At 28.1% G+C, this 288,358-nt stretch overlaps 13 protein-coding genes and 1 long non-coding RNA gene across 20 annotated transcripts; 6 read left to right on the plus strand and 8 right to left on the minus strand.

Annotated features, from left to right (window-relative positions):
• Positions 1 to 34,060: 34,060 nt before the first annotated feature.
• Positions 34,061 to 34,720, plus strand: LOC135955756 (uncharacterized). Its single transcript, XM_065506114.1, has one exon. It carries the CDS (start codon positions 34,061 to 34,063, stop codon positions 34,685 to 34,687), a length of 627 nt encoding a protein of 208 aa, XP_065362186.1. The 3' UTR covers positions 34,688 to 34,720.
• Positions 34,721 to 41,541: 6,821 nt separating this feature from the next.
• On the minus strand, positions 41,542 to 43,748 carry LOC135955757 (glycerophosphocholine phosphodiesterase GPCPD1). The gene has a single exon (XM_065506115.1). The coding sequence runs from the start codon at positions 43,746 to 43,748 to the stop codon at positions 41,589 to 41,591; it is 2,160 nt and encodes a 719-aa protein (XP_065362187.1). The 3' UTR covers positions 41,542 to 41,588.
• Positions 43,749 to 47,446: 3,698 nt separating this feature from the next.
• On the minus strand, positions 47,447 to 57,119 carry LOC135954235 (glycerophosphocholine phosphodiesterase GPCPD1). Its single transcript, XM_065504315.1, has 2 exons — positions 56,478 to 57,119; positions 47,447 to 49,971 (listed from the first exon to the last, which is right to left on the minus strand). Exons 1-2 carry the CDS (start codon positions 56,538 to 56,540, stop codon positions 48,049 to 48,051), a joined length of 1,986 nt encoding a protein of 661 aa, XP_065360387.1. The 5' UTR covers positions 56,541 to 57,119; the 3' UTR covers positions 47,447 to 48,048.
• A 4,830-nt stretch (positions 57,120 to 61,949) lies between these two features.
• On the minus strand, positions 61,950 to 64,996 carry LOC135953486 (tRNA (uracil-5-)-methyltransferase homolog A). Its single transcript, XM_065503413.1, has 4 exons — positions 64,736 to 64,996; positions 64,505 to 64,672; positions 63,282 to 64,437; positions 61,950 to 62,479 (listed from the first exon to the last, which is right to left on the minus strand). Exons 1-4 carry the CDS (start codon positions 64,967 to 64,969, stop codon positions 62,058 to 62,060), a joined length of 1,980 nt encoding a protein of 659 aa, XP_065359485.1. The 5' UTR covers positions 64,970 to 64,996; the 3' UTR covers positions 61,950 to 62,057.
• Positions 64,997 to 66,092: 1,096 nt separating this feature from the next.
• Positions 66,093 to 68,191, plus strand: CSN1b (COP9 signalosome subunit 1b). The gene is made up of 4 exons (XM_065504256.1): positions 66,093 to 66,285; positions 66,395 to 67,144; positions 67,210 to 67,881; positions 67,955 to 68,191. Exons 1-4 carry the CDS (start codon positions 66,253 to 66,255, stop codon positions 68,024 to 68,026), a joined length of 1,527 nt encoding a protein of 508 aa, XP_065360328.1. The 5' UTR covers positions 66,093 to 66,252; the 3' UTR covers positions 68,027 to 68,191.
• A 428-nt stretch (positions 68,192 to 68,619) lies between these two features.
• On the minus strand, positions 68,620 to 70,002 carry LOC135953487 (corepressor interacting with RBPJ 1). The gene is made up of 2 exons (XM_065503414.1): positions 69,855 to 70,002; positions 68,620 to 69,788 (listed from the first exon to the last, which is right to left on the minus strand). Exons 1-2 carry the CDS (start codon positions 69,924 to 69,926, stop codon positions 68,682 to 68,684), a joined length of 1,179 nt encoding a protein of 392 aa, XP_065359486.1. The 5' UTR covers positions 69,927 to 70,002; the 3' UTR covers positions 68,620 to 68,681.
• Positions 70,003 to 71,701: 1,699 nt separating this feature from the next.
• gdl (gonadal protein gdl) lies at positions 71,702 to 72,412 on the plus strand. Its single transcript, XM_065504691.1, has 2 exons — positions 71,702 to 71,885; positions 71,956 to 72,412. Exons 1-2 carry the CDS (start codon positions 71,755 to 71,757, stop codon positions 72,392 to 72,394), a joined length of 570 nt encoding a protein of 189 aa, XP_065360763.1. The 5' UTR covers positions 71,702 to 71,754; the 3' UTR covers positions 72,395 to 72,412.
• Positions 72,413 to 73,254: 842 nt separating this feature from the next.
• MsrA (methionine sulphoxide reductase A) lies at positions 73,255 to 78,073 on the minus strand. 4 transcript variants are annotated; one of them, XM_065504690.1, is made up of 4 exons: positions 77,913 to 78,073; positions 74,318 to 74,499; positions 73,830 to 74,090; positions 73,255 to 73,766 (listed from the first exon to the last, which is right to left on the minus strand). In XM_065504690.1, the coding sequence occupies exons 1-4, from the start codon at positions 77,967 to 77,969 to the stop codon at positions 73,532 to 73,534; spliced, it is 735 nt and encodes a 244-aa protein (XP_065360762.1). In that variant the 5' UTR covers positions 77,970 to 78,073; the 3' UTR covers positions 73,255 to 73,531. The 4 variants fall into 4 exon arrangements, with proteins under 4 accessions (XP_065360762.1, XP_065360761.1, XP_065360760.1 ...); XM_065504689.1 differs by having other exon boundaries at positions 74,306 to 74,499; XM_065504688.1 differs by lacking the exon at positions 77,913 to 78,073 and adding an exon at positions 74,571 to 74,725.
• An 11,019-nt stretch (positions 78,074 to 89,092) lies between these two features.
• Positions 89,093 to 94,114, minus strand: mex1 (midgut expression 1). The gene is made up of 2 exons (XM_065504484.1): positions 93,953 to 94,114; positions 89,093 to 89,381 (listed from the first exon to the last, which is right to left on the minus strand). The coding sequence occupies exons 1-2, from the start codon at positions 94,003 to 94,005 to the stop codon at positions 89,177 to 89,179; spliced, it is 258 nt and encodes an 85-aa protein (XP_065360556.1). The 5' UTR covers positions 94,006 to 94,114; the 3' UTR covers positions 89,093 to 89,176.
• A 1,943-nt stretch (positions 94,115 to 96,057) lies between these two features.
• LOC135953243 (uncharacterized) lies at positions 96,058 to 225,572 on the plus strand. Its single transcript, XR_010576201.1, has 3 exons — positions 96,058 to 96,318; positions 193,753 to 193,828; positions 225,451 to 225,572. It is a non-coding gene; the product is annotated as an uncharacterized LOC135953243 (long non-coding RNA).
• On the plus strand, positions 100,862 to 101,986 carry yellow-k (L-dopachrome tautomerase yellow-k). Its single transcript, XM_065506246.1, has 2 exons — positions 100,862 to 101,310; positions 101,372 to 101,986. The coding sequence occupies exons 1-2, from the start codon at positions 100,885 to 100,887 to the stop codon at positions 101,984 to 101,986; spliced, it is 1,041 nt and encodes a 346-aa protein (XP_065362318.1). The 5' UTR covers positions 100,862 to 100,884.
• LOC135954290 (BAG family molecular chaperone regulator 2) lies at positions 104,574 to 112,602 on the minus strand. 4 transcript variants are annotated; one of them, XM_065504396.1, is made up of 5 exons: positions 112,261 to 112,586; positions 110,755 to 111,275; positions 110,022 to 110,042; positions 109,785 to 109,927; positions 104,574 to 105,758 (listed from the first exon to the last, which is right to left on the minus strand). In XM_065504396.1, exons 2-5 carry the CDS (start codon positions 111,009 to 111,011, stop codon positions 105,376 to 105,378), a joined length of 804 nt encoding a protein of 267 aa, XP_065360468.1. In that variant the 5' UTR covers positions 111,012 to 111,275; positions 112,261 to 112,586; the 3' UTR covers positions 104,574 to 105,375. The 4 variants fall into 4 exon arrangements, with proteins under 4 accessions (XP_065360468.1, XP_065360469.1, XP_065360466.1 ...); XM_065504397.1 differs by lacking the exon at positions 110,022 to 110,042 and having other exon boundaries at positions 112,261 to 112,602; XM_065504394.1 differs by lacking the exons at positions 110,755 to 111,275; positions 112,261 to 112,586 and adding an exon at positions 111,311 to 111,814.
• On the minus strand, positions 115,412 to 161,494 carry CrebA (Cyclic-AMP response element binding protein A). The gene is made up of 6 exons (XM_065503021.1): positions 161,306 to 161,494; positions 126,871 to 127,084; positions 123,113 to 123,843; positions 122,523 to 123,032; positions 122,298 to 122,441; positions 115,412 to 120,518 (listed from the first exon to the last, which is right to left on the minus strand). Exons 1-6 carry the CDS (start codon positions 161,360 to 161,362, stop codon positions 120,324 to 120,326), a joined length of 1,851 nt encoding a protein of 616 aa, XP_065359093.1. The 5' UTR covers positions 161,363 to 161,494; the 3' UTR covers positions 115,412 to 120,323.
• Positions 225,573 to 273,138: 47,566 nt separating the features above from the next.
• serp (chitin deacetylase-like protein serp) lies at positions 273,139 to 285,245 on the plus strand. The gene is made up of 5 exons (XM_065506508.1): positions 273,139 to 273,617; positions 278,810 to 278,979; positions 279,395 to 279,644; positions 283,276 to 283,594; positions 283,712 to 285,245. The coding sequence occupies exons 1-5, from the start codon at positions 273,566 to 273,568 to the stop codon at positions 284,538 to 284,540; spliced, it is 1,620 nt and encodes a 539-aa protein (XP_065362580.1). The 5' UTR covers positions 273,139 to 273,565; the 3' UTR covers positions 284,541 to 285,245.
• Positions 285,246 to 288,358: the final 3,113 nt, after the last annotated feature.

Raw genomic sequence — 288,358 nt, forward strand, 5'->3', positions numbered from 1 at the left:
CATTTTTAAACAAGAAAACAATACAAAAAATATATAATTTTACAAGCTTTACATGGTTGTTTAAAAAAAAAAAACCTGACAGCTTAGTAAACAGCATACTTTTTTTCACACACTTGCTTGTATATTGTGCAAAAATCCTCTAAGATAAAATGATTAATGACATTTTTAAAGGTCCATTAAGTACTTTTTTTCATTTTAATGAAATAAATTGTTCCTTACTGGCAGGGTTTTTTATAAAAAAAAATAATGTACTTGTATACTTGTTCTGTAATGAGTAGCAGTAAAAAGGGTTGTGGAAAAAAGAATTAAATTAATAAAGAAAATTGAACATTTTAACACATTGCTGTGTAACAACAGCTGAATGTTATTTACTCATTTAAAATGTTATTAAACCATTTTTCACCCTCTCTATTAAAACAATAATTTATTATACATCCATCAATTTCATATTTTCTCAAAATTATATAAATTATTTTTGTTTAAAAACACTAGAGAAAATATTTCCAAAGAAAAAGAGTAAAAAACATAATTTATTTTCATTTGGTGTAAAAAAATATATGATGGATTATATTTTGGGCCACAGTCAATTAAGTGTTTGATTGAATTTCAGCAATATTGCTGTTTTTTAAGGGGAGAAAATGATTGATATCACAGGGGTTTTATTAATAAATGGGTAATATTGTAATGAATAAGTAATAAGTTTTGTACAAAAATATAATTTGATTCTTGTTAAAAATTATATAAAGTTCAACAGAGCGTATGATTTTTCTAGAGAAATATTAGAAAATAATATAAGCCTATATAAATTTATTATTTTCATAATTTTCTTAATATTAGTGTAAAAAGTAATCAGAAAGAAAACATTTTAAAGTTTTTTTCAAAAATTTTTAATTTTTTTTGAAAATTTAAATTTTCACGGAAGCATTAATTTTATATGAGTTTTTAAATATCAAATAACAATTATTAGAAACCCTTAAATGTTGGCTTTCTATAAATGCTTTAAGTTCTTTAATATTTCTACTGGTTTCTGAGTTATTTACAATTGTTTAAAATAAACCATAATTAATATTACTCATACGCTGAAAATAAAATTTTAATAAACTCTTTAAAATCGTTTTAAGACATAAAATTTAAAATTCCTAAAAATAACAAAAGTAGACATTACATTTTTATATACCTAATGACTTAGATCATATAAATTCAGAATTTGGCCTGAATATTGATTTTCACCAATTTTTTAATAAAAGTTTTCATTAGAGCTGTTTATTTATAAACTATATGAAATTAAAATGTTTAACTTATAATTTTTAATCATTTTATTGCTAAATTTTATGCATTAAATCTATTTAAAAGTTTTTCCAAAATGTTTATGTTGTGCGTATGAGTAATATTAATTATTATTTTTTTTAAACAATTGTAAATAACTCGGAAACCAGTAGAAATATTTAAGAACTTAAAGGCTTTATAGAAAGCCAACATTTAAGGGTTTCAAATAAATGTTATTTTATAATTAAAAGCCCATTAAAAATGGTTGTAATGTATGTCGAAAAACAAATATTTTTATTTTATAATTAGTTTTTGTAGCATTTTAATTATTTTATATAACAATACTGTTAAATAAACAGCTCTAATACAAACTTTCATTAAAAAAAATTTTAAAAATAAATTTTCATTCCAAATTATGAACTAATTCATTTTCAGCGTATTAGTAATATTAATTATGGCTTATTTTAAAAAATTGGAAATAATTCAGAAACCAGAACAAATATTTAAGAACTTAAAGCCTTTATAGAAAGCCAACATTTAAGGGTTTCTAATAAATGTTATTTTATAAATGAAATCACATTTGAAATGGTTATAATATATGCTGAAAAACTTTTAAGATTTTTTTATTTTATATTTTTTTTATAGCTTTATGAGTTTTTAATATAACAATACTGTTAAGTAAAAATCTGTTTTAATAAACAGCTTTAATAAAAACTTTGATTAAAACAATTGGTTAACAATTAAATTTTCTCTCCTAATTATGAAGTTGTACGAACTAAATCATCAATTATATAAAAATATAATACTTAATTTTTCATTTCTATGAATTTTGTTGTTTAATTTCATGTTTTAATACAATTTTAAAGAGTTTACAAAAATTTTATTTTCAGCGTATGAGTAATATTAACTATGGCTTATTTTAATCAATTGTAAATAACTCGGAAACCAGTAGAAATATTAAAAACATTAAAGGCTTTATAGAATGCCAACATTTAAGGGTTTCTAATAAATGTTATTTTATAACTGAAAGCACATTTGAAATGGATATAAAATAGCTGAAAATAATAATTTTCAAATAATTTTTTAAGAATTTCTTTATTTTATAATTTTTTTAGCTTTATGAGTTTTTAATATAACAAAACTCTTAATACTCAACTTTCATAAAAACTTTCATTAAAAAAATCGGTTAAAAATTTAATTTTCTTTCCAAATTATAAAGTCATAATATTTTTGTATACTTGATGATTTAGTTCGTATAAATCATGAAGTATATAAAAATATTATGCTTAATTTTTTATTTCTAAGCATTAAGTTGTTAAATTTCATGTTTAAATACAATTTTAAAGTGTTTACAAAAATTTTTTTTTCAGCGTATGAGTAATATTAATTATGGCTTATTTTAATCAATTGTAAATAACTCAGAAACCAGTAGAAATATTAAAAACCTTAAAGCCTTTATAGAATGCCAACATTTAAGGGATTCTAATAATTGTTATTTTATATTAAAAAACTTATTTAAAATTATTATAATGTATAATGAAAAATAAAATATTTTTATAAAAAAATTTATTTTATAATTTGATTTGAGTTTTACTATTTTTTTAAGAAACTTTACACTCTATTGTTTAAAAGTATTGCATCTCTTATTCACATTTAGTTAATGAAAAATAAAATATTTTTATAAAAATTTTTATTTTAAAATTTATTTTGAGTTTTATGATTTTTTTAAGAAACTTTACATTCTATTGTGTAAAAGCATTTCTTTTATACACATTTTATTAATAAAAAAAATTATGAAAAATAAAATTCTCAGTCAAAATTACTTATTATATGGAGTAAATAAAGTATTTAAAATATATTTTGTAGAAACCTTTTAAACTTTCTGTTGCTTTTTCAATTTTTAATACAATACTTAATTTAATTTCATTGTAATCTTTTGTAAATTTAATAATGTCTATTAAAATTTATTAAAATGACACATCTTGACCGCTGTTATCCAATCTAAATAAAAAACAAACCCTAAATAAAACAAACCTTTATTAAAAATGATAAAAATGACATGTGCAATTTATTAGCCCCAGGAGGAGATGTTTAAACATAAATAAAATTTATCTTTCAAAAAAAAAATAATGTTGACAGACATGTTTTTAAGACCAAAAATTAAAAAAAGAGCAAAAATCTATTTGACCTTTTTTTACAAAAAAAACAAACCACCTTCTTTAAACAAACAATAAAGCAAGCCAGCCTAAATTATTTCCCTATTTAACAATATTGGTCGTAAATTTTAATTTCAAATTAAAATATTTTTGTTGTTTTATTTGTAAGGCTAAAAAGATTTTCATGTTGGTTAAGGCTTGTTTGCAACAATAAATTAATCCAAAATAAACCCTATAAGAAATTAAATGTAAAACGCAGAAAAATATTTAAATAAAATACTGCGTATATTTATATTGTTTATGTACATACATATAAAACAAACAAATCAAATTAAAATCACAAATGATAGGATGCTTATATAAATGGCAAACAAACAACAGCTTCAGCTTTAGCCAAAACCGTAAAGGAAATAAAATTTAATTTACCGTTAGCATAACAAATATCCTGTCAACACAAAAAATGGCTTAACAAAATGGTAAAACGTCCTTTTTTCCAAACGATGTTGTTATTGTTATTGTGTAAAATAAATAAGATGAAAAAAAAACACACAAAATAAAACGAAATATTAAATAATACTTTCTATAGACATAGTAAAACACACTAACACCAAAAAATAGTATTTTACACACAAACATTTACTCTCACACTAACTCGTATATGAAGAGTTGCTTTACGCGAATATAACAAATGGTAACGGTACTAAACGACCCTTTACATTGATACTCGTGTTGTTGTGTGTTTGTTTTTTTGTTATTATGGGAGTAAGAGAGGGAGAGGCTGGTTTGTAGAAATGTGCTCAATTGTATGAATGTTTGTTGTATAATGATGTTAACGGTTATAGAAATAAACAGTTGAGAGCAAAACAATTAATGTAAAGTAAAATTATTTAGGAATTGTAAAGAAATTATAATAATAATTCTAATTTATGAATTTTTTCTTGCAAATTAAACAATTTATAAATTAAAAGATTAATATTTTCCCTCAATTTATGTTGTTAATTTTTTTCTACACTGCTATTTTTCATTTATTGTATTGGCTCCTTTCAGTATTTCATTTCATTTAATTTTTTTTTCTCCCTATATATTGTTGTATTGAATGATTTTGTTGGACAAAAAAAAAAAAAAAAAACTAGAAAAACTAAAATGAAAAATGCGCTAAATGAAATTTGGTATGTGGCAAAACAAGAATACCAGCAAAATGTTAATTTTATTTATTATTATTTGTTTTCGTTGGGTACGAATTTTTTTCACAACATGTTTTTTTGTTGAAGTAACAAAATTTAATTTAAATAAAAACTACTACTAGAAATGATACAAAAAAAAACCATCGTTAATATAGATTTGAGCTACACAAAAGAGAAAGAATTAAATAATAAAAACGATACAACAACATTTTCACATTACAAAGAAAGATGGGAGAAAGAGGCCACTAGCAATGATACCAGAAAATCTAGCCTAATATGGCTATGTAGAGGATATAACTTGAGATAAATCTGCCTAGATTCCAAGTAAGAAACATTAAAGCGGTTATTACTGGTAACTGGCTGCTCGAAGACTGGAATAAAAAGATAAAAAAAGATAAAAGGGAACATTTTCTTTGTCATTGGCCACTAAAGTTGAAAATGTGGAATTTTGTGGCAACAAATCATCTTGCGGGAAGTTTTACTTCTTTTATTTGAAAAAAAATTCAGCTGAAGCACAACGATTGCTCACGAAAGCTTATGGTGAATATCCATCAGTTTCAATGTGCGAGAGAGGGCTAGTTCGGTTCCGAAGTGATAATTTTGACACGGAAGACAAAGATCGCCAAGGCCAGCCAAAAAAAGTTTGAAGACCAAGAATTGGAGGCATTACTCCATGAAGATTGTTGTCAAACTGAACAAAAGCTTGCAAAATCATTGGGAGCTACTCAATCAACAATTTCAAAATGTTTGCGAGCAGCAGGATTCATTCAAAAGCAGGGGAATTGGGTGCCATACGAATTGAAGCCGAGAGAACTTAAAAAACGATTTTGCATGATGCTTGAACGCTGTAAAAGTAAATCAGTTTTGCACAGAATCATTCCATGAGATGAAAATGAATTCATTGCGATAACCCGAAGCGTAAGAGATCGTACGTGAAGCCCGATCAACCAGCCGAGTCGGCATCAAAGCTAAATATCCATGGCGCTAAGGTAATACTCTGTATTTGGTGAGAGCAAAAGTGTCCTATCTATTATGAGCTGCTGTAATCTGGCCAGACCATCACAGAGAATATGTAGTAAATGCAACTGATTCGTTTGAAGCGAGCATTGGCCAAAAAATTCCCAGAATATGCAGCCAGACATGAACCCGTTATACTTATTCCATCATGACGACGCTCGGCCAAATGTTGTAATACGTGTTAAAAACTATTTAGAAAGAAGTGGTTAGTAAGTTTTGCCTCACTCGCTTTATAATCCAGACCTTGCCCCGTTCGACTAGTATTTGTTTCGATCGATGGAGAATGCTCTCTCTGGGATACTCTTCACTTGAGAACAGAGTATCTGAAATTAGCTTGTTTCATTCTTGGCCTCAAGAGATGAGCTATTTTGACTCGTAATCCATATGTTTCCAGAAATATAGGAAAACGTCATAACTAACAATGGCCAATACTTTGAATAAATTTATATCAAACAAATGTTTCAAAATAAAATCCAAAAATTTTAAAAAATCTCGCATTTTTAAGACATACACCAAATATTTTTATAAAATTTTTTTAAATCAATAAAAAATACTTTAAAATTTTAAAGTAAATTTATTTTGGCTCAAGTTTACTTGTTTATAATTACTCAGTATTAATAAAATTAATACAATTTTAAAGTTATTTTGACAATTCGCAATTAGAAACTTTGGCATTTTTCAATATTAAGTATAATTGCAGTTCTGTAATTTGTTTATAACAAATGTGTTATTATACTTTGACACACTTTGATAAATTGTATTTTTTTTAACAATATTTTAAAGACTATAAACTTCCAAATTTTCTTTATATCAAATAAAATATTTAAAAATTATTTATTTACTTACTTACGTAGTGTTCACTAAAAATCCCCCTAAACTACACTTTGCACAATTTGTCCTTTATTTGCATTTAGTTCACAAAATGTTTACTGATGTTTTCTCCCCCATTTGTTACATTTCTACTACAAGGTCTTTTATTATTAAGAAACACAACAACAACAACAATAAATGAAAAACTACTCTATTTGCAATGAGATTGTAATATAAACAACAACAAAAGCTAAAAAATAATAACACTAGCAAAAAAAAATTACCCAAAAAAGAAACAGAATAAAAACAACAACAAAAATGTAGGGATGCTATTGTTTTGCATGTAAATTTGTAGTGGTGTTGTTGTCAAAACGGGTTTATTTGTTTTGTTTTTTTAATTTTTGCATTCTCGTCGTAACTAGTCGTTTTGTCACTTGTTATTGTTGTTGCTTGTTGGAGCAAGTCGTGTAGTATTATTAGTTTGTTTTGTGTTGTGTTGTTGTAAACATACAAACATGAATGCATACATAAATACTAATGGTGGGGGCGAGAATCAGTAAAGAGCCTAAGCCAGCATTTGTGTTTACTCAGAGCAAGAGTTAAGAAATAAGAAAAAGATGCCTACAGAGTAAAGCTAAGTTTATGTTTACATTTTGTTATTGTTTGCCATATTAACATATAGTAGGGATCACACCTTTGTCACTCAAATTGAGTTGACATGTTATAACAACAGTAAAAGCCTACATGCGAGTATTATTCCGAAAATAAATCTATTTTTAAAAACATCAAACTAAAAAAGGAAAAAACTATAATAGTCTTAAGAGATTTTCAAGCAAATATCACATACATATGATGATTTTTAAACTCAAACAAAATTTCATTTATTTTAAAAAATCTTTCAAACCCTTAAATATCCCTGTCACGTCTTAATGGTAAATATTAACACCCCCCATGAAAAAAATTGTAACAAGAGTAACATTACACCAGCAATTTTCTACACCCTTAACACGACCTAAGGGAATTAAATGAATGCTTCTTTCGACATACAGATTTTCTATGTTAAACTTCAATTACAATTGTAGGTTTTTTGTTTTGTTAATGGAAAATAATAGACTTTGGGGATTTAGTCAAACAGTTTAAACAATATTCAAACAAGCTAAATTTAGTATAGTTAGGATTTTAAGTTGGTTGTCTTATAAAATCTTAACGAAATATGCATATTTATTTAAAGGGTGGGCTGCTAAACTTTGTTTTCTTAATAAATTCAAATTGTTTTTAATAAAGTAATCTTTTGAGCAAGTTTTTCGTTAATAAACATTATCATAAGTTTATATTAAACAGATTTCAAAGCTTTATTATGCTTAATCAATGCAAAATTCAATACCCCAAACAACTTGGGTCATCATAAATAACTTAATAACATCTACCTTAAAAATAAACCCAGCAAACATCTAATTTTTAAAGGAAAACAACAAACAAAAAATTTTAAATAAAAAATTTTATTTAACAATTTAAAATATTTTTTTTATTTTTTAAAATTTTAAGAAATATTTATATGGCATTTTTTTAGTTTCAATTTAATAATATGTTTGCTGGGTTATATGTAAACACTTACCTGTTAAGCACTGTACTAAATATAAAACTGTTTGTATGCTGGCTTATCACACTGTTCTCTACCCTTTCCACTCTCTCCCTCTCTTGTTTTATACAGCATTCTGCCTTAACATATTTTAACTAATCAAACCAGGACGCAGGTGGTTTAAACAATTTCTAAATTGGAAAAGTTTAATTTTTTACATCATCTTTTTACTCTTTTATCAAACAAAATCACAAAAAAAAAAAAATAAAGTTCTAAAGTTTGTGTGTTTTTTTTAACAATATTTTAATTAATATCGATGGTAGTGATGATTCGGAAGAAACAAGTATACTAAAAGAATGAGGAATGTGAAAATGAAAAGAGAGTCTGTCTTTTTGAAATACTCAAAGGAAGAGAGCAACAAAGCAAAAATATAAAAAAAGTAACATCAACTAGGTAGTAGGCACATACTTATAAGTTTAAATTAAATTATTACAAGGAATAACTTGGTATTGCAATTAAATTGTAAATGAAACAAAATAAACGAAAAATTTAAATAAAATTAAACATAAACTGTCTGATAATATATTAATTGTTCTAGAAAATGTGAGAGTAAACAAAATTATTTTAAAAATTTCTTAAAATTTAGTTAAATTTATTATTATTTAATATTATACAAAAATTTATTTAAAAAAAATTCAAAAATTTTAAGAATTTCTAAATTAATTGTTTATTTACCTTTGCCATATTTATTTTACAAACATAACTAACCTAATTTACCAACATTTTCCTTTACAATAATTTGTATTTAGCAATTTAATTTCCATAAAACTTTAAATAAATACATTTTATGTAAATATTTATTAACAAAAACCTCAAATGCAAAAAAAACTAACACCATCAACAATTTAAATAAATTTGTATACAATAAATTTACTATATAAATACAAAACTTAAACAAATATGAATATTTAATAAGTAATAATAATAAAAATAAAAAAAAATCATAAGTAAACATTAAAATCTAACAGGTAGAGCTAAAAGTTTAAGGTTTTTTCATTAATTTAACATTTATACAGCCCTGTATTTACAAAATAAACAAGACTCCATTACAAAAAAACACTTTGATCAAATTAATTACTTGTATTGTTCTCTTAGTTTCAAGTATTTATGTTTGTAACACGGAGTATGTAACAATCTCTTCTCTCTCTTTCATTTACACACATTACAAACATCAACACTGAGTATGTTTGTGATTGTTTACTCTTTACATATGCCTCAATGACTTAAACACTTTCGTTTTTTTTTGTTGTTATTGTTTTGATTTCATTTGTTTACATTTCTTTGTTTTTGTTATTTTTTTACATTCATAAGGGACAGTTTTTTTATTTGCAGGTATTTATATTCAAGTCAGGGTTGTATAATTTCGTATTATTGTATTTTTTTAGGGGCAGGTTGTAATTAACGGGATTTTACTTGTTTTTAATGTTTAAAAGTAGAAAATTTATGAAAAATTAAGAATAAATTTGTGTGATTGAAGGATATATAAATGTATTAAGTCTAAGTTTCAAAAATAAGAAAAAAGGTTAATAGGTTTAGTTTCAAAATTAAAGTTTCGTTAAATTTTTTTTTAATGATCAAATCTACTTTTTTAAAAATGTATGGATGTATGTATGTATGTATATTTTAAAAATACATTTTGCATATAAAATATTTCTAAAAAAGTTTCGTTAAAAAATATTAAAATTCTTTGTTTTCAAAAAAAATATAAAATAACATATTTGTTTATATTTCAAATTATAATCAAAAATGTAAAATTTTTGTAGCGAAAAATATTGTAAATATGTTTAGTTTTAAAAATAAAGTTTCGTTAAGTTTTTTAAATTGCCAAAAATTTTAAATTTCTTCAATTTTAAAAAGCAGTTATTCTATACTTTCAATTGTGAAAAAAAATTTTAACACGTTTCGTTAAAAATATAAAATTTCGTTAAGTATTTTTTAAGTCCAAAAATTCAAAAATTCTCTGTATTCAATAAGAATATATAGTAAATTTAATTAATATAGAAACTACTAGTTTCTCCTGATTTTATTTTAGAAAATAAAGTTTCGTTAAGTTTTTAAAATTGTCAAAATTAAAATTTGTTGCTGTATTTCAAAAGTAAGGTATTTATTGAAAACGATTATGAAAACAAATTTATTAAAATATTTTTAGTTTAGAATATAAAGTTTCGTTAAGTTTTTAAAATCGTACAAATCCAAAATTTTTGCTATATTTCAAAAGTACGTTATTTATGCTAAACGATTATGAAAAAAAATGTATTCAAATATTTTTAGTTTAAAAAATAAAGTTTCGTTAAGTTTTCAAAACTGTCAAAATTAAAATTTTTTATTATATTTCAAAAGTAAGATATTTATTGAAAACGATTATGAAAACAAATTTATTAAAATATTTTTAGTTTAGAAAATAAAGTTTCGTTAAATTTTTAAAATTGTCAAAATTAAAATTTTTTTATTATATTTCAATAGTAAATTATTTATGCTAAACTATTATAAAACAAATTTATTCAAATATTTTTTAATTTAGAAAATAAAGTTTCGTTAAGTTTTCAAAATCGTGAAAATTAAAATTTTTTGCAGTATTTCAAAAGTAAGGTATTTATTGAAAACGATTATGAAAACAAATTTATTAAAATATTTTTAGTTTAGAAAATAATGTTTCGTTAAGTTTTCTAAATTGTCAAAATTAAAATTTTTTATTATATTTCAAAAGTAAATTATTTATGCTAAACGATTATGAAAACAAATTTATTCAAATATTTTTTAATTTAGAAAATAAAGTTTCGTTAAGTTTTTAAAATTGTCAAAATCTTCAAAAATAACTTGGCTTTAATAGTATTTAAGCTATGCTCATTTAATTTATAACAATTTTCATTTAATTAGTTTAAATTTAGAAAATAAAGTTTCGTAAAAATTTTAAAATTTCTCAAATAAATTTTTTTTAGCTTTCAAAAGTACTTTATTCAAGCTAATCAAATATGGTAACAGATTTATTCAAATAACTTTGGTTTAGATAAAAAAGTTTCGTTAAGTTTTAAAATTAAGCAAAACATAGAAAAAAATCTTGGTTTTGTTAAAGCATTATCCAGGTTAAACGAATTTAAAAACATTTCAAGTGAATTACTTTTGGTTTAAAAAATAAAGTTTCATTAAGTAACAATTTTCTATTAAAATATGCAAAGAATTTGTAAAATATATAAAATTTAATAAAACTCTTTCTATTTATATTATTTGTCACATAAACAACTCAAGTTTCCATCTCTGTTTAGCACACTATCCCGTTAACTTTATACTCTTAATTGCATGAGTCTCTCAACAACAATACAAACCTTCCCAAACTAGTGTTTGTTTGTTTATTTGCCGTTATTGTTGATATTGTTGTTGTAGCTGTTGAGTTTTATATAGTGTATGAAAATAAATAAAGTAACAAAAAGTAAACAAGTACGTGATTAATTTTACGCCATTTTATTGAACCTTCAATACACATGCATACATATTCATACATACATATGTATGTAAACAAACACATAGGGAAATGCAGGCAAACATTCATACATATGTATGTATGTTTAAATCAGCCATTGTATATGAATGTTTGAGTGTTCATGCATATTCATACATTTAAAATGTTGTCGCCTGCGGCCAGCTGCGTGTGTAGAGTATGAAAATATGGAGGGTTGCGGTTGGTTTAAAACAAACAAAAAGAATAGTCCAAATATTGCCTTAAAAACTCTTTCATTTTAATTTGTTCTGGTTTGCATCAGGTGTATAATCAACCAGAACAAAGATAAAACGTGGACTAATATCAATATATGTATGGTTGTATATAGATGTGGATGTGAGTGTTTAAACACAATTACACTGAACAATTTATTTGTTTAATCCAACAATAGAATTTCCGCGAAACAAAAAAAAACTTGATCATAAAATTTAAATGAAAAACTAAATAACTTAATAAATTCTGCTATAGAATTTCATACATTTTAAGCAAAATTTCTATCTTTTTTTTGAACAAATATGTTAAGTGTAGTTATTTTGGCACTATTTTTTTTACACAATGTAAACATTTTCAGGTACTAAAACTTTATGGATGTGTTTCAACCATTATTGCCTTGTCTGTTGATTTATGCAACATGTACTAGTATATGTTACTCACCATGTAAATGTCTTGATATTTGCAAACACTTCTTCACTACTCTCACAACAATGTAACTGACAGTGAAGGTTTTGTTACAACACAACATGAGAGCAGGCGGATTCTGTATTGTAGCTTATAAATTATTTATATTTTTATTTTTTTTGTTAATAAAACATTGGATTAATTGTTAAATGCCCTTAAAACAGACAGACGAGCTAGCTGTTGAAATCATTTAATATCAAGTGAAATGAAATATGAGTATTTGTACTCTCTCAAATGTATAAGGATTTTTTTATTTATTAGTTGCTCTACATATTTCACATAAATAAAAACAAACACATCCATCCAACTACATACATCCTTTCTTTCCACAGAAAGTAATAAAAAAAACAAATGCAAATAAAAAATATTTATGTACGTGGAAAAAAACACATAAATATTTTCAGCAGGTATCTGACATTTATAAACGTTTTGTCATTTCATTACTTTTTCTCTGCTTTTTAACAGCATCTACCATGTATTGTGCAATAAGAGTATTTTGTTGTTTAATTGAACTTTATATAAATTGAGTTAAATTAATGGAATATATTAATTGTTGTGTTCAAGCTATGAAATTAAATTTAAATTTAATTGCAATGTAGTTTTAAATGAATTTTTTAGTTCATTTTTTAGTTCAGTATCACAAGTCTTTTTAACACATCTAAGATTATTAAAATTGTTTGTTCTTTAATTAACTTAGAAATTTTGTCTAGTCTGTTTAATTGCAACAAAATAAAGTTTAATACTCTGTAGAATTGTTTTCATAACTATGCGTGATATTAAATATTAATCATACGTCTACAACCAAAACTATTTTACAAAGAAGAAAAACAGGGGGCGTATGAGTGTTAATCATTAAAATAAATATAAAGTATACGACCAGCACATGATAAAGCCTTAGGGATTAAGAACTTGCTAAATTAAAGAAAAATGTCTGGCTAAGAGACAACAAACTGTATAGAAAAAAGTAGTCACTTTTTTTCTCTGGAAAAGAGTCTTTGCAAGACAGTGTCTTTGGAAGACACGTTTCTTTAGAATAGAGTCTTTGGAAGACAATTTTCTTTACAATAGAGTCTTTGGAAGCCACTTTTCTATAGAAAGTGTCTTCCAAAGACACTATTCTATAGAAAAGTGTCTTCCAAAGACACTATTTCACTATTCCAAAGACACTTTTCTATATAAAAGTGACTTTGAAAGACACTTTTCTATAGAATAGTGTCTTTGGAAGACACTTTTCTATAGAATAGTGTCTTTGGAAGACACTTTTCTATAGAATAGTGTCTTTGGAAGACACTTTTGTCTTTGGAAGACACTTTTCTATAGAATAGTGTCTTTGGAAGACACTTTTCTATAGAATAGTGTCTTTGGAAGACACTTTTCTATAGAATAGTGTCTTTGGAAGACACTTTTCTATAGAATAGTGTCTTTGGAAGACACTTTTCTATAGAATAGTGTCTTTGGAAGACACTTTTCTATAGAATAGTGTCTTTGGAAGACACTTTTCTATAGAATAGTGTCTTTGGAAGACACTTTTCTATAGAATAGTGTCTTTGGAAGACACTTTTCTATAGAATAGTGTCTTTGGAAGACACTTTTCTATAGAATAGTGTCTTTGGAAGACACTTTTCTATAGAATAGTGTCTTTGGAAGACACTTTTCTATAGAATAGTGTCTTTGGAAGACACTTTTCTATAGAATAGTGTCTTTGGAAGACACTTTTCTATAGAATAGTGTCTTTGGAAGACACTTTTCTATAGAATAGTGTCTTTGGAAGACACTTTTCTATAGAATAGTGTCTTTGGAAGACACTTTTCTATAGAATAGTGTCTTTGGAAGACACTTTTCTATAGAATAGTGTCTTTGGAAGACACTTTTCTATAGAATAGTGTCTTTGGAAGACACTTTTCTATAGAATAGTGTCTTTGGAAGACACTTTTCTATAGAATAGTGTCTTTGGAAGACACTTTTCTATAGAATAGTGTCTTTGGAAGACACTTTTCTATAGAATAGTGTCTTTGGAAGACACTTTTCTATAGAATAGTGTCTTTGGAAGACACTTTTCTATAGAATAGTGTCTTTGGAAGACACTTTTCTATAGAATAGTGTCTTTGGAAGACACTTTTCTATAGAATAGTGTCTTTGGAAGACACTTTTCTATAGAATAGTGTCTTTGGAAGACACTTTCCTATAGAATAGTGTCTTTGGAAGACACTTTTCTATAGAATAGTGTCTTTGGAAGACACTTTCCTATAGAATAGTGTCTTTGGAAGACACTTTCCTATAGAATAGTGTCTTTGGAAGACACTTTTCTATAGAATAGTGTCTTTGGAAGACACTTTTCTATAGAATAGTGTCTTTGGAAGACACTTTTCTATAGAATAGTGTCTTTGGAAGACACTTTAGAATGCCAGACTCAGGCATCTCCACGGAGGGACATAGTATCCGTCAAATGACTTGAGCATACTGTTCTCCTCATTTCTCCTCTTCTTCCTTTCTCTCCTTATTTCCCCTTTTCATTTCATCTCTTTCTGGCCCTATTCCATTACCAAGTGAGCTGCTCTCTTTTCTGTCTCCACAATGCGGCTGCTTGTTAACCTAACCTAAATGGTTAGGAATTTTTGCCTCACCAGCGTCCCAATACTATTTGTTTCGATAGAAGCAGAACGATCTCTCTGTGGGATACGCTTCACTTAGGAACAGAGTATCCGATATTGGCTTGATTCATGCAAGATAAGCAGTTCATTTGGCTCGGAATCCATATGTTGCCAGAAAGATGGGAAAAGGTCATTGCTAACAATTGCCAATAAATGTTTATTGTACAAATGTTTCAAAATAAAAACTAGATACAATAAAAAATCGATTTTGATGAAAGTGATCACAGATGATCATCCTTTAGGTTTTCGTAAAAAATCGATTTTTGGTGAGAAATAAAAGTGATCACAGATAATGATCATTTTTCCATTTAGACCAATATTAAAGGAACTAGAGCCAACCTTAGATTTTCATATAAAAAATCGGTTTTTGGAGAGAAATAAAAGAGATCACAGATGATCGATCTTCTTCCACTTGGAACACTATAGAGTCAACTATAGGTTTTTATATTAAAGATCGATTTTTGGTGGGAAATGAAAGTGATCACAGATGATCGTGCTTTTTCCATTTACATCAATATTAAAAGAACTAGAGTCAGTCAACCTTAGATTTTTATATAAAAAATTTATTTTTGGTGGAAAATAAAAATGATCAGTGATAATCATTCTTTTTCCATTTAAGCATGATCTCACATGATTGTCCTTTCTCCATTTAAAAGAACCAGAGCATTATTTAGGTTTTCATATAAAAAAAATAAAAAATAAACGATCACAGATGATCGTTCATTTTCCATTTAGATCAATATTAAAGGAACTAGAGCCTATTTTGGTGGGAAAGAAAAGTGATCATAGATGATCGTCCTTCTTCTATTTGGAACACTTTTAAGCCAACTATAGGTTTTCATATAAAAAATCGATTTTTGGTGAGAAATAAAAGTGATCACAAATGATCGTCTTTCTTCCATTTAAACTAATACTAAAGGAACTAGAGATAAGCTTAGATTATTATATAAAAAATCAATTTTTGATAAGAAATAAAAGTGATAATTGATAAACTGAATAATTTACTAATATAATATTCATTAGACTCTACTTTAGAATATCATTAAAAAAAAAGGGTTTTTGGTTGAAAATATAAGTGATCACAGATTGTCTTACTTTTTTCATTTTGACCACTATTTAACGACTTATAGCCACATTTATATTTCAGTTCATTTTCATTTTACTACGTTTATGTTGGCGAATCATACCGGAGTTAGCTAGTAGTTTAATAAATCCTTGGGAAATCTCTTTTACTAATTTTTTTATATTTCTCTTACACTTTAACAACAAAATTTATCTTGAGCACATGTAATTTACACCATTTTATTCAAAATCTTCTTGGAATAGCTCAGTTAACTAAGTTAAAATGGCAACAAAACAAGAATGAATGAAACAAAAATTGCACATAAAATTTAAATCCAAATCAAATCATCATCATAATGTTGTTAAAATCATGAACAAACAAGTCGTATTCATAATCAAGCCATTTAAACACAAAACAAAAAATAAAAAAAAAAAATTACAAATAAAAATAGAACATAAAACTCTAACGAATCTAAGAAAAATATAAAGCTAAGATGAGAATGAAGGCAATGAAATAGGAAGAGGTGGGTGGGGGTTGGTGAAAGTGAAAAACATAAGACGTGCCTTAGCAGTAATAGAAGAGAGTCTGAAAATCCATCAGCAAACTACAACCAAGTAGTAAAAGTCACATCAACTGCCAACAAGCAGAATTTAAAGAAACTTTTTTATTAAAGACATGAAACAACAGCTCCTGTGTCAAAGTGAGTGAATGTAAGTAACTTTATGTAGGTTTGGGTATAAGTTTGTTTTACAGATGGCTGCTAGCTAACCAGCCTGGTTTTTAGTTTTAGTACATACTTGGCTTTAAATAAATGTCAATTATTTAAGTTATATTTTAAAACTGTTGACGTCTTGGAAATCTTTTGGTTTCTCCGCTTTTGTTTCCTCTCTGTTGGTTTTGCCATTGACCTAACTTTGTTCTTTAGATTTTATTGTTATTATTTCCATCATTAGTGAGTGGCAAGGGTTTATATAAGTTTGTCATTTCGTTTGTAATTTGTACTTTTTGAATTGCGACCCCATAAAGTATATATATTCTGGATCTTTATAGCTGGCGTAACCGACATATCTACGTCCGTCTGTCTATTGAAATCCACTTCCGAAGCCCATAAATAACTTACATACATGATTCCTACATCAATATATCCGCTATAGTCCAACTTAGGTTTCTGTTTAAAATCGAGAATATCGGTCCAGAAATGTCATAGATATAAGCAATTAACTACGATTACCTTGATTTTTTCTCCTGTTTTTCTCCACATTATTTTTTCACCATTTTTTTTTTCACCTAAATTTTTTTTCACCAACATTTTTTTCTCGAATTTTTTTTCACCAAATTTTGTTTTTCACCAAAATATTTTTTCGTCGAATTTTTATTCACCAACCGCGAAAACATCAATTTTTCCCCCTGTTTTTCTTGAAATGATTTTTTCGCAAATTTTTTGTTCACCTAAATTTTTTCCGCGATTTTTTTTTTCACCAAAATTTTTTTCCCGAAAATTTTTTTTTCACCAAAATATTTTTTCGTAAAATTTTTTTTCAACAAATTTTTTTTACACTAATTTTCACCAACCGCGACAACCTAGATTTTTTCTCGAAATAATTTTTTAACCAATTCACCTAAATTTTTTTTCACCAAAATTTTTTTCACCAACATTTTTTCGCCATTTGTAGTAGATGTAGGCAATAAACCACGACTACATCGATTTATCCGCCTGTTTTTCTCGAAATAATCTTTCCACTTTCTGAATCCCTCAAACTTACATACCTGATTAATACATTGATGTATCCGCTATAGCTGTAAACTGCTATTCAATATCGAGAATATCGGTCCATATCGGATATAAGCAAAAACTGCGACTACATCGATTTTTTCTCCAAATTATTTTTTCACCATTTTTTTGTTCACCAAAATTTTTTTCGCGAACATTTTTTTTCACCAAAATTTTTTTTGTGAAAATATTTTTTCGTCATATTTTTTATCACCAAAATTTTTTATTCGCGAAAATTTTTTTCACCAAAATATTTTTTGTCGAATTTTTTTTAACAATTTTTTTTTTTCACCAATTTTCACCAACCAACCTCGATATTTCCCCTGTTTTTCACGAAATAATTTTTTTTACACTTACATTCCTGATTGCATTAATATATCCGCTAAAGCGCATCTTAGGTTTCTGTTCAAAATCGTGAACATCGGTCCAGAAATGTCATAGATATAAGCAAAAAAATGCGACAACCTAGATTTTTTCTTCTGTTTTTCTCGAAATTATTTTTTCACTTAAATTTTTTTCACCAACATTTTTTTTCACCAACATTTTTTCGCCAATTGTAGTAGATGTAGGCAAAAAACCACGACTACCTCGATTTATCCCCCTGTTTTTCTTGAAATAATTTTTCCACTTTCTGAAGCCCTCTAACAAGTTACATACCTGATTAATACATTAATATATCCGCTATAGCTGTAGGTTGCTATTCAATATCGGGAATATCGGTCCAGAAATGTCTTAGATATAAGCAAAAAAACTGCGATTACCTTGATTTTTTCACCAAAAACTATTTTTCATCAAAATTTTTTTTTTCACCAAAATTTTTTTTTTCACCTAAACTTTTTTTTCACCAAAAATTATTTTTCATCAAAAATTTTTTTTCACCAAATTTTTTTTATCAAAAATTTATGTAAATCAGGAATTTTAGTTATATGCTGCAAAAAATCATGAAAAATGCTAAAAATCAATTGTTTACAGTAAAACTGATTATTTACATGATGTCAACAATTAAAAATTTTGATAAAAAAGTTATATTTTACCCAAAAATCCTTAAAACTGTTAAAAAAAAATGTTTCACCAAAAATTATTTTTCATCAAATTTTTTTTTTTCACCAAATTTCTTTTTCACCAAAATTTTTTTTTTCACCTAAACTTTTTTTCACCATAATTTTTGTTTTCACCAATTTTTTTTTCCACCAATTTTTTTTATCCACCAATTTTTTTTTTCACCAAAAATTTTTTCACCAAATTTTTTTTTTATATTTATCTTAAATTATACTTTAATGAAGGGTCTATAAGATTCGTCACAGTACTCTTACTTGCTGTAGTGAAAATTGTTATTGTTTTTTTGTTTAGTTTTTTGTTCTTATTGTTAAATACTTTGTAATTGAACATTAGAGCATTTCGTGTTTTTGTTTTAACATGATTTTTTTTTGTTAAACTGGCGGGGAGTTTTTCAGTTTTTCCTGTAGTATTCCGTTTCCTATTATTTTTATTGCTATTTTTTCCCTTATATCTATACATAGAGGAAAAGTAAAAAAGCAAAACTGAAATTATAACATTAAAACTTTAACTACATTTTAACGTCCATTGTTTAGGTATTAAAATTAGATAGATAGGGTTTCTAGTAAAGATTATTAAAATTCTGGTCATAGAGAAATATACATAGAGACGAAACACTTTGTTTTGTCAAACAAAAGAGACACAAAAAACATACATTAACTAACAAGTATTTTGTTGTTGCGAGAGTTAGGGTTTTGACAATTAAGTCTCGTCTCTATGTTAGCCTATGATGCAGGTTTCAAAAAGGACTGATAAAATGCAATTGTTATTAACAAAATCCAACATTTTTTTTGTTGGCAAACCCTAGTTTTCGTTAGCGGTGACATTTTGTCAGCTATTATTTTTATTTTACACATTATATTACAGTAACTTGTATACTAATATTTTATGTACATTAAACTTACTTACTTTATTTCTATACATTTAATTTCTTTCTATTTAGTACAAAAAAAATACCAAATTATTTATGTGCATGTATTAAATTATTTTAGTTTTTGCAAGACTGAAAGAAAACATATAATACAAATGCAAAAATCTTGTTTTTTGTTTTATTTTGTTTTTTTTTTTTAACATGTCAAACTAACACATCATAAAATATAAAGTGACATAAACAGGAAAACAGTTCTTATATTTTATATAAAAAAAAAATACAGTTTTATTTCATTTTTCTTAGTTCATTTTTTGATTGGCAATGAAATATAAATTTAGTGGTGGATTTTGAAAAACAAAATTTATAACCAAACATGCAAACAGATTTGTTCAGAAAAGTGTAACATGAAAAGAAATGTAAATTTTGTTAAACAAAGAGGAAAAAAAAGATTAATTGAAGTTTGGGAAGAAAAACGAGGGAATGGCTTAAAAGTTTAAGAAAAACGAAAAAAAAAGTTTAAAATTCAATTTTTACTACATGTCAACAATTAAAAATTTATGTAAAATCAGAAATTTTATTCAAAATCTATTTAAAAATCAATTGTTTACCTTATGTAAACCAATTATTTACATGATCTCAACAATTAAAAATTTTGTTATGAATTTTAGTTTTACTTAAAAGTGTTAAATAGTTAAAAATTCCTTAAAAATTTCCGAAAATCAATGTCAACATTTCAAAATTTATATAATTAGCTTAAATGTTAACTAAAAGTATTAAAAGAGTTTAAAATGTTATAAAAATGCTAAAAAAATTAATTCTTTACATTGTGTAAAACAATTATTTACATGATGTAAACCATTAAAAATATATGCCAAAATAGAAATTTTAGTATAACGCTTACTAAAACTTACTGTACAAAAATAAATTAAACTGCAAACAATCAATAGTTTACATGATGTAAACTAATTATTTACATAATGTCAACAATTAAAAATTTATTTAAATAAGAAATGCTGATAAAAAATCAAGAAAAATGCTAAAAATCAATTGTTTACATAAAGTAAACTAATTATTTACATGATGTTAACAATTAAAATTTTTTATAAAAAAGTTATATTTTACCCAAAAATCCTTAAAACTTTTAATATTTTTATAAAATTGCTAAAAATCAATTGTTTACATGATGTCAATATTTAGGTAAATAATGTAAACAATAAAATTTCATTGATAAATCCAAGAGTTTCAGTATGAAAGTTGTAGTGACTGCATAAAGCTCCTAAAAACAATTGTTTACATGATGTCAAATATTAAAAAATTAAGGCAAAAACTTAAATTTTACCCAAACATGTTTAAAACTGTTAAACATATTTTAAAAATGTTAAAAATCAATTGTTTACATGATGTCAACAATTAGGTAAATAATGTAAATAATACAATTTCTTTGATATAATCAAGCTTTTGTGTACAAAAGTTGTAGTGACTACAGAATTATGCTAAAATTAATTGTTTACATGATGTCAACAATTAAAAATTTTAGGTAAAAAAATTAAATTTTATCCAAAAATGCTTGAAACCAATAAAAGTAGCGTAAAATTGCCAAAAATTAATTCTTTACATGATGTCAACAATTGGGTAAATAATGTAAAATATATGTTATCACTGATATATCAAAATATAGCCATGTAAATATTATACTTAATAACAAAAATCGCTTAAAATCAAATCATGTCAACAATTAAAAATTTAGTTAAAGATTTAAATTTTTACCAAAAAATGCTTAAAACTACTAAAATTTTTATAAAACGTTTAAAAATCAATTGTTTACATGATGCCAACAATTGGGTAAATAATGTAAACAATAAGATTTCAGTGCTATATCCAAGAATTTCAAAATAAAAGTTGTAGTGACTACAGAAACCTTCTAAAATCAATTGTTTACATGATGTCAACAATTAAAAATTCATGTAAAACACTTAAATTTTATCCAAAAATTTAAAAAAAAAACGTTTAAAACTGTAATAAAAATGCTAAGAATCAATTGTTTACATTTGACATCATGTAAACATAGGTAAATAATGTAAACAATAATATTTCATGTATACATCCAAGCATTTCAGTATAAAAGTTGTAGTGACTACAGAAAGCTCTTGAAATCAATTGTTTACATGATGACAACAATTAAACATTTATGTAAAACACTAAAAATTTTACCCAAAAATTCAAAAAACTGTTAAAAATGTTATAAAAATGCTTAGAATCGATTGTTTGCACGATATCAACAATTATGTAAATTATGTAAACAATAAAATTTCTTCGATATAGAAAAACATTTTAGTATTTTAGTTGTAGTGATTGCATAAAGCTCCAAAAATCAATTGTTTACATGATGTCAACAATTAAAAATGTTGGTAAAAATTCAGAATTTTATCCAAAAATGGTTAAAACTTTTCTAAAAATGCTTAAAATCAATTGTTTACACAATGTAAATAATAAGGTAAATAATAAAATTTCTTCGATATATAAAAACATTTTAGTATTTTAGTTGTATTGACTGCATAAAACTCCAAAAATCAATTGTTTACATGATGTCAACAATTAAAAATTTTGGTAAAAATTCTGAATTTTATCCAAAACTGCTTAAAACTACTAAAAGTTTTTTAAAAATGCTTAAAATCAATTGTTTACACCATGTCAATAATAAGGTAAATTATGTAAACAATAAGATTTCTTCTGTATATAAAAGAATTTTGGTCTAAAAAGTTGTAGTGTTAGAGAAAGCTTCAGAAATTTATTGTTTACATGATGTCAAAAATTAAAAATCTATGTAAAAATCATAAATTTTGACCAAATTTTTTTTTTAAATTTGTCAGTTTTTTGAAAATTTTCTAACCACCCTCTTTTTTCTTGTATCTCTTTTCGTCTACATTCCCATAATTCATATTTCCAGCACATTCGTTTTTATTATTAATTTGTCTTTTTCTACTCAATTTTCATTTAACATGGTTGCATAAAACTGCATATCGTCGTAGTTGCCTCCAACTGAGTAGAGGCAAGCCAAAATAGCAACGATTTTCGTTTCCGCTTTTTATCGTAGTTATCATAAACAACAACAAAAAAATAGAAAATAGAAACTTGTAGTTGTAGCAACGTAAACGTGTCCAACATACATAAGTTCAAGAGCTGAAAACTAGTGTTGTACATTATTTACGTGTCTGCTACAAGATAAATGATGACACTTGCCAAGCAACTTTGTGTATTGTTGCAAATTATCACAGCAGCATAACTAAGGACTTGCTACAAATGCTAGTGAGTGCTAGATAACAACAACTACAATACTTATTTATTTATGTCAGATAAGTGAAAATAACTGTAAAGAGGGAGCGAGAGACAGAGAGTATGTTTTCTAGAGTAAATAGAATTAAAGCGACCAACTACATACTTTTATTTGTATTTCAAATTATTATATTTTTGTTAGTTTGTCGCTTTTATTATATTTCTCTTTCTTTTTGTATTCCAAACTAAATTATGACATTACAAATTGATAAAATTCCTAGAATTTATATTGTTTAACATTCATTTTGATTATTACAATTCTTGATTCATTATCCAGGTATTTTTCCAAACATTATTATTCTGACTGCTACTACATTGTTTTCTTGTTCATTTAAATGATCAACAATTTTAACAATTTATTCTCAGTTTCATACATTGTTGCTTTTTTTCAAAACTATGTTTGTAATAATCCTCTTTGTTTTCCGGGAACAGAGAAAAAAGCTAAGTACATTTTTAATCCGCTTTTAAGTTTATTTTTTTAAATGTAAATGAAAAAAAATGAACTTTATTCCAAGTATAATGATGTTTTAGCTTCCCTTAGTAAGCATTGATTTCCATAACAAAAAACAATGAGGAGCTAAAAAAAGGAAATGAGCAAAAGTGTTAGAGTAAAGAATCCAGATGAAAGCGATAAAATATGAATAAATTGTCACAAAGCTTGTATAAGTCATAGGTATTAGCAGAGATGATGGAGACGATTAAAAAGTGAATGTAACCACTAGATTAATTTAGAAATATGAAATACATTTGTTTTCGTTAAACAAAGAGAAAGGAAATGAGATAATGTTAAAATATTATTAGAACAAATATTAAAAATAAAAAATAAGAAAAACTTAAAAGTAATTTAAATTTTTTTGTTTACATGATGTCAACAATTAAAAATTTATGCAAAGAACTTAAATTTTACCCAAAAATGCCTAAAACTATTAATGCTTTACATGATGTCAACAATTGGGTAAATATTGTAAACAATAAGGTTTCATTGATATATCCAAGAATTGCATTATAAAAGTTGTAGTGACTATAGAAAGCTACTAAAATCAATTGTTTACATGATGTCAACAATTACAAATTTATGTAAAAAACTTAAATTTTACCCAAACATGCTTAAAACTATCAAAAATAGCGTAAAATTTGCAAAAAATAATTCTTTACATGATGTCAACAATTGGGTAAATAATGTAAAAAATATGATTTAACTAATATATCAAAATATTGCCATGAAAATATTATTTTTAATACCATAAATCACTTAAAATCAATTGTTTACATCATGTCAACAATTAAAAATTTTAGGTAAATAATTTAAATTTTTACCAAAAATGCTTAAAACTAACTATAATTATATAAAAATGGTAAAAATCACTTATTTACATGGTGTCAAAAATTGGGTAAATAATGTAAACAATAGGATTTCACTGATATATCCAAATATTTCACTATAAAAGTTGTAGTGACTACAGAAACCTCCTAAAATCAATTGTTTACATGATGTCAACAATTAAAAATTTTATGTAAAAAACTTTAATTTTATCCAAAAATGCTTAAAACTATTAAAAGTAACGTAAAATATTCCAAATAAAATTCTTTACATGATGTCAACAATTGTATAAATAATGTAAAAAATATGATTTGACTGATATATCAAAAAAATTACATGAATATATTATATTTATTACCAAAAATTGCTTAAAATCAATTGTTTACATTATGTCAACAATTAAAAATTTTTGGAAAAATTTTAAATTTTACCCAAAAATTCCAAAAAATATTAAAACTGTTATAAAAATGCTAAAAATCAATTGTTTACATGATGTCAACAATTGGATAAATAATGTAAACAATAAGATTTCATTGATATATCCAAGAGATTTAAAATGAAAGTTGTACTGAATACAATAAGCATCTAAAATCAATTATTTACATGATGTCAACAATTAAAAATTTATGTAAAACACTTAAATTTTACCCAAAAATTCTAATAAACTGTTAAAACAGTTATAAAATAACTAATAATCAATTGTTTACACGATGTCAATTAAAAACATTTTAGTATTAAAGTTGTAATGACTGCAGAAAGCTCATAAAATCAATTGTTTACATGATGTCAACAATTGGGTAAATAATGTAAACAATAAGATTTCATTGATATATCCAAGAGATTTATAATGAAAGGTTACGGAATACAATAAGCTTCTAAAAACAATTGTTTACATGATGTCAACAATTCAAAATTAATGTAAAAGACTTAAATTTTACCCAAAAATTCTCCAAAATTTTAAAACTTTTATAAAAATGCTAAAATTCAATTGTTTACACAATGTCAATTATTATGTAAATTGTGTAAACAATAAAATTTCTTCGATATACAAAATCATTTTAGTATTTTAGTTGTTGAGCCTGCAAAAAACTTCTAAAATCAATTGTTTACATAATGTCAACAATTAAAAATTTTAGGTAAAAACTTAAATTTTACTTAAAACTGCTTAAAATTATTAAAAGTTCCATTAAAATGCTAAAATATTAATTGTTTACATGATGTCAATTAGGTAAATAATGTAAACTATTAAATGGCATTTACATAATCAAAAATAATGGTGTAAAACTTATATATACTACAGAAAAGCTTTAAATTAATTGTTTACAAGATGTCAACAATTAAAAAATTTTGGTAAAAATCATAAATTTTACCTAAAAATGCTTAAAACTAATAAAAGTTGCATAGAAATGCCCAAAATCGAGTGTTTACCCGATGTCAACAATTAGGTAAATAATGTAAACAATACGATTACTTTGATATAACCATTTATAGCAGTGTAAATATTAAATTTATTATAGAAATCTTGGAAAAACAATTTTTACATGATGTCAACAATTAAAAATTTAGATAAAAATCATAAATTTTAACCAAAAATCCTTAGAAAAGAGCTTAAAATCAATTGTTTACATCATGTCAACAATAAGGTAAATAATGTAAACCATTAAGTGTTCTCTACAAATGTATATAAAATAGTTTAAAAGGTAAATTTTTCGTAGCTTATGGCAACATTAACTGAAGTAAAATTTTAGAAATTTAGTTTTTAAATTATTTGTATTAATCTCAATTTTTTTGTTAAAATCTGTTTTAAACAAAACTAATTTGCTTAAATCCCTGGTACTAGACAAATTTCAAAATAATTTTGTTGTTGTTAAATAATAAATTACAGGTGTTTTTCTAAAACATTGTTTCTCTTGCCATTGTTTATCAGAAAAACTTGGTCTTTGTTACAATTTTGTTACAAGTCTTAAACAAAAAACAACAAAAAGTCGCAGCAAAAAAAATTGGTTTTGAAAATATTTATGCACTTGTTGTACACCTAAAAGTGTAAGTAAGTAAGTAAGTAAGAGTAAGTATAAAAAGAAAACAATTAAAATGAACTAAAGTAAAAGTTTTGCAACTCATTTTAAAATTCATAACTGTTAATCTTATACGCACACAATCAGCCCCTTGTCTAACCCTAACTCACATCCTAACTCACCCCCATGCAGACTAATATTTACACACTCTTTTACTGGTTTAAGCTTTTGTTGAACGCAAAAACCTAAAATGCCATAACTGATTTGCTTTTTACCACATTTTAAGGCAATTTAAACAGCAGCAAAAAAGGTAAACTTTTCAACTTTTTAATCTCTTTCCTCAAAATCCCTCCCAAAACGAAAAACAAGTTTTAGCAAAGTAAATGTTTCATTTAAACTAAATTCCTGGTAGAAATAAGGTGGCAACAGAACTTAAGCTTTTCCCCCGGTAAATTCAATTAAAACACACACTCAAAACTTATTTTCAAAACAAGGAAAATGCATAAAGCTAAGGATTTAATAATTATAGTTTAGCAAAACAATCGTTATTAAAATTTCTCCAAGTGTAATTTAACCTCAGGTACGTATACGTTTCTCTATAGGGAAAAAGAGGTATAAATGTGTTGGTAGATAACTGTTTTAGGTATGTGTAAGTATTTATGTATGTGTGAGTGTTTATATAACTTTTGTTTATTAGTATTAGTTGTGGTTTGAAATGACAAACGTGTTTGTTTAACGCTTTTCAGCCTAATTTAACATGTCGTTAATTTTGTGTGGGTTGTCTTACAAACACAAATACAGTTTTACTTTTGAAGATAGAAGAAAGCAAGTAGAAGGCATTTAGTTACAGTAGAGAGTGGGTAAAAGCCGTTAAATATTTAAAACTGTTAATTTCTAAGCAGGTTATAAATGGTTAATTAATCTGCTTTTGGCATCTTTAATTTTACAAAATTAAATTACTTATTTTGTTTTAAAGATTTTTGTTGCTAAATTTTATGCTTTAAAACAATTTAAACGATTTTTCAAAAAATTAATTTTTAGCGTATGAGTAATATTAATTATGACTTGTTTTAAACAATTGTAAATAACTCAGCAACCTGTAGAGATATTTTAGAACTTAAAGTCTCTATAGAAAGCCAACATTTTAGGCTTTCTAATACATGTTATTTTATACTTAAACCCACATTTAAAATTATTTTAATAAAATTCTGAAAAGCAAACATCGGTGAAATTTTTTAAAATAAATTGTGATTTAAAATTACCCATTAAATAACGTAAATTATTAACAATATAAAAATAAAATATTTTTTGTATTAATTTTAAACATTTCTTTGTTAAATTTTATGTATTAAAACGATTTTAAAGAGTTTTCAAAATTTTTAATTCGAACGTATGAGTAATATTAATTACGACTTATTTTAAACAATTGCAAATAACACAGAAACATTCTAAAATATTTAAGAACTTACAGCCTCTATAGAGAGCCAACATATTATTTTAAATTTAAAACCACATTTAAAATTATTATAATTTAGGCACAATACTAAATATTTGTTTAAGAATTTTTTTTATTTTATAATTTCTTTTGATCTTTAAGACTTTTCATTTAAACAAAATTTAAGAAGCTTCAATTATATTTTTTCATAAAAAATTAAAAAAAAAACACTTTCACTCAAAATTACAAATTATATAACGTAAATTATTAACAACATAATAATAACACATTTATTTTATTATTTTGAAGCTATTTGTTGCTAAATTCCATATTAAAACGATTTTTAAGAGTTTTTCAAAAATTTTATTTTTGAGCGTATGAGTAATATTAATTATGACTGATTTTAAACAATTGCAAATAGCTCAGAAACCTGTACAGATATTTGGAAACTTAATGCTTCTATAGAAAGTCAATATTTAAGGCTTTATAATATATGTTATTTCATATTTGAAACCACATTTAAAATTATTATAATGTAGGCTGAAAAGCAAATTTGGCTGAAATTCGTCAAAATTAAATTTTGCGTCAAAATTTTCCATTTTAGAGCTTAAATTGTTAACAATATCAACATAAAATACTGTTTTTATTTATTTTTAAACATTTCGTTGCAAAATTGTATGTATTAAATTGATTTTATAGATTTTCAAAAAAAATATTTCTGAACGTATGATTAATATTAATTATGACTTATTTCAAACAATTCTATATAACTCACTAACCTATACAGATATTTAGGAACTTAGAGTCTCTATAAAAAGCCAACATTTAAGGGTTTTTAATAAATGTTATTTTATATTTTAAAAAACATTCAAAATTATTTTAATGTAGTCTAAAAAACAAATATTTTTTTTCAAATTTTTTTTATTTTATAATTTCCTTTGATGTTTAGGACTTTGCATATAAACAAAATTTAAGAAGCTTCTATTGTTTAAGTAAACCTCTATTTTATAATTTTTTTATAAAAAAATTTTTAAAAAAATATCAAATTTTCTCTCAAAATTTAATAGTTATTGACAATATATATAATAACATATTTATTTTATTATTTTTAACCAATTTTATGCTAAATATATATATTAAAACGATTTTTAAGAGTTTAAAAAAAAATTTATTTTCAGCGTATGAGTAATATTAATTATGACTTATTTTAAATAATTTTAAATAACTCAGAAACCTATACAGATATTTGGGAACTTAAAGTCTCTATAGAAAGCCAACATTTAAGGGTTTCTTATTCATGTTATTTTATATTTTAAACCCCATAATATTTAGTATAATGTAGGCTGGCTGTAAAACAATTATTTTTTAAGATTTTTTTTTTATTTCATAATTTTTTTTGAGTAAAATTATATTCTAAATATGAAAACAAAAAAGTTTTTTATTTATATTTGTTGATTCATAAATATAAATAAAAAAACTACTTGATATGATAAAAGATTTCCATCAAGTTCTTACACTTTTAGTTAAAAGTCTTTAGGTAACCAAAAATATGTTTACTTTTGCCATAGAAATGTGACAAGAAAACATTGTAACGTTATCAATATTAATATAAAACAGCAATCAACAGGAGTATTAGGCAACAGAATGTTCAAAATAATAGATTAAAATGTAGAGATAGATATATAAATAGAGGCGAAACTCTGATGTGAAAAACCTTAAACCTAAATGTTGGACAAAGTATTAAAGGAAAAACTTTATGAAATTTATGGTATTTTTTAACTTTTTATTTAAGTTTGATTTAATTTACTGATTCCTTTCTATGTTTATACTCTAGGTTTAATAAATCTTAAAATTTTCATTTAGTTTTATACTTGAACTGAACTGCCTACGTAGCTTATTAATAACAATATAAAAAGTGCTCAAAAAAAGGAAATATATTTTTGTTATAATTCTCAAGTTATATCCTTTTCATACTCTTACTCAAGCTTATGTTGCCAATGTTTCTATTCCTTTGTAATGACCATTTTGAGGGGCCTCTTCATATATACAATAAGGACATGACAATTGCCATAAAATTGTTACATACTTAAGGCAGACACTAAAAATATACAACATATTTTTTGCTTTATTAGAATAACATAAAACTAGGAGGATAGTTATGGAAATTCAAATGCTTCCAATTAAAACTAAACCTCAGCTTTCTAAACAATCCTCGTACTTACCCTTAGCCTACAAATTACAGTAGACTCAGCACTTTAACAAACCAAGAAAAACAACTCAAAAAAACAATTCCAACTTGACACATTAAAAAATATCAATGAAGACAATTAGTTGGAAAAACATCATCATGGTATAATTCACCCAAAAATTTTAGAAAATTACACTCAAGAAAATAATAGTAGCTTTCAATTTCAAGCTACTTTTTTATAAACCATTGAATTTTTGGAAATTTGTATCCAAAACTTTATACTTTTAGAAATGAAGTTTTGAACTTTCTTTATTGAATTAAAATTTTTCAATTACTTACAATTTTCATTGATCATCTAAGGCCTAATTCAGAAACACAAATGAACATTTTATTTTAACAAATTGTATGAAAAATCACTAATAACTTTTCTTCTAAATCAGGCGTTTAATTTTGTTTTTTATCCTCCCGTTTCCTTTTAAAGTTTATTAATAATTTGCCATATTTTAAGAGTCTATTTTCATTGTCTTTTAATATTGACTTTATTTTCTTAAGTTCATACTTAAATATCCCATTTTATTGAACTCATGCACAACACACTTCTAAAACTACTGAAACCTTATAGAAAGTACAAAAATAAATCGTAGTACCATGAAAGGGGAACAAGCTAAAAGATTCAAAACATTCAACAGGCCATCCAGCCAGTGAATGACTTTTGGATAAGTCTATTACAATATTATTATTGTTGTAGCTGTTGTAGGTAGTTATTATTGATATGTAGTTTAATTTAGCGCAAAATGTAAGTTTTATGGATTCCATTACTAATTTCCAACAATAATCAAGTGCATGATGAACTGAAAAGAGTTGGTTAAACAAATAAAAAGTACTAAAAGTGTGATAAAAAGGTACTTTTTGGCAAAAACAAAAGGGATAAGGAAAACTTTTGCTGTTTTTATTTAATTTTTCAGCTAGAAATAAGAATAATATCGGTTTTGTGAGAAATTAATAGCAAATGTTGCAAAAAGTACTTTTTTTAAAAATAGTACTTTTATAGAATTTAAACTACAGATAATAAAAAAAAATTATTTGCTTTTTTATTTAATTTTTTAGCTAGAAATAAGAATAATATCGATTTTGTGAGATATTAACAGCAAATTTTGGAAAAAGTACTTTTTTGAAAAATAGTACTTTTATATAATTTTAATTACAAGCCATAAAAAAGCTCTTTGCTGTTTACTTTACCTAATTTTTTTTTAGCTGGAAATAAGAATAATGTCGATTTTGTAAGATATTAACAGCAAATATTGAAAAATAGTACTTTTTGAAAAATAGTACCTTTATAGAATTTAAATTACAAGCCATAAAAGATGTTTGCTGTTTAATTTTTTTAGGTGGAAATAAGAATAATATCGGTTTTTGAGAAAATAAAGCAAATGTTGAAAAAAGTACTTTTTGAAAAATAGTACTTTTATAGAATTTAAATTACAAGCCATAAAAACCTGTTTACTTTACTTAATTTTTTAAATAGAAATAAGAATAATATATTTTTTGTGAGAAATTAACATAAAATTTTGAAAAAAGTACTTTTTGAAAAAAGTACTTTTTAAAAAAAAAGTACTTTTATGGAATTTAAATTACAAGCATAAAACAAAAATACTATTCGATATATTTACTTAATTTTTACCTAGAAATAAGACAAATTGACAGCAAATTTTGAAAAAAGTTCTTTTTGAATTTAAATTTAAAAAAAAGTACTTTTAAGTAAAAATATTCAAAAATGGCTAAAAAAAAGTACTCTTTGCAAAACAGTAACTTAGCAGAATTTAAAATCTCTGGAAAAAGTACCTTTTCTAAGAAATATAAACAATAATGTCAAAAAGTACCTTTGGGAGATTAAATAAACCCTTCAAACAAAGACTAAAAAGCGTTTTTTTAATAGTATTTTTTTAAAACATGTGTTAAAGCACCTTCGTTTTTTGAAGAAAGTTCTTTAAAAAAAGTACTTCCTATTTTTGGAAATGGTACCTTTTTGTTAAATATATTTTGATTTTCGCTGAAAGTGCAACATGTGCCTTTGGTACTTAATTTAGGTTTCCTTTGAAAAAGAATAATAAATAAAAACTACTTTTTGAAAAATTATTCATTTGAAAACGTTCTTCTTGTATAAATTACTTTTGGAAAATTTAAAATTCCGCTTAATTATTTCAGTTTTCTTTGAAAATAATGTTAAAAAATTATTTTTAAAAAAAGTACTTTTGCTTACATTAAGTGAACATATGTTTTTAAATAAGCGGTAAAATCATAAAAGTACTTTCTTAAAACAAAATGTATTTTTTGAAAAGAAAAGAGGTAAAATGTATTTTTTGTAGAAAGTACTTTAAAATAGTACTTCCTATTGAATAATATGTTTAAATTAAAAGTACTTTTTTGAAAAAGATGTATTTTGTGAAAAAAAATTTACAAATTATTTTATTTTTTAAAAATGTAAATAAATTTTTGAAGGAAGAACTTTTTTCAAAAAGTATTTTTGAAAATGTACTTATTGTGACTTTCCTTTGTAAAAGAACAACAAATAAAAAGTACTTTTTCAAAAGTTATGCGTTTGAAAATGTACTTTTTGTATAAAGTACTTTTGAAAACTTGCAAAAAAATGCTACCTAGTTAAAAATCGTTTTAATTATTTCATCTTTCTTTGAAAATAATGTTAAAAATTAAAAAGTACTTTTGCTTCAATAAATAAAAATATTTTTAAAGAAGCGGTAAAATCATGAAAATACTTTTTGACAACAGCTACCTTTTACAAAAAGTACTTTTCGAATGTTAGTATTTGTGTATTTAAACTTAGAAAAAGTACAGCAAATAAAAAGTACTTTTTAAAACGTACTTTGTGTATAACGCTTTTTAGGAAAATTAAAAATAACCCTACCTTTTAAAAAATAGTTTTAATTATTTCAGTATTCTTTGAAAATAATGTTAAGAATTAATTTTCCAAGAATGTACTTTTTTAAAAAAAGTACCTTTTCTAAATTTCGAATCTAAAAAAAGTGTACATTCTGGCAAATATTCTTTTTTTTTAAATTGGACCACAAATAGAAAGTACTTTTTAAAAAAAGAGCAATACAAATTTAAATAAATCCAAAAAAGTGGAAAACTTTTTTATATTAAAAGTTTTTTTGAAAAGTAATAAAAATAGAAATCACTTTTTAAAGACTTTTGAAAGGTACAAATATACAAATACTAATTTTCTTTAAAAAGTAATAAAAATTTAAAAAGTTCCTTTTGAAAACATATAGTTTTGAATAAAGTATTTTTGCAATTCATTAAATTTATTTTAAAAAATAACTCACAAAAGAAAAGTACTTTTTTTCTAACAAACTGTCCGTAAATACTTTTTTTTATCTCCCTCTTGTCACAAGTATGCACTTGACTCTTCATCTCCATCACAAATATATGTATTTATTTAGTTTGTTTTTGAAAAACGTAATAAAATAATAATCAAGCCATTGTTGTTATTATTTGTGTGGCAGCCAGCCAGCTTCCACTCATGAAAATGACCAGCAATATGAGGGGTTTCATTTGACATTTAAGAGTTTTCCTTTAAATCTCTTTTCAACGGCAAACAAAACACGACAAAGAAAGAAAATAAAACAACAAACAAACAATCAGACAAAAGCCAGCAACAGTATGTATGACATCATGACACATATTGTTAAGTAATAGAATGATGACTTTTGCAAGATTTCCAAAAGGGTTTTCGATTTGTTTTGGTTTTTTTTTTTTTGTTGGATTTTTTGCTTTTTCAATTGTGTTTTGTAGGGAATCGTGGTAAATTGCTATATAAGCCATTAGGACAAATAATGTTAACATCATTTATTCGTTAACAATCCTAGCAAACACATTACAATCAGAAAAAAACGAAAGCAAGCAAGTTAGAACATCGAAAACACACTCAATATAACAACGGAAACGGAAGTTGGCAGTTAAAGTCCAAAACTCAAATTGTATTCTAGCATTCACAGCAACTGTGCCAAAGTACAGCTACAGAACAGTTCATTAGAAGTAAATATTTACCCAGGTAACATACCAAAACACCTTGATTGCCAGTGCAACATCATGTTTATGCATTTGAAAAATGTACCACTCTTCACATCTGCCTCACTCATTGTATTGATTCAGTTATTCTGTACATTTGGAACATTAAATGGCTTCGAATTGCCTTTGGAGTTGTTGCAGGAGGGTGTTAATGCAGCCAAATCGATGGATTATGCACGTCGCATGGCATTTCCTTTGTCAGCTGGCGACAATGGTGTCGAATTGCCACCCACCATTGAGGACAGCATGGATTTAAATGCCCCCAATGGCTTTGGCCCTGCCGCTATGGAGGATAATGATGATGATGATGATTTGGATGATGCTGTTGTGCCCATGAAAAGTGAAATGCCCAAATGGTTGCAAATGCAACTACAACCGGAACCTCAGCAACATAACAACAACAACAACTACCAACAACAGCAGCAGCAGCTCCTCTCAACCATGCTACCCAAACATAAACAATCTAACAAACATCAACATCATCATCATCATGACAGTCGCCAGGTTCATGCAGCCTCCTCACCCCTCAGACGCTGTTCCATTGAAATTTCTAGCAAAATTCCTGGCATTTGTCAAACCATGGGCTCCATCGGCAGTGCCTGTGTATCTGGTGACTACATCGATGTTTTCAATGCGGAATGTTTGTAAACAACACCCACTGAATGGAATAACTTTGAAATTGAAATTGAAATTTTAACCAGCCATTACACACTGTGATTGTTTAATTATTCGTGCTCAAACACTCATACCTCCTATACCTACAATATAAATTCATTAATTCATTCCTTCATTTATTTAATTGTTTGCTTTTTAACTTAAAAATATTCCTTTAATTTCTATGTGTGAAAATAAAAAATAAAATGAAAGAATTGTAATTAAGATTTTTGTAATAGCGATGCCGCCACCATACTAAACCAGACCTGAACAGCAAAAGAACATGAAATAAATCAATTCCCTGCAACTGAAACTTAATCTCTGTATGTTTTTTTTTCACTAAATAAATTTCAAATATTTTTAGAATTTGTGTGTGAGAATGTGTGGATTACGGCTTTATTATCCACTATACAGGTCGACCTCAAACACAATGAATGAATGCATTTAAGAGTTCAGCCACATTACAGCTGGATGTGTGTATAATCAGAAGTACCAAAAAAACAGGCAACAGTTTAAGGCACTTTTTGTTACAGACAGCATTTTTTCTCTGGGAAAAAATGTTGCCCTTTTTCTGCCCTTTATAAATAAAAAGATTTTTCCTAATGATTTTTATACCCTACACCACCATAGTGGGGAGGGTATTATGCGTTTGTGCAGATGTTTGTACGCCCAAAAATATTAGTCTAACACCCACCTTAAAGTATACCGATCGACTTAGAATCACTTTCTGAGTCGATTAAGCGATGTCCGTCCGTCCGTCCGTCTGGTCGGCTGGCTGGCTGTCCATGTAAACCTTGTGCGCAGAGTACAGGTCGCAATTTTGAAGATATTTCGATCAAATTTGGTACATATTATTTTTTCGGCTCAAGGACCAAGCCTATTGAAACTGGCTGAAATCGGTCCACTATTTCACCTAGCCCCCATACAAATGTCCTCCCGAAATTGGACTTTATCGGCCATAAATGTTTAATTTATATATGTATCTCCACAAATTCCGCTCCAAATAAGTTTTATACACACAAAATTCATGTCACCAAATGTTGTTACGATCGGTCCATAATTATTCATAGCTCCCATATAGACCCGCTTCCGAAAATCACTTTAACGTGCATAAATCGCTTAAAAATGTTGGTAAACACACAAAATTCAACATAGTTAACTTTCATATAGACATAAATCACACGACCTAATTTCATGGTGATCGGTCCATAATTGATCATAGCCCCCATATAACCCCACTTCCGAAAATCACTCAAAAATATAAATTATTGAAATTTTAAAAGAAAAATTTTTTTTGCTCTTTTACTTAGTGTAGGGTATTATATGGTCGGGCTTGACCGACCATACTTTCTTACTTGTTTAGTTCTGACTTTGTTCTAAGGATTCATTCTCTAGTATGTACTTTTTTAACAAGCAATTTATTCAAAATGTACTTTTTTATTAAGTACTTTATCCAAAATCTATTTTTTTAAAAGTACTTTAGCCGAAATATATTTTGTTAAAAGGTACTTTATACAAAATGCTCTTTTTTATTAAGTACTTAACCCAAAATCTTGTTTTTTAAAAAGTACTTTATCCAAAAATTTCTTTTTTAAAGGATACATTCTCCGAAATGTACTTTTTAAAAAAGCAATTTATACAAAATGCTCTTTTTAATTATGTACTTTATCCCAAATGTAATTTTTTAAAAGGTACTTTATCCAAGATGTTCTTTTTTATAGTACCTAATCCAAATTCTACCTTTTTGATATAAACTTTATGCAAAATGTACTTTTTAAAGGTACTTTATCCAAAAATCTACTTTTTTAAAAGGTACTTTATCCAAAATGTTCTTTTTTAAAGGGTACATTATCCGAAATGTCCTTTTTTAAAAACAATTTATCCAAAATTTTCTTTTTTAAAAGGTATTATTATTATATTATCGAAATGTCCTTTTTTAAAAAAGCAATTTATGCAAAATGCACTTTTTTTATTAAGTACTTTATTTGAAATATATTTTTTTAGAAGGTACTTTATCCAAAATTTTCTTTTTTATTAAGTATTTAATCCAAAATCTACTTTTTTAAAATGTACTTTATCCAAAATTAACTTTTCTAAAGGTACTTTATCCAAAATCAACTTTTTTAAAAGGTACTTTATCCGAAATGTACTTTTTTAAAGAGTACTTTATTCAAAATGTTGTTTTTTATTAAGTATTTAATCCAAAATCTACTTTTTTAAAATATACTTTATCCGAAATAAACTTTTTTGAAAGGCACTTTATCCAAAATTTTACTTTTTAAAGGTGCTTTATCCAAAATCTACATTTTTAAAAGGTACTTTATCCGAAATGTGCTTTTTTAAAAGGAACTTTTTTAAAGAGTACTTTATTCAAAATGTTGTTTTTTATTTGGTATTTAATCTAAAATCTACTTTTTTAAAAGATACTTTATCCAAAATCTACTTTTTTAAAAGGTACCTAATCCAAAATCTACTTTTATAAAATGTACTTTATCCGAAATGTTCTTTTTAAAAAGGTACTTTTCCAGAATGTTCTTTTTTAAAAGGAGCTTTATCCAAAATCTACATTTTTAAAAGGTACTTTATCTAAAATACAATTTTTCAAATTGATTTTTTTTTTTGTTTTCAAAAGATACCTTACTAAGGAATACTTTTTTCAAAAAGGTACATTTTCCAACAAATTCTTTTTTTTACTGTATTTTTTCCAAAAGGTACTTTTTTCAAAGGGTCCTATTTCCCAAAATACTTTTTCAAAAGGGAAGTATTTAAAAAAAATATCCCTTCTAAAAAAATACATTTTCCAAAAAAGTACTTTTTTCAAAAAAAAAATATTTTTCATTAAAATTCAAAAAAATAAACTTTTCTAAATAGATGCTGCTTTCAAAAAGTGCTTTTTCTAAAAAATACTTTTTTCAAAGCATACTTTTATGAAAAAGTACTTTTTTAAAAGAAGATTAGAAGATACTTTTTCTTAAATGGTACTTTTTTAAAAAGTACTTTTTCCCATAGTTAACAAATATTGCCAAAAAGTACCTTTTTTAAAAAGGATTCTATCTTTTTTCTCCAGAAAATGCATTTTCTTAAAAGGTACTTTTTCTAAGTTTTTTTCAAAATGTACAAAGGCACTATTTCCAAAGGATACTTTTATGAAAAGGTACTTTTTTAAAAAAGGCTTAAAATATACTTTTTCTCAAATTTCACTTTTTTAAAAACATTTGTTTTTTTCAAAAAATACCTTTTCCAAAAGATAACAAATATTTCCAAAAAGTACTTATTTTTAAAAGTACTTTTTCCAAAAGATAATAAATATTTTCGAAAGGTACATTTTTCTCCAGTTTCTAAGTTTTTTCAAAAGTGTCTTTAAGAGTTACTAAAGCAACTTTTTTCAAAATGTACAAAAGTCTTTTTCCAAAAGATTCTTTTTTCCAAAAAAATTATTTTTTTAAAAAAGTACTTTTTAGAAAAAATTATTTAGTTAAAAGGTAGTTATTGCAAAAAAAAATATTTTCTAAAAAGATACAGCTTTCAAAAAAAAACTTTTTCCAAAAGATACTTTTTTAAATTGTACTTTTTTAAAAATATGCTTTTTCCAAAAGATATTAAATACTTTCGAAAGTTACTTTTTTCTACAAAAAATGCATTTTCTTAAAAGGTATTTTTCTAAGTTTTTTCAAACGTGTCTTTAAGAGTTACGTAAGATACTTTTCAAAATCTACAAAAGTACTTTTTTTTTAAAAAAAAAAAAGTTAATAACATGTACTTTTTCAAAAAGTACCTTTTCCAAAAGATAACAAATATTTCAAAAAGTACCTATTTTAAATGAACTTTTAACGAAATATTCTTTTTAGAGAAGATAATAAATATTTTCGTAAAGTACTTTTTTCAAAAAAGTACTTTTGCCGAAATACTTTTTTTTTTTTTTTTAAAAAAAATACTTTTTTCCAAAAAGAACTTCCTTTAAAAGTTTAACTTTTCCATAAAAAAATATATTTTTGAAAGGGTCCTTTTTTTTTTTTTTTTTAGAAGACACCTTTTTAAAGTATACCCAGCTACACAGTATGCACTTTTCCAAATGTACTTTCATTCATAATTATCCAAAAACAAAAATAGTCTTTAAAAGGTGTAAATATTTTTCAAAGACTACTTTTTGCTTTCATTGCTTATTTTCGAAAAAAATACTACTTTTAAGAGTCATTAACATTCTGTTAGAAAAATTTCTAAAAAAGTACTTTTTTTAAAAAGTACTTTTTATCAAATTTATCTTCATTTATAGTAAAACAATCATGATTTCGTTAATTAAAAAATAAAAAAAAAAATATTTCTGAGCTTGAAATAAAAATATTTGTTTCTATGCAAAAGTATTTTTCTACAAAAAGTACTTTTTTCATAAAAAAAAAAAATATTTTTTAAATTTTGGATCCAAAAAAGTACTTTGCTTTTTATACCCTTCAGCTTCGTGAGAAGGGTATATATAAGTTTGTCATTCCGTTTGTAATTTCTACATTTTTCATTTCCGACCCTATAAAGTATATATATTCTGGATCCTTATAGATAGCGGAGTCGATTAAGCCATGTCCGTCTGTCTGTCTGTCTGTCTGTCTGTCTGTCTGTCTGTCTGTCTGTCTGTCTGTCTGTCTGTCTGTCTGTCTGTCTGTCTGTCTGTCTGTCTGTCTGTCTGTCTGTCTGTCCGTCTGTCTGTCTGTCTGTCTGTCTGTCTGTCTGTCTGTCTGTTGAAATCAATTTTCTGAAGGCCCCAGATATCTCCGGGATCCAAATCTTCAACAATTCTGTCAGACATACTTTCGAGAATTTTGCTATTTAAAATCAGCAAAATCCGTCCATAAATAACGGAGATATGAGCAAAAATCCGAGACAACCTCTGAAAATTTCATCAAAAAACACAATGTATTGCATGCTTTGACAAAAAAGCAACAAAACGTATGTTTTTGGATGTGCATGATTTGCGTATTTTGTTTTTTTTGTGTTTTATTTGTTTTGGCGTTGTTGTTGTTTTTTATACAACTATACGTTTGTTTGGTTGTGTGTTGGTTTTTTGACAAAAAAGCAACAAAACGTATGCTTGGATATGCTTGGATATGCATGATTTGCGTATTTTGTTTTTTTGTGTTTTGTTTCTTTTGGCGTTGTTGTTGTTTTTTATACAACTAAACGTTTGTTTGGTTGTGTGTATGTTTTTTTGACAAAAAAGAAATAAATCGTATGTTTGGATGTGCATGTTTTGAGTATTTTGTTTTTCTTTTGTGTTGTGTTTCTTTTGGCGTTGTTGTTTTTTATACAATAAAACGTATGTTTGGATGTGTGTTGGTTTCATTGGCTTGCGTATTTTGTTTTTGTTTTTTCTTTTGGTGTTTTGTTTCGTTTGGCGTTGTTGTTGTTTTGATAAATTTAGGATGCTGTACGCTGAAAGTGGGCAATGTACATACAAATATACAATTATAAAAAATAATAATACATCCACAACAAAGGTGAAGGGTATATAAGATTCGGCATAGCCGAATATAGCACTCTTACTTGTTAAGATTAATTTTGTATAAACGTACTTTATGAATTCCGAATTTTATTGTAAAAATAATTTTCTCAAAAAGTACTTTTTTATCAAATTTAACTTAATTTATAGTAAAAAATTATGCTTAAAAAAAAAATTATTTGTTTCTATGCAAAAGTTTTTTTTCTACAAAAAGTACTTTTTTCATAGAAAAAAATATATTCTAAATTTTGGGTCCAAAAAGTACTTCACTTTTAAATTAATTTTCTTAAAAAGTACTTTTTTGAAAAATGCTTCAAAGCTAATATATTATCTCCCTAAACTGTATTTTTTTCTAAACAATATTGCTTAAAAATGAATGGATCATATACTCAAAATACGATCCTGTCATTAACTTACATGAAGGCATGTGAGCAACACTTACAATTAAATTATACCACCAGCATATTGTACATTAAGCCGTATGCTTCAACTTTTAAACAGTAACAGGCGTAAAAGAGAGAATGAAAAATAGAAACGAATCCTTAATAAACTAAAAAACAGAAGTGCACAATCCTCGTGTTTGAAAACAGAGAAATTAAGCATTCCCGTTATAAATAACAACAATTTGGGAAACTCTGCTCTAAACAAACTCACACGGTTACGGTTAGAAAATCATACCTCTACCCAACAGTTAAGCAAGTCGGCAATGTATCTCTTATAGTCTGTAATTGTCACTAATGTCTGATCACATGGCTGACTCCAATTTATATATTTTGGGTCATTTCATACGTATGTGCTCTTTTTAATGCAGAGATAAGTCAATTGGTTACTTTATACATCCCAGGTAATCTAGCTTGAAGTCAATTGTCACTTAAATGTCTCTAATTAATCTATAATGTAGTCACTTTAAATGTTTACTTTGTACTGCACTTCAAAATGTAGTTATTTTACCAACCAGTAGTAATCTATTGAAGAGTTGTCGGAGGAAGGTGATGTGTAAAATCACTAGTTCTGGCAGTCTCCTAGAATTGCTGGGATATGTATAAGTATGTATGCATGCCTGCATACATATGTGTATGTTAAATGTCCTGAGGCGTAAGTTTTTAATGAGGCAAGCAAAAGAATTTAAGTGTTTCTCTCTCGCATCATGCAATTTTCGATTTGGCGGGGGCACAAGCATAGCTAGATAGCAATTGTTTAGAGCACGACGAGAATGAGAATGAGTAGGAAAAGCCAGTTAAACATTTCCTTCACACACACACACGCATTTAAGTACATATGTATGTATTTACCTTGTACTTGTGATTTCTAATTTTTGCCTTGATTGTTTGCAGTTAGAAATGAAACAACAATTTTCAAATTATTTTCAATTACATTTTATTTAATTGAAAAAAAAATTTGCCAGCTTTAAAGTTCATCTAGACTGCGTACACGTGGCCAAAAGGGAGAGTGGGTATCGGGCAATCCCTCGCCCATGGTCATATTGCCAGCTGCTATACACTGGCGCCGAAAGATGCGCTGTAATTCGGGGGCCTCAAAGAAACCAAAACGTTTTCTTTTGGATTTGGGCTTCTGTAACATTAAAGTGTCCAAGTGTTCGTATATAAGGCCGGCCATTTCTTGTGTTCTAAAATGATCTAATATGGAGGCCTCATTTAATTGTTCACCCCAGACAAATACCAGTTGCTGCAATTCAAAGGCCATATTTAAATCCTTATTTTCATTAGCGGGAAAAATTTCTTTGGCATACACTGCCGTTCCTAAAATATCACTGGATTGTACAAATTGTATGGCATTGGTTAAAGAATGAGTGCGTAGATCCGCATAAGATTCCCAGGGACTGTATTGGCCCATGGTTAGAAAGACAACTGGAAACATGTGCTGCTTAAAGCGCAGCATAGTGCAAATATCAGCATCAAAACTAGCCAGGATTATGGGTCGACCACATCCATATTCCATAGTTGTGTGTAAAATCTCATTTACATATTTATTTTTATCCAAAGACTGCAAAGACTCAAAGCTGCCACTACTTAAAAGTTGAGGCCATTTAATATCCACCATAATACCCAAAGTTATAGGTAATTCTTGATAGACCTGCTGAAGTCTTGGAAATATTTTCTCCTTATCGGGCACAAACACTGTATTCAAATGGGTCATCTCCACCATGACACCCTTAACAAACATAAAGACTCTTTTCTTTAGCAACTCCTGATAGGTCAGGTCATGTATGTAGACATACTTTAAATCTCTACCCTTTAACTTTTTCTGGCTGCGCGGCCCAGCCGTATAGAAACCAAAATCATGCCAAGCCACGGGCACATAATCCTTGGTCAGTTGCACATCCAATTGTATCATATCACTATTATGCTCCTTAGCTTTAACAAAACTCTCAATGGTATTTTCCAAGGCATTGGCAGAACGATAGTAAAAACTTTTACCCAAACCCCGTTGGCCTATGTCCAAGGTGGGCCAATTATAGGGCCAATAATGATGGAAGCCAGCCCGCATGTTCAGCTTTAAAGCTCCCGGTAAAGCTTCTATTCGCAAGAAGGGCAAAGTAAGCCATCCCACACGGTTATTGTCATTAGCGTCATATATAGGCAGCTCCAGAATGCCCTCACTGCGTTTAATTACTTCGGAAGGTATGACAGCCTCACCCAACAACTCTTGTTCTCTGCTGTAAATGGCTAAAATATATAAATTCTCCTGGAAATCCGCTACCGTTATATGAAATACCACTATATTTCCAGGTCTATAAAACTCTCCTTCCTCCCTTAATGATTTCAATTTTGATTTCTTGCCCATAAATCGAGAAACCTGCAATTCGGTATCTTCATCATTTAACGAATTTTCATAATTCGGCTGACCATTATCATCTTGATAGGCCTGCAGTTTCAAAATATATTTTGGATTTCTTATAAAATGTGAGAACTCGGTAAATCTTATATGCTGGGGCCATATAAATTTCAATTGTATAATATATTCCTTTCTCAGCCAGGCTCTTTCATTCTGTATGCCTCCTCCCACCGCCAAGGCATGGGCCTGACCAAATTTCCTGGAGCCCTGATGACGATACATTTCATAGGCCTCCAATACTCTGGCATGCTGTTGAGCCTCCCAATAGCGTATGCGCTTGAAACCCTTTGAATCTTTGTAATATATAAAAAACCGATAATAAACCCTTAAGGCCGAGCACATGGGTATTTTTAGATACCATTTCAAAGGATTACGCCTTCTTCTCTTCATTTCCAAACTCTTATCAATCTGCCATACTCCCAGTTTGGCATGATCACCAGTTAATCCCACTCCCTCGCCCGGCTTTAAGGGCTCCGTTAGCTCGACTTCAAAATGTTTTATCATGGGCACACATTTCAAACTCCTGCCTTTGTTTATTGTTAAATTTTTAAATGTTACGCCACTGTCTTCTACTTCCTCCTCCAATTCTAATTTGTCTTTGCTTAATTCATAAGTAAAAGTATTTGTCTTGGCTAAAGCGACTTTAGCACAGAAGCCAACACTTAGCAAATACAACCACCATATGAAGAATTTTTGAAGTGTTGCTGCCATCTAGAGAGAAAGAGGTAAACAAAGGCAGAACTGTTAAATAGTTAATTCTCATAAATATTTTTGTTTAAATAAAATTGTAATTAAATTATAAAAAATATTCCATATTAAACAATATAAAAGTCAGATATAAACTAAATGATATTTTAACTTTTAAATATACATAATAACCAAAATTATTCTTTACATTAATTTCCAGTTATACCCTTCACCTTCGTGAGAAGGGTATATATAAGTTTGTCATTCCGTTTGTAATTTCCACAATATAATTTTCCGACCCTATAGAATATATATATTCTGGATCCTTATAGATAGCGGAGTCGATTAAGCCATGTCCGTCTGTCTGTCTGTTGAAATCAATTTTCTGAAGACCCCAGATATCTTCGGGATCCAAATCTTCAATAATTATGTCAGACATGCTTTCGAGAGGATTCCTATTTAAAACCAGCAATATCGGTCCACAAATGGCTGAGATGTGATGAATAAACCAGGACAACCTCAATTTTTTACCTATATCTGGATTACTAAGTCATTAATATAGACAATATGGATATCAAATGATAGATATTTCAAAGACCTTTGCAACGACGTATATAAGACCATAGTAAGTTGAACCTACAATGTGGAAAAAATATTTTTTAACCCGAATTTTTTTTTTACCAAAAAAAAAAATTTTAATTTAAAAATAAAAATTTAAAATAACAATTCGAAAAAAAATATTTTCTGGTTCAGGTTATAGTTTAGATCCTAGTTCAGGTTCTTGTTCAGTTCCTGTTCTAGCTCAGGTTCTAGTTCAGTTTCTAGTTCAGCTTTTAGTTCAGTTTCTAGTTCAGGTTCTAGTTCATGTTCTTGTTCATTTTCTAGTTCAGGTTCTAGTTCAAGTTCTAGTTTAGGTTCTAGTTCATGTTCTTGTTCATTTTCTAGTTCAGGTTCTTGTTCAGTTCTAGTTCAGTTTCTAGTTCAGGTTCTAGTTCATTTTCTAGTTCAGGTTCTAGTTCAGCATCTAGTTCAGTTTCTAGTTCAGGTTCTAGTTCATTTTCTAGTTCAGGTTGTAGTTCAGGTTCTAGATCAGGTTCTTGTTCAGTTCTAGTTCAGGTTCTAGTTCTACTTCACGTTCTTGTTCAATTTCTAGTTCAGCTTCTAGTTCAGGTTCTAGTTCATGTTCTTGTTCATTTTCTAGTTCAGGTTCTAGTTTAGCTACTAGTTCAGTTTCTAGCTCAGGTTCTAGTTCTACTTCACGTTCTTGTTCAATTTCTAGTTCAGCTTCTAGTTCAGGCTGTAGTTCAGGTTCTTGTTCAATTTCTAGTTCAGCTTCTAGTTCAGGTTCTAGTTTAGCTACTAGTTCAGTTTCTAGCTCAGGTTCTAGTTCTACTTCACTTTCTTGTTCAATTTCTAGTTCAGCTTCTAGTGCAGGTTCTAGTTCAGTTCCAGTTCTAGTTCAGGTTATAGTTCAGGTTCTAGTTCTCTTCACGTTCTTGTTCAATTTCTAGTTCAGCTTCTAGTTCAGGTTCTAGTTCAGGTTGTAGTTCAGGTTCTAGATCAGGTTCTTGTTCAGTTCTAGTTCAGGTTCTAGCTCAGGTTCTAGTGAGGTTCTAGTTCAGCTTCTAGTTCAGTTTCTAGTTCAGGTTCTTGTTCAGTTCCAGTTCTAGTTCAGGTTCTAGTTCTAGTTCTCTTCACGTTCTTGTTCAATTTCTAGTTCAGCTTCTAGTTCAGGTTCTAGTTCAGGTTGTAGTTCAGGTTCTAGATCAGGTTCTTGTTCAGTTCTAGTTCAGGTTCTAGCTCAGCTTCTAGTTCAGGTTCTAGTTAAGGTTGTAGTTCAGGTTCTAGATCAGGTTCTTGTTCAGTTTTAGTTCAGGTTCTAGCTCAGGTTCTAGTTCAGGTTCTAGTTCAGGTTCTAGTTCAGGTTCTAGTTCAGCTTCTAGTTCAGGTTCTAGTTTTACTTCACGTTCTTGTTCAATTTCTAGTTCAGGTTCTAGTTCAGCTTCTAGTTCAGGTTCTAGATCAGGTTCTTGTTCAGTTCTATTACAGGTTCTAGCTCAGATCCTAGTGAGGTTCTAGTTCAGCTTCTAGTTCAGGATATCGTTTATTTCCAGTTCTAGTTCAGGTTCTAGCTCAGGTTCTAGTTCAGCTTCTAGTTGAGGTTCTAGTTCAGGTTCTAGTCCAGGTTCTAGTTCAGCTTCTAGTTCAGGTTCAGGTTCTAGTTCAGGTTCTAGTTCATATTCTAGTTCAGGTTCTAGTCTAGTTTCTCGTTCAGGTTCCATTTCAGGTTCTAGTTCATGTTCTAGTTCAGGTTCTAGTTCAGCTTCTAGTTCAGGTTCTAGTTCAGGTTCTAGTTCAGGTTCTAGTTCAGATTCTAGTTCAGGTTCTAGTTCAGGTTTTAGTTCAGGTTATAGTTCAAGCCCTAGTTCCTGTTTCTAGTTCAGTTCCTGTTTAGATCTAGTTCTAGTTCAGATTCAATTTCAGGTTTTTGTTCAGTTTTTAGTTCAGGATCTTTTTGAGATAAAGGCTATCACAGTGATTGAACTTAATTTAAAAAACTTAAACTTTTTCCATAAATCTAAACACTATTGGGAGGTCATCGGCCCTCTAACATATACCAAATATCTCTATATTAATTATAAATTAAGTTTATTTAACTTACCTTAACTTTTAAACTTAATCTTTAACTTAAACCCACAATTGTATCACACAACACACAGTCATCAGGTCGAATACAAAAATAACACTGAAACACAAATGCCAATGACTTCAAGCTCCAGTTGAAGAAAACACCATCATTAACAACACAGCGCGGCTACTCTCACTCTTCATCGCTGCTGGGTGTCATTAACATTTCTAATTTTAAAATATCTTTTAAGTTGTTGCTGTACGTTTACCTTTTTGCTTGAGTGTAACACAGAACATGCTGGTGCTTGTTCAATTCCCGTTGTAATTTCTAAAAACAATGCGTTTTTTGTTTTGTGTAGATGGTTTTTTTTTTTTTTTTTTGATTAATATTTATTGGCCAAATATTGTAACATATTTGTGGTCAAATAGAGAGGTTCTATTAATTAAGCCGGTGTGAGTGTTTGAATATATGCAGCTTAATGAAGTTCGTGATGATGAGTTGTTTAGAAACAAGTTTAATAACTTTTATTGGTTATTTTATTTGTGTTTTAGCAAATTTTGTCTGCGCATATGATTATGAAAAGAAAAGTGGTTAAAAGAAGAACCAAAAAGAAATTAAAGCAAATGGAGAAATATTTCGTCATCAATGATGATGATGATGATAGAACTAAGACAGGGGTGGGCCAGCTTAGATGAAACTATGAATCATTGGATGAAATGAAGCTAAATATTTCAAAGTTTCATTCAATTTAGTATGAAATTTAATACAATTTGTAAACTGTAGTTTGTTCCAGTGCCTGATGTTATGAGTTTAGAAATTTTGATAGGATTAAATTTTTTAAATATATCGGTCTATTTGTCTATATATTTAGAATACTTTAATCTTTCTCTAGCAATTCCTAAAGAGCGACCCAATACTTTTAATTTTCTAGTGTATTTTTGGAAATTTCTGAATAATTGAAACTCTAACCTTCTGTTTTTCGATGTGGAAAGAGAACTAAATTGGAATGACTTCTGGAAATCATTTCAAAATATTTTCAAAATTATCAAAAATTGCTTTCTTTCAACCTCGATAAACCGGAAGTATTTAAACATTTGTGAATCTAAAAATATATTTTTTTTAAGTTTATTTTTTTTTGTTTTAATATCATTGTTTTTTTTCTTTAATAATTTACGTGTTATTTTAACAATTAAATAAAGCATTTAACTTTAACAAGTTAATAACAATTTGAAATAGTTTTGTTTAATATAGAAAACCAATTAAAAGTTGTATATTTTAAATAAATGTTACATGACTAAGAATTTATTAAAACGTGAAACAATTTTTTTTTAATTTGTTTTGAATTACAAATTTAGCTAATAAAATAAATATGTTTCCTTTACATATTTATTTATTGTCTTTAATTTATTAATTTATTAATGGAATAATTAATACATAGTATTTGTGTGTTTAATAATAATAGCAATTAAAATAATAATAAAAAAAATAGTTTAATACAACGAGGAGTATTTAACAATAAAATTTGAAATTTTGTTTTTTAACAAATGTTCGCCAGCGAACTAGTTTAATTTTGTAAAGATAATTTCAACTAAAAATTCGTTAAAAATATGTTTTTTTTTAAAAACTAATTTTCATATTTATAATAGTTTATATAAAATATATTTGTCTCTGTTTCATTTAGTAAGTTAAAATCATTTAAGAACGACACTGATCTTTAAATTCTTCCATTAGTTCGGTAGAATTGAAAAAGGCTTGCGTTTTAGTGGCGGGCACATACAAATCCGATCTGTCGTAGCAGGTAGCGGTAGCACCAATATCATGGAAATACTTAACAGCTTGTTGGGAATTACAGTCATCACCCCAGACCAAGGAAATCTGTCCCAAATCTCGTGCCTTCTTCATGAGGGCTGCGCCCTGTTCTCCCTTGAAATCTTCGGCATGCGGTGCAGTGCCGGCCAATTCAAAAGCTTGAGCATTATTAATGGCCTGTTCAAAGGATCTGGTTCTTAGATCCAGAAAGGCTTCCCATTTCTGAGTCTCACCTTGAGTCAAATACATGACGGGCAATAAATTCTGTTTGAATCTCAGCATAGTACAGATGTCAGCATCAAAACTGGAGAATACCAAAGGACGGCCACAGCCTTTTTGCAATATCACCTGCAAAACGGTGTCAATAAAGTAATTTTTGTCTATTGTCTGTTCAGCCTCCACGCCTCCTTTTATTTTACGCTGGGGCCATTTAATTTCCACATCTATACCCAAGGTTTTGGGTAAATTTTCCAATACCTCCTCCAATGTAGGGAATATACGTTTCTCAAACTGGGGCTCTTTATCATGGGCAGGATATTCCTTAATTTCATTATTGACTATGGCAAAGACACGCAGCTGCTTAATGGCCTCATAGGTCAGGTCTTTCAATAGCACATACTCCAATTGCGAAACATCCGTAACCACTTTGTTTTGGGGAGCTGTGCGCACTCCAAAATCATGATATATCACAGGTATGCCATCGGCCGTTAGATGAACATCCAATTCCACCATATCGGCAAATACTTCATAGGCTTTTAGAAATGAGGAAATTGTATTCTCCCTTTCCTCGGGGGGACTGGCTATATAACTCTTGCCATTGCCGCGATGAGCCACATCCAAATTGGGCCAAGACTTGGGCCAATAATGGGCATAAGTAGTGCGGAAATCCAACATATCTTTATCACTAAAAGGCTTAACCAATAAATAGGGTAAAGTTAAGCGGGCTATCACAGTTTCTTTAACATCCTTGATCTGCAGCAAAAGTTCACCTTGACTGCCCTTTAATTGATCATTGGTAATAAGAGCTTTGCCCATTAGTTGATGATCTTGGGAGTAAAATAACAAAGCATATGAAGCTTCCAAGTCCAAGGGAACTGTTAGATGAAAAATAACCACATCATTGCGTTTATGGGGGACACCTTCTTTTGGCTGAGCTCTTAATCTACTTTCATTATATTTCAATTTGGAAACCTCCACATTAACACCAGACTTATCAACTTCCAGGGCAGTTAAATCCTTTGCCAAGGGTTCCACTTTTATGTAGACATTTTCCGGATCAAATTTATTTATATCATGGACCTGGAACAATTTCTCACGTTCAAATTTCAGCTGCAATATCATTTCATTATTAAGCCAGCCGCGATTTACTGAAACTTCTGCAGCTACCACCTGGCCAAAAATATCCACATCCCTGCAATTATTCACACAAGAGGTCAATTGTCTGGGTTTTAAATGGGTCTCCCAACGTCTAATCTGTTTGCGTCCCAAATAGTCTTCGGCATAAACAAAATAGCGATAGTTTACTTTGGGGCAGGCTGGCAGCATGACATTGGCGGACCATTCCAAACTGCCATTTTGACGGGACAAGGTTATACAGCGTTCCAATTGCCAGGCACCCAAAGCCTTAGAGTCGCCCGTTAAAGCCACATGCTCATTATCGGCCAGCTCTTGAGGCAATAGCACACTAAAAGGCCTGATGGAGGAGAGGCAAGAGTCCACTTCACTTTTTGACTGCTCCTCTGTTGCCTGATGCGAAACCCCCGTAAAATTGGGTTTAACTACAGCAGCAGCATCCACATAAGAGTTGCACTGTTGAGAGAACAAACACAAACACGCGATTAGTAAAATTTTAAAACGTGACATTTTCAATTTAAAATTATTTCTTATTCTTGGAAAGCGTTTTATAAAGCGTGCGTGTAATTAAACGCTTTGCTTAAAAATGACTGAATATTAAAGCAAATTGAAACTATTTAAACAATACTTTAATTGTATTTTAAACAAATAGAATAGAATACAAATATAATTTCAAGTTTAAAACAATTTACTGTGGCTGCTCTTAAAGCTTAATTAAGTATAGAGATAAAGTTACTTAAACTTAATTAAATCAAATACATTTCTATTTAGTACTAAATTTTGTGGGGACCAGAGGGGTTTTCTGGGAGTAAAAAGAGTTTATTTTATATATTTATAGCTACTAATATAAATAAAATTTTATAAAACAGCTATTAAGTTGTAATACAATCAAGAAAAAAAAGCTTTGTTTTTTAATATTAAAACAATTTCACTCAATTTAATTCAAGTCTATCAAGTCCAACGTATGTGTTTATTTTATGGGCAAAATAACTGATACGAATCTGTACTAAAAAGCGTACTCTTGACTATTTGCGATAAGAAATATTGTATTTAGTGAAATTTAGTTGTAGCTTCCTTCGATTTTTATCAATGTGCTAAAAATTTATGATTGCGTTCACACATTTCAATATTTTACAGTTTTGCAGACATGTGATAGACAAATGTTAAATGTCACTGACAGCTAATTGGCACAAACAAAATACTTAATTTTTAAGGAAATTGATAAATGTTTTAAACATATTAAAATTCGAATATTTTATGACTTATTTATGGCACAGTTATTTTTTCATAATTTTTAAACCATTGGCATCAAAAGCTTAATTTTTAATAATTCTTAATAAATTAATTGAAAAAAATAAAAATTTCCTTTTATAATGCAGTATGTATGTATATTTTCGAAAATTTACCTAATTATTTCAAAAAAAAAATTTTTAAAATTTAAAAAAAAAAAAAATTTTATATTTAAAAAAAAATTTTAATTTAAATTTAAAAAAAAACAATTTGAAAAAAAATTAAAAAAAAAAACTTTGGAGAATTTTGTTTTCCTAAAAATATTTAATATTTGTATTTTGAAGTATCATTTGGTGAAGGGTATATAAGATTCGGCACAGCCCAATATAGATCTCTTACTTGTTTAGTGAAAAATTTGTGGAATATTGGAAAATGAAATGAACTCATGAAGTAGAGTATTAAAATATCCGAAATATTTAACAAATTTCAAAACAATTTCCTTATTTATAAAAAAAAAAACAAGTAAGAAAGTATGGTCGGTCAAGCCCGACCATATAATACCCTACACCAAGTAAATGAGTAAAAATATTTTTCTTTTAAAATATCAATAATTTATATTCGTGAGTGATTTTCGGAAGTGGGCCTTATATGGGAGCTATGACCAATTATGGACCGATCACCATAAAATTAGGTCGTGTGATTTATGTCTACATTAAAGTTAACTATGTTGAATATTGTGTGTATACCAACATTTTTAAGCGATTTATGCACGTTAAAGTGATTTTCGGAAGCGGGTCTATATGGGAGCTATGACTAATTATGGACCGATCGTCCGAACAAAATTTGGTGACATGAATTTTGTATATATAAAACTTATTTGGAGCGAAATTTGTGTAGATACATAGATAAATTAAACATTTATGACCGATAAAGTCCAATTTCGAGGGGACATTTGTATGGGGGCTAGGTGAAATAATGGACCGATTTCAGCCAGTTTCAATAGGCTTGGTGCTTGGGCCGAAAAAGTAATATGTACCAAATTTGATCGAAATATCTTCAAAATTGCGACCTGTACTCTGCGCACAAGGTTTACATGGACAGCCAGCCAACCAGACGGACGGACGGACGGACGGACGGACATCGTTTAATCGACTCAGAAAGTGATTCTAAGTCGATCGGTATACTTTAAGGTGGGTGTTAGACTAATATTTTTGGGCGTTACAAACATCTGCACAAACGCATAATACCCTCCCCACTATGGTGGTGTAGGGTATAATGACACATGTATCCTAACAAACAATTTTGCTCTAAAAATTCTCTTATTTCAAATAAAATTCTTGTTTACCTTAATTCCTCGACATGAACGTGTTGTATGTACAATATTACGTGACGGCCAGCGACAATATTTGTTAAAATGTACTAAATCGTTTAAATAGTTTAAGAAATTTAAACGATAAAAATTTCGTTTAAACATTTTCAGTGAAACACAATTGCCATCGCACTAAAATCTTATTATAGAGATTTATTAGTTCCCAAAAACGTAAATAAATGTTGAACTTGGTTGAGGGTGCACAGTGGGGTCGATTGAAAAAAAAGTTTCCTAACCAGAGGTGGCCAACTTTGACATGCTGTAGCTCACCTTATATTCTAACAGGGTGGTGAGAAATTTAATTTTCTTAAAGCCTATAACCTCATCTACTTTTCGTTCATACATCATTATGCAATTAAACCAGTAGTTTATAAGATTGAAATTACCAGTTACTTACGATCGACACCACTGTTTTCTAAGCAGAGGTGGTCAACTTTGACACCCTGTAGCTCACCTTATATTCTAACAGGGTGGTGAGAAATTTAATTTTCTTAAAGCCTATAACCTCATCTACTTTTCGTTCATACATCATTATGCAATTGAACCAGTAGTTTACAATATTGAAATTACCACTTCTTTACCATAGACCCCACTGTGAGATGGCAGTGAGAGAGAGAGAGAGATTAGATGTAAACAGTAAATATAAACACTTGTGTTAATTTTTGGCTTTTAGCCAAACGAGAAATACAAAGTCGAAAGAAAAAATTAACAAAAACAAATAAATTTTAAAAAATTGAGATAAATATGTCTAGTTTAACAACCCCTTTATACAGAGAAATTTTCCTATTGTCTGGGGGCTCACCTGATGGTGGCGAAAAAAAATGCATTGGGTGGGTGTTTGTTGTTTATGGAAAAAGATAAATTATAGATAATTTATTTAACTGGTCGTTTAACAGGCACACTTTTGATGTCACCACAACAAATCTTATCACTCAAACTGTTGTTAATTCATTTTTGTATTGCACTGTCAATCACACACATGATAATGTTGCCGTATATTTGTTTGTTTACATGTAATTAATGTAAACAAATGTCACAAATTAAAAAGAGGAAGACTTATCCGTAAAAAGTCACCACACAAAACCAACAGTATAATGAGAGGCCCGTTTTTGATTTGATAGGAATTTATTACTCAAATATTAACATTTAAGAATTAAAAGAAATTTAACTGGACTGGTATTACAATACATTAAACATGGATTGTCAAAAATATTTTTTGGATTGTGTAAATGGCAAGTATTTCGCCAAAGTTTTATACAAAATTTGTGTTAAATTTTAGAATTATTAATTTTGCCAAAAGCGGCCATATTTGTTTTAAAAAATCAATTTTTTTTCAACATTTTTTATATATTTTTGTTTTTTCTTATTTTCAGGTAATTTTGACAAAAATCTCAAAGATTTAAGATCTCCCCACACTCCCATTTGCAAGGGCCAATGGAAACCATTGCCGGGTTATCGTCTCAAATCCTCTGAAATGCCCATATACACTCCGCCCAATGCCGGCCAGCCGCATGCAATGTCAAATCGCATAACAACCATGGAGAAATCACTCGAATGCCATAAACCCATAAACTGGTCTTGAATAAATTCACTTTTATGAAAACCTAACCTAATTTAATCCACATAATATGACCATAAACATAAAATTAACTTAAAAGCAGGTATTTTAATTGTTACTTTTTAAAATTGTTAAATGTATTTGTGTAAAAAAATTCCAGATTTTGTAATAAAATAGCTGCGTTTTTAAAAAAAATTAATTTTTTAATCGTATTTTTTGTTAAATTCATAACTTTTTTTAAGAGATTTATAAAATATGTTTACTTTATTGCACTTTTGATATATTTATCGACTTTACATAATGTTAAACTGTATGAAACAGCAATTTGTTATTATGATTTGTTGGTAAACATGTTCATGTGTCAGAATTCTTTAAATTTCCAAAAAGCGCATGCGTTGGAATAACAGATGATTGATGTTCTTTACCACATAAATATTTGAGGTAATACTTTTTAAAAGCCTTTAAGTACCAAAAATAGTATTTAATACAAAAAGTACTTGTTTAATAAAGTAAATTAAATTTAGTAAATTCTGTTTCGATTTTTTGTATAATTTACACATTTTTCATTCAAGACCCCATAAAGTATATGAATTCTGGATCTTTATCCGTTTGTATGTTGAAATCAACTTTGCGAAGCCTCCAAATAACTTACAAACCTAATTGATACATCAACATATCCGCCATAGTCCCTATTTAGGTTGCTATTTTAATTTGGGAAAATCGGCCCACAAATAGATGAGATATAAGCAAAAAACCATGACTACCTCAATATTTGATCTTCATGTATCTCGATTACATTAACATAAACAATATGGATATCTAATAATAGATATTTTAAAGACATTCCCAATGATGAATATACCGTTATAGAAATTCGGATAGACAATGGGTCAAAATCGGGATTTTTTTTTCATCAAAAACTTTTTTAACATCAAATGTTTTCAATCTTTATCTTAAAATATACTTTGCTAAAGGGTACATAAGATTCGGCACAGCCATATATAGCTCTCTTGCTTGTTATTTATTATAGTTTATTTAAATTTTTAGTAAAAATGTCAAAACTGACATAAAATAGTACTTTTTTAAAATACTACTTAGAAAAAAGTACTTTTAAAGGGATATTACCTTAAAAAGATTTTCTATATTTTTAAAATGATCTAAAATGTTGTAAGCTTGTGTAAAAAAAAACCTTTTAATAAAAAAGTACTATTTGCACTATTTGCTTGTGTTAAAAAAGTACCTTTTAAGAAAAAAGTACTATTTGCAAAAAAATACTTTTGAGAGAATATTAAATCGAACACATTTCTTATATGAAAGTTATTTAAATCGAGAAAGTACTTAAAATAGAGAATGTAATGAAAAAAGTACTTTGCTTATAAAGTACCTTATAGGGAAAAAGTTGTTTATATGGAATAATTTCTTAAAAAAAGTAAAGAAGCTGTAATTTAAAGTACACTAATTAAAAAGTGCTTTATATAGAAAAAGTACTTTGCTTAAAAAATAACTTTACTTAAAAAAAGTACCTTGTATGGAAAAATTACTTTAAATTGGAAAAGTATTTCAAATAAAAAAGTTCCTTATATACAAAAGGTACTTTATATTAAAAAAGTATGGAAAGTACTTTACTTAAAATAAGTAAAAGTACTTTATTTAATAAAAGTTCCTTATGTTGAAAAAGTACTTTACTTGAAAATGTATCTTAGAAGGTAAAAGTACTTAAAAAAGTACTTTAAATTGAAAAGTATTTTACTTAAAAAAGTATCTTGTAAGGAAAAATTACTTTAAATGGGAAAATTACTTTATTTAAAAAAGTACTTTATATAAAAAAGTTCCTTGTTTTGCAAGTGCCTGCTATTCCTTGTATAGAAAAATTACTTCAAATTAAAAAGTTCCCTATATGAAATAGTACTTTACATAAATAGGTGTAAAAAGTACCTTACATGAAAAAAGTCATATATATGGCAAAAGTACTTTTCTTCAAAAAGTACTTTTATTGGCAATATTAAAAAAATAAGTTTGTTAAATTAATTGGTTTTGTTTAGGTACTTTACCTTTTTTTTAATAAAAAGTACCTACTCAAGTTATTCAATATTAGCTTCATTTAAATTCTAGCTATCAATTATATTCATATTGAGAGTTTATAAACTCACATAATACTGATTTATAGCCATTTAAACAATAAAATTTTAAACGAGGTAGGTACTTTACCAATATATCACAAAAAGTACACAAACAAAACAATTGTCACGTAGGTATTTAAGATTTGTATGTTCTTCAATAAAAAAACTAATATCCTTTTAATTGTTCCTATAATAATTTATTCTAAATTTAAAGGTACTTTACCTAAAAAATTTATACTCCTAATAATTGCCACATACACCTTTTTAATACCCTTATTTCCCTTTCGCCTTGACACTGACTAATAAAATTACCGTTAATTCGCCACTGTCATCTCTTGTAATCATTTTGCCTACACACCACAAAGCTTTTTTATTTATTGTTTACTTATTTTTACATGCATTTCTTAGGTATGTATTGGTGTAGGGTAAAATACATTATTTTTTTTATTGATTCAATTGTCTATAAATAGTACTCAAAAGAGAATATTAAGACAATAACAACAAAACAAAGCATTGCAAAAACCTCAAGAACAAAACAAACTCTTTGAACCCCCTGACAACAACAACAACAAATGACGTTAATGACCTTCACTAGCTAGTGGTGAGTTGCAAGTTTAAAGGATAAATAATGACGTAAATAATAATAATAAGAGAACATAAACAAAATAAAGGAATAGGTAATTACAGTTTGGTCTTCCAGGATATGGGGAGTAGCATCAATAAGATTTAAAACAGCAGGTACCGACATGTTGTTCAATTTGTAGCAGATTTAGTTAAAAAAGTAGGTTCTTTTTAAAAGAATTTATCACAATATTTAACAATTTAAATTTTTCCTTCTTTTAACGTTTTGTTTGCAAACCGGAAATAATTGTTTTATTTTGTTATTGTTGTTTAATTTGAATTATTAAAATTTTTATTTTATTGTTGTCTTGTTAGCAAAAAATCATTTTGTTTAGGGTTTACGTGGTTTATTGTTTTTAATAAATTTTTAACATTGTTTGCTTAATTTATTAGGGTTTTTTAGCTTTAAGAGCCTAAAAATGGCCCGTCTGGTCTTTGTTGTCTTTCAAGAAGTACAGTTGCTATTGAAAGCTGTTCAACGTAGAAACAGCCGCACACATCACAAAAGTTATTTAATGGTTTTTTGAAGCTTTTTATTTTGTAGATTTCAATGTTTAACTTTGTTATTGTTTTGTTTGGCAATAAAAGGAGTTTTTGTTTAATTTTAATAGCACTTTCAAATAAATAAATTTTTTTTTTTATTAAATTTAATTTAACAAAAAAAATGGTTTGTCAACACCACGATTTTCTTGGTGTTATTTAATTCAAAAAAACATCGTTGTTTGGTTTTTATACCCAGCGTTTAGTATAAAAATCTACAACACAACACAAAAGAGGCAACAATAGCTTTCTTAAAGCTTTTTTTTATTTTATTTTCAAATTGTCATAATTTGTGTTGTTGTTGTTGGTGGGGTATTTTTTGCATTTATATTGAGGCAAATTAAATAATGAAAATTGTTTTTTTTTTATCAAAACAAAACTATTAAAGAGCAAAAAATTTAAAAAAATATATACTAAATACAACGAACTTTATAGTTATCATTAGTTTTCTACAGAGACTTTTTAAAAACAACAGCAACACCACGCATAATATACAGACATTTAAAGTAAACAACAACAATCCTCACAAATGATACGCTATCGACATCTGTATGAATAAACATAAACAAACTAACATAAATAAATCCATAGTATTTATAAATATGAAATAGAGCGAGCAGCACAGCACACTGTAAAAAAAAAATAAACACCCAACCTCACCGCCATCACCTAGTAACTGTTTTGTATACAGAGAGAGAGCAAAGTGTAAACATGTCGGAATGTTTGTACATAATTAACACAACATTAGTACAAACAACAAGTACAATAGCCAACAACAATTAAACAAATGTAAACAAACTTTAACTCCATTCAATGAAGCAAGATTACAAAAATAGATTTACAGAGAGAAACAAAATAATAGGCAGAGTTCTTAAGCAAAATTAAGGAATAATTAGCAGAAATGTATGAATCAATTGGAAATTGGACCACAATTTATTAAAGAAACAGTTTTTTAATTAAAATATAATAACTTAACAATCAATTGAGAGTAGTTGTCTTGTTGAAATATTTGCATGGGTTTGTGTTTCAACCAATTACTCCCCCTAAACAAGGGGTGTGGCATGTATGCTTCCTATTAAATACTATTAATTAAATTTTAAATCCTATTTCCGCTATATTCTTGGCCCCCTCTGTAGGGTGTGTGTTGTTTTTCACAGTGTGCGAAAAACAAAAACACATCATCATTCACACTTTAACTTTCAAACCAGAATTCCATGCTGAAGGAGAGACGGTGAACAACAAAAAAAAACATATTAAACGCCTGACCATCACGTGAACGTGTTCGTTATAAATAAGTGGCATACATTCATATTTTTGTTGACACGAATGGAATCGTTAAAAACGAACCGAAAACAAAAGCAAATATGTAGGTATAAACACGTTTATAATACAAAATCGAAAAAAGCTTTATTCTTTACGTAAGTTGGCATTTGGCTGTTTCTCTGCTGTTATTGTTGTTTTTTATGTAAACAGGTGTTGCTATTGTTGTTGTTTGTTTGTAATTCTGTGTCAGACCGAAATTTTAGTACAGCCGAAGGGGGCTCTTTTTTCAGATATTTGCTTAATTTGTATATGGAATTTTCTTTGTTTGTTAGAGACTCAAGGAATAAATTAAATTTTTATATGAAGAATCATACTTTTGAACTGGGTGTGCGATATGTTCCTCTTATCAAACTAACCTAAGAAATTACTTTCCTTTGGGATATACATAATTTATTCCTTTATTATTATACCAGTCTGTTGAAATCAACTTTCCGAGCATACACGATTCATACATCAGTATCTCCGGAATTCTTCTGGGTCGGCTATTTAAAATCGAGAAAATCGGTACACAAATGTCTGAGATATAAGGAAAAAACCAGGACAACTTCGATTTTTTTTACCTGTATATGGATTATTAAGTCATTAATATAGACATATCCATATTGTCTAATGATAGATATATCAAACACCTTTGCAACGATGTATATACCATAGTAAGTTGGACCTACAATGGGTCAAAATGGAAAAAAAATATTATTTAACCCGATTTTTTTTTCAAAATATTTTTTTCGCTAAATATTAAAAAAAAATTAAAAAAACAAAAAAAAATTTTAAAATTTTAAAAATTTAAAAAAAAACAATTCGAAAAAAATGTTTTCCAAAAAATAAAAACAAATTTGAAAATAAAAATAAATTTTGTTTACTTAAAAACATTTAAAAATTTTATTTTGAAGTATAATTTGGTGAAGGGTATATAAGATTCGGCACAGCCGAATATAGCTCTCTTACTTGTTTTAAATTATTTAGTTACAAGTAGGATTGTCATTCGAATAAAATTCTGAAGTCGCATGTTTATGACACAAAGACGCAATCTACCGATGACCTCAACATAACCCAGGACATGGCACAAATTCAGCCGGATCTATGTGGAGTAATCAAGAGAAATATGTACATGCATAATTGACAACTCAAGTTACTAGATGGACTACCACTAAAACCGGACATTTAGGTGTGACTTGCAATTTACTAGTAGTATATTCGGCAGGTCGTTTTAATTTCTTTAAATTCATTTTAAACACGTAAATAAATTGTGTAAAACTTTATGTAAATATTTACATTTAATTTACAAATAAAATTTTTCCACAAAATGAGAATTTTATGCCCCCTTTTGGTAACAAGTTTTTGTTTTTTTTATTTTTTTTTATTATAAAATAATACGAGTAGTTTGTTTACGTTTTAGAAAAAGCGAAAAAAACTGTTGACAAAACTATTTCTGGGGGTGTGTACACGTAGAGATGAAAGCTTTTCTTGTTTATGAGTTTTTTTTGCGGCTCATTCCCATTGGAAACGTTATGGTCAAGGTTTTCCTACGATATTGATAACACACCATACATCGTGTGTTTCTCTCTATTTACATTTAAATTTTTTGGAAATCTATTTGATTTATAGTATATGCGTAGATAACATTATTAACGGGGCTGACCCTTCTAGTTGGAAATTATAAAACGTGTTGCTAAATAGAATTTTTAGATTTATATTTTTTCTAATTTTATTAAATTAAAAAATTAGAGAAAAAAAAGCTTTTATTTAATACTACATAGTTGATGATTAGCTAAAATAACCCAGCGGGAAAAAATGATAGGACTTCAGTTTGTAGGCCTTCTAAAAGGCATACTTACACATTCTAAAAGATCCGATACTCATTCCACACTGCCTGCTCTTAGAAGGTGTTCATGAAGGCCTATGAATCCCCTTCTAATAACAAGTGGTTAAATAAAAATAGTCTACATCAAAAAATAAAATACTCTGCATCTCTTTGATTAACTCTCTTTACAAAATTTACAACAATAAATTGCTTGATGTGGCTTCTTATTTATTTTTGTTGCTTTTAAGTATGTAATCAGAAATTATCATGTTTCAAAAAATTAAACAAACAACTTAATTTTAATTCTTATTTTTATTTTAGATCTTCTAATAAGACTTTATAAATAGGTCTTCCATTGTAGACGTTCTATAAAACTTGAAAATGCACAACTTTTCATAGGCCGTCCTTTGATGCCTTATTCTAATGCTGTTTTTCTCTTTTAGGCACTTTATTAGGCCTCTCATGTAGACCTTCCATAAGACTTTGCAGTAGTCCTACCTTTCTAGGCATTCCATATGACATTCCTCTACAGGCCTTTCATTATATCAGTAATAACAGGTTTTTGTACAGGCATAAGACCTTCGAATAGCCCTTCCAAAGTAGACCTACTAATAGCCCTTCCAAAGTAGACCTTCTAATAGCTCTTCCAAATTAGGCCTTCTAGAAGCCCTTGCAAAGTAGGCCTTCTAGTAGCCCTTCCTAAGTAGGCCTTCTCTCAGCCCTCTAACAGCAGCGAGTGTGCAATGCCTTGGCTCGCAATGACACGCCGTGTAAAATTGAAATGATTTTGCAATGCGGCTAGAAGTCCTTGTGTCTGCAAAAGAAGGCCTTTAGGAAGGCCTCTTTACAGCATCTTTTTCCCGCTGGGAATAGTCCAAAGTCCAAACAATTATATTTAGATGTATGTACATATGTATGAATGTGTATATATTTCTAGTTGTTTGCCTGTATGTTTGTAAGCATAGAGTCATTGCTGAAGAGAGGGTGGAAGATGGGAGAATAATTACGGTATACAAATCTCATTTAATAATATAACATATTGTACAGTTGTTATGTACTCACTGTTTTTGTGTTTGTTGCATTTGTTGTATCACTGTTAGCTAATGTTGACATTGTTGCTGTTGCTGTGATACAATAATCTCTGGAAATCATTGACTATATAATGTATGCACGTGCTAAACAACCTTTAACACATTGTACAATGTACATACACACAATATTAATTGACAGCTTTTTTTTGGTGTTATTTTTGTAGTTTACTATTTTTTTGTTATTGTTTTGCTTTTGGTTTTATTATTTTGTTAAAAGTGTTGTGCTGTTAATCTTTTATTAATTACTTTGTTTACGTTTTCTTTAATCTTAAGCAAATAGACAACAGTTTATTTTTAATAGTTTTTTTTTTAATTTAATCAATATTCACGTTTTATTTTTCATATTACAGCTGTAAAACCTTTACACGTGACATTAACACAGATTTTTTTTTACAATGTCATGACTCATTCTTCAAAATAAATAAAAAAAAGTTCTTTAAAAACTTTTTTGTTATTACAAAAAAAAAAACCGAATTATTACAGATTTAATTGAAGTATCTTCTTTACTTTATCTAAAGTTGCTGTTTGAAGCACTGTTCTAAAACATACTAAATCATTTGCAAGCTTCTCCAAATTATGTTTGCTGTCAACTTTTTAGCACATTGTAACAGTTGTACTAAATCAATTTAAGTAAATTGATTTAAATTGAATAATATGATACAGTATCATGTTGTAGCGGCATAAATCCCTAACTACTTTAATAGAGTGCTGTGTATCTATGAGATAAACACTGGATTTTTTAACAAGAAATGTTATTTAAATAAAAAAATATGATATGTATAGGATGGATGATATACTTTTTTGCTTTAATTCTTTGAATTAATATAAAAATTAAACTTACAATACATGTTTGTGTTATTAATTTGTTACAAAAAGAACTTCCAACTTATTTTCCATTTTCTTCTTCCGTTTTAATGCCAGCAGCAGCCTCAGGTTCATTGCTTTCTTCTTTCGATTTTTCCTCTAAATCGTGTTTAAGCTCTAGAGTTTCTTGCTCCATGGGTTCTTGTTTAGGTTCCTGTGGTTTTTCTGTTGTGTTTGTTTCAACTTTTTCTTTATTCTCTTGTTTCTTTTCAGTTTCTTCCGAGCTTTTCCTTTCGAATAGTACAATCATTTCAGTGTGTGTAGTGTGAGGAAACATGTCAACAGCTACGGCTGTTACTGGATAAAAGGGTTCACCTTTATATTGTTTCGATTCGGGACGGCCCAATTCGATCCAGTTACGTTGGGCCCTATGGGGATTACATGAAATGTATACCAAACGCTTAATGGCCGAGGCAGCTCGTATGGCCAGAATTGAGCGATTGTCTATAGAATATATTTGTAAATTTTTAAATTTTGTAACCAAACATTTTATTTTCAAAATAATTTCGAAGAAATAATTTTCGATTTCGAAAAAAGTTTACAAATTATTAAATATCGGTTTAAACAAATTTTTTAGAAATATTTTTATTTAAAAAAATAATTTTTTCAAATTTAATTTAATAGATTTCTGACCAAGTTTTTAATTTATTGCAAAAATATAAAAAAAAAATAATTTTTCCAATTTTTTTTTGAAAAAATTTGGAAATAATTTTGATTGAAATTAAAACTTTGAATTTAATACAAAAATTTTCGATTCCGATTCAAAACTATAATAAATTTTTTTTTCCAAATTTTTAAATATTTTTTTTTTTTGGAAAATTTTTATTTTGAAAAAAAAAATTTTAAATTTCGAAAATATTTTTTTTTAATGTTGGTAAAATTTTCTATAATAAAATTTTTTTTTAAATTTTTAAATATTATTTTTTGGAAAATTTTTATTTTGAAAAAAAATTAAAATTTCGAAAATATTTTTATAAAATTTTCGATTTCGAAATTTTTGATTTAATTTGAAAAAAAAGTTTTTAATTTTGCGCAAAAAAAATTAATAAGACATTTTTAAACCAAAACCATTTCTCAATTTCCAACAGATTTTAGCTGAACTTTTCAATTTCTGAAGAAAAATTAAAATTTTAAAAGAAATTTCCAATTTTTAGAAAAAAATTTAAATTTTTAGAAGAAATTTCAAAACTTTTAAATTTTCAAAATTAAAAATCTTAAATTTCGAACAAAAATTTTAAATACTTACGCAATCCCGCTCTTGGAGGATCCACAACTGCCACCAAATCCAAAGGCTCTCCCGGTGCAGTACCATACACCACCTCCTTCACCATCGACTGTATATAATCATCAGCATTGCCTGTATAAAACTTACAATTTGTAATACCATTCTTCTCGGCATTATACTCGGCATCCTTAATGGCATCTGGTATGATTTCCACACCCAAAACCTGTTTACAGTGTTTCGAAAAAGCCAAAGCTATGGTACCGGTGCCACAGCAAATATCTAAAACTGTAGAGTGAGCTTTAGGTGCCGCCAAATCAATGGCATTTTGATATAAAACATTGGCACTGGCTGTGTTAATTTGAAAGAAGGCCAAGGGACTTATTCTAAATTCCAAATCTTGTATGGAATCTCTTATGTGTGTGGTACCCGATAAATGTGTGACCGGTGATACCATTTGTCCCACTTCGCGATGTTTAACATCTTGATAATACAAAGAGGTGCATTTGTATTCTTTACCCTCATCCTCCTCGTCCTTGTAGGATAAGTTTTCATAGTATTCTATTAACTCTTTTTTAACTTGTTGCAATTCCTCCTCTGTCAAATTGGAGGTGTAGAGGCCTGGTACCAGCATAAGTTCATGGGTGAGCTTGGAAGTGCGCACCATTATTTGCCGGAAATGGCCAGCATTGCCCTCGGGATTGAAAGGTTCAAACTTGGATTGTTTGACAAAATCTTGGAACGATTTTGCCGCCCATTTGGCTGCCTTGGGAATGTGTGGCAAAGACTCTACTTCCGCTACTTCCACTGAACCATCAGCATAACTGCCTAGGCGGAAACCTACCACAATATCACCATTACTATTTTTACCCACCGTAAATTCATTCTTATTGCGATAACCGTCTATTTGAGGGGAGGCTAAAGCACCTTCATATTTGAAATTCTGTAAATAGGGTTTGGCATCTCGGTTGATTTTTTTCAAATCTTGAGTAAACTTTTTGATAAGCTCTTCCATTTCGTAATATTTCTTTTTTAGTTGCTCTTCATAGCTTAAGTGGGCCAAGGGACAAGTGGCATCGGCAGAAGTGCGTTGTTTTTTGTTGTCGCCAGCACGTCCTTCGTCAGCTTGGCCATCTTCTTTCCTTTTCCTTTGCAAGGGATCGGCAGATGCCTTGGCCACCTGAAATTGTCAAATAAGGAAGTATTACAGATTATTTAAATTGATTATTAGATTAAGTAAAACTTACCGTGGCTTGCAAGACTTTGCCCTTCCATTTGTAGCCATTTAACAGTTGTATGGCTTTTTCCTGATCTTCCTGACTGCGAAAGCATACAAAAGCGAATTCTTTGCGCAAGGGAGATTTCACTTTGGCCATATCCAACTTCAGTTTGTTTTTCAGCAACTTTTTAAATTCCTAAACAAAATTTTAAAACCTATAAATTGTATTCTTCAAAACTTAAATTTAAAAAAAACTTACTCCTATGCCAAAGTAGCCCAAATTCCGCACTTCAATTTTGTATATTTCTGAAGTAAATTCATTGCGCTGCAAGTAGCCAAATTCCTTGCCGGTCTCCTCCTCTTCCTTTTCTTTAGTTTCTTCAGTGGCAATTTTCTCTGTTGTAGTTTCTTTTACTTCTTCATTTTTTTGTTCTGTGTTGACCACTTCTGCCTCAGCCTCCACTTGTTTCACTTCTTGTGGCTCTGGGTCCATTTTTATTTTAATAAATGTTATACAATTTATAGAAATGTGAACAATTTGTGAAATTATTAAAAATCTTTGTGACAAAATATGATGAACAACACGTGTCAAAATGTTGAATGTTTAGAAAAAGCGGGTGAAAACAAAATAACGAAAACGATAGTGTTACCAATACGATTTACATATATATCAGGGATGGAAAAGTTGATGCATTCTTACTTTTATTTTTAATACTATTCCATATTAATGAGTACCAGAGCTCAAGATTTATTTGATTCTTTAAACATTTTCAGTTTAAAGTATGTATAAGAATATTTTCTATAAAAAAATCTTGTGTATAACATTATTTTTATAGTACTCCGAGTTTGGAAAAACTACAATTTGAATATTATTTTTATACCGAACAAAATTCTCATTTTCCAATATAATCGCTTAAATTTGGAATAAATAAAAACAACGAACAATAAAAAATTTACAAATTTAAATATAAAAAATTTCACTAATCATTTTCATTAATTTTTATTATATCGACGATTTATTATCGGTTTTTATCATACAATAATTGACAGATGGAATCAAAAAATTTAATTTTCCAAACTAATATAAAAGTTTAATACATTTTAAGCCAAACTAAGTCGGAAAGTAATATGAGGTGAATAAAATTTCTTAGCTCATAATGTTACTCAAAATTTTATCAAATAAATAAAAATTTTGACAAAATTAAAACAAATAAATAGAAAATGTGATAAAATATGTTGGTAATTTGTATTATTTTACATTAACTTGTTTTTGAATCCCTAATAAAACGCAAATATAGTTATACAGGCTGACAACCGTATAATTTGTTGATATGTATTTTGAATTTTCTAGACAATTTGTCAGAAATCAAAAAATAATTAATTTGACACACCATTATTATAGAATTTTCTCACCATAGTACTTTATTGAAAGCGTGTGCCAAACGGTAGCACACGCTTTCAATATCAAAGGAATTTGTATATTAAAAATACAATAGACAAAAACTTTTAATTTCAAATTTGTCGTCAGAAACCTTTACTATATAACGCCTACTATGACAACAAACAACATCTAGTTGGCAACGCATTTCATAGAATCCCCAATCTGGCAACACACAATCGTACAATTGTCAAAACCGGCTGAGTGTTGTGCAGAATTTTTTGCAAAAATTTTAACGCTGATCTGCGAAAAAGAAAATAATTCTTTTATTATATTTACTTTGACAGACGTAAAGGAAAAATTTACACAAAAGTCTATAAATAATACCAACAAAAGCCATGCCTCAAATGCCATTACCTCCTTTGGCCCAGGTAAGTCGTACTGGCAAAAAAAATAAAATTCTAGAATAGCAAAGATTTCTTTGTTGTCTTACCACAAATTTGTTTATTGTTTGTTAACCTTTTTGGATTGCATTAATAGAATGCTATCGAACCGATGCAAGTTGATGCCCCAATGGAGGATAACGACAACAACGAGGAGCATCAATTAGTTGTTGAGAATCCCACATTGGATTTAGAGGTCTATGCCAATTCGTATGTGGGCTTGGCCCGGTTGTATAGAATGATATTTGTAGCTGATGTGTGCCCCTCATTGCGTTTGGAAGCCTTAAAAATGGCCATTAACTATGTCATGACCACCTACAATGTGACCATGTATCAAGTTTTGCATAAAAAAATGAATGATGTGTATGTCAGCACAAATGGTGGTGGCGGAGCCGGTGGTGTTGGTGGCAATGGTGGTGCGGGTGGAGGAGGTGCTGCTGGTGGTCTGCCTGATATAGCTGCTCAACCGGTCGTGGCTGGCCAGGCTCAAGACTTGCCGGTATTCGATCAGAACTGGGTGGAAAGTAAGAGCAAAAAAGCTGCCCTTAAACTGGAAAAACTTGACTCAGACCTCAAGAACTTTAAATCGAGTTCTATTAAGGAGAGCATACGCCGAGGTCATGATGATTTGGGTGATCATTATCTAAGTTGTGGTGATTTGTCCAATGCCCTCAAATGTTATTCCCGTGCTAGAGATTATTGCACCAGTGGCAAGGACGTGGTCAACATGTGCTTGAATGTCATCAAGGTGTCGTTGTATTTGCAGAATTGGTCACATGTGCTGAGCTATGTGTCCAAGGCAGAGAGTACACCGGACTTTAACGAATGTTCTAAGGACGCAAATCAGGTGGGATTACTTTTTATTAACATTCGAATTATTATATTTTTTTTTATTAATTTATTAAATTTTAGGCTGTTCTAACACGTCTAAAGTGTGCGGCTGGCTTGGCCGAATTGCAAACCAAAAAATATAAATCGGCTGCCAAACATTTTCTGTTGGCCAACTTTGATCATTGTGATTTTCCCGAAATGATATCTCCCAACAATGTCGCCATGTATGGGGGTCTCTGCGCTCTGGCCACCTTCGATCGTCAAGAGCTGCAAAAAAATGTCATCTCTTCTAGCTCATTTAAGCTCTTCCTAGAACTAGAGCCCCAACTAAGAGATATTGTTTTTAAGTTTTACGAGTCTAAATATGGTTCATGTCTAAAGTTGCTCGACGAAATCCGTGACAATCTATTGCTGGACATGTACATAGCACCCCATGTCAATACATTGTATACAAAGATTAGGAACCGTGCTTTGATTCAATATTTTAGTCCCTACCTTTCTGCCGATATGCGCAAAATGGCCACTGCCTTTAATCGCACCGTCGAGGCATTGGAGAACGAGGTGATGCAGCTGATTTTGGAGGGACAAATTCAAGCTCGCATTGACTCGCACAATAAAATATTGTACGCCAAGGAGACTGATCAACGTAGCAGTACTTTTGAACGGGCCATTTCCATGGGCAAGAAATATCAAAGACGTTCACGCATGTTGGTTTTAAGAGCCGCCATACTCAAAAGTAATATACATGTTAAGGTGGGTAAATATCTAATTGAAATATAATTAACAGATTTACAAAAAAAAAAAAAACGAAATTATATGATTTCAGAGCATACCTCGTGAACACACCGACTTGTGTGTTGCTGCTGGTTCAAGTACTCCTACAACAGCTAGAATTTAAAGTTAATTATATGTTCGTCGTTTGCTCCTACTCACTGATCCTGAGGATATTGTTTGAAAGAAAAATTCATTATACATTTGCATAACAACTTTACTTTTATTGTGTATTCTAATTCTGTTGCGATTTAAAAAATTCCTCCATTTTTTTTAAAAAAAAAAGATGAAAGTGTTTTTTTTTGAGTTAAAAAAAATATATTGTTTTTCATATTGAGGTAAGTAAAGTTCTATATTTAGTTAAATAAGTTGTGACTAAAAAAATATTTTTTACTCAGTTGGGTTAGATTTAGGTCTTGATATAATTTTGTATGTGGTAAGGGCAAGCGCGGATCCAAAGGGGGTGAATAGGAAATTCCCTCCCCCAAAAAAAAAACCGAAAAGTTTTCATATAAAAAAGGAATAAGAAGAAAAATTTAGAACAAGTTTATGTATAATACGTCACAGCCAAATATAGCTCCCTTACTTGTTTTTAAATGTCTTTTATTGAAAACAAAAATATATTGCATTTGCAAATACATAAAACATTTGCATGTTTCTTATCCAATATCCCCAATAAATTTATAAATTGACACTTTTTTTAACTGCTATAATTTTCCAATGAAAATATTAATAAAAATACACTGTAAACATATTCCTTTGATGGCTAACAAATCCAAAACTTACCGCCTATTATTATTATAGTGATCCCGACGGCGGGGAGATCGGCTGCGTCTTATCTCACGTCTTTCATCTTTTTTGTGGCCATTTCTTTCTTGCGATCTAGAACGTTGCCTTTCCCGTGAGCGTGAACGCCTTCTCACTGTGCGATCTCTTGACCTAGAACGCGATCTATTGCGTTTGTCTGCTTCATAAGTTTTCTTATCATTGCGCATTTTATCTTTCTTTCGTTTGTTAGTACTTTCTGTGCACGACGACTCATCTGAAGAAGATGAAGAGTCATCTGAAGGCGTCGAAGATTCTGATTTACTGCGTGATTTTTTATGTTTTTTGTCTTTTTTCTTAGCTTGTTTTTTACGTTTATCCTCCTCTGAATCACTGTTATTCTCATGCTTCTTGGATTTTTTCTTAGACTTTTTATGTTTTTTAATTTTGCCATCTTTACTTTTCTTAAGCTTTTCAATTTTTTCCAATTTCTTGAGCAGCTTTAATTTCTGTTCCTTGCTTAAGGATTTCAAGAATGCTTTTTCCGGATTTCCCTCTTTATTCATTTGGTCGTCAGCATCCTCCGGGTCACTAGGCACCAGAGCATGCCGTTGATTGGTGCTATTTTGCAACTCCATGGCTGAACGTTTCATCATTAGACCATCACCTTTCATTTGTTCTTCCAGTACATTTTTCTCCATTATGTCAGCCGCCTCTGCCTCTGAATGCAGTTTACGAGCTTCACTCATGGATATGCTGTACATGGTACATTCCTTGTCTGTGTTAATATGGCCCCACTTGTGGCACTTTATACAGCGTACATTACGTACTTGTATGCCAAAAGGTTGATCTCTAATTTCCGTGTCACCCTTACAGTAAGACTCACGTGGAGCGTTATATTTGCGCTGCCACTCAAATTTGTATTCCGGTTCATTGTCATCTTTTTCGCGATCCTTTCTCACGCCCGGCGGCGGTTCATACATGAAATTAACACTCAATTTGTCCTTGCTCTCCTTGCTAAGCATGGCCTTGTTCTCATGCAAATTCTGTTCCTTTTCATATTGATTACGCAGCTCTTCCTGTTTCTTTTTGTAGGCCTCAGCTTGCTGTTCAGCCATCCATACCTGTTTGATGGAAGGTAGAGTAAAAACTTTAGTAGATGTTTATTGTTTTTAGAGAAACACACTTACCCTTTTCAGATTATCCCTGGAGGCAGGATGGAAGAACTTTTTACACATGTAATTGTTAAAACCTTTACCCATTTTTTAATATTATTGGTTTTATTTTTTACTAAAAATTAGTTTTCGTAGATTTTTTACAAACGTTTGTATCGATAAAGAAAAATATAAAAACAAAGTAAAAAAATGGTGAGTGCGTCTCTTACAATCAGCTGTCAGTTAATATAATTATAGTTGGCAACGCGGAAAACAATTTTTTTATGAGGGGCCATATTTAGGCGTTTTTATAAATTTAAACTAACTAAAATATTATTTTGATTACTAAACCTATAATGTTTTATGCAAAATTAGCTAAATTAAAGTTTGTATACTAAGCTATTATTATAGACACTGTAGATATTTAATGATAGACATTTCAAAGACCTTTCCAACGACGTATATAACATAGAGAATATACATAGAGCGGAAACTTTGCTGTCAAAGACCTAACTCAGTTGTCAGAAACCTGGTGAGAATGTATTAGTAGGAAAAACCCCAGCGGGAAAAAGATGCAGTAAAGAGGCCTTCCTAAAGGCCTTCTTTTGCAGACACAAGGACTTCTAGCCGCATTGCAAAATCATTTCAATTTTACACGGCGTGTCATTGCGAGCCAAGGCCTTGCACACTCGCTGCTGTTGGAGGGCTGAGAGAAGGCCTACTTAGGAAGGGCTACTAGAAGGCCTACTTTGCAAGGGCTTATATAAGGCCTAATTGGGAAGAGCTATTAGAAGGTCTACTTTGGAAGGGCTATTAGAAGGTCTACTTTGGAAGGGCTATACAAAAACCTGTTATTACTGATCTAATGAAAGGCCTGTAGAGGAATGAAATATGGAATGCCTAGTAAGGTAGAACTATTGCAAAGTCTTGTGGAAGAGCTACATGAGAAGGCATAATAAAGTGCCTAAAAGAGAAAAAAAGCATTAGAAATTAGGCATCAAAGGACGGCCTATGAAAAGTCGTACATTTTAAAGTTTTATAGAACGTCTACCATGGAAGACCTATTTAAAGTCTTATTAGAAGATCTGAAATAAGAATAAGAATTAAAATCAAGTTGTTTGTTTAATTTTTTGAAACATGATAATTTCTGATTACATACTTAAAAAGCAACAAAAATAAATAAGAAGCCACATCAAGCAATTTATTGTTGTAAATTTTGTAAAGAGAGTTAATCAAAGAGATGCAGAGTATTTTATTTTTTGATGGAGACTATTTTTATTTAACCACATGTTATTAGAAGGGAATTCATAGGCCTTCTTGAACATCTTCTAAGAGCAGGCAGTGTGGAATTAGTATCGGATCTTTTAGAATGTGTAAGTATGCCTTTTAGAAGGCCTACAAACTGAAGTCCTATAATTTTTTCCCGCTGGGACTATGTGAAAACAAAAACATCACTCGTAAGTGTGAATATTTTGAGTAATTTTTTTGTTTGAGTTTTTTTCTAGTTTCCGCTCTATGTTTCTCTATGGTATATAATACCATAGAAATTCGGACAAACAATGGGCCAAAATCAGGAAAAATATTTTTTAATACAAATTTTTTTCAAACTACAATTTTTTAATACCAAAAATAGTTTTTCACCTGAAAATATTTCAGGAAATTCAACCAAAATTGTTTTATATTCTTGCAATAATAAAAAACTTTAACAAATTAATTTTTACATATTTAATTCAACGAAATGAAATTCTCAACCTATTAAGTTCAATGCACATATTTCGTTCATGGTTTTAAATTATTTTAGTGATTTTCTATTGCTAAATTTAAGTTATGGCAACTCCAATGACTTGTTTTTCTTATTTTGTTTTGCTCATTTCGTAGAAAAATAACTGTGATTTTTGTAACTAGAAGAAATGAAAAGCTATTTTCTTGAATAAAAATGGAGGAACTTAATTATTCTCCAGGAGATTTAACTCACGAGGACATTACCCAATTATCACCAGAATATTTGCAAAGAAAATTATATTTCCTAGTAGATCAACTTAAGTCTATGCATGCCAATTTGCCGGAGTAAGTTGGGGACAAGAAAACAAGGTGGTCTTATTGATATTTTAACAATTTGTTTGTTTGATTTCACCAGAATCTACCACACACGCATTTCCTATGAACTGCTCACCGAATTGGCCAATTCTCTGCTGAACGATACAATTTTCGAAATAGTCAAGGGTTTAATGGAAATCCAACATGTAACCGAAAAGCATTTACATCAATTGCGCGAACAGGTGGAGAATGAGTATGAAATTGAGGTACAGGAATGGATTTCGAAAATTAATGATCAAGAGGAGTTACAGCATATATTGCAATTGATGAAAATCAAACATAATCGTAAATTAAAAGAGACTGATATGAAATTGATTGCTTTGTTGGATCAAAAGGTGCGCGATCAACAGTCGACATTGCATAAGGCCGGAGTGGCAGGGTTCTATGTGACAGACAATCCCAAAGAGATCAAGATACAAATGTTTCTATTGGATTTTATTTTGCGTTTATCGAGAATTAAATTTGAGCCGAATAAGTAATAAAAAAAACAAGGTAAATGGAAGTTTTTTTTTAATTGTGATTTAAGATAAATATTAAGGGATTTTGAAAAGACTATAGGTATAAAATCTATTAAGTATAAAAGTTTAGGACCTAGCTGTTGAGAAATACCTTTAATTGCATTATAAATACATATCAATATCTTTAAAAACAAATATTGATTCAGAAACAAGACCGGAGAACAATTATCAAAGAGCCCGATTCAGAAATACGACTGGCAATAAATTTTCAAATGCTTGTATAAAAATCATTCAGTTTTTAAATAAGTTTTGAAAGTTTTTCATAGAAAAATTTGAAAATTGTTTTCCATTCGTGTTTCCGAATCAGGGCCATAGTTTTGTATGACAACCCCTCAAAAATTATTTGAAAACTGAGTGGTTTTCACACAAAACTTTTAAAATTGTGTTACGTTCATGTTTCTGAATCAGGCCCTAATATATTTGAAAATTAAATTAGGAATTATAAGGCTTTTGATAAAACAATTGAAAAACTATTAAATTCCACACAAAGTTCATTTAGTAAAACTTTAACTTTATTAATCATTTATGAACTTCTAACGTCAGTTCTTTGTTTAAAAATTGCTGCCATAAAATGTGTAAATTTATCTTGTCACAACAATAAATAAAACATTTATTACATTTATTGTTAACACTAATGATAGTTATCAGTTAATTAACAAAGTCAACAGTTGTTAAAACAAAACGTCAAAGGAAAATCAAACCAAAAATCATTCTATAATTAACACGTGTAAGCAAATATTATAAAGAAATCTAATTTGTAATTGACATAGAGTGGAAACTAGACAAATTAGTCCTCCATTACAACCTCAGCAATATAGGAATTTAATTATTTGTTTATATAAAGTATATTTATTTATAGTATGTATAATTTAATAATACAATCATCACAATGGTATAACTATTAATTATAAATTTAGATAGAATATTATATTTAGTTAAAGATTAAATACTAATTAAAATAAAACTAAAACTTAACAAGTTAAAAGAAATAAAAAGAAAAAAACAGGAAAGCAAAGAAATTAATACATGAAAAAACAGCCCTTATTAGCAAGAGTTGCAATATTTCTTGAGTTTAACATCTACAACTAATTTACAGCGTCAGCAGTACAGACCCTGGCCCTCGTTCTTTTCTATATAATAGTTGCAATAATCTTTTTGGGTGGGCGTCAAACCCATTTGTTCAACCTCACGCTTAAATTGCTCTACGCCCCCAACACCAGCCAAATAACCATTGAGTTTGGTGGCCACATATGAGCTACGCAAAAGTGTGGAATTTAAATTGAAGGTTTCACACAAATCACGGTGGCCCTGCAGGCGATACTTTTGGTGATAGCTGCATAAAAAATTTAATTAATATTGTTTATTTGTATTATAAAGAGAGCTAAGCTAAACTTACTCTTCTGCTGGAAAGAAATTAGTTTTGGGTGAAATTTCCGTACGTATTACTTCGGGAGCCCTTTTAATTTTCTCCTCCGCACGCGATTCTTCGGCAATTTGTTTCTGCTCCTCATCGTGATACAAAATCAAAGACATATATTGTCTTTTGATGACAGTACACAAACCATACTCATGGTTATTCCAGAAGAGATTCAACAACTGTTTGTAGCTTATAATCTCAGGATCATAATCAATTTCTAAAACTTCGGTGTGGTCACCCCTATAGTGTTGTGAATTTGGGTTAAATGACAAAATTATTGAAAGAAATTAGTTAGTAAGCGTGATAGATAGCAACAGAGAGAGAGAGAGCAAAGTTAGATAAGCGATAGTTGGTTATTAACAAACAATAATAAAAGGGTGCACAAGTATAAGATAATAAAATAGATAGAAATAGAAAAAGATTAGTTAAAATTTGTTCCGTGGCATACAACTTACATATTACGGTACGTTGGCTGATCCTTAGAGCCGCCGGCATAGCCCACAGTAGTGCGCAAAATGCCCCAGGTACCGCCATACAAAGACTCAGCTCCCCAGAAACAGCCCATGCCAAAGGTGGCAGTTTTAAATGGTCTATCCAGTTTGTGCACCGGTGTGATGTTCAATTCTTTTTGTTCATTACGCACAATACTCTAAAATAAAATAAATTTTATAAAAAAGTTAGTTTTGATTTGAATTATTTTTAAAAATAAACAGAATTTACATAAAATTTAAAATATTTATTTAAAGAGGAGCCATTGCAATCCTTCCACTCATTGAAAAATACTGCCACACAATCAAAAATTGAAACCACTAGCAAAACTGATAAAATCAACAAGTATTTTTGGTTCATGTTGCCTATTTTAAATTCTTTTTGTTTAACACTCCAGAGGAGTTACGAACTCTTCAATAGTTTTAATAGAACTAAACATTTTGGGGGACGTACATCAATATCAAATCAGTCAATATGTTAACAATTTATGGTGATTTGTTTGACGAAATCATCAACCAGGTTCAATGCACGTATGCACTAACAATATTTCTTTGGAATATTTAAGAGATGACAACTTAATAGCACCAACTATACGGGATTGTAGTTTTTTAAATCATAAAATATCAATTATTACTTTAATTATTTATAATTATTGTAATAAATCTTGTTATTTATTATAATTCTCAAAATCCTGCAAAATTTAGGTTTGATTTTTTATTAAAATGAATCATTTTAACTAAATTTCTCTATATTCCTAAGATATTTTACAAAATATCCTGTATTTGCCTTAAAATTGATAACAAGTGTGTAGTTGGTTGTCTTACTCACTCACAAAACGTGTGTGGGAAAAACAAATAATAAAAAATAAACAAAACCAACGTCATATGGTTTTAAGAGAATAACGGCAAAAGAGAAATTAAGAGCTAAAATACATTAAATCGGCTCTTAAGGAATGTCTGTAAATGCCAAGGTCGTTGAAATAGAAATATTAGCTAAGTTTTTTTATTGAATTACGTAGATTTTTTTTGCATAAAAACTTAAAATTATTAAATTTTGTTTAAATTTATTTAAAAATAAAACCAACTTGCTTTACCTTAATACAACCCGGCTTTTGCAATTTAGCTAAAAAACGTTTGTACATTGTATTTTAAACAAAATTTTCTTATAAAAACCACCAACTATCACTAGTAGTTTACTACAACTATTCATTAACTCAATGTTATAATGACTCAGGTTTTGTAAAACAAAATATAAAAAAGCTTTTATTCCAAACCTTTAAGCCCTCCATGTCCGTAAGAAAACCTCTTGTTTGGACAATTACACCCATTACACGTTTAAACATTTTTAAATTATTTAGTTTCAGCCACCGCAACCAAACCACTATTTTTATGTTACTAATTTCTTGTAAATTCTTTAAGCTACACGAGTATGAGGAGGAGAACTTGTGCCGGAAGATGTTTGTTTAAAAATAATAATAGATTTTCTAACAAAAACAATAATAAACACACAAAAGTGAGGAAGGAAAAGCTTTTTTATTTCAATTGTCAGACAATGTGTCTGTGTGCAATGAGTGCTGCTCTTGAATTTTAAAATGGGGGGTTTAATAAACTTATTGAAGGTAAAATTAAATTAGGCAAATCTATGTGAATGTGTGATAGTTTCTTTTTTGGTAATTTTTCTCTTGATTTTAAAAAACTTTTGATTTGTTTTGGGATTTTTTATTTGAGGGAAATTTGTGTTAAATGCATAAGAAAAAATGTTATTTTAAGTTAGGGAACAGTGGGCTGTAATGAGCAATTGTATGTTTATTTTCTTTTGAAAAGTTTTTTTTTTAAAAAATTGAATATTTCAAAAAAAAATTTCAATATAAAGAATTCAAAATTCGTTCGAAGTTTTTTAAAATAATTTTGATTTTTTAAAAAAAAAATTTAAATAATTTTGATTTTTTAAAAAAAAGTTAAATAATTTTGAATTACATATTCGAAAAAATTAAAGATATTTTAAAAATTTTGAATTTTTTGAGAATATGGAAAAAAATTATTTTCAATAGATTTAGAAAAAAATATTATATTTTGAATAGATTTGAAAAAAAAAATTAATTTAACAAATGTTTTGGAAAAAATTGTGAATTTTTTGAAAATTTAATTATCTTTTTATAACAAAAAAAGATTTGGAAAACATATTTTAATATTTTGATTTGAAAAAAATTTAATGATTAATTTTTTTTATGAAAATATTTGAAACTAATTTTGAATTTTTTTGAATAAAATTTAATTTAACGATTCTTTTTTTACAATTTACAAACATTTTGGAATTTTTATAAAATATTTGTAAAACATTCTTTAATATTTTGAAAGATTTGAAAAAGAAAAAATATAATTAACAACATAAAGAAACATTTTGAAATGAATTATTATTTAAGATTTTCGAACTTTAGATTAGTAAATTATTCAAGATTAAAAAAATAAAATTTAATTGAAATTTTTTGAAAAACAATAACTTTAGAATTTGCATAAAAGTTTTTTGTTTAAATAATTCAATTATTTGCATTTTAGGAAACAAATGTTAAGTATTTTCAAACAATTTTGAACTTATTGAAAAGTTCAATTTAGAAGTTTCCTAAAAATATTGAAATTAAAAAAGGCAATACCGAATCGCTGTTGGCATATAATCCAATAATTGTCGGAATCGGTTTTGAAAGTACATTGGATCTAAAATTAAATTCTTTATCGATTAAACAAAAAATTACATTGGATAACATAAGTCAAATGTATTTTGTTTGTTGTTTTCAAAACTGATTCTAACAATGATTGGATTCTACGACAACCTCGATTACAAAACTTTATAGTATTTTTGAAAATACTTGCACAAAATTTAATTTAACTAACGGAATTTTATAGAATTTTTTAATAAAAATTATGAATTTAAAAAAATATGAATCTTAACAGATTCAAAACAAAATGGTTTGTTCTTAAATGTTTTCAATAATTTATATCTGAACCTTTGCAAGGAATACAAATTTGTTTATCAAAGAATATTTAAAATTTAAAATCTATTATTCACTTAGATTTGAGCAATTGGAAAAGTACAAGTTTTTATAAACATGATAATTAATACTAAATCTTATTTAATTAAGACTAGAACAGTTTATTAGGTTTATTTTTTGTTTATGAAAATCAAAACAAAGAAACTTAAAGTCTATATAACGGGTTTCAAAACAAAAAAAGAAACGTCAATAAATTTTAACTGAAATTTATGACACTCCAATGCAAATTTTATTATTTTATTATTATTGTTTTGGATAAAATCGTAATTAATACACACAAAAATTATAAAAAATAAAAATAAAACAATTTAGAATTTACAACAAACGGCTTTATAAATTTCTTTATTAAAAGATAAGAATTACTTTTAATAAATTGTTTATCTAAATTATTGTAATTAAAATTTTACTTTCCTTGTTATCTTATGGTTTTAATAATAACTAAGAAAATTATTTAGTTGTAAATTTAAAATAGGTGAATAAACTTATAATAATTTTTTTTTAAAAAAACAAAAGCAATTTAAACTTACCAAATCCTTGAGTTGTGGCACATTAATATCTTCAGGATTAATAGCAATAGAAGTCATTTTAGGCGATTTTATTTAAAGTATTTTTTTAAAAAAAAACTATTTTAAAAATTTAGCTTTTTGTTCACTGTGCTTAAAATTTTGTAGCTGATCAAGCTACAAATTGTATATTTACTAGTAGATGTTTATAAATCAACTGTTAAGACAATTTCTTATGCTGGCTCTTTATATACCCAACGCTGCTGATCTATGTTGGTTTTTCTTTTTATTTTTTTTCTGTTGAAATAAAGTAACAAAAAAGCTCTTGATGTATTAAATAATAAGTGATTATACTCTTTCGTTTTAATCAATTTAAGTGTAAGTGTAGAGAGAGAGAGTGTAATAGCTTAAAGAGTGATTAAGAATTATAGAGAAATTGTGTGCTAAATGTGAGAGCTCAACTTTAATCAATATGTAACTATAAATACTTGAAATTATTGCATTTTTGTTAGAATTATTGAAAAAAAACAGTACAAATATCTTTCCTCTAAATTCTGTGTAAAATCTTTCAATGTTATACATATTTTGATTTGAAGGCTGGTCAAATTTGAGGTTATGGAATAAATTTGCTTTAAAACACTCTGTTTTTTGACAAAGATCAGTTTTATTGACACTAATGTAAAGTAGAAATATGGAAAATAATAATGTCCGCAAAGGTCCGCTCTTTCCATAAAATTTCTAATCAATTCAGAGCTTCGATTGGTTGTGGTTTGTTCACGTGGTTGTGGCCTTTCAAATGGCCTCGATTATCTTATCAATGCAGCACCAAATTTCATCTGTCAGAGCATCGAATAGTTGTGGTTTGTTCACGTGAACCCGGTCCTTAAAAAGGCCCCGAGAGAAAATAGTCCAGAGGTGTTAAATCATAAGAAAGAGGCAGCTAATTTCTGTTGTCAAATCGAGAAATTACGCGATGGGGAAATTTCTTAACTATTCTTTCGATTCGAAAAGAAAATCCTTCGTATTTGTGTGCTTTACACATGGAAATTCGAAAATGTTTTCTTTCTTAATGAATTACACAAGAGTGGCGCCGTCTTGCAGTAACCAAAGTATGCTTTTACACAGGGCAATTTTTCTTGCGCAAGTCTAGAGTTTATAGGAGAGAGAGGCAAGAAGAAAGAAGAGGGGTACACACTTGCTTGTACTGGCAAGTCTCTTCAAATTTCTTTTGTTTTCTCATTTTCAATATGGCGTCTATTAGGTTTTGACATACAAAATTGCTCACAGACTTGCTGTGTGTAAACAGACGAGCAAGTTTAAAAGGGAATCGACGAGACTTGCTTCAAGTAAACTTGCCCTGTGTAAAAGCAGACTAAGATCAAATTAGCCACTAAAGATCGGTTTTCTCACGAGAATTGGATCTTCGCTCCGGAACTACCCGAGTCTCACTCAGGAAAGATTGTGAGCTGTATCAAGCGGAACTTGTTCCCCACCGAAGAACTCCAACAACAACAATAATCTAACAGTTACATGGCCTTTGAAGATTTCCGATTTCTAATTTTACAGAAAATATTCGAGAGGTGGTAAATCACACGACCATGGAGTCCACAGGTTCATTTCTCGAAATCAAGTTATCAATAAATCGATGGTTGTCGTTGGCTTATTGCATCTAGCATCATCCTGTTGAAACCACATCTCACACGGATCAATGCTTCCATATTTTCAAACCAAAAAAATCATTGATCATACTGCGTTAACGATCTTTATTGACCGTAAAGCACCGGCTTAATTTTTGAAGAAATAAGGTCCGTATGTCATGTAGCATCATCCTGTTGAAACCACTTCTCGCCCGTATCAATATCATCCATATTTTCAAACAAAAAAATCATTGATCATGGTGTGTTAACGATCTTCATTGATGGTAACGCGAGCTCTGGCTTCGTTTTTGAAGAAATAAGATCCGTATGGCATGTAGTGTCATTCTGTTGAAACCACTTCTCGCTCAGATCAATGTCATCCATATTTTCAAACAAAAAATCATTGATCATGATGCGTTAACGATCTTCATTGACCGTAACGCGAGCTTCGGCTTAATTTTTGAAGAAATAAGTTCCGTATGGCATGTAGTGTCATTCTGTTGAAATCACTTCTCGCCCAGATCAATGTCATCCATATTTTCAAATAAAAAAATCATTGATCATGGTGCGTTAACGATCTTCACGAGCTCCGGCTTAATTTTTGAAGAAATAAGGTCCGTTTGACATGTAGCGTCATCTTGCTGAAATCACTTCTCACCCGGATCAATGCCATCCGTATTTTCAAACAAAAAAATCATTGATCATGGTGCGTTAACGATCTTCATTGACAGTAACGCTCCGGCTCCGGCTTCGTTTTTGATGAAATAAGGTCCGATGATGCCCAAGAAGTTTGTTCTTTTTCAGTTAAATCAGCAAGTAAAGCATTTGTCTCGTTTACAAAGTTGGCAGTGACAACGATTTTTTTATTTATTTTTTTGTGAATATGAACCGGCTTTGGCCTCACGTACTAGTTATCAGATTTAACAAAAACAATTATATAGTCAGCAAATACTACGACTCTATTATATATTTTCAATACGTACAATCTCTAAAGAGAGTGAGAAAGCAAGATCCAAAGACAGAGAAAAGTTGCTTGACTAGCATGTGCTGGTTTTGTGTGCACAACGTCTAAAATAAATAAACAAAAGAAAAAGCAAACAAAAAAATATAAATACTCGCAATTCATGATTTTGAAAATTGTTTACAAAAAAACTGCATATTTAAAAGATTTTTGAAAAATTGTTTTCTATATTAAAAATCCTTTATTTTTAAAGGACATGCTGCTTTTTGAGCTCGTCTCTGTTTACAGAATCAGATTTCGTTTGAAGCTTAAAAATCGGAGCAGAAATAAAGAATTTACAGAAAATTGGCATTTACTACTAAATGGCTTTATGGTTTTTAATTAAATTTAGGCCATATATAGTTTGGTGCATGTAGTATTACTGTGCCAAATTTCATCCAATTCTGATTATTAGTTTAGCGGCTAGAATTTTTGGAAATAATTTCGTTATACAGCAACTAAAATCTATAGCCAGTTGACAGTGTTTGTTTTGAGTAACGCGTCAGTGCTGAGATATGCAATCAGCTGTGCGGCAGCAAAACTGTTTTGGCACACTTATCATTCGTTCAATGGGTGTTTAAAAGGGTCTGGGGAACACCAAGCGGTAGGGGGAAATCTATATGCTTTTGATATGTTTGTTTATTTGGGTTTTATTATTATTTTTTTTTTTACTTAATTTTTATTAAAGTTTTTAATTTAAATATTGTACATATCAAATAGTAAATTAAAGTACAATAGTTTGAAAATAGTTTTGTGGAGATTAGAAATGATTGTTGTTGGTGGCAGCGTTATCACGTGAACTTAAAAATTGGCGAATTTATATAAATTTCTTAATTTATTATTGTTATTATGTATTCTTTTTCTTAATTTTTAAATTTAAATAAAACGTTACTTATAATTGAGCATTCATTCATTATTTTCCTGTAATCTCTTGTTATGCACTTATTTTTATTATTTTAAGTCAAAATATTTGCTTTATCATTTTTAATAAGAAACGCGTTTTGCTGTAAATTTTGCATAACCTAAATCAATGAATTTGCAAAAAAACAATAAAATAGTTTAATATAACATTTTGCGCAGTTTTTAAAAAAAATTTAGAACATCTCCTCAATGTATAATCAAAAGGGTCCTTGATTATTTGTAATTAAAACAACATAATTTCAATATATTATCAATTTACAAGGGAACTAAACAAATGTAATTAGAATAAAACAAGAAATAATATTGAATTTCAATCATGACTGATCGTTGTACTCGTATCTTTTGGTCAAACTCTTCAAAAATTTTAACTGTGTTTAAATTATCTCTCCATTATTGCTGTTGTACTCAATTTAATTTATTTTTGGAAAAATACCAAAACCAAAACTCGTACTTGTAGTACTGTACATACTGCATATCTTGAGTATTGGTCCAATATCAATGACCGACAGAGCAATATACTTACATATGTACATATGTGACTGATATTAATGTATTTTGTTACTAGGGATGTTCGAAGATCCGAGGCGAATTAATAAAATATGGTGGCAATAAAACAAGATTTAGTTGAATTCATTTGAAAATACACAAATAAATTAATTTAAATTACAACTCCAGAAGGGGACACGGGTCCAAAAAAGAAAATAATTTTCAAACAGAACAATCCATATTCGGTTGAAATAACTTCGACCTGCGGGTTGCCAAAAATTACGAATTTCCACAAGCTACGCCTGAAACTGTTTCCTTAAGGTACAGGCAAATATTTCACGAAAAAGACGTAACCACACAAAACAAATATTTAATTTTATATTATTTGATGCTATTTGACCTTACAAAACACTTGTAAGGGTAAACAACGTCAATCAAATTTATGCTAAACAAGTAAGAGAGCTATATTCGGCTGTGCCGAATCTTATATATCCTTCACCAAATTATATTCAAAATAAAAATTTTAAATATTTTAAGGTAAACAAAATTTATTTTTTTACAGTTTTTTTTTTGAAAAAAAAATTTCGAATTGTTTTTTTAAATTTTTAAATTTAAAATTTTTTTTTTAAAATTTTAAAAATTTCGAATAAAAATTTTTTTTCCGATTTTGAACCATTGTAGGTCCAACTTACTATGGTCTTATATACGTCGTTGCAAAGGGTTTTTGAAATATCTATCATTGGATATCCATATTGTCTATATTATTGACATAGTAATCCAGCTATAGGTCAAAAATCGAGGTTGTCCTGGTTTTTTCCTCATATCTCAGCCAGTTGTGGACCGATTTTTTAAATAGCAAACTTCTCGAAAGCATATCTGACAGAATTATTGGATCCCGAGGATATCTGGGGTCTTCAGAAAATTGATTTCAACAGACGGACAGACAGATGGACATGGTTTAATCGACTCCGCTATCTATAAGTATCAAGAATATATATACTTTATAGAAAAAATATAATTGAGCATGGTTACTGTAACCATTTAAATAGTGTTACAAGATTTTTAACAATATTATAGTCACAGTAACCATTTACATGATTGTGATAACCATAATATGGTTAATTTACGATTCACATGATTGTATCAACCATATATATATAGTTACAGTAAACAAATATATGTTTGTGGCAACCATATTTATGATGAATAATTTTATCATATGTTGTTCTCAGATTATGATAAGCCTTGAGCAGAGAGCACCATAATATGAAAAGTCCTTCATCATATGAATGGTTGTCACAAACATATATTTGTTTACTGTAACCATATATGTATACGGTTGATACAATCATGTGAATCGTAAATTAACCATATTATGGTTAGCACAATCATGTAAATGATTACTGTGACTATAATATAGTTAAAAAAACTTGTAACAATATGGAAATGGTTACAGTAACCATGCCCAACTATATTTTTTTTCTGCGTGTATACCCTTCTCACGAAGGTGAAGGGTATAAAAAGTGGTTACGCTATTTTGAGTACATATTTGCCATGAGTGACTCTACCTTTAGACGTAATAATGTCAGATGCCCAGCAAAAAAAATAACTATTCCCGATTCCTACAAAGCCGAATTGCCTCGTATAATTTGCCGTCAAAGGAGTTAAGCTGTTTACCCTCGTGCTTTACATCTCAACTTGTTAAACCCTTCACTATGAGTGGCAAGGGTATATATAAGTTTGTCATTCCGTTTGTAATTTCTACATTTTTCATTTGCGACCCCACAAAGTATACATATATATTCTGGATCGTTATAGATAGCGAAGTCGATATAGACATGTCCGTATATCCGTCTGTATGTTGAAATCAACTTTCCGAAGCCCCCAAATAACTTGCAAACATGATTGATACATCAATATATCGGGAATTCCGAAGCCCCCAAATAACTTCCAAACATGATTTATACATCAATATATCGGGAATTCTTCCGGATCGGTTGCTAATTAAAATCGAGAAAATCGGCTGAGGTATAAGGAGAAAACCGGGACAACCTCGATTTTTGGCCTATTTTTTATCTATATCTGGTCATTAATATAGACAATATGGATATCTAATGATAGATATTTCAAAGTCCATTGCAACGATGTATATAAGGTTATAGTAATTTGGACCTAGAATGAGTCAAAATCGGAAAAAATATTTCATAGCCCGAATTTTTTTTTAAAGAAAAATTTTTTTTTTTAATAATAAAATTTATTTTTTTTAATTTAAAAATTAAAAAAAAACTATTTCGAAAAAAAATTTTTAATTTTGAATTTTTTTTTAATTTTGTATTTTAAAGTATAATTTGGTGAAGGGTATATAAGATTCGGTACAGCCGAATATAGCTCTCTTATTTGTTTAATATTTCATTTTCCAGAAGTTTATAAAATAGTATATTATACGATATCAATCCGATTGCTTTGAACCGATCGTTGTTGCCTTCCGAATAATATTCTGCTTTAATTTCTAGAATATCATTCGTAAAACAATCCAACTCCTAAAAACTAGGAAGTCCAGTTACTCATATAATAATTTAGCAAAGTTTCCAAAATATAAGATATAGATTGTTATAAGATATATATTGCCTTTTATCCGATAGTTATAAGTTTTGAAATATATTTTGCTTTAGTTTCTAGAATATCATTCGTAAACCAAACTTTCCAATTATATATTCGTATATCGTTCGTAAACCAAACAGATTTCTAAATCCATCTTTGTTCTGCTAATATTTCTCTGTAGTTTCAGAAATATTTTAGGATTTCAAATAGTTTTTTTTTTGATCTCATTCGTTATTCGTTCTATATTTTGCTAACGTTTTTGCTGAAATAAATAGCAACCGAGCCGGAAGAACTCCGGAGATATTGATGTATGAATCGTGTATGTAAGTTATTTGGGGCTTCGGAAAGTTAATTTCGACAGACAGACACACGGACATGGCTTAATCGACTCCGCTATCTATAAGGAACAAAATACATGGCAATTGATTCTCATTAATTAGGTCTTTGACAACAGACTTAGGTTTTTGCCTCTCAGTTATCTATCTAGTTATCATCTATGGTTAATGATACGAATTTTGCATGCAGCCTTTTATAAATTTAAAAATTGATTATAAATATGGGTGTAAAACTGTAATACAAACCTTAAAAGTACTATTGTTCAAAAAAAAAGTACCTTAGCGAAAACTTACTTACATTTAGCATAGACAGCAACCATTTAAATAAAACAAAAAAGCTTTTGCAAAAGCTTTTTTTCTTTAAAACAGTGTTACAACTATTATTTTCATTTTAAATATTAATTTCTTTTGCTAATACTTTTTCTATTATTCTCCAAACGAAAGTTAAAACACATTTTGTTATATTTAAAAGAAATCTTTTTTTTAAATTTATTGGAACACACTTGTTTACTTAAGTACTACTAAAACTTAAACACTAATAAAGCACAATTTCGAAAAAAAAGTATAATTAAGATGATTCATCTTATTAATAAAGCAATGGAAACACTGAAATGAGTGAAAACAAAAAGTAACATTTGTTACACTAACGCAGCACTCGCCTTTTACAAAAAACAATATATAAGACGAGTACATTCTTCTAAAATTGCACACTAAAAAATATGATATGAGAATGAAAATGATATGATTTTAACTAAACATAAATACATATATTCTAAGAAAATTCTACCCTTAATGTCTGGGTAGCTGACGCACCGTTAGACGCGCAATGAGGTACGCGCTGGCTTCTTACTCAATGCTATTCTCTCCTGTCTACGTTGCAGGCACTCGAAACGTGTGATCGCCTTTCTGAGCAACAAACTTTGAGGTGACAAATCTTTGTCATTCTTGGCAAAACGATTCCTTGGCTTAAATTCTTCTGAGCTTTCTGTGGTGGCTTGGAATAATTTTTGTTTTCTGGTGGTGGTCACTGAACGCTTGGGAGTATCTCTGGCACTTTGTGTTGGAGTTTTAGTGGCATCATTTTGTTGTTGAGGATTGCTTTTATTACTACGTTTATCCTTGTGTACATTATCAGTTTTTGGACATGGTTTGATGGTGCTACAAAATGAAAAGAATCTATCCTCATCGGCTGAGTTGAAATGTCTTTTGAAACTATTATTGCAGCGTGCTGGCTCCAAACTGGGTGTAGAACTTATGTGCAAACTATCCATTAGATTATCTAAAGCTGTATAATAAAAACCACTAGTATCCAAGTGAGTATCACAAACTGCCATCTTTTTTTTTTGTTTTTTTGGTTAATTTTTTTTGTAAATTTCTGGTTTTGGTGTGCAATGAATTTAAGAACACACAACCTAACCGTACGACTTTGGGAAATATAATAATTGAAAAATACGATCACTCCTGTGTAAGAGCAAATGTAGGGAAGGACAGAGAGCAAGAAGTTGAAACGAGAGTAAGAGAACAAAAAGAGAGATTGAGACTTAAGTTAGGTAGAAAATCAGCTAAAAATGTTGGTGATGTTGGGACGATTTTAAAAAAAAGGTTGACAAAGTTGTGGTACTTTTAGTATTAAAGGTTGTTAGGGGAAAAACAACCTTTGTTCAAGAGGAAAAATAGATAACTTTATGAAAAGAAATATAAACAAATTAAGGAACAATTAATTAACTCAAAGGATATTTTAAATATAGTTAGAAGAAGAAAGCTCATTAATCTACAATGATCATTGGCCGCTGTATTAATTCATCCAGAATTTATTGATGGATTTGAATGATCTTCGAAAGTTCCTCAACATAGAAACAAATTAGCAAGATCGAATAACGAGGATCTCTATTCGATCTTGCTACTTTTATCTTGCTTTAGAATTTAATAAACACAAATGAAGCTTAATGTTTAGAACGATTTTCGAAAGTTCCTGAACACAAATTATCAAGATTAGTTTAGGATCTACATATATAGAATTTATTGATCGTCAAACAAACCCAAATGAAACTTAAGGTTTAGAATGATCTTCAAAAGTTTCTCAACAGAGAAACAAATTAGCAAGATCGAATAGAGATCCTCGACTTATATTGATTTAGAATTTAATAAACACAAATGAAATGAAGCTTAATGTTTAGAACGATCATCGAAATCATCGATCATCATTCAGAAAAAGAAATTATCAAGATCATAGAATAGGGTAAATAAAAAGAAAATTTCCCTTTTCATTATTCAGTTGGTACAGAACAAATGAAGCTTAATGTTTAGAACGATATTTGAAAGTTACTGAACACAAATTATCAAGATCAGTTCAGGATCTGCACAAAGGGAAAGAATAAAGGAATTTCCCCTCATCATTATTCAGTAGGGTCTTAATTTATTATATTTTATTAAAAACAAAACGATAATTTCATAATTTTGAATTAGTACCATTTGGTTAACAAAAAGTACTTTTTCTTTAGTTAATTGCTACCAATTACTTTAAGCATCTCTAACATTTGCTTGCAAACAGATTTAAAACATATGTATGTATGCCTTTTTTCTGTGTATGTGACTTATGGATCGTTTGCAAGAGAGGGATGTTTCGATCATTTTTGAGCAACTGTTTTCTATGTAACCCGAGGAATTTTAATTTTATATTTTAACCCTCAAGTGTACGCAAATGACATTAAGATAAAATATGAAATAACAAGTTTATTGTGACACGATCAAAAAAATTTGATTGGCTCAAAAAGGGAGAAGGGTTAGATACACAATAATATAAAGTCCAGTTTTGAGACAAATTCTGACAGTGGAGGGATTGAATCTCCAATACAATTTGTCTAAGAACATTTAAACTGTTCGAGATGAATCCAAATACAGATTAAGAGGCAGTCATGCGAGAACATTTATAAGAAGGCCGAAGGGAAAGAGACTGGACACTAAGTACACAAATAAGATAGTGAAGTTTGGCAGTGGAAATATTATGTTGTGGGATTGTTTTTAGGTCAAGGTATGGGTCCAATTCATATCATGAAATATACTATGACTGGTATAGGCTACAGATCCATTTTAAATGATGTTATGTAGCCATGCGCTGAGGAAAATATGACCCTAGTTTAGAGATTCCAGAAAGACAATGACCCCAAGCACACCTATAGGAGTGTAAGCGAGTGGTAACCATCAAATGTGCTTCGTGTTTGTGTGTACCTATATACTAGGGTTACAGGTTCGATTCCCACCAAAGACTCTGGGTGTATTTGCAGACAATAAAAACACTTTGTAGTTTGTGTTTGTTTGCCCAATTGTCAGATGTCAATCACATAGAAAACTTATGGGAAATTGTAGATCCCAAAATACGTATTCAAAATTATACCACAAAGGATTCTGACTAACATCTAATATTAAGAACATGTTTAGCTTTAAACTAAAAATTTATTTATCAAAATATTCAAATATCCCTTAACAATGAAACAGGCCATAAGAAATCAATTATTGTTGAAAATTTATTTAAAGGAAAAGTAATTTATTCATAAAAGGGAAACTCAAAAACGAGAAAATAAATTCTATAAATCCCAAATCTCTTGATTAGAAAAATACACACATTTTGCAAACATTATCAAGGTTGAGAAAATAAACAATTAAATTTATTATTTTTATTTTGTGTCTCTTTTCGGCACCCTTAACCAATTAGGGTTAAAATAGGGTATTTATTTATTCAGTCCAAGAGCTAAATTAGTCACGTCTTTTGTCTACAAAAATAAACTATTTTTAAAGCAAAAAACCAGCTGGAAACATCCTTTAAGGGGTGTTGCTTAACAAAGGACTACCTGCTTTTTTTCCTCAAAAAACGGATACCTTTTTCAACACAGGTCCTTGACAATTACTAACACTAACCTGAGATAATGTTTAATATATTTGCAATTCTTCTTACTACAAGTATTAGTTTTTCTTTTTTTTCCTAAAATTCTAAACAAAACAATATTGATTTATAGAGCCATTGAAATTTTATTTCAGGTTTTAGCCACCAGCATTTAACAAAAAATAACATGTTGAAAGATAAGGAAATTGTGTATGTACCCGTCAACAAAAAAATCCCCTGCTTGTGATTAGATTGCTCAAAATTTTATTTACAAAAAGGCATACATAAAATTGTAATAAATTTTAATCGTTACCAAATATGATAGATTATCATATTTGGGTTTATTTTTTATTAATACAAAGAAATTTACTTAAACTATAAAATTAATAAGAACTTATATAAAGAAATTGGTTTAATAATTTCCCTTTTTAATTCACTGCCTTAAAGAAATCGCGGAAATTTTGTGGTGCCACCTCTCTTATGACTCTAGATGTCATCTTCTTCACCTCATCCGTACTGCCACTATCCTTGTGATAGTAGACGGTAAAGTAAACAATTAAGCCTATAATTACCAGCAGAACCACAGCGGAACAAATCAAACTGCACAGCATTTTACAGGCACAATCGCAGCAACTGGAAAACAAACAAAAAACAGGAAATGATAATGATATTTTTAAAAAATAGGGATCAATTAGAGTTAGTGTATGTAAATCTGATGTTTGAAATACCGTGAGTTACTTTAATCTTACAAAATCTTTGGCTTAAAAAGAAAAAAAGGCAAAGAAGTTGTGCAAACATGTTTAAGTTTATTAGTTACTTTAGGGATTTGTAATATTTTCAGTAGTTGGGTTTATAATTGTGTATTTGGGAAAGTATTTGCTTTAGGTTTGAGCTGGATTTCAAGGAATTGTCATTAGAGACCCGTTTCCATTTTGCCTCATCTTAAACTTTGTTATAACTTTACCGAGATACACACAAATTTTGGATCTGTCATTAAATTAATCTTATTTCTTGATCGTATCAATACGAGCTCAAATCAAGTTCAGAAATATTAAATCAAGAACAAATTTCACCTCAATTATGGATTCAAACTTAAATCAAGCAGACAATTTTAAGAACGAGTAAAATTTAAAATAATTTTGATCCTCAAAAACGATTTGAAGACAGCTACAAATAAGAAAAGTGTTGCTCTAGATGGATCTGATCTTGATTTAATTTTTAAATAAATCTTATTCTAAGTCCACAACAGTTATAGATTCAAGCTTAAATAAAACCGACAATTCTAAGAACAAGTTAATTGTAATATATTGATCCTCAAAAATGGCTTAAAGATAGCTACAATTTAGATTAAGTGCGCTAGATGGATCTGATGATGAATCAATCATTTAGTACTTGATTTAAACAAAATCTTTTCCTGCTGTACTTTTGGCATCGCTACAGATTATTTAAGTTATGAATATTTATTTTTATTATTATTATTATTATTATTATTATTATTATTATTATTATTATTATTATTATTATTATTATTATTATTATTATTATTATTATTATTATTATTATTATTATTATTATTATTATTATTATTATTATTATTATTATTATTATTATTATTATTATTATTATTATTATTATTATTATTATTATTATTATTATTATTATTATTATTATTATTATTATTATTATTATTATTATTATTATTATTATTATTATTATTATTATTATTATTATTATTATTATTATTATTATTATTATTATTATTATTATTATTATTATTATTATTATTATTATTATTATTATTATTATTATTATTATTATTATTATTATTATTATTATTATTATTATTATTATTATTATTATTATTATTATTATTATTATTATTATTATTATTATTATTATTATTATTATTATTATTATTATTATTATTATTATTATTATTATTATTATTATTATTATTATTATTTTATTTTATTATTTATTTATTTAAATATTTAATTTTTATTTTAGAGATTATGGCTCATTTTGAGCGGTAAACTTTATATTCGAAAAATATGTTTAGTCATCTTGTATAACTCAAGGCGAGTGAGAGTAAAGAGGCTAATATTTATTTATTTTAAAGGTATTGAGTTCGAATCTCAATCTTCAAGTTAAAAATTGAATGACTCAATTGAAAACATTTTCAGTTTTCATAAATGAGTTAAAGGTGAAATTTTTAAGCAAGTGGAGTTAAATGCAAAATTGTTTACTAAAAGTGGCTATAAGTGGTCCAAATGCAAAATTGACGATCATCTGTGATCAATTATATTTTCAACCAAAAATCAATATTTAATGTAAAAATCATGTAGAAAATAAATGTGTCTATAAGTCGGTAAATATTGGTCCAAATGAAAAAATGAGGATCACCTTTTTTCAACTAAAATTAAATTTTTTTATGGTTCGGTTGCTATTTAAAATCAGCAAAATAGGTCCACAAATGGCTGAGATATAAGAAAAAAACCAGGACAACCTCGATTTTGGACCTATTTTTGACCTATGTCTGGATTACGATTTTCTCGATTTTAAATAGCGACCGAGCCGGAAGAATTTCGGAGATATTGATGTATGAATCGTGTATGTAAGTTATTTGGGGGCTTCGGAAAGTTGATTTCAACACACAGACGGACATGGATATATCGATTCCGCTATCTATAACGATCCAGAATATATATACTTTATGGGGTCGCAAATGAAAAATGTGGAAATTACAAACGGAAGTGGATTTTAAATTGTTAAAACATATTTTAAGTTATTTCCAAATATTCGAAAAGCAAAACAGTAAAGATCTATTAAATTTTCGATTCAAAATTAGTTTTCGAATTTTCGAACATGTTTGAAATTATAAAATTTATTAAAAATGTTAAAAACTGAAATGATTTTGAAATTAATTTTTTTTAATTTCGAATTTCAAAATAATGTCTGATTAAGAGGGATAAGGTATTTATTTGCTTATATTCGAAAATAAAAACATTGAAATTTCAATAAAATTTTGTGTTAATTAGATTTTTATTTCAAAATTAAGTTAAAAAAAAAAAATTCGAAATTAGTTTCGAATTTTCGAAACGTAATTTGAAAAAATTCATTATAATTGGGTAAAAAACTGAATGTTTATTAAATTTAATTAGTTTTTAGATGGTTTAATATTTAAATACAAAATTGTTTAATACCGAAATTCAAAATAATTTTGAATACAAAATTTATGTTTTTAAATTAAATTTCTAATTTCAAAATTAAGTTTAAAAAAAATTTCGAATTTTCGAAACTTAATTTGAAAAATGCATTAAAATTTGGTAAAAACTGTATGTTAATTAAATTTAATTAGTTTTTAAATGATTGACTATTTAAATACAAAATTGTTTAATACCGAAATTCAAAATAATTTTGAATTCGAATTTTTTTTTTTTTCAAAATTAAAGATTTAACAATTATTTTGCGTTCAAAATAAAAAATCGAATTTTCATTTTCCTAATCATAAAAAATACATTAAAAATTAATTGTTTATTAAATTTAATTAGTATTCCAAAGTGTAAGGTATAAACAAAAATTTTAAATTGTGTTCGAATTTTCAAACATTTCCTAAATTTAAAAAATTGTTAAAAATAGATAAAAACTGTTTATTAAATAGGTACAACTTTTTTTAATTTAAAAATAGTGTGATGTTAACCAAAATTAAAAAAACAAAGTTATTATGAATTTCTAAACTGTTTTTTAAAGATTTGAAATTTTTTTACCATATTCGAAAATTCGAACATAATTTCGAAACTTTGTTTTGTACGCAAATTTTTTTATTTTACTTATTCAATAAATTTTTCATAATCATTTATTAATTTCTCACTGTATTTTGAAATTTATTTAATATTGGAAAATTCGAATATAATTTCGAAATTTTATTTGCACGTAAACAATTTTTTTTAGATAAAAACTGTTTATTAAATACAATTTTTTTAATTTAAAAATAGTGTGATGTTAAGAAAAAATTATTATTTTCGTATTAAATAAGTTTAAACTCGAAATTCGAAATTATGTTGAAATTTCGAATATGACCAAAAATTAACCAAAATTAAAAAAAATAAGTTATTATGAGTTTCTAAACAGTTTTTTAAAGATTTGAAAATTTTTTACCATATTCGAAAATTCGAACATAATTTCGAAACTTTGTTTTGTACGGAAAAATATTTTTTTTACTTATTCAATAAATTTTTCATAATCATTTATAAATTACTCACTGTATTTTGAAATTTATTTAATATTGGAAAATTCGAACATAATTTCGAAATTTTGTTTTGCACGAAAATTTTTTTTTTCTTATTCAATAAATTTTTCGATAATCATTTACTTAATATTGGAAAATATGTTCGAAAATTCAAAATTTTTAAATTTTCAATATTTTTTTCAATATAAATATTTAATATAATTTTTCTTAATCTCACATTATTTCGAAATTTTTTTTTCCGTTTATCTATTAAGTATTAATTAAAAAATTATTGAATTTTTAATGAAAGGTGTGAAAAATTCGTTGCTACCCTACAATTTATTTCATTCGATTTATCAATATGTAAACTTTAAAATCCTATAAACAATTATCTTTTGTAAATACCCTACAACTTTACAAGAATGTCTAGGTGTTCGAATTTATATCAGTCATTTGTGTAGACTTTTGATTAGTCACCAACTAATGAAACAATTCCCAACAATTGTTTTTCTGTTTTGTTTTTAATTTCAATTTCTAAAACAATTAGCGTTTAATTAAGTACACATTTATTTAAACAAACATTCATTCCATGGATATTTTAATTATATAATAGAATTTTGGACAAATAATACAGAATTTTATTTAAAGGCAACAACTGTTTTATTAACAAAACGGGGTTTTAAACTGAAATTTTAATACGCATTTTGAATTTAACAAATTTTTGGTTTATAAATTATAAGTTTTTCTAGTGTTAAATTTATATATTGAAGAAGAATAAATATCGGAAATTGATTTGATTGCAAATATATCCACTACTAAAATTGAATTAATTTTAAAACGTTTTGTTGTTTTTGCGAATTTCTAAAAGATTTTTTCACACATATGGTACAATTTAGTTACAATTATTTCGGGAATTCTTTTAAAATAAATCGCAGCTTTTTTGATTTTTGTATATATGATTCATTCCGATTCTTACCAGCATACAACTTTGCCAGGACACTTAAGAATTTCCAACAAACAATTACACATTTTGTTTTATTATAAATTAATCTATACAGTTCACTTTAAAAACAATATTTATAAATATATTTTTATTCGCACTTGTCACAAATGTTTTGTGTGTTGTTCTATTAAACGTAAATATATAACTGAAGCTTTATGGTGGGGACCCAGTCAGTGTTTAGGAAGTTTTAGCCATTTTGTTAATTGTTTTTGGTTTTGTTATACGTATTCTGTTCTCAATATAGCAACCAATATTGATAACTGTGTTTTTATAGTCTTATTTTAGCTTATCAGTTATCAGATAGTAAAGTAGAACCTACTGGCCTGGGCTGGTTGGGTTAAGTGTGCTCGGTATGTGGTATCAATTGAATTTGTTGATACTTCAAAAATATTGACAAATCTGCTTATCAAAATCGGGCTAAAAGGAATGAACGAACAGTGTAGTTGTTTGATAGTAAATTGTTTAAATGTTAGTTAATTAAAATTAAATAATAAAAATTGTTATGAGTTTAAATAATGTGAAATAACTTAAACTATATGAATTCAATTGCTAAATAGATAATTTAAGATTTAAAATTAAAAGAATTTGAACCAGTAAGAGAGCTATATTCGGCTGTGCCGAATCTTATATACCCTTCATCAAATTGTAATTCAAAATACAAAATTTTAAATATTTTTAGGTAAACAAAATTTATTTTTTTTCCAGTTGTTTTTTTAAATTTTTGGAAATTTTTTTTTTTTTAAATTTAAAAAAAAAATTTTTTTGTTTTTTAATTTTTTTTTGGTGAAAAAAAAATTCGGGATAAAAAATATTTTTTCCGATTTTGACCCATTGTAGGTCCAACTTACTGTGGTGTTATATACGTCGTTGCAAAGGTCTTTGAAATATCTATCATTAGATATCTATATTGTCTATATTAATGACTTAATAATCCAGATTAGGTCAAAAATCGAGGTTGTCCTGGTTTTTTCCTCATATCTCAGCCATTTGTGTACCGATTTGGCTGATTTTAAATAGGAAACTTCTCGAAAGCATGTCTGACAGAATTCTTGAAGATTTGGATCCCGAACATATCTGGGGTCTTCAGAAAATTGATTTCAACAGACAGACAGACGGACATGTCTTAATCGACTCCGCTATCTATGGCTTATTCTCAGCCATTTGTGGGCTGATTTTCTCAATTTTAAATAGCAACCTTAGTTGGAAAATTTATGTATCAATCATGTATTCGGAAAGTTGATTTCAACAGACAGACGGACGATTTAAATTAACTTCGAATTTTCGAACTTGTATAAAAAAAAAACTCTTAAAATACATATTTATATTTTTTTTTAATAATTTGGAAATAATTTCGAATATTGATTGATGGTTTGAAACTGTTTAAAAATTGTTGTTTTAAAATATAAAAATATAACAAAAAATTTTAAATTCGAATTTTCGAACATTATCAAAAACTTTCGAAATTAAAATAACAAGATAAAAATAGCTTAAATTTGTAGAAATTTTAATTTTTTTAAATAAATTTGAAATTTGAATAAAAATTGTTGTTTTAAAATATAAAAATATAACAAAAAATTTTAAATTCGAATTTTCGAACATTATCAAAAACTTTCGAAATTAAAATAACAAGATAAAAATAGCTTAAATTTGTAGAAATTTTAATTTTTTTAAATAAATTTGAATTTCGAAGTTTTAATAACTTTGAATAAGTAAAATTATATTATGGAAAACAGTCCAATCATTATCGAAATCGCTTTTGAGAACAACAAAAAAGGTACATTAGTCTTATGAAATCCAATATAATTTTTTCTTTAATCGATAAAGAATTAAATTCTAGATCGAATATAAAACCGAGCCAATGTATTTTTTCTGTTCGTTTTCAAAACCGATTCCGACAATGTTTGGACTCTATGACAACCCCGACTAAAATGTTATAAATCTAATTTATTATTACAAATATAATTTTTAGTTATTTTTAATAAAAATTTAATTTCTTACTTAATGTTTTTAAAAAATTTCATATTTACATATTTCCAGGGTTTACTATGGGAAATCGGCCTTTAGTCAGGTGACTAAAATAAGTGGAACAGAGCAAATATGTAATACATATATCAAATTAAAACAACTACATTCCTGATCCCTCATGATCTTGCTTATCCCTAGATATAATCTCCGGTATATCTTTATCGTTGTGGTGAATGATTAAATAATAAAGAAGAACCGCCATTACAACTAAAAACAAGACACCAGCAAGAATTTGTAAAAACAAGCTCAAGGCACATTTGCAGCAACTAAAAATACGGAAAGGAAAACAAATAATAATTAAACAAGAAATCGGGGTAAGTGTTAAGTTTAGGTTCCTCCAAATAAAACTCTTACCAGCAAGCTATATCACCTACAAAATTACACATGCTAACTACAAATTGTAGGAGATTTATCAATTTTAGATTATTTAGCTATTGGTTGGCTTGTCGTCCAGCTTGCTTTATCTTGCCAACACATGAAAACGATAAACAATCCATACAGCCAATTTATTTTTTTTATATTACAAAACAAATTTGTTATTCTTTGACAAAAGTGGTATATTTTTTTTTTCATTTAAATCAAAACAATTTTGACAATTCTACGAAACTAATCATAATAATAATTTGATGACTTTTTATCATTAGGGGGGTTTTGTTGAAACCAAAAACGTTACAATTTAAAATTTACCTTTTTTATCAGTGTTATAAATGACTCATACGTTTTATGTTTGTACATGTAGAATATTCATTTCAATATATTTTTATACATACAATGTATAGTAAATGTTTTGGTCAAAGAGAAATATATATGGAGCGAAAACTCTACTGTCAAAGACCTAACTCAGTTGTCAAAAAACTAAGTGGTGAAAATTTATCCCAGCAATTCTAGGAGATTGTCCCAAACTAGTTTTAACACATGCAATCAATTGACTCTTTCTGATTACAATGAGATGGTCCGATATCTGGTCCAAAGTATTCAACGCATTTGATTCACATACCGGTTACATAGAGTCAGTTACCTTACTAGTTATCTAGCTGGATATTTGATCAGCTACATAACAAGTTATTTTAACATGTACGGGTGCTAATTGACCTCAAATAGTCAGCTAAAAAAACATTTTATAGACAGGTTGCTAAAGTTACAATTGTCTTCCTAGGTTACATCAGTATATTTAAGCAAAAAGAAAATAAACTGTATGAGAATTATATCAACCCAATTTATATGAAACCTGTTTGTACCGAATTACTCACAAACAAATTAAGTAACCTTTGAATGTTTAAACTGACTACACTCTAGATTACTTAGAGACAATTAAGTGATAATTTTTTTCACGCTAGATTAGATAAATAAAGAAACCAATTGACTTATCTCTCCACTACAAATACGTGTCAAATGTTCCAAAAAATATATATGTAAATTTTATTTACATATATATTTTTACATCTATGAGGGATGAATTGACTACAACACTCATAAGTCTGATTATTTTGAATAATATTTTTCTTTGAGTTTTTTTTTCTAGTTTCCGCTCTATGTGTATTTCTCTATGGTTTTGGTATATAATTTTTGACACCTTTATTTGTTTTCAGTTTCTATTGAAAAGTTAAAAACAAATGTGGAAAAATTATAAAAAAAAGAAGCCGTCAATTGTTAAGACTATTTCTATAATGGCATTGTAATGTCATATTCATTCATATACTCGTATTTAGTTACTTATTAATATATGAATATAAAGTAGATAAATATGTATTAACTATTACATTCATATTTAACTATTGGGGGTTTTCATGATAAGTTTTGTTGGGATGTATTTTATAATTGTAAATCATTTTTTGCTTTGCGGCCTCTGATAATACTGATGCTATTTGTTATTATTTGAAAAATACTTTGCCAGTTACTATGTGAGAGATCATCAATATTTACTTTGCCCTATGTATAACCTGAGAAATTTTTGTCATGACAAACGTCAAAATGAAAAATTATCTGTAGATCGTTTTTATATTTCTCGCATCGGAAAACTTCTCCCATGAAGTGTGAAACAAAAAATTTCATCGTTTCTCGATGTGCGAGAAAAAAGGGTTTCTGTATTTGTATGCGAAAACAGACAACACAGATTCTGTTCTTACTGGAATATTTCCAGTAATTAAGTGTCAAATGCAAGACAAACGTCAACGAATGAAAGAAATTATAATAAAACTATAAAAAAAGCCTCACATCCTTCCAATAATTGCTGGAAAATTATTTAAATGACAGATAATTCTCGCAAACTCAAGATACAGAAACACTTGTGCGAGAAAAAACATATTTTGTTTAATTTTACACTCTTTTTGTTGCAATTCAATCGTTTCATGCGGAAAGTTTTTCGATTCGAGAAATACAGAAACGGGCTACTGGTATAGTGCCCATTTATTAGTATTATTGCTTCGTTTTGTCAAGTATATACCGGGGGGTTATATTCTTGGGTTGTTCGCGAAAGAACTAGTTCAATGGAACGATTCAACTGTTTGAACTAAATGAACTGCTACTAATCTTTCGCTAATTTAGTTAAATTTTGAACTATGAACTGAAATCTGAACTAACTGCCTGTTCCACTATGTCGAAAGAAAATGAGTCGAAAATTTTTTTATGAAAAACTTTACGTTTTTAAAATTATTTCGAATAGTTTTCACACAAATTTGTTCGAATCATTTTTCATTCGACATCGTGAAACAGGCCTTAAATGTGTATTTATTGTTGTTTTTCAAGGTTCTTTCCAAACTCTGGCAGAGTGCCGAAAAAATAAAGACCATTGGATAGAATTCGTTCTCATATACGGCAACTGACAGCTACAGAATTGAGATAAATTATTATTTTTAGTTAGCAGAGAGAAAATTTTAATATTTATTATAAGACATTGTTAAATATTTAAGGCCTTATTCATAATCAATTTTTAGATTTATTAAACGTTTTAATATAAGTCTAAAAATTGATTATGAATATGGGGTTTATAGTATTATCCACCTTGGAAGCATTTGCGGCCTATTCTTCTAAAAAAATCTAATTCAAAAGTAACAAGTAAAGCTACGTTTCCGCATACACCGTAATCAGTACCGAAAACGAAATTTCATACATTTTCACCGAAAAAAAGATCGTTTCAGAAATCGGCGAAACGGCCCCGATCAGTAACGAAAATCCTGTCATTTGGGGCCGGAACGAAAACAACTTCAAGTAGGTTGTTTTCGGTGCTGTAGGAACGAAATTATTTTAATTATTTTTTTATTTCAAATTTAAAAAATAAAAAATAAAAAAATTTTTCTTTATTGGAAGAGGAAAAAATAATAGTTGGCTTATTCCGCAAAGCACCCAACTGAAACGAAAACAATTCAGAAACGAGACGGTGACGAACACCAACGTTTTTCAGTTTCAGTTTTCATTATCGGCGCTGCGGTGTGGTGCGGAAACCAAGCTTAAGAGAGCTATATTTGTCTGTGCCGAATCTTATATAACATTCTCCAAATTATACATTAAAATACAAATTTTCAATATTTTTTGGTAAAATTTAAAAAAAATTTTTTTTAATTTTTTAATTTATTAGTAAAAAAATGTTGACAAAAAAATATTTTTGATGAAAAAAAAATCGGGCTTAAAATATTTTTCCCGATTTTAACCCATTGTAGGTTCAACTTACAATAAATAGCCTTATATACATACATGGATGCAATGGACTTTGAAATATATACATATCATTAGATATGCATATTGTCTATATTAATGACTTAGTAATCCAGATATAGATAGAAAATTGAGGTTGTCTCGATTTTTTCCTTATATCTCAGTCGATAGCAACCGAGCCGGTAGAATTATTATAAGACAATCACTTGATATCATTAGAAACGGTGAAAAAACAGTATACATTCTGGAGGTATCCTAAAATATAAAAAATGTATGCAGTGATTCTCAACTTTTTGGATCTAAACATTTTAGTTCTTAATTCATAAATGAAGTATGTAGCCCTTCTAGTTGAAAAGCTCATTTTTATACCCTTCACTATGAGTGGCAAGGGTTTGTCATTCCATTTGTAGTTTCCACACTTTTCATTTGCGACCCCATTATTTATATACAGTGAGCCTCAAAAGTGAGTATACACCAAAAAATATTTGATTTTTTATAAAATAATTAAAATCCTAAAATTTATTCATCGATAAAAATTTTAATGTTTCGGTTTGTTGTTGACTGAGTTGAATAATAGATTCGGTTGTAAAAAAAAATTTAAGTCGGACTGTAATGATTTTCATGATCCTAAAAAAATCAAAAAATTTGCGGGTGTTTACTCACTTTTAAGGCTGTGCTTATATTCTGGATCATAGTCCAACTTATGTTGCTGTTTAAAATCGAGAAAATCTACCCATAAATGGCTGCACTTTTACTTGTTTTGTTGATCTGAAACCCCTTATTTAATTTGAGTAAACCAAACGTGCTTTCAATTTGTTTTCAATCCCTAAATTGCATGTAAAAATGCTATACTTAATAATGAAATTTACTATTTTCAGTTCAGTTTTACATTAGTTTTTTTTTAAATTTTAAATTACTCTATTGCAAAATTATTGATTTAACTGGAAAGCCAAAAATGTTCTAAAAAAAATTTACTTTAAATTAATTTTGTATTTTGCTTTTCATGTACATACTTCAATTAATTGCTTTAACATAATTTAGATAATAATTTTTGCTAAGCTCAACATTTATATGTTATGAAATGCAATTTCAGTTTATTATTATTATTTTTTTTGTACGAAACAAAAATTATTAAAAAAAATAAAAAAATACTAGAAATGAAATTTTGCCAGTAGCTAAAATGTTTTATGAACTCAGACTTTAATTGCAGTTTGAACTATTAACGCGTTATGGTTTCAAACAATTTAAAATTATTGTGGTTTTTAATAATAACACAGTTCGTTTTAAATAGGGCATGGTTATTGGCTCATAGTGGCCTAAATGAATCGTATCGGGTTTTGCATTTGTCAACCCATTTTACGCGAGTGTTTCTTAGTATAACAGTGAAAAGTCAGACATTTCCTACGCTCATTGAAACGCAATGGCCCCAATCATATTTGCCCAGCCAGACACCCATAATATATCCTCATAGATTTTTACATGCAAATGGAGATCATTCAGATTGTAGTCTGATACAGCAGGCTCGCTGGTCTCAGGTGGATTCTTTGTCCCGTTTGTGGGTAATGGATGTAGGCTGGCCTGGTTTTAATAGCTCAGATGCAAATAAATGTAATCCAAAGTTAATGGTTTTCGATTTATTAAGGAACGGTATAGAGGTAAGTGCTTTAATAAACTAAATATATAAAAACAATTTAAATTTACTTTATTTTATTTCAGGTTCTGCATATTGACTGTGGCAAATACATACGACCCAATAGCTCTGAATTACTGGACATTGAATTAGGACCCCGCATAACCTCCTGTGGCACCGAGAAATTCATTTATTTCATTTTGGCCAATGATCCCCATCTCCTGGCCTATGATATATTGGAACAAAAATGGCACTACCGCCAGCTGAGAAGTAAAAAATATTGTACCATCAATGAATTTTTACCCATCAAACCCCAGGATATAGCCTTCGGCATTCAAGGTGAAATACTCATATCCGATGATGATGGTAATTTGTATTCGGCTGCCAATGAAATGAATCGTGTCACGAAAAAGTCCAATCATACGGAAGACTCTATTATTAACATGATGTTGATGGGCTCTTTGCTGGGTCCCACTAGGGGTATGATGGTGGATCCATATGGTGCTTTGTACTATGTGGTCACTAAATTTGGTGCTGTGGTAAGATGTGTTTATAAGCAAAATATAACGGCCGAGGATAGTGAAATTATACACATGACTTCGAAAAATATTCAGCAGATATTCTTTGGCAGTGAGGGTTCCGTGTGGCTGTTGTCGGAGAAATGGTTAAGGCCCTACGATAAATGTTTTTCGGGGTATTAATCTTTTGTTTTGTTTATAGGAATCACTAGTTTAGGGTTAATGGTTTTATTTTATAGCGATTATTGCTGTAGATTAGTTAAAACTTTTTTAGTATTGATAAATATTCATAAAAGTTATTAGGGGTTTATAATTTTTATGGAAATTTTACCTTTTAATCACTTGATAAATTTAATTTTGTTTGTTTGTAAATATATTTAGGTGACCATCATCCTCCCAGTCACATTTCTTTGCGATCGAAATTGGAATTAAAAAACGTTTGGGAATGAATTCACTTTAAGTTTTCTTAATAGAATTGATATTTGTTTTGATAATTTAGTCTTTCTTACCCCCAGTAACACGAAGTCTGGTTATTTTTTAACTAATAGTATAACAAAAATAATTTTAACCTACAGTATAACTATTAGTTAAGGCATAACCAGACTTCGTGTTAATGGGGGTTAATTTTTTTTTATTCAATTTCTTAATAAACCTGAATTTGCCAACTAGAATGTTGAACAACATCTAAAGAAACTAAAGTAACATCGATCGGAATATTAACTACGGAATCGAAACCATTTCGAACGGAATGTGTGACAGACAGGATTGTATTTTTGAACTAAATCCAATTCCACTGATCAATTTATATCATTTCAAGAAGGAACTTCAAGGGAGAATACTTAAGCATTCGAAAAAGCTTATTTGGCTTTACTTTTGAGACTTAGCAAAAATATTACTTCCAAAGAAGTGAAAAAGAATTAAATTTAATTTTAATATTAAAAAAGTGGCATATCTCTGCATCCTTGATACACAAATTTTCTGTATTTAGGAACAAATCATATCTTTTTAAATTATTTAAAACATTTTAACATGTTTTAAAGTTTTTCTAACAACTACTTCTCTTTTTTTTAGTTAGGAATTGATTTAAATCGTTTTTTTTTTGGAAATTGTTGAAAATAACTTTAAAAGAATTATTTATTTTATTTTTGAAGTGAATAAACATTTAAAAATACTCGATTTATCATCCTTATATAATGACTCTCCAAACATTCTAATATAAATTGTGGACAAATTTGAGGTTATGAAGTAAATTGGCTTAAAAACTTTACTTTCTTAACCAAAGTTTAGTTTTATTGATATCAAAGCATAGAAAGAAATAATTCTTAATTCCATTTTCGAAATCAAAATAAATTTTATTTCTTAATAATTCCAGACTCAAAAACCTAAGTAAGTGGTCTGCTTATATTTTGAGGCCAAGAACCAAACAAGCCAATATCGGATACTCTGTTCCAAAGGGAGAGCGTTCTGCATATACCGAGGGTGAGGCAAAACTTCCCAACCACTTCATTCTAAATACTTTTAAACAGGTATTGCAACATGTGGTTTCATGTCTGGACGCATATTCTGGGAGTTTTTCGAATCAGTTGTGTACGGTACAGTTTTTAACAGCTCATAATAGATATGACCCTTTTGGTCCCACCAAATACATAGAACTATCTTAGGGTCATGGATATTTGGCTTTAGTGTCGATTCGGCTTGTTGATCGGGCTTCACACACGATCTCTTACGATGCGGGTTATTGTAATGGATCCATTTTTCATCGCAAGTAATGATTCGGTGCAAAAATGATTTTCTTTTATAGCGTTCAAGCCTCATTTCGGACATGCAAAATTGTATTTGTAGGTCTCTCGGCTTCAATTGTTATGGTACCCAATTCTCCTGCTTTTGGATGAATCCTGATGCTCGCAAACGTTTTGAAATTTCTGCTTGAGTAGCTCCCAATGATTTTTCAAGCTCTTGTTGAATCTTCATAGAGTATTGCCTCTAATTCTTGGTCTTCAAACTTTTTTGGCTGGCCTTGGCGATCTTTCCACATTCACCATAAGCTTTGGAGGTTAAATAAGTAAAGCAAAACTTCTCGCATATGACGCTTTGTTGGCACAAATTGGCACAATTTCGAAGCAAAAAAAACTTTGTTGTTTACACTATAATGTTCAATAACTAAGTGGGAACAATTGACAAATATGCACGCTTCAAAATGACATATAAGTTATTAAAAACAAAAACCGCGCTCGAGCTTGTTATCGAATGTCATAATCTCGAATAAGAAAATTACAGTTTTACTTGTTATCGAATGTGGCAATTCGGCTGCTAGCTAAAATTTCCCAAGTTAAATGTCAAAAAATTACAGTCAATTCTTGACATCATTTGACAGGAAAATTACTACATAACCTAAAATTTGTTCATCCTGTATTCTTGGGCCAGCATTTAGAGGATGACCCGTGCTAATGCAAATCATTGTAGTGTTACTAGGAAAATAGCTTATGGGAGGGATGAGTGAGGGTGTAATGTTTGTGAACATTCTAATTACATCTATTCAAATCGATCACATACAAAATTTTATTGTTTTTTAAGAATTAAAAATATTTTTTTTTAGTTTAATTTTTATTGAAAATCTTAACATTTCCCAACGAATTCTATAAAAAAAAGTCTCTGAATATTTAACAATCTTAAAATTTCTTTTATGATTTTCTAAAACACTTTCGAATTACAATGTATTAAGCCTAGAAATATTAATATTTTCGTAACAGCCCCAAAAAAAGTAAAAAAATTATTATTTTTTTTTTCGTTTTTTTTTTATATTTATTTTCTTTATGTATTTCAAATACAATTTTCATAATAAAATTTAGTTTTAAACATACTTTCTTTTTTTTAAATTCATAGAAATATTTCGGAATTCATAATAATAATAAAATAATACAAATTATAATAATAATACAATAAAAAATAAGAACTTATAACATAAACAAATTGCTAATGATTTATTAAACAATAAAAATATTAAAAAAATCTTGAAAAAATGTCATATAAAATCTGGGAAAATAGGCAACAACGGGCATAAAACGGGTATTTGAAAGTAAATTAAAAAATCATAGAGAAAAAAAGAAAGATAAACAAAAAGTTTAAGGAAATTGCGATAGTAATAATAATAAAATAGAAGAAGTAGGCTTAAATAAACAACTTAATGGCTAAAATCTAAAATTTGTAATTGTAATTTATTTTGCTATACTCAGCTAAACACCTTTTCTCATACACATCCATCCATTTATATAATATATTTTCTTTAATAGCCAATAAATTTTAATTTGTTGCAATTTTTGTAAGGTTTTTTTAAACTATGTATTTAAATAAATTTTTTTTTTACTTTAAGAATATTTTACTTCAATATTTTTTTTTGTTGTTTTGTTTTTGTTTTGTGTATGTGTAGTTATTTATATAAAAAAAAATGACGAAAACATTAATGATAATAATTAATAATTTATATATTTATAATTAATTTTATTATTGACTAAAATACAAGTCGAAAAAAAGTAAATTGTTTCGTTATGTTTGTTTGTTTTTTGTTGTTAATTTCAATGGTGTATGATTTGTTTGTTTAGGTAACCCATTAAAGCCTGCAAACGTTTCTTAATATTCTTCTGATCATCTAAAGTACAGCCCAGCAATACACTCTCGAATTTCTTGTCTATGGGTCCGGCATCCAGATCTAGGCCCGACTCACTGCATGAGGGTAAACCGCCTGATTCCCGTGCACTGCAGCAGGCGTTCAAGTACATTTGACAACGTTGTCTTGATAATACTGGATCGCCCATGGTGATCATCATGTCGATGAGCACGTTTATTTGACTAAGCGAATCCTCTTGGGACTGATCACGTACCGTGCGCACATTCAGTTCCACGGTGGAGAGACGAGAATTAACACGTTGTATGTAACAAGAAATTTCTTCGCGTTCAGCTGCAATGTTAGAGAGAGGAAAGAATTGGTTTAAGTTATTGGGATTATATTAAGAAAATTATTTGATTTTTCATATAATTAAAGTAATAAAAAAAGCAAGTAAATAATGTTTTCCAAAAATATACAATATACATTCGATATCGAGTAAATTCGATCGTAATTTTCTGATTAGAGATTACGGCATTCGATATCGAGAATGAAATTTAGTACATTTTGTTATAATTACGATATCGAAATTCTTTATTGTATTAAAAGAAAAAAATTAGTACAAAAATTTGTCAGTATATTTTTTAAATACGATCAAAAGTTTTTTTAGAAAACAAATTCTGTCAAAATTAAAAAAAAAACGCCAAAAATTCGGTCAAGATATTTTTTTTAGAAAAAAAAAATCAGTCAAAATTTGTTTAGAATAAAAACATTTCTTCCAAATTTCTAACAAACTAAATTTGCACGCACATATTTTTTTTTAGAAATTCGGCCATATTTTTTTAGAATTAAAAAAAATTAAATTTTTTTTTTCTAAAATTTTGTTTAGAATAAAAAATATTCCTTCCAAATTTTTAACAAACTAAATTTTGTAATAAACATAGAATATGAAATCAATCGAAATTAATCACACATGCCTGATTTTCTTTATTTTATTTATTTATTCATTTATTTCGTAATATCAAGCCTTCACGATCAAAAGTTTTTTTTAGAAAACAAATTCTGTCAAAATTAAAAAAAACATCGCCAAAAATTCGGTGAACATATTTTTTTAGAAAAAAAAATCGGTGAAAATTTGTTTAGAATATAAAACATTTCTAACAAACAAAATTTGCACCCACATATTTTTTTTTAGAATTTCGGTCAACATTTTTTTAGAAAAATAATTTTTTTTTAAAATTAAAAAAAAAATTAACCATTTTTTTTTTCTAAAATTTGTTTAGAATAAAAAATATTCCTTCCAAATTTTTAACAAACTAAATTTTGTAACAAAAATTGAATATGAAATCAATCGAAATTCATCACACCTAAATCGTTTTTAAGATTGATTTCAGTTTTGAAAACGATCGTTTTTCATCACACTTTTTAGAAGACAAAAATAGGTGAAAATTTGTTTAGAATAAAAAACATTTCTAACAAACAAAATTTGCACATACTTTTTTTTTAGAAATTCGGACAATATTTTTTTAAAAAAAAATTAACTATTTTTATACCCTTCACCTTCGTGAGAAGGGTATATATAAGTTTGTCATTCTGTTTGTAATTTCTAGATTTTTCATTTCCGACCCTATAAAGTATATATATTCTGGATCCTTATAGATAGCGGAGTCGATTAAGCCATGCCCGTCTGTCTGTCTGTCTGTCTGTCTGTCTGTCTGTCCGTCTGTCTGTTGAAATCAGTTTTCTGAAGACCCCAGATATCTTCGGGATCCAAATCTTCAATAATTCTGTCAGACATGCTTTCGAGAATTTTGCTATTTAAAATCAGCAAAATCGGTCCACAAATGGCTGAGATATGAGGAAAAAACCAATACAACCTCAATTTTTGACCTATTTTTTACCTATATCTGGATTACTAAGACATTAATATAGACAATATGGATATCTAATGATAGATATTTCAAAGACATTTGCAACGACGTATATAAGACCATAGTAAGTTGGACCTACAATGGGTCAAAATCGGGAAACAAATTTTGAATCCGAATTTTTTTTTTTTTTTAAAAAATTGAAAATACAAAAAAAAAATTTAAAATAACAATCGAAACATTTTTTTTTCCAAAAAATTCAAAAAACAACTGGAAAAAAAATTAAATTTTGTTTACCTAAAAATATTTAAAATTTTGAAGTATAATTTGGTGAAGGGTATATAAGATTCGGCACAGCCGAATATAGCACTCTTACTTGATTTTTTAAATTAGTTTCGAATAAAAAATATTGCTTCCAAATTTTTACCAAACTAAAATTTGTTTAGAAAAAAAAAATCGTTCAAATTTTTTTAGAAAAAAAATTCTGCTGTGATGTGTGACAATAAAACATTTTTCTGATATAGGGATTATATTGGGAAGGTAGAAATATTTAGGTTTGGATTGGTTTGGTTTAGGATTGCCGCATAATCAACATATTTATGACTGCTTAAACAGTATTCCGGAGGGACATTTGTATGGGGTCTAGGTGAAATCATGGTCCGATGTTGTCCATTTTCAATACCGTACAAACTTTATCAAACGAGATAGCTAGCTCCTTTCGTTTGGGCCTTATCGTATTTTCAACAGACAGAAATATGGACGGACAAAGCTAGACTGTCTTAGAATCTTATGAGGACCCAGAATATATATACTTCTGTGGGTCTGCGATTAATATTTCGATGTGATATAAAAAAAATCCATACAAAATTTTTTAGAACAAAAAAAAATCGGTCAACATTTTATTAGAAAAAAAATAATTCGCTCTAAATTTTTGCCCGAGAGAGACTGGTCGTTCGGAGAGTAGATCCAATTGTCGTTTGAACGTATTGCGAGTGTCGTAATACGTTGATTTAAGTCGATTTAAATATTGAAAGCAGTTAATTTTAAACAGAGATTCACTAAAATCTTAATTCAGAATTACAAAATGTCAGCAATTCATTCCATAAAACCATTTCCAACAATACTAATTCAGAAGCTTCATTCAAAGACTTTTATTTTAATAGAATTCATTCATTATTGACAATAAAATTCATTCAATTAAATTTTTCTTTGTTTTTTAAATCATTTACAAAATTAATTGTAATAGATTTGATTTGAGAAATGATTTTAAGATTCAATAAGGAATTAGTTCTAAAAAGAATGAATTGAGCGGTATAAAAGCAAATGCTTCAATCTCCACTTTTATAGTTTCTTTAAAAAAGAACCTGTATCTCTAACGATTCTCATATTTATTATATTATATGCTTCATTACAAGTTTCAAACAATTTCATATAGAGATTGCTGTGTTTCCTATAACCAGCTACTTGAATGCTATAAAAGAAGATAATTTTTACGATAAAAAATGAATTCATTACGATAACCCTAAGCTTAAGAGATCGTATGTGAAGCCTGACCAAAAGGATCCAATCTGGCCAGACCATCACACGAAACCTGTACCGAACGCAACTAATTCGTTTGAAGCGAGCATTGGCCGAAAAACGCCCAGAATGTACGGCCAGGCATGAAACGTAATATTAGGCAACATGTTGCAATACCTGTTAAAAACTATTTAGAAAGATGAGGTTGGGAAGTTTAGCCTCAATTTCTTTATAGTCCAGACCGTGCCCGTTCTACTACTATTTGTATCGATCGATGCAGAACGCTCTCTCTCTTCTCTGGGATATGCTTCACTTTGGAATATCACTTTCGAATATAGAGTATCCAAAATTGACTTGATTCTTTCTTGGCCTCAAAAGATGAACAGTTCTTTTGATGCGAAATCATATGTTGCCAGGAAGATGGAAAAAGGTCATAGCCAATACTTTAAATAAATTTATACTGTACAAATGTTTCAAATTTCGTATTTTTAAGTTATATTCCCAATATTTGTATTGGATTATAAAAACTTTAAAATGCTCTACAGAAAACTACAATAAAAGTAGCATAGAGAATTATACATAGAGACGAGACACTACGATTTGTCAAACAAAAAATATGTTTGATACAACAACAAAATACATTGACTAGCATGTATTTTGTTGTTGCGAGAGATAGGTTTTTGACAACAGACTTAGGTTTTTGACAATTACGTCTCGTCTCTATGTTACCCTATGAAAAGTAGTATAAATATATACATTTTCCTAGTTGCCCCAAAACTTAACCACAATTTATAGGTATGACATAAAAATGACTCAAACACTTTAAATATACTTTTAGCAGGAAATTTATAAAACTGATAAAGAAACCATAATTTCAGTATTTTAAGAACTAAATACAGCTATTGAAATAAAGGTCCGCTTATCACATTTCTTACTTATTGCACTTTTTTGCTTATCACTTGAATACTTTTTTTCTTTTTACTATTTTACTTACATTCTGATAAATTTTGCATTAAATCGTTGCTTTTGATCAAATCGATGGACATGAGTAAGAAATCACGTTTCTCCTGCAAACCCAGGGCATCTTTGCGGAATTTTTCCACACGAGCATCCAGTTGATCCAATACAGTAACAAATCTAAGAAAAGAAAATGAAAATTAATTATTTGTTTTTAGATTAAGTTTAAAATATGAAACTTATAAAATTAAACCAATAACAAAATAATAATTACCTTTCATTCAAATTGAAAGGTCTGCCGTATGGGATGTTAAGGTAGTCAGTTGAAGGCATAATTTTGATATTTAAATTAAATTTGTTGCAAATTTAAGGGAGTAGTAGGATTTAATATGTTTTTTGTTTTGAAAAAAAAAAGAAACAGAAATTATAAATTTCTTATTAAATAAATGTAGATACTTTCTAGTGTTTGATATTTAAACTAACTACATGTGTTGGAATTAATGTTAATATTGGAATTTTTTGGAACAAAAATACAAAATATTTCACAAAACACAATTTTGTTACAAATCTTCATTCAATAGAAACGTAGTATTTTTTGTTTTAAAAAACCTGGCCTTTTAGGGCAGTAATCATTACTTATATGGAATGTATTTAAAACAACAAAATGTTTAAGTGGGTGTTTATGATGGAAAAACAACAATGTGTGTTTCAGTAACGAAAACAAAAAAAAAAAAAAACAAATCTTGAAAACAATTAAAACATAATTAAATTGAAAATAAAGCTATATTCAACGAGGTAGGTGTGATAAATTTACAATAGAATTAATGTTTACACTTTTCTATATAAATTTGTTTAACACACTTATTGAAAATAACTTGTAATTATAGAATTACACCCTTTTACAAATATCTACAATAATTCAAAAGAAAAATATTTCAAAACTTTAACTGAAATTGGGAAGATTTAGAAAAATGTCTAAAATTGTCTAAAATGTTTGTTATAACAACCTGTCCAGCACTCGGCTATCGTCCACCTGACCATAGTTAGACGGTAATGTGGAATTGCCTCCCACACCGGCAAAGTGACGCGGTGAGTTGAGACCTTGTGTACGGAATGAAGAGCTACTGTTGCTGGAGTCCATGGCCGAATCGGCATGTAAACTATGTAAATAATCGAAATTCATGGAGGATTCGGATTGATAAGGAATGGCAGGATTATCCGAATATTCTTGAGGTGGCGGTACTGGAGATGGATCAATTTCCATGTCTTCTACGTCCAATTGATGTTGCTGCGATATTTTGCTTAGGCAAATGTGGTTTTAAATGCAATTTTAATAACAAAAAAAAAACACGGAAATTCTTGTAGCAAAATAACAATCGCGCTACAAAACTCTTAGGCGTTGTAATTAATAATAAAGCAGGCGTTAAAAATACTGTTTATTTGCGAATAAAAAATTCTTATTGTTGAAGTTGAGTTTATGTTAAAAGAGAACTATGCTTGAAAGCTGCCTATAAAACCAGTTGTTTAGCTGAAAATAGAATAGAAAATGAATTATATTATTACCTCTCTATGCACATGGACAAGTTGTTGCTATTGCTAACGATGCTGGTGTTGTTGTCTGTTTGATATTGTGGTGACCGAGCGGCAGTGTTTGATGCTTCATTGTTAGAACCAAATAAGGAATCCCAAAACATATTCATATTGGAGTGTGTGGGCAGGCCAGAGGAAAACATGCTGGCCGCAGCAGTACTGCCAGTGGAGGTGCTATTGTGATCAACACCAGCACCACTACCACCAGCGTCGGCATCTTCGTCAAGACGTCGACGTTTTCTTAACATGCCCATAAAATTCTCAAACATTTTTGTAACAAAAGGCAAATAAAACGAACAAATTCAAGAGTTTGTTCTTAAAAAAATTTCAAATCACTTGAGAACTTTAAAACAAACTGTCATTACTCTATTATTGTTTGAAATTATTACGCAAAATTGTAAAATTAACGAAACTATTTTTGAAAAATTTCCAAGAACTGCGTAAACACAACAAATACTTTAGTTTTTTTTTTATTATTCTTTCTAGAATAAACTTCACACACTCACTCAACTTGTGGTTCTCTTTTTTTGCTACAAATATAAACAATAACAAACAGTGGTGACTAACCTTATCAAACAGAAAAAAACGCTAGTAATGATTGCTAAACAACATACAAAATGCTTTAAATAATTAAGAAAAAAAAGAGCTTATTTTAAAAAATCTTTTAAATAAAAAAAGCTACAAACCTTATTGAAATATTTACTTAATATTACAAAAATGTAAAATTTTTAAAGAAATTATAAATTCTTGTTTCTATTCCGCCAACTTGATTACACTGTTTTCTATTATGTTCTGTCGCAGCTGCTGAGCAATAATAATGACAACAACAACCAGCCCACCATATGTGCAAAAAATCACACAAACAACATGAATCAGAATGAATACAAAAACAACAATGTATGTAAAGAAATGTCATTCATTACCTTTTAACTGCCGTATTTCACTTGCACCTTCCCTTTTAAATACACTTTGTGCTTTTTCTTCCTTTTTGTTTGATTTCTATTTAATTCTAAAGGGGATTGGCAATTTTTTTTTTTTCACCAAAGAAAATTTTTTTTTACTATAGATTTTTTTGCTCCAGCCACCAGCAATTTTAATATTTTCTAATTTTCTCTGTCAATTATTATTTCAATTTATTGCTAAACACACTTGCTACTTCGTTTCTTCTTTTAAAAATACTTTGTTTACATTAAAAAATACTTTTTTTTGCTGTGGAAATTGTTGTTTAAAAAACTAAAAAATGATTAAAAATTTGTATCTGCAAAAAGTATTGTTTTTTCTCTGGGGGTTTCTGCCGTTCGTTTGCCGAAATGCAATAACTAGTTTGTTTTCTTTTTGTTGTCTAGTTCGTTTTATTGTGAATGTGAATGTATGGGGTAGTTGAAAATGTAAAGCCAAGTTTTCAGTTTGATCCATATAAAAATAGAGTTGCCAGTATATTCCAGAATAGTCTAAAACTATTTTTTTTTATTTTTTACACATTTATTTGCTTAAAATTACAGCATTTTGTTTGTTGCTTGGCAATAAAACAATATTGGGTAATAGAGAATACACATTACCCAGCAAATGTGTGTTTATTTATAAACTATTATGGTTGCTATAAAAAAAGTAACGTTTTCTGGTATCGTAAAACAATGCAGCCAAGTTTAAATGAGTTCCCATTTGATTTTGTTTTAATTTTCTCTTTCTATTTCTTCAGTGATATCAACACTGTTTTATTTACTTTAAATTTTATAGCTTTTTTCCACGGCAGAACTAGCCAGGTACAATTATTAGAAAGTATATTCTCAATTATTCATTCCCTATAACGTCAAACAAAAGAAAATGAAAAATATAAAAAGGGAATGCCAAAAAAATTTTTGAATTTTTGTTACAAAAATTTACGAACAATTGAAGAATAACTATATTTTGTTTTAATAAGTGTATAATTTCAATTAAAACTTTAAGAATTTCAAAAATATCGCGGTAATAAATTAAACAAGTAATAGAGCTATATTCGGCTGTGCCGAATCTTATATACCCTCACCAAATTATACTTAAAAATATTTTTATTTAAACAAAATTAAAATTTTTTTTAAATTACTTTTATTTTTTTTGTCCAAATTGTTTTTAAAAAAGTTTTTCCAAATTTTTTTTTAAATTAAAATTTTTTTTTTTAATTTTTTAAAAAAAAAATTTTTGTAAAAATAATTTAAGACAAATTTTTTTTTTTATGAAAAATAAATGTCCCGATTTTGACCCATTGTAGTTCCAACTTACTATAGCCTTATATACATCGTTGCAATAAACTTGAAATATCTATCATTAGATATCCACATTGTCTATATTAATGACTTAGTAATCCAGATATAGATCACAAATAGGGCAAAAATCGAGGTTGTTCCGGTTTTTTCCTTATTTCTCAGCCATTTGTGAGCCGATTTTGTCGATTTTAAATATCAACCAAGCCGAAATAATATCCGATATATTGATGTATGAATCATGTATTAAGTTATTTGTGGGCTACGGAAAGTTGATTTCCGTTATATAGGAGAATAAGTCGAACTGATATCTTACAAAATGATATAAATGGTATATCAAATTGGTGTTCTCTTAGACCCCTTTCACACTAGGCAATTTAGTTGCGCAAGTCTCTTGTCCATCAACAAAACAGCATGTAAAATTTTCTTCTCCTTAACCCGACATGACAAACACAAGAGACTTGCGCAACTAAATTGCCTAGTGTGAAAGGCGTCAGTTTATTCGTATGGACTTTTGTTGGAAGAAATTGTAGGGAATTTATTTTACTAATTAATTTTTGTGATTACTTATTTAATTTTATATCATTTTGTATATCATATAAATATTTGAGATAAAATAACTTATTTTATGGAAAAAATGTAAAAAAATAGTTTAATTATTGACTTTAGCTAGTTTCTATACCAAAACAGCGCTTTTATAATTTTGCAAAGTTGACAACACTGAAAAACATAACGGATTTTCTCTTATGAAGTTTTCCTTCATTTCCTTTAAATCAGTTTTTAGTTGTCACTTTTACTTTGTGCAAGTGTTTTTCCAACAAGTTATTTTGCCCGCTTTTTTAGTTTAACAAATAAAGAAATAAAATGTGTTAATAAATATTTAATAAGTGTTAATTGTAAAGTGTTGTTGTGTAATTTGTGTAAAGCCCAAGAAGAGTGAAAGAAACTTAATGTTCCTTCAATATACAAACATGGTGGCTGCAAATAAGTTCGTCCAGGTTAGTGTATTAACAAATTTGCTAGAATTTCTTTTACATAGTACAATAACATTTTAAAACGTATTAAACATCAGTAACATGCAATAAATGTTTAAACTAGAGGTGTTAGGTATTTTGCGCCAAATGTTTTGGAGTAGTCCACCACTATACCAACCAACTGCCCACAGGTTGGGTTTAATATTTAAGGTAATTGCAAGTTAAGGTATTACTTTGCTATGGTAACAAAAGAGTTGAATAAGAGTTTGTTATATTTGCAAAGTTAGAATTGTTGAAAATTCATAATTGTTTAAAGTTTTCCCGAAGTTTAGTTTGATTCCCTTTGCTTGTTTACACATGCATGTGTATGTGAGTGTGTGCAAATATTTTCTTTAGTTTCTTTTTACTCATTCTCTTCATCCATTGTGAATGATTACAAAAAAGATGGATACGAACTATTCAAGTAATGCCAAGTTTTGTTTAGTACTCTATTGTGAATATCGTGAAATGTGTGTATAAGTATAAGTTTTGTTCTGTTGTAATTTGAGTACTGCTATTTTTTGTGGCGGAAATATAGAAAAGTGCTGCCAAATTCAGTATAATTCAAATGAATCTAGTGTTTCCTTTTAAATAAAAGTAATGCAATTGGTTTGCCATGTTTCCTGTTACAAATTTCCACCGGAAATAAGAATTTTACTGATTTTATGTTAAGAAGTTTAGAAATTGTATTCAAAAACAGTTAAAACTAAAATTTCAAGAAAATACATTAAAATTTCTAGTTAAATTATACTTACATTTTATAGTTTTTTCCTTTTAAAATTGAAATATTTCGGTTTTTTTTTTGTATGCTGTAAAATATATAATTTTTGAATTGCACTTTATTTTGAAAAAAATAATATTTGTATATATAGTACTTTTTTTGTTGTTGTTGTCATAGGTAAGTTTTGTGTATATACTTCCGTTTTTTGTTTGTTATAAATTACAATTTATTCTGAAAATATTTTTTTGTTTTTTCGTATATATTTAAGTTTTCTATTTTTTTGTGGTATTTACATAATTTTGATTTTTTTTCTGTTTGTTTGTTTAATAATTAATAGTTTAATTCGTTTCATTAGTTAGATACTCCATTTCGTTTTATGCTTAAATAATGCAACATTGTGTATTTATTCAAATAAATATACATACATATAAAAATACAATAAAAAATAGGTTTTATTTGCAAATAATATTATTAAGTAATAATTTTTATAAAAAATATTGCGCCTCGTTTTTAGAAAAACAAGTGAAAAAAAAAACAATTTTAAAAACCAATAAAATCAAGCATTAATAAAATACATTAATAAAATAAAATTTAACTAAGACATTGCACATAAAGTTGTGTGTGTGTGGTAAACAAATTAATTTAAACATTAAATTACCAAGAAAAATATCAAAAAGTAAAGAAAATTGGTTTAGAAATGGTCTGACCAAACAAAAGTATAGCTAAAGTTTTTAATGATTTTTTTTTTAAATCTATGGAAGAAATTAAAACTTCCGCTTTTCATTTACACATTATTATGCGTTTGCTTAGGCAAAACATAAAACAAATTATTTTAATAATTTAATATAAATTCTTCTAAAAGTTCACAAAAATAATAAAAAGTAATAAAACTTAAAAAAATATGACTCTTTCGACTGCATTTAAAACGTTTATGCGTATGTAACATTTTTTGTTTTTGTTTTGTTTAAAGCGGGACAAAAATTATAATATTTTTATTTTTTTGGGGATCAAAACTTATTAAATAATATTATAATTTTTTTTTATATAATTAGTATCAATATCATTATTAACAGCAAAAATTATCTTATTTAGTAAAATTTTATTAAAAATTGGACTATTTAACAAAACAAATTTCATCATTCATTCTTTATAATTAATTCATCATTCATGTTACAATTCCTGGTGTTTCATTAAAAATTTGTTGTATATTTGTGTGTGTGTGTGTGTTTGATTAAATGTAATAAATTCTTATTTTTTAATTAAAATAAATCAACATGCTGTAACTTAAGTTGCTAATTACAAAAAAAAAGAAAAAAATAGAGAAAACTAAAATTTTACATTTAAATATAGTACAACTATTGGAAAAACTTAACAATTAGTTATTTAATTTATTTAATTTATGTATTTTATTTGATATTTTATTATGTATTTGAAAGAAATTGGGAAATTTATTCATGTTGAAAGAACAGCTTTAATATCAGTTTTGAAATTATCGTTTATATTTTCCCTTCTTACACACAATATATATTTAAAGTTTCCGGTGGTTTGTTATTATTTAAGCCTCATAGGCATTAAAACCTTTTAAACTCTTAGGAGTTTTTGGTCTGAATTAAATTAATAATAAACGATAACTTACTGAAATCTAGGTCCCGAAAGGTAGATGTTAAACTTTGAAAATTGAAGAAAGTGGATGATAAAAATAGTAGCAATAACTGGGGAATGGATTTGTTTAGAAGAAAGGTGAATCTAATTGTAGGCATTTGGATTCCAAACTAAACTGCAGATGACTGTAGGCATATTTTAAGACCAGACAAGATCCATAAAACATGATCGCTTAGAAGGCATTCCAATCTAATGGTCGCGAAGACTTTGAAAATGTCAGAGATCTAAACAAAGTAGAGTTAAAGCTGCTTAAAATTCTGCCAATCCAATTGTTGAGTCATTCATTATATATTTCCCACTCAATATCTTCTTTTTTACATTCACGCTTCACGTTTTTGGAGTTTCCTTCTTCGTAAAGGACAAGGGTTTGGAAAATTGGCACTCAATGACTTTTTTTTACTCTTCCATATCAAAAAATCTCATGATTTTAGAAGTTTCCTTTTCGGATTGGAAACAGTGTTTCGAAAATTGTTTCAAATTCCCAGAAAAGTTGCACTAAACGTCTTTAGGACTCTCCAAAATTATAGATTTTGCGATATTCCGGATGATGGGACTTCTAGATCGCTCAAAATCCTCAACTCCTGAACAATCGACCCACATTGTTCGCACTACACAAAAAATATCGATGTGTTGAGTCAGTCTCCAGGACTTAACGAAGTATCTGGCACTCACTGACTTCTTTTTACTCTCCCATATCAAAATTTCTGTTTCAAATTCCCAGAAAAGTTGCACTAAACGTCTTTGGGACTCTCCAGAATTATAGATTTTGCGATATTCCGGATGATGGGACTTCTAGATCGCACTACACAAAACATATCGATGTGTTGAGTCAGCTTCCAGGACTTTACGATGAATTTGACACTCCCTGTCTTCTTTTTACTCTCGCTTATCAAAAAATTTATGTTTTTAGAAATTCCCAGTTTTAAATTTGGAAAAATGATTCGAAAATAGTTTCAAAATGATGCAAAAGCTGTACTAAATTGGCCAGAGGTCTGAATTTAGCAAAATCCGGATTTTGTGAGTTTTTGTTCGCTCTTTATTCCCAAACATCAAAATATCCTGGTTTTGAGTCTTCCACTGGAGCTGGATGGTGGATTTGCAACTTATCTTCTTGTTATTCTCAACAACAATGACTTATTTTTATTATAAAAAATCATGTTTTTGGAGTTTCCTCGTTCGAAGTAACAAACGAGGAACGAGAACATCAAAAAGAGATGTGAATTTCGAAAACCTTTGATTTCGGGGCTCTTAGAACACCAAAAACTGTAAGTTCCTGAGTAATTACCCACAGAACACAGTTTATAACATTGTAATACCAAAAATATAAAGACTTCCTTAAGTATTAGTGTTTCTAGTGTTCCTAAACTCGAGGAAGGAGACTCTGAGGACAATCAAATAGAAAGAAGAACGAACCGGAAACTTCCATCTCTAAATAAGCTAATTATGTGACACAGCGAGTAATACAATGCAGAGGAAATGATGCTTTAAAGGAGCACTGCTAGTTTGACATAATCTCACTCCTTTTTATTCCTCTCCATCAAAAACTAAATTCAGAGGTCAACGTTTTCTAGACCGGAAGGGGCTACTCAAATGCATAAAATACTCATCCCTATCGTCAATAACATGTGAAATTTTGTTCCCATGAAATATCCATTTCCCTCAAAGGGAAAATTGCTATCGTGAAATTCCCCATGAACTTTTCATTCACAATAGTTGATTTTGTTCGTAACAGCTGTTTATTGTTTACAAAATTCCATCTAAAAATTCCACAACATGTGGAATTTTTTCACGTGAACAAAGTTGATGAACGAAAAAAGGAAAAGGGAACATATTTCATGTGGAATACTGATTCGCGATAGGGGTGACTATATAAATTCGGGAATTCAAGACTTTGACTTATACAATTATGAAATTGAAGGGACATCTGAAGTTTAGCCTTCGATTGGTAACCAATTATTTATTTTTATTCCAAACTTCTTAAAAATAACCTAACTCCTTTTAAATCCATATCTAGTTCAGAGTGGAACTAAATTTTCACTCACTTTCAACATCTTTCTTAACATCTCAGCTGTTCTTTATATGAATTGAAAAAAAAAAACGAAATTAGTTAAATTATGTAAATTAAAAGAATTGTTTTAAAACACTCTAATAATATTAAAAAAATACCTAATACAAAATTGAATTAAAATAAAACAAAATATTTTAAAGTGGCTCGGAGAAGATTTCTCATTGTTTGTTTAACTACAAATAAAATAAAATAAAAAGAAAACTAATTAAACTAACTAAATGTGGCTTGCTTACAATTAATAGAGACAATTACAATATATATGTATTTAATTATTTAAAACGTTTGCAACTATTTAGCTAGCTAAGTATGTATGTAGTTAAATTATTTTCGACCAGGGAATGTATTTTATTTACGGAAGGACCATATTATTTAGATCATAAGCCAATTTGCCCAAAAGCATGTTAATTAACACATAAAATATTTAAAAGAAAAAACTAACAAAAAAAAGAACATTATTAAAACATAACGTCATTTCTATTTTTATTTTTTTTTAACTTTCATAAAAAACCTCAACTTTTTCTTTAATTTTTTTTTTAAAATATGTTCTCTATAGACGACGACTTTTCTTTTCTGTGGAACTTAATTTCTAGACAAATATATAATTGGCATATAGCGAGGCAGTCAAACAATATCTTAACATTTTTTTTTTACTAGTTTCTTTACTTCTGTTTTAACAAACTTCTACTATTTCTACTGTTAAGTTAGATAAAATTTGAAAAAAAAAAAAAAAATTATTGTAATAAACAGAAAGTTTTATAAAAATTAATATATTGTATAAAGAGAGAGAGAGAAAACAATTGTTTAGAAATTTTCCTCTGTAATTAAAGTAAGTTAAAGTTAGCATAAAGGGCGGGTGGGCGTTTGTGGGCGTAACTTACAATATCTTGGTTTTAAGCTCTTAATGTATATACAACATAAATAACATGGAATTTCTTTGCAGTTGTTGTTGTTTCTTGTAAATATATATAAATATATGTAGGTTTTCATAAATATAAATATGTATGTCATTGTAAAATCTATATAATATTTGTGTTTCTTTTTTCTAAAAAAAAAAAACAAAATTCCAGTTTTTTTTCTTCTTCATTAAAACAAACGCCATGTTTTTTTTTCTAAAATATTTCCTGTCTTAAATCTAATAGATAAAATATTAGAGTGTGGTTAGGATTAGGAGGAGGGAGTTTGGGAATGTAATGAGAACAATTTTCTTAGTTTGTTTTTACCAACATTTTGTTGTAGTTGTTGCTGTTGTTGTTTACTCCTTTCAGTTTTAGTTTAGAGTCGTTTAGGACTTCTTGAGGTTTTGTTTGTTTACCAAAGCCTGTAATTTGTGCAATTGACTTAGTAGGTTGGCATTGGAATCTTCCAGATTTTTGACACGTTTCTTGTAGTCATTGTTTTCGTTAACTAAAATGTCAACTTTGCGTTCTAATTGATCCATATATTCTTTTTTCTTACGCCTACTTTCTTGGGCGGAAATCTAAAAAGAGCAAACAGAAAAATAAATTAAAATGTGACAAATAAAAGGTGAAATTAAATACTTTAGGAAGTTTAGTGCAGAAGGAAAGGTAGCTTTAAAGGAGTAATTTGTTTTTCGAAAAGCTTCCTTCAGATCGTTCGATTGCCTAACAGATCACTAAACTCTGTAAAGGAGAATCAAAAGGGAAAGAAAAATGAACCGTCCACCTCTAATTAAGCTAAAACTTTGACACAGATTGCAGGAGGAGAAGGTACTTAAAAGGAGCAATTTGTTTTTGGAAAGGTTCTTTCAGAGGGTCCATTTGCCGTAATACCAAAAATAGAAAATGTTTCCCAATAATCAGTGTTTTTGGTGATCCTAAACTCTGTAAAGGAGATTCTAATTAGAATCAAAATGGAAAGAAGGATGAACCGACTTCTACCTCTAAATAAGCTATATCTACAATAAGAAGGAAGTGGTGCTTAAAAAGAGCAATTTGTTTTCGGAAAGGTTCTTTCAGAGGCTCCGATTAACGGAAGAACAGACCACATTTGATATGCTGTAATACCGAAATCAGAAGGAGTTTCCAAAATATTACTGTGTCTGGTGATTTCAAACATTTTGAAGGAGAATTAAAATAGAACAAAGGACGAACTCAAGAATTCCACCTCTAAATATGCTACAAATCTTGCGTGGAGAGCAATACAATGAGGAGGAAAGGATGCTTTAAATGAGCAATTTGTTTAAGGTACTAAGAGCTTAAATAAAACAGTATTCTCCGTACAAGTATCCTCTATAATACAGACAGTGAAAATCAATCCAATATGGAGGTAAATATCAGAAAGAGTTTCCTAAGTATTAGTTCTTCTGGTGATTTGAAAAAGACTCAAGACTTCCAAGGACCCTTTCGAAAAAGTAAAAGGATATTCTCCCTACAAGAGTCTCTATTATACAGAGAGTGAAAATCAATCCAATCAATGGAGGCAAGTATCAGAAAGAGTTTCCCAAGTATTAGTGTTTCTGGTGATTTTAAACACTTTGAAGGAGACTCTAAAGATAATTAATATAGAACTAAGGACGAATTAAAGACTTCCACTTGTAAATAAGCTAAAAATCTTACATAGAGAGCTGCTGGATGTTCCAAAGAGAAAGATCTGTTAATCAACAAAATTCTCCATCCAAAAAATTGTAATCTAGACCTTATGGTGTATTAGCTAGAGATTGGGATAAACCAAAGGCTTCTCTTGAAAAGAGTCAGTGATTACGAAATCAGTAAATGAGAGAAAAGACTCAGCAATAAAATTCCAAAATCTAGACGATTCAACGAAGGTTCCCCCAGTCATGGAACATAATGTCATGATGAGTGGGCAGTCCTGCCTAGGATGCCATGGGAGGAATGATCCCAACTACGAAGGACCTTCGTATCTAAGAGGAGAACCTACATAGATATGTGAATCATTCATTGGATAGAAGCTCCTATTCGTCAGCTTTAAACAATATTCATGGAAGCACCATGATTGCAGGATACCGCGAGAATGATGTTCTTGGAGTCGTCCACCGTCCATAGCTCACACAGAGGAGAATCTGCCTTGGAAAAAAAGAGTAGGTCTGGCATAACTGAAGTCGAGATGGAGCCGTCATCAAGTTATGTAATAGCCAATCTACATTCTATAAATAACTTCCTTTCGAACTTAAAGGATTGATTAATTTAAAAACCATAAACTTCTTCAGCATCTTCCTGATTCATTTATCCAAAGCTCAAAATCAATTTACATTCCCATTACTTCTCTTCACACTCACCTTATTTTTGATTTTTCTTCTGATCTTCTTCAGTGACTTTTCCTCGGCTTTGGTTAATGGTAGCTTCTGTGGTATGGGATAACCCTCAGCCAATAAAGTGCGTTTCTCCTCCTCGGTTAAAAGCAGAGTTCCCGTCGAACCCTTCTGTAAAAACAAAAGTTGAAAAAACGCACAACAATTAATTATTTATCCCCCAGTCAACAAATTCCAAACTCAAATACTTACTGGCTGTGAGCTGATCAAAGGTGTGTGTATGGGCTGGCGGGTAGAGCCTCCACCAACGCTGGCATGACGTCCCATGCTAACGCTGGAGCTTGTGCTGGAGGTAGTCGACGAGGCAGAGCTGTTGGTATTACGCCTAATGGAGGTAACTGTCAGGACACCGCTGGTTGGTTGTGAGCTAGACCTCGCATTGTGGACCATGGTGGCGGCGTTAGTGGTGGCGTTTGAAGAAGAGGTAGGCGATTGTGGTGATAGCATATGCTCGGGCGTGAGATTGCCCTCGGAACCATCACTGGAGTGCGAAGAAGGCGGGGTTAAGGGCAAACCATAGGAGGTGGTATTTGTTTTAGTTACGGAGGGACTGGCGGTCACAAATGTACCGGCATTTGTTACGGTACCCTCGGATTTAATGGTGATTTTGGGTAGTATAACATTGTGGGCACTTGAGCTTAAGATAAAGGGTTGTGACTTGAGCAGGCTTTGTGAAGAGGGTGTTAGTTGCAGGCAACCATCCTAAGGAAGGAAAGAGAAAATAAAGAAATATTTAATAATGTAAACTAAATAAAGAATTCCTAGTTTATTATTCAACTTACCTTGTGTTCGAATACAAGGTCGGAATTTGTGAAAGCAGCCATATTGGCCATGGTTAGACTAAGAGTGCCATTCGAGTTGTTGTTAGTGGCTGACTGATCAGCAGCCTCGGGACTGGAAGGACAGCTGGAGTCGGGAGACATGGGCTCATTTTTAATGCAGGATTCATCGATTTCTATATCTGAGCAAATGTCAGGCGACTGACTGCCCTCCCTGGAGGAAACACTTGAGGCACAGTCATCCATTATACTAGCTAAATCATCATGAGGTAGATATTGTTGTTGCTGCTGATGCTGGTGTTGATGCTGATGTTGCAATTGTAATTGCTGGTGTGTGGTTTGTAAGGCGGGTTGCTGTTGTTGTTTCACCAACAATTTGGCATCTGTGGAGGAGTTCAAACTCTGACATGTGTCCATTTGACGCAAATTGAGCGTTATGGGTGTGGTGGTGGCTATTTTACACAGACCAGCATATAAATTTGAGGAATGGCTACTGTTTGAGGACAGGCTGGAATTTGATTGACTGGTTATGGTGGAAGCTGCCGACGAAACCAACGGATGCAAATTCAAACCCGATATACTTGCTGTGGAGGAGGCCATCGACATAGTAGTGGCCATGGGTGAGCAGGTGGTGATTGTTAGACATCTAGGATCTATGGTGGCGGTGCTAAGAGACCTAATATTGCTGGTAGCAGTTTTAAGAGAAATGGCGGGATAACATTCATCTTCCATGTCTAAAATTACAAAGAAGAAATTTAAAGAACAAATTAAACACTTGTTTAAATAAAACAACATTTCTTTACATTAAAACTTTTACTACATAGAGAAGTTTAAACAATATTTAACTGATTGGGAAATAAGCAGCCCAACGTAATCATCGCGTCATCTCTCACGAATCCACAATGTTTGCACTTGTGTTAATATTTTCGAGTTCTTTTTAAGCCTTATTTAATCAACTGTTTCTGCTGTAAATACTTGAATACTTTTGTTTTAAATACAATTATTATTTTAACAAAGTATTAATTGTGGTTTTATTTTTTTTTTTTTGAATAATAATTTTTAATATTTGTTTTGTTATTTTGGCCAACCTTTGAGGCTTATTTTTGTTAATTTTTATGAATTTTTTTGTTTGTTTTAAATTAACACGTGTTGAAGATTTTATGCGAGTTCATAAACTAATTTGTTTTTCTACATAAATCAGTTAATTGTTTTATTAACATTATTATGGTTGTGTTTTGTTTTGTTTTTCTTTTGTTAATTGTTTTGATATTTAAACTTGTACAAGTGTTTCTTATTTTGCATGTTTTCTTTAATGATTATTAAATAAATCAAATGCAAAATAATGGAAAAAGTGACAGTTGGAAATTTCAAGTTTTTTTCAGAAGAAAACTTCATGTATAAAACTTGCTAATGCATCTTGAATATCTCCTATTTTTAGTTGAAAGTAAGTTTTATCAGTAGTGCTGAACTGTTGCGACATACATAAACTTGTTATAGATTTTTCAGTATTATTGACAATCTGGGGATTTGGGATCGGCAGGAAAACAATCCTTAAACTTTTCAACTTTAAAAAATAATAATTTTTTAAATATTTTTGCTACAAAGAGTTAGCATTCGTTTAACAGTTGAAGAAATTATTAAAATTAATTTGAGTAACCATTCTGAAAAGTTGAGTAACCGTTGCAATATTAACAAATATTCCAAGATTTTTCAGAGTATTTCATCTTGATATAAAAAAAATAATTTTTCTTTCTGTACCGCTGAAAAAAGTAACCGGTATTCGCAAAACATTTCTAAAAAAATTGAGTTTTGTAATATTTATAAAACATATAGTACAAATCTTCAGAAATTTAGTAAATAAAATCAATTTTGCTACGGGTACCCGCCTAAAAAAGTAACCGGTATTCACAAAAAATTTCTAAAAAATTTATTTTTGTAATATTTATAAAACATATAGTACAAATCTTCAGAAATTTAGTAAATAAAATCAATTTTGTTACGGGTACCCGTCTAAAAAAGTAACCGCTATTCACAAAACATTTCTAAATAATTGAGTTTTGGAATATTTATAAAATAAATAGTAGAACTCATAAGAAACTTAGTAAATAAAATCAAATTTGCTACGGGTACCCACCGAAGAAAATAACCGGTATTCACAAAACATTTTTAAAAAATTTAGTTTTATAATATTTATGAAATAAATAGTAGAACTAATTAGAAATTTTGTAAATAAAATCAATTTTGCTACGGGTACCCGCCTAAAAAAGTAACCGGTATTCACATAATATTTCTAAAAATTTAGTTTTGTAATATTTATAAAATAAATAGTAGAAGTCATAAGAAACTTAGTAAATAAAATCAAATTTGTTACGGGTACCCACCGAAAAAAATAACCGGTATTCACAAAAACTTTTAAAAAATTTAGTTTTGTAATATTTATAAAAGAAATAGTAGAACTCATTAGAAATTTAGTAAATAAAATCAAATTTGCTACGGGTACCCGCCTAAAAAAGCAACCGGTATTCACAAAATATTTCTAAAAAATTTAGTTTTGTAATATTTATAAAATAAATAGTAGAACTTATAAGAAATTTATTAAATACAATCAAATTTGCTACGGGTACCCTAAACCGGTATTCCTAAACCGGTTGCCTAAAAAAGCAACCGGTATTCACAAAAATTTTTAAAAAATTTAGTTTTGTAATATTTATAAAAGAAATAGTAGAACTCATTAGAAATTTAGTAAATAAAATCAATTTTGCTACGGGTACCCGCCTAAAAAAGTAACCGGTATTCACATAATATTTCTAAAAATTTAGTTTTGTAATATTTATAAAATAAATAGTAGAACTCATAAGAAATTTATTAAATACAATCAAATTTGCTACGGGTACCCATTTCAAAAAGTAACCGGTATTCACATAATATTTCTAAAAAATTTAGTTTTGTAATATTTATAAAAGAAATAGTAGAACTCATAAGAAACTTAGTAAATAAAATCAATTTTGCTACGGGTACCCGCCTAAAAAAGTAACCGGTATTCACAAAATATTTCTAAAAATTATAGTTTTGTAATATTTATAAAATAAATAGAAGAACTCATTAGAAATTTAGTAAATAAAATCAAATTTGCTACGGGTACCCGCCTAAAAAAGTAACCGGTATTCACAAAACATTTCTAAAAAATTTAGTTTTGTAATATGTATAAAACATATAATATAAATTTTCAGAAATTTTGTAAATACAATACATTTTACTACGGGTAGCCACTTAAAAAAGTAACCACTATTTAGAAAATCCTTAAAATAAACTAATTTATCAAATACCTATAGAAGAAAAATAGTAGAAATTTAGTAAATAAAATTAATTTTGCTGCTTAAATGTTGTTGTGAAGGGTATAAAAAAAGCTTTTTAAAAGCTTCTACACAAATTGAAAGTACGTAAGCTTTAACAGTAGTTTGCTCAAGAGACCATTCCTAAGCTTAAATGTTGTTGTTGGTATTACAAGAGCTTTTTAAAAGTTTCTACACAAATTGAGAGTACTTAAGCTTTAAGTGTCCTTTCCTAAGCTTAAACGTTGTTGTTGTAAACTACTACAGTGAAACATACTACGTTTCATTCCTGAGTAAAAAAAAAAACTATGTTTTTTTGACGAATGTTACTCGTTTCGTATCGGAATGAATTTCCAATTCTTGTGGAATCCAGTTTCAACATTAGTTGGCTTAAGTGTCACAATTTTAAAATAGAATTCCTTTACTTACCATCCATTTTAGTATGGAGACTGTGTGGTGAATCTGGCAGAGAATCTCCATCGCTGTTAAGACTGTAGGAGTGTTCCGATTTAATTGGTAGTGTGCCATTCAATAGAGCATCCGATATTAATTTGTCATTGAGTATAACAGCAGCATCTTTGACATCTCGTTCTAAAAACCAATCGTGCATATCACTATCAGTTGACAATTTCAATGAATCGGTCTGTAAATATAAAAAAAAAAACAAAACAAATTATTAAATAAATATTTTGTGCTACATATAGTTTTTTAAAAAAAAGAAGAGTATGTATGTGACACAGATACAAAATAAAATAAAAATTAATGAAAATATGAAAATTGCATTTTCATGTATTGTACAATAATAATACAACCTCCATCCATAGAGGAGAACAGAACAGAATCAAATAGTTATAAAATGTTTACTATCTGGGTATCTGTTAATAACTACAAATATTTTTGAAATAAAATGAAAAAAAAAACACGTAAAGTTGTTAATTTTATATGTGAGGAAGAGCGTTGTTTTTTGTTGTTGAAAAATTTTCATAAGTTTGTTTAGTGTATCGTTTCAGTTTTTTTTTTCTGTTTTGATATCTTATCAGTTTTAGTCGTTTTATTTTGTGGGGTTTTCATTTCATTATTATTATTATTAATGTTCTTTTTTTTTTTTTTTTTTTTTGTAATAATGTCTACATGAGTTTTGTGTTCAATGAAATTGAAATCAAACTAACTACTAATTTTCAAGTACTTTTGTGAAGAGATGAATTCTGAATTCTATAATTTGTTATTTTGTTTATTTGTTTTGTTAAAAGTTATTTTTAAATTTCATTAAACTGGTTTAAAAATCCAATTCATATTTTTCGTGTATAAGAAAGTGTGTTTAAATCATAACAGATAAGTTTAAATTTCAAGTACCGGGGGAAATCCAATCAAACAATCTATGGCGAAAGCTATTTCCCCAAAGGCAAATTCAAAATATTTAAAAATAAATTCACAAGTATGTATCAAAACAAAATGGCCGTGTTTTTTTGTTTATTATTATTAAAATCTATTTTAAATACTTGTCATTGCTTTCAACATAAATCATCAAATTTATATAAAAAGTTAGTGCTGTGCTTAACATTGTATTGCATTGAACCCATTTAGTTTGTCAGTCAGTCAGTCAATTGTTAAATAACCCTGCCCCAGTCACTTATCTTATCCATCCATGAATAAGCTCAAGTGCTCATGAGACCCACTTCTCTTAACTATTTATCACTTTTTAAACTGCAATATATTTTTATTAAAATAAAACTTTATTAAATAAGTTTGCCCCTTAGAACTAGCTATAAGACCTTTAGATAAGTTCCAAAAAAAAATAACTAAATAAATTATAAATTTTATTGATATCTTTTTTTTAATGTTGGTAAATTATAAATTTAATATTCTCTAGAGTGACATTTTCAAGTGTTTTTTTTTTATTTCATTTTATCAAATGGGAAATTTTTATTTTTGTTAGTCTGTGTTTATATCTTGGCAAAAAATAATTTTAATTTTCAATAAAGTGTCTATGATTTTGAACAAAAAATGTCCTTCACCTAGCAAATTGATAAAACAAAATTATCATAATACGAGTAATATTTATTAACTAATATTTGTTTGGTTTTTTTATGTTTTAAAAAAAGAAAACAATTGAGTTTTTGTTTTCAAATTTTGATAATTGAAATAATGTTTTTTTTCTTCTTGGATTAGCACTCAGGGACTCTTGGACCCCTACTCATAGAAAGCATTGTGTTGTAACTAGGAAAATAGGTTATGGAAGAAAGGAAAGAGGGATTAGTGTTTGTGGACATTCGATTTGAACTTTCCTATATTGAAAATTATAGGAAACACTTCAGCGGGAAGTTTATTCTACATAAGTACAGTACAGCTAAAGAACGAATTTTCCCTGTAGTGTGTTGTCCGGTCCACTGGACAATCGACCACAAAGGAATATGTTCTTGATGAAGTTCCATAATTTCATCACAACACATTGTAGTACTAATAGAAGAGTGAAACGCAGCCCACATTGCGACTTTGCTCCAAAGAATCAATAGAGTTGGATATACATTAGGATACACTTTCGGCCCATGCATGGGAGTTGTATTCCATTTTCGGTCGGATATAGGTTGTGGTGGATAGGTGGATTAATAGTGAGGAGATCACATGGAGTGAAGTAATTCTTACACTGTTTCAGAAAACCAAGACGACACTTGAATGCTTCTTTCGACACTTGGTTTAGACCAGCGGACAACACATTGTATTCTCTTACCCAGAACATAAAGAACTTCTAATTCCACAACATTAACACCACCAACACAAAGGGACCATTGCTTGGACCCACATGAGCTGCTATTCTTGCATTTCGTGGCTGCCTGGAAACCTAACACCACCCATAAATACAGATGAGGCGACATGGTCTGTCGTTTGTTTTTGTGTCAACATGCAACATTGAGTCTTGAAAGTGACTCTATTCGCACAAGCCCATTCAGAGATTGTCAGATGGTCCCAATTAAGGGAATCATTCACGTTTTCATTGCCTCAATCTTCAACACGTTTGGTCTGTAACTGAATGAATATGAATGGCAAATTTTGATGTCATCTTCAAAAGAATAGATAGGCTTGGAAGTTAGAAGTAGAAGTTCATTAAGAAAAACAAGGAATAGAGTAGGAGAAAGAACGGAGTTGAGCTTAATCTAAATTTTTGTTAGGAACATCAGCTCGACTTTTGGGCCCCTGGTGGCCCTATGACCACAAAGTATACAGAGGCGACACGGCAACAAAAAATATATTTGTCTCTTTCGCTCGAAACAATTTCAACTGGTTTGGTTTTGTGCTTATTTATATAGTTGTTTGTTTTAACGCACTGTCTGTATTAAACCGCAAATTTGTTTTCTCTTTCTATCGAAACAATTTCAAAAAAAGCTGATTTTAGTGTTTTTGAACTGTAAAATTTGATGCCTCTGTATACTTTGTGCTATGACTGCCAACCACTGATATTGAGAGAGACTAAGATATTTTGCCTTGTAATACGAATCAGTTGCGATCGGTACAGGTTTTGCTGTGATGGTCTGGTCAGATTTCAGCAGTTCATAATAGATAGGACCCTTTTTCTCCCACCAAAGACAGAGAATTTCCTTAGCGCCCTGGATATTTGGCTTTGGTGTCGATTCGGCTGGTTGGTCGGACTTCTCTTACGATCTCTTATATTTCGGGTTATCGTAATGGATCCATTTTCGATCGCAAGTTATGATTCGGTGAAACAATTATTTTCTTTTATAGCGTTCAATCATCATTTCGGACATGCATAATCGTCTTCCAAGGTCCTCTCGGCTTTAATTCGTATGATACCCAATTTCCCTGCTTTTGGAGAAATCCTGCTGCTCACAAACGTTTTGAAATTGCTGTTTGAGTAGCTTCCAATGATTTTGCAAGCTCTTGTTGAGTTTGACAACAATCTTCATGGAGTGATAACTCCAATTATTGGTCTTCAAACTCTTTAGGCTGGCCTGGGCGAATCGTCATGGAGTAATGCCTCCAATTCCTGGTCTTCTGGGTGATCTTTGTCATTCATGTCAAAATCACCACTTCTGAACCGCACAAAGCATTTCTAGCACGTTGAAACCGATGAAACACATTCACCATAAGCTTTGGTGAGCAATCGGTGTGCTTCAGTGCCACTTTCTTTCAAATTAAAGAAGTAAAGCTAAACTTCCCGCATATGACGGTTTATTGGTGCAAAACTGTTGCGATCCTATCTAAGTTTGAGAGCAAGAGGAATAGAAGCAATGGATACCGTCATGTTTTACTTAGATCTGTTCTAAATTCAAAAGAACAAGAGTCAGAACAATTCTTTTTGTAAGCTCCAGCATCCAAAATGAAATTTTAAGTCCATTTAGCTTTAAATGTCCATCTGTCTGTGTGTGTAAATCAGGCTCACATCCAAAATACTTAATGGGAGTTAATGAAATTCACTCAAATATGTTTATCACTAACCTAAGCGATTTGCTATTGAAAATCAGCAAAATCCTGTGAGTAGCAAAAAAGTTATAAACCAAAATGAGAGACAACCTCGAACTAATTTGTATGAATTTTTTCCAAAACACTTTCCAACAATTTAGCTTATTTTTGTTGTTGTTGTTGCTAAACAGAAATATATATTATTGATCCTTAGGCAATTCTAAGTCATTTTAAATATTTCCGTCTATATGTGTGTGTAAATCAGGCTGACATTCAAAATACTTAACCGAAGTTAATGAGAATTACTCTAAAATGTTTATCAGAAATCTAAGTATTTTGGTATTGAAAATCAGCAAAATCGGTTTAGCAGAAAAGAATTTAGGGAAGAAAATGTGAGACAACCTAGAAATTTTTTTATAAATTATAACTAAACAATTTGCAAAATTCTTACGTTAGCTTATGTTTGTTGTTGTAGCTACCCAGAAAAAAACTAAGTAATGAGTTGTAATTACTGGTAAACATAAGTTTCAATGACTACTACATACCCTCAACATTACTTGGAACTAATCTAATAACGGCTTCTTAATTTTCCTATATATGACTGATTATTTACTTTAACTTTTTTTAGAAGAAAATTTGTCTTAAGTTGTAGAGTGTAATATCAACAGTAATTTAGAAATAGGCCGCAAAAAGTTTACAATTTGTTTGAAAAACAAAATGTCATTAACTTTTGAAACATCTAGACAGCAGAGATTAGAATTTTTGCCTGTTTTGCGTTTAAATAAATTAAAATTAATATTTTTTTAAAAATTACCTCATCATTGAGAGGTGCATTTAAACAAATTCAAAGTGTGCGCAATTGTCACACTAAAAATGTTATTTCTTAACATTTTGCAATATTGACATTGAAATTAATAGTGATAAGAAATCCGACACTAAGTTTGAGACATTATCAAAAAAGAACAATTTAATAATCAAAAATAAAAGAAATACAAAATTGATAGTTAAATATTCAAGTACTTTGGGTTCTATAAATTTAGCAAACCTTTTTAAATATTATTTAAAGCCCGCTTATTAAAAAGATAACAAAATTTACATGATAACTAAGAAACCTAAATTTCATTTACTTAAAAATTAATCTTGACAATTTATCAAGATTTTTTTGTATTTCCACTAAAATTTCTGGCAAGCCTTTATTTTTGCAAACTGCAAAAACTTGTTTTTCAAATACATATTTTTTGAACATTCTCTGGCTCTATAAGTGATTAATTTATTGAAGTAAATACTTATTTTTTTGGATTTCTTAAGCAACCAAAAAAATAAAGAAAAAAAAAACAGAGTGATTTAAAACAAAATTAGTTCAAATAAAGTTAAAACTTGTTTCTGTTTTTTTTTACTGAATAAAATCATTATTTTTTCAGCGTTTTTTTGGAAATGATTGTGAAATTATTTTTGATACAATTTTATTTTTTTATATAAAACAGTACATACTCAAAATAAACGTAACAATTTGACAGCATTAACAACAAAAATAACAATAATGATCAGTTAAACTTTCTTCTTTTATGTTACAGTTATGCGTCAGTTTTAAAAATACATACTTGTATAGAAAATACAACAAAAAAAAATAATAAAAATCATTCCCTCACTCACTGACTGACTGACTTTCAAAATGAATTCACTGCCCAGAAATAAATATATGTCTGTATAAAAAATGTTCAAGTTTTTATGTCGGTGGGGTTTTTTTTTGATATTTTGGTTGGAAATTCTTGATGATTTTAAGTTTGTTTATGCTTAATGGCATGTTATAAATCCAGCTTGATTTCTTACAACCTGATTCTAAAGTTTTTTTTGTTTACTCTTTCTTTCTCTTTTTGATCATTACTCTGCTGTAAAAAGGTAGTAAGTTATGTTTGATTTATTATAACATATGTAACATGTAATTTACATACATATGTATAAGACTTATACCCTTAAGCCCGGTTAGATCACAAATTATGTCCATCACAAGAAGGTTATTACTTCAAATCTGACATGTAACATCATAAATTTTGAATTTATTAAAGCTACTCGTGCTCAAAACATTTTGTTATATGAGGCGTACTTGCCATGTTTTCAGGAATTCAAACAAATATCATTCAGATCATTGTATGTATTATGCTAGTTCTACAAATTCAATATTGATCGAGGCACGCTCCAGAAAAGTAGTGAAAACTGATCTGCAATTGCTATTGCAAGATCGTTGTGTAAGTGATCATGAAATTTAGGCAATAAATCGATAAAAATCATTTGTTGTACTAAAAACATTGCAGGAACTGCTATTGCAAGATCATTGTATAACTGATAATGAAATTAAGACATGATCGGACAATAGATCGATACACACAGATCTAAAATGACATGAATATTTTACCGATTAAAAGATTTCCGCAATTTGATTACCAAGAAATAATCTGAAAACCTCCAAAAAAAAATGATAGGTATCGATTAGTTCAAATAAATATGGAAGAAAAGATCCCTACGAACCTTATGATCAATTTTATATGATCGCGGAACTAAACACCAAGTGATAGTTTGCTAACTCAAACTAATCTTCTTTTGGACACTTTGAAGCAAAAAGTCGTCCATTTCTTTGGAAAATCCACTCAATTTGGAATGGCAAACCTCCAACTGTTAATCTATGATCATTTTAAAGGAAAATCCATTCAGTTTGAAATGACAATCTCCAAATTGTTGGTCAGCAATAATTTTAGGTGAAAGGGAACAAAGTCAAACACGTCTTCCTATCAAAACAATGAGAGATCTCGCAAGTGAGTTTTAGAGCACTCGCTACATCAAACCGATGGGTCGTTTCCCAGCAGCCCTGATTTGGCTACGTTTTTCGTCAAAGTGCAATTGGTTTGTAAAAGTAATTGAAGATAATCGATAAGAGAATCAATTGAATATGACAAACCCCGAATTGTTAGTGACTAATAATTTTAGGTGAAAAGGAACAAAGTCAAACACGTCTTTCTATCAAAACAATGAGAGATCTCGCAAGATAACTCAAACAAGAGAATTTTAGAGCACTCGAGACATCAGAATGATGAGTCGTTTGCCCAATATCCCCACGTTTTTCGTTAGAGTACAATTTGTTTGTAAAAGTATTTTGAAGAGAATCGAATAGAAGCAGCCGGTGAATGTTGAACAAGATCGACCAAACAATTGAGCGAAAGAAACATGAGTGAATATCAAATTAGTCATGACATCTTTTCATTGCGGAAAAATCAAAATGGACTCAAAAACATTCAAAACTGTAACGATTGTCTTTTAGAGGATCTGGATTTTATAAAATTCCTAGTTTGAGTGGTTTTTGCTCTTCAAACATCAACTTTTGATGAGATGTCTGACATACAGACCTGATGTAGATCCAATATTGCAAGATTAACGCTTTAAGAATCAATGAATGCCATCAAAACTATAACAGATGTACATTTCGCAAATGCTGGAGTTGGAGAGCTTCAATGCATTTCCAACATACAATTCAATGGAACATGTATCATACAGGCCAGATTTGGATGCAATACCTTCATTATATTCCCACACATCCGAAATTTATTGCAAGCAATAGAAGCTTAAGCGAATTTAATTTTTTAATTTACCGACGTTGGAGAGCTTTTGAGCACTGCAAACTTTGAATTTCGCAAATCTTGGATTTCATGCACTCCAAACATACAACTCGATGGAACATGTATCATACATCCCAGAATTGGATGTTCAATACCTTCATTATATTCCCATACATCTGAAATTTATTGTAAGGTCGACGCCCTAAGCGAACCTAATTTTGAGCACTCCAAACTTTGAATTTCATAAAACATGTGATTTTTTGTACCAACTGAAATTGGTTGGGATCACAGTTATCACATTCGGAGGGATAAAAGAGCTTGGACAAAGGGTGTTATCCTTTAGGAATGCCATGCAGATCAGGATCTTACAATTCGAACCATCTTGAACTCTTTAATTTCTGCAAACAACGAAGTATTTTGTTGAAAACTTTAAGCGGATTTGATTAATTTATTAAAATGTGCATTTGTTTCAAAAAGTACCATTTTAGTTACAATTTAGTACCATTTGATTTATTCATTGCTTGCTGCTCTCTTAAAGGATAAAATTTGTATAGGAAGATTTTGCGCGGATCTTCTTCTAAACTGCAGAAACTTTGAAAGAAAAATCTAGCTCTATTATGTTAATTTGTGTAGGAAAAAGTACCATTTTGGTTACGATTTTGTACCATTTAAATTGTATAGCTATGTGTTCCATCTTGATAGTGAAATTGTTAATATGAAAACATTGAGGAGTCTATTTTTACTGTATTTAAAACATTTGAGTAGGGAAGCTTCCTGCTTCCTTGAAACTTATTTTGAGGTTTATTCTAGTTAAGATTTATAGTACAATTTTGGTTTCTCCCTCCTTAAACTTTAAATATTTGCAATTTTAATGGAAATTTTATTCTCTTTTAAATAATTTATAAGTGATTTTTGGTAGGGCGTACTTAAAATTCGTGTTAGTCATATAAACATATCGTGATTTGCTTTTTTTTCATTTTAATTTTTGAGTAAAAACTACACACCTTTTTCTCCTTATTCTCTCTTTTGCAGCTTTTTTTAGAAGCGACCCTATTTTTTCACAACAATTTTTTCCACAAATTTTTATTTTTAAGTCTTTCTTAAAAAAATTGTTATGTGTATAGTTCTTTTTTTTACAAGAATTGCTAATTCTTAACAATAATTTTTTTTGTTAGTATAAATCACACAAAACAAGAGATACACAGAGAGACATAACGAGTGGGTTAATGAACTTTAAGCGCTATTTATTTACGCTCTGTTGCTGCCAAAACATAAGAATCAGTAAAAAAAAATTGAAAAAAAAACTACAGCGCTGCCTGCGGCCGTTAGACAGAGTTGTAGTAAAAACGTTTTTGTTTTATTTGTAGATGTTTTTTCTATGATTTCAAATAATAGTTGGGTTGAATGTTGTTTGTGGTCATCGTAACACACATTAATAAACAACAAAAAAAAAACATTAGAAAATAGAAGAATATATGAAAGAAGAAGAAGAAGAAAAAGAGATGTTAAGAAAGTGGTTGGCTGGTTGTTGGTAGCTTGGGTCGTTCGTCACTTGTTCAATGAACACACTGAATGTAAACATGTTGGACATGTTTGTACGTGCATAAACTCTCTCAGGTGTTTTTATTGTATAGTATGTATAGCTCGTCTTGACCATGATCGGTTTGGTTTTGTACACCAAACTAGACAAATATGGCTGCCATTTAACAGCCAGCCAGTCGACCAAAACTCTCTATAATTATTAGTTGGCAGCATTGGCAACAGTGCTCTGTCCATACACAAAAACATAACAAATACCAGAAACATTACGCATTTTTTCGTATTTATTTATTTATTTTACTCTTTTTTTTATTATTTATTTATTTATGAGGGTCTGTCTGTCTGTTTAGCTATTTATTATTGACTGAAGCTAGCTGCATACGATTAGTATTGGTATGTTAACGAAAAAGAAATGTTTACAGTTAGTTTTCTGCTTCTTCCCTTTCTTTCTTCATGTTGTGCTTGTTGTTGTTGTTTTGTATACACACATAAATATTTGGTTAGAATTGTTGTTTTTGCTTATAAGAAAACTAGAGAGAGGCTAAGAGAGGTGGATTCGTGTGAAAGTGTATGAAAAAAAATGTTTATTTATTTAATATTGTTGTTTTTTCTGTACAATTTTTTTTGCAAAACTATTTAAAAGGTGTTCTTAGTTATTATTATTATTATAGTTATAGTTTTTGTTGTAACTGAATGCATAACTGTTAAACTCAACCATGCAAACAGAAATAAAACAAACAACTAAACAACAGCAACAAACAGAAACAGCAAAGTAAAGCAACTAACAAAAACATACATACTTACATACTCATTGAAAATTGTACTGTTACTGAGTAACAACAACAACCACAATAACAACTACAACAACAGGTAGTAAATAGCAACAAGTAATTATGTCAACATTTCAAATGCATTTTTTCGGTGCAGGTTTTTTGTTGTTGTTGGTGCTGCTGTTTTAGTTGCTGTAATTTTTTTTCAAGGATGTTGTTGGTAGCAACAACAAAATATGTAACTAAACATGTGTGTTCGTCAACAACTCAAGCAAAATGGTATTAAATTGATTGTTAATAACTTATTTGCTGCTATCGCTAATTACTCTAGTACTTGTAACTATTACACCATGTCCATTATTAATTAACAAAATGGAATTTTTGTATGAAATAACTTGCCAGCTAAATCTTTTTTTTTGTAGGTAACCAGTTTTTGTTATTTCTTTGTGGATTTTTAAGAAAAAACTGCCTTCACTTTTAAAGTAAACCAACTAACTAACTAACTTCTTATCCAGTAAAATATGATGCAACTTTTTAAATTTGTTTTAATATTTAACAACTTTACCCCAATTTTCGTTAATATTTCCTCTCATAAATCCCTTTATAATTATTGTGAGAATTTTTTTTTTAAATTTTATTAAAATTATGTCTACAGTTTAAATTTTTATTTAATATTTTAACATTTAAAACATTAATAATAAATTCACGTTAATTAATGAGGGTAAGTTAGGTTTTTACCAATAAATTTGCATAATTTCATATTTCATATTAAAACTGGAAAATTTATTTAAACAAATTATTGAAAAAATTTGAAATGACCTAATTTAAGAAATTGTTAGATCACATCAATGTTATTCTTATACAGAAAGGGAAATGTAAAATTACCAGTTTCTGGCAAAAACTAAGATATTTTGATTGAACATTTATGTAAATTAAAAAAACTTTTACTTTTTTTTTGTGATGAAATAAGATTTATTTGTTGGGAAATATTATAAACTGCTCCAAAACCATTTTGGTGTGAAATAAATTTTTCAGATAATTTTTTATTTTGTAAAAAATTTTGGTAATTTTAGGATTTTCTTTTAAAAATATTTAAAAGTTTTTGTTTTTGTAACAACTTTTGGTAAAACAATGATTTTTTTAAAAGCAGTTTTGATGAGAAAGTTTTGCAATGAAAAAAAAAGAACATTTTGATAAAGAAATATATAGTTTTTGATGAACAAATATTGTTCTGGATATAAGCGTTTTTTAAGCATTTTTAGTGAAATAGTTTTCTGTTTTAAAAAGGTTTTTTTTTTAAATTTTTAATGAAACACTTTTTTTTATTAACAAAATTTTGTGGAAATAAGCTTTTATTGTGAAGCTTTGTAGGAGAAAAAAGCTTTTTTGATGAAACATATTTTTTGGTGATAAGTTTTTTTTGATAAAATCTCTTTTTTAGCTCTTTAGCTAAAAAAATTATAAAAGTTTTTTTGGCGAAGAAATATTTTTTTAAGAAAAAAAAAACTTAACACTTCTTTGAAAGGAGCGTGTTTTTAATAAAATATAGCTTTTTAAATTTTTTAATGAAAAATGTTGTTTTATGAGAAATTAGCTTTTTTTGATGAAAAAGCTTTTTTGGTGAAAAAGTTTTTTTTTAGGAAAACAGGAAAAATTATTGAAAAACTGTTTTTATAAACATATCGTGGAAATACGATTTTTCTATTGAAATTATCTTTGTTGGAGCAAAAAGCTCTAAGAGATAGTAGTTTTGCTAAAAAAAATTAAAAAGCTGTTGTAGAGAAGAAATCTTTTTTATGAAAAAAAGAGCTTTTTTTTAATAAAATAAAGGTTTTTAAAATTTTTAATGGCAAATTTTGTTTATAAACAACCTTTTTTTAAGAGAAATTAGCTTTTCTTTGATGAAAAAGCTTTTTGGTGAAAAAGTTTTTTTTAGAAAAAAAGCTAATGATGAAAAAAATTAATGAAAAACTTTTTTATAAATAAGATTTTTCTAATGAAATTATCTTTGTTGCTGAAAAAGCTTTTTGGATGAAAAAGTTTTTTTAGGAAAAGAGTATTTGGTAAACTTTTTTTATAAACAAAATTTTTTGGGGAATAAAGAAGCTTTGTTGGTAAAAAACCTTTTTTGATAAAAAAATATTTTTTTGTGAAAAACTTTTTTTTAAGAAAAAAGCTTTTGTAAAAATTTAAAAAAGATTTTTTTGGTGATTGGTTTTTAATGGTGTTTTATGATGAAAAAAACATTTTTGGTCAAAAAATTTTCTTGATCAAAAATAAATTTTGATAAAAAAAATTTTTATGAAAAAATCTTTTTAATCATAAATATTTTTTGGATGAAACAGTTTTTTAATGAAATAATTTTTTGGGTTTTTTTCATTGAAATTAGCTTTTCTGATGCAAAAACTAGTGGTGAAAAAATCATTCTTGGTTACAAAAGCTTTTTTATAAAAAAAATTCATTCAAGGAAAAAAAGCTTTTTTGATGAAAAATTATTTTTTTTTTTTATCAAGAATAAAACATTTTTGGTGAAAATCCTTTTTTTAAGTAAAAATGTTTAGTAATTTTTGTTAAAAAAAAAAATTTTAAAAAAAATTTTGGAAAAAACTTTTTAAATGTAAAAAAGCAATTAAATTTTTTTTTTTATTTAATCCAAATTCTTATGATAAAGTAGCACTAGGCCGAATATTCAAAGACAGTTGTCTCAATCGAAAGCTGTTTACAACGACTATAAATTTCGATCATGTTCCCACACTCAACTGCATTTTTTTTTAAATATAATAGAAGTTTTTTTAAAGGTTTTCATTCAAATTTTTTCTTCGATTTTTTAAACCAATTATGAGCAATTTTAGAATTATGTAGTATCCAAGTAAATATAATTATTTTAAACAGCCTGAATATTGAATGTGTAAGATTAGTTTCAATGCCCCGCCCCAATTTCACGATCAGTTAAAATTCGATCCTGCAATATCATTTCCATCAATAAGCGATCTTCCAGAATTTATGGAATATTGAATAAGTTTTGTTCGGGAAACGCCTTGGAAAATCATTAGAAATCATTGCTAGAGTTTAATACAGCCAGAGGTTTAAACTCCAATAATAATTTCAGAAACATCATAATGATACCATTCAATTGTTTAAATGTGATCATTAAACAATTGATAAGTTTTTCAATGCATAGTAGTTGAACTTATTATTTTTAGCTGGTGCATTGTTTTTTTTGGGGGTTTTCAGCTATAATTTTTCACCTTTACAAACCGAAATTGGTTTCCTACAATGAGCGTGTTTAAGAAACCACTTGAAAATTTATAATTTTTTCCTATTTGTTTAATAGTTTTTTTTTTCTTACGCTATTTACAAGACTAGCAGAGCTTTAATTTCTATAACAATTCATTATTTTATCAGTTTTCTATAGAAAAAAAAACAAAAAAAATAAAAAAATACATACTTTTAACACTCAACAGACATGCAGACAAAACTTACACTTATAATTTAACAAACGAAAAAAAAAACACAATTGTTGTTCAACTTGGTAACAGTTCCTTTCATTTGTTTAATAACAAACAAACAACTTTCTTTTCAAGGCACTCAGTGAATGAATGAAAGAAAAGACAGCAACAACAACAAAAATTAACTATAAATACAACAATAAGATTGTTGCTTACATGTTGGCTGATTTGCTAGCTGGATGGCTGGCTGACTGGCTTACAACACCGCCAGCAACCAACCAACATTCATATGATTTTCTTAGTTATTTTTTGTATTTAAAACTTTTGTTATTTGCTTGGCTGGCTGGCTGACTGTTTTGTGGATTGGATTGAATTGAAATTGGATTGGTAATATGAAACAAGCAACAGCAACAACTACATGCTGCACTGTAGTGTTATATGAACTTTGAATTGTGGGAGCGAACACCTTTCACTTTACTACCAACTATCAATGTTGGCTGTTTGTCGGTCGGTCGGGCTGGCTGGCTGGTATGTTGCTCAAGAAATACATCATCAGGTTTAAAGCGAAAAAACACAAAATTTATGTAAAAAAAAGCACAGACGACTACAAAGTAATGAAAACTTTAAGAAACAAATTACAAACCAACAAAAAAAAAATAAAAACTCTATATATTTAGTGTAAAAAAGTGACAGGGTTTTTTATTTTCTGTGCCGCCGTTGTTGCTGTTGCTTGCTGCTTTTTTACAATCAATGCATACCAAATAAGCAGCAAATTTGACTGTCAGTTTTGTTTTCTTACCGCAAAAATGTGAAAGGTTTTAACTTGGTTTTGTTGCTGCTTCTCCCTCTCCCTCTTCTTCTTCTTTTTTTTCTACTTCACTTTTTTTTTTAATTTTTTGCGAAAAAAAACCCAACATTAGTTTATTTTCTTTAATTAAAGCCCTCTCTTCTTCAGCTGTTTTAATCTGTTAAATGTTAAATTTATTGAGTAGATAACAATTGCTCTTAAGGAAAGTAATTTATAGAGCTGCAGGCAGGCAAATAGTTTCTTTTTTGAAGTTGAAAGTTTTTTTTTTTTTTGAAAAAAAGGGGTCAATTTATTTAGTCAAGGTTAGAGAGTGTTCGAAAGAGATTGGAAATTAATGAAAGATTTGAATAGCAATATTTATTTTAAAGATTTAAATACTATTTTTGAAGTCTTCCAGCATTAATCAGTTGTGCATTTTTGGAAGATCTTAAAAATTACCTTTTAAAGCAAGAAATGAACACTTTCCCTTATATTGGGTATAACTGAAATAGATGGCGTATCTTATGATAGCGGTTTTTGTGTTTAATAACTTATATGTCATTTTGAAGGGTACATAGCTGCAAGTTATTATCACTTAGTAAATGAACATTATAGTGTAAACAGCAACGATTTTTTTGCCTCAAATTTTGTGGCAAGAAAGCGTCATTTGCAGGAAATTTTGCTTTACTTCTTAAATTTTAAAAATAGTGACGCTGAAGCACACCGATTGCTCACCAAAGCTTATGGTGAATGTCGGTTTCAAAATGCGAGAGATGGTTTGTTCGGTTCCGAAGTGGTGATTTTGTCATGGAAGACAAAGATCGCCCAGGCCAACCAAAAAGGTTTGAAGACCAAGAATTGAAGGCTTTATTCCATGAAGATTCTTGTCAAACTCAACAAGAGCTTGCAAAATCATTGAGAGCTACACAAGCAGAAATTTCAAAACGATTGCTCAACAAAGCTTATGGCGAATGTGTCCTATCGGTTTCAACGAGCGAGAGATGGTTTGTGCGATTCAGAAGTGGTGATTTTGATGCGGAAGACAAAGATCACCCAGGTTCGCCTAAAAAGTTTGAAGTCTAAGAAATGCAGGCATTACTCCATGAAGATTGTTGTAAAACTCTACAAGAGATTGCAAAACCATTGGGAGCTACTCAGAAATTTCAAAACGTTTGGGAGCAGCAAGATTCATCCAAAAGCAGGGAAATTGTATTCCATTGAAGCCAAGAGACCTTGAATAACGATTTTGCATGACCGAAATGATGATTGAACGCTATAAAAGAAAATAATTTTTGCACCGAATCATTACTTGCGATTGCAAATGGATCCATTACGATAACCCGAAGCGTAAGAGATCGTATTTGAAGCCCGGCCAACCAGTCGAATCGACAGCAAAGCCAAATATCCATGGCGCTAAGGTAATGCTCTGTATTTGGTGGTAGCAAAAGGGTCCTAACTATTATGAGCTTCTGAAATCTGGTCAGACCATCACACGGAACCTGTACAGATCACAACTGATTCGTTTGAAGCGAGCATTTGGCGAAAAACGGCCAGACATGAAACCGTAATATTCCATCAAGACAATGCCAGGCCACTTATTGTAATACCTGTTAAAAACTATTTACTAGTGCTTGGGAAGTTTTGCCTCACCCGCTTTATAATCTAGCCCGTGCCCCTTCCTACTAAATACTATTTGTTTCGATGCAGAACGCTCTCTCTGGGATATGCTTCACTTTGGAATAGAGTATACGATATTGGCTTTATTCGTTCTTGGTGTCAAAAGATGAGCAGTTCTTTTGGATCGGAATCCATATGTTGCCAGAAAGATGGGGAAAAGTTCATAGCTTTGAATAAATTGAGGAGCCGCAAAACAAAAGGTACTTTTTCGAATATTTTTACAAAATGATTTTTTGGTATTTTTATACCCTTCACCTTCGTGAGAAGTTTGTCATTCCGTTTGTAATTTCTACATTTTTCATTTCCGACCCTATAAAGTATATATATTCTGGATCTTTATAGATAGCGGAGTCGATTAAGCCATGTCCGTCTGTCTGTCTGTCCGTCTGTCTGTTGAAATCAATTTTCTGAAGAACCCAGATATCTTCGGGATCCAAATCTTCAATAATTCTGTCAGACATGCTTTCGAGAATTTTGCTATTTCAAATCAGCAAAATCGGTCCACAAATGGCTGAGATATGAGGAAAAAACCAAGACAACCTCGATTTTTGACCTATTTTTGAACTATATCTGGTTTACTAAGTCATTAATATAGACAATATGGATATCCAATAATAGATATTTCAAAGGCCAAAGTAAGTCGGACCTACAATTGGTCAAAATCGGGAAAAATATTTTTACACCGATTTTTGTTTTCACAAAAAAAATTTTAATAAATTAAAAAAATGTTTAACCTAAAATTTTTTTTTAAGGAAATGTATTAAAATAATTAAATTATGGTGATTTGAACTTTTTAAAGAATATTTTCAAAATTTGCAATAAAAATTTTAAATTTTTTACATGTTTTTTCTCAGAATCCAGTAATCCAGGTTTAACAATGCTTTGAGCTGAAATTTGTTTCTATATATTAATATACATAATCCATTTGTTTTGCAATTCTTGGAAAATGCAAATAAAATTGTCACGGATTTTTTTTTTAATATTTAATATGTGATAATGCTTTAATTGTGATTTCATAGAAATTATGCAAATAGTTTTTAACTTAAATGTTTAAATAATTTACACATACTTAAATTTTTGTTACACTTATTAAACTTTATAGTTAAATTAACTTAAAATGATTAACACACCACTTTAAGTTAAAGCGATTAACTTTAAAAACGCTGCAAATAATCGCCTTAAACTACTAAACAATAAAATACAACTCTGTGGCAGAAAATAAATAGCAACCATTAATATAAACAATAACAACAACTACTACTACAACAACTATTAATAACACAACAGTAATGTAGAGTAGTGTAAGTGTTGATTAAAGTAAAAATAAAGATGGCGAGCAGATGATTATGCTTTTCAACACTGTTTTAACGGTAATGATGATTAGTTTTAACCTTTACTTTAATAGAAAAACAAAAACAACAACAATAACTACTCTGACATGCTGGTTTATAAATAGCGGTAAATAAAGTATGAAATGAAAATGGTGTTTAAGTGGAATGCATAGAATAAATGGTTAGAAATTTAATTTATTTTGATAAATTATGGTGATAATTATGAAATAAATTTCACTTTTAGTTATAATTTGTTTAAAGAAATTAAATTAGAGAATTGTTAATTTTAATTAGAGACTGACTAGCCCTTTTGTTCAAAATTATTAATTTTTTTAAATTTAAAATTATTAAAATTTATTAAAAATTACGAACTTATACACTTACCACTCATGGGGAAGACTTGTTTTTGAATAAGATCTTAGATCATAACAAAATGAAAATAAAAGTTAAATATTATGAAGTTGTAGACATCTTTTAACGTCATTAAAGAGTGTGGATATTGTTATTATTAGTTTATAATCAAATTGTTATCACTTTCTGTGCAAATATTTTTATATTACGTTTAACATGACGTCAATGTTAACAGTTGAAGTGGTATAGAGTGTTTAAGCTTTGACCCTGCCGGATATATTTAACATACTAACTTGTTTTGCTAATAAATTATGCAAACTCTTTATTTCTAATCAATTTTATTAACGCTACTTTTAAAACTAAGCCTCTCACTTAATTAATATTCTAAAATATATAAAAAAAAAATTATTTTATAATTAAATATTTAACTCATCAACATATCTCACCGCTCACTTTAATTTGGGTTTTTTTGTTACACAAATTGTCTATGACTTTTAATAAATAGTAGGAGCAGAGTACGTGTGTGTGGGCTGTAGATGCTGCTACTTGTTGCATCCTCATCCAACATAAATAACTGTTATTTTTGTTTCCATTGTACGTCACGACAGATGAGTTTCCTTTCCATTTTTTTTTGTTGTTTACCACATACATACAATTGTTTTTCTCTAGTTCATTCATTGTTGATTTTTTTTTCTATTTTTCTATTCTGTTGTTTTATTCATCTTTTCTCTCCCTACTTTTATTATTATGAATATTAACAATGACGTGAGTTCTGGTTAATTTTTTTTTTCATCTAAATCTAAAAATAAACTTAATTTTGTTGTTGTTGTTGTAGTTGTTGTGCAGAAAAAAACCAACAAACAAATCTTTGTAATGCGTGTAGGCGTTATACGGCTCTTATCACTCAATTCACAAATAACCATCATATAAAAAAAACGGGGTAGTAGTCGTTGAATATTCAGACTTATCGTATGTACTGCGTATGTTCATCGTACGTACATACGTACATTCACATTTATCCGCACCGTATGGTTAAGTGTGTTCCTCAACCTACTTTATGAAATGGCAGGGCAGTTATAAGCAGCAACAGGAAGCCTTCTTATCCATATGAGAATTTGTTAAAAAAAAACTAATAAACACCCACTAAAACATTAACCCTCAAAGGGACAATTAATGCTACTAATTTAACAATCTTTAAAAAGTCTAGTTTGCAATAATAACGTGTTTAAGAATTTCAAGTAATCGGTTACTTTACAATATGTATAGATAAGTTAGAAATTTGGTACATATATTCAATATAAAAATGTGTTTTAGCTAAATTAACTGTGTAATTGCAAGGTTACTTATAAAAACTAAGCGGTTACTTATCAAAAATAATCGGTTACTTTACAATATAATCATCTATATATTAGAAATTTGTTAATTAATTTAAAAAAAAATTTCATTCTGTTGGTTTTACTCTTTAATGCTTAATATTGAGGTTTTTACTTAAAAATTAGTGGTTACTCATTATAGATAATCGGTTACTTTTGAAAGTAACCATCAATATTTTTGACAGTTAGTATATATATTCAATTAAAAATAGTGTTTAAGCTAATTTTGTGATTTTCGAAGTGGTTACTTATTTAAAAAAATCGGTTACTCATTAACAGTAATCGGTTACTTTAAAAAATAGCTTTCAATTTAGAAATTTTGTATATTAAAATAAAATTGGGTTTAAGCTAAATTTGGTGATTTAGTGTGGAGTGGTTACTTAATAAAAAAAAACGGTTACTTATCAAAAGTAAGCGGTTTCTTTATAAAATAACCATTAATATTTTAAATATTTATTACAATCGATTAATATTTGTGTTTAAGCTAAATTGAAGGCAGCATTATTAAAAATAAATGGTTACTTATTAAAAATAGTCGGTTACTTCAAAATGTAACCATTAAAATTCTAGATAATTTTAGTTTATATGGTTAAAATTATTGTTTAAATTAATAAGCTGCTCAATTTCGAATTTACTGATTAAAACTTATTTAAAGTAATCGGCTACTTTATAAAGTAACCATCCAAATTGTAGGGATTTTGTATTTTTTTAATTAAAAATTTAGTTTAAGCTGAATTTACTGTTGAACAGAGAGGTTATTGATTAAAAATAAGCGGTTTTTATTTAAAGTAATCGGTTACTTTACAAAGTAACCATCAAAATTATAGAAATTGTGTATTTGTTCAATTAAAAAGTGTGTTTCAGCTGAATTTACTATTGAATCGAGAGGTTTATGTTTAAAAATAAGCGGTTTTTATTAAAAGTAATCGGATACTTTACTAAGTAACCATAAAAAGTTTTTAAATTTATATTGTTTTTAATTAAAATTTGTGTTTAATCTAAATTAATTGTTTACTTATGTGGTTACTGAATAAAATTACTAGGTTACTTACTAAAAATAATCGGTTATTTTATGGTAACCATTATTAGATATGTTGGGAATTTAGCAATTCATGGGGAAATTATGTAAAATTAAATTTACTATTCAATGGCGGGGTTTTTTGACAAAAACCCTGCGGTTACTTTAAAAAGTAACCATTAAAATTTTAGAAATTCTGCATTTGTTTAGTTAAAATTGGGGTTTAGATAAATTAACTGTTTAATTACAAAGTTTTTAAATAAAAAGTAGCAGTTACTTTTTAAAAGTAATCGGTTACTTTTAAAGTAACCATCAAAATTTTATAAATATAGCATTTATTTAGCTAAACACTAATGTTACATCTAAATTTACTGTTGAATAGCGAGTTTACTGATTAAAAATAAGCAGTTACTTTTAAAAGTAACCATATGAATTCTACAAATTATGTATACAATTTTTTTTTGTGTAAAAATTCTTCCTCCCTAAAGGGTTAACACAAACCACATTTGTCTTAAAATAAACTGTCAAGAATAAGCAACAGTCAACAACTTTAAGAATTTATGTAAAAATCTAAAGTAACACCCCCGTCTTGATGGCTGTTGCCAGCTTAAGTTAACACCATTAACAACACCACCACCATCACCACCGCCATCATTATTTTTACACTTTTACTCTACACTACACTCCCTCTCTCTTTTCCTTTCATAATTCATCCTCTCACCACCCTCTTTTGCTCTATGAAAAAATCATATTTCAAACATATGTTGTTGTTTAGTTGTTGTTATTGTTGTTGGTTTTTGGTTTTAATATGAATTTTTAATCGCGTATACATCGTGTTCATCTAATATTTCCAATCAACAGCAAAAAATATAATGATGCTGGTTGTTTTATTTTATTTTATTATAATTTAGTTTGGGTTTTTTTTTCATCTTCTTTTTTTTTCTTTTGCTGTTAAATTTTGTATTGTTTTCCTTATATTTTAGTTTTTATTATTATTATAATAAATGATTTCAGTTAAATGTGATTTTAAGCATAAATTTAGCGAAAAATAAGAAATAAAAGAAATAACGAAATAAATTTTTGCAAACTATTTTACCTTGTAACCATTTAGGTTTTTGTCTTTTGTGAGGTAGTGTATGAAGTGCTTTTATTTTCATCCAAAAAAAAAAAAATACAAAAAAGAGATATCTATTGACTATTGCAAATTTTTCATGTTGTTGCTATTTCTTGTACATTCATTTTTGAAATATTTTTTTTTCTTCTTTTATTCCGCTGTGGCTGTTGGTTTGAGCTTAAGCTTGTTATACCAACTTAAAAAGCAGGGGTTCTTAAATTTTCAGTTTTTTTTTGTTAATAAAAAATCAAATATTTTATTTTTTTTTATAAAAATTTAAAATATCATTGTTTATTTGTTATTGTTTACTATTTAAAGATTTAATTTTATTTTTTTGTGAACTTTTTTAACATTTTAAGACCCTCTGACTTTTAGCCTTAACAATAGCGCAACGTCAAGTTTTAAGTTTTATTAGATTTTTTTCAATGCTGATTTTTTTTCCAACAAATCTTTAGCTATTTTGGTTGCATTCTCTTGCCTTCTCAAGACAAGAGACGGAACTGTAAAATTGTATAGCGTTAGCTTGTTTTTTTTTTTTTGCTCGTTTTCTTCATTTAGCCCAACATTGAGGCTTAAAGTTTAAAAAAAAAATAAAATAAAATATTGTATATATGAAATATCTAAGGTGGTGGAATGGCATGAACATTCACATTGACGTCAGCTAGCAACTGGAAACAAAATACTAGTACGAGACCATAAACTGCAAATAGCAAAAAAACTGGTAGTAAAAACCATAAAAAAAACTAAATATAATAATACACACTCTCATACATAATACTTTGCCAATTTATACAAACAAAAAATTCACTCACTCTATGTGACTCGCATCTACATACAGTCATATAAATTGCATTATTAGTTAGTCAGCCAGCAACAATTTATATAAAAAAAAATATTTTTTGTCTTCATTTCTTCATTTTTGCAAAGCCGGTGATTGTTTATTATTAGCAACAATATTGCTTTTTAATTTGCTATTTTATTTCATTTTTATCTGTACAATATGTTTCAAATATTTTTTTTTTAAAAAAGTTTGTAAATTTTTTGAAAAAACCTACATGTTTATAGTTTTGTTTAAACAAATTTGCATAATTAATTTCTTTTCTTTTTTTTCAAATTTTTTTATATAAATACTACACATCTTTCTTTAGAAACAAACACAAAATTCATCATCAAACACACAAGTAAATAATCATAAAAATAGAACAATAATTAAAAGAAATACATATTCAAACACTCGCAGAACGAATGTTGGTAAAATAAAAACATAATGAATAATTCCCAGAAAAAAAGCGAGGAAAAATTCAGGCAACATTTTCTACACCAGAAATTTTTCTATATTAAAAAGTCTACACCAGACTAATTTCTATACAAAATAGTCTAAACAAAACACTTTAAATACTTCTGTATAGAACAGAGTCTTTTGTAGAGATTATTGTATAGAAAAGTGTCTGGTGTAGGCACTTTAGTATAGAAAAATGTCTCGTGTAGACAAGTATTATAGAAAAGAGTCTAGAAAAGTTTCCGGTGTACATTTTTTACTATAGAAAAGAGTATTTAGTTAAAATTGTGAGGATACTGATGATATAAAAGCGGTTATTTTTTAAAGTAATCGGTTACTTTATAAACTAACCATCCAAATGTTAGAAATTTTCAAACAAATGTATCAAAAATATATCTAAGCTAAATTTATTGTTTCATTTATAAAAACAAATAAGCGGTTACTTATTAAAGGAAATCGGTTACTTCGTAAAGTAACCATACAAATTTTAGGAATTTTTATTTGTTTAATTAAAAATTGTATTTAAGCAACATCTACTATTTAATTGAAAAGTTACAGATTATAAAAAGCGGTTACTTTTTAAAATTAACCGGTTACTTTATAAAGTAACCATCTAAATATTAGAAATGTTTAAACCAATGTATCACAAATATAAGTAAGTTAAATTGACTGGTTCATTTACTAAAAAATACGCGGTTACATATTAAGGGTAATCGGTTACTTTGTAAAGTAACCATCAACATTTCAGAAATTTTGTATTTTTTTAATTAAAAATTGTGTTTAAGCTAAATTTACTATTTAATTGTGAAGTTAGTAATTAAAAATAAGCGGTTACTTTTTTAAAATTAATCGGTTACTTTATGAAGTAACCATCCAAATATTAGCAATTTTAAATATTCATTTAAAAATTATGTTCAAACTAAATTTAAAATTTAATGAGGTGGTTATTTGTTAAATCTGAGCGGTTATTTATTAAAAGTAATCGGTTACTTTATAAAGTAACCATACAAATTTTAGAAAATTTGTATTTGTTTAATTAAAAATAATTTTCAAGCAACAGCTACTATTTAATTGTGAAGTTACTGTTAAAAAACAAGTGGTTACTTATCAAAAGTAATCGGTTACTTTATAAAGTAACCATAAAAATTTCAGTAATTTTGTGTTTGTTTCATTAAAAATTGTGTTTAAGCTAAATTCACTACTTAATTGTGATGTTAAAGATTAAAAATAAGTGATTACTTTTTAAAATTAATTGGTTACTTTAGAATATTCGTTTAAAAATTATGTTCAAACTAAATTTAGTAGTTTATAAGGTGTTTATTTGTTAAACATGAGTGGTTACTTACTAAAAGTAATCGGTTACTTTATAAAGTAACCATCTAAATTTTAGTATATATTTAGTTAAAAATTATGTTTAAACTAAATTTATTGTTTCTTCGTATGGTTACTTATTACAAGTATTCGTTTACTTTATAAAGTAATCGTTTGAAATTTGGTATTTGCTAATTATACAGAAGTGTCTACACAAGCTATTTTTCTATAGTAAACCGTCTACAGGAGTCAGTTTTCTATAGTAAACAGTCTACACAATAGAATTTTCTGTAGTAAAATGTCTAAATAGGTTATTTTTCTGCAGAAATGCCTAAAGAAATCTAATTTTTTTTACAATAGTAAAGAGTCTTAAGAAGTTTCTCTATTTCATACAGTTCCCAAAGGGTTACTAAAAGCCCTAATTTAATTAAAAAATCCGTAAATAAACAAAAAATAATTCTTGCTTATGGCCACAATTTATTTTTTTTAAATATTTAATAACATTAAAACCATAACACACCTAAAAAGTCAGCATTTTGTTTGAAAAAAAAAATCGCAATCGTAAGCAAAGATGCATAATCACAAAATAATAATAATTACTTTTTAAACTAAAAAAAAACCAATAAATAAATACCAAAATAAATAACAGAACACAACTAGTTAGACATTAAAGCGACATTTTGAAATCCGTTTCATTCAAAACAAATGACAACAATATTGAAAAATATTTATAAAACAGTAAAGGTATTAAACTGATTGTTGTTATTACAGCTTAGTTTTTAATATTTGTAAACATATATATAGTTTTTTTAATAATCATAGATAGCGTAAATAATTATTAAATTATGATACATTTCTATGGCTACCAAAGCTGAGAGGGGGGCTTTATATATTTTTCAATATAAAGGGGGGAAATTGTTTTGTGAAAAAAAGGGAAAAAAAAATAATAATTGACCACAATAATTGTAACAACAACGGTTTGGTTTTTTTTTTCTTCTCTATAATTATTATTATTATTTTTTTGGTTGACATTTTATTTACAAAACAAGAGCAAAGTTATAATTGAATGTTTTAAGGTAATAATGGTGAGGAGACAGTGAGGGAATTTGTATTAAGGGTTAGAAAAATAAAAATTTGCGAAACACTTTCTATAGTAAAGAAGCTACACCAGATAATTTTCTATAGTAAGGTGTCTCCACAAGACACTTTTCTATCGTAAAGTGTCAACAGAAGACACTTTTATATAGTAAGAGTCTACAAAAGAAACTTTTCTACAGATGAATGTCTACACAAGACCGGTTTCAATAGCAAAATATCTACATAAGACTGTTTTCTGTTTTAAGGTGTCTACACAGGACAACTTACTATAAGAAAGTGTCTACATGACAGTTTTGTATACAAAAGTAACATCTTATTTTTGATTTTCTATACAAAAGTGTATACACAAGACACTTTTCTTTACAAAAATGTCTACACAAGATACTTTTCTATAGTAAAGTGTCTACACAAGACAATTTTCTATAGTAAAGTATCTACACAAGACACTTTTCTATAATAAAATGTCTACACAAGACAATTTTCTATAGTAAAGTATCTACACAAGACACTTTTCTATAATAAAATGTCTACACAAGACAATTTTCTATAGTAAAGTATTTACGCAAGGCACTTTTCTATAGTAAAGTATCTACACTAGACGCTTTTCTATAGTAAAGTGTCTACACAAGACACTTTTCTATACAAAAGTTTCTACACAAGACACTTTTCTATACAAAAGTGTCTACATAAGACGGTTTTTTTATATTAAAGTGTCTAGACGAAACAATTTTTTATAGTATAGTGTTTACACAAGACAGTTGTTTATAGAATAGTTAGATTTTACTTTAAATTATTGAATACGTTATAAATTGTTAAAGAATATTAAAAACTGATTCAAATATTTAATGTATTCAAAACCTTAATACAATTTCCCTTACTGTATCAAGTATGTTGCCATACTCTCGTTATGGGTTGGGCTGTAAAACCAGAAAACATCAACAACCACCAGCGTATCAAATGCTGTATTGAAAATGTTTTCAATAAAAAGTGACATTTAAAACTACAAGAAGTAACATTTCTTTTGATTTAATATTTATTTATAAAAATACATTTTGCTTTTACAATTATTTCTTTATCTCAATGTAAGAGTACCTTCGTTAAAAGTGAAAATTTAAAGGTTTTCACCTTTAAAAAAGCTAAGAGTCATGCTTGTTTCCCCTTTAAGATTGAGAAATAATGAGAAAGACGAAAACATGTTTCACATTTCGATTAACCAACAAGTTATTTAATTAAATCATTTCACTTGTTAAACATATTTAAATATTGCCTTGATTGTTTGTTTTTTCTTTCACTATTTTATTTAAAAATGTGTATCAATAAAAATTGTATAAAAATGCAATAAATTTCAAATAAAAAAAAACTAATATAACAAGCGTTACTTTTTAACTCTGACATTTAGAAAAAATACAGATACATTCAAAACAAATCAAATATAAAAATGAAATCTATTTCATTAAAAAACACTAAATGGTTTTTAGCAACGCCTGCAGTTATTTAATTTACTCTAAAATTTTTTTATATTTTTCAAGATTGCGTTAAAAATTGTTGCCAAGAGTAACATCTTATTTTTGATTTTTTCGATTTTTTGTTTTTAAAATAGAATTGTTTTTTTTTTGATAATTATTATTATCAAGTAATAAATTGAAACACACGTTTTTTTTAAATGCAATTTAAAGCCAAAAAAAAACGTGCAAAATATTTGCCAACATATGTTACAAAAACACGTTTTACTTTTTCTTTTGACATTTATAAAATACTTCAACACTCGTCTACTATATATAGACATGTGTATTTATTGAAACAGTGGGTGTTAAAGGGCGTTAACTCTCCTTTCAAAAAGGAGTGGGGTTACATTGTCACATTTCTGTTACATATTAGAGCAAGAGCATAAGAAAAGTATTTGAAAATCATATGTTTTCTTTAGATAAAATTTACAAAGGCTGGCTCCCACGTGGTGCGCATTACATGATGCGCAAATATAGTTTTATTATTATTAATATTTGCATCATTATTATTAACTGAGGTTCTCTTTTCATTTTGCAATTGAGTTATTTAGATAATAATCAAACCAAAAAAAATCTCTTAATTTATTAAACAGAGTGCAGGGGATTTTTTATTTTTCTTAGAAAACAATGGCTGCTCTTTATTTAGAATACATACATTAAAAAGTGTAAATAAAAAATGTATGTCAAATCGATCATACCCATATGGTAGAATGGAAAAACTTAATTATTTTATTATACTCATGGAAAATGTGTTAGTTGTACATATATAAAGATTTTAAATGAATAAAATGAATTTAAAACAAGTAGTAAACGTTGCTATAGTAAAATATCTTGTGTAGACACTTAACTGCAGAAAATGGTCTCCTGTAGACTCTCTGCAAGACACTTCTATACAAAAGTGTCTCCACAAGACACTTTTCTATATAAAAGTGTCTCCACATGACTAAAAAAAAAAAATTGTTTTAAAACAATAAATTTTGTTTTTCAAATTATAAGCCATTCTCACATTATTCATAATCAAAAATAAAATCTAAAATATTTTGTTCAGAATCCAAGTTATGGATTTTTTTAAAAAAAAATAAATGAAATTGGCGGGGAAGCTAATGACAATTTTCACTCATTTCTGCATTTTCATTAGACTAATCCTGTTTTTATGGTAACAAACTAATTTTTGCGATAATTTTAATTGAATTGATGTTTTCCAGATCTAAATAAAATTTTCGAATTATCACATTTTTTAAAATAAATTTTTAATTTAAAAAATTTTTTTTTTTCAAACAATAATTTTTTTTTTTAGATTCACAATGAAAATCTAAAATATTTTGTTTAGAATTCATGTAAAAAATTAACAAAATTGGTGGGGAAGCCAATTTTTCCTAGTTTCTGTATTTTTATTAAAAGAACCAACTTAATGTTCACTACTCTATTTCCTTATTAAAAAATTTTACTTCTTTTTCGCTTTTTGAGAAGTTGTTTTTATACATAATTACAAAGACACTTCTATTATAAAGTACCTCCACAAGACACTATGGAATGAATATTTCATTCATTCATTAATTTATTTCATATAAAAATTACTAAAGTTTAGACTTGATTATGCTTTATATGATTTAATTTATTTAAAAAAAAATACTAAATTTGTTTTGAAAGAATTAAGATGTTTATTTCCTTTCTCACCTAACTTCTCTAACCGGATTTCTTTTTTCATTTTTTTTTTTGTTTTTTTAAACCTGTGCATTATTATACAACTTTTTAGGGGGCATTAATTCCAAAATCCAGCATATTTTATGATTATTTCAAGTCCAAATGACACAAGTTGAGATATTTAAAAAAGCACATGCTTTCCACCAACAAATAAAGTTCAATAATATTATTTAATATTACCAAACACTCTACAAATAATAAAGATAAGGTTTTTATTTACTTATTTATTATTATTTTTTATATAATCTGCTTTTAAAAGAATGAATGCAGTTTTTTCCATTTCATTAATACAAGTATAGAAAAAAAACAAACAAAATCTTGACAAAAAATGCTTAGACATTAAGTGAAATTTTGATGACTATAGCTTAATTAAAAAAGAAAATGACCTTACGATAACATTCAATTTTGTTTTATTAAAAAACATTTTTTTTTAAAGAAAAATTAATAAACATATTTATTTGTTTTATACAACAAAAAAAGCTAATTGTTATCATACTTATATGGACAAAAAGATTATTGTGAATATGCATTTTATTTATTTAAAAAACCCAGTGGGAAATAGAGTTTAATTTTTCCAATTTTCCAGTGCAAAAATCATGATAATAAAATGGCTATGTACTGGGCAGCACTAGGATGCACTAAAAAGTGCTGCCAAATTAGCAAGAGGAAGTTTGTTTACATTTTCTAGCCGGGTTTCAAACCTAAATCAGGAACATTTATTTAATTAAAACTTAATAATCTTAAAATTTTATTGAAATATTGAAAATTTCTATAAAATTGTATTTAAAATTCCAGGAATTTGTAATAAATTAGAAAAACCCTGTTATTATTTATTATTTAGAGGTGAATTGATATTGTCTAACAGGGAAAATCCATAGACATTTATGTTCATTTACGTAATTTAATTAAACAATTTATTTTATTTAGTTATTATTTACAATTGTTAAAATGTTGCTTAAAAAGTACTTGAAATTGTAAAAGATTTCTTTTAAAACTTCAACTTTTTTTTTAGAAATAAAACAAAAATCTTTTTTTGTGTTATCACTAAAAAATTATCAATTTAAAAAGAAAACAAAATCTACAAAAGTTGATATTGTAAATTAAACAAACATTTTGTAATTTAATAGAAGAAAAAATTAAAATTTATAACAAAAATTAGAAAAAAAATAAATTTTTTTTTAAGATTTGAAAAAATTTTTAAATTTTTATTTTAAATTAAAACAAATTTTTCAATTTATTATATAAACATTTAACAAGCAGTGTATTTCTTATTCGTTGTTGTTCGTTTTTTAATTTTCTCTACAATTTTTTTTGCTTTTTGTTTTTTTTTGTTCTAATAAATTTATTTTTCCTTATCAAGATATTTTGTAATGAATTTTTTTCTAATTTCTATACTATAACTGATAACACCATAAAATTCTTTAGAATGAAACGAATTGAAAAATAAACTAAATTTGATTAAATTTTCTTTTAAGTAAAACAAACGAAAACAAAAAATCAATTAATACTTAGCTTTTTAACACTAAGACAATTTTAATTATTCACCAAAATAAAAGATAGTTATTTAATATTTATTTCCTATAAAATCAATTATCTAAATAAATTGAGTTTAAATAATTCATAGAAATTTCCAAATTTAAAGTGAAAGTATGTATCATGTTATTTTTTTGGCTGTTTTGTTTAAAGAAAAAGATATAAAAGAAAAGAAAATAACCTTGTTTCTTTTTTTGCTTTATGTTATAATAAAAAAATAAGTTTAACATTTCATTGAAATTGTATACATGTTTATATATTATGTATTAAATTAACAATATATTAACAATAAAAAAAGAATAGTTAATAAGCAAATCATTTAACTAGCACGTTTTTTATTAAGAAAATTATAAATAATTTAATGATTATAAGACTTTTTTTCGAAATCTCAGTTTACAAGGTCTTAACAGGGAAAGTATTAAACTAAATTCATTATTAGGGAGTAACTCTTAACTAAATTTATAGAAAATATTATAAAGCTTTAAAGAAAAACCAAAATGTTGCTCAAATGTAAGTTCGTCTATAACTTATAGACGAATTTGTAATTATGTATAAAAATAACTTCTCCAGAATCGAAAAAAAGTAGAATTTGTAATAAGGAAGTAGAGTAAGTGAACATTTTGGTTCTTTTTAAAAAAGGGTTATTGTAATGAAAATACAGAAACTGGGGAAACATAAATTCTAAACAAAATATTTTAGATTTTCATTGTGAATCTAAACAAAAATTTATTATTTGAAAACTATTTTTTTTTCAAAATTGAAAATTTATTTTAAAAAATGTGATAATTCGAAAATTTTATTTAGATCTGATAAACATAATTTTGATAGTTTAACTATCTATTAATTCAAGATTACCGCAAATATTTTTTTGTTGCAATAAAAACTGGGTTATTCTAATGAAAATGCAGAAATTAGTGAAAATTGTCATTAGCTTCCCCGCCAATTTCATTTATTTTTTATTTAAAAAATCCATAACTTGGATTCTAAACAAAATATTTTAGATTTTATTTTTCTTTAACAACAACGTGATTACAGCTTACAATTTGAAAAATAAAATTTAATTTTTAATTTTTTTTTTTAATTAATTTTTTTTTAAAATTTTTATTTTTTTATTTGAAAATCATTAATTTGAAAGTAACTATCGTTTTAATTGAAATTAGCGCAAACATTTTTTTGTTACTATAAAAAAGGGGTTAATCTAAAGAAAATACAGAAATTAGTGAAAATTGTCATTAGCTTCCCCGCCAATTTCATTTATTTTTTATTTAGAAAAATCCATTACATGGATTGTAAATACATTAAATTAGATTTTGTTTTTGATTATTAATAGTGTGAGTATGGCTTATAATTTGGCAAACAAAAATTAAAGTTTAGAAAAAGTTTTTTTTTGAAAATTTTTTGTAGGAATTATGAAAATTCCGCCCAAGTTCCACTCGTAGAATGATTCAGGAAACATAGTGCTATTTAATATTTTTGTGGAGAAAATTGCTTATGAATATTTTGTAAAGAAATTTCATGCTATTAATTTTATTTTATGCAGAAAATTTATTGCTATTGAACATTTTTATAGTATAAATTATGTTATTAAACATTTTCTATAAAAATTGTTTTACTATTGAACATTTCTGTAGCATGTGTAATGCTGTTGTAAACTAAATATTGCTATTAAACATGTTCTAAAAATGAAAATTGTTGATGCCATTGCAAATTTTCTGAAGAAAATATATTAAAAAAAAAACTTAACTGTAAAATAATTAAAATTAACAAACAATAAACAATTCCTAGAAAGTTTGCAGTTGAAAAATAAGTACTATTAATTATTACTTATTTATTACCTGTTTTTAAATAAACATAATAAATAAATTTCTCAAGAAATTTATACATTTTTCAAAACAAATATCAATATCAACAACTTAAAGGGTCCCCTGAAGATCTTCTCTAACCGGGGGATTTTTGTAAATTTCCTAGAATTTTTACCCGTTTTAGTTTCATTGTCTCATCTCTTCCTGTTTCATAATTTATGAGTTTTTAATACCTTTAAATATTTGATAGTTAATCAAAACTTAAAAAAAGTGTGTTATTTCAACATATATAAAAAAGATTTATTAATTTTTAATTAATAAATTTTTTAAAATAACAACCAAACCAGAAAGCACTAATAATTTTTCTGTAACACATTTTGTTATTGCCTGTTGCTATAAATAGTTGATAAAAAAACTAAATTATTTTTTTTACAAAATGAAATATTACTTCAGCTACGAATTCAATCTATTACCAGTACTCGACTTAAAATCGAAAGAAAAAAAACAGACGACAACAACTATGTAGTAGAAATGTAGAATGTTTAGAATGTATATAATTTTATATATATTGTATTGTATTGTACTTAGAAGTGATGATAAGTAAGTGTTCCATTGAAACCATTTCCAGTTAAAACACAAAACAAGAGAACATTATTTCCTTATCAACAAAAGGAAATGTCAAAGATTGTTGTTAAAATTCTGCTTGTTTTTTTTTTGTATATTTTTTGTGTTTTCTCTAAACAACCGCATTTAACAGTTTTTTTTATATTTTGTTTGTATGAAAGTGGGGGTGTGTTGTTGTCTGCTGTTTGTGAAAAATGTAATTTAACAAATTATTATTAGAAATATTAAAAATCATTTAATTGTTATAGAAATTAACCAACCCTGACATTGTTTACTAAAAAGATTTTTATCTAACTTGATTTTTTTTCTTCTGCTAGATAAAATTTTCAAGATAGTAAGTACTATTTCCTAGTAGACTTGTTGCAAATCAATAATAATTAAAAACTATGTATGTATTACAAAACATGTGATACATGTCAAAAACAGACAAAAGAAATAATGTGTAACAACAGCCGAAATAATAATACTTTCCTAAAAGAAAACTTAGTTTACATTTCTGCTTAGAAAACAAAATAAATATTTGTTTATTTGAATTATAATAGCAAATTTAAGTATGTGTCTAGTAATAATATAAAACCATTAAATTTGTAGTAGAAAATTCATAAAATTTTACAAAACTTTTGACAAACTTTTGTTTGTTCATAATTGTTTGTAATAGTTTATTTGCTTAGATTTTAAGATGCTATTTAAATAATGTGGGTTGTTTTAATTTAAAAAAATAGACCAATTTTTAGTTTAAATTCTATTGAAGTGCGATCTAATCACGAGGGTTAATGACCTGTAAAAATCGGGTTAATTGATTGACCATATCGATAAATGTCTTAATTATTTTGCTTAGTTGATACACCAGTGGTAGGAAATTTATAAATACCTAAAAATCCTTGGAGAAAAGAGAAATAAAATCAAAATAAATTTTTTTCCCAAGTTGCATTCAAAATAACTTAGTAGGTAGGTTTTTTCAGATGATTTTTATACACAACGATTATAGGTGACTATTCTTTGCAAACATTTCGTAAATACTAATGAAATTACAGAAAATAGTGAAAACTGCAGTTAACTTCCCCACCAATTTCGTTTTATTTTAAATTAAAAAATTAATATCTTGGGTTCTAAAGAAAATATTTAAATTTTTTTGTTAGATTATGATTATGTGATTATGGCTTATAATTTTGAAAACAAAAATTTAAAGTTTGGACAAAAATTTTAAAATTTTGAAAATTTCTATTAATTTTGTTTATTTTTTATTAAAAAAAGTTTATATCATTTGCTCTTTACTAGATATTTTAAATTTTCTTTTTGATTATGAATAATATGATGATGTTTTTTTAATTTGGGAATTAAAACTTTATGTTTGAAAGAATTTTTTTTTATTTTTTTTAAAAATTTTGAATATTTGATTTTTGATTTTTATACACTACAATTATTAGTGAGTACTATTTGCATATTGCAAACAATTGTTTGATACAATTAAAACTTCGTCATTTTAATGAAAATTATAAAAATTGCCATTGAGTTCCCCACCAATTTCGGTTTCTTTTAAATTAAAACAATTAATATCATGGGTTCTAAAGTAAATATTTAAAATTTGTTGTTAGATTATGTTGTGGTTAGCGTTTAAATTTTTTAAAACAAAAATTTTAGGTTTGGAACAAAATTAAAAAAATATTAAAAATTGCTATTAACTTCCCCACCAATTTTGTTTATTTTTTAATTAAAAATGTGTATATCTTTGGTTCTTAACTAGATATTATAAATTTTCATTTTGATTATGAATAATGTGATTATGTTTTTTAATTTGGCTGTTAAAACTTTAAGTTCGAAAATTTTTTTTTTTTTTATTATTTTTTTTTTCAATATTGAAAATTTTTTGAAAAAAAATTATGAAAATTCGGTTTTATGTATTATAGTATTATAATTTGAGAAGCAATAGCTTTAAGTTTGAATGCAATTTACAACTCTGTCACAAATATTTTGTGAATTGTAAGTTTTGAAAAAATCCAAATCCGGACATAAATGGCCAATATATGTTTAAGCGAAATATACCGGATTTTAAAGCAAGCAACAGGTGCTCGGGTTAAATGAAATATTCTATAATGTATCACAAATATTACCTCTTATAAAGTCTATAATTAGATATTTCAGACGTCTCCTTTCAAGTGGGCGTGTCTTTAAACTTTTAAATGTATATCTAAGACACTAAGTTCTGTACATAGATAATATATACATCAAAGGTCTTTTAGATTGTTACTTTCTTGTTTTCATTTTATTATACACAAATTTTAAATAAAACTTACTGGATCTAACTCCGAGTCTCATGCTTATATATAAGTAAAAATCTAGATAGCCAAGAAAATAAGTTTTTATTTGAAGCATAATACGGCTCTATGTGTTCAAATTATGAAGATATTAGTCGTTATATCACAAAAGTGGGGTCTTTCTAGCATTCATATAAAATCGATTCGAAAAAAGAAGTTTTCCCTAATGTGTAAGATTTATGAAGACGATTTATTTGTTCTTTCATTTGTTTATATATTGCCTTAATTCTACGATAAAAAGTAGTTGAAATAAAACTTACCGGATCTAAATCCGAGTCCCATATATCCTTTAGATCGGCTTCGTAAAACGTTTCCATGGTGAAAGGAATTTTGAAAATTTTTGTTTAATCAAAAAACAAAAGAAGAATTTATAAGATTTTTATAGTGATTCTTCTAAATAAATTAATGTTTTTCTTTAAATAAATTTCAATATTTTTCACTTTTTTAAATTAATATTATTTTCTTGAATTTGTTACTTTAAACAAACTTTTGTGGGTTTAATAAATGTAAGAATTTTAGAATTTTCAAAACATTTTTTTTTGTATTTTAAATATAAATTGTTGTTGTTGCTTTTAAACAATTATAATTATGAAGCTGTTGCTGTCGTTTGTTTATTAATTATATGTATGTAGACAAATTTTTAAATTTGTTTGGATTTTGAGTTTGTGTTGAGTTTTGCTAACCCAGTTTTTAGTTTAAATATTAAATTTTTTATATTTTTTTTGTTATAGTTGTTAATTTTAATTACTTTTGTTGTTGTTTTTTTTTATTTTTTAATACAAATTACACAAGTTGATGTCACTTTGTTTAAATAGAAAAAAATGAATTTGTTACAGATTTCTTTTTATCTGTTTTTTGGTTTTTGAATAGAATTTTGTTACTATTGCTATAAAAGTGGCTGCTGTTTTGAGGGGTCACAGAATGAAGCTTATGGTTTGGAATGTTGTTGCTGTTGCTGCTTATTTAAAATTCAAGAGACAGAGAGAGAGAAGTTTTACAGGCTAAAAGCAACCTGTTGCTTCTTCGTTTGTTGTTGGTTTGTTTTAAACTGTTGCTGTTTGGTTGGTTGGTCTAACTCAACTAGTTTAAGAGTTGTTCTTTTGCTAGTTTGTCGTCACTGCCTCATTCACTACTCCCTACTGTGTAGTAGGTTGGTGTCTGTCTTTTAACTTTTGGTTACTTGTTGCTATTGCTGGAAATAGTGTTGCTGTTGCTGCTGCTGCTTGTGCAGTTAACACAAATACTTGACATGGTCTGCTTAAGGTTTCTTAACGTTCTTCTCTGCTTTTTCTTTTAGTTTATTTTTTTTTTTGTTGTTGTTTGTTATTGTTGTTTTTGCATATTTTGTTTATTAATTCTTCTTTCAAGAATGAGTGTGTACAAAAAAACTCAAAAAATTAAAGAAAAAATAAATCTTTCTCTCGGCATTTATTGTTGTTGTTGTTGGTGTTTTGTGGTCGATGATGATTGGATTTGAATGGTCAAAAATCACACACACAAAAAATTCCAAAAAAAATAATATAATTCACTTGTTGCTAAATAACTGTTCTTTCTTTTTTAGTTAAATTCTTGAATTCTACTTTTTGGCAAATTTTTTTATTAAATTTTTCTTTTACTTTTTCACTTCCTCTTCGTTTTGGTTTGTGAAAAAGATAATTTTAATTTATTTAAATTTTTAACAAATTCTTTTTAATATTTTTAATATTTTAAGTTTATTTTTCTGTATTTATTATAACTTTAAACACTTTGACATGCAAGTTTCATTTATCATTTATTTATTTATTTGCTTTTGTAACAATTTATTTTATTTTTTTTTTCCAAATAATTATAGGTACCCACATTTAATTATTTTATTTTTTTTAAAAAAGATAACACTTTATATAAAGGGGATTTTTTCTCTCGCTAATTTCATTACAAAAAAATTTGCTTTAAATGTTAAAATAACAATTTTTTTGTAGTATAATTATTATTATTACAATTATAACACTTAATTTTCTTTATTATTTTTGTGTTAATTAAATTTTTTATTTGTTGAAATAAAATTAAACAGTATAAATAATTTGTGTGTATTTAGTAGAATGTCCGAAGTACGACTGCCACCAGAAACACCACTAAACTAAATGTCGGTGAAATTCTTTTGAATGCAAACCCAAACGTTATGTAGTTGTAGTATTTCATTTCGTCTTTTTACTCTCTAAATTGTTGTTGTTGTCTGTATGTATTTCCCTTTCTTACCCATACCTTAAAAACTTACTCACACAGATACTTTTACACACACACTCACACACACTCAATATCCCACTAAAATTATGTAGTTACTTTGACTTTATTTTTCTTTGTATCTCTAGCTTTTGTCTAAGAGTCATAAATAAATGCTGGCCATTTGTTTAGTTGCTCTTTACTCTCACGTTCTCTTTTTTGCCATATGTATATTTTCTCACTCTTAATTGAAATTCACAACATAGAAAACAGTATTTGTTGGATTGTTTGTATAGTTAAGGGAAAAATAAGAGCAAAACAAACTAGTTTTCAAATATTTTCTAGTAAACTTGAAGATATTGCTTAATTTCCCTTCATTTTATTTAGAAAACTTCTTTAGAGCCTTAAAAGGCCCTCAGCTGCAATGATTCTGAACTGGAAATTAAAGTAGATCATTAGACAAACTTACATGCACAATGATTTCTCAATATCAGTCCCTATTCTTATTCTACCTCTTGTGAAATTTTCATATTTTGAATAATTCTCTATTAACTGATCACTCTACCACCCTGATGAAGTCATAAGGTAGTAAAAGGGGTAATAGGGTCTGATCCTACTTCAGGATACCTAACATCTGCACTGTTCTTCAGGCAGAAATTACTGACATAAAACCTGCATCCAATTCGATGAGGTATTATCGAATATCTGGAGATATATGTATATTTACTGATAGCAAGGCTGCCGTTAACGGAATAGCGGGTGTCTTTACGACATCTAGGTTAACCGAGGAATGCCGGGTATCCCTTAATGATATAGCGAGACATTCTAGGATAACGATTATATGGGTCCCTGGCCACGATGGAAATCAGGGTAATTGAATAGCTGACGAACTGGCCAAAATGGGTGCGATGATGGATGATGATGAGATCGATCCCTTTTCTGGTATCTCCCTTGTTAAATGCAAGATGGCTGTTCAGCGGACACTATCAGCCCAATTATGAATAAAAAATTCCGCGGGAGTTTGTTTCCCGGGATTTTTTTCGCATTGAATTTGAATAGGAAAAATGAGAAAAGGGAAAAAACTCCCGCGGAATTTTTATTCATAATTGGGCTGTATATGAATCTGCACAAAGCAGGTGGACCAATGAGTCTTCCTGTGTTCCCATGTCTACTTGGCCCGTATATGATGCCAGCAGGACGAATCTACTTATGGAATTTCGTCGTGAGCAAATAAGGCTAATTGTCTCCTTCATTAAAGGTCTCTGAATAATTGGGACACATGCTAGTAGATTGGGCCTACGGTCGGAGCTGCCATAATGAAGAAGAGGATGAAAAGGTGTCACATCTATTCTGCCAATGCCCGGCTCTGATAAACCTGAGGGAACGCATCCTCGGAATACCATTCCTATCATGCTTAGATGAGCTATCAAGGATAAGTGATTCGTCTAAGACTCTTTCATCAGAGAATCTGGTTGGTTTAGAATGGAAACAACGGACGTATAAGTAATACCAAGATGTTTACCGCATGGGATCAGTTTTGAATGGACCTAAGTGAGCTGCTTGAAGAGTGGCTACCCGTGGAACCTAACCTAACCTAGTCAACTTAAAATTAACATTTAAATAACTAACTTTAAGTTAGCTACAAATTAGTCGAACTTAACTCCTAAATAACTAACTTTAAGTTACATAAAAATTAGCCAACAATTAGCTAATTAGCCAAAGTTAACTTTAAGTTGACTAATTTGTAGCTAACTTAAAGTTAGTTATATAAAAGTTAACTTTAAGTTGGCTAAAAGTTAACTTTAAGTTGACTATTTTGTAGCTAACTTAAAGTTAGTTATTTAAATGTTAACTTTAAGTTAGTTATTTAAGTTGACTAATTTGTAGCTAACTTAAAGTTAACTTTTATATAACTAACTTTAAGTTAGCTACAAAATAGTCAACTTAAAGCTAACATCTAAATAACTAACTTTAAGTTAACTTTTAAATAACTAACTTTAAGTTAACATTTAAATAACTAACTTTAAGTTAGCTACAAATTGGTCAACTTTAAGTTAACTTTTAAATAACTAACTTTAAGTTGACTATTTTGTAGCTAACATAAAGTTAATTATATAAAAGTTAACTTTAAGTTGACTATTTTGTAGCTAACTTAAAGTTAGTTATATAAAAGTTAACTTTAAGTTAGCTACAAATTAGTCAACTTAAAGTTAACTTTTAAATAACTAACTTTAATTTAGCTACAAAATAGTCAACTTAAAGTTAACTTCTAAATAACTAACTTAAAGTTAACTTTTATATAACTAACTTTAAGTTAGCTACAAATTAGTCAACTTAAAGTTAACTTTTATATAACTAACTTTAAGTTAGCTACAAATTAGTCAACTTAAAAGTTAACTTTTAAATAACTAACTTTAAGTTAAGTTTTAAATAACTAACTTAAAGTTAACATTTAAATAACTAACTTTAAGTTAGCTACAAATTAGTCAACTTAAAGTTAACATTTAAATAACTAACTTTAAGTTAGCTACAAAATAGTCAACTTAAAGTTGACTTTTAGCCAACTTAAAGTTAACTTTTATATAACTAACTTTAAGTTAGCTACAAAATAGTCAACTTAAAGTTAACTTCTAAATAACTAACTTTAAGTTAACTTTTAAATAACTAACTTAAACTTAACTTAAAGTTAGTTATATAAAAGTTAACTTTAAGTTAGCTACAAATTAGTCAACTTAAAAGTTAACTTTTAAATAACTAACTTAAAGTTAAGTTTTAAATAACTAACTTAAAGTTAACATTTAAATAACTAACTTTAAGTTACATAAAAATTAGCCAACTTTAAGTTAACTTCTAAATTACTAACTTTAAGTTACTTAACAAATTTGGGTATTTAATTAAACAGAACTTATGCAGATTTTAGCAAAACCATTTTAAATAATAATTTCCATTAGTTTGTTAATATTTTTAACAAACTGTAAACATATGCTTTTATGGGTCATTGGACACGATGGAAATCCGGGTAATTGTAGAGCAGACGAAATGGCCAAAAGGGGTGCGATGATGGCTAAGGAGGCGATTGTTCCCTTTTCTGGTATTTCACTTGAAAATTTTAAGAAACTCTATGAAACTGCAGACAACAGGGGGACTAATGAATCCACTTGTGTTATCGCGAAGCTCGTATATGATGCCGGCAGGACGAATCTAATTATAGAATTCAGTCGTGAGCAAATAAGGCGAATTATGTTTGGATGGGTTATCAAGGACGAATCTTAGACACATCCATTCCTTCATCAGATAATCTGGTTGTTCACCTTGGAAAATAAACAATTAATATGGTATTGGGTGTCGGAATCTTTATTATGACCCGAAAGAACAATCTTAGACATTTATTTTTTAAAGCAAATTTTATTCAAATATACCACCATTGTGAAGGTAAAATTTTCGATCACTCTTCTAGCATTGCTACCGGTATCTCCAATACTTTTAAACTGGCCTAACGATGAAGACTTTTGACTTCGCATAACCCAGTGATGTGATATCTCACGATCTAGGCTGTCAGTTGATAGGTCCGGAACGTGAAATTAGCTGCTCACCAAAATGCACGATGATGAAAACTATAGGTTGCTCGAAGTGCACGAATATTCATAATACAGCTGAATAATTTAGAGACATTGTTGTGGTGTGAGTCTTTCCATGATGAATTGTCAAACAATACTGAATGAAAACAGGATGACAATATGACCCCGGTCTCTTGTGAACTGTGAATAAATATCTAAAAAATCTAAAAACTCTAAATGAACCACCTCGCCAGTAAAACCGAAGCGTAAGTAGAAATTGTTTGATAATCAACAAGTTTCGTCACTGATCTCTAGAGTTCAGTTTTAAGGAACACAACTAACATTTCAGTCCTCCGCTTTGTCAGATCAGATCAGTGACTAAAAGGGTGAAGTACAGTATCATCATACCATGATAACTATTATGGAAGTAATTAGATTTAAAGCTTTAGACCAAACAAAAACAAACCTATCCTAATTAGACAATGTAAATCGAGATCCAGAGATCTCAAGTAGTTGCCTTTGAAACATCAAATGGTGTTTTTATTTCCAAAATGAATTTTTAAAGGAAGGAATCAAGGTCGGCTTCCTTTGATACCAAGACTAAAGTTACAAACTCCTTAAGATAATAATTAGCCTAGGAGTAGGCATTGCCATCTGCTTAGGGGAGAAGCTCGCTTCATCCATCCAGAGATAGACAGACCTGTATAAAAGAAATATGAGGAGATTAAAGGTTGAGTCTGTGTTTTCGAACATGCAGCTAAATACTTGATGATCTTTGGTAACGATCATTCAAAATTATAGTAAAGTTAACATCAAGTACAATAATTTAGATTTTTTAAAAGCCTCTGGATATTTCGAAAACTTCACCAAAATTTGTATTGAATAGCAGCTCCAATTATTGGGTGTATGACTTGAAAATGAGGGATTTACAATAGATGGCGTATCTTTTTATACCCTTCACCTTCGTGAAAAGGGTATATATAAGTTTGTCATTCCGTTTGTAATTTCCACAATATAATTTTCCGACCCTATAAAATATATATATTCTAGATCTATAAGGATCTAGCGGAGTCGATTAAGCCATGTCCGTCTATCTGTCTGTTGAAATCAATTTTCTGAAGACCCCAGATATCATCGGGATCCAAATCTTCAATAATTCTGTTAGATATTTCGAGAAGTTTCCTATTTAAAATCAGCAAAATCAGTCCACAAATGGCTTAGATATGAGGAAAAAACGAGAACAATATATCTGGATTACTAAGTCATTAATATAGACAATATGGATATCTAATGATAGTTATTTCAAAGACATTTGCAACGTCGTATATAAACCATAGTAAGTTGGACCTACAATGGTTCAAAATCGGGAAAAATGTTTTTTTAACTGATTTTTTTTTCAAATTGGGAACCGAGAGATCTAAAACGTTATAAAAGAAAATAATTTTTGCACCGAATCATTACTTGCGATGAAAAATATATCCATTATAATAACTTGAAGCGTAAGAGATCGTATGTGAAGTCTGGCCAACCAGCCGAATCGACACCAAAGCCGAATATCCATGGCGCTAAGGAAATTCTATGTATTTGGTGGGAGCAAAAGGGTTGAATCTATTATGAGCTGCTGAAATCAGACCAGACCATCATAGTTAACATGTACCGAACGCAACTGATTCGTTTGAAGCTAGAATTTACCTAAAACCTCCCAGAATATGCGGGCAGACATGAAACCGTAATAATCCATCATGACAACGCTCTGCCATACCCGTTAAAACTATTTAGAAAGAAGAGTTTGGCAAGTTTTGCCTGCTCAAGCCGCTTCCCGTCAGACTACTATTTGTTACGATCTATGCAGAACGCTCTCCCTGGAATACACTTCACTTTGGAACATATCAGCCAATATCGGATAATTGGCTTGATTCGTTCTTGCCCTCAAAAGATGAGCAGTCCTTTGGCTCGGAATCCATATGTTGCCAAAAAGATGGGAAAGGGTCATACCGAACAATGTCAGATACTTTGAATAAATATCATTCCCTGAGTGCTGGTCCAAGAAGAAAAAAAATTATACAACAAATGTGAGGAGAGACTCTCATCCAACCTCCTACCTAACTATCTATTATTCCACCCACAACTGTGGATGATTTTGTGCATGGATACTTAATTTTTTCTTGGGTTCTCTTTACTAGTTATCTTCATTAGTTATACGGGTTCCCATTAAACACCAAGAAAATTTCTTTCTTTCTACGAATAGTTTGACTAAAATGTAGCGTGCGAGTGAGTACAAATAGTACGACGAACGTACATTTCTCACATGAAGTAGAGAATATTAATGAGCATTTATATGTTAAAAAAAAAAAATATGACAATAAGGAGGATGTCGTTGTCGTTGTCGCTGTTAATGATGATGATTTTGAAGTTTCTTTTGTATTAATATTCCTCCCTTAATAATACAAAATCAACTAGTGTTTTAACCGGTCCTAAAAACCAAAAAATTATGCCGGTTGTTGGATATTTTTACTCACTCTCTTTTGAATTGTTTGAAAGTATGTGTGTGTCTTTATCAGTTTTTAGTTCTCTTTTCGTCATTAAATTTCTTTTCTCTTGAGGCTTTAAAAATTCATGTTGTTGTTGTTGTTTTATCCAGTGTTGTCTATGAAATTGTTGGTTCCCGTTCGTTCGTTCGTTCGCCTGTTGCTTTTAGTCTGTGTCTATGAATTTTTGTTGTCTTATTTATTTATTAATTCATTATAAACAATTTTTTGGTAGTAGTCAATTCGGTTGTCGTTGACGTCCGTCCTCCTTCGTCTCTATGCAGTTAAAATGCGTAAAAACAAGTTTCTCTCGTTTATACCGCAAAATTATGTGTTTTTTCAGTTTTTTTCTTCGTTTTTTTTTTGGTTTAACCTGTTTCACACATAAAAAAACAATGAAACATTTGATTCCGTAAAATGTTAGAGGATTAAATTGGTTAGAGTCATTAAAATTAAAAGAAAAAAAAACTGAAATAGAAAGATCTTTAGAAAACAAAATGCTGTTATTATTTGAAATAGAAGAGAGTAGAGGAGATTTCTATAGGTTCATAGATACATGTGCATTAGCAGCACATGTATCCAACTATTTTTTTTTTATGTTTAGAATTCCTGTCTTGAGTATGTTTTTCAGGGAGGGGTTTTTGCAGTTTCATTGAGAACTTTCCTGTGGTTTTGAGAAATTTTTCGAATTCTAGTGATTTTGTGTTAAAGTTTAGCTGCTGCTGCCATTAAAAAAAAACCCGAAGCTTTTGTTTTTCAAGTTTAAGTTAAAATTTCAATTATTAGTTATTTGATGTTCATTCGTGTTGTTAACCGTTATTGTGTGTTAACTGTGTTATTTGAATACTTGACGGTTTGAAGTGTATGTGTTTTATTTATGTTGTTAAAGGTTAATCTTTGGGTTTTCAAATCAATTGAATTCAAAATGTATTGTACATTTCTTGTAATATATTAATGATTAATGTGTTGTTATTACAAAATTAATTTTACTTAATAAATAGGTTCTCTTCAACTTTCTTTTAATTAAGCTAGACATATTTGATGTCAATCCTTTTATGGTTTTGGCTTTGAAACTTTAAAAATCTGGTTTAGTTATTGTTCTGTTTAGTTTTATAATACTTTTGAATATTATTTTAAATTTAAAGTGCATGAATTTCCAAACTTCCCAAAATCTGCCCTTCTTTAAGGTCAATAAAGTTTTGAAAATATCAGAAGAATCCATTTTTTGGGGCTCTTTTTCCAGTGCTCTCCAAAATACCTCCAAACCATTCGTTTTTAATAGATCTACCATTTTCAAGATTGACTACCGATTCAATTCCCATTAAATCTAACGGTACACAGAAGAAACATATTCGTGATAGCAACCGAATTTGTTGCCAATCGAATGATTCGGTTGCACACAGAATTTTTCAGTTCTAACAACAGAAAGTCAGTTGATAAAGAAGAATTTCAGTTGAGGCAACCAAACTTTAGTTACCGCTTACAAAATATTGTAGTCACAACAGTAAAATTCGTTCACTAAGATAGAATCATTCGATTGACAACAAATTCGTTTGCTATCACGAATCTGTTTTCTCTGTGTATCTTTAATTTGAGTTATTTCGTTAAAGGTATTTCAACGGTAGCGGTATTTGTTATTGTTTACTAAACGTTTTATTAGGAAAACGGTGCCGAATCAAGGTTATACGCACGATGATCTTTCAATTATATGTTTGTGTGTGCTTAAAAATAGATTAATGAGAGCGCCACTCTTAGATCTTGCATTCTCATGCTAAAGGATTATCCCTGTTAGGCGATTATTTTGCTTTTCATTTCCCCAGACATCTAACACACAATTACTGGTCTAACATTCCAAATTGAATGTTCTCTCTGCCTTTAATAATAGACAGATACATTTTGCTTCCTAAAAGAACCATTTCTGTCTTTTTCTGATAAAAATTGTCTTGAAATTCCCATACAGTTGACAGGTTCAGTTTCATTAAGTTACATAGATCTATGCTTCGTTATCTTTCGCCATCTTAAAGAATTATTTTAAAGCGAAAACTTTATGGTCAAACAATCTTGCAATTCTTCAGGATTATTCACATTAAGGAGTTTAAGAATCTTTCCGATGTCAATTATTTGGCTGCATTCAAGTAGTTTTAGGTATCCACAAGCCAATGATGGATTATATCAGTAATTTGGCAGGCGAAACTGTTTTTTTTTTTTGGCTCTCCCGGGTTAGGTTAGTTTTCATGGGATATTGCATTACCAGTTTCCGCAAATCATCGATACTTTCAGGCAAAGCAACGATTTTAAACGACCTCTGAAACCAAATGAAGAGTGATCTTAAAATTAGGGTTTATATGTTTAATTCATCGATTGTCAAGATCTATTGTATGTCTTTTGAATCATTGCGATCTAATTTGTTCCTAATTTCCTTGAATCAATTGATACGAGGCCAAATGGTCTTGAAATCCTGCATCAATTTTATGATTAGTTCCATTACGATTTTGAAATATTTATTTACGCTTTCCTCATTTGTGTTAGAGTTTGCTGGACCAGTCCAATTACGTTTAAACTTCGTGGTGAGACACTTCAGGATCTTGAAATATCAGTTTCTGGAAATCATCGCTACCTTTAGGAAATTCGTTCAAGCGTGCATTTATGTCATGTCTTTTCAACAACAATGATTTAATATTTTGAACTAATTGATACGAAGAAGATTATCAAACCTTCCCGAGATAAAAGCACAGTAATCTCTTTGACCTCCAAAAGTAACATTCAACGCAGTAGACCAGCTCAATGTTGCGTTTAGTTACATGATAATCTGGCAATATCTGTCTCCTTATTTTCAACAAATGTTTTTGGAGAAAGTTAGGGGTTTTGATGATTTTGGGATGGCGAACACCCAGACTCAATTAAAAGCTTTATCATATTATGGGATAAGGTCGGTGGGTCGCCATCTCTGGATGAGCTTGCTTCACGCTTTGATATTATGTAGGGTGACTGATCATTAAGGAAATGCTGTAAACGAACAAGCAGATCGTTTGGCTAAACTTGAGCTCAATGCTTTTTACTAAAAAATTCACACATAATTCACCATGAATTTCCTTTGGCAGGCGTAGTATCATGCATTTTGTGGGTGTTTGATGAGATGGTTGAGGGAATGGAGGATTAGACATTGCCTACTCTGATCCTGTGTTAAACTCTTCTCCTTTGGCATTTAGGGAGAGAATTTGTGCTTGACTTGTATCGGAATTCACTCAAAATTTCACGAATTTAAACGATCCTCTCAAAATTCATTCAAGCGGATTGTAACGCTTTCAGTGAGTATTTGAGAAGATGTTTGGATTCGAAGATTTGTATGATTCTTGAGTTTAATCGGAATTCTCGAAACAATTCCAGGAAATTCATTCAGTCAAAGTTTCAGACATTCATTGATTGCTTGAGGAGAAGTTTAAGGAGTTGGTATGTTAAGGAGACAAAGTGCAGGGTGCCTGATAATAAGAGGATTTGTTGTTGAGTTTAATCGGAATTCACGAAGAGAACTCTAGGAAATTCTTTCATTCAAAGTTTCAGGCATTCAATGAGGAGACGATTGAGTAGAATCTTTCCGATGTCAAATATTGGGATGTATTCATGGAGTGTTCGGTGGAGTAAAGCTGCAGGCTTATTTTACATGGGTCACCACCAATTAACGATTTCATTCAAAGACTCTCAAGCCCGTTTATGTGAATCTTATGGTCTCAGTGAGAATCAACCGATACTTCTGACAAATTTGACTAGATGACAGTCTAGAGTTGAGAGCCTTGATTGATGTAAGTCTGTTGACGTAACCAGATTTAACTAATAATTGTGAAATGCATTTCCTGGTTAAAAAAGTGTATGTTAACTGAATTATCTAGAAAAATTTGAGTATTTGTAGAAAATTTACTCCACTATCCTTATTTTAAGGCTATTGGGAAGTCGTTCAGTGGTCAATTGCTAAAAACAAATCGGTGTAAGACAAAACGTTTCAAAATTGGAAACTGTTGGGAGGAGTTTTTTGTGTCTGAAATCTACTTTTTAGAAATTGAATTATTTTTTTCTCTGGTTAAGTTCCTGAAGGAGAGCGATGCAGGACTATTTACTGGATATTGTGGTTTAAGTTATCGTAAATATGCTTTGGGCAATGTTAAGACCCAATAGTGCTGTGTTTGGTAGAAGCAAGTGAGCATCTCTAGGCAATTGCTTTGTAATTAATTTATGAATGGGTTATTGTACGGCGAAGGGAATTCCGGACATCCTTAACAGGATGGCGAGACATTCAACAGTCGTACTAAAGTGGGTACGGGGACATGGAGATAATACTGCGTTGCTGATGATTTGGCGAAAAAAGACGTCATGCTACCTGACTGAGCCATAGATTTCCTATGTGGGATTCCGTTATCCAAATGTAAGCTACAACTTAGTAACTTCTATTATGAGGTCGCTCAGACAAGATGGGGTTGTGAACCCACATGTACTTTTACCAGAATGATATGACACCGACTGAATTGTGGACGAACAACATATCTTTTCTTGGCTTGACAAGCTCACAATTGAGTGTTGTAGAGGCGGTCATAACCGGACACTGCACTTTTGGCAACCTTGCCCTACAACGACTTCTGCAGAAGTTGTCAAAACGAGGAGGAGAATGAGACCATATTTCATCTTCTTTGTCACTGTCCGGCATTAGGAGATCTACGCTTAAGGTTTCTGGGACATCGTTCCCTAAATAGTCTTTCAGAGCTCTCGAATATGAGGCTAGAGGGTATTAATGCCTTTATAAGGAGCAGTAATTGGTTAAAAAGACCAGACATGGGGATCTCTTTAGAATGACCTAATAACCGTCAACACTTTGGTACGCAATTTTTAAAAATATCTGCTCTCCCTCTTTCTTCGGACATCTTCCTTTTAACTTTTTCAATCTGCTCTTCCTTTCTTCACTTCGCGGCTGCCTGGAAACCTCACCTTATTGTACGGCGAAGAGTCTTGGAAGAGCCTTGATTGATTATCCTGCATTATATTGTATTTTGGTCTGCCATCCAACAGGAAAATTGGTTACATACCAGGACCAGCTACTGTTCGGGTTAATATTTGGGCTACCCAAAAAGGTTGTATGCGTCGCAGAGCATGAAGCTATCCTAAGTGTTATTTACGTTTTTATTTCATCTTTAGATCATCTTTTTATCTCTTTCAGTTTTAGTTTCAGTTTCTCAAAAAATATTAAACTGTCTAGTTGATTTATGTTTGTTTTTTTTTCTGGAAATTCCTAAATGAAAGTTTTCTTTTATGTTCTCCTTAGCCGATAACTTATTTAGTTTGAAGGTTAATAACAGATTTTCATGATTTTAATTTTTAAAATTTAAGCTATAATTTAAAGCTGCAGTGTTTATCTTTCTTGACATGTTTTCTTTTTGTTACAAACAAAAAAAAAACCTATTAACTTTAATATAGATCTTGTCTGCAACAATAAATTGTCAAACATTTTGGTTGACTACACAAATAAAACAGAAATAAACTTGTTTGTTTTAACCCAATTTAGGTAAATGTTAAAAATTTAACTTTAAATCTTCCCAAAAAATAAAAATAAAACCTGCTATACAAATGTTTATGTTCATATATACTAAAACGTGTGGATTATTATTTTTGTTTTTTTTTTGATCTCAAACAAGATATTAATCTTTTCCTTTTTATTTTCCCAACATAAACCGCTATAATTTGAAGTTACTGAAGTTACTTTAGTGATCACAGCAGCATCCTCTTGGTTTAAACCTTGTTTAAACTCTAACTTATGTTAAAAGTTTAAATAAAGATCACTGACTTTTTATTAATAAGTTTTTAGGTTGTTTTTTATGTATTTATATTTTTGTTGATTAATTAAATTTTAATTAATATTCCCTAATGGCCATTTTACATTTTTCACGATCGATATTTATTTTATTTATAAGTGTTGTTTTTGTTGTTATTGTTTATGGATTTCTCTCTTCATTTGTTTGCTGTTTTTGGTAGTTGTAGTGGTTGGATGGTTGGTTGGTTGGTGTTGGTAGGTGGCGGTGTTGGTGTCAGCAGAGCTGCTGTAAGTTGTTGTTTGCTTTTCATACTAATTATTTATTATATTTTATTTTCTTTTTTATATTTATTTATTTTTATATATTGTATTTTGTTTAATAAAGTATTAATATCACAAAGTATCTGAAATTTTATTTGTGTGTTTTGTTTAGTTTTATTTTTTTTGCTCGTATGCCATAAAGTGAATGTACTTTTTAATTTGAAAAGCAAAAGAAAAAAAATGTAAAAAAAATTATAAACGTGAAGAGATCCGGTTTTAAAGCGGCGTAATAATAATGACTTGTGTAACATACTGCCTTTATATGGATAGAAAGAAATAAAAGTTTATAAACTAAAAATGCTGTATCTCAAAATGAGATAAATTTTGTAGCTGTTTGGCTTGCTGGAGTTGAGTCTTTCATTTTGTACTAAATGGAGAAGAATAAAATCATAGCATATTTTTTAAATTGTAAGAGAAAGAGTTAATAACAGCTATGTAAGAAGTGTAAAATGGTTTTTGGTTAAGAAATTTATTAACAACTGAGCTTTAAGTGATGACAATTTAGAGGATTTTACTTAATATAGAATATATCCAGAGAATATAGGCCAAGAACGAATCAAGCCAATATCGGATACTATGTTCCAAAGTGAAGCATATCCTAGATAAAGCGTTCTGCATCGATAAGAACAAATAGTAGTCGGATGGGGCCGGGTCTGGACTAAGCGAATGAGTTAAAACTTCCCAACCATCTCAATCTAAACTTCAGACTACCACGGTAAAGGTACTGTAATCTTCTTGTAAGGGACAGTGCAAAATATCTGAATCTTATTCTGGACTGGAAATTATCATGGAAACTGAACATAGAGTACACAGTTAAGAGGGCTTGTGCTTATCTCATCCACATGTGAACTCTCAAGGATCTTTTAAATGTATGGCTCTAGTTTGGTGGACCGCAACAGAAAGGAGATATGTTGTAATTCATCTGTGAAGAATTCAGAGAACTGCTTGTATTGGGATCATGGATGCACTACACTCTGAGAGAGAGTCTGCATATTCCAATAGTGGTTTAATTAATTGCTATATCCACATTAATTTGTATGCTGGAGATCTAGAGTGTTTGGATATGAATGGATCTTGTATATGCTTCGCTCTCTCCTAAATCAAACCCTTTGACTTTATAACACCTTTCTACGGAGTTTGATATGAGGAGCCGCAGAACAAAAGGTACATTTTCGAATTTTTTGTTGTTAAAATCTTCTAGAAAAAGTCAATTTTCCAAAATTTTCAACAAAGTACCTTTTGGTCTGCGGCTCCTCATATAATCTTCTATGTTCATATTCCCTCCAATTTGAGCTCTAAACTGTGCATCTTCTGTGCAGAATTCAGAGAACTGCTTGTATTTGGGATCATGGTGCACTACACTCCAGTTCTTCAGAGACTCTGAACACTCCAATAGTGTTTTACTTAATTGCTATATTCACATTCATTTGCATGCTGGAGATCTAGAATGTTTGGACATGAATGGATATTGTATATGCTTCGCTCTCTCCTAAATCAAAACCCTTGACTTCATAACACCTTTCTACGGACTCTGATATAATCTTATAGGTTCATATTCCCTCCAACTTGAGCTCTAAACTGTTTAAATGGTGCTGCAGCGCAGTAATACGCCCAATAGTGACTTTTGGATTTCTAGTTTGTTGGATCTCAATAGAATGGAAATATGTTGTGGATCAGTTGAACAGAATTCAGAGATCTACTTGCATTGCACTATTCAGAGATCACTACGCACTAGCTATCCAATAGAACTCCAATACTTAGTGCCTCTGGATGCTAGAGATCTGCAACAATTGTTCACGCAAGAATCTAGTTTTTTTAACTAAACTCCCAGTGCCCCCACAGCGTGTGGAGGTTATCACCTATGCGGACGACTAAACCATCTTGGCGACAGGTCACAACGTAGATGAGCTTTTCGGTTTGGTAAATGGTTATCTCAACGAAATCCACAATTTCTTCACTGCACGTAAACTGCAGCTATCACCACCACAGTGAACCACCCGAAAATCTTGGGGGAACAAGGTCCTCAAGGCACTAGCCGGCAGCACTTGGGGTATGGACAAAGAAACCTTGCTAGCAACCTACAAGACGATTGGCCGGTCAGTGGTTAACTATGCTGCTTCAGTGTGGTCGCCTTCGTTAAGTAATACTCAGTGGAGAAATATTCAAAGCTGTCAAAATGCAGCCTTAAGGACCGTCACAGGCAACCTCCAAATTATCTCCGAACACCTCCTTCCGAGGAAACTAAGGTTCTACCGGTAAGGGAATATAACGTCATGCTGACGCAACAATTACTTCTGGGATGTCACCGGAGGTGTCATCCAAACTTCGACATCACACAGTTGGAGTCTCCCCCGAGGCATGTCAGACAGCACCTTAGAAAATACGAGGAGAGCATACAGAGGTATGTGCAGGATCCATTTGATCGCAGCTCGTATTTGATAGCTTTGAACGACATTCATAGAGACGCCATGAATTCCGCGGTAGCAGGATACCGTATGAATGTCGTACTTGGAGGTCGCCCACCACCGATAGCAGACGTCGAAAAAGTTTTACCGCGTAAAACAAGAGTCGTTCTGGCACAACTAAGATGGAGCAACAGGCTTAATGCCTTCTGGTCCCGCATAGACCGTGCCGTCCTCAACTTATGCCCAGCATGTGTTCAGGGTCCCCATGACTACATTTTCAACTGTCCAGCCAGCGCTACTTCACTACGTCCAGTAGATTTGTGGACCCACCCAGAAGAAGTAGCACAATTCCATGGACTTTATCTTGCAGAACCCCCAGATTAAATATTGTAAAAGGACCTAGCTTCTATCGCTTCTACATCCAAACCCCTCTCATCGAATTTGATAGGTTGTTGAAAGTTATTATTCCTTTCGGAAAGAAATGGAGGGGATCAGGGATAGTGTTAACATGATACTGATGGTTATAGGATTAACTAGGGTTCAAGTTCTTGATGTGTTTTCCAAATAAAGCTGATTGAGATTTACGCGATCAGGGAGGCATTTTTCTGGTGTCCTTTGTGATGAACAAGGGTTAATATTCTCAATACGTTGTTCAGGCTATCTGATAGCTATTTTAAGTCCCTGCACATAGAGACTACTACGGTAATGATCCGGCCAACCAACTGGTCCGTTAAGTATCCGCTATAAATGTCTGAGATGCAGAATATGTCGCAAAAACTCTTGGAACTATTTTAAACCGAAACCTTCAAACACTATCTTCAGAAGGCTAGCAATTGATGAAGTAAAATGGAACATGACAACATTGAGCAACTCACTATACAACCCCTGAAACTAAAGGCTCTGTTAGCGATCACTGGATGATCTGTATGCAGACTTAAACTTTCTTCCAACAGTTATTGTCTCAGCAGTCGGAATCGCGGAGAGGAGGATACATTTTTGAACCTTTCAGAAGCAATTTTAACTTAAGTGTTTTACATCGAAATAAAAAATTCACAAAAAAGTATTTCTACCATACAGTTGTATGATTTGAACTTAAGATTTTATTGCTGCTATGTCTGTTTTATCTGAGATATCAGGAACATCTACATATGAGACCATTTTGATAACTTAAATGGTCAGATCTAGTACTCATTCTCAAGCATCTAGTCTTGTTCTAGTACAGCGATCTCATTGAGTGGTAAGGTTGTCTCAAAATGGAAACATATCGAGTCGATTGCTGGTATGCTGCTAGCTACCATGTGAACCAAGTTTTATTATAATCCATATTCCGTGTTATCTTAATGACGATCACTGTTCTAAACCGATCTCTCTTTAATTCAACAAAGTTGTGATAAATATTTGTTTTTAAAAAGTATTTTTTTCATTTTGGTTTTATTAAATTACGAAAGAACTCTTACTCATTTCTAAACATACAATAATAATTTGCAATCTTTTCTCTTTACTTTTCTCTCAAAATTATAAACTACCAACTCTTCTCAGCTGTCAGAAAAACCGGTCTCTCTGGAATTTTGAAAAAAAATTAAGCTTTTCACAACAACTACCAAAAAAATTAACAAAATGCAGATACAGAATTTATTAAACAAAAAAAAAATATTAATAAAGCAACAGCAATAAGCTGAGAAAAACAAAAAAAAAATTAAAAAAATCCCCCCACTTTTACAATCAGCATGACATTATTGGAAAAACCAAGCGAGTTAAAATTCTCTGGTAAAGCAGACAGACAGACGAAACGGAACGTTTGCAATCAGAGGCACACGTATAGGCCAAGTAATAAAAAAAGAAATACTACTTTACTCGTACATGCAATTCATTATTATTATTTTTTTAATTTACATCTGTATGAGAGTATGATCAACAACGATCTTTGGCTTCTCTTCTCTATATCTCTATATAAGAAAAAATGTACGTCAACGATTTTAGTCGCATTACTAAAAATTCTGTTATTGCTGTGTTTGAATTTATTATTTTTTTTTTTATTTAAATTTTAATGCAGTTGTATAATTTCAATGGTGGCTCTCTAAAAAAAACAGCATGATTTCAACATTCTCTTTTTTTACTCTGTGTTTTTGGTTATAAAGTCGTCAGTTAGAGACACTCACTTTGGGTTCACTTTGCAATCTCAATGATGAAAACAGCATAAAAAATGACAGGGAGTTGAGATTTGACTGACGTTTAGTTGTTCAGTTTGAGGTGTTGTCCTACATTTTGAAATATTTTTTTTGGTTTTGATTATTTTGTGGTATTTTTTGTTGTTCCTTTATGCTGAAAAGATTATTTTTGTATAAATAAAGGGTTAAGAGAGAAGTTGTTTCGGATGTAAAAGATATTTTGAGATTTCTTTCGGAAGACAAAGCTAAATTTGCAGTTTCAATTAAATTAGAAAATGGTAATTTTATTTAAATAAAAATATAATATTTTTTAATTTAGTTAAAGATTTTTGAAATACTTTTCAAAATTTTTTGAAAATTTTACGAAGTTGCTTTTACCCTGCATTAATTATTTAAGGTTACCTTGCACTTTGTTGAATTTGGAATTCACAAGCCAATATTTGTTGGTTCAAATGTGTAATATGTTATTTATATTTAAACAAACCATCAAAACAACACAAACAGGTTAAATTCTCAACTAAAAATACTTTCTTAACGAGGAGAGCTATAAAAAGCCATCTCATTTATAAACAATTTTATACCTGAGCATGGTTTTTAAACCCTTTTTTTCAAATGCACAGTGGCAAAGAAGTGAAATATTTTGGAAATGACTGTGATAAAACAAAACATGGCAATATCATGCTGTGGGAGTAATTTGGTTGCACCAAAATGGGATTTTGGAGAAACTTTCTTTAAAAAATTCACTAAATTCGAAATTTTGACATAAAATGGGCCACAACAAATTTAATAATTTAGCATGTCTGGATTTTGGAGAAATTTTCGCCAAAAAAATTCACTAAATTCAAAATTTTTACATAAAATGGGCCACAAAAATGTTTATAATTTTGCATTTGTCTGATCTACCCTAGTTTGAGACCCAACAACGCCACTCTTCTGAGGGGTCTAAAGGTTCCTTTGCCAAAACTGATAACTGAACTTCTTCTATTTGAAAAAGTATGTAGTAAAAATATTAACTTTTTGAAAAAGAAGTTGTAAAACATTACTTCTTTGAAAAAGTAGTAGAAATACTACCTTTTTGAAAAAAGTAGTTACTAATATATACTACCTTCTAGAATATATATTAAAAATACTATAATTTTGAAAAAAGTAGTAAAAATAATTTCTTCTTGAAAAAATTAGTAAAAATTCTACCTTTTGGAAAAAAGTAGTCAAAAAACACGTTTTTGAAAAAGTAGTAAAAATACTACCTTCTTGAAAAAGAAGTAAAAATACTATAAATTTGAAAAAAAGTAGTAAAAATACTACCTTTTTGAAAAAATTGGTAAAAATTCTACCTTTTTGATAAAAGTAGTAAAAATACATAACTTTTGAAAAAAGTAGTAAAAATACTACCTTTTCGAAAAAGTAGTAAAAATACTACCTTTTCGAAAAAGTAGTAAAAATACTACCTTTTCGAAAAAGTAGTAAAAATACTACCTTTTCGAAAAAGTAGTAAAAATACATAACTTTTGAAAAAGTAGTAAAAATACTACAATGTAGTAATTAACTTCCTTTTTGAAAAAAGTACTAAAAAATAACACGTTTTTGAGAAAAGTAGTAAAAACATTAACTTTTCGAAAAAGTAGTAAAAATACTTCCTTTTTGAAAAAATTGGTAAAAATTCTACCTTCTTGAAAAAGTAGTAAAAATACATAACTTTTGATAAAAGTAGTAAAAATACTACTTTTCGAAAAAGTAGTAAAAATACTACTTTTCGAAAAAGTAGTAAAAATACTACTTTTCGAAAAAGTAGTAAAAATACTACTTTTCGAAAAAGTAGAAAAAAATTCTTGAAAAAGTAGTAAAAATTCTTTTTTTAAAAAAATAGTACAAATTCTACCTTTAAAAGTAAAAATACAAAACTTTTGAAAAAAGTAGTAAAAATACTACCTTTTCGAAAAAGTAGTAAAAATACTACATTCTTGAAAATACCTTTTTGAAAAAATTAGTAAAAATTCTACATTTTGGAAAAAAGTAGTAAAAATACTACATGTCCCATTTTCCAAAAAGTAGCCAAAAAACCACGTCTTTGAAAAAGTAGTAAAAATACTACCTTCTTGAAAAAGAAGTAAAAATACTATAAATTTGAAAAAAGTAGTAAAAATACTTCATTTTTGAAAAAATTGGTAAAAATTCTACCTTTTTGAAAAAAGTAGTAAAAATACATAACTTTTGATAAAATTAGTAAAAATACTACCTTTTCGAAAAAGTAGAAAAAAGTAAAAACCTTCTTGAAAAAGTAGTAAAAATACTTCCTTTTTGAAAATATTAGTAAATATTCTACATTTGTGAAAAAAGTAGTAAAAATACATAACTTTTGAAAAAAGTAGTAAAAATACCACGTTTTTGAAAAAGTATAAAAACCTTTTCGAAAAAGTTGAAAAATACTAGCTTCTTGAAAAAGTAGTAAAAATACTTCCTTTTTGAAAAAATTAGTAAAAATTCTACCTTTTCCGAAAAAATACTACCTTCTTGAAAAAGTACTAAAAATACTACCTTCTTGAAAAAGTAGTAAAAATACTTCCTTTTTGATAAAATTAGTAAAAATTCTATCATTTTGAAAAAAGTAGTAAAAATACATAACTTTTGAAAAAAGTAGTAAAAATACTACGATGTAATAAGTACTACCTTTTTTGAAAAATAGTAGTAAAAGTACTACAATGTAGTAATTAACTACCTTTTTTGAAAAAAGTAGAAAAAATATGACATTTTGGAAAAAAGTAGTAAAAATACTACCTTTTTGAAAAAGTAGTAAAAGTAATACCTTCTTGAAAAAGTATTAAAAATACTTCCTTTTTGAAAAAATTAGTAAAAATTCGACGTTTTTGAAAAAAATAGTAAAAATACTATAATTTTGAAAAAAGTAGTAAAAATACTACCTTTTCGAAAAAGTAGAAAAAATACTAACTTCTTAAAAAAGTAGTAAAAATACTTCCTTTTTGAAAAAAAATAGTAAAAATTCTACCTTTTTGAAAAAAGTAGTAAAAATACTACAATGTAGTAATTAATTCCCTTTTTGAAAAAAAGTTGTAAAAATACCACGTTTTAGAAAAAAGTAGCAAAAATAATAACTTTTTGAAAAAGTAGTAAAAATACTACATTTGCTTTGCCTAAGTTCATGTCAAGCCAGTTAGAAATAAAAGGTTTATTTCCGCAATATTCGTTTAAGAATCCTGCATAACTGAGATGCCCTACTTTGATTAACCACAACTCCGCTGCTGTGGGGTCTATGTGGTCCATCGTCAAAACTTAAACTCAAATACTCCTCCGCTTTGTCGAAGTGAAATTTCATATCATTCGGATCATTCAGTGAGAAAATACTGATTTATTTCCACAATATATGTTGATGCAGGCCCACTGTGCAGTGCATTTTATTTTTATTTTGTTATTGTGGGGATTCAAAACAAAAATACTTAGATTCTAACAAAAGATGTTAAGGTTTTGATTTTTACAGTTTTTGAATAACCAAAAGAGAAACCTTTAAACGCTGTTCAAAACAAAACAACAGGTGTCTGGTTATGGGTTAAAGAACACTTGTATTCTAAATAGGTTTTTTTCGTATTTGGAAATTTGTACGACATTTAAATTTTAAAACAACCAACAACTAATTACCAGCTATAGCCACAAACACATCATTTATCATTCATAAAAAGAAAAAGAAAAAAAAAATACAACAAACAGTAACAGCAAAAAGATAATTAAACGGGGATTCTCTCTAAATAAAGTGTGATTATCAGTTAAATGGTAATTTACCATTGAACAGATAATTTCAACAATTACTAGGAAGCCACCCAAAAACAAACACACACAGATATGTCTGTCTACTTACTCTAACACATATGAAACTGATCGTAAACAGATTTAAATACATTTACAATTTTAAAATTTATATGTAAGCAGCAAAAGATCAGTTGTTTATTTGATTTTTGACTCATGCTTTAAAGTAAATAAATACAACAAAATAAAACAGCAACATTTTACAATTATAATTAAGTATCTGCCATATTAAACACTGGGGTATTTTTAAAAAATTTCAATTGTAAACTAAGAGCATGAGAGTACATAACGATCAGTAAGATCGTTTAAGAAATTTTTGAGATTTAAGAGTTTTTAATGCAAAAAAGAGCATAAATGTTTATTATTGCTAATTTTTATATTTGTAAGATTTTTCTTTAAATACTAGTTTTGCATTTTGTCGCATTTTTGAAGTTTTTTATTTGATTTTGTTTTTTGGTGAACGTACTTGAAAGTAATGTCAACATCTAGATTTTAGCTTATGATAACCGTTACTGCACATATTTGTCAGTGTGTAAATGGTGACAAATATAAATTCTTTACTGTTTCGTTTTTCCATCTACTTCTTGGCGTAGATTTTTAGCAAAAAAATTACGACCAGAACTTTTAATAAATGGGTTGTATAATTGTGAATTAAGTTAACACAATTTTAGCCGAAAAGATTGCATTCTTTTGTTAATACCTCTTAAATTTGATTTAATTTTAAATGCTTTTACAATTATGGTTCTCTAGATATTCGAAATTAAATATTTACTTTGTATTTGCTTGTGCCACGCCCACTAATCCAATCCCGACCATTTTCATTCAAACTATGTGAAATTATAAGAGAGCTATTCGGACAAAGTTGGAAGAATCTCGCAATTATAGTTCTCAAGATATTTGGAAATAACTACTTACATTGTATGGGAGGTGACTCACCCCTCTGTTCCTTCCCATTTTTGGTTAAACTTCATGCCGTGATATCGAATTAATTCATATAAAGTTTGAAGACATTCACTATACATATATTTTCGGATATTCTAACTGACTATTTACTTTGAATGTGAGGTGCCACGCCCACTAATACATTGTGCCCATTTTCACTCAAACTATGTAGAATAATAAGGGTGATATTCGGGCAAACTTTGAAGACTTGCTCCAGATTTTCGAAAATATCTATTTATTTTATATGGGAGGTGCCACACCCCCTATTCCGATCTGTACCAGTTTTAGTTGCACTTCATGCACTGGTAAGAAATTTTTTTTTTTTTTTTTTTTTTTTCATCATTTATTTATTGTATCTTCATTATTTAATGAACTAACAATAAGTGGTTCAAATCTTATATCTAATATTATTATTTAATTAGTCCAGCCAGTGCCGGACGAAAAAATTTTGTGTTCATGGTTGTTTTGGTTAAATTGGCATTCTTCCTTCTAGATTAGGTCTGCTGTGTCCCTCCTTCTTAATCGAGAGTGGCCACGGTTATCTAATATGTTGCGGGCCAGCGGGTTTGGGTGAACTTCAAGTTTTTTTAAATATTTTTGTACGTTTTTCGAGATTTCAGTTTTTACAATGGGCACGTTTAGATCTTTGTGTATATTCGCGTTTTTGATATACCAGGGGGCAACTGTGATCATTCTAAGAAACTTGTTTTGGCGTCTTTGGATCTTTTCTACATTTGACGCTGAGGCCGTGCCCCATAACTGTATGCCATAACACCATATCGGTTTTATGATCATGTTATAAAGTAGAAGTTTACAATCTAAACTAAGCGTGGAGTTTCTGCCAATAAGCCAATTAATTTGAATTGATTTCAATTTCATTTGAGTCAACTTTGCATCTATATGACTTTTCCATGTAAGGCGACGATCGAGATGTATTCCGAGGTATTTCACTTCCGATTGTTGAATTATTGTTTGGTTATTGATATGAATAGGGGGGCATGATTCTCTACGCAATGTAAATGTAATGTGTGTACATTTTTGCTCGTTGACTTTAATTTTCCATTGTTTTAACCATTTTTCTAATTCAAATATGTGGTTTTGTAAGTGACGAGACGCTTCTTGAGGGTTTTCATGAATGCTTAGAATAGCAGTATCATCAGCAAATGTTGATGTATGAGTGCGATTGTTAGTTGGCATATCAGACGAATACATCAAATATAAAAAAGGTCCCAGGATACTGCCTTGGGGGACTCCAGCTTCAATGGGTTGTGCAGTACTTAAAAAGTTTCCCTCTTTAACCTTAAATGTTCGACCAGTTAAATAGCTTTCCAACAGCTTATGTGTGTTTGCCGGTAAATTTTGACTCAATTTGTATATTAATCCAGCATGCCATACCTTATCAAACGCTTGAGAGATGTCGATGAAGAGTGCAGAACAGTATTTCTTTTCTTCAAACGCTTTTCTCACCATATTTACAAGTCTATGGGTTTGTTCGATAGTACTGTGTTTTCTTCTAAATCCAAATTGATGATTCGGAATACAATTGTTTTCAGTTAACATCGGGTACAACTTGTTCATAAGTATCTTCTCAAATAGCTTTGATATATTAGACAATAGGCTGATGGGTCTGTATGATTCTACTTTTGTGTGATCTTTTCCCGGCTTGGGTATCATGGTAACCAGTGAAACCTTCCATTCTGGAGGATAATATTCAAGTCGTAATATAGCATTAAAAATAAAAAGAATTATTTTTATTGCTATCCGGGGTAGCTCCATAAGCATCTTGTTGCTGATCTTATCCATACCAGGCGCTTTCTTGGGATTTAAATCAGCAATAGCATTTTCGATCTCTCGAATCTCAAAACGTAGGGGTACGGCTGCTGCAAAATAGGGTGCAACAGGTGGCAACTCAATTGCTTCGTTTGATGTGTTCGGTGTAAATACTTTTTTTAAATGATTAACAAACAGATTCCCTTTTTCAGTATCATTTCTTGCCCAACCACCACTTGAATTTCGCAAGGGGGACTTATATATAACTGGTCTTTTAAGATTTTTTGTTGCTCGCCATAATGAGTAATCCGATTGCGGGGTTGCGTCCAGGCTTTCTAAATATTTATTCAATGATTCCATTTTTCGAAATTCCAAGAGCTTTTTAAGTCTTTTTATACAATCTTTAAGCTTCGATTTTAGTTGGGGGGATCTGTGCAATTGCCACTCTCTTCGAAATCTTCTTTTTTCATTTAAGAGCCGTTCGACATCTGCAGAATTAATTCTATTATATCTGAATTGTCGGGGTGTTTGGGTAGCATGTTGAGCAGCCATTCTGAGATTTTTATCGAAATTGATAAGAGAGTGATCGATGTTTTCTGGTGTTCTTAGCGGTATGTTTTCCGAGCAATGTGTACTGAGGTATTTTTTATATTTGAGCCAATTTATTCTTGTGCCTGCCATCGCTAAATTACCAGTCGGGGATACATTTTCTAGGGGGCTCAATAAAGTAATAATAGTGGGTGAGTGATCTGAAGATAGTTCCAGCGAGGATTCAATTTGAATCATTTCTCTAGGAATATTTTTCATCACGCTAAAATCAATAACATCCGGTATTTTTCGTGGGTCAGTAGGCCAGTAAGTAGGTTGGCCGCTCGAAAGCACATGCAAACCCATTTTAGAAATTGAGTCGAACAAAACACGACCTTTAGGGGTAATCAGTCGTGATCCCCAGAATGTGTGCTTAGCATTATAATCGCCAGCAGCCAGGAAACGGGGGCCTAGTGATTTAAAAAATCTATTATATTGACTTTCTGTAATTGAGAATCTTGGGGGTGAGTATATCGATGAAATCACTAAGTTTCGATGAAAATCTTCAAGACAGATTGTAGTAGCTTGAAGATAATCTTCGCAAAAATCACACATTAAGTAGTGTTTTATTCGAGCTTTTATTAAAATTGCCGAGCCTCCGCATGCTCTACCTCTGGGATCTTTGGTGTCATATATTACATATCCATTTATTCGAAAGGAACTTCTGGACGTCAAATGAGTTTCAGAAACCAGCATTACATCAATTTGTTGGTTTCTTAAAAAATATTCGAGTTCGTTTTTGTGTTGGCGTATGCCGTTTGCATTCCAAAAACATATTCTTAGGCAGTTCATGGTCTGTTAAGCACAGCCTGCAATAACATTGATTGCATCTTAAGCATTTCTTGCATCATGTTACTCATTGAGTTTGTAAAGTTATTTACCGATTGCACAAGAGTTTCTATTGTAGATTCTAGTCGGGTAAAATTGAAAATTGGCGTTTGCTCTCTTACCTCTGGGTTCATATTTTCGTTTTGGGGTTGACGGACTTGCGGCTGAGTTTGGTTGTTTCTAAGTACATTTGCATATGTTACTTTGTTGTCATATGTCTGTTGCAACGGGGGGTAGTTCAAATTGATGTTATTTAATGGTAAGAAATTGATTCGTAGAAAGTTTGAAGACTTTCACAGTGATATTCGAAAATAACTATATACTTGGATTAGATGGTGTCACGCCCATGTTTCCAATTCCGCCCATTCTCAGCCAAGATTCGCACAATGTTACCGCGAAGATTTGAGGCTTTCAGAAATATAGTTCACCAGTTTCACTAGATATTCCATAATAACTATTTTGTTTGTATGGGAAGTGCCACGCCCACTTGAAATTTCAAAATAAAATGTAGCCTATTGTTAATTCCAGATTTAGAGGAATATACAGCAAAAAATTCAAGAGGATCCTATAAGTAACACAAACAGACATTCATAGTAGTAGTCCGTCAAATTATTTGCCATAAAATCATGCGAATTAGTTTCTAATAGGAAATATAAAATTATTTTGAACATAAATATTTATTATACCCTTCACCATGAGTGGCAAGGGTATATATAAGTTTGTCATTCCGTTTGTAATTTCTACATTTTTCATTTCCGACCCTATAAAGTATATATATTCTGGATCCTTATAGATAGCGTAGTCGATTAAGCCAAGTCCGTCGGTCTGTCTGTCTGTTGAAATCAATTTTCTAAAGACCCCATATCTTCGGGATCCAAATCTTCAATAATTCTGTCAGACATGCTTTCGAGAATTTTGCTATTTAAAATCAGCAAAATCGGTCGACAAATGGCTGAGATATGAGGAAAAAACCAAGACAACCTCGATTTTTGACCTATTTTTGACCTATATCTGGATTACTAAGACATTAATATAGACAATATGGATATCTAATGATAGATATTTCAAAGACATTTGCAACGACGTATATAAGACCATAGTAAGTTGGACCTACAATGGGTCAAAATTCGAAAAAAAAAATTTAAACCCGAATTTTTTTTCACAAAAAAAAAATTTAAAAAACCAAAAAAAAAATTTTAAAATTAAAAAAAAAAAAAAAAATAAATTTAAAAAAAAAAATTAAAATAATCGAAAAAACAACTTGAAAAAAAATTTTGTTTACCTAAAAATATTTAAAATTTTTTTTTTAAAGTATAATTTGGTGAAGGGTATATAAGATTCGGCACAGCCGAATATAGCTCTCTTACTTGTTTTTTAATAGGAAATATCCTATAATTTTGAGCATGAATACAAAGTTTTAAAAATCATTAAAAACTCGATCATAAATTTTAAATTTGTAGTTAATAAGTAAAACCTCTATTAGTAATTTTGCTTATGAATTCATAGTTTTAACAAACACTTGAAACTCGGTCATAAATTTAAAAATTTAGCATTTAAAGTTTCCACAGATAAAATAATAAATAAAAAAGTGATTGGTTTTTGGCAAATGAAACTCTCAGATACCTTCGATTTCAATTTACAAAATGTTTGCGTAAAGGTGTGTAAGTTTTTCAATGTGTGTTACAAAAATTAGCTAAGAACATTTAAAGTTAACCTTTGCATAATATTTATGAGTAGATAAACATGTTCTTTACATTAGAAGTGAAAACTGCCAGGAAATTTTTATTAAAAACTAAAGATTTTGTTGGAGTTTCAAAGAATGTCAACCAGTGCAAACGCTGTTTCAAAGTTTGTAAAGTTTTTATTTTATTTTAACCATAAATCAGTTTTTTTTTCCAACATTTTGCTTATATTTTGTTTGTCCGTTATGGCAATTAACAAATAGCTATTTAAATATTTACACATTTATGTGGTCTATTCAAATGATGAATAGTAAGCAGTACTTACTTTACACTACAACTATTTAAACATACATACATTGTACATTCTCTAAATAAATAATAAAATACAAAAAAAGTTTTATTTACCAGCAACATAATTCATTAGAGACAACTATGATGACTATGACTTTATTTATTAAACCAATAGTTAGTTGTTCATTTACTGGTACTACAAATATCGTTTACAATCAGTAGTAAATAGCAGAGCTGTAAATGAATCATTCTTTTTTGATTTTAATTCATTATGAATTAGCTAAATTTTGAATTAATTCATTGAATTGAAAAAATGAATTGAATGAAATTTGAATCAATTCAAACGAATTAGGCAGAAATGAATTTCAATTCATTTCCAATTCAAATGAATTTGTAAAAATGAGTTGCAATTCATTTACAATTCATTTGAATTGAATTGATTTTGAATTAATTCAAATGAATTAGAAAAAAGAATTAGCAATTCAAATGAATGATTCAAAAATGAGTTGCAATCAATCAAATTCAAGAGCAGATCTCTAGGGGGAATGAAAGATTTCTCCTACCAAAATGAAAATATCCAGTACAAAAATTGAAAAGCCTTGTCCTGTATACGCGCCTGATCAATGAAAACATGGTGTTTGGAGTTTATCTTCAAGAAGAACTGATTTTCATTTTGAAATACACTGAACGACAAAACATATTTAATATTCACGAAGCAATTAATAATTTTTGATATTTTTTGACCCACGACCACCCAACAATAAACTTTTTGCTAATATTTATATTATATTTATTTCAAAAAAATAAAACTATCTTCCAAAAATAATCAAAAATCAGGAAAAATAACAATGTATGTCGTTCAAAACACAATTGAGTTTCATAAATAAGGCTAATTAGATTTAATTAGAATGCATCATTCATCTTAAACAACAATAGCTTTTCAAAATTATCATCTGAAAGAAATCCACGTTTAGAATAGAGGCGTACGAAAATAATCTTTCAACACCAGCTGACGATGGTAACGGCGCATTATATTTAAAGGAAGACTTTTTAACCGTCGATTAATTATACTGCATACTTAATGACATTGAAGAATCTGCTAAATATGCTGCGAATTTCGCTTCGGAGTTGGAAATGGATTGCTAATTTTTTTTCTAATTCGTTTGAATTAATTCAAAATCAATTCAATTCAAATGAATTGTAAATGAATTGAATTAATTCAAAATCAATTCAATTCATTTGAATTGGAAACGAATTGCAATTCATTTTTACCAAATTCATTTGAATTAATTCAAAATCAATTCAATTCATTTGAATTGGAAACGAATTGCAATTCATTTTTACCAAATTCATTTGAATTGACTCAAATTTCATTCAATTCATTTTTTTGTGTGAATGATTCGCGAATTAATTCAAAAATGAGTGATTCATTTACAGCTCTGGTAAATAGTAAATTCCTGACAATTGTTATTTAACATCTGCATTTCAATTGTGTTCCATTGTTGTCAAATTATTGTTTATAAATCTCTGGGAGCCAAAGAATTTTGTTTATAAAGATTTTCTCACCATTTTGACATTAAGTAGCAAGAACTGTTTGATCTTGCTGCCCTCTCTCCCTTTAGCCACACATAATAATGGCAAAAGAGTTTAGATCAGTTGTATAATAAATGAGTGTTAATAAATTAATAAAAGAAAAGAAAAAAAAGTTTATTGACACCTCATTTCGATTTGTTTAGTTTTTGGTGTTTGTAGTTGTTGAGTGTGTAAATATTAGTTGTTTTGTATGATCATGATTTATTTAATGATTCATGAAAAAAAATTTCATACCTGTGATTTCGTTAGAAACTGTGTAAAAGTGTCTATTTATAGCCAAATCTTTCAACAGAGATCACGGCTTTTTTTAAGTGATTAATTATGGCTGGTTTAGTGTTTGATTACATTGAAGTTTTTGGTAAAATTGTAGTTGGAGATAAATTGAAATCACAGAGCATTAGCTTGAAACTATAAAATTGTAGGTATATTATATAGCCAGCGTTTCTGAAACATTTAGCGATAGTTTGTCTGCTTTTGATCATAAACATACAGGAAATATTATATTAAAGCTAAATATCAGTGATGATCGAAATATTTCCTGACTATTGATTCAGTGATCATTAGTCAGGATTAACGATCGCTAAATGAATTAGTTACTAAAGAATGAATTAGTTACTTAGTTGATATTTTACCTATTTTTGAATTCTATAACATTTCATTAAAATCGACGACAGATCGCCTGAGTCGTTTAGCGATCGTTTGCATTACTCGAATCTTAAACACTCAGTCATTCACTAATGATTACTAGGCTTTAAGATAATATTTCCTCACTGTTTAAGATCGATGTTATACAAACGATCGTTTAACTATTCCGACGATCTGTCAACAATTTAAATAAAATTTTATTTTGATAATTACTGAGATTGAACTTTAGTACAATGAATCCTAACTGTTTAAGATATGTTGCCATAAAGAAGATCGCAAAATGTTTATTAAATGAACGACTTCCATAATATCACTTAGTCGACATTTTTTATTTTGCGATTGTTGGCATGACAACGATTAGAAATGAAGTGAAATCACTTGGCATTTTTTTGAAAATAAATTAAAAAACTCAGCATTATCAAAATTGTACTTAAATCACTGATGGAGCGTCTTAAACGTTTAGCGATCGTTCGTGTAATACCGATCGTGAACAAGGAATATTATAGTAAAGCAAAATTTCAGAGATTATCAAAGTTATCGTAATCCCTATTTCAATTCTATAAAATTTTAATTAAATCTGATCGTCTAAACCGTTCGCATGTCTCGGATGCTAAACCGTCTGGGAATATTATTTGAAAGCTAATGATCAGTGATGAATGATCGCATAATGTTTAATGAATTAATTACTAATGAAGTCAACAATATCACTTAGTTGATATTTTCCATATTTTTTAATTATATAACATTTCTTTTAAATCGACGACAGATCGTCTGTATCGTTTAGCGATCGTTTGTATGACTCGGAAATAGTAATTTTATAGCTAATGATCAGTGATACACAAAATATTCCCCTACTAATGATCACTGAGCATTAGCTTTAAGATATTTTTCTCAGACTGTTTAAGATCATTATCATGCGAACGATCGCAAAACCATTCAGATCTACCAGCGAAATAAATAAAATGTTATGAAATCTAAACTGATAAAAATATCAAATAATCATGACTTATTTAGTCATTAAAAATGTTCGACTCTGAATGCCAGAAACATAATTTTGGAAGTTTGTTTTCAATTGAAGATCACTTCAATTCTCTTTGCATTATACAAACATAAACAGGTTTTATATTTAATTGGGACAATGATGATTTAATTTTATTATAATTCTAAAATGTTAAAATGTCTAAATGTTAACTTATATTTTCTCCAAAATTGAATTATTCTAATATCCCTGACTGTTTAAGATCGTTTGTCACGAGAACGATCACTAAACAGTGCAGATGTTTTGAAGCCAATTTAAATTAATTACTATGGAATTCAAAACTAGATTTAAAAAATCAACTACGGGATATTGTAAACTTCTTTAAAAGTTTATTTATTAAACATTGCTTCTTTAAATCCCAGAAACATCATTTTGGATTTGTTTTATATTAAAGATCACTTCGATTCTCTTGGCTTTATTTAAAATAAACCAGGTTTTATATTCATTTAAAACAATAATGATTTCTTTTATTATATTCTTAACATTTAATCTATCATTTTCTCCTAAATCTAATTATTGTTCTGTTTTCTTTATTTTTCAGAATTTCCAAAATGAAGTTAATCGATCATTTCTCACAACACACTTGTTTGAACAAATCTTCTTTAAAAACCTAAAAAGTAAGTAAATAATAAACTACAATTCTTTTAAATTTTAAGCTAAATTTCTTTAGTTTTCAAATTTTCTTTTGAAACCTTAAACAAATTAATCTCCTTCACTTTTTCAACATAGAAATCAAAGCAAAATTGTTGGAACACCAGTTTCAGAATTTGCAAAATCCACCTTAACATTTTTAATTTCTAAACTATTGATTAATCACAGCAATTTATTATTCATCCTTGGTCATTGTACTCTTTAACTAACAATTATTTGTTTAAAGTTTCCTTGTTCTTTATTTAAATAGTTTTTAACACGAGAAAATTAGTTCTGGCAGTGAAAAATTGTCCCCTCATCAATATCCTTGTAATGTATTGTTGTGTTAAAAACCGGATTAACAAATAAATGTTAAAACAATTGAGTTTGAAATCAATTGTTTGACACTTTCCAGTGTGATACTACTGATTAAACACACACATTCTATGATTCTCAACGCACTACACTCTCTTATCAAGCGATCTAAGAACACAAATCTGTAACAATATCAGTAGATATCAAAGAATTTCTTTCATTTGTTACAGCCCGCTCTAGACACATGTGTTAGCCCTGCAGTTTTAAAGGCAAATGTTGAAAGCATTGCTCTGGCTTCAATTTGGAACAGAGTATCCGATATTGGCTTGATTCGTTCTTGGCCTCAAAGGAATCCATATGTTGCCAGAAATATGGGAAAAGATCATAGCTAAATTGTAAGGGCAATTGCTAAGTTTTTGTTTAGTTTGTTTATCCTGCGATACTTAATTTTTTAGGAGGACTTTGTCTATAGAATGTAAAATGTTACACGTTCCCATTTTTCCTCTTTTTTAGAAAATCACTCACCAAAAGTGCAAAGGGCAAGAAAAGGGCAACATTTGAGTTTCAAAAATGTAACATATTGTTGCACTTTCACAATGTAGCCTTTTACAGTAAAGAAAACTATTGAAAATATTATTTAATCTAGAGAATTAATTTCGTTTTTGTAGACAATTTTGTTTAAACGAATTTCTTTAATAAAATAATCATTTTTATTTAACAGAAATTTGTCAGAAAACATAAATAATAAAATGCAATTCAATTATTTAATCAAGTGTTGCTTTAATAAAATATGTTTATTAGAAAGAAAAAGAATTTCTTATTTGTTTGACCTCAAATAGATGTATTGTCATAGAAAGCATAAAACAAATTGAATTTTTACTGGAAAGTATGAAAATAACAACAAATGTAGGTTGTTTTTTTTAAGAGTAAATAACTATTTATACTTAAATAAAGGTACTCGCATTAGTTTAGAAGATTTATTTCAACAATATATGCTAAGAAAAAAAGCATTTGTTTTATGTACTTGGAAAAAAGTGCTTCCTAGATGCTGATGTGTAAGGGAATGATTAAACAGAACAATGCATACACAAATCTGCTTTCAGGTGGGTAATAACCACACCAGTCGCGGATCCAGGAGGGAGGAACTGGGAAATTCATCCCCCCCAAAACTGAAAAGTTTTATATTCGGCTGTGCCGAATCTTATATACCTATCACCAAATTATACTTAAAAATACAAATTTTAAATATTTTTAGGTAAAAAAAAATTATTTTTAGGTAAAAAAAATTTCGAAATGTTTTTTAAAATTTTTCTTTTTAATTTTTTTTTTAAATTTAAATTTAAAAAAAAAAATTTTGGTTTTTTAATTTTTAGCTGGAAAAAAAATTCGGGTTAAAAAATATTTGTTCCAATTTTGACCCATTGTAGGTCCAACTATGGTCTTATGTACGTCGTTGCAAAGGTCTTTGAAATATCTATCATTAGATATCCATATTGACTATATTAATGTCTTAGTAATCCAGATATAGTTCAAAAATAGGTCAAAAATCGAGGTTGTCTTGGTTTTTTCCTCATATCTCAGGCATTTGTGGACCGATTTTGCTGATTTTAAATAGCAAAATTCTCGAAAGCATGTCTCACAGAATTATTGAAGATTTGGATCCCGAAGATATCTGAGGTCTTCAGAAAATTGATTTCAACAGACAGACAGACGGACATGGCTTAATCGACTCCGCTATCTATAAGGATCCAGAATATATACTTTATAGGGTCGGAAATGAAAAATGTAGAAATTATAAACGGAATGACAAACTTATATATACCCTTCTCACGAAGGTGAAGAGTATAACAAGTAAGAGAGCTATATTCGGCAGTGCCGAATCTTATATACCTATCACCAAATTATACTTCAAAATACAAATTTTAATTTTTTTTATTTTTTGTAAAAAAATTTTTTTTCGAATTGTTATTCAATTTTTTTTTTTAAGTTTTTTAAATTTTTATTTTTTTTTTAATTTAAAATTTTTTTTTTTGGTTTTTAAATTTTTAGCTGGAAAAAAAATTCGGATTAAAAAATATTTTTTCCGATTTTGAAATATCTATCATTAGATATCCACATTGTCTATATTAATGACTTAGTAATTCAGATATAGGTCAAAAATAGGTAAAAAATCGAGGTTGTCCTGGTTTTTTCCTCATATCTCAGCCATTTGTGGACCGATAATGCTGATTTTAAATAAGAAACTTCTCGAAAGCATGTCTGACAGAATTATTGAAGATTTGTATCCCGAAGATATCTGGGGTCTTCAGAAAATTGATTTCAACAGACGGACAGACAGACGGACGGACATGGCTTAATCGACTCCGCTATCTATAAGGATCCAGAATATATATACTTTATAGGGTCGCAAAATTATATTGTGGAAATTACAAACGGAATGACAGACTTATATATACCCTTCTCAGGTGAAGGGTATAAAAAGAAAACAAAAATGTAAAAGAAATGTTAATCTTTTCCGCCCAAATGGTTGACCTGGAACCACACAAAAATCATGTATTTTATAAGAGAGAGAGAGAGAGAAAGCACTAAAACATAGCAAAAGTAGTGCCCATCCTCTCCCCTACAGAAGACAATACTTTTGTACTGTGTGTTGCCATTTGGAAGCAGTTTTGAGCATGTTTTGTCCTGCTTTAATCATAGCATTTGTTTTCTAGCTTATTCCCTTACACATCAGCATCTAGGAAGCGCTTTTCTCCAAGTACATAAAATAAATGCTTTTTATTCCCTTTCACTACAGTATCTAAGAAGCTATCTTTTCTAAAGTTTCTTTTTTTTAAGTACTTCAAAATGAAGCTTAATTTTTTATTGGCCGATTTGGCTTTTATAAGGTCATTTACTAGAGAATTTAAGGTTATATAATTGGTAAATATTTTATTTTTAATATTTTCTATTTATAAATTTATCTTGATCTTAGCTTACTGCACTCAACACAGACGCTCAATGTCATCTATTTCAGTGTTAAAGTTTCTTTGAAAATTAAAAAGAAAAAAACAACTTTCTTTTATATAATAGTTATTTTTAAATAATTTTGTTTAACAACAAAAACAAAACTGATATTTAAAATTTTATTTTTTTTGTATAAAATTATTATAAATAGAAAAACAAAGTGGAAAAAGTTAATATTGTCTAATGAGCAACAGGTTTTTTATTTCTCTCACTCTCTATGGTTTAAAATATTTCGTATTGATGGCTGTATTGAAGAAATATTTCTTCAATACTGTGATCAATTCAGTTTGGGAATAAGTTATTCAAGTAATTTTATTAAAACATCATTAATTTATTTGTTATATTTTTGGTTAGAAATGTCATTATTATTTTTTTTTGGTAACTATATTTGTACATTGTAAATAACAAAATTATTAATGAGTGAAATTAATGAAAGAAAAAAAGCTGTTTAAAAATATTTAAAATGAAACAACCTGTTTTCATTAATACATATCTTTCCAGGATGACTGTGATGCATTACTTTAGGTGTCTTTTTGTTTTTTGACACTTTTTTTTTTCTTTTGTACTTTGTTTGATTTTCTTTTATTTAAAATATTTATATTTATTTAATATTTATCTTGTTATTAAACAAATAAATATGTTTATATTATGTATTATTTTAGAAAAATGTGTTTTAGTGTCTCAATATTTTCTGGCTTTAATATTAACTGATGTCATCTCAAGTGTTTTTTTGTTGTTTTGTTTCAATATAAAAAAAAAACAATCAATTCAAATAAAACAAAAAAAAGAAAATAAATTGTTTTTAAACAATAAATACTTTATCCAAAATACATACATTGTCAATAAAACTCTCACGTGTTAATTCGTAACGAAATTGTTGAAATTGTGCGCCATGATTAAAAAGAAAGGTTTTCAGTTTATAAACTCTAAATAATTGAATACAATTGACTGGCTATATGTCTGGTTTTGGAGTTGTCTGTCTGTTTTACTTTTTATTTTATTGTTTAACACCTAAATCCATCCATCTCTGCCATCTTTTGTATAATAATTGGTTTAAAGCAAAAGTATATTCTTTAGTTATTAAAAATAAACTATTTTATTGCAATTAGTATTAATTTTGAATGCCCATCTTTGGTTTTATCAGTTTTTGGTGAATGAAACATCTTTTGAACTATCAATTTCTAGTGAATGAATTAACTGGCTTAAAAACTATTACTTCAGTTGTGAATTAAACAAGTTGTGTGTGTGTATGATTTTTAATGACATTTGTAATGAATTTAAAATTTAGCTGTAATTGTCATGTTTAACCTTTTGGTTCAAGGGTTTAAATGTTTCTACTTACATCATATTTTAATACAATTTCTTATAAACAAGTAAATAGATAAAGGTCGCTCAAAGCTGTTAACATATTGACCAAGTAGAAAAAAAGTTTCTTTAAATAATAATAATTCAAAATTGAATTAAAATCAAATTTGTTCGTTTTCCGTTTGTATTGAAAATTCCCAAATTATAGCAAAATAATTGTAATTAGAAATTGAATAAAAATTATTTTTACACGTTTTCCTTTTGTATTGAAAATTTCCAAAAATTTGCTTTATTTTTAATACAAATATCAAGTAGAATCTATTATGCATTATATCATAACAATGATTTATTGAAAATTTCATTAAAATCGCTTCACAGTAACCCTTTCAACACCAAGGTCAAATTTCAAATATTTTATAATTTAAATCAAAAATACATTTTGCTAGATTATAATGAAATCTAAAACAAAATCTTACATTGATTGACCCATATCCTAAGGAATATTTTAACAATATCGTTTAACTTGTCAATTTGCCAACTTATTTAAAACATTGTCAATGTCGAGTTCAAATCAATATTGAAATCATAAGTAAGGTCCAGTCATCGCAAATCATCAACAATGTTTTCTAGCAATTGTTGAGAAAATCGTGACAAGAATAGCAACGATATCGCTCTACTTGACACTGTAACGTACATTCTACAATGACATTATAGGAGATTAATTTGTCTATATTAACTTCCGCATTCACATGGGCGTCATCATTATTTATTTTATCGTCAACGATTCTTTAGGCGTAAATATCATTCATCAATATTAATTTTGTCGTCAACGAGTATTTAGGCGAAAATGTCCTTCTTTTGCACGTTAAAGATTTTATAGGCGACAATGTTCTGTCGACAATGTCGCTCTTCTTGTTGTCAACAATTATTTAGGCGACAATAGTCTTCATTTGTACGTTAAATATTTTATGAGCGACAATATCGTTGCTTTTCGCGATCAGGCGATGTATCTTCTTCTTAACATAGTTGAGAGAGCTATATTCGGCTGTGCCGAATCTTATATACCCTTCACCAAATTATACTTCAAAATACAAATTTTAAATATTTTTAGGTAAACAAAATTTATTTTATTTTTTAATTTTTTGGAAAATTTTTTTTTTTTGAATTTTTATTTAAAATTTTTTTTTTTGGGTGAAATAAAAATTCGGTTTAAAAATATTTTTCCGATTTTGACCCATTGTAGGTCCAACTTACTATGGTCTTATATACGTCGTTGCAAAGGTCTTTGAAATATCTATCATTAGATATCCATATTGTCTATATTAATGACTTAGTAATCCAGATATAGGTCAAAAATCGAGGTTGTCCTGGTTTTTTCCTCATATCTCAGCCATTTGTGGACCGATAATGCTGATTTTAAATAGGAAACTTATCGAAAGCATGTCTGACAAAGTTATTGAAGATTTGGATCCCGAAGATATCTGGGGTCTTCAGAAAATTGATTTCAACAGACGGACGCACAGACATACGGACATGACTTAATCAACTCTGCTATCTATAAGGATCCATAATATATATACTTTATAGGGTCGGAAAATTATATTGTGGAAATTACAAACGGAATGACAAACTTATATATACCCTTCTCACTAAGGTGAAGGGTATAAAAATGGTTAATAGATCGCTCATCTTATCGTTAACAGAGTCTTGTAGATGATAACTTTCCAGACATTGTCGATCTCATGAGTGACAATATCCTCTATTTAACTATCAGCAATTATATGGGCGACAATAACTCCCATTCTATTCTCAAGGATACCATGGGCTCTGTAGAAATTTTTGATCAGTAATGTCGTTTGAAAACAATAAAAACAAACTTTGTCACTCATCTTCTCATGAAATGACATGAGCTACAATTTTGTCGTCAACGATTTAATAAGCTAAGGACCAATTGTCATAAACTACGTGTATAGAAAACAATACCAATGACTTTGTCGCTTATTTTGACCCTAAAAGTGATTAATAGAAGACAGCTTTCAGGAGATTGTCGCTCATTTTTGTTGTTAGCCGAGTTTGAAAGAAGTGCTCTTTGAAGATCGCTCATTTAAGTTGTTAGAAGGCAACATTAAATACTATTTCGCTCATATTATCACCCATTTTGTAGCGAAAACATGTTAATTTAAGATTGGTTTCCAAAAATATTCGATAATAAAACAAATTTATCGCTCAGAATCTGAAAGAGAATGATATTAAAGATATTGTCGCTCAACTTGTCTTTAAATTTTATTGATACAAAAGAATATTAAAGACTTTGTCGATCATAGGGGCGACAATTTAATCGTTAAGTATTTTTTGGGATTTAGTTTCCAGAAAACAATATAAAAGACTTTGTCACCTTGTTTTTCCTAAAAGAAGTTAATAGAAAAAAAACGTTGAAGAGATTCATTTCTGTCATTAGTAGAGCCTGGAGGGGGTATATTTACTTTGAAGACACTGTTGCTTATCGAAAATATATTAATAAAATCCTTTATATCTGTCTCTCAAATGAGTTGATACAAAAGAACATTGTCATCGTTAATGACTTCATGAGTAAAGAACGAAATTGTTATTAAATTTTACACATTTTTTTTTTCGAAAATATGCTTTCAAAAGATTTTCGCTCATGAAATAATATGTCGCTCATTTTGTCGCCAACAATGATACATTGTCTGCTGTAGAAAGTCCTAGGATAATGGGGCTGCCATCTGTCGTTGCCTAGAAACAACGTCCTCTGTGTTTTTGGTGTAATGGTGGGGAACCTAGCTAATCTTTGATTCTTTCCTTTTTCTCAGGGTGTGGCTGCTGCTTGAGCTTTGCCTTGATGTTATCCTATTTTCCAGAGGGAGGGGTGGCCAGGAGGCTTCTTGGATGCATTGTTTTGAGGAGGTCGAACCTCCTCCAAAAACCATGATAAACATTTTTCGTTCTCTGCCAGGGATCGAACCTGCGGTGCTTGGTTTTGTTTTGTTGATAAAAAATCACATTGAAGACAATGTCGCTCATATTATGACTTATTTTCTTTGAAAATAAAGATAATAACAGAAAACTGCAAAAAAAATTGCCGATCTGTCTCTCACTCATCATTGTGAATTATTTTTGTTTCGAAGAAAATAATTTATCGCTCATTTTGTGGCGACTATGGGGCTAAACATTAAATGATCGCTTTTGAAACAATTTGTAGCTCATTTTGTTGAATATTGTGAATATATTTATGCGCAAAGGACCAACTTGTCATCATTGTGAATGATTTTTTTTTTCGAAAAAGGAAATGTTAATTAAAGACAACTTTAAAATAAAATTGTCGCTTATGAATCCATTTATCGCTCATTTTAAGGTGAACATATGGCTAAATATTGAGGGTATTTCATAGTCTTTTGTCGCTTGTGATTAGCGATGATAGAAAATATTTGTCGCTTGTTTTTCGCTCATCTTATCGTTAACAGAGTTTGAAATTGCTGCTCACTTTGGCATGAAATTATTTCAAGCCTTTTTAGCCTATTTGGATGGAAGGCAATAATTAAAGCATTGTCGCCTAATTTGGAATTACAAAAAGATAAAAAAACTTAAAGCTTATTTTATCGTTAACGACATCAAGCGACAGGTGCAAAATTTTCCTAAAGGGTTATAAATTAGCAATGAGCAAGCATATTTTTAATAACTATGGATCAAATGCAAATATTTGTTTAAAAAACAAACATTTTTTTTCTAACTGTTTTGAAAAGTGGGTCACTATGTTTTGCGATAATTTCGTTAGCATGAAATGATGTTAGTCATAAATTGATTTTTTTTGTTTATTTTGATTGAAATCTATTATATAACCATAAGAAATGAGTCATGCCCTTAGCTAATAATATTAAGACAACATATCCAACCGTCTTCTTAAACTGCTCACAGTCAATATTGAACACTGAAGTATTTGTTGCTACAAGTGGTGCATTAACCAGCAATATTTACACGTGTATCCTATGTAGGGTAAATGAGTTTATAGTTTAAGTAGTTTAATTTACAATTTTTATGAAAATTTAAATTAATACTTAAAAAACTATCACGACTTGGTAGTAATTTTGTTCATTTTATTTTATTGTATTTCTTCGTTTTTGTTTTAGTTTTAGCCAGCCCCAAATTGTATTTAAAGACAGTTATCGCTGTTTTTTTTATATATTTTTTTGTTTCGTTTTCATTTCTAAACGTTTTTTTTTGTTTGTTTGTAGTTTTATGTCTTTTTATGATTAAATTTTCAAAATAAAACAACAATATACAAACAAAAAAGTTCTTTAATTATTCCACGTCCTACATTTAATGAATCTACTGTTTTGTTTTTCTCTATTTTATGGATAAAAAAAATAAGCGTAACACCTTTTAAGTTGTTGTTGTTGTTGCTACAAGGGGCACAGTGTTGCATATTGGAAGAAGTTGATCTTAACTTGTTGGCGATCAAATAGGAATACATACTAAAAGATTGAAATTTTTATTTTTTTTAAACTAAATCTGCAGTTTTTTTTTAAATTTGCTCACATTTAACTACTTTTCCTAAGTCGTAACACTGTGCGTTACTAGTAAAATGTTACAGCCCCCCATATAAAACTAACACTTGACGCCTGGATTTAGAAAATAATCTTTTCTTCTAATTGGCGGACATTCTTTCACTTTTCTTAAGTCGTTACACTGTGCATTACTAGTAAAATGGACTCGAAATAATTTCAAATTTAAATTCACATTCAAAAGAAAGTCATGAGTAAGTACTCTCGAGTATTTACTCCCATAGCAGTGGGTATCTCCAAAAATAACAACTATTTTACATAAAAAACTAATTGTGGAAAAAAATTTTCAAAAAAATGTAGAACATTTCAACAATTTTTATTACTTATTTGAATATAATTTGTATGTATCGTAAGTAAGTAAAGAGTGGGTGATAATAATATAGACTATCGGTTAAATTCAAATTTATAATTACAAGCTGAGTTCATGCCTTAAAGTTTAATTCATTTAATTTCTTTAAATGTTGTTGTGTTATTTTAGTAAAAAACTGAATTCACGTTTTATTTTCTTTAGATTCAAGTAGTTTGAGTATAATATCACATTTTGTATTTGCTTAATTCTTATAATAAATAAAATAATAAAAAAAATATAGAGGTGACTAATCACCAGTTTTTTTCTTATTTCTTTTCAAATAAATATGTTTTTATTTTGCTGTATAAATAATTACCGCAGGCTCTATTCTTAGAGAGGGCGTTTTGATATCGGCGGTAGGAGAGGCAAACAAGGAGAGAGAACGATAAGTTGTGATAGTAAATAAAGAGAACCCCCCTTGGGGCCGGTATTCTAAATTTATGCAAATGAGTTGCTTGTCATTTTGTTGCTGTGCCGGCGTATTCATTGTATTATGAGTATTTAGTTGTTAAAACATCCGTCCTCTGGTCAAAAGAGTTCATTGTTTGATTAAGTTTTTAAAGTTGTTTTTGTATGTTGTTTTTTTTTTTTGATTCTTTCTTCATCATGATATTACCTGAATTTTTTTTATATGGAGGACACTATAAAAATTACCAAAAATCTTTCATTCTATAAAAATTAATTGTCACCAACAAATTTTCATTAAAAAATTAGGCTTAAATTGAACTCAGTTGAGATTTTTTACACAGAGAAAACAGATTCGTAATAGCAACCGAATTCGTTGCCAATCGAATGAATCTACCGTACTGACCGAATTTTACAGTTGTGGCTACAAAATTTTAGAAGTGGTAACAAAAGTTTGGTTGCTTCAACCGGAATTCTTCTTTATCCACTGATTTGCTGTTGCCAGAACCGAATAATTCTATGTGTGCAACCGAATCATTCGATTGGCAACAAATCCGGTTGCTATTACGAATCTGTTTTCTCTGTGTATGTTTACCATTAATAGAATTTGCTCACTTATAATAAGAATGTATAATTTTTTTGGGTACTTTTCGATTGATAGGAAATTGAAGTTATAGCTCTTTGAACATGGCATATCCCTAAGAAACTTAGATTTTGCTGAAAAAATTTACACATATCCCAGATTTAAAAACCCTTCCTTCTCCTTGATGATAATAATAATAGCTTTTTTGTAAAAAATAATCATCATATCTATTGTAAATCTTCGCTATCGGATTATTTTAATGATATTTAAGATTTTAAGGGCCATTATTACAACTTGCCTTTATATTTAAAGGTAACTTTAAGCAATAGAAAAAAGTACACTTAAAGTTAACTTTAACTATAAAGGCAAGTTGTACTAATGGCCCTAAGTGAGTTAAAAATTGTTCATCAAAAATTCCATATAAATGCAATTTTTACTAAAAATGTTTCACTAATCATATTTAACTACAAATTTTATCTAAAACTTAATTTTTATCCAAAATATTTTCAAAATTAACAATAATTGTTTTATTTTTTTAAAACATTTTTTTTCCTAAAATAATTTTTTTTTTTTTAAATTTAAAACTATTTTTTCTATAATAATTTCAATATTTTTTTTTTATTAAATTAATAATTAATTTTTTTAATAAAATTTAAAATTTTTTCAAAGAAAAAAATCTCAAAATTTTCAAAATTAATTTTTTTTGTAAAATTTTCGAAATGTTTTTTAATAAAAATATATTCAATTTTTTTTCTATAATAATTTCAGTTTTTTTTATTATATTAATAATATTTTTTTTAATCATATTTAAAATTTATTCAAGCAAAAAAATTCTCAAACTTAAAATTTTATTTGAATAAAAAATTTTCAAAATTATTTTTTTTTTTGTAAAATTTTCGAAATGGTTTTTAATAAAAATATATTCAATTTTTTTTTTCTATAATAATTTCAATATTTTTTTTTTATTAAATTAATAATTAATGTTTTTAATAAAATTTAAAATTTATTCAAGTAAAAAATTCTCAAAATTAAAATTTATTTGAATAAAAAATTTTCGAAATTAATTTTTTTTGTAAAATTTTCGAATTGATTTTTAATAAAAATATTCAAAATTTAAAATGTTCAGAAAAGAAAATAATTTCAATAAATGTTCAACAAAATATTAAAAATTTTAAAGTACTAACAATTTTGAATCTTTAAATTAAAGAAAATCAAATTTCAATCAGTTCAAAAATTTCATAATTAATTTATTGTTATTCAAACTTAAAATTGATTTAAGCAAAATAAATTTTCAAATTTAAAACTGAATAAAAAATTTTCAAAATTAATTTTTCATAAAATTTTGGAATTGTTTTTTAATAAAAATATTCAATATTTAAAAAGCTAACAAAAAATAAACTAAACAATGTTGAACATTTAAATTATAGAAAAACAAATTTTCAAAACTATAATGCAAGAAAAGATAAACTCAGTGTTTATTGTCTGTAATTCTCATTCACTCTATAGCTTGATTTGTATAATATCTTTAGTTTTTCTGATCTGGCCTAAGCAACCAGTGAAATGCGCATAGGAACTAGCTTATCCCCCAAAAATAAATGTCAGTGAATATATCAATAATTGGGAAATTTAGCACAATTCTTACTATAATAAAAATTAAAATTAATATTTTTTTTGGAATTTTAAACCGTGAAATTTTTTAAATTAATATATAAAATATCTGATAAATTAAATTTTAATTTCGCTCGAATTCGTTTATTTTAATCACTCTGTAATAATTCAATGAATATAATTTTAAAGTAATTAAGATAATTTTCAAATTTTGAAAAGATTTCTATTTTCATTAAAAATTTTAAATTGGTTCCAAGAAAAAATTTTAAAATTCGATTAAATTAAATATTTTCAATAAAAAAAATTTAAAAAAAATATTAAAATTATAGAAAATCTTCTAAAAAAATTTTCTTATACAATATTTTTGGAATGTTTTCCGAAAAAAAAACTATAAAAATTATAAATTTTGAAATTTTAAATAAAAATTTTGAAATTATAAATTTAGTTTAGTTTACTAACATTTTAAATCTTATTTAAAAACAATAATGTTATAAGAAAAAAAATCAAAAATTGGTTTCAAAAGTTAAAATTAAAATTCGGAATTTTACAGTAGTAAATCTTCTCACAATTTTTTTAAAATAAAAATTTTTGAATTTTTTAAAAAATAAATAATAAAAAAAATGTTGTTTTTGAAAATCGCTTTCCAAATTTGCATTTTTTATCAAATTTTTTAATCTTTTTAAATTTAAAATTTTAATATGTTCAGAATTAAAAATCTCTCAAATTAGAAATACCAAGAAAAAGTTCCAACATTTTTTTTTTGTTTTTTAAAAAAATTGTTTTAAGTTTAAAATTTTCAAAAATAATAATTTCAAATATTTTATATATTCAGAATTATTATTATTTTTTTTTTTTTTGAAAATACAATTTTTATTCCCAAGAAAAGTTGCAAAATTTAAAACAAAATTGTTTAAATTGTTAACATTTTATATAAAGTTTAGCAATTTTTAGAATTTGTTTCAAAATTTTTTATCTCAAGAAAAAGTTCTATAAATTTAAAACTCTAAAAATAAAAAATTTAAAATAAATTTCAAAAATTTAATAAACAAAATTTCCTAAATTAACAATTTTATACCAAAAATTTGTTTCACTTAAATTTTTTTGTTAAATTTAGTTATTTAAAGAGTAAAGAAATGTTGTTGTTGTAGCAGCAGTGATTGCTGAGTTGACAGCCCTTGGCCGAGTCATTCCGGTGCGTAAAACCGGCTGTCGTGGGAATGAGTAAAGAAATGTAAAATTATCTGCTTTCTCTTGGTTTAAGAGTTATGACCACCAAAATTTGAAGGCTTGCTTAGAGATTTTTCATTAAAATCTCTTCAAAAAATTAATTAATACTATGATTTGAATTCATGTTGCTGAAATAGATTATTTAAAAATGATGAAAAATACAAATACAAATGTTTATTTGATCTTACATGACCTTTGTGCCCTTTGGGCAAATTTTGCACGAATACTGACCGAAACTCGATTTTTGGCATATTCGTTGCACAGTCTTGAGGCAGTAAAATGTCAATTGAACCTTAGGAGGAAGTAAGACTTTGGTCTGCCTTCGACTGAATAAGTCTACCAAAAAACGCTCCAGATATTATTTTCACAAATTTATATTCTCGGTAATTTTTATGGGAATATTGTTGCGGTTAATGTAGGTGGATACAACAAACTTTGTAGCTCATTTATATATTAAATTTATATATAAATACCCTTTTCTTTATCAAAATAATTGTTTTAAAAGCAGAGTATTTAAAATTCGTTGCAATCATAAATATTATTCTAAGTTGTTGTTTTATTTAAGTACATTTTGTTGGTTATGGAACCAGCACGCACATGCATATTCTTACACAAGATTCCACAAAAAAAAATAAAATAAAAACCAGTAACACTTAATTATTTAATTTCAAAAAATAAAATAAAAATACACACCGAAATACAAATATCTACAAACACATTTACTTACGTAAAAAAAATACGTACAAAACAAAACAAAAAATATTAAAAAGAAAAGAAAGAATTCATTGACCTTAAACATTCTAGCCAAGTCAGGAAAAAGAGGAGTATTTGTGAAGACATACCAACTTACAAACAAAATGACAGACGTTTGGGCAGACGGACAAAATAAACAAAAATTTCAAAACAAGCCGAATTTCGAAAAGAAAATACAAATGAATTGTAAAGACTGATCAAAGCAATTGGTTGAAAAGAAATTGTGGTGGCGGTGGTGGGTAACGCACCTTATTTTGCTTACTGTTAATAAATATTCTACTTGTCGCAGAGACAACTTAAAGCAACAAGTGGATTTTTCTTTGAATTCAATTTAAATTTGTTATGGAAACAGGGATTCTCTAAATTTTAAAGCTTCCTTTTTTTAAATTTGCCTTTTACCCCTTTTATTCCCTCATTTGAGAACCTCTGCTTATCCAATCAGAATATAGCCTTTCACAATATTGCCTAGAACTTAAACAAAAACCAAATTGAACTAAGTCTTGCTTTCAACCACTAAAAATCACATTCATCCATTGTTAATCATAAACAAAAAAGGCCTAAGCCATTGTTTATGATTTTTTGTTTCTTTAATATTTTCTATTTGGTTGTCGATTGACTAACATGTGGACTAATACATTATAAATAACAATAACTTTAGTAGCAGCAACACAAACATTGGCAACAGGCAGCAACTTATCTCTTACAACACTTAAATTATACTGCCCGGTAGTTCTAAGTGACCCCTCTATAGATTCTAAGTAGACAGTAAAGTGGCAATTGACCCCACCATAGATAACTTGAAACCAGTCCGGTTATAAACTGATCAGTTCTAAGTGACTCCTCTCTGGAGCACAAAATAACATTAAAAATGGATACAGTAAAGTGGCAATTGATCCCACCACAAATAACTTGGAACCAGTCAAATAGCTAGTCTAAAAATGTAAATAAATAACCCCGTTGTTCTAGGAGACTGTCCCCAGCTAGTGATATTTTACCTATAATTTAGGATGACAACTAGTTACATAACTAGCTACGTGACTAGTTATTTTAACACTTACATATATGTCCTAAGTAGGGAGTCAATTGACCCCTTTGAATTACAATGAGACTCTCCGTTAGCTGATCCAAAGTAGTCAACGCATTGGATTCACTAGCTACCTAACTGGTTACTTGATCAACTACATAACTATTTATTTAAACGTATTCGGGTGTTAATTAGCCTCAAATAGTCGTTAAAATAGACAGTCCAATAACCGATTGTTTGTAAACAAAGCTTCCTCCGCCAACTCTCCAATGGATTATTTTTGGTGGGCAAAATAACTACTTTTTAAAGTGCAGTAGTAAATCAACATTTAAAGTGACTACACTATAGGTTACTTAGAGACACTAAAGTGACAATTGTCTTCACACTTGGTTACATGGGATGTCAGAATACTTTAGTAAAATGAAAATAAACTGTATGAGAAATAAACTGTACGAATTACAGTTGCAGTACAAAATAAACCTTTGAAGTGACTACACTCTAGATTACTTTGAGACACTTAGGAGACAATTGACTTCATTCTTGATTACCTGGGATGTATAAAGTAACCAATTGATTTCTCTCTGCATTGCAAATAGCACAAGCGAGTCAAATGACCTAAAATATATAAATTGGATCAATTGATCAGACATTAGCGATCACCCAGCTTAACTGCTGGTTAATTATGCAAACTCACCACTCTCTGTGCTACCAAGGTATAGTAAAGTGTCAAATAGATACTACAATAAATAACGCTAAGGTCATGCTAAAGTTTCAATTGACCCCTCAATAGATGAATTGGCTGTAGCAATGTAACCAGTCTCTTGCGTAAAATTCTGGCTTAAAGGGGTTCACTGTCGTTTGTAGAACTAACGGGTCATCACACTGCATGTGTTTGTGTGTTTTTGGCCTTTAGCTCCTCAATTTTTATTGTTTTTAACTTCATTAGATTTATTTTAGGGGATTTTCATAGATGGCCTACACACGCACACACACAAACACTCATACAGTGTGAAACAAAACATAGCAATAAATCGAAATACTTCAATTTAATCTCAGATTCATTTAAGTTCAAGAATTTGGAATCTTTATTACCTTAAAGGAAAGGAAACCGACACAAAACTATTAAATATGGCTGATTCCGTGCAGTGCCATATTCTAGTAGTGCCATATTCTAGTAGTTTCATGAATTATCTAACGGAAAAAACTAGAATGTTCTATTTCCACTATGTTTTGAGCAATTATCATAATTATTACTAAAAAATAATTGATTTATTTAAGTAAAAGTTTAATTGTTGTTTACAATTTCAAATGCCATTTTGTAAACCCAGTTTTGGCCCCCACTGTTTACACTAGCTGAGCTCGCGCTTACGCACATAACACAACACAACGCAACTCACACACATTGACCTTTTACGTTTGAATATAAAACATTTAGAAAGAAATTGATGCCAAAAGGCATTTTTATTTCATTTTAATTTAAATTTTATTTTTTCGTTTTTTAAACAAAACAACAAAAAACCTGAAATCAAAGTAAATTTATTTATTTATTTATTTATTATTTATACTAAATAAAAATTTACAAATTTTTTATTTTTTTTTTTTTAATTTAATATTATTGTTGTTGTTAAGTATTTATTCCCAGTGGAATTTTCTGTTAGTAATGGCTGGTGAGAATGTGTTGATATCTTTTTGTTGTTTATTTTTCTTCTTTGTAATATTTATGAGCAGAATTCAATAAAATACAATATTTTAAAACAATAAGGCGACAGGTTAATAACCAGGTCTTTAGGAAATGTATTTATTATTTTTTTCTAGGATTGTTTAATAATTTCATGCCTCATTATGTTAACATAGAGGGAAGTGGTAAAAAAATAACTTGGCCACTTATTCATATTTCCTTAATTAACACTTATATTTAGTTGTAAAATATAATTCAATAAATATAACGGTTATAAACTGAAATTTTATTAGTTTTAGTCGTTCTCTATTCGTCCTCTATCACAAAAATCGAATATAATATACTCATATCCTCCTTCGTATGCCATCTACGAAAATCCCCTAAAATAAATCTAATGAAGTTAAAAACAATAAAAATTGGGAAGCTAAAGGCCAAAACGACAGTATAGTAACAATTGACTATATCACAGATAACATGGATACATTAAAGTGGCAATTGACCACCTGCCATTAGTTGACATTTTTTATAAAATAATTTTAATAATTTTGTGATTTTTTGAAATAAGCGATTTTTTTTTATTTTGGCGATTTTTATAAAATTATTACAAAATGCAGAACGATTTTCAAGTTTTCATGAAATATTTGATTTTTATGTAAATCCTGCCATTAGTTGCAATTTTTTATAAAATAATCAATTTTTTTTTTAAAAAATTTTGATTTTTTTAAAATAAGCGTTTTTTTATTTTGGCGATTTTTAGGATATTAGCGATTTTTATGTATAATTTATGATTTTAAGTGAAATTAGTGTTTTTTAAATTAAAATTAATATTTCATAAAACTGGTGGTTATTGGTGTTAGTTGCGATTTTTTAAATAGACGATTTTTTGTAAAACTAGATTTTTTTATAAAATAATTAACTCTTTTCCAAAATTTTGTGATTGTTTTTTGAAATAAGCAATTTTTTTATTTTGGCGATTTTTGTAATACTAGCGATTTTTACGTAAAATTTATAATTTTTTGTGAAATTAGTATTTTTTAAATTGAAATTAATTTTTCATAAAACTATAATAATAAGCTATTTTGTTCAAAACTGGCGTTTTTTGTGATATTGTTTATTTTTTTTGTAATTAGTATTTTTTTTTGAATTAAAATTAATATTTCATAAAACTGGTGGTTATTGGTGTTAGTTGCGATTTTTTAAATAGACGATTTTTTGTAAAACTAGATTTTTTATAAAATAATTAACTCTTTTCCAAAATTTTGTGATTGTTTTTTGAAATAAGCAATTTTTTTATTTTGGCGATTTTTGTAATACTAGCGATTTTTACGTAAAATTTATAATTTTTTGTGAAATTAGTATTTTTAAATTGAAATTAATTTTTCATAAAACTATAATAATAAGCTATTTTGTTCAAAACTGGCGTTTTTTGTGATATTGTTTATTTTTTTTAAATAAGCGGGTTTTGTTTTTGCAATATTAGCGGTTTTTATTAAAATTTATAATTTTTAGTGAAATGAGTGTTTTTTAAATTAATATTTCATAATTGGTGATTATTGGTGATTTTTCGCGATTTTTCGAAATTGGAGAATTTTGTAATAATTCATATAAAATTATCTTTTTTTTTGGAAATTATTTAAATAATTTTATTAAAATGAATTTAGTTTTTCATTGGAAACAATAATCTCTATTAAACAATTCAATGCCTTATTTATTTTCATGTAGAAATATACGTCCATTAATGAAACTGCTGTTAACTATGATTTAATTTTATTTAATTACATTATAATTAATTGTTCCTCCACAATTTCGTGTTTAATTCTATAACCTACGTTTTTACTAACGTTTCCGTGTACGTTTGCCTTCGCATATAAGCAACCCTGTAGCCAAACATTCAAACTATTGTGAATGTTTTGTTTATGTGTTTCTTTTTGTTAGTTCGTTTCCAGTGCGTTTCGTGTATAACAGTAAACAGGTTTAGATGAGCACACAATGGGAAATGAGACAGAGAAAGACTATTTGGTGCTTGTTATTAAATAACAAAAGATGTCGGCACAGTAAAATGTTGGTAATGTTAGACAAGACTGCACTGCAATTTTATAAAGTAGACTAGTTGGCTTGTGTGGAGTGTAGGCAAAGCTTTAATAGTGGATAGTAGGTTTTAATTTAAAGTGGATTGTTTTATATTTAAAATTTATGTTCCAATAGCAAAACGTTACAGAGAATTTGAGATACAATTTATGTTTATAATTTTATAAAATTTAATTATATTTTATAAAATTGTTAAAGTTAAAATGTGGTAGTACAAAATATAAATTTAAAAACTGTTTATTAATATGGGGGTAAATATTAATAAACGGTTTTTAAATTTATCAAAGGTATGAAATACAAATTTTATAAATTTAAAAATAGTTTATGAATTTTATTTCAATCCCAGCAGCAATATTTGACTAAATTAATGTACTTAAAATATACTTAAGGTATTTATAGACGGCAATAATGAGTATTAACACTTTTCAAATTTAAAATATTATTGAAATCATTCGGTATTTCAAGAAATCGTTTCAAAAAAACATTTATTGTTTACACGATATTATTTGTCTTTAATAAGAGTGCAATTTATTTAATATTTTGAAAGAGGCTTTCCTTAATTTTAATATTATTTAACATAATGTAGCAAATTTAAGTAAAATTTAAAGATTTTTCTCAAGTTTGTTGGTTGTTTTGAAGGCTATAATGAAGTTAAATACAGTAAAGTGCATTATACCACAGTAAAGCTTAAAAAATCTCTAACCAAATAGATTACACTAATATTTGTAATACAATCCTTTTTGTTTCTCATACAAAAAACACTTACAAATAAATTATTATTATACTTACACAACATTTTAAAATGATATTTCCATAAATAAACAATGACAAAAAAAAAACTTGTATGTTTCCGCCATTTGAATCATGTTCTTTAATAACTGGCGACAACTACAAAAACCACAGGAACCGACCAACACGAGCTATAATTTGCATAATAATTTAACAAATAAAAAAAATCTAAAATGGCGCGTAAAATAAATCTCTTTTGTTGCTGCGACAACAACAACAATAGCAAACAACTACAATAAAAAGTCAACTGAAATGCGTGCTCGAATGCATTTTTCTGTTTTACACGAGCGAAACATTTATCATGAATAAAGAAGTATTAATAAATTTATGGGCAGAAAATTAAACAAACATTTACTATTTCATACAAAGTTTATGGTTTTTTTCAAAAACTTTTTAAAGGGGGACATACAAAAAAATTTCCAGAGAACGGTACTTAATTTAGGACAAATTATAAAAAGTTCTAAAGGGATTTTATTTTCAACTTTCATATCAAAATATAAAACTGAACTCTTTGAACTTTCTAAAAAGTACCAAAAATTAAAAAAGTACTTTTTGATTTGTTATTGTAAAATATACTTTTTAAATAACAAATGCTAAAAAAATTTAAAAGTACTTTTTATTATTTTGGTACTTATTTTTTTTAAAATCTAAATAATTAATTTTAACATATTTTCTTTCACAATAAGCTGTAACTCTAAAAAGTACCAACATTTAAAAATTTCTCTTAACAAAAAATCATAAAATGGCTTAAATTCAATAAAGTACTTTTAATATTTTGGTACTTTTTTGCTCTAAAGTTTAATTTTAACATATTTTTCGTAAATCTAAAAAGTACCAAAATTAAAAAAAAATCTAAAAATTCTTAATTTCAAAAAGTACTTTTATTTTTTTTTAATTTAATTTGTTTAAATTGTGTGCTCTAAGGTAAAATTTTAACATATTTTCTTTCATAATAAGCAGTTAAGCTAAAAAGTACCAACATTTAAAAAAGTACTTTTTTGTTTTTTCATTGCAAAATATAATTCTTTAAACGAAAAATACTAAAAGATTTTAAATTTAAGTAAAATTATAAAAAAGTACTTTTTAAATTTTTAGTACTTTTAATTTTTTCAATTTAATTTATTGACTTTTATGTTTTACATTTAAACTATAACGTTTTATTATAAAAATAAACAGAAACTTTTTAAAAAGTACCAAAAATTAAAAAGTAGTTTTTGATTTGTTATTGTAAAATATACTTTTTAAATAACAAATGCTAAAAAAAATTAAAAGTACTTTTTATTATTTTGGTACTTATTTTTTTTAAATTTAAATGATTAATTTTAACATATTTTCTTTTACAATAAGCTGTAAATCTAAAAAGTACCAAAATTTAAAAATTTCTCTTAACAAAAAATCATAAAAAAGGCTTAAATTCAATAAAGTCTCTTAATATTTTGGTATTTTTTTGCTCTAAAGTTTAATTTTAACATGTACCAAAATTAAAAAAAAATCTAAAAATTCTTAAATTCAAAAAAGTACTTTTTATATTTTGGTACTTTTATATTTTTTTAAATTTAATTGCTTGAATTGTTTGCTCTAAAGTTTTATTTTAACATATTTTCTTTCATAATAATCAGTTCAGCTAAAAAGTACCAACATTTAAAAAAGTACTTTTTGTTTTTTCATTGCAAAATAAAATTCTCTAAACGAAAAATACTAAAAGATTTTATATTTAAGTAAAATTATAAAAAAGTACTTTTTAAATTTTTAGTACTTTTAATTTTTTCAATTTAATTTATTGACTTTTATGTATTACATTTAAACTATAACGTTTTATTATAAAATTAAACAGTATTGCAAAAAAGTACCAAATTACAAAAAGTACTTTTTTATGTTTCATTGTTAAACAGAATTATTTAAACAAAATATTTAAAAAATTAGAGGAAAGTAAAAATTTAAGAAAGTACTTTTTAATATTTTGGTACTTTTAATTTTTAAAATTAAATTTATTTATTATGTATTACATTATAATTGTAACATATCATATTATTAAACATATTTCAAAAAAGTACTTATTAATTTTTCATTGTCAACTAGAATTTTTTAAACAAATTTTTTAAAATGAAATTGAAAGTTAAGTAAAAATTTAAGAAAATACTTTTTAATATTTTGGTTCTTTAAAGGAAATTTTAAGTCTTAAAATTTAAGTTTACTTCAGACTTTTTAATTAAATAATAATGAAAAAAACATTCGTAATAAATTTAAATATAGAAATGAACTTTTTAGTTCATTTGAATTTTTAGGAAAGCTCCTCAAATTGGATATTTTTCCTACTTTTGACTTTTTAATAAATAATAAACATTATTTAGAAAAAGTACCAAAAAAGTACTTTTTTATATTTTTTTTTTATTAGAAAATAATATTTTTAAAGCGAAACACTTTATAGAGTGTGCAAATTAAAAAGTATTTTTTTAAATATTCTTGCCAGTTTCGATGGAATAATTAAAGAAAGAAAACTAATCTCGGATTCTCTAACTTCATATTTATATGAACTAATCAGTTTTCTATCGCTTAGAATGCCAACGAAATCTTTCATTCGCTATTGTGAAACATGCTATAAATTTAATCATAAAAAACTTTTGACTTTTTTGTAATAAAGTTTCTCAAAAAGTACTTTTTGATTTATTTGGTACTTTTTTCATTTTCCTAATAAAGTTTGGTATTAAGCAATAAAAACTTATGCTGATCTTTGAAATAAAGTAAACCAATTAGTTCAACATTATATTTGAGGTGCTTTTTATCATAATACAAATAAGTTTTAAAAAGTACCAATTATAAAAAAGTACCTTTTGTGTTTTTTTTTTATTTCAAAATATCAAAATATTAAAAAACATAAAAAATTAATGATTTAAAAAGTACTTTTGTGTTTTTGGTACTTTGGTTTTTTTTGGGAAAAAAATCCAAAAAAAAAGTACTTTTTAAATTATCACCCTTTTTTTTATTAATTTTTACCATTTTTACCAGGCATTTTTTTATGAAGAGCTAAATTTTGTAAATAAGGTACTTTTTTTATATGTTTTGTTACTTTTGATTAAAAGAGCTAAACATTTAAGGCCGTATTCATAAACAAATTTTAAATTTAAACAACGTTTTAAAATCAAATTTAGTTTGCTTTAAAACATTGTTTAAATTTAAAATTTTTTATGAATAAGGGGGTTAGAAAATAATTTTTGTTTTTCATTTGGTAATTTCGATTTTTTCTTAAAGTACCATTTTAAGTACTTTTTTGTGTTTTGATTTTCTAATTCTAGTAAAATTTTCCTTGCTTTACTTTCAAATGCCTTAGTTTTATAAACTTTTATGACTGTTTAAAAACTATTTCCTTTAAAACAGTTTAATCCTTTTAATTTTCAAAAAGAATTTCTATTTTAAAAATGTCCTCATAAATAAAAAAAACTTTTGTTTTATTTTTTATTTTTTGTAAAATTTGAATTATTCTCAAAAATCACGCAAAATATTTGCCTGTAACGGGGTTTTATTTTATTTTCAAACGAATATTCAGTTGAAACATTCTTCTTGTATGAAATCAATGTAACAATATCGTAAATTCTTCTTCCTTTAACAAGGACATTATTTTCACAATTTATTATTATTTTGTATTTTTTTTTCATGTTTTCATATAAATGTATGTATTTTACCTTGCACTTGATAATTGAAAAACGTTTCTTTTTTTTTTTTGCAACTGCAAACTAACGACAGCGACAACAAGAACAACAAGTATCTGATAAATTCAAAGGCATACAATTTTGTATAAGGTCATGAAGGAAACAGTGGAAAAAGAAAGACGTACACAGTAAAGTAAAGTTTTTTTTTATTCACTCTCGGTTTAAAGCCACAGAATGTTGTAAGCAAAAAAAAAAAAGAAAAGTAATTGGGAAGACCAGCTGTGAACTTCATGAAAATGGAAATGGAAATTAGAAGTTTAGGAGCGAACTAGTTCAAACCAATTACTACTCAGCCCAACAACTCAAATTGCTGGACTAGTTTGGTAGTTCATTTATTTATGTAGCTGAAGATGGAAGAAGTCATGAACTTATCTACTATTGTTTCTCAAGTAACTAGCGAAATAATAGGAACTACTGAACTAAAAGTGGGCGACAATCTTAATTTTGGAATTTTATGTTTTTTTTTTATTTCTATTTTTATATCAGTTTAACCTTCAATCTGTTCACCTTAAATTCCATAAACGTATTAACGTTTTATGTTTTGTTTTCATTGGTTGTGTATATACGTTTTTTTGTCTTGCCACTGTATGACTGTGTTTCTTGCTGTTTAACTTGTAATATTTTGCTACTTCCCCGATAACAAGGACTTGGAACATGAATGAGAATGATTTTTTGTTTTGTTTCTTGCAGTTGTTTACTTTCGTATGCATATGACTGCCAAGATATTCAAAAATTTTACAAAATGTCTTAAGCTAAAACAATAAAGGAATGAATTCATAAACATGAAGCTACGAGAAGTAAAAAATTAAAAATATTATGTCATTCTTCTAAACTAAGACCGAAAATAAGAAGCCCACTTAACATTTTGATAATTTTTCAATATTTTTTGATGTTTACCCAATTGTTTACATGAAGTAAACAGTTGAAATTTTTAAGTTTATTGAGTTTTAATCCATTTCTTGAAAATAAAAATGATTTTAAGCACATTTTCTGAATTTTACATTGTTTACTCCATTGTTGACATTAGGTAAATAATGTTTTTTTTTTAGTTTTATTAATTTTTGAAATGAGGCATGAGTTTCTAAAATATTTATAAAATTTTCTAATATTTACATTGTTTACCTCATTCTTTACACTAGGTAAACAATTGAAATTTTAATTTCGTTAAAACTTTTTAGGTTTATTAACATTTTGATAATTTTTCAATATTTTTTAATAATTACCCAATTGTTTACATGAGGTAAACAAAACAATTGAAATTTTTAATTTTAATGAGTTTTTATTTTTAAGAAATAGAATAATTCTTAAAAATAAAAACGATATTTTCTGAAATTTACAATATTTACATTTTTTACCTCATTGTTTACATTAGGTAAACAATGTAATTTTTTAGGATTTTATACATTTTTGAAATGTAACATGAGTTTTTAAAATATTTATAGATTTTTTGCAATATTTACATTGTTTACCCCATTCTTTACATTAGGTAAACAATGGAAAATTTTTGTTTCATTGAAACTTTTTAGGTTTATTAAGATTTTCTATAACATTTTGATAATTTTTCAATATTTACCCAATTGTTTACATGAGGTAAACAATTGAAATTTTTAATTTTATTGAGTTTTATTCTATCTATAAAATAAAAACGATTTTAACCATATTTTCTGAATTTTACAATATTTACATTTTTTACCTCATTGTTTACATTAGGTAAACAATGTAATTTTTTTAGGATTTTATCCATTTTTGAAATGTAACATGAGTTTTTAAAACATTTATAAAATTTTCTAATATTTACATTGTTTACCCAATTGTTTACATTAGGTAAATAATTGAAATTTTAATTTCATTAAAACTTTTTATATTTTTTGAATTTTTTGATTTTCTAAAATATTTTAGTAATTTTTCAATATTTACATTGTTTACCCAATTGTTTACATGAGGTAAACAATTAATATTTTTAGTTGTATTGAGATTTTTTCTAGTTCTTGAAATTAAAAACGAGTTTCAACAAAATTTTCTGAATTTTACAAGGTTTACATTGTTTACTTCATTGTTGACATTAGGTAAACTATGTAATTTTTTTAGATTTAATTCATTTTTGAAATGTAACATGAGTTATTTAAATATTTATAAAATGTTCTAATATTTACATTGTTTACCCCATTCTTTACATTAGGTAAACAATTGAAGATTTTAGTTTCATTGAGATTTTTTCGATTTCTTTAAATTGAAAAACAGTTTCTACAATATTTTGGTAATTTTTCAATATTTCCATTGTTTACCCAATTGTTTACATCAGGTAAACAAATAAAAAATTCAGTTTCGTTACAACCTTTTACATTTTTGGAGATTTAAGAAGATTTTTTAAAACATTTTTATAATTATTCAATATTTACCTTGTTTACCCAATTGTTTACATGAGGTAAGCAATTGAAGTTTTTAGTTGTATTGAGATTTTTTCGATTTCTTGAAAACTAGTTTCTATAAAATTTTTTTTTTAAATTTTTACAATATTTACATTGTTTACTCCATTGTTTACATAAGGTAAACTACATATTTTTTTAAGATTTTATCCATTTTTGAAATTTTTTTAAAACATTTATATAATTTTGCAATATTTACAAATTTACATTGTTTACCTCATTCTTTACATTTGATAAATAACTGAATTTTATTATTTTAAATAATAAATAATATAAAATCTTTATAAAATTTAAGTAGTTTCTTATTTTTCCTTAAATTAAAAATTGTTGACATTGTGTAAACAATGTATTTAAAGGTAAATAATATAAAATCTTGATGTTAAAATTTAAAAAAAAAATTTAAACATTTAAATTTTAACATCAAGATTTTATATTATTTATCTTTAAATACATTGTTTACACAATATCAACAATTTTTAATTTATGGAAAAATAAGTTATAAAATGTGCTCATAAAACATTCCGAATAGCTTTAGTTCTCTGCCTGCTGGATTGTCTATTGCATGTATGATGAAGTGTAGATTTTTAATAATAAACTCACACATAAAATCTCTTTTACAAAAACACTCACTCTCCTACTGTCTTGCCATCCCACACGACCAAATAATCGAAAATGTATTCCCTTTTACGGAAAACTTCACAAAATTTTTTCCCAAAATTATTCGAAATTTGTTTAAAAATAAAAATGTTCTTAATATTGCTAAAAATTCTGAATAATTTTTCAAAAATTTAATCCGAGAATCCTGAGAACATTTTGAAAATAACAAAACTTTGTAATAGTAAACAAATCTCGATCAATATTGCCAATGATTCATTGATGATTTGAATTATTTCAAATCATTTGCGATAGTTGTTCACATATGTTGGTAAGTGGAACATTTTCCATTTTCAAATCCTCTGATCAGTTGGGATATTCTGAAATTTGCTCAGTGCCAGCAGTTGTTTAGTTTATGTTTAAATGATAATTGAAATAATAAGTAACAAAAACAGCATGAAAATTATGATGAAAACATACCATTAAAATCAGTACGGTTTCATATATAAATAAAAAAGAAGAGATACAAAAATAAAAATGAAATTAAGTTTTTGGATAATATTCTTAAAGAAACATTATAACAACACACTCCTAAATAAATGAAATTGTTCGTAAAATAAAACAGAATATTTGAGTAACAAAAATGAGGATATAACAAGACCGAGAAAAAGATTTATTTTAATGAAATAATAAAAAAGGAAATAAATTTAAGGAATTTTTTTTTTCACGGGAAATGCAAGACAGTCTCTGCTAAAAAAAAACTACTTTAAAAAAGTGATTGAAAATTTAAAATGTAACGAAACTTTTTAATTAAAAACAATATGAAAAATAATATTTTTTAAGCAATAAACTGCTTTAGGATCTTAAATACCAGTGAAAACTAAAAAAGTACTTTTTTATATTTTTGGTACTTTTCACATTTTTTATTATAAATAGTATAAACAAACAAAATAACACGATAAAGAAAATGCTGTTTTTAAAAAAGTACCTAAAAAGGTACTTTTTATTCTTAAAAATTAATTAAGTAACAACTTAAAAAATCTCAAAAAATTAGAATTCAAATTAATAAAAAATTCTAATAACTTAGGCTGAAACATTAAAAAATATTAATATTAAAACTTAAAAAGTCGTGAAAATTAAAAAAGTACTTTTTTAAATGTTTGGTATTTTTGATTTATTCTCCAATAAAATTATAAATTTAACCACAAAACTGTAAAAAACATATTTTCACTTACTCAACAAAGTTCAGCAAATAGTACTTTTTGATAATAGTGGTACTTTTGGTATCTTATATCATAATAAAATTGTATTACCAAAAATATAAAAGTACATTTTTGTTTCTTATTGCAGAACATAAATTTATTTATTTATAAAAGTAACAAAACAAGTTTCTACTTTTTATAATGGTTACCCAAAATGTACTTTTTAATAATTTTGCTATTTTCGGTACTAAAAGTGTAGAAGTACTTTTTTAATTTTTGAAATAAAAAATTCTTTAAAAACTTATATTTATATAAAAACTATAAAGTACTATTTTGCTTTTTGGTATTTTTGCCAACTTAATTCTAAATTTAACCATAAAACTATAAAATTAACATGATTATAATTATACCCTTCACCAAGAGTGGCAAGGGTATAAATAAGTTTGTAATTTCTACATTTTTCATTTACCACCCCACAAAGTATAAATATTCTGGATTGTTATAGATATCGAAGTCAAAGCGAAATCAACTTTCCGTCGCCCCTATATAACTTACATACATGATTCATACCGAGCCGGAAGAATTCCCGACAAAATCGACAAAAATCGGCCCACAAATAGCTGAGATATAAGGAAAAAACCTTCCCGGTTTTTGCCCTATTTTTGATCTATATCTGGATTACTAAGTCATTAATATAGACAATATGGATATCTAATGATAGATATTTCAAAGTCCATTGAAGCGATGTAGATAAGTTGGACCTACAATGGGTCAAAATCGGGAAAAATATTTTTTAACCCGAATTTTTTTTTTCATCAATAAAATTTTTTTTTAAATAAAAAGAAAAAATTTAAAAACTAAAAAAAAAAAATTTGGAAAAAACTTTTTTTAAAAAAAATTAAGAAAAAATTTCAAAAAAAAAAATTTTGAAAAAAAATTAAATTTTGTTGACCTAAAAATATTTAAAAAAATTTATTTTAAAGTATAATTTGGTGAAGGGTATATAAGATTCGGCACAGCCGAATATAGCTCTATTAATTGTTTGTTATTATAAAACTGTTTATAAAAATATAAAAGTACTTTTCTATTTTTTTTTTTGTTAAATAAAACTAGTTGATCTTGAAAATTTAAAAATGTCCTTTTTCGTTTTAAATTAGCTTTTTAGTACTTTTTGAAATATTTAATATATGGGGGATTTCACGTCAAGTGAACCAATTTTTAAAATCGATGTTAGACCTATTGAATAGTAATTCAGACACAATTTTTCAACAAGATCGGTCCAGAACTCTCCGAGTTAGAGGGGGTCAAAATTTGAAATTTTGACCAAACATGTAATTTTCTCATCCGTGTAACTTATTACCTATTGTTCTTAGCAAAATGTGTTCCAAATAGTTTAGATAGCTATTTCTTCAATCTTTCGAAAAAAAATATTTAAAAAAAATGTTTAATATTTTTTTCCGAAATCAAAAACTTTTTTAATTTTTTTTTTCAAAATGGACCCTTTTTTTAATTTTTTTTGCCAAAAAGAAAGCTTGGATATTTTCCTTTCAGACGTATTTGGTCGCTTAGTGGGATGCGAGTGGGATATATTTCAAAATAAATATTTTGTAACTCAAAACATGCAATTTTTTATTATTATTATTTTTTTTTTTTTTTTTCAAAATCGAACTTTTTTCCAAAATGGGCACTTTTTTAAAATTTTTCTTTTGCTCAAAAGAAAGGTTGGGTCTAGTCCTTTAAGATATATTTGGTCGCTTAGTGGGATGCGAGTGGGATATATAGCAAAATAAATGTTTTGTAACTCAAGATATACAATTTTTGATTTTTTTTTTGCTCAAAAGAAAGCTCTATTCCTTTAACCCTTAAATGCATGATTTTTACTTTTATTTTTCTATAAAGTATCAAATATTTAGTTGATTTTTATTTATTATATTTCCTTTAGCTTTAGTTTGATTTAGAATTTATTTAGCTGAAACTTTTCGTACTCCATTTGATTTTTCGGAATTAGAATCTGAATTAGTATCAAGCTCATATTCGTCTAAAATTAAGTGGAACTGGAATGTAGACAATTGGCAACAATATGCATTAAAGGGTTAAGAGCTTTTTGGTCTCGTAGTGGGATAAATTGTAACCAGCGTGAAGTCAATGGTCACTTTAGTGTCTCTAAGTATCCTACAGTGTAGTCACTTTAAACGTTTGTCTTGTACTGCACTTTAATGTGAGTAATTCGCACAAACTGGTTTTATGCAAATTGTGTTGATATAATTCTCATACAGATTATTTTTTCGTTTGCTTAAGTAATTTGGTGTGCTTCAATATTTAGATACTATTTTTTATTAAATATTTAATATGTAAGTAATTTCTACTTTTACTTAAAATTGTCTTTTTATTCCCTCTTTATAAATAAAATGCATGTACCTTTATAAATATAGACATTTTTATTTTAAAAATAATCTATTTATTGTTCATAAATCCCCATTGCTTGTTTCCTTTAATAACGATTAAGGCCATTTCAAATAATTTTTTCTATTAACTCTTTCCTCAAAACATTTTTAAACAAAAAAAAAATGAAATCTTTTTATTAACAAACAAACAAAAATTCTTTGAAAAGTAAATGTTTTTATTTCTAAATTTTCATAGCATTTGTTTACATTTTTATTTTATATAAATGTTTACAAAATGTTATTTAATATACTCAAATATATACATTTTAAGCGTACAACATAGAATTATAACAAGAAATACCTATATAATGAAAAATGTTGAGACAGGGATTCTGAAATTAGAAAATGTTCTGTTCAAATATAGAGACCAGACAACATTAATGACATAAGTATACTGGAGAAATAATGTCTCAACTTAATTCTTTAAGGAATTTTTATCAATTTGGTTCGTTTTATCAGTTCGGCTTCTTAAAAAGAGTTAGTTCGTTCTTTTAGTTAAATCTCTAATTCAATTGAACTAAATTTTTATTATAAATTTGTGTATTTAAATAATATTGGGAACCTCTGCTGCAAATTTTTCTGCAGTACACACTTTTTTGGCGTAGCCCTAGGGTAAATTTGTAATGTTTTTCTCCTTTTTTTTTATTTAATTTATATATTACTTTGCTTTATGTTCTATGCCAGCCAGTTATACAGTCTTTTAGTGCGTCTGTCTGTCTGTCTCTCTACATGTAGGTACATATAACACATGTTACTTATATATTTTCTGCTTTGGTCCCTAACTAGAAACCATTACATTAGCTTTACTTTTTTATTTAAATTATTTTTGAAAAAAAAAAATTGTTGTAGTGACTACCACGACGCTGTGAAAATATTTTATTATATATGTAGAGGTAGTAAAGTGTTTGTTTTAAAATAAACCTTTAAAAAATGTCTGTTTCAATTTAAACTTCATTAAAAATTTAATAATCACCTGGAAAAGGCCTCCCTCAACATAGCACCAGTAATAAAATTTAATAATTTTCAGTATGTGTGTGAGAGAAAGAGAGAGAGTGAAAGATTACGTTGTTCCTGGCGTATAAGTGATATTAATTATTTATAAATTAAATTTGTTTAATTATAACATGTGAAAATATTTCAGTATAACGGAAAAATGAAAAGCATCAGGTAATTAAATTTGTTTCTAAATTAGTCTCAACAAACACACTTTAATTTAGTTAAGAATATCAAAACATATGAGGAATATGTTTGCTAATACCAACAAACTTCAAACAGATTAGTTTATAGGGAAAGAAAGGAAAGTTATAAGCAAAAAATTAAAGATGTGAAAGAAATAAAAACTTTTTAATTTTCTCTCAAAATTTTATAGTTTGTTAACAATTTGTTATTTTATTACCCTAACTCTGCTGTCAAAGACCTAACTCAGTTGTCAAAAACCTAAGTGAGTTATTATTTTGTGTTTTTTTCTAGTTTCCGCTCTACACTTAACATTTATATTATAATTTTTGAAATTTTTCTCTTTGCAGATTCCAAATTACATTTGATTATGTAAATTATCAAGAAGGCTGGCGTAAAATTTATTTAACAGCATTAAAATTCCATAATTTGACTGCAAGATGTTATATTTTCCTTCAAAATATCACTTTAGGTATGTATTTTTAAATATTTTCACAAACATCTTCGAAATTCAACAATATTTCCATACTATTTTTATTTCCATACTATTCTATATGAATTTGTCATTGCATTTTGTAATTTCCACATTTTCAATTTCCGAACCCATAAAGTTCTGAATCGTTATAGCCAATGATTTCAACATTTCCGTCTGTCTATCTGAAATTAACTTTCCGTAGCACCTTTTTTATTTTTTATTTTTTTAAACAAACACAAACTGAGAAGCGTTTTGCTTGTCTGCAGATACACCCAGAGTCTCTGACGGGAATCGAACCCGCAACCATCAGACTAATAGTCCAGCACACTATCGAATAGTCTATCGGGGCACCCAAAATAACTTATAACCATTATTGATACATCAATATATCGGTTATAGTCCTGGTTCGGTTGCTATATAGAATCGGGAAAATCGGTCCACAAATTGCTAAAATATAAGCAACAACTACCCCGATTTTTAATATATTTTCGTCCTATATCTCCACTACTAAGTCATGAATGTAGACTATATGGATATTAAAAGAAAAGCTTTACCAACGATAAACATAATTCCATAGAAATTTTGATCGAAAATGAGTCAAAGTCGAGAAAAATATTTTTTAATCCGAATTTTTTTCAAAAAAAAAAAATTGTTTCCAAAATTTTTTTTCACTTGATTTTCACTTAAATTTTTTTTTATTTTTATCAGAAAAATGTTATTTTCAAATACATTTTTTAACAAAAGAAACATTTTTTAGCCTTCACCATGAGTGGCAAGGGTATATATAAGTTTGTCATTCCGTTTATAATTTCAACATTTTTCATTTGAAACCCCATTCTGGATCGTTATAGATAGCCAAATTGATATAGCCAAGTCCGTCAGTATGTTGAAATCAACTTTCCGTAGCCCCCAAATAACTTACAAACATGACTGATACATTAATATATCGGGAATTCTACCGTGGCTATTTAAAATCGAGAAAATAGGCCCACAAATGACCGAGATACAACCTCGATTTTTGGCCTATTTTTTACCTATATCTGGATTATTAAGTCATTAATATAGACAATATGGATATCTAATGATAGATATTTCAAAGTCTCTTGCAACGATGTATAGGGATATAGTAATTTGGACCTACAATGGGTCAAAATCGGGAAAAATATTTTTTTAACTGGAATTTTTTTTAATAAAAAAATTTTTTGTGTGATCAATTTTTTGTTCACTAATAAATTAAATTTTTTTTTAAATTACAAAAAAATGTAAAAAAAAAATTTTGAAAATTTTGAGAAAAAAAAATTCACAATTTAAAAAAAAACAAGTAAGAGAGCTATATTCGGCTGTGCCGAATCTTAAATACCCTTCACCAAATTATACTTTAAAATAAAAATTTTAAATATTTTTAGGTAAACACAAATTCAATTTTATTTTTCCAATTTTTTGGAATTTTTTTTTAAATTTAGTGAAAAAAAAATTTGGGTTAAAAAATATTTTTTCGATTTTTGAGCTATTGTAGGTCCTACTTACTGTGGTCTTATATACGTCGTTGCAAAGATCTTTGAAATATCTATCATTAGATATCCATAATACAGATATAGGTCAAAATCTTGTGTAGAACATCATTTTCTGTAGAAAATCTTGAGTATAACAATATTTTCTGTAGAAAATCTGGAGTATAACAATATTTTCTGTAGAAAATCTTGTGAAGAACAATATTTTCTATAGAAAATCTTGTGAAGAACAATATTTTCTATAGAAAATCTTGTGTAGAACAATATTTTCTATAGAAAATCTTGTGTAGAACAATATTTTCTATAGAAAATCTTGTGTAGAACAATATTTTCTATAGAAAATCTTGTGTAGAACAACATTTTCTATAGAAAATCTTGTGTAGGACAACATTTTCTATAGAAAATCTTGTGTAGAACAATATTTTCTATAGAAAATATTTTCTGTAGAAAATCTTGAGTATAACAATATTTTCTGTAGAAAATCTTGTTATATTTTCTGTAGAAAATCTTGAGTATAACAATATTTGCTATAGAAAATCTTGAGTATAACAATATTTTCTATAGAAAATCTTGTGTATGACGATATTTTCTATAGAAAATCTTCTATAGAACAATATTTTCGATAGAAAATCTTGCATAGAACAATATTTTCTATAGAAAATCTTGCATAGAACAATATTTTCTATAGAAAATCTTGCATAGAACAATATTTTCTATAGAAAATCTTGCGTAGAACAATATTTTCTATAGAAAATCTTGCGTAGAACAATATTTTCTATAAACAATCTTGTGTATAACAATATTTGCTGTATAAAATCTTTAGTAGGTATAACTATATTTTCTGTTGAAAATCTTTAGTGTAACATTTTTCTATAGAAAATAAAATAATTTTCTATAGAAAATCTTGTCTATAACTATATTTTTTGGACATGTTGCGTATAACAGTATTTTCTATAGAAAATCGTATGAAAAACAGCATTTTCTTTAAAAATCTTGTCTATTATAACAGCATTTTCTATAGACAATTTTGTGATAACAGACGATTGTTTACAACATAAAGCTACAGTAATATTAAAATTTTAAGTACTCTGGTGATGAAGAAAGTAATTTTTTAATACTATTTTAATACGGAACAAAAATATAATTTTCCATCCCTGTATATAAGATTTAAAGAAAAGAAAATCTTAAAATAGGAGAACACATATGGAACCGTAAAAGCAAATCCAATATAGAATCGTTTACATAATCTGTTGAAATTTCATAAAATTTGATAGAAATTGCAAACGGAATGACAAACTTACATATACATATGTATATAGCCTTGCCACTTATGATGAAGGGTCAAGGTGCATTTAATAAATACGCCTTGATGAAGGGTATTAAAAGAATTAAGCACAACAATAGAACAAAAAGCTTTTTCTGAAATGTTTGTTATTTACTTTCATGTTTAAAAACGGCTAAAAAATAGAATAACAATATGGGAGTCAAGGCGAATTGTTTAGACAAGTGAACTGTCAATTCACTAGTGATTGTTGTGTCGAAAAATACAACAAACCCAAAAGCAAAAACAACAACAGGCAACTTTGACGGTTCGACTATCTTTTAACAAAAACAAAGTACCTGTTGTTTTTGTACATGTTGTAGTTTGTCGTCACCTTCTATAGATTCGCCTTGCTGGGAGTGGTTGCGTTGCTCAATTATTTGTTGACAATAGCAACAAACAACAACAAAAATGAAATAAGCGCAAAAGCAACGTGCTCAAACAACGTGGTTGTTGTTTTTGTACAATATGTGTTCTGTGCAGTGTTACCAAATGTCAAGTTTTCCTTTTTTAGCAAGGTTTTTGAGACGCAAAAAGTTTTTTTGGAAAATTGATATCAATAAGTTGAACCGATGATTTCAAAATGATAGTCCCCAAATTCATTCACTAAATGGGGAGATTGATTTGAATATATTGAAAGTGTCTCCAGCACTAAATTCACATAAATTATCTCAGTTTGATTACATATACATATGTACGAATTGTGTTTTGTAATTTTAGTATGTATTTAGAAATAAAAAGTTTTCTTCAAAAAATATATAGCAACACTGGTTCTGTGTACGCGTGAGAGAGTTGCTCTTTTGAGAACACATTATAAAAAGCTCGAATTGGCGAATTTATATACCAGGTGGTGTTGATGTTGTTTGGATGTTTGAGCTGTCAATTATTCTATGATTGTTGCGGCGAATGCTACAACAATTGTAAAAGTAACAAAAACAACAGGCAAACTTTGACAGCTTAAACCACATAAACAAAAACAAATTGCAAGTGGTTTTTGTAAATGTTGTACTTGTTGTAGAATCGACACCACCTGGTATATAAATTCGCATTGCTGAAGATTGACAAAAAAAACATATACATATGTGGGATGAGTTTATGCAACTAACCTAATGAGAGCAAGTAGTCAGTCTGTGTTCGATCGTTGCATATTAAAGACGTGTGTGTCGCGTAAATTTCTTTTATATACTTCTTTTTTTTAACTTTAATCTACTCTTATATATATTCAACAAATAAATTAATAAACTATAAATTATTTGATTTAAAATTAAAAGTAGACTCCACAATTTGGGGGCTCAACCGGGATTTTGTAAAATAGTGCGAACTGTATGTAATTCGGTGTTTTCGGGGAAAAGCTAGTTGAACTCAGAACTTAAATTTAAGAAGAAAAACACACTCGAACAAACGTATATATTGGAATAGTGTGAGTGTTGTGTATTGTGAGCTCTATCGGTTACAAGCGGAGAAACGGAAAACAACAATAAGCAGAGAATCGATCGTGTATGTTGAGTGTTGTATGTGACGTGTATTACGTGCTTGTTGCTACAGGGCAAGGAAGAGTACACAGAAACAAAAAGACGTTAGGTTTGAAATACATATGTATATGAAAGAAAAGAGGAACACGGACATAAGACGAGAATAGTGATTAGTGTGAGTGTGTTGTATTTGGTTGCAACAGCACAAAGTATATAATGGCAAGCTTGGGTATGTTTGACAAGGTTCGTGAGAACTTAAGACACACAACGAAACATAACATAGTGGCTTTACACAAATTTGTATTTGAGTACGAAGGCGATCGTTCAAACCGCCAACGTTTGAGAGAGTTTGAAGGTTTTTTGTACGACGAGAAAGACGAGGCGTATGGAAAGAAGGTTGCATACGTGAATGAAAACTTGACGTCAGCAGAACTAACTTCAATTTGCAACATTTTGTGTATAAATTACGACGACGGAGATTTGACACAACATATTTTTCGGCAATTGAAAAAAGGTGCTCTGCTCAACGCAATCAACGACGAGGACGACGACGACGCAAGCTGCGATGAGGAAGAAGTTGCATGTGGTGGTGTTATGAAGTGTGTTGTAGAACATCATGAATGTACAAAGCAGAACGAGAAAACAGATGTAAACGACGTTGACGACAGTTTTTTGTCTGTTGAAGACAATAATAGTGTGAATAGAATGACGACGCGAGCGATACGACCACAAGTTTCAAGATTCGCAATGAGTTTTCGAGACATTGAGGATTCGATAAGGACGTTTGATGGCAAAGGGGACTTACCTATCGATGCCTGGGTGGAGGAATTCGAAGAGACAGCCGCTATAATGAATTGGGACGAATTCCAAATGTATGTTTTTGCCAAAAAGTCTTTAAGTGGCTTGGCAAAACTGGTTGTTCAAAGCGAGCGTGGCATAACGTCTTGGAGAAAACTTAAGGCAGCCTTGATCGGAGAGTTTCGTTCAACTATTAATAGTGCGCAGATCCATAAGCAGCTGTCCGAAAGGAAAATGAGAAAAGGCGAATCCGTTCAAGAATATTTTCTTCATATGAAAGAAAACGCGTCGCGCGGTAATATCGATGACGATTCGATTATACAATACGTTATTGACGGTATAAATGACTTAAATGTGAATAAATCGATTTTATACGGTGCTTGTGATATGAAGGATTTTAAGAAAAAATTGATATGCTATGAGAAATTTCGGTCGAAAGTGGAACAGAAACCAATTCGGGAAAGAACGGAAAATAAATTTAAGGACAATAGTGATGTGAATCAGAATAAGCCGAAAAGTGATTTAATGTGTTTTAATTGCGGTTCGAAAGGACACAAATCGAAAGAGTGTACGGATAAAAAGAAGGGAACAAAATGTTTCCATTGCAATAAATTCGGCCATATTGCTAAAAACTGTGCTGACAAAACGGAGGACAATAAGGCTAATACTCGTATTTTGAAATCGCAAAATTTAGTAATGACGAAAAGTGTGAATATCGGCGGTCGCGAATACACTGCTCTGTTCGATACCGGTAGTAAGTTTAGCATAATGAGCGATATTGTGTTTGGACATTTGAACGTCGCGGAACTTTTAAGGGCTGATTTTCATCTCGTTGGATTCGGCCAAAATAAAACAAAACCTAATGGACAATTACGATGCGATATCGGGATCGATAATGAGACCTACAATGTGAACTTCGTGGTAGTGTCGTCTGAATTTATTGATATTGATGTGATTATCGGTGAAGACTTTTGTGAATACGCGGAAATAGACATTCGTCGCGACGGTTTACATTTTAGAAAAATTATCGGTAATGACGAATTTCCCGTAATGAAAATAGACATTATGCCCGAGGAAATTAACATCAATGCTAGTGCTAGTCCAGTTGCTAAACGAAAAGTTCTTGATATGGTGGAGAACTATCAGCCGGAAAAATGTAAGACTACCAGTGTTGAGATGACCATCGTTTTAAAGGATGAATCTCCTATATTCTCACGACCGAGACGATTACCTCTGTCAGAAAGAAAAGCAGTTGAGGACCAGGTCGACCAGTGGCTACAAGAAGGTGTAGTAGAGCCATCTGAATCAGAGTTTAGCAGTCCTATCGTTATGGTGAAAAAACGTGACGGCTCTTTACGTTTATGCGTGGATTATAGAAGAGTGAACAAAGTTATTGTGAAGGATCGATATCCATTGCCACTGATAGAAGATCAACTTGATCGACTCCAGAATGCCAAGGTGTTTAGTTCCATTGACCTTAAAAATGGGTTCTTTCATGTTAATGTCGCAGAAGCAAGCCGTAAGTATACTTCTTTCGTTACCCACAACGGGCAGTACCAATTCACGAAGGTACCATTTGGTCTGTCAAATTCGCCGGCAGTATTTCAAAGATTCGTAAATACAATTTTTCGTGACTTGACTCGTATGGGCATTGCCTTACCGTATGTCGATGATATTATTATTCCAGCCGAAAATGAGGACGAAGCTGTTAAGAATTTGGAAGAAGTGATAAAGCTTTGCGTGGACTATGGCCTCGAATTGAATATAAAGAAATGTAAATTTTTGGAGACGAGAATTGAGTTTTTAGGCCATGTTATCGAAAATCAACAGATTTCACCGTCGCCTGGTAAAGTCGAAGCTGTTTTAAGGTTCCCGATTCCGAAGAATATGAAGCAACTACAAAGCTTTCTAGGGTTAGCTGGATATTTTCGAAAATTTATACCCCAATTCTCCTTGATTGCAAAACCGTTAAGCGATCTGACGAAGTCTAATGCAAAATTCGAAATGAAGGATCCACAAATGACAGCCTTTAATGAATTAAAGAATATGTTGGTGAATAAACCCGTCCTTAGCATTTTTAATCAGGACAGTAAGACCGAAGTCCACACAGATGCGTCAATTGAGGGTTATGGTGCAGTTTTAATGCAGGTATCAGCGAATGATGGAAAACTACATCCTGTGTACTATATGAGCAGAAAAACTACGGATGCTGAGCGAAAGTACTCGAGTTATGAGCTGGAAATATTGGCTGTTATCGAGGCGCTGAAGAAGTTTAGGGTGTACCTTCTTGGTATACATTTTAGGATCGTAACTGATTGCAACGCCTTTACAAAGACGCTGGAGAAAAAGGATCTATGTACGAGGGTCGCAAGGTGGGTTCTACTCCTTCAGGAATATGATTACGAGGTTGAACATCGCGTTGGAGCTCGAATGAAACATGTCGACTCATTGAGCAGATATCCCGTTATGATGATAGGTGAAGACTCCACACTGACGATGATTAAACAAGCCCAGCTGAAGGATGAAGAGCTACAAAGAATCTTTTCCATCCTCGAAGATAGGGAACATTATGACGGCTATTTTACGAAGGGTGATGTTTTGTACAAGTTGGTTGATGGTTATGAAGTCATCGTAGTTCCGAAGGGCATGCAAAGGGAAATTATTCGATTTGCTCACGAGAAAGGACATTTTGCGGTGAAAAAGGTGAAAGAGCTTATAAGGCGTGAGTATTATATTCCTAAACTGGAGGAGAAAATTGAGTATCATATTTCGAACTGTATACCGTGTATAATAAACAACAAGAAACGTGGAAAGCAGGAAGGCGAACTTCATCCCCTCAATAAGGTAGATGTACCTCTCCATACATATCACATAGATCACCTAGGACCTTTGGAGTCAACGTCCAAACAATATAAACATATACTAGCCGTAATAGATGCTTTCACAAAATTCTGCTGGTTGTATCCGACTAAATCCACTACTACAAACGAAGTGATAGCAAAATTGGAGGTTCAGAGTATGACCTTTGGTAATCCAGTGCAGATAATATCGGATAGGGGTACTGCGTTTTCTTCCGAAGACTTCAAGAATTATTGTCAGGCTCAGAATATAAGACATCATCTCATTACCACTGGTCTACCCCGAGCAAATGGGCAGGTAGAAAGACTCAATTCCGTAATAATCTCCGTTTTGTCGAAGTTAAGTGTATCTGATCCAACTAAGTGGTACAAGAATGTCGGGAAGGTACAACAAGTAATTAACTCTACGTACTCAAGGAGTATCAACACGACGCCGTTTAACCTACTAATTGGTGTCCAAATGCGTACGTCTGAGCAGTGCCAGATAAGGAGGATGATTGAAGACGAAATCGTGTCCAAGTTCAACGACGAGAGAGATCAAACCAGGCAAAGTGCTAAGGAACAGATCGCGAAGATCCAGATGGAGAACCGTAAGTCTTACAATTTGCGACGGAAAAAAGCTACACAGTATGAAATTGGGGACTTAGTGGCGATTAAAAGGACTCAGTTTGGTCCCGGTCTTAAATTGAAACCAAAATATTTGGGACCGTATGCAGTTACTGGCGTGAAACCGAACGACACGTACAACGTAGAGCGAGTTGGAGGTACTGATGGTCCGAGAACTACTACAACCTGTGCCGAGTATATGAAGCCATGGTGTTCCAGTATGAGTGATGACGAATTCGAGACGAATCCACATCAGGACGGCCGAATTGTGGGATGAGTTTATGCAACTAACCTAATGAGAGCAAGTAGTCAGTCTGTGTTCGATCGTTGCATATTAAAGACGTGTGTGTCGCGTAAATTTCTTTTATATACTTCTTTTTTTTAACTTTAATCTACTCTTATATATATTCAACAAATAAATTAATAAACTATAAATTATTTGATTTAAAATTAAAAGTAGACTCCACAATTCATACAAATAAAGATTTGTTTGTTATTATACATATATTTGCATGACGTCATTGAAAACAATAACAAATTACATTGTGTTTTGGTTTTTTTGGTTATATCTCAACCCAGGTCCAACTTACTATGGTCTTATATACGTCGTTGCAAAGGTCTTTGAAATATCTATCATTAGATATCCATATTGTCTATATTAATGACTTAGTAATCCAGATATAGGTCAAAAAAAGGTAAAAAATCGAGGTTGTCCTGGTTTTTTCCTTATATCTCAGCCATTTGTGGACCGATTTTCTCGATTTTAAATAGCAACCGAGCCGGAAGAATTCCGGAGATATTGAAATATGAATCATGTATGTATGTTATTTGGGGGCTTCGGAAAGTTGATTTCAACACACAGACGGACAGACGGACAGACGGACAGACGGACATGGCTATATCGATTCCGCTATCTATAACGATCCAGAATATATATACTTTATGGGGTCGCAAATGAAAAATGTGGAAATTACAAACGGAATGACAAACTTATATATACCCTTGCCACTCATGGTGAAGGGTATAATTAAATATTCACCCCTATCGGCAATAACATGTCAAATGTTGCTCCCATGAAATATTCATTTCCCTCGAATTGAAAATTGCTATCGTGAAATTCCCCATGAACTTTTCATTCACAATAGTTGATTTTGTTCGTAACAGCTGTTTATTGTTTATAAAATTCCACAGAATGCGGAATTTTTTCACGTGAACAAAGTTGATGAACGAAAAAAGGAAAAGGGAACAGATTTCATGTGAAATATTGATTCGCGATAGGGGTGATTGTATTTTAAAGTATAATTTGGTGAAGTTCCCTTGTATGGGGACTATAGGCAGCTGTTGCCCAAATTTCGCCATACTTTACGGTATAATTGCAGATTACTTAGATCTGTTCAAAATTTTATTAGGATTGCCGCATAATCAACATATTTATGACTGCTCAAATAGTTTTCCAGGAGGACATTTGTATTGGGGGCTAGGTGAAATCATGGACCGCTAATGGGATTTTTTTCGAAATATATTTTGATTTTTTTTTACAAATAAAAATTTTTTTCACAAAGTTTTTTTCATGCAAAAATAGTTTTCACATACATTTTTTATCCAAAATTTATTTTCCCCCAGATTTTTTTTTTCAATTTTATTACTTCTATTAAACTATTTGCTAAGTGCTAATTATTCAATCATTTCTGTATGCAAATATTCCTATCAAATGCTCTCCTAAATGCATTTAATGTTACTGATGTGTATGTGTTGATATGTAAATTGTAATTTAATTATATTTTGGTTCGTTAAGTTGGCATCTATTAATATCAAATAGCAAAATATCTAATACAGTTATGGGCCAGTTAGGGTAAACCTTAAACAAATTATGAAAAATAGCCTGAACATAATAATAAACTTTTTAATTTATAAATAATTTAATTTAAAACTATCTTAAACAGCGAGCTTTAAGGCTTATTAGAGTTTAAAAACTAATGTGGAAAATAATTTCAACTTTTTGGGGCAAAAATGTGAGAATTGCTTGTTGCCCTTTTTCTGTTTTTTTAAAGAGCATATTTTAGTTAAATCGATCGATATATGCAGTGTTTTAAATTTAGTTTAAAGTAATTAGTATGGTAATTGATATTTATTGCAGAGAAAATGTATTTAAATGACAAATCCAATAATAATTGCTGTAGCTTATATGACTAGGTTAGAAAAAAACAAGTAAGAATGCTATATTCGGCTGTGTCTTATATACATCGTTGCAAATGTCTTTGAAATATCTATCATTAGATATCCATATTGTCTATATTAATGTCTTAGTAATCCAGATATAGGTAAAAAAATAGGTCAAAAATCATATCTCAGCCATTTGTGGACCGATTTTGCTGATTTTAAATAGCAAAATTCTCGAAAGCATGCCTGACAGAATTATTGAAGATTTGGATCCCGAAGATATCTGGGGTCTTCAGAAAACTGATTTCAACAGACAGACAGACAGACAGACAGACGGACAGACAGACAGACAGACAGACAGACAGACAGACAGACAGACAGACAGACAGACAGACAGACAGACAGACAGACGGACATGGCTTAATCGACTCCGCTATCTATAAGGATCCAGAATATATATACTTTATAGGGTCGGAAATGAAAAATGTAGAAATTACAAACGGAATGACAAACTTATATATACCCTTCTCACGAAGGTGAAGGGTATAAAAAACATTTTCAGAAAAGAAGCAGAAAAAGGGCAACTTTTTTTTGGAAAAAAATAAAAAAAACAAGTAAGAGAGCTATATTCGGCTGTGCCGAATCTTATATACCCTTCACCAAATTATACTTTAAAATAAATTTTTTTAAATATTTTTAGGTAAACAAAATTTAATTTTTTTTAATTGTTTTTCAAAAAAATTTTTTGAAATTGGTTTTTAAAGTTTTTTCCAAATTTTTTAAAAATTTTTTTTTATTAGTTTTTACTTTTTTTTTTTGGAAAAAAAATGTATGACAAAAAAATTTTTTGATGAAAAAAAAAATCGGATTAAAAAATATTTTTCCCGATTTTGACCCATTGTAGGTCCAACTTACTATAGCCTTATCTACATCGTTGCAATGGACTTGAAATATCTATCATTAGATATCCATATTGTCAATATTAATGACTTAGTAATCCAGATATAGATCAAAAATAGGTCAAAAATCGAGGTTGTCCCGGTTTTTTGCTCATATCTCCGTTATTTATGGACCGATTTTGCTGATCAAACTTCTCGAAAGCATGTCTGACAGAATTATTGAAGATTATTGGATCACGAAGATATTTGGGGTCTTCAGAAAATTGATTTCAACAGACAGACGGACATGGCTTAATCGACTCCGCTATCTATAAGGATCCAGAATATATATACTTTATAGGGTCGGAATTGAAAAATGTATAAATTACAAACGGAATGACAAACTTATATATACCCTTCTTACGAAGGTGAAGGGTATAAAAACGCTTTAGATTTTAAAATAAAGCTGTCTATTAGAAAACTAAACAGTATTCTTTATATTGCTACATATTATTTATTTAGGATTATAAATTTAATTAAATTTACACCTAAAATTTCATTCGATTTATAGAAACAAAGGGGATACCCTTAATATCTGTAGCTCCATTTAAATTAAACTGATTAACATACAACCATCAACATCATTACTGTTGCCTTCACCACCATCTCCACCTCCAACAACTCTATGAGATCCATCTACCAACCACTCACTAAACATGCAATTTCGATTTTAGTCATTTAAGTCGGTTGGTATTAGCAAAACCGTAATGTACTTATGTGATGGCAGGCAGGCAAACAGTCAGTCGTCATTCAGTTGAATTGAATTCGCTTGATTTTATTGTATAGAAAATGTCACATGTTTGTGTCAAAAAACAAACTTGTGGCATTATGCCAAACGTTAGATTTAAACTATTTTTAGATCTATAAATCTTTTTAAGGCAAATAATTGAGGTGAATGATTGAAAGGAGTAACTGACTGACTGACTAACTAAACGAATGAATGAATGAATTTTCTTTTGAGGAATTAAGCAAAACAATAATATTGATTTACATGAGATTTAGCAGGAGAGTAGCTAGTTAGTTTTTTGAATAATAAACAAAAGGGAGATTGTGTTGAAAGATTAGAAGTGTTTCCCCTTAAGAAGATTTGTCTACGTCCTTGTTTATGTTAAAACATTTATGTTTGTTTTCGCTAGGTTTCTCAACGGCTTCTGCTTTTATTATCCAATCTTGCCTTAACTTAAAGTGCCCCTAATTAATTCAACTTAACAAATCTAATTTAATTTTTGCCAACCAGGTTTGTTTGTTTATTTTAGCCATTAACAGCTTATAAGAACAATTTATACAGTTTACCACATAATACTCGCTGGAAAAACACATTAAATCTGAAACTAAAATATCAAATTTCATGATTTTAAAGGGCACGTGTGTCTCTTACATTGGCCCTTAACAAAGTTATGACAACAAATGCTCAGAATCATAATCATTTGTATTTTTAATCTTTATTTTATAAACAAACATTAAATTTAGTAAGAGTATATTTAGAAGTATAAAAAACCCAAAAACATGTCACTGACTTATAGCACATTGTTAATATATCTTCTTCTGATTGGCAGCCTTAAGGCCCAACAAATGACCAAAAAAAAATTTATATAAAAAGACAACATTGTCAGCCTCCCACATTAAGGCAAAAGGTCGCTGACTTTATCAACCTTAGATTAAGCTAATTTCTTGTTAATATTTTCCCTACAAATACCAAATTTATTACAGTTTGTGTGTGATTTATGTGAAATTTCCATCAGGGTTATTTGCCTGGTCTACTACACAGTTACTCCCCTGTACATAAATTTTCTCTAAGGAAATAGAATATGCCAAACAAATAACTCAACTAGAAATTTAACAGATTTAACAATTTATTAATAATTTGACAAAATATCTAATGCTTAAAAAGGCCTTTTAATAATTTGACTTTGATTTTAGATCTAAATATAAGATAAATGTTTTTAAATAGAGATACAATACTTTGGGTGCTTCACTGCGTATTGGTTAAAATTCTTATTTCCAATCCCTGATATCTCTCAAATAGCTCCAATATATAAGATATAGTGCGATATTTCAATAAAATAGAGCTCTAGAAATATCTGAGATATGAGAAAACAGCCTCATTTATCTCTGCATTTAGTCAATATTTTTAAAAAATCATAAATTTTCAGCTGTTTCCAGATAACTTGTGGACTTAGATATTCACAATTTGTAAGTTTTTTTTTAAAGAAATTCGTCATTCCAATTGAAATTTCCGCAATTTAAATTTTTTTTAAATCATTGAAAAAAGTACTATTTCAAATAGTATTAAAAAAAGTACTTTTTTGAGCAAGTTCTATTTATTTTTTACAAATAAAAATGTCTCCAATCAGTAAAATCGATTCATAAATGTCCGAGATATAAGCAAAAACCAATAAGGGCCTCTGATTTGTGACCACCATTTCTTTAGCTCCACCAATCAATTCATTCAACTTAAAGACTTACCCCCATATGCATAAACAATTTTTAAATTTATGCATATGGGGGTTAGAAGTTCACAAACCTTTTTCCAAAAAAAAATCGTTTAGAAAAAGTACTATTTCAAATAGTGTTAAAAAGGTACTTTTTTGAGCAAATTCTATTTATTTTTTCAAATAAGTTTTTATATGAGTAGTTATATAATAAAAAAAATAACTTAAAATTTATTTTTAAAAATAGTAGTAAAAAAGTACTTTTTTAAAATAAACTATTTTTGTACTTTTCTCCATATTTCATTGAAATACTGTATAAGTAGAGTATTTTGAACAAAATTTCTTTGAAAAAAGTACTATTTCAAATATGTAGTATTAAAAAGTATCAAATAGCATTAAAAGTACTATTTTAAACTTTTTTATATTTTCATATTTTTCCAATAAGAGTAAAAAATAGCTTTAAATTTTATTTATAAAATAGTAGTAAAAAGTACTTTTTTAAAAATTTAATTTTTGTATCTTTTGACTGCTAAAAGACTGCCATTTATTTGATAATTTATTAAAAAAGTACCTTTTTAAAAAGTACTAACATTAAGCAATTTTATTTTCGTATTTTTCAATTAAATACTAAAAAAAATCGCTTTAAAATTTATTTTTAAAAATAGTAGTAAAAAAGTACTTTTTTAAAATAAACTATTTTTGTACTTTTCTCCATATTTCATTGAAATATTATATAAGTAGTGCATTTTGAACCAAATTTCTTTGAAAAAAGTGCTATTTCAAATAGTATTAAAAAGTATCAAATAACATTAAAAGTACTATTTTTAAATTTTTTTATATTTTCATATTTTTCCATAGTTTGTACATAGTTGTTTATGCTAAAAAAATAGCTTTAAATTTTATTTATAAAATAGTAGTAAAAAGTACTTTTTTAAAAATGAAATTTTTGTTAATTTTTCTATCTTTTGACTGCTAAAAGACTGCCATTTATTTCATATATTATGAAAAAAGTACTAACATTAAGCAATTTTATTTATTTTATTATTTTTCAATTAAATACTAAAAATAAATCGCTTTAAAATTTATTTTTAAAGATAGTAGTAAAAAGTACTGTTTTAAAATAAGTTTTTCTTATATAATTTTCTCCACATTTCATTGAATTATTGCATAAGTAGTGTATGTTGAACAAATTTGGTTTTAAAAAAGTACTTACTATTTTAAATAGTATTAAAAAATTACCTTTTTTAAAACTACTATTTTTAAGAAGTTTTTATTTATTTTCTTATTTTTCAATTAAATATTCATATGATCAGTTAAATTATACTAAAAAATAGCTTGAAAATAGTATTAAAATAATACTTTTTTAAAAATACTATTTTTAATCAATTTTATTTATTTTCATATTTTTCCAATAAGCAATCATATGTGTAGTTATTATACTAAAAAAAAAATACTGAAAAAAATTATTTTTAAAAATAGTAGTAAAAAAGTAATTTTTTATAATAAGTTTTTTTTTGTACTTTTATCCTTATTTCAATTAAATATCGTATACTTAGTGTATATTGAACCAAATTTGTTTGAAAAAAGTACTCTTTCAAATAGTATTAAAAAAGTAGATTTTTAAAAGTACTATTTTTAAGCAATTTTATTTATTTTCATAAAAAGTACTTTTTTAACTTTTTTAAAAATACTATTTTTAATCAATTTTATTTATTTTCACATTTTTCCAATAAGCAATCATATGTGTAGTTAAATTATACTAAAAAAATTGCTGAAAAATTTATTTTTAAAAATAGTAGTATATGCTAATTTGTGTATATTTAAATTGAAATATCGTATAATTAATTGTTGAACAAAATTTCTTTAAAAAAAATTAGGATTTCAAATAGTATTAAAAAAGTACCTTTTTTAAAAGTACTATTTTTAAGCAATTTTAATTATTTTCATAATATTCAAATAAGTAATCATATGAGTAGTTAGTTTATACTAAAAAAAATAGCTTAAAAATTTATTTTTAAAAATAGTAGTAAAAAAGTACTTTTTTAAAAATAGTAGTAAAAAAGTACTTTTTTAAAAATAAGCTAAATTGTTTATTTATTTCCATCTTTTAAATGAAATATCGTATATTTAACAAAATTTCGTTTAGAAAAAGTACTATTTCAAATAGTATTAAAAAAGTACTAAATACTTATGTTTTTTTTACAAAACAATGCTTAAAATGCATTTTTTCAAATATGTTATATTAAAAAACTACTTTTTAAAAAAGTTTTTTATTGAACTTAAATTTTTTCATTACAAAATCGGTCTAAAAAAATATATTTATGTCAGAAGTCTATTCGATATTTTCATTAAGCACCAGACTTTCCATTAAACAAATTTTTTTATTCATCCAAAACCTAGTCTGCACTTTTATGAATATATACCTTTTTACGCAGATAAAATGTTCTAAATTTCCTAATATTTACCACTGAAAATATGACAAGTCATTTTCAATTCTTTTACATTGACCTATCTATCGCCTATTCACCCACCTAATATCAAATCCCATTAAAGTAGCACAATTCATTATTGATTATGCCTCAGTTTGGGGCATGATAATTGAGTACCAACACCCAGAGAAATACTTTTAATGAAATCATATAAAATCTACCAATATGTACAAAGTACATTGTACATATGAATATTGGTATTTAAATATGCTAGAAACGAAAGTAAGAGAAATAGTTGTCATGATTACAAACAAATAAATAAATCGTACGTTTTTAATCAATTATTGAATTGGCTTGAATTTATTGGAGAGTGAGTGAGTGGATGGTTGCACTCAAGCATCATATACGGAATATTTTTTATAAAATAAAACATTTATATGTTTGAATAAAAGATTCATTTGTAACTGTAAAGGATGAAACGTATGAATACTCCTTCCTGTTCGGTTATTTGTACCTTGAAACCTCCTTAATCTCGCACTACTAATTCAATATTCCACGTGTTGCTTTTGTTGATACAAAAATTGTAAAAAGGTTTTTCTGTTGATTTGCTTTATTTTTTTCATTTCATTTCTTTATATTGCAGAAAATAAAAAACTAAAGAACAATTTTCCAGTAAATTCATTTGAGTTTAATAGTTTGAGAAGTTTGTGCTGTGTAGGTTTATTGTACTAAAAATTGTTGAAGTGGCCAGATTAGAAGAAAACTATTATTTTTTATCATTTGATTCCATTATGCTAATGAATTGTGGACAAGAAATTGACCGCTAAGTAATTTAATGATATTTCGTTAACCGACGTCTTGACAAGACATACATTTTTTTTACTTAGCGAATAATTTCTTGTCCAAACATGAATTTGTCTCGTATGGACAGGAACATAACATTGACAAAAGGTGTCCAAACAAGACAAATGCTTTTGTGCACACAAAATTGTTCGCTGAGTGAACAAATTGATGGCTAGACAAATTTTGTAAAAAAAGATTACAGAGTCTGGCCACTTTTCCTTGTTCCAGCTGCATGTGAATTTTTAATGTCACCTGTTTCCAACATACACTAAAGTGAACTAGACTAAAGTGTAATACACTTTACATTTTGTGGCTTAAAGTTTTACAAATTAAAAACAATAAATGTAAAAATCATGTACAATGTACGAATAAACACATTTACCTGTTTTACACAATAAAACTAGTAAAAGGTGATGTAAAGCAAGTTTTCCCGTAATATTGTCTATTATTAATTTGATTTTATTGAATAAACTGACAAAACGTTTTAAAGAAAATCATTGAAAATTAATTTAAAACTGGAACCTTGATTCAGTAAAATGGGCTAAAATGGATGTATAGAAAATTTATAAGAAGAAAATAATTCTATTTAGAGAAGCTCTTAGATAAATTTAAGGGGATTTTAGTACATTAATTGAAATTTTGGGAAATTGTTCTATAAAACTACTTATTTAAATATCCATTAAAATAGTATTATGCTTGCAAAAATCGTATCTTTTCTACATTTTCTAAAGAAAATTAAAAAACTAATCGATTTTATCACAAATAAGAAAATATTTTAAATAGTACTAAAAAGTACATTTTTAATTTTCGGTGTAAATAGTAACATTTTGGCAAAAGTTAAATTTTGTGTATATTTTAGAAAGAAAATTAAAATATTTATTAATTTATCAGTACTTTTAATGATTTGTTTTAAATAGTAGTAAAAAAGTACTATTTTTAATTTCCTATAAAATTAATTAATTTTTAGTTTAAATTGCTTAATTTGCAATATTAAGAGAAAAATTCAAAAATTCATGAATTTTTTTGCATTTAACTAAGAATTTTTAAATAGTATTAAAAAAACTACCTTTTAAATTTTCTGTAAAACTAGTAAAATTGTGGAAAAAATTATTTTTTTTAATATATTTAAGAAAGAAAATTAAAATATTTATCAATTTGGATACATTTAAGGAAGTTTTTAAAATAGTAGTAAAAAAGTACTTTTTTAATTTTCTGATAGGTAGTAAAATTTTGTAAAAAGTTAAATTTTGTGTATATTTTAGAAAAGAAATTTAAATATCAGCACTTTTAACGATTTTTTAAAATAGTAGTAAAAAAGTATTATTTTTAATTCCCTACAAAATTAATTAATTTTTACCCAAATTGAGCAATTAGAAGAAAATTCAAAAATAAATTAATTTTATGCATTTAACTAAAATTTTTTAAATAGTATTAAAAAAAACTACCTTTTAAATTTTCCGTACAGCTAGTAAAATTGTACAAAAAATAATTTTTTTAATACATTTTAGAAAGAAAATTAAAATATTTATAAATTAGGGTTTATTTAATGAATTTTTGAAAATAGTAGTAAAAAAGTACTTTTTTAATTTTTGGTATAGGTAGCAAAATTTTGGCAAAATTTGAATTTTGTGTATATTTTAGAAAGAAAATTAAAATATCAGTACTTTTAACGATTTTTTAAAATATGTATGTAGTAGTAGTAAAAAAGTACTTTTTTAAATTTCTTATAAAATTAATTAATTTTTACTCAAATTGATTATTTTCCAACATTTAGAAGAAAATTCATTAATTTTTATGCATTTAACTAACATTTTTTATATAGTACTAAACCTTTTTTAATTTCGGAACTAGTGATATTGTGCAAAAAAAAATTATTTATAGTAAAAAAGTACTTTTTTTTATTTTCTGCATAGGTTGTAAAATTTTGTGTATATTTTAGAAAGAAAAATAAAATATCAGTACTTTTAACGATATCTTAAAATAGTAGTAAAAAAGTACTTTCTTAAATTGATTCTTTTCCAGCGTTTAGAAGAAAATTCAAAAATAAATTAATTTTTATGCATTTAACTAACATTTTATAAAAAGTATTAAAACTACCTTTTTAATAACGGTATAACTAGTAAAATTGTGCTAAAAAAATTTTAAAATACATTTTAGAAAGAAAATTAAAATATTTATCAATTTAGGTACATTTAAGGAAGTTTTTAAAATAGTAGTAAAAAAGTACTTTTTTTAATTTGCTTTAAAAGGATGCCTTTATGCAAATATGTTATCTTATCTACATTGAAGAATGAAAATTTAATTTATTTTTAAATTTAATTTATATAACGACTTATTTAAAATAGTAGTAAAATAGTAGTTTTTTAATTTTTTGTATAGATAGTAAAATTTTGACAAAAGTTAAATTTTGTATATATTTTAAAAAGAAAATTCAAATATTTATTAATATTAGTACTTTTAACGATTTTTCAAAATAGTAGTAAAAAAGTACTTTTTTTATTTTGCTATAAAATTAATTAATTTTCACACAAATTGATTATTTTCCAGCGTTTAGAAGATTTTTAACAGAAATCATTTGTGTACAGTAAGTAGAGTTTCAACCAATCAATAAATATTGTGATTCATCATTACCTTTATAAGGCTAAATTGCTATAATTGTTGTATGTAGTTGGTTTAGCTTTAAACTATATTATTAACATTTAGCTTTATGTACAACACAAAAAGTGTATACTTTTCAAATTACTTGAAATTTACTTTTTTTTTTTTTTTGCACAATATTCTTATTTATTTTTTGTTTGTGGCCTAATTGCAGCTGCAATTTCCTCGACACAAATTAAAGCTAATAAAAGAAAATCATTTTCCAAACACGCGACATTGTTATAGGTACTTTTCCCCAATCGAAAACACACACAAATACCTGTGTTGAGTAAGTAGATGGCCACATTACCCAAATATTTGTGCTAAATAGCAAACTGCTGAGATTGTAAAATAACCTAACCACAACTCTGTAATGATGCTTAGACCCTACCCCTCAAATTCAATTTCTTTTAGTAAAATGTTAATTGCCTTAAATAAACGCTGACCGTGTAATTTTTGTTGTTGTTTTAAACAATTTGTATAATTTTAATTTTTTTTTAGAAATTTTCAAAAAGTTCTTACTTGTTTTCACACAGGTCTTTTCTCACTCAGTCTTTTAAAAGTAAACACAATTGCTTTGGCGGCCTATTTATTTAGGATACTTTTTAAACAAATTTCTTTGGTTACTTTTCTTGCTTTCATAAGTTTTGGTTTTATGGTTTACCCAGTTAATTTAACTCATTTTATGTGTTGAAGAGCGGTTGGAAACATTAATAAGAATATCACCTAAAAGGAGTCTTTAACTAAACACCAACAACAACAACAATATGGCGCACGTAACGAAGAACGACTAACGGAAATTCCTCTCAAGCTAATTATTTTTTATATGCAAAACGTTCCTTTTATGCTGCGAGTACAATTTTTGTAATTTGCACAACAACAACAACAAATGATGACGCGCCATCATAACCAACAACAATAATAATAGGACACATGCATTCACAAACATGAATAATAACGGTGAATACATGTATGCATGCTTGCACACAGTTGAACATTGTATGGCGTAGCGGAAAAAAGAAATATGCCTGAAAGTATGCTTTTCTTTTATGTACTATTATCACGTACTAACACGAACATTGGGTCGAGGCATTATTAAAATCGTTGTTATTAAAATTAAGTGGCGAAAAACGTAATTTTATTTAAAAATTAAGAGATTGAAGCTCTAGAACAAGAAAATAATTTTAAAAGACAATAATTTCAGGAAAATATTTTATTAAATTAAAAATATTAATAAAAATATATTATTTTTTATTAATCGAAAAGTAGTTTATCGTAATTTTGAAAATCTACCAACAACTATATGTAACCTATATCTCCTTAAATTATCCTATGCTTTTGTAAAGTTCATGTAAAAACTTTTGAATACCTAGAATTTTCTCTTAACCAATAACTTAACCTACAGCCCTACATATTCATGAACACACAGAAACAAGCCAGCAACAAGCCGAATTAAAATGCCCATAGTTCTGGAGGTATGGGCAGAGCGAGGAACATTAAATATTCTCACAATATGCAAAACGGATGCTAAAGTAAATTTGCGTAACTGCCATTGTTGTTGCTATTATTATTGTCGTTTGATATATTTCAGTTGTTGCTACTGCTGACATTGTTTGTGCAATATCACATTGTTGTTGCTGTAGCTGGCTGCTGCTGCCGTTTGTTTACAACGAGACACCGTGAATGGTAACTTTTGTTATCAACTTGTGGCAATTTGTTTACTGTTTCTGGTGGGTTTGTTGTTATTATGTTTGGGAGTGTGTATGTATTTGTGTTTGAATTTTATATATGTATATGAGTAGCTGGATTTTTATACATGTCCTCGTAATTAGTACGCTGAAATGGAGCACAAAGATGATTGTAATTTTTTATTTTTTTTTCAAAAGTTGTAAAACAATAGCAGTTAGAGTGTTAAATTTCTTGGTTGTTTAGGAGTTTTATAAGAGTTCCATGTTTTTTTACATAAATCGCTGAAATTGTTTTCTGTTTGGTAATTTATGTATAAAATAAGTTGAATTTTGTAATGGTAAATCTGCAATTGTTAATGAACACAAGGATCCAGTCTCGGATATATGCAAATTTTAAAACGATCAAAAATTTCTGTTTTTGATCCGATCCAAAAGATTATACTATATGTTATAGATACTCGCATTTAAATAAAATGTTAGAAATTTGTATCAGGTTGAGTTTTCGTTATTTGGTTGGCGATACAAGTATTTAAATTTTTTTTTAGTTATAACCAGGGAAACCAAAATATACAAATGCATGTTTTTTCTGGTGAGTCTAATGAGCACATGGATAAGATATTTACACGTTTCAGAACTATTTAAGAATTTTGGCATCGATTTGTTAGTGCATATTTTTGCATATTTTACCCTTAAATACATATTTTTGCATATATTTGTTTTAAGAGCATATTTATGTCATATTTTGCGTTTTTAGAGCATATTTTACTGTTTAATAGCATATTTTGAGTTTATCAAAAACAAATTTTGTCTTACTTATTTTTCGCTGTTGTGTTACAGGTTTTTACTTCCTTTGTTTAAAATTCAAAATTGAAAAAAGGATGGCTTTTCACCAAAAAAAAAATTTAAAAAACAGAATTTTTTTTTTTTAAATTTAAAATAACAATTCGAAAAATTTTTTATGCAAAAAATTAAAAAACTGAAAAAAATGTCCACCTAAAAAAAAAAATTTTTTTCAAAAATTAAAAAACTGAAAAAAAATTTTTGTTCACCTAAAAATATTTAAATTTTTTATTTTGAAGTATAATTAGGTGAAGGGTATATAAGATTCGGCACAGCCGAATATAGCTCTCTTACTTGTTTTAATATAAAATAAGTACTATTTTAATAATAGCTCCATCTAAATATCAAATTTTAGTTTTAATTCAAACTTAACCATTCTAAGTGTTAAAGAAATATTGTCTTTTAAATTTGCTCCTGTAACATCAGTTGATGTCGAAAGAACATTTTCTATGTATAAAAATGTTTTCAGATCCAATAGACAACGATTTTTATTTGAAAATTTAAGTAAATTTTTTTTTGGTTAAAAATTATGTAAAAGTTTGTGTTTTTAAGAGCATATTTTTTAAATTTTAAGAGCATATTTTAAAGTTTTTACTGCATATTTAAAGCGCCTAAAACGCTTTTTTTAGAGCATATTTCCGGTTTCCCTGGTTATAACTTTAGGGGAAATATTAAAAATGAAAAATAATTTTAAAATTGCTGTTACTGCGAGTGCAAAAGTCTACCAAATTAGATTTATTTTTGATGTAAATTTCAAATTTAAACCAAATTTTCTCTATTCTTATAGACAATCAAAAATGTTAAATCAGTATTTCACTTTTTTTATTTCTTCAAAATTTTATATATTTCTGAAACGAAGATACAATTTCCTACACTTTGACATAATAAAAGTCTATTTTTTTATTTTCCACTTGTCAGTCAAATTAATGGCTTCATTTGAAGTGGATTTGTAATCCCAACCTTTTCCATTCACTATTACAAATGCTAGTTTCACACTGGTCAATCTATCTTTGTATATCACACATTGCATTTGGAATGATTTAAATTTCGTAGTTAATAGTTCGATCGTTTTTAATTTACCTTCTTCAGATTGCGTTAAAATGTTTAAATTTAAAAAAATAAAATTGGGGAAATTCCGTTTTAATTAAATAAAGTTTGGTATAATCAAGGTTTTACTAAAGAAATTGAGTAAAAATAATAAAAAGTTCGGAAATAAATGCTTTTCTGAATAAATAAAATACGGAATTATTTGCACTTTCTATCGAAATAGAATTCTTTTGGAGTTGTGATAGATCATTTAAATTTTTGTTCATATACATATAAATACCAACGTAATATGAACCATTTTAATCCATTTTTAGTATGTTGCTCTCTGAAAAAATAAATGCTGATCAAATCCGTCCCATTTGAAATATATTACCTTATAAAGTCTTTAAAATTTTGGCCTTTTATAATATTCGTGGTTTTAAAAAGAAGTGATTTTCAAAAAACCAATATTTGACAGATTTATGTTCTTGATATCTCACGATGTTTGTTTATTCGAAAATAAAATTAATAAATCTGGTGGATTCGATTTACAAAACGCCAAACTATATAAATTTGTTTTAAACATTAGTTGTTGCATAGCAACTAATTACTGAAGTTTTTATCCACTGCATTAAATAACACTTAATCAATAACTGTGCCTTCAACTCCAAAAGATACCACATTTAGAAAATTATTTAATATAAATTTGATCTAAAAACCTCTCCACCTCCCTATATTTCATGTATGACATGTTAAGATTCTAACGACTATTTGTATGTAACTATGATTAACTAAAGAAAAACTAGTTCCTACGACAATCATAACTTAGCAACCGAGCCAGGTCTATAGCGGATATATAGATGCATGAATCATGTATGTGAGTTATTTGGGGGCTACAGAAAATTGATTTCAACATACAGACGGACATGGCCATATCGACTCCGCTATCTATAACGATCCAGAATATATATACTTTGTGGGGTCGCAAAAGAAAAATGTAGAAATTACAAACTTATATATCCCCTTGCCACTCATGGTGAAGATTATACAAATCCTATGCATTTTCAAGTCTAATTTTCATATAGTGGTCAGAATTAAGAAACCAACTACATAAATTTGCTTCTAACTACATATTTTCATATCAAAAACAGTTGAAAAAAGTTATACGAAACTAAAATGTTTCTTTAAAATTTCAGCTACACCGTTTTGTCTGCCATCTATGCAGGGAAGAATCTAGAGATGAAAACACTAGGCTGTATATCGAATAATCAAATTTTCAATTCAACAAGCTAAGTAGAAAATTTATTTACTATCTGCCTATTTATAAGCTTAAAATCCTTTATAACAAACAATTTTTATTTCTTTCATTGCAGAAATACGATTTTGTAAACTATGTCTTCAGAAAGCCCATAAAATCAGTCATTTAGTAACAACACTTACAAGGATACACGTACCATTTTGAATGATTAATATCCAGCTAATTCATATTAATAAACGGATAATTACAGACAAATGTTGGTCTTGATCTTATTAAAAATCGTATTTATATTGTTCTTTTAATAAAATAACTAATTTACTAAAATCTTCCTTAAACCACACAAAAAACGGCATTATTTTAAATAAAAACTGTAAATAAAAAAATAATAATTATATATAAATGTGTTTTATTTATTATTTAAACCAATGAATTGCATAAATTGTTTGTTTATTTTTATTAGTTTCAATAAATTATTCCAACCAAAACAAAATCCAGCTAAAAACACTTAAAAAAACATTAAAATAATATTTACTTACATTCCAACCCTGCTTGCATTGCCAAACAATACACTCACTCAGTACATACGAATGACGTCAGCAAAAATAATTTTGCAAAATCGGAACAACCAGAAAATCGACCAAAATTGATTTCTTATTACTCGGCTCGCAGAATGTCGTAAAAAGCAGCAGGCATCATTTTTGTAAAAAATCCGGAAAATCTGCAGCATACCTTAGGGATGTGAAAAATATTTGAGTCGCCCTATGCATGTTTTACACTACAGGCTGACCCAAATATTTTGCACATCCCTAAGGTATGCTGCAGATTTTCCGGATTTTTTTTACAAAAATTATGCCTGCTGCTTTTTACGACATTCTGCGAGCCGAGTAATAAGAAATCAATTTTGGTCGATTTTCTGGTTGACTCGATTTTGCAAAATTATTTTTGATGACGTCATTCGTTTAGTAACAACTAAATGAACAATATGCAAGGGTTTGTTGGTTAATTTTATAAATTAAGTAAATCAATGAGGATATTGTTGTTTTAAAAACAAGTATTTGTTATTTTTATTATATTTTTTATTGCTTTTATGTTAAATAAATATAATTAAATGAATATTATTAATAAATAAATTTATTAAGGAATAAATAAATTTACAAAAATAACCTAATTTTATGGGGTTTTTCAAATTGTTTTGACATAATAAAAGTAAAATGTTTTTTTTTTAAGTTTTAAGACCCGTATTAGTTTAGTGTTTAAAAACTTTGGATAATGAAGGTACAGTGGAACACTTTTGATGATTTGGTGACCTTTTATGGATTATAGTTTTCTTTGGATTGTCTTCATTTTAAACTGCAGAGTTTTGTTAAGAAATGCACAAAGAAACGAATGTTTAATGATAAATTATTAAGCAACAACCATTCTAGGATTTTTTAAAATAATTTATTGTTTCTTTTTGTAGTTTTAATTGGCGTATTAGTTCAGTGTGTAATAACTTGAGGAATGATGGTACTGTGGGACCTTCAGCTAGTTTTTTGTGTGACGTTTTTTTGGATTATTGAATAGTTTTCTTTGGAGTATCTTTGTTTTCAACTGTAGAGTTTTGATAAGAAATCTGCAAAGAAAAAAATGTTTAATAGAAAAATTAATGATTTTTTTATGGAAATTTAAAAATAAATATAAAATTAAATATTGTAAAGGCTATTTGTTTGAATATTATTTAATTTTATGAAAAATGTTGGAATTTAAAGACTTAAATCATAGAGAATTATACATAGATTTGTCAAACAAAAAATACAACAACAAAATACATTGACTTTGTTGTTGTAAGAGTTAGGTTTTTTACAACAGACTTAGGTTTTTGACAATTACGTCTAGTCTCTATGTTACCCTATGACTTAAATTCTCTGGTTAGGGCTCGTGTTTAATCATTTGTAATATGTAATTTGTTCGTATTGGAGATTTTTTAATGAAGCTTCTTTCACCTACTAGTAAGTCTTCACTGGCTTTAGATTTGTTTCCATCAATTCATTAAAAGACTATGGCAAGAGCTAAGACAATTCAGATGTTTTCAATAAATCAGAAATTTTATAAAAACGACTTTTACTGTATCAGCAGTAATATAACTAAATTTACCAGTTCGTGCACACATTTCTGAGTACTTTTTCAATTTTCCAAATTTTTTTTTATTTTCAGCTTTGAAACCATACATTTTCTTATACAATTTAAAATGTTTAACTAGACAAACAACAAAAGTCTTTAATATTTATTTATTAACTTACATAATTTGCACTGGCTAAAGACTTTTTTGAAACAAAACCTGAAAAAATAAGCACACGAAATCCATTAATATTAATTAAGGTCATTTACCTTATACCTAATCTCAACATCTACCAAAAATGGCTATAAACAAAAACCCTGCTACCCAAAACAATCTACTAGCAAAGACTACATTTAGAAAAATTCCAAGGAAAATCTTAACACAAAGTGTTAATCATAATTAGACCAAAACGAGAAGCAACTGATGAAAATAAGTAGAAAAAAGTTAACAGCAAACAACAAGAAAATTAATCTCAAACGTATGGAGCAGAGCAGAACAGAACTCGATGACAGGAGTAAATTTTGCATGATGACATGGCAAAGAGAAAAAGTAAGGAATTAGTAAAACCAAATAGGAGGATGTACACACAAACTGACACTAACTAATACCTAGTTAAAGGATCAAAATGCAAGGAAGGAAGTATAAGACACAATAAAATTTAATTCAATGACAGTTTGGGTGACAGGTGGAGGAGCAGATGGGAAAGAAGTCCAGTTTTTTTAAGATATTGATGGCTATAACATTTTGAAGATATTATTGGAAACAAATGATGAAAATTTAAATAAATTAAAATTGTTGCTAAAGCGAAGGTTGACCACCTCGAAACTGAAACTTTTTTCAACCAATTTTAATTGAAAATAAGATCGTTTCAATTTTTAAAAGTGTAAGTGTACTTGAAAGGCAAAACCTGAAAGTGAAACCACCAAGTTAAAGTGAAATGATTTAATCTAGCATGTTTTTTTTAAGTTCATACAATTAGAGCTAAATTGGCAATCCTGTTTAATGCACAAATGACGGTAAATTCAATTATTCTGTGAATTTTAGGACACCATTTATATTTAGTAGCATATAAGTATTTGCAAAAGATTTTACATAATTTCTTGGAAAATTTTGCCAGTTTAAAGCTGCCCATTATGTAATATTGCTTCAAAATTTCGGCTACTTATTATATTAAAATTTACACAAAATTCCTAAAAACTCCAAACAGTTCGTTTACTAAGAGGCTTTTATTGTATTCTAAGAAAAATAATGAAAATCATAATTTTCTTTTACTTAAAAAGGGATAATTAATTTTAGTTAAACCTCTCAAAAACATATTTTTAGAAGCTTTTAAGGTGATTGCCTTAAATAATTTGTTTCAGGCTTTTAACCAACAAAATTTATGACAAATTTAAGTAATTTTAAATTTAAAATAAAGACAAACTTAATTGATATCCTACCATTGGACATAACTAAACCTACAAAGCCCCAGAAAAGTAAGAATCAGTAGAAGAAAACCATACATTTGTCTTTATGCATTCACATCAGGGTTGGATAAATAATATACTCAAGATTTTCTATAGAAAATATTGTTAAAGACAAGATTTTCTATAGAAAATAAAAGACAAGATTTTCTATAGAAAATATTGTTAAAGACAAGATTTTCTATAGAAAATATTGTTAAAGACAAGATGATTTTCTATAGAAAATATTGTTAAAGACAAGATGATTTTCAATAGAAAATATTGTTAAAGACAAGATGATTTTCTATAGAAAATATTGTTAAAGACAAGATGATTTTCTATAGAAAATATTGTTAAAGACAAGATGATTTTCTATAGAAAATATTGTTAAAGACAAGATGATTTTCTATAGAAAATATTGTTATTTACAAGATTAAACGGGAGTATAACAATACAAATTGATTGAATTGAACTTTTCCGTCCCTGATTCACATATTTAAACACAAATTTCCATTGTCACATTGTTGTTTAACGTACATCTCAGTTATTTATAACAGTAAAAATGACAACAACAGCAAAAACAACTGAAATAAAACCTAAGCAAACACTTTTCCACAAACATTGCAGTATGAAAGCATACGACAACAACGACTACAACATTTTAAGGATTTATGACCATTCAAAACCTGGACATATTGCTAGCAGAGAAAATAAGTGAACTTGTAGCCGTTTAAATAGCCTTCAGAAAAAATCCCTCCCAACCCCCTCCGCTCATACATACAACAGGCATAAATTCATACAATGAATTGAAATGTCTATGGGATTTTGAGTTTTTTTTTTGTTTGTGTTAAATGCTGTCTGTTTCGGTTGAGAAAGAGAGCCGAAGAGAAGAATACGAAGATATGTACAATTTCTTCTTTTAAACGTAGAACTTGACTTCTAGCTCATTGCCTTGAACTGAAAGTATTGATTAACAATTTCGATTCATATTCTCAAGTAAAAACTAAAATGGAATTTATACAATTTTCAATTTCTGTTTTTCACTTGTACTCGTCGTACTCATTTTCTATTCTCTGCCACATTTAAACTTATATGGCTTGTTATTTTAATGAAAAAACTGTAAAAATAAAAACACATTCATACTTTACTAAAGAATTACTTTACTTTTACTTGGTGTGTAAAAAGTAGAAAGTATAGAGGACAACAAAAACCCAGCATGAAACAGCTGAAAAAATGTAAACATGCAATGATTTTTCTATATGTATACAATGTACATATGAGTGTTTTTCTTCTTTTTTTTATATACAATTTCTAAAAAAAATGTAATAAGTGCAGTTTTTGTACGTGTTTGTTTGTGTTTGACACTCATTTTTTTTGTTTTGCTTACTGTAAATTTCCCAGTTGTGACAATCTAAAAACAACCAAGAGCCAAAACAAATGTACAAAATTTTAAAGCATATATTAAGGCTGTTAGTTAAACAAGAATGAAGAAGACAAGAGAGCAACAAAACATAACACAAACAGAAAAAAAAAACGTGAAAACTACATGTGTTGCCAAATTGTTAAATTAGAAAGAATTGCACATGCAGTGCACAGCAAAATAGCGAAAACAACAACAAAAATATTAAAAAAATCAACAGCAGAATAAAATAAAAACAAACAGCAACAGGAAAAAAAGACAACAAGTATTTTTTAACTATTATAAGACATGTGGGTGTTTCCGTATTAAAAAAAAATGTTTTTCTGAAATTGTTTAAATTAATTAAATAAACCATTTCACATTAATCACATAAACGAGTATTATTTTATTTAACCAGGGCAAGTTTTTCAAGCTTTTTGATTGGAAAGTAAGTTTTTGCGTATTTTAATTTTTTGATGAACCTTTCATAAATGTCCCTATTTCGCACTTCGGCTATAATTTATTTAAAGAAACTATTACTTTTGAGTTTCTTACCCGGTCCTACACATAGAATATTATTGTAGACCCCATATCTTACATATATTTTAGGTCCTTATGTAACTTAAAGACGACATTGCTTTGACTATCGGTTTATCTGTCTGTTGAAAGTAAAAATATTTTTTTACACAAACATTTTTTGGATAAATTTGTTTGTAAACTATTATTTGCTAACCATTCAATGGTAACAATAAATATAATTTAATTTGTAGAAGTTAGAAGCTGTATCAATTTTTCCACCCTGTATCTCACCTTATATTTTAACAGGGTGGTCACAAATATTATTTTCTTAAAGCTGATCTCCTCTACGATTCTTTTATACATCATTTTGCAATCCGACCAGTAGTTTAGAAGATTCTGATTTATTACCACTTTTCTTTCGATTGACCTTGCTATCCATGTTCGAGCAAAATCATCCTAAGGAAACCCATATTTTGGACTTCAACTTCTTTAAAACTGATAAAATCTTTGCAAAAGTATTGAAAAACTTTAAAAATTTTAAAATTCTCTATTTTTTCTATGTAACGACCCATATGTGTTTATGAGTATAAATGTTTTTTTATCTATCACTTAATTTATTTTTACGTTAATTTGTTGCTCGTTATGCGAGAGAAAAAAATATAGAATAAAATGAAATGAAAACACCATTTGAAGACTTGAATAAAGAAAAAAAGAATGAAAAATAGAAAACGAAATGACTCTAGAGGAATTATATTATATTTTTATTTTCTTAAACAACTTTACGCTCTTTAATAACCAGTAAATTAAAATGAAATGAAAGTACCTCCGGCACTATCGGTTAATTGTTAATAATGTTGTTAAACAAAAGTGATAAATTAAAGCAAAATAAAAATGTTTAGAATGTGTTCCAAGACGGGCTTAGTTTAAACTAAGTTTAGTAAACTTTTAGGTTTATAGTAAAAGTTTTAATATGACGTTTAACTTTATTTTTGGTTTAAAGAAAGTTTAAGCCCCTTTTTCTCAATCTCTGGTTATCGTTTTTCGTAACGATATACTTCCAATTAATATAATTGTTGTATTAGAACTGTCAGTATATCATAACTATAAAAAATAACCAGAGATTGAGATTTTGCTAAATCAAATATTTTTTTATAACAGATTTTAGCAACATTTTGAAGGAAATTCTTGCAAAATGTGGCAAACATGTTTGAAATGTGTTTCTAACCGAGCATAGTTTAAACTATGTTTAGTAAATTTGTAGGTTTCTTGACAAGGTATATCTTTAGGTTTAACAAAAATAAGTGGATGTGGAGCTCTAAGTTTAAATCCTTTTAAAGTAAAACTGTATTTAAACACCAATTAATTAAAAATTGACATTTAAACATTCCATAATTTATTAGCCATAACTAACCTCAAATTGAAAGTAAATTATTAAAGTGAAACGTTTTTAATTAAGGTCTTTTTTCATATAAAATTCCTGTTGTAAATCATTGATAACGTTTGTTATTCTTAATAACTTAAAGAATAATAAGAATAATAAAAGTTATTAATAACTTTTAGAATAACCTAGGTTTAACTAGATAGTTTATTCAATTACAGTTTAAACTCGAGCTTGATTATTTTAATATTGAATTTACAACATAATAGGTCGAATAACATAAAAAATAAAAAATATTATTGTCGAATATATCTTATTTTTGTAAGCGTTTCATTGGTAAAGTAAAAGTTATGTTAAATCATTTAATGCCGGAAGTTAAACTGTCTTTAAATTGTTAATTAGTTTAAAAATTACCGATTAAACCTTGATTAACTTATTAATCAAAACTAAATAATGAATAACTCTTAAAATAAAATAGATTTAATTGAACTTGACGAATATTCCTGTTTTTTGTAACCATTTCATTGTTAAAGTAAAAGTTATATTTAATCTAAAACCGATTCATGGAGTTTAACTGTAAATTAGTTTCTAAATTAGCGTTTAAACCTGAAGTCATTAGAATAAACTAGGTTTAATTGGCCAGTTAGTTAAGTGGCAGTTTAAACTTGTCGCATAGTATTTCATTGATAAAGTAAAACTTATATTTATCCTATAATCGATCCATGAAGTTAAACTGCGTTTAAACTTTCATTGATTTATTATCCATAGCTAATTGAGCAGCTAAATCATTTACATTTTAAACTTATAGAATGTCCTTATTATGTTAAACATGTGTCCATTGTTTCAATACAAGTTATATTTAATCCATCACCCTGATAATCTTTTGTCCCCTAAAGCCTTTCATTTCAAACTTATCAAATTCTATGTAGTACTTTTTCACTTCCGGTGTCTACCAACGCAACATTTCTAACTTGTTTATATATTTTCATACTCCCCAAAAAGAAAGAAAATAATATATGGATATTTGTATTTTATATTGAAACTTACAAGGCTAACAAACCCCAATGTCAGTATAGAAATATAACAATACTAGTACACCTGGCCAATGCGCAAAATAAAAAAAACAAGAATTATAAAATATACAAAATCTAAAACAAAAAAAAACAAAGAAGGAAAACACATGGAACAACAATCGACGTTTGTCTGACACTTTGTCACAACAGTCAGATGATTAGTAAGCCAGGCTAACAAACTAACTGGGTAGCCAGCCAATACACTAAACTCCTAAAATGCTATCAATTCTATTTCAATTGAGCTGCGAGCACATACATACATAGTTTTGGACTCACTCACAGGTTTTGTTTGTTAGGCTCAAAAGAAGAGTATCAAGTTACCGTAACCGTGAGAAGAGTATTTTCATCACAATACTATAAAGAGGGATAAATAAAGGACATTTCACAGGAGAGGGGGGGGGTTCGTTTATACTAGATTCTAAATGTTTGTATATATATTTACGACTGTGGGTTTGTATATGTATCGTATGGGAAAAAGAAAGGCTAAAGAGAAGGTTATACAGCAACCTGTTACAAGGCTAAATAAACATATCAACACATTGTGTTTGCTTTCCTGCTTTTATTTCGAGAAATCTGTTTTTATTAAGTTTCCTATTTATAATTTGTGTAATTGAGTTTATTTGAGTTTTAAAAATCTATTGTTTTCACTTTCTTCTTTCAAGTATTCAATTAAAATTTAAGTTTTTTTCCAGGAATTTTTCCATTTTGGCATGAATAATTATTCCTTTTTCTATATTGACCCAGGATAATTTGTGTTTGTGCAGACATAAATAATAATTGCTGCTAAAAGCTTTCGCAGGCCAGAGAGTTGTTTTTTGGGGAAAAGAGAGGTAAAAGTTTCCATGCTCTAGGTAATCACATTTATGGTAGAATTGATTTTGTGAAACTCTTATACTGGTGGATATTTAATGGGACAACTACACCTGAAGAAAATTTAACATTTTTTTAAAGACAGATTTAAAAAAAAAAAAAAAATAATTATAAAAATTTTTATGAAAAATATGTTTAGTTTAGTTTTATGGAAAAATTAAATTTATTTTTAAATAATTAAAAGCTTTTGTATGCCATTTACACCAAAACTAAATGGAATTGGTTTTTGACAACCCAGTTTTTATGAAAAAACTTCATACGAAATTTTTCAAAAAATGTTATTTTTTATCTCTTATTATAATTAAATAAATGTTTAACTTCATGGTTACAAATGTCAAGAATATTCGACCAGTTTAAACTATAACTGAAGAAACTAGTTAGTTAAATCTAGATTATTATTGTTTTTGATTTGTATGGAAAAGCTGTAGATATTTTAAAAGTTTTTTAATTAAAAACTGAATAAAGCAAAAATTACTAGTTTTTCATTGGTGTAAATGGCTTATTTTAAGTTATTTTTTGAAAAAATTGTGTGAATGTTTTTTTTTAGAAATCAAATATTTGTATGTCAATGTTTTTTTTTTTAAATAAAAACTTATTAAAAAAAATAGTTTTTAAACTAAATTTTTTATTAGAAACTTTAGAAGTTTATTGAATTGAAAATTCTTTTTAATTTCTAAAGATTTTTTTTTAAATATTTGTTGTCGGTCAAGCCCGACCATATAATACCCTACACTAAGTAAGAGAGCAAAAACATTTTTCTTTTAAAATTTCAATAATTTATATATTTAAGTGATTTTCGGAAGTGGGCCTTATATGGGCGCTATGACCAGTTTAATATGTTGAATTTTGTGAGTATACCAACATTTTTAAGCGATTTGTGCACGTTAAAGTGATTTCGGAAGCGGGTCTATATGGGAGCTATGACTAATTATGGACCGATCGTAACAAAATTTGGTGACATGAATTTTGTATATATAAAACTTATTTGGAGCGCAATTTGTGGAGATACATTTATAAATTAAACATTTATGACCTATAAAGTCCAATTTCGGAAGGACATTTGTATGGGGGCTAGGTGAAATAATGGACCGATTTCAGCCAGTTTCAATAGGCTTGGTCCCTGGGCCTAAAAAATAACATGTACCAAATTTGATCGAAATATCTTCAAAATTGCGACCTGTACTCTGCGCACAAGGTGTACATGGACACCCATCCAACCAGACGGACGGACGGTCGGACATCGTTTAATCGACTCAGAAATTGATTCCAAGTCAATCGGTACACTTTAAGGTGGGTGTTAGACCAATATTTTTGGGCGTTACAAACATCTGCACAAACGCATAATACCCTCTCCACTAAGGTGGTGTAGGGTATAAAAAGCTTTTTAGGAATAAAGATTTTCATGTTTTGGTTTTTATTGTCTTTATGACATTTTTTTCAAAATAAAATGTATGAATATTTTCATACTATATCAAATTTTTATTAGAAAATCTTATTAAAAAAAAATTAAAATCAAACTATTTTTTTTTGGAAAATTTTTATAATTTTTTTAGGAAACTGATTTTTATAAAATTTTTGTTGTTTAAAGAATTCCATTTCGAAAAGAAATATTATTAAGTAATCGTTTCTTCTATAAAAAATAAAATTAAAAATATTTTTCAGACAAAATTAAAGCAAAAATTAAAAAATAAACATAAACAACATTTTTAAAGTAGAACCTTTGTTTTTTCCGTATCATAAAAAATATTAAAATTTCAAAATATTTTTCAACACGTACATTCAAATAATTTTAAATATTTCTTAATGAATGTTAATGATATAAAGAAATTTCAAAAAACAAAAATATTATTTTAAAACAAAATTTAAAATTTTGTTTGAAATTTCTTGTATGGAACGAAATTAAAAATAATATGTAGTCGACTTTATGAATTTAAAATCGAATTTTATGCTGTTGGTTTTTAAATAGGATTTTAATTATATTTTATTTAGAAAAAAATATATGAAATGATAATTTGCTGAGATTTTTAGAAAATGGTTTATTTAAATTTAATTTAAAACTATAAACCTTTTTTATAAAAAAAATAAAATAAATATTTAAAAAGAAAAATATGGAAATTTAAAAAAGTTTAAAATAATTAAAAAAAGATCTTTTTAGAAATAATACTTTATTTATTTCTAAAAAGATCTTTTTTTAATTATTTTAAACTTTTTTAAATTTCCATATTTTTCTTTTTAAATATTTATTTTATTTTTCTATAAAGAGTGTAACACACATTTTACTTAATAATTTCTATTAAATATTTCTCGATCAAAATATATTTGAACAAGTAAGGGAGCTACATATATTCGGCTGTGCCGAATTTTATATACCCTTCACCAAATTATACTTCAAAATAAAATTTTAAATATTTTTAGGTAAACAAAAATTTTTTTTGGAAAATTTTTAAATTTTAAAAAATTATTTTTTTTTATTTTTTTTAATATTTAAGGAAAAAAACTTTTTTGTGAAAAAAAAAATTCGGGTTAAAAAATATTTTTTCCGATTTTGACGTAATGTATCTATCATTAGATATCCATATTGTTTATATTAAGGACTTAGTAATCCAGAATAGGTCAAAAATAGAGGTTTTCCTGGTTTTTTCATCATATCTCAGCCATTTGAGATATTGATGTATCAATCGTGTATGTAAGTTATTTGGGGGCTTCGGAAAGTTGATTTCAACAGACAGACGGACATGGCTTAATCGACTCCGCTATCTATAAGAATCCAGAATATTTATACTTTATAGGGTCGGAAAATTTTATTGTGGAAATTACAAACGGAATGACAAACTTATATATATCCTTCTCACGAAGGTGAAGGGTATAAAAATATATCAGATTCAATACTCCTTCGAGTTTTTAAACGGAAAGATAAATATAAGTACTTTAACTCAAGTACCTCATTAAAATTATAAAACATTTTCATTCATATAATAGTCCAACTCAACTGAAGAACATTTGGATTATGACTATAAGCAAAATAAAGAAGAACCCAAAAGTGGTTTAATAAAAAGGACAGCTGTATGGTTGTATCAGGTTGTCAAATTTAAGAAATTTTTTTAAAAATATTAAGCAAATTAAAGAAATACTGCATATTTTATCCAAATAAAGATAAAATGGCAAAATACACACAGTTACTAAATTATACGTACGATTTACTTTTTGGGCCTTTTCTTAAAAATCTATATATATAAAAATACAAGGCCTGACTAATTCATTCACTCACTCACTCATGACTGATGAGTCAGTGAATCAGTGAGTGAAAGAATGAATAAGTTAGGCCTTGTATTTTTAAATATATAGATTTTTAAAAAAAGGTCCAAAAAGTAAATCGTACGTATACTTTAGTAACTGTGTGTATATTTATATTGTTTAAATTTTGGTGTATTTAAAAAATGTTGTACAATGTACTTTGTTACATAAATTACACAGTTGGTACTTACTATTTTGGTACCTTTTTTAAATTGATGCCATTTTAAGCATTTATTGAAACCAATTCTACAAAAAATTAAAATATTTGAAATCTTCTTTCTATTTATTAGGTCTCATTAAAATCTTCTTCAATTTCTACACTATTCTTAGATTCCTGTTTAGTTAAAATATATTTTAATCCCCAAAATAATTTAGTACTTTCTGTTTTAAAGAAGTTTTATTTTGAAATTCCGAATGACAACTCAAAAAATGTCTAACTGGAATTGTTATCAATATAACGGTTTATTGTTTAAAAAAAAAGAAATCATATTATGAATATAATATTAATTAAATACTAAAAAAAATTTCCCCGCTGCACACAATTGCTCCCCTCTAACTAACAATTTATGTTTATTAATTATGTACTAGTTTCATTATATTTTTTTTGGAATAAAACTTATACAAATTTTATTTAATAATAACAAAACAAAAAAAATATGCCATTAAAATTGCATATAAATGTACAAATTAAAATTTTAAATAAATTTCATCCGAAACCAATTTTTTTTTATTTGTACCTTGAACCTGTTTCTTTAACAAAATTAAAAAAAAAAAAAAAAACTTTGAGGTTTTTCGTTGTCAAAGTCGAGCGAGTTGTATGAAGCTAAATGCTGCTGCTGCTGGTTACTGAAACTACTCTACTACAAGTGACATTTGAAATTAATAATAAATAAACATATTTCTTTATTTATTTAAATTAGTGTTATAATTTCAGTTTTTATTTCTTCTTTGTGTGTTTCAGTAAATACGTAGAAATAAATACAACCTACCTACTACAATATAATTTAAAGTGTTAAAATAACAAAAGGAATGAATTTTTGACATTTTTGCCAAAAGCCAACAAAACCAAACAAAAAAAAGGCTATAAAAATATGTATGAAGTTTCAATAAACGTGTTTAAATTTAGCTTCAATAAAACAACTACAAAAAGTAGTTAGAGTACTTTAGAAGAATTTTAAATGCCCTGGATTATGATGATGATAATGATGGTGATGATGACATTCAATTGCATTGAAGGATGATGCCATATCTAGTTAATATGAAAACACACGATTTAAAGCCCGATTGAAATCGAAATAAAATTTTAATTAATATTTGAAAATGATTTCGGACATATGGCCACCGAGGCTATTCTGGCGAAACGCATTCTGGATGTCCAATTTTAGGACAATTTTTATGACACTTTAATGTTGATGTCCAAGGCGCCAATTGTTGCTGGTTTATCAACATAAACCAGTGACTTCACGTGGCCCCATAAGAAATAATCGAGAGGTGTCAAATCGCACGACCTTGGAGACCAACTGAAAACTTCACCAAACGGTGCATTTTTTCTGGATATAATGGAGTCTGTAGGATCTGTGGATTGGTCTCACTCCATATGTAGGAATTTTTTTAAATATTTTATGCAAACAAAATTTTTTTTCCAAAGTTGTTTTTTTAAATTTTTTTTTTTTAATTTTATTTTTTTTTAATATTTAGCAAAAAAAAAACTTTTGGTGAACAAAAAAATTCGGGTTAAAATATATTTTTTTTCCGATTTTGACCCATTGTAGGTCCAACTTACTATGGTCCTTATACGTCATTGCAAAGGTCTTTCATTAGATATCCATATTGCCTATATTAATGACTTAGTAATCCAGAAAAATACAAAAAATAAGTAAAAAATCGAGGTTTGTGGACCGATTTTCTCGATAAATAGCAAACGAGCCGGAAGAATTCCGGAGATATTGCTGTATGAATCGTGTATGTAAGTTATTTGGAGGCTTCAGAAAGTTGATTTCAACAGACAGACGGACATGGCTTAATCGACTCCTTTATATACTTTATAGGGTCGCAAATGAAAAATGTAGAAGTTACAAACGGAATGACAAACTTATATATACCCTTCTCAAGAAGGTGAAGGGTATAAAAACGAGGTAGTCGGGGTTTTTTGCTTATATCTCAGCCATTTGCGGCTCGATTTGAAATAGCAACCGAACCGGGACTATCGCGGATGTATTAATGTATGAAAAATGTATGTAAGATATTTGGGGGCTAGGGAAAATTGGCTATATTAATCCTGAATATATATACTTTATGAATTTATTTACTTATTTTACACACCCCCAGTAGAGAATGGATTGTATTGGACCCAATCAACTGTTCGAAAAGGGTGCAGTTTTCATTGATGGATCCAAGATGGAATCTGGTACAGGGGCCTGGATTTATATGGCAACCACAACGGTATTAAACGATCATACAGACTATCTGACAAATCCAGCGACTTCTAGACAGAGATCTTCGGGATCTGGAAAACCACGATGTTGATAAAAATACACATCCCGGAGGGGTCTACTACGAAAATTTATATAGACAGTCAGGCGGCACTTAAGGTATTGAAAATTCTAGCATAGTGGAGGACTGCTGGAGAGCTCTTGAAGAGTTATTAGTACAATACTCAATAAGATTGTGTTGGGTACCAGGAAACATACAGGGAAATGGGGTAGCAGATGAACTGGCCAGACATGGCTCAGATCTGAACCAGAGTATTAGGGACCTCCTACTTGTCGCTACTACAGGCTAATCTTTGACAGATTCCGAGACTCCACCAAGCAATCCTGGAATAGTAGGACGGATTGCCAAGTGTCCAAAGCCTTTTGCCCAAAACTGGATGCAAAGGCAACCAAAAATATTAATTGGTTTGGATAGATGAAGTCTCAGAATTCTACACCATTTCCAATTGTATTTCTAAAGTTTCTAATTGTATTTAAGAAATTTCCAATTCAATTTCAGACATTTCCATTTGTATTGCTGTTGGGAATTTCTGAAATTCCGTTGAAATTTTCTGAAACATAATTAGAAACTTCTGAAATACAATTGGAAATGGTGTAGTAGGAGTGATAACCGGTCACTGTTCAATTGGGGCCTTTATAGGTAAATGGTATAATAGCACACTGGATTTTTGTAGAGTGCAGAGGATTAGACTACATAGTCATATATTTAAATGGCTATGTACTAGATTTCTAGATGAACTTGGAAGTGTTACTGGTTGTAAATTGGGTAACATATTAGGTTTTATCAGGGGAATAGATTGGCTATTTAAAGGATATTCTACGGAGAATTCAAATCTGTAACCACTTTCACACTCTTTTCGCAGATTTGAAATTTTCTTTTTGTTTCTCCTTTTGTTATCTTTAAGACACTAGATTTCTTCTTCTTTTTTTCTTTATGTCCCCTGACTCTTTAAGGGAATCACAATGGACCTTATGGTCTTGAGTAAAGATTTTACAATCTTTACTCAAATCAAACATCAGTTATGTCATTTTCAAAACTATTATTGGCCTGTCCTCCATTTTAACTTGTTTAAACTGTGTCCTTTTCGTAAACACTTCAAAAAACAAACTCAACTTTAACAACTTGTAATTTTACATTCCCCCTGCCATATTCTATTATAATTATTGACTTTTTTTTTACTTTATAGCGAGTATTTAAATGTTTTATTACATGTTGGCAAGGAAATATCAAAGTATTTGTTTGGTATCCATTCATATACTTCAATGCATTATGAAGGATGTATCTATTTGCGGCATGCGATTTAGTTTTCTAAAATAAAATGCATGTATTTTGTTTTAACATCATCATCATCATTATTTTGATGATGTTGATTATTATGACTTGTTATTTTTAATTTACCGCGTGTATTTTATTTATTTTTTTATAATTTAAATATTGTGGTTTTTGTGTAAAAATAAAATTAAATAAATAAAAAAAACTGCTACTAGTAGTTTGTAGTTTTATTTATAGTTCGTGGCAATTAAAAATTGTTTGAATTGTTTTTTATGTATTTGGGACATGCAAAGTAAATGGGGCTATTTTAATGTAAAACGCTAGAACAAATAAATATAGCAATAAAGAGAAACATACATATATTCTAGAACATAGTTTTTAAATCCTTTAATGTTAGTTTAAATGCTATTGTGATTCATTTGTGGCCATTGTGATTTAATAACTATTGTGATTGATAATGATTGCTAATAAGTAGCGGAGGTCGAGGATATTATGCTAAATTGGATAATATCTCTTTTATTTTAAAATTTATACAAATAAAACTTAATTTAATTATTTCATAGAAAATACCGGTCCAAACATTTTAGGTTAATTAATTATTTACTCCAATATAGCAAGGCAGTTTTTTTTTCGTTTTTCTTATCTTTAACAAGCATTAGCAAATTATTTAATATTTCTGTACAGATAGCAGTATAATTCAAATCAAATTCAAAATCCCCATATACGTCAATTTAAAAATAATAAAATTTAAGCAAAAATTCAATATCTTAAATTTGTTTTTCAAATTATTTACATAAATGAATAAATTACAAACAAACAAACAAATTAATTTACATATGTTATTTTATATTAGTTATATAGTATTTTTTTTACAAACATTATGCTAATATTTGAAATAATTATGACATTTTGGCGAATATTTATTTTGCCTTTGAAAATGTTGGCAAAATTTATAGTTTTGACAAAGAAAGAAATAAGATTATTTCAAATTTTATAACAATAATGATGCCTCAACATACAAATGAAATCATTTTAATTTCAGAAATTAATCAAATTGTAATTTTATACAAAAGAAATTCAGATTCAGTGTTGAACTGTTGGCAGCAAATATCAAGGTATTAGTGTGTATATTTAAATGCTAAAACGATTGATGGCTCAAGGTCGAGTAGATCTTAAAAAAAAATAAAAAAAAAATCTAAAAAAAGACTACTACTATTTATTAGAAATCTTGGCCAACAGCGTCACAACGGCGTAAACAACTTCAGCCATACAAATGTTGTTTTACTAAGTTTGTAAAATTATGGAGAAAAAAAAATCAGAAACAAAAAATCAGCTAAAATACAAAACATTTTAAATCAAAACATCAACTAATCAAACTACACAGCATTAATAACAACAACAAAAAACTACACAAACGTCAAACATAAAAACAAGAAAGACTATAAATGATGACGAACTATTGACAACAAAAACAATAAAAAAAAAACAAAACGATTTAAGGTTACTTTGCAAACTACACACAAACAAAAACTTATAATAATAGAGAAAAAATTTAAATGATAAATATTCAAGAAATTATAAAGTTAAAGGTGTAACCGGCCATATTTCTGAATACAACATGAAAACTTAATTCACAGTGGCAAGATTTTGAAATAATTTAGATAGAAATATTTAGTTTTTATCTCTAGCTCCACAGCGGCATTCAAATAATAACTGAATAGATTAAAGATTATAATTAGAAATTGTAGGATAAGAAAATTTCTATAAAAAAAAAATATTTTACCCTTCTAAGCTTTCCTATATTGATATTAAATCGCAATATATACTTAGATTCTAGAACTTGCCTGTCTATAAATATTTGTGTTAATTCTTAAATATATTCATCACATTTTTGGCTTTGATTTCATACCTTCTACCGTTTGTTTTACAGTTGCAACTCCCCCCTCAATCACTTGATTCTTACTGAACTGACCGCTTTGCAAACATATTTCCAGTTAACATGTACCTCAGTTGAAATTTCCATATAATTGCACATTCAGACTGCACTTTAATTTTGGCCCGAAATCTAAACTGGTGTTTATAGCACTTCAGTTAATTTCACTCACAGCTGACACTCTTCAGAACAATTATTTCAAAGGAATAACACAAATAAACGTTTTTAATTATTTATTTATTTATTTATTGGCACAATTTATATCACAATTACATGTTTTTATTTCGCATTTAGTTTATTATTGTTCTGTGCATGGTTGTAAAAATATGTAGTATTTGCAGTAAGACAGAGATGTTCATTGTAATTTCATAACTTAATTTGAAAGGTACCAAAATTACTTAATTTCGAGTTGATTTCGGGCGAAATCATAAAATTACTTAATTTGGCAAGGTCTGAATGGGCTATAAATTAAATTCGAATGATTTGAATACGAATCAATGTTCAGTGGTCAAAATTTTGTATATTTCGGATTAATTTGAAATAAAATTTTATATTTCTTTTATATTCAGAAAAAAATTGTTTAAAAAAGGGCCCATATTGGAAAAAATATAGATTTTTCCAAAAAAAATTTAAAAATTTTATGTTTTGCGTTACAAAATATTTATTTTGATAGATATCCCACTCGAATCCCACTAAGGGACCAAAATTATCTTCAAGGAATGGACCTAAGCTTTCTTTTGAGCAAAAAACAGAAAAAGGCTCCATATTGGAAAAAAAAGTTCGATTTTGCAAAAAAAAAAGTCAAAAATTGTATATCTTGAGTTACAAAATATTTATTTTGATAGATATCCCACTCGAATCCCACTAAGGGACCAAAATTATCTTAAAGGAATGGACATAAGCTTTCTTTTGAGCTAAAAAAAAAATTAAAAAAGGGTACATTTTATAAAAAAAAGTTTTTGATTTTGCAAAAAAGTCAAAAATTGTATGTTTTGAGTTACAAATATCTAAGCTTTATGTTAGCAAAAAAGGGCCCATTTTAAAAAAAGTCAAAAAAGATTTTGATTTCGGAAAAAAAATATTAAATTTTTTTTATTTTTTTTTAAAAAATATTTTTTTTTCGAAAGATTGAAGAAAAAGCTATTCCCGATCGGAAGAGGTGAAGGGTAGAACAATTTAAAAATATAAAAAGAGGTAATAGCTTATATCGCAGCCATTTGTGGACCGATTTTAAATTCTAATCAAACCGAGACTGTAGTTGCTTTCAACATACAGAAGGCCAGACGGACATCACTATATTGACTCCACTATCTATAACCATCCAGAATATATACTTCATGGGGTGGCAAATATAAAATGTAGAAATTACAAACGGAATAACAAACTTGCCACTCATGGTGGAGGGTGTAATAAAGTGTCGTTGAAAGAGACATCTCAATTCGAATAAAAAAGTAATCAATGCCGATTTTCTATTATTTAGAATTAGGATATATTAAAAATTTTACATTTTCCTTCGAAAGAAGCACAAAAATTTAAAAATATGAATGCTGTATGACAGATGAAGGAACAGGTGACCTTGAAAAGCTTTTCCAATATTAAGGCTAGAATTTGATCTATATAGAGCTACAAACAGATGTTGAAGAAAACTACAAGATGTAAAACCAAATTTTCTTAACTAATTAATCAGTTTAAAATTATCTTTATTTTTTATTTAAAGAAAGATTAAACAGTATTTATTTTAATCCGTAAATAGTTAACAACTGTTCACAATTTGTCGTGTAAAATAAACTTTAAACATTAAAACGTAAAGTTTTATGTTTGGTCCTTTAGCTCGTTTAAATTTGTAACCACTTTTTTGGTAAAACTTTTGGTTTGGCTCCCTAACTTTTGTTCGTAAAATTAAGTAACAATCATTCACAATAGTGACAAAATATAAGATTGAAAAATATTTTTCGTTATCTGAAGAAATTTTAAACTATTTGATTATCATTTTCTTTTGAAATCAAACTCTATGAATTTAACATATATTTCTCTAATTAAAAATAAATGGTGTTTTGAAAAATATGAAATCATTCAAAGTTTCAAAAAGTCCAAAGATTTTCTAAAGAAATTTTAAAATAAATAAAATTGTTTTAGAATAATTTTAATGTTTTTTTTTATCAAATTTTTAAGTGTTTCTTGGAAAAACAAATGTTTCATGAAACTTTATAACAACTAAACCACTAAGTAACAGTCATTCACAATAGTTATACAAAAAATCGTATTCTGAAGAAGTTATAAATGTTTTGATTTTCATATACGTTTCTGTTTTCTTTTCTACCTAAAACTGACAAATATTTTGTCCGAGGATGTGTAATTTTCAAAATGTAATCATGAAAAAATAAAATATTTTACAAATGTAAGGTCCACATTTCAGAAATGATGATATTTTTTCAAATACTAAAACATTTGAAAAATTTTTTTTTTTCAAAATTATAAAAAAAATAAATGTTTTAAAAAATAATGAAAATACTGGTAGTCTGATAGTTTAAAGACTATATAGAAATTTGTTAAATTTTTTAAAATTTTGAAAATTCGAAATTTTCAATTTTGAAAAAAAAACAAATCATTTTCTCATAATTTTCTTTAAAAATGAAATTGTTATACTTTAAAAACTTAACAAATTGTTAATTGGAAAGAACATTTTTGAACTATTTGAAAATTTTTAAAATTTGAAATGATGAAATGATTTGAAATTTCATAATATCCTTCAAAAAATATGCTGTATTTACTTGTTGATTCTTAAAAACTTGAAAAATTCTAATTTGGAAAATATATAAACCAAAAGTATTGAAGATTTTTGATATTGAACATTTTTGATTTAAAAAAAATACAAATGTAGGGTCCACATTTCAAAAATGATGCCATATAAAAAGTTGAGCAACATTTTGAAAATAAAAATCTAAAAATTCGAGTTCTAAAATCATTTATATTTTATTAACAAAAAGTGTATTTTCGTTACACTGTTTTTGAAATCTAACAAAAAAAAATATTGTCTATTTTTAAGCCCACATCCCAAGCATATAATAACACTAATATACTTTTTAATTATTATTATATTAAAATAGTTTTTTGGTTACAAAATCCTCAATATACACAACTATAAATAAAAACGAAACAAAGTTGAAAATAACAAAAATAAAAAAACATAAGAAATAAACAACAATTGGTATTAAGCTACAACGACATTTAAACACACTGTACAATAACTGTCTGTCTGTCTATACATGGTTGGTATGGTATGATATGGAATGAATGAATGAAATGCTTCGTTGAGTTTACCATCCCATATAAGATTAAAAATAAAAAAAAAATGCACGGCTTAATAGTGAGTACATACAAGTATGTATGGATGTATGGCAAGATGCTGTAACATGATTTGTCTGTTGATATTAAGTGTCAAAAATTGTGGCACACTTTTATAGCCAAAAAAAAAAAAAACTAAATTTTATAGTTATTTATAAATGTATGTACATTATTATTGGGTATACAAGAGAGAAGAAAAACCAAGAAATTGTTGAGGATTTGTTTAAAATCAAGGTCGTCTTATAAAACCAACTAGTTTTGATTTTTGTATGTACAATATACATATATATTTTTTTTTTATTGCGATGACAAACATGCTGTGGCTGATTATAACACACAGCACCAGCAGCAGCTATCCAAAACACCAAACAACCAACCACACTTTGTATGTCTTTGTACATGTACATATGGATTTGCTAAAGTAATAGGAGTTTTATATGCAGTTTTTATTAGTGCTTTTTTTTGTGGCCAAATGTATTTTTGAAACAAATTTCAAATTTCAATTTGCATATTTAGAGCGAGAAGATGTTACTTGCATGCAAATTTAATTGACATAATTAGTTAAATAGCACTATGATCATGATAATGATGATGAAGAAGATGACGTTGGCAATAATAAGATTAAATATTAATGCTAAATGATTATATAGAGCTTAAAATTAATATGGAATATATTAAATAAATAAATTTAAAATTTAATTAAAATTGTTGTTTATTTTGTGTAAAAAAAAAGTAAACAATATCATGCCAACTCATTTAAATGGCTGAAAAATGTATAATTTGTTGCTCCTTTTTCATAAATTACTCATTAAATCAATGATAAAGAAACCACAATGAGGTTTTTGTTGTTGTTTTTCCCAACACAAAGCAGCCAAAGAAATTATTAAACAAAAGAGTTAAGACACAAACATTATTTACATGCATTACTTAATCCCCACCACCAACAACAACAATAACAACAAAAGTTACCACACCATCTTCTAACCCACCACCACACCTCATATTTATCATACACACACGCACACACTCATTCTCAACACACACCCGGTTTAAAACCTGTTAAAACAACAACAACCAAAAAGCTGTTTTTGAGCTTGCTCTTTCAACACAAGAGCTATTTCCCCTAATTGCCAGAGAGAAATTCACCACTGTGGCTCAAAGTAATTAAAATTACCCCTGATAATGCAAGGCTTGCATTTGATTATAAAAACCCTGCTGACGTGCGCAAGGCGCTCTCTCGTGTTTTGTGGCACGTCGCGTTATGTACATTTTAAACTAACAAAGAAAACAACAAGTGTCGTTAAAGACACACTGCAAAACAAAACCAAAAAACAACAAAAAAAACAAAACGCCAGTAACACATTAACAATTTTATAATATAATTGTTGTTTTTTCTTTATCGTGGTACGTTTGTTCCAAAGTGGTTTCTTAAATGAACAAAACAAGATTTAAACAAAAAAACCAATAAAAATTAGCATAAAATCGTACTTAAAATTATAAGCTCTCTCGCTCTTTTTACGGGTTTTTTAGTCCAATTTCAATCCAAAAGAAAAAGCTTAAACTGAAATTCACCTCTTTTAAGTGAGACAACAACATTAGAGAATTTCACCTCTAAGGGGGTTTTGAATTGAATCTAAGTGTGTTTTTTTGTAGTTTTTTTTTTGCATACAACTTTTTGTAATAAAAGAAGAAGAAAATCGCTGATCACTCTTTAACTTTTAAAAGAAGTTCGAGAAATTTTTGTGTGCTGCGTTTGAAAGTGTCAGTGTAAATGAAACATTGATACCGATCGGAAGGACAAATTGCAGCTAGTGCTCTTGTGCTTGAAGATCAATTTTATAAAATTGTTTCGTTTATATTAAAAAAAAATAAATAAATAAAATATATAAAATAAAAAATACATATAAATAAGTGTGTTATAACGTTAAAAGAAATCAGTTTATAACTATTTTCTCAACAAACACAAAATATATAGTTCAAGTGTAAACGAATTAAATAAACGAAAAAAGATTTGTTTTTAAAAACGAATCAATTTTTTTAAAAAAAACAGTTCAAATATGGCGAAACTATTTGTAGTTTTTGCCGTTTTAGCTGTGGCTGTTACAGCAGGTAAGTTATTTTTTTTTTTTTAAAAATCCTCTAAGAAAGAAAACAGTTTGAAAATCTTTAAACAAAATTTTGAAGAAAAAAAATTAACTAATTTTAAAACCTTTTAGTTATTTCTTAAATAACTTAGTTTTTTCTTAAAACAAATTTTTTTTAATTAAAAATTGCAATATTTTGAAAATTTTATAAAATTTTAACAAAATTTAAGTTAAAACTTAAAAAATTTACAACACTTACACAAAATTTCATCAAATGTTGCCAAAATTGTATATTTAGTTAAAATTTTATATTTAAACTGAAAAAATATAAAAATATTTGAAATTTTTCTTAAAAAAAATTTATTTCAAATTTAAAAAAATAAATTTTAGTGTTCTAAATTGAACATATTTTTCATTTTAAACAAAATATAGACAAAATTTAATCATAAATTATTGAAAATTTTAAAATTTAAAAAAAAACAAACACAAAATATTAAAAATTTTGTCTTAAAAAAAAATTAGTTTAACATTAAATTATGTCTACATTTTATAAATAAACTCGAAATGTTGGAGATGTTTAAAAAAATTATTAAATTAAAACTAAAGTTGGTTAAAAAAATAAGATTAAAAAATACTTCAAATCAAATTTAATAAATTTTAAAGAAAATATAATTGAATTTTGATCATTTAAAAAAGATAAGATTTGAACATTTTTTATATCAAAATAAATTTTTTTTACAAAAAAAAATTTCAAAATTATTTTTATATTTAAAAAAAATTAAACAAAAAAATATTTTAGATTTTTAAAATTTTGCTCAAAAAGAAGTTTTAAAAAAATTTCTTAGAAACTTTTATTTATGATTTTTTATTAATCAAATTATTTTCGAATAATTTTGAAATTTTGTAAAAATAAAGTTTAAAAATGTTTATTTCAAAAGTTTGATTTGAAATCAAAATTTTAAATAATTTTTATTGCAATTATGTAAAAATAAATAATTTTGAAGAATATTAAAATTCTGAAATTTTTTCTAATACTAAAACTTTTTAAAAATTATACAAAATATTGAAAATAATTTGATAGTTAAAGGACTATATAGAAAATTGGTAAAATTTTTGGAGATTAGAAATTTTTAATTATGGAATAAAAATGATCAATTTTTTTATAACTTCCATAAAAATCTCTCAAAATTAATTTGTTATGCTTTAAAAACTTAACAAATTCTGAATTGAAAAGAACATTTCTGAAATATTTGAACATTTTGTAACTTTGAAATGTTCAAATTACAAACTAAAAATTTTCAAATAATTTTTTCATATATCCTTCAAAATCTTTTGTATCTATTTGTTGTTCCTTAAAAACTTATAAATTTAAATTTGGAAAATATAGAAACCAAAAATATTAAAGATGTTTTATATTTTATAAGTTATCAAATTAAGATACAGAGAATGAATGTTAAACAAAATTTTAGATTTTTATAAAAATTTTCTGAATTTTTAATAAATTCGCTCAAAATCTTTAGAATTTACTTTAGACTCTTTAACTTATCGGAAATTTGAAAAAGAAAAACTTATTATTTCGAAAGATTTACAAAAAAAAAATTATTAAGAAGAATTGGTTCTTTAAATTTTTTAATAACAATGTCTTAAAAACATTTTTTTAATTGCATCTTTAAGCAACTATTTTTCATTAGGACAGCTGTTTACTTCAGCAATAGCTTCAATTTCAAACACAGCCCAGATTTCTAAGCAATTTTTATGCAATTAACAACCTTGTTGTCATTTCATGTGAATGGCCATCTCGAAGAAGAAGATAATGTTTTCAAGTATTTTTATAAGCCATTTTTAAAGACAGCTATCAGAACATCTGTTAGTAACTATTTGTAATTAAGTTTAAAGTTTTCTTCAGTAATAGAATCAATTGCGGAGATTTGTTGTCATTTAATGTGAATGACAAATTCAAATATGAAGCTTTTCTAAGTTATTTATGTATGAATATTTCGTAAACACAATAATTTAGTGACAAATCAGCTGTTAATACATTTGTTAGCAACAATTTGTCATTAAAACATCAGTTTTATAGAGCAATATAAAAATTTTGTAACTAAATCTTAGTGATTTTTGTTATCATTTCATATGAATGACAATTTCGAAAAAGAAGAAAATAACAACAATTAGTTAAAATAATGACAGATGAATTAACTTAAGGTTTTATGAGCCTAATTAATGATAAGTCAGCAGTTTTGGTTAGCTAAATAAAAACTAAGGACACAATACAATCAAAAAGGTTAGTTAATTGTTAAATTTATATTGTCACAACCTCAGGGGTAGCCAATTATTCTACACATTTTAGATTTTACTTCATTTTGAAGGATTTTCCAGAAGCATTTTTATAAACACTTCACAATCCGTTTTCTCTGTGTATGAAAACTTTAACAGTTTTGTATTAAAACTGCCATTTAAATATGTCAGTGTCATAAATTTTAGTCTAAAAAGGTTAAAAATTTAACATTAAACTTAATATTTTTCAATAGTTTACAACTATCAAAATTAATTACTTAAACTGTCAATAAATTTTCTTAAAGAATAATGTCAAAGTAAAGTAAATTTATGGCTTATTACTTTCAAAACATTAAATGCTTATAAAACTAGCAATGAACACCTAGTTTATATAAAAAAAAATCATTGACATTTCCCACAGATTGATTGATGGATTAGCTAATTGATGAATTGTTTATTTATTTACTATATTTAAAGAAAAAATAAAAATCAAATTATAAAGAAGAGAAACATACAAAAAGGATGTAGCTATAACTAAAAAGCAAGTGGAAATAACAATCCCTTTTACTTTTTTATACAACATGCATGCAAGTAAATTCCTTAAATAGCAGACAACCTTGATAACAACACAGAACCAGGCAGCAAAGCAAATCAAAAAAAAGGACAACTTGACCATAATCAAAATAAATGATTAAATGCCCACCGAAAAAAAAGCAAACAAACAAACATTAAAATGGATTTAAAGTTTTATTACAGCATGAAAATGTAGTTAAAAACAACTTTCATTTTTTTCGCCAACGCTGCAAGACAACAAAAACAAAAAAAAATATATATTTATATTTATCAAAACTATAACTCAATACCTAAAGGCTTGAAAGTTACATTCAAACATTTACAGCAACATACATATGTACATGCATATGTATATAAAATAGAGACGTACATATGTACTTACTTACACTTAGCTATTTTTGTTTACATAATCTCACACATACAATACATTCAGTTACAACAAAGTGTCTTGAAGATAATTTGAGAAAAAAAAAGTTGAGAAAGAAATAAAACAACAACAAAACAATAATAATAAAAACACCTTTGACATTTGAGACAACAGCTTAACAACAACAACAACTATCATGCATTTTCACAAACACCGTTATGCACCATTGAAAATGCTAAATTTTAATAGAGTTTCCCCACTCTCTTAATAAACGGTAATGGGTTTCTGTAGAAAAAGGAGGATTTGTTTAAAAGAAATTACCAGCAAAATATAAAGAAAATAGTTTAAAGAGTTAAATTGTGCTATTAAATATAGAACTCTTTAAGAATTCCTACAAAATAATTTCACTTAAAAATAAATTACAAATTAAATTTCAAAGAAATTATTAATTTTTAAAAGAATAATAAGATTCTAGAATTAAAAAAATTCTGGAAATATTAAAACAAATTCAAAGTAATTAAAGTGAAATAAATTTCCTAATTATTTAATTTACAAATTCATAAAGCCGTTACTTTCTTTTAAACAAATTTAAACTCTAATTTGCAATTGTAATAACAAATTTTTCCCACATTCCTACACTCACCACATTCCCACAATAACCCTAATTGCTATTCACCTCTTTGTGTGCAATTTAATGTGGTAACTCCAATTTACATAATTAGACAATAATGTCAACTGATTTAAAGAGGAAAAAAAAACGCGACAATAAACTACTTGAAGAAAAAGGCCAACTTATACAACCATTTACGAGTAGCTCACAGAAAGCCAGTTTTTTCAAACAAATTAAAACAAAATTCCTTAAATAGTTTACAAGCAATTAAACACATTTTATGTTAAGTTTTAAGAGCAACCACATATTAATATTTAGACAAGCCACTTACAAGTTAAAACCAATCTAACACTTGCTTAAAAAGGTGGTTTTAAAGTTAAAATAAAAGAAACAGCTTATATTGATAATAATAATAATAATAAATATTAAATAAAGCCATAGATTTTTAATAGAGCTAAATAAAATAACAAAACAAGTACTAGTATGTCGGCATAATTTATGGTTTATGCAAATTATATTAAAACAAACTGGCTGTTTAAAACCAGCTGGCTTAATTATTGTTGCCAAGTTGAATAAAAAAAAATCTAAATGAATTCTAAAACTTTATGGAAAATGTCAAAGTATTATAAAGTATAATAAAATATTCATTAAATAAATATAGGTAATTACGAGCAGTTTTAAAACACCTTATATGTATTTATATATACATTTTTTTAATTAATTTAATTCAATTTAACCGTCTTTGACTGTTTAAAGCATTTGTAACACATTTTTCTGTTAAACAAATTTAGTAAATTATATTGAATGTCGTTTGAACAGGAAGTTAACATAACGTTTTTTTTTGTTTCTATTTTGTATTTGGCTTTATTTACGTTTGAAAAAAACCTACTTTTCGAAAAACACGCTTTTATATGCTAAAGAGTATTAATTATTATTTAAAATATATTAAACATATACAAAATCTAAGAAAAACATTTCCGGCTAAAGAAAATTTAGACAATATATAATTGTTGGAGTTAAATGATTTAAAAAGTTCTTAAATTTTTAGTAAAAAATCAAACAATTAAGTAAATAGTTTAGCCTTGTAAGAAAAAAGTACAGGTTAACAATTTTATTAGCGTTTTAAAATAAAGTAAGTCAACACTTAACAATTGCAGCGTTGCACATTTCTAGTACTTAAATAAGCATCATTGTTTATGTTTTGTAGTTGTAACAATTACAGAGTTGTCAAGAGTTCTTAGCTGGGCAAAAAACTTTCAGTTTCTTGATTAGTTTTACAATTTCAAACTGTTTTCTTTCAAATTTTTTTACCTATTTTTAATGTTTATTATATGAATTTATAAAAATCTTAAATTTGACTTACCTTTTATTTCATTTTGTTTAATTTTAGCTACTGCCTCAAATTCTGAACGTGTCAAACGTCAAGCATCCACAGAAGAGCCTAAGAAAGAAGAATCTTTCGAAAAGGAATTGTGTAAAGATAAAGATGCCGGCGAATGGTTCCGTTTGGTAGCCGGTGAAGGTGATAACTGTCGTGATGTTATCCAATGTACCTCATCTGTAAGTTGAAGAACTTTTTTTAATTAAAAATAAAACATAAACAAATTAATTTCTAAATAAATTTTTAAAAAATTATAAAACTTTGAATTTTTTAAATTTAAAACTTTTTTTAAAATATTAAAAAAATCAATTTTGATTTAAAAAAAATACAAAATTTTTCATCTTTTGTATTTGGAAAAATATTGAAAAATTCTATTTTCTAAACAAATATGTATATAAAAATCTTTACTTTGGTGTTTTAAAAAATTTCAAAAAATTTAATTTTGTTTAAATTCCTTTTTTTAAAATATTTTGATTTGATAATAATACAAAATTTTTCATTTTAATTTTTCAACTTTGAAAAGTATTGAAAATTTCCAACAAAAAAAAATACAAAATTGTTCATCATTATTTGTTTTTATTTGTACAATTTTAGGGTCTCCAAGCCATCCGTTGTCCCGCTGGTTTGTACTTCGATATTGAGAAGCAAACTTGTGATTGGAAAGAAGCCGTTAAGAATTGTAAATTCAAGAACAAGGAACGTCGTGTCAAGCCATTGTTGCACACCGATGAACCCTTGTGTCAAGATGGTTTCTTAGCTTGCGGTGATGGTAACTGTATTGAACGTGGTCTTTTCTGTAACGGTGAAAAGGATTGTTCCGATGGTTCCGATGAAAACTCTTGTGGTAAGTGAAAAAAAACGATTTTTTTGTTTTGCTTTATAAAAAAAAATACAATAAAAATGTAATTTAAACCGGTGCTACAACCAAAAACAAAAAAAATTAAATGACATGAAAAAAATAAGTATGCAAACAGCATTTTTTTGTGTAAGTTATACAATTCATAACTGGTTTATTTAAAATATAAATTTAGGCCTTTGATATTGAGTGCATTTTAAATTCAGTACTTTAAAGTAGCCATTTCCATTAAAAATAATTTATGTGTTTATTTCTGAATTTAAAAGCTGCCAAATTTTTGACATCTTTTAAAGAAGTTGTTGCCACTGTGCTGTTTTGTTTAACCTTGCTCTTAAAACCTTAAAAAAATAAATTAACACTTTGTTGAGATTACATAATAGAGCAATGCCAATCAATATAAAAAATATATACAACTAATTATAGCTTTCGAAAATAAATAAATAATAATGAGATATGAAAATATATAACAAAAGAGAAATGAGAAAACAATAATAAAAAAAGAACTAAAGGCCAAAAATATAGCAAAACATAAACCATAATATAAATAAATAAATTTAAGTTTTACTTAAATTTAATAATTCAAATGTAATTGAGTATTAAAATCGAAACAATTTAATTGAATTTGTGTAAATTTTAAAATTTAGAGGTTATGTTTTCGCTGCTTTACATTGTTAATGAGTTGAGTATACATCTCTGCATTTATCATAACAATTGGCAACTCTTGCACTGCTACTGACAGCTACGCAATGCAACACAATCAATGCAACACTTGCTTTTCGTATGTTTCGGTACTTTACCTACTTCACATATGAAAATAAACCAACTTTTGCACTTCGCACTGAAGTTGGCTGCAAATGATTGTATTTAACTGCAGCTGTTAGTTTTTTAGTTGCAGCAATAGAATTGTTTGTATTTGGCCCTCTAATCTCGCTTGATTTGAGGCTGTCACTTTAACTACAACTTGAGTTTGTTTTTTTGTATGTATTTGAAAGCAAACCCCACTAAAGTATTGAATGAAGGCTTTTAAAAAATGTTTATGGCTCAAGTCAAGCGTGCATAAAGGAAGAATAATGTTTAATACACTTACAAGGTGTTAAGTTTATAAAGTTTTTAGCTTTTTTGCCTTTGTTTCCCCCGCGCTCAACTCTAAATTCCTAAACCAAACAATTTACAAACAGCAAAAATAACAAACCAACAATTAGATTGCGAAAAATAAAACCCACCACCAGCACTAGAAACCAATAATGTGCAGAAACCAACCATAAATTGTATACAATTGTTAAACATAAATGGTCAATTAACTTAAACAATTCAAAAGATAAAAGTATATTTGTAAAAAAAATTAAGTAAATAAATAAACTATTATATTTATGTTTAACAAATGGAATTCAATAATACAAACACTTAAAGAAAAGGTTAAATGAATTTAATGGAAAATAACAATTTAATGTGTAATCAATGATACAGGGAAATACTGATTCTTCAGCACCAGATTTTTTAATAAATTTTCTAACTGATAAAATAATTCTGCTATTTTTGTCAAAATAAAATACTCAAGAATTTAATAAAAGTAATTTATAGGCATAGAACCAAAAATAAAAACTCATAGATCGAAAACTCTCCTGTCAAAGACCTAACTCAGTTGTTAAAATGTGAATTGCCTGTTAATTTCCTTTGAAACATTTATTTCTTGGTATTTCATTCTTCTGCGAAACTTCTGAAAATTTCTCAAAAAAAAAACCTTTAAATTGCCTTAACGTTTATGCCATACGTTTTGCAATATTTTTTTTTTTTTATTATTTTTATAATCCATGTGGTAATTTAACCAGTACCGTGCGATGACATAACAACTTCTTCATAAGCGTGCAATGCAATATAAATTTACTTAACTTTTACACATAATCTTTTTAACAACTTCAACGAAAAAACGGCAAACTTAAACTGATTAACGTTTAAAAGTAAAAAAAAAACTGTTTTTTTTTGTGTTTTTTAACGCGTGTCAGCAATTTTAAAATTACTTGATGTTTTTTTATGATTTTGGCGGTAGTGTTTCACTATAGATTTGTTAATATTTAAATAAGAGAATTAAAACCTCAACGGAATTTCAAATTATGTTGAGAAACTACAGAAACTTGTACAAAATTTTAATAGAGTTTGAGTTGCAAATTTAATTTAAACTTTGAATTAAATAAAATTGAAAAGTGAGAATATAATTTAAAATATAAAAGTGACATTTAAAAACCGGCTTTAAACTAGATTTGTTATATAAAAACAAAATAATTCTTAGATTTATATAAACAATTGGAATAAATTAAAACAATTAAATCACTGAAATACCAATAATATTTTTATTGCAAAACAATTAAATCTTTAAATGTGAAATTAAAATAATTGTTTATTGTCACCACTAAAGTACACAAAAACAAACAACTAGCAACCCTGTGTTTATTTACAGTAACATTAACATGACATTTGCCAAGCATCATTGTTATTGTTTACATTTTCATATGCACACATTTTCACATGCAAACACTTTTCACTACACCTTTCTCTTGCTTACAGAAAATAGAGTAGCCATCTTATTTAAACAACAGAAAATTAAAGAAAGATTGTAATTTATTTAAAATTTCATGCATAGCACGCAATTGCAAACGAAAAAAAAAGGAAATTTACAATTGCTTGTAAATTACCATTGGCAGACAAACAATGAAACTAAAAATAACCGAAAGAAACTTGAACTTTCGCAAAAATTAAAAACAAAATAACTGCAAACAAAAACCTGCCAAACATAAATATTAGAGTCATGCGATATTTGTAAGAAAACAATACACACAAAATTCCACATAAATTACATGAAATTGAAGTAAAAGTTCAATATTTCATGGCATATTTGTTAGACTTTTTAGTCGAAAGGCTTATTTTTTTCCAAAAACAGCTATAATTAAATTCAAACACTTGAAAACCGTTAAAATTTACCTCTAATTTCAAATAACTACAACTAAAAAAAACGTGACAAAACTTTTTAAAATTTTAAAAAGCAACATTTAATTAAATTACGTCATCATTAATTGTTGGATACAGAAATGTTAAAATTCATTAGCATTCACTGGATGACGTTTGGTTTTTATTTTATATGTCAACTGTTTACTTTCTGTGTAAATATTTTCCAAATTCAAATTATTTTTCCTTATTTCTTCTTTTGTTTTCCATTTGTATTATATTTATATTGGTTTTGTTTTTGCTTCATTACATGTTAATGTTCATTATAAAAATTAAAGTTCAATGACATTTACATTGGCCCCCTTGTAAATGCTGAGTGTTATTAACACTTTACCGTTATTTTTTAAGTGTTTTTTTTTGTGTGTAACTGTTAAAATAGCATAAACATTTAAGAGATTTTATTTCCAATACCTGAGAGTTAAAAATGCATTTTAAAAGTTTAATGAACTGTATGGTGTTGATTGGAAGAAAAGCACACAATTAAAAAAAAATTTTAATGGTGAATGTTTTGGAAGCCAATCAAGCACACACACAGTTTCCCCCCGGTGTATTAAATTTCTTTAAAATTTTCAATTTTACTTGTGTTAACCCAGAGCTCTTCATTTTTATCTTTGTTTAGATATTGATAACGATCCCAACCGTGCTCCTCCTTGTGATCCTGCCGTTTGTGTGTTGCCCGATTGTTTCTGTTCTGAAGATGGTACCGCCATTCCCGGTGACTTGCCCGCCAAGGATGTTCCCATGATGATCACCATCACTTTTGATGATGCCATCAATAACAACAACATTGAATTGTACAAGGAAATGTTCAAGGGCCGTAAGAATCCCAATGGTTGCGACATTAAGGCCACCTATTTCATTTCTCACAAATACACCAACTACTCTGCCGTACAAGAAACCCATCGTAAGGGTCATGAAGTTGCTGTCCACTCTATCACGTAAGTTTTAACAACTTTGTTTTATAGAATTCATAATTTAGTTAATTTCTCATTTGATGAAAAACTTTAATTTCATTTCCGCTTGTTTTGTTTACTCTCTTCCCTCTCTAATTTTAGCCATAATGACGAAGAACGTTTCTGGTCCAATGCCACCGTCGATGACTGGGCTAAGGAAATGGCTGGTATGCGTATCATTATGGAAAAATTCTCCAACATTACCGATAACTCGGTTGTAGGTGTCCGTGCTCCTTACTTGCGTGTTGGTGGCAACAATCAATTCACCATGATGGAAGAACAAGCTTTCTTATACGACTCCACCATCACCGCTCCCCTGTCCAATCCTCCACTATGGCCCTACACCATGTACTTCCGTATGCCCCATCGCTGTCACGGTAACTTGCAAAGCTGCCCCACTCGTTCTCATGCCGTTTGGGAAATGGTCATGAATGAATTGGATCGTCGTGAGGACCCTGCCAATGATGAATACTTGCCCGGTTGCGCCATGGTTGATTCCTGCTCCAACATCTTGACCGGTGATCAGTTCTACAACTTCTTGAATCACAATTTCGATCGCCATTACGATCAAAATCGTGCTCCTCTCGGTTTGTACTTCCATGCCGCTTGGTTGAAGAACAATCCCGAATTCTTGGATGCCTTCTTGTACTGGATCGATGAAATTTTGGCCAACCACAATGATGTTTACTTTGTCACCATGACCCAAGTTATCCAATGGATGCAAAATCCACGCACCGTCAGTGAAGTCAAGAACTTCGAACCCTGGAGGGAGAAGTGTACCGTCGAAGGCAAGCCTTCCTGTTGGGTACCCAATGCCTGCAAGCTTACCTCCAAGGAACTGCCCGGAGAAACCGTCAATCTCCAGACCTGCGTAAGATGTCCCAACAATTACCCCTGGGTTAACGATCCTACCGGTGATGGTTTCTTCTAAGTCAAACAAAAAAACCAACAACAAAAGCCTTAAATCTTAAACTTTAAGCGCAAAAATTTCTCTAATTTAAACAAAACAAAAAAACAACTGCCTACTTCTTTTTCTCTCAAGTTGCAAAATTTTATTTCTGCTTATCTCGTAATTGTTGAATTTATGTTTGCTTCTTTTAATTTTTCCAAACATTCACTTGTAAATATATATTTTTTTTATTATCAAATATTTTGAAATTTCTCCCTCGTTTATATATTTTTTAGTTTTTGCTTATTTCTCCGTTTACTACTTCTTTTTTTTATTATTGTTACAAAATGAAAATTTTATTTTTCACCTTGCAAGACTTTCTTTAGTTGCGTCTTTTAAACTTTTTGTTTTTATCAAAGTTTAAAAGTCATTGCTGTGTTAATTATACATTATTAAAAAAAAAACATGAATTAAAACAAATTTATTTCGTTGAAAAGGAAAAAAAAACAACTAAAACGAACAAATGTTTTTCTTTTGTAATTTGTAGAATATTATGTTATTTGTAACGTACTATATTTAAATATATATATTTTTTTTATAATAAATACATATTGTATCGTTCAATTTATATAAATTAAGAAAAAAAATATTAAAAAAAAACAACAATATAAATTGTAATTATACAACACATTAAACAAACACAAACAAACAAAAAAAAATTAAATAAAAAATTGAAAAACAAAAAAATTTAATTGAGTTTTTAATTGAATAAACAGGAATTTGTGAATAGAAGAAAAATATGTAGTGGCATCACTGCTAACAACAGTGTAGGGAGGTGGGGTGGTGAGAAAGAGCGAGAATGAGCAAGAATCCTTGTTTGGTGATTTCACCACTTTAAAACGGGTTGAGACAATAGGGTTGCATTTATAAAGTAATGAAAATATGTAGTATCTGATTTTTTTGGAATTTTTGGTTATTTTTAGAAAAATATGTTTATTTTCATAATTATTTTGTGGGACAATTTAGATAAACAGAATTAGCAATGAGTTTAGAGAGTCTTGCTTCTTTCCTGTACCATAGCATTTTGGATATTCTTCAATCCCACTTGAGTTCCATCTCTTTTAATGCTCAGTCATAAATACTATTAGATAACACAATCTAGGCGATATGAACACTTTCGTCCTAGGACAACCCGTTTGTTCCGCATTAGTCAGCAATTTAAATTCTCCGGATGCTCTCTTGGCATTAATACTAATTTGTTGCCTAAATTGGGCCAGGGAGAAATTGCAAATGAGAAGACATTTCGCACTTATTACGTGGGAGTTGAGATAATTGATTGCATGCTGTCCACCTAGACGAATACTCGACGTCTTGATAAATTAATTCTCGGATTCATCTCTTGGTTGCACCGAAATTTTCGGTTGAAAACTTGTTTACAGAGAAAAATCCCAAGAGAGAGTTTCCGTGTAGGCCAGGCGCGTATATAGGGGGGGGGGGAAAGGAAATAGTCTTAATATAAGAAAGGAAAAAATTTAAAATAAATTTGACTTTATTTAACCCTCACCCCCCAATGGTTGACCTGGATCCGTGTCTGGTGTAGACTGAGATTGTGTCACTATAAATTTCCGCTTGAAAGTCGGTGCAGTTATTGGGCAATCTGAGAGAAACCTACAAGTCAAGTTCATCAGAGAATAGTCCCTAATCAATGAGCGGCTCTGTCTTTGAACTGTCAGTGTAAACTTAGATCGCGTCACTCCGGAGTACAGACGTTATAACCCAGTCATTCCTTGTCGGCATTCTAAAGCCAAAGTCCAATACCCCAAGATTGATCTGCCAACTATTTATAGGGTACTGCCATGACCAATACAATCCGCCTCCGTCTTAGAGCCGACGTAGCTGAGATAATATATCAATAAAAATACGCCCACTCAAAAGTAGGCGTTGTCCGTAAATAGTTTTGATTAGAAGCAAACATTTTAATGGGATATGGAAAACCGATTTGACAATTCAGAACTTATTTCTGACATATTTGAGTGTTTTTAGTTATATGCCTTATTTGAAAGCTTATAGCAGTCATTTATTGGCCACTTTTTTTTACCAGTAAATAAAAAAATCATTTATTTTGGAACTCAAACATTTTAAGGTTTATGTAAAAGTTAGTATTGAATTTTTTTTCTTAATCTAGTCGCCGCATACCTAAATAGACTAAATGAAAGTGAATCAAATTTAATTAGAAATTAAATATAAGACACCAGATTATTTAACAATTTTACTGGTTTTTGAAAGTAGCATAACATATTTTTAAATACAATTAATTAATGCAAACAGTTAACGGTTATTTCTAATTAAAAAATAATCCTGCTTGCTAGTTTTTTGCTAATTAACGGTAAAATAAAAAAATTATACACATTTTATATTAATTAAAAATGTATATTTCCTTTTAAACCCCCCAAAAAGAGCCCCTTGTTAACAGTAGGAAACCCTAAAACTGACGCAAATCTCTGGGAACTAATGGAAACATTAAATATTTTGTAATATTTAATGTATTTAGCATAAATTAATTTTAAAATTAACTTGCATATTATGTTTTGATTAATTTTGGAAATATTTCTCATTTAAAATTCAAATTTCTTTATGGCTATTTATAATATTAAAGCTAGATGTAAAGAAAAACACTTTTAGTCAAATTGGGTTTAAACACGTGTTTTAATTTTTTTTTATTTGGTAGATTAACATAGATTTAAAGTTAAGATTTAAACAAAATTCAAATTTCAGTTTTATTTTCTTGTTTCCAAATATAATACCTATTTTGAAACACATGACATTTAGGAATTGAAAAGAAGAAAAAAACAAATCACAAATAAAAAACATAAACCCAAATGCTGTATACTCGTCGCGTATCGTTTTGGGTTTAAAAATAAAACTTCCCATAAAATTGTATACATATGTACGTAAAATCATAAATTCGTTGAGGTAATTTAAAATAGCCATAAAAAAACCTACTAACTTAGTAACCAGTTTTGTTGTATTTGCTGTGTGTGTTCAATAAATTTCACACTTATAAAACTGCCACCTCAATTTGTTGAAAAGGTTGTCGGTTTTGACATAACTGAAAACGAATTTTAAATGAGCTATGGAGGAGTTGGTTTCGTGGAAATATATTGGTGGGGACCACAGTACGTATGATGATTTTGTATTTTAGGATAATTTCTTTTATTTCAATAGGAAATTTTGTGTATAACCAAATTTTCAATATAAAATAATATATATAGTAGTTATCCCTATAGAAAAATTAGTATATGAGTTTTCTATAGAAAAATTAGTGTATAACAGTTTTCTCTGTAAAAAATATATGTATAACTGTTGCTTCTATAGAAAAATTTGTTTTTTTTATAGAAAAATTTGTGTACAACAGTTTTTTCTATAGAAAAATATATGTATAACAGTTTTTTCTATAAAAAAATATATGTATAACAGTTTTTTCTATAGAAAAATATCTGTATATCAGTTCTTTCTATATAAAAATGTCTGTATAACAGTTTTTTGCTATATAACTGTGTGTATAACAGTTTTGTTTCCATAGAAAATTTTCTGTATAACAGTTTTTTCTATAGAAAAATATCTGTATAACGTTTTTCTATAGCAAAAATATGTAAACAGCTTTTTCTATAGAAAATTTTCTGTACAAAAGTTTTTCTAATATAGAAAAATTTATGTATAACAGTTTTTTCTAGAGAAAAATGTCTGTATAACAGTTTTCTACAGAAAAAAAGTGTACAATATTATTATACATATTTTTCTATAGAAAAATTTGTGTATAACAGTTTTTTTATATAGAAAAATTTAAGTATAACAGTTTT

The sequence above is a fragment of the Calliphora vicina genome, chromosome 3 (genome assembly GCF_958450345.1).
Source record: "Calliphora vicina chromosome 3, idCalVici1.1, whole genome shotgun sequence".
Taxonomy (NCBI): domain Eukaryota; kingdom Metazoa; phylum Arthropoda; class Insecta; order Diptera; family Calliphoridae; genus Calliphora; species Calliphora vicina.

Coding starts and splice junctions, on each gene's coding strand:
- LOC135955756 (XM_065506114.1), top strand. CDS start 34,061: ATGTTTATGCATTTGAAAAATGTACCACTCTTCACATCTGCCTCACTC.
- LOC135954235 (XM_065504315.1), bottom strand. CDS start 56,540: ATGTCGGTACCTGCTGTTTTAAATCTTATTGATGCTACTCCCCATATC. Junction 49,972..56,477: donor ATATCCTGGAAGACCAAACT/GTAATTACCTAT, acceptor TTCTCTCAACAG/TGCAACTCTTATGTGGATGC.
- LOC135953486 (XM_065503413.1), bottom strand. CDS start 64,969: ATGGACCCAGAGCCACAAGAAGTGAAACAAGTGGAGGCTGAGGCAGAA. Junction 64,673..64,735: donor TGGGCTACTTTGGCATAGGA/GTAAGTTTTTTT, acceptor AATTTTGTTTAG/GAATTTAAAAAGTTGCTGAA. Junction 62,480..63,281: donor TCCTCCAAGAGCGGGATTGC/GTAAGTATTTAA, acceptor TATATTCTATAG/ACAATCGCTCAATTCTGGCC.
- CSN1b (XM_065504256.1), top strand. CDS start 66,253: ATGCCTCAAATGCCATTACCTCCTTTGGCCCAG. Junction 67,145..67,209: donor GTTCTAAGGACGCAAATCAG/GTGGGATTACTT, acceptor ATTAAATTTTAG/GCTGTTCTAACACGTCTAAA. Junction 67,882..67,954: donor AAAGTAATATACATGTTAAG/GTGGGTAAATAT, acceptor ATATGATTTCAG/AGCATACCTCGTGAACACAC.
- gdl (XM_065504691.1), top strand. CDS start 71,755: ATGGAGGAACTTAATTATTCTCCAGGAGATTTAACTCACGAGGACATT. Junction 71,886..71,955: donor ATGCATGCCAATTTGCCGGA/GTAAGTTGGGGA, acceptor TGATTTCACCAG/AATCTACCACACACGCATTT.
- LOC135955757 (XM_065506115.1), bottom strand. CDS start 43,748: ATGGCAGCAACACTTCAAAAATTCTTCATATGGTGGTTGTATTTGCTA.
- CrebA (XM_065503021.1), bottom strand. CDS start 161,362: ATGGAAACGTTTTACGAAGCCGATCTAAAGGATATATGGGACTCGGAT. Junction 123,844..126,870: donor TCTCCATACTAAAATGGATG/GTAAGTAAAGGA, acceptor TTGTAATTTTAG/ACATGGAAGATGAATGTTAT. Junction 123,033..123,112: donor ACCTTGTATTCGAACACAAG/GTAAGTTGAATA, acceptor TTCCTTCCTTAG/GATGGTTGCCTGCAACTAAC.
- yellow-k (XM_065506246.1), top strand. CDS start 100,885: ATGGTTTCAAACAATTTAAAATTATTGTGGTTTTTAATAATAACACAG. Junction 101,311..101,371: donor TATTAAGGAACGGTATAGAG/GTAAGTGCTTTA, acceptor ATTTTATTTCAG/GTTCTGCATATTGACTGTGG.
- LOC135954290 (XM_065504394.1), bottom strand. CDS start 111,606: ATGTTTGAGAATTTTATGGGCATGTTAAGAAAACGTCGACGTCTTGAC. Junction 110,043..111,310: donor TTGTCCATGTGCATAGAGAG/GTAATAATATAA, acceptor CCCATACGGCAG/ACCTTTCAATTTGAATGAAA. Junction 109,928..110,021: donor CCTTTCAATTTGAATGAAAG/GTAATTATTATT, acceptor TTCTTTTCTTAG/ATTTGTTACTGTATTGGATC.
- MsrA (XM_065504687.1), bottom strand. CDS start 74,699: ATGAACCAAAAATACTTGTTGATTTTATCAGTTTTGCTAGTGGTTTCA. Junction 74,500..74,570: donor ATAAATATTTTAAATTTTAT/GTAAATTCTGTT, acceptor ATTTTATTTTAG/AGTATTGTGCGTAATGAACA. Junction 74,091..74,305: donor CAGCCAACGTACCGTAATAT/GTAAGTTGTATG, acceptor ACAACACTATAG/GGGTGACCACACCGAAGTTT.
- mex1 (XM_065504484.1), bottom strand. CDS start 94,005: ATGTGTAATTGTTTGTTGGAAATTCTTAAGTGTCCTGGCAAAGTTGTA. Junction 89,382..93,952: donor CCTGGCAAAGTTGTATGCTG/GTAAGAATCGGA, acceptor TTTGTTTTCCAG/TTGCTGCGATTGTGCCTGTA.
- serp (XM_065506508.1), top strand. CDS start 273,566: ATGGCGAAACTATTTGTAGTTTTTGCCGTTTTAGCTGTGGCTGTTACA. Junction 273,618..278,809: donor AGCTGTGGCTGTTACAGCAG/GTAAGTTATTTT, acceptor GTTTAATTTTAG/CTACTGCCTCAAATTCTGAA. Junction 283,595..283,711: donor GTTGCTGTCCACTCTATCAC/GTAAGTTTTAAC, acceptor CTCTAATTTTAG/CCATAATGACGAAGAACGTT.
- LOC135953487 (XM_065503414.1), bottom strand. CDS start 69,926: ATGGGTAAAGGTTTTAACAATTACATGTGTAAAAAGTTCTTCCATCCT. Junction 69,789..69,854: donor CCAGGGATAATCTGAAAAGG/GTAAGTGTGTTT, acceptor TCCATCAAACAG/GTATGGATGGCTGAACAGCA.